The following is a 288,358-nucleotide window of genomic DNA, read 5'->3' as shown; positions in this document are numbered from 1 at the left end:
TGAATATTCAAGCCGCACTGGATTTATCAAAGGAAAAAAGCACCCAAATATAAAATTTTGGCTATGCTGAAGAAGGATTGAACTCATACAGATTGAATAGCTCTGCTGTTTGATTTTTCCAATGTCCATGTAGTGAATCAGCACACTAGGATTGTTTATGGGCACACCCTGACTTGTATTTGTATCAACACATTTATGCTTTTCACTCTCAGACTCCTCAGCTGAAATAGTGTTGACTGAAAGTGTCTGAAGAAAAGCTCACCCAATTTATTTATCTCTTGCACAATCTGTGGGGCCAGTTCCTCCAGTCTACCTTGTCAATGGAGTAAGAGTAAACTCTCTGAAGCTGCCCCTCTTCTGTATGTAACACCTGGCATATTGTCTATTTTCCCTCTCTTTCTGCCAGTGAGAAGCTACCACAAAAAAAGTGAAAAATAAGGAAAAATTATTGTTGCCACCTGGTATATTAAATATACATCCCATGTAATTCACAGAATCACAGAATCACAGAATTTTCAAGACTGGAAGAGACCTATAAGATCATCTAGTCCAGCCGATGTTCTAACTGTTCAACTAGATCATGGCAGCAAGTGCCACATCCAGTCTTTTTTTGAATTCTTCAAGGGATGATGACTCCACCACCTCACTGGGTAAATGATTCCAGTATCTGACCACTCTTTCTGTGAAGTATTTCCTTCTTACTTCTAACTTACATCTACCTTGACGCAACTTGAGACTGTGTCCTCTTGTTCTATCCGTTGTCGCCCGGAGAAAGAGGCCGACCCCCAGCTCACTACAGCCACCCTTCAGGAAGTTGTAGAGAGTGATGAGGTCACCCCTGAGTCTCCTTTTCTCCAGGCTGAACAACCCCAGCTCCCTCAGTCGCTCTTCATATGGCTTGTGCTCCAAGCCCCTTATTAGTTTCGTTGCCCTCCTCTGGACACGCTCAAGTAACTCGACGTCCCTCCTAAAGTGAGGGGCCCAGAACTGGATGCAATACTCCAAGTGAGGCCTCACCAGTGCCGAGTACAGGGGAAGAATGACCTCCCTGCTCCTGCTGGCCACTCCATTTCTGATACTGGCCAGGATGGCATTGGCCCTCTTGGCTACCTGGGCACACTGCTGGCTCATATTCAATCGATTGTCAACCAGCACCCCCAGGTCCCTTTCCACCTGGGCACTGTCCAGCCACTCCATCCCCAGCTTGTATCGGTACAGGGGATTATTATGGCCGAAGTGCAATACTCGGCACTTGGACTTATTGAAGCTCATCCCGTTTGATTCTGTCCATATGTCCAGCCTTTCCAAGTCTTTCTGAAGAACCCTACACCCCTCTAATTGATCTACACTCATTCCCAATTTGGTATCGTCAGCGAAACTACTAATAAAAGACTCTAAGCCCTCATCCATATCATCAATAAAAATATTGAACAAAGCTGGTCCCAACACAGACCCCTGAGGGACACCACTGGTGACTGGTTGCCAGCTAGATGTGACACCATTCACCAGCACTCTCTGGGCCCGGCCATCCAGCCAGTTCCTAACCCAGCAAAGGGTATTCCTATCCAGACCATGGCCAGCTAGCTTGTGTAGGAGTATGCTATGGGATACAGTGTCGAAGGCCTTGCTGAAATCCAGAAAAACAACATCTACAGCCTTCCCTGCATCCACTAGCCGGGTTACCTGGTCATAAAAAGTGATCAGGTTAGTTAGACATGATCTACCCCTCCTAAATCCGTGCTGGCTGGGTCTGATACCCTGGCCATCCTGCAAATTCCCCAATAAATTCCTTGTATTACTCTCAGAGGGCAATTTCCCCCCCAAATTTATTTTTTCACGGGTAGTATCTTCTATGCAAAAATGCATCAAACTTTCCTGTCACACCCCAGGTATCAGCTCCTATCATCCACTCCAGAGGAGAGCAGCAGAGTCAGAGCAGGAAATGGAGTTCTCTGAGGGTGTGGACTTTCCAAGCTGCCAATCTCCCAGCTGTGACTTTGCCCAGCAGCCCAAGGGCAGCCTTGCTAGTAGGAGTAGTCATGTCCATGGGGAGTAGCCCCCAAAAGACATGATCCTGCTCCCTTCTCCACACAAGGCTCTGGCAAACTCGGGAAGAGCAAAAATCTACCCTCTGCACAGCCAATTTTGCATTGCTAATGAGAGCATGCAGCAAAATCTTCTTTCTGAATGGATGCTTCCTTCCCTTTCTAAGAAACATCTTCTAACATATCTGTGTTTGCTGCTTACTAGAAAGAAGGTAGGAATAGGAAAATGTGTGTGAAAGACATGAGGATGAAGAGGCCAAGCAAAAGGAAGCCTTGTATCATGGGTGTCATGTCATGTGTTTATATGAGCTTCACTTCCTGGAGATCCACACTTGGTCATGGATGGCACAAGCTCCCTGTGGTCTCTCCCTGTGGCAACAGGAAATTCTCATTGCAACTCCTCCTCGTGACTGTGGCTACTTCACTTAAGAATCATTTAGGGGGATCTATTTGCAAAGCTTGTAGAGGTTCTAACTGTGTTTGTGGTGGTCTTCCTCTTAAAAAATACCAATTATTTCAAACTACCTTGAAGTGCCTGCAGCAGTACCATGAGACAGTGAAATGCCCCGTTCACATACCAGAAGGAGAAACAATCTTTTGGATATGGCAGTGGATTTCATGCCCGAAGAGCTCAGAAGTTTATTGCATTTACTGGGGAGTGGGGATGGAAATTACAAAAATTATGATAAATAGCTTGCCATAGCCCATCTACAGATTTCACCTGCTGACATGGTTTAGTGGGCAGACACTAATACCACCCTCGGGAGGAAGAAGGAAACCAGCGCTGGGACGGGAAGGGGTTAGGCAAGATTTAAGTGAGTGTACAGGAAGCAATAAAGGTTGTGGAGATTTAGCTGGGTTCTGGTGAGTGTTTGATTGAATCCTTAGTTAGGGAACAAACTTGACAACATTCTCTGTTTTTGCTGTAGGAACAACTGTTCACTTGTCTAAATCCTGCCCTCAGCACTGATATATATCAGCCTTCAATTTACTCTCGCTTCCATTCGAATCACAGTATGAATCAAGCACATCGCCCCTGCTACTATGCAGATGGTGTGCAGAAAAGACTACACAGTTTGTCTTAAGGATTTTTATTATTTTTTTTTAAATTTTAATTAGGCCTGATTTGTTCTTCCATTTCCTGCCTAGGGTGAATTTAACACAGGTGGTGTCTTCCAGGGAAGGGCAGGGGATTTGGGTGAAACCTCAAAGCTGCCTGAACACGCTGTGCTCTTGGCTGCCAAGCTGAGACTGCGTTTTACAAGCCCAAGTTTGGCAGAGAGCGATGCCAACGGGACCAGCCCCGGGAAGGGCTCTGGGAGCTCAGCCCCATTGGCCAGCAGGGGAGCCTGGCCAGCAGCGTCTCAGCAGCCCCAGCCAGCATCAGGTGCCAGAGTAGATCAGATCAGAGGTCCAGCTCGCCTGAAATCCTGCCTCTCCTGCTTGCCTGAAATCTTGCCTGTTCTGTTCCCTGAAATCCTGCCTCTCCTGTTCCCCTGAAATCCTGCCTCTCCTGCTCCCTGAAATCCTGCCTGTTCTGCTCCCCTGAAATCCTGCCTGTTCCCCTGAAATCCTGCCTGTTCTGCTCCCTGAAATCCTGCCTGTTCCCCTGAAATCCTGCCTGTTCTACTCCCTGAAATCCTGCCTGTTCCCCTGAAATCCTGCCTCTTCTGCGCCCCTGAAATCCTGCCTCTCCTGCTCCCTGAAATCCTGCCTCTCCTGCTCCCCTGAAATCCTGCCTGTTCTGCTCACCAAGAACACATGCAGAAGAATCCCCCTGCAAAGGAAAAATGAATGCCCATCCAAAAACATGTTCAGCAGTCCAGTTTCACTGCAAGAGGGAAGTACTCACTGTCACAAGCCCTGAAGCAGAGATCTGAGTTATTAAAATAATATTACATTAAATTATGAGTTCATAGATTAACTTTTACCCTGGATAGTTTAACTGCAGATGTAGGCAGTATTGATTGCAATGTCTTACATCTGTTAATCCTACTGAGCTTTTTACCTCAGTATTTTCTCAAGGCCATGGCAGAGACACTGTCTTAAAAAAGCATTTGCTGGTTTAGATTTAAACTTGTTGCTTTTATTTCTGGATCTCTCTGTGATATTTATTACAAAGGAGGGTACACAGGAGTGACCACATGACCCCTTGGTACCATCTGTTATTTTATATACTGCAGTGACATCCCTCCTTGCCACCTTCCACTACTCAATCGTCCATATCTTCATCTCAAAGTGTTTCCATACCTCTTCATCACAGGTTTTGTTACTCTTCTCTGGACGTAAAAATATGTCAGCCATATAATCTTTTATGAGGTGAAGCTACCCTTACCTAAAAACAGCATTCTAGCTGAGGACATGCCATTGATCTTTCCATTAAAAGGCATTGTAATTCTCACAGCACTATCCTTTATGCCTCCCTTAATAGGAGGATAACCTGATTCTGGGAACCTATTCCCAGGGAGCAGCTAGCTGGAAAGAGGTTCAGGTTCTCTGAGTTTTGACCAGAACTTTTCATGATGCGGCAAAGCCCAAAGCTACGTCTGTCGGCAAGGTCACCTTTGCCATGCACACGTGTAAGGCTCTGTCCCACTGCCTCCACCCTGCTCCGTGGGAATGTTGGTTGCCAGGCACAGCCTTTGTTTGCCTGCCCAAAATGAAGCGCTGAGCCCCACTGTTGGCTGGGCATTGTCCCTGTGCTGTGGAGGTGGCTGCAGTGCAGGAACAAGCAATAGCAGCAGTTCCAGGGGGCCCGGGGCAAAGGTGGAGGTCACGACCTCTTGTGTATCATTAGGCAATTAGCCAGAGCCCTCTCTAACCTCTCAAAACACAGGGCCCTGGGCAAACTGTCCTCCCCTGCCCAGCCATGGCTGACCCTCTCTAGCTGTAGCCCCACTGGGAGTGTTTTGACACCCTCTCAGATATTCTTCTGTTCTACATATGAACAACACTATTATATGGTTTTCTGTCTGCATCTTGCAAATTGCCAGATTTTGAGGCACTGGAACACGACCTTTTTCAAGGAACTTCACAGAACTGGCACTCTCAGAGCTGCCATAGAAACAGGCTGGGTATTTATAGGTTTTGTCCAAGGTGCTGTCCCATCTCAGGATCCTTCTGTCTGTATCTAATATTAAATGTTTTTGCCCAAAGGGGCTTAGAAAACAGTGGCCAGAACCATGTGTGAAATGAGAAGATACAGAAGGGAAAGATTTAAGGATTTAGACATAATTGAACCTAGCCAACTCAGCTAAGCAGACCCCATTGAGGTAATTCCTGACATCCTTGAAAATCTACCCAGATTTGGTCACAATAAAACAGGCAAATCTCAAAATGCCTTTTTCTAATTTTAATTCTCTTCATGTTTGCAGCCTCAGTCCAAGAACTTATGTGCCCAGGTACAGCTGGTATGTTTCTGACTGTACATTCAAAGGCTAGGTGGTCAGAATATGCCATTTCTGAGACAGTGGGAATTTCTTCTCCTGTAATTGACACCAATGTCCTTTGCATGAGACAGTGAAAACAAAGGAAAGGCAAGATAAAAGGAAAGATGAAGGAAGGAAGGAAAGAGGGGTCAGTCTGACAGAAGAGGAGAAATCAGAGCACCAGATGTATGCTACATGTATAGCATTTTATTAGATTACCCTGTTAAGCAATGGTGCAATTTTGTGTATGGCAGCAGAGGCCCTTCCCTCTCAAGGCTATGGCAAGAGAGAGAAAAGATGGTCCTGTTGTTAAGGTAGTGACACAGAATTCAGGAGATCTGGCTCCCATTCCTGGCTCTGACACAAACCTTGTGTAAATCACTTAATCTCTCTGTGCCTCTGTTTCCCATCTGTGAAACAGAGATAACACATCCTTTTTCTCACCCCAGTCTGTCTTGTCTATTTAGATTATCTGCTTTTCTGGGCAGGAAAGCTTCTTACTGCATGGGCTTGGGTTTTCAGTTTGTTTGTCCTCAGCGCTTTTTGCTGGATCTTTTAAGACCAGAGGGAACCAGAATGATCATCTGGTCACAACCCCTTATACAAGACAAGTCCTGGGAGCTCCCAGAATTAATTCCTCTTTCAGGAGCTGAGATTGACAAAAGAACAGACTTTAGGAGAAATATATATGTATGCATGTATGTATGTATGTATGTATGTATGTATGTATGTATGTATGTGTGTGGGTCTGTAATGTAAAAAAAGAAAAAATCCTGAAATCCAATGTAGTCTTTAATAAACAGCTATCAGGAAGCTTCACTGATAAAAAACTGGTGCTTTATTACTTGCTCAGTTTTGTCTAGAATCTTTTCTCACTACTAGAAAGATGCTTTGACCAGCTGTTATCCGTGCTGAATTCAAGAGCTCTCTCTAATCAATGTGTATGTACTCATGGTGGGACTTATTTTCCCTAACTTTTACTATGTCTGTAACCCAGCCTAGCTGTCCCAGTGAATACAGGAATTCAGGCCAAAGATCTTGGATAACTCTCTTGAAATAGGATAAAATGGCCTCTGAAGGGGTCTGTATTGTCTTTCTTGTGCACAGACCTTGGATAAACTTATTATCCCTATTTGCACCCTTAGGATAATATTGGAGCAGTTACATGATGTTCCCCACTCTTCTTAACATATCATTTCTTTGCAGAATTTATACTTGAGATTATTGCACTACATGATGAGAGCCCAATTGTGATTGTACCTCGACTTCAGCTGCAAATGTTGCACCTGTTAATGCGTATTCAACCCCTCCTTTCTCCATCATCACCATACACTGATAATTGGTGACATCCAGTGAGATAAGTAGATTTGAAATATTTTCAAGAGAGAAATAAAGTCTATTTTGAATTTTTTTAACCTGGACAAGCTCTAACCGCTGAGTAATTGAATAAAAGACCTTTTCCTGTGGTCATATGTTAAAGAAAGGCTGCATCTGCTTTTGCATTTTGTGCACAGACTGATCCTTGAAGTGTGCCATAAGCACACTCCTTGGATCAAGCTCTGTACGGGAAGCAGATAGACAAATGTATAGTTATGACATTGGTACTGAACCGCTCAACCTTGTCAGGATTGAGGTGTCTTCTGGGAGTGCACAAAAGCAGAACCTCAGTTGCCTTGGAAACTTCTCCAGCTGAAAACCAAGGAGATTAAGGCAGTTCTGGGCAGCCACCGAGCTGAGCTTTCAGGACTGCCATTTTAGATTCAGATGCCTAAACTCCTCCTAACTTCTCTCTTAAACCACAGTTTGCAGAGACAGCCTCCATTTGAATAATCAAAATGTCAAGCCACACAAACACATTACGGAACACTAAATCTCTTCATATCAAAACCGTGAATTAAATCACCCCATTTGAAATCTGATTTTAAATGATATCAAGATAGTTTGACAAGAACCATCCTGATTGTCTTTAATTATATCACCTTTTTTTAAATTCCTTATTACTCAAGGTCCCTATCAGCCATTCCATTATTTTGCCTGGGATAGAAGGCAAGCTGACAGGCCTATAATTACTCGGGTCACTGCATTTACCTTTTTTAAATATTGGTACAACATTAGCTTTCTTGTAGTCCTCTGGAACAGCCCCAATGCTCCATGGCTTGTTAAAAATCAAAATTAATGGTCTGTAGTGCTCCTAGACTATCGATCTTAAAATCTTGGATGTAAATTATCCAGACCTACTAATTTTAATGTATCTAACTTTAATATCTGCTGCTTAACACATTTCCTTAGTTACTGCTAGAATGAAAAGCATTTCATCATCATTCTGTCCTGAATCATCTGGCTTTTCCCCAAATACTGAACAGAAGTATTGATTGAACACCTCTGTCCTTTCTGCGTTATTATCGAGAATTCTACCAGCTAATAAATGATTAATACCACATCTAGGACAGGCTTTATACTTGAAATCCTGTATAATTTCCTTTTCTTCTGTTTAAGCATTTCTACTTGTCTTGATTTTTTTTCCCTACCAAATTTTCTGGTGCTCGGTATATGCTCCCTTTCTCATTTTCATGTTTACATATTTACTCCCCCGCTTTAGGGAATCATAGCAGTTCTTTGTTTTATGAAACAGATCCTTTGGAAGGCAACATGGACGTGTTTGTGTCCATTAAACTGAAAGGAGGATAAAGGACCTGTCTTTGCCTTTCTTCATCTAAACCCTTTTGAAACTTGGCCTCAGACACAAGTCTATTGTATCCAAGTCTGCATTTCCTTGCATTCTTGGAATGAACCATCATTTTGTTAAGTGAATGATTCAGTATTTAGCCTGTGGTCCAAAACTTCAGCTGATTAATGCTGTTGAAGAGTCTTCTGACTTTACAGGAAGAAATGAAGTGAAACTGGGCTCTTCCTAAAACTTCAAGCATGGACTGCTGACACATGTAGTGATGTTTTGGAACCACCAGCAGCAGATCCTCTTTATGTTTCCACTGAGGAAACACACTTCATACTCTTCTCTAGCAAAATCTCAGGATTCTTTTAAGTGAGCAATAGGCCTCGAACAGCTTCCTACAATGCAGGGCATGTGCCATGCAGATGAGCAGCTTCTATCTTATGTAATAATGAGCAGCAACGCTTACATAGACATGCCTTATTTTTTAAGGACTTCACAGGAAAATAAGATAGATGACATTTTTTTTCTCAAAAATATATTTGAGACAAAATTAGCATTACAGTTAGTTGTGAGTTAGGAGAAAAAGGGAATTTTCTAGAGGGAGGTAGCAAACTTTTTGTTGGACTTTGGGTAGATCCTTTAATGTCCTTACAATGTAAGTACTTTAATAATCTGTACCTATGGGTATATATGGACCAGACAATACACTGTGTTGTTCCTTTCAAGTCACCATTCACATCACTGAGATGCATCACTAATTATTTTCATTAAATAAGACTGACTTTTTTTGCATAATCAACTCCCTGAAGGACTGGGATTGCTCTATGCTTCCATGGAAAGAAACCAGCCCTTGGTCCCACTAGTACCTGCAGTGTTGATGAAGGGTCTCATTTCTTTCTCATCATTAAAGCTACAAAAGCTGAGGTGCAACGTGTGATACCACAGCCCACTAGCAAAAGAAGTAAGAAACTGAAGTGACAAGGTTCCAACAACTGCAAAAGGATGCAAAAGTGAAAAAGAAATAGCACTAATTCAGAAAAGTTCAGAGGAATAGAGAAATCTCCACTTTTGGCCTACCCAGACGCATGAAGAAGTATGGGAATTTCCACAGCGTGGCTGGTCTCACCACCTTCCACATTGCAAAAGCAAGTCCTAGAGCAAGCTTACTGTGGAAACGAAAATGGCTGTTGTGTAAGTAGCTGCAACTAATAAATTCAAAGCAAGTCAATACCATTTGTAATAAAATAAAATATCAAAACTAATTTGCACTTCTAGAGTAGCATTAGGAACAATAACCAAGCTGCAGAAGCTCTTTGGAGGCTCACAACTGTACAAACTAAACCTTATCCCCACTGAATTTAAAGGGAGTGTTCATTCATGAACTGAGACAAAGAGCAAAACCAACTTCTGCTGACAATACTTTGTTGTTTCAAATGGCAAATCCATGGAAGGAAGAACAAGTCTGATGTTCCAGAGAGGCGTTAGGGCATGCCCACTTGTATCAAGATGCAAAGCTGGGGCCTTATCAAAAAACTCTTCAAGGCAGATGTATTTCTTACTTAACCACTTTAAAAGACGCCAGCATGTTGAAGTTGCAGTCATTTCTGAAAATGAATGAAGAATATGTTAAAGCATAAATTAAGGAAATAAAAACTAGGAATCACAGCTTCCTAATGTGTAGGAAACCTCATTTATCGGCAAGTGCTGGAAGGAAAAGGTTGGTAGCTTGCCTAATTTTAGAGCTGAGGGGCCTACAGATGCTGACAGTCGTACATCTGCTCTGCCTGTCTTCTGATGGACAGGAATCAACTCCAGTCCAGGAGCTCTGCAGGCACAAGTCCAAGGTAATAATCTCAAAGTGGCACAGCTGTGGTTCTTGATCAGTTCAAGTGTGTTTTGCACTCATGATCAGCAACAAGACCCTACAGCCAAGGGGACTTCCGAGTAATCTGAGTTCCCAGCTGTGGCAATAACCAGATCATCAAAGGATGATAAAGTCAATATTGCTTGGTTGCCTTGGGAACCAGACAAATGCCCAGACCTGTTCCCTTTAGTAACAGAGTAGGGTAATAAGTCATTTTTTCTTCCCTCCTGTGAGGCGTTCCCAGAGCTCCTGCCTTGTGAGCTTTGTGGGATGTGGCTTGCAGGTTTTGGAGAGATGAGCATTTCAGTGCTTGGCTTGTGCAATCAGAACTTTGGTTACAAGCCTGCAATAAGCATGCTAAGAAGAGGGATAAAGTTCTTTGGGTTTGGCACCACAGGAACGCAGCTGCTTCAGTGCTGGCCCACATGTGGCTACCTTGGTGTGTGGGTGGAGAAGAGATGGGGCTGCCTGCACCCATCAGGATAGATGAAGCTGGATGACTCAAAAGCAGATGTTGGATTAGAGCCCCCCGCATCTGACTCACAGAAATATCCTTTAACCACCAGCCATTTCTCAGAAAATGTGCCTGAATAAAATGCTCAAACTGTATTCTTAGAATGGGGGAAAAAGAAAAAAAAAAGCAGAAGAATTTATTTTAAGAGAAACCTCAGGGCTCACCTGAAGGACCCTACCAAAGTTCAAAAAAACCCCAGGTTTAAACAGCTCTAATCCAGATTGACCAGCAGCATCTGAATAAAGGCAGACCAATAATCCCTTCTCCAGGTCCAAAAAAGACTTACATAAGTTCACTGTCTTGCAGTTATTTCTCGTTCATCTGAAAATTACTTCTATTAAACTATCCAAACCAGAAAAACACAACACATCCATAGAAAGAAAGGATCCAAAAATTCAGTCCTACAGCTGTTGTAACCACTTAAACATTTCAACAGTGTTTATAAATGTATGCCAAACTGGAATTATTCCTTTCATAATATTATGATTAGTATAGTAAAGAACTGCAGTTTCAAAAATAATTGTGCAGCATCACTCATAAAGGAACATTATGCAAAGAATATTTGCCATAATGTTTTGGTCCAAAGATTTCAGTAATGACAATCCAAACATTGACAATAGCATAATTTCTCTGATGTTATCTAACTGAGAGATACCACAACACTCCTCGGTCACAAATCATCATCAAGACACTTCAGAAATTGCAGTAACGTGGCTAGCTCTTTCCCTTTTTGCATTAATTTCTTCACAAACTTGTAGTGTAAGATTTGTAAAACAAGAAATAATTATTTTTAATTTCTATTGACACCTAAAATAAGAACAGCTTAGTAAGACTTCCAGCAATACCTTAACATATGCCATTAAAAAGAAAGGAGGAAAAAAAAAACCTAAATTAAATGGAAAGCAAAGGGAAATATTGTCTTAAGAAAATAGTTATATATCAATAGTTCCAACAGAGAATAACAAATGCAGATTTAGGAAGACTGAGAAGGGGAAGTTTATTTATATTGACTGGAGAATATAAGGATGACAAGCAGAATACATACCTCAAGACATCAGAAACCCAATAATTTGCTGCCCACTGTTGAAAAGGCAATATCCAGCTCATGAAAGACTACCTTAGGTATCCTCTGCAGGATGACATTTCTGACATTTAAGAAAACATCTTCCAAATATAAAGCAGTAGGTGACAGAAAGTATAAATTATTTGAGCCTTCATGAAAATCAACAAAATGCAGATCCAGAAGATCGGTTGAATTTCTAAATATTTTCTCATCTCACTAATTCCTCATCAGTCTCAAAGGCAAAAGATTACCAACACTCAAGCTGAACAAGACTGATCTAAGTGATATCCAACAGGGATTCAGCGCAGTCTCTCCTCGAGTTTGATTTATGGCTGGTCATCTTTGCTTTAATGTCCTAGAAGTCTCTCCTACATAATATATGTTATCAAGATTGAGTAAATTACAGAAGAAGCATCATGCATAATTCTAATTCTCTTCTCACAACAGGATGTTTATTTCCTGTTTCAAGATAGCAAAAAGGATTTCCAGTTATCATATTACAGCAATTTACAAAAAATGCCTGTAGGCAGGAAGTTCATGAGGAGTGAAACTGGCTCATAACTAGGTTAGCACATGTGAATGGACTCTGAAATGTAAATTTATTTTTGTAAAAAAAAAAAAAAAAAGAAATGAAAAAAAAAAAGAAAGGAACATCAGCAGATACACTCAGGTATTAAATGAACCAAAGGTCACAGTGGCAAGATTAGTGCCTAGAACAAGAGGTCCCTGGTTGGGGATGGAGCATCCAGGCACCCATTGTGAAACTAATTACAATAAAGCTAAGTCAATCTTTTAAAGAAATAACTCTTTGTGTCCTAAGGAATAAAGAGAAAAGGCCTCATCTTTCAGTCTCTGACTTTTCATCAGCCCCTTTGGGCAGAACTGGATCCTCACTCTGACCTCCTGCAGATGCCCATGCACATGCCTGAGGCTCTGAGAGCAGGGTTTGGCCTCTGGTGGACTTCAAGCAAAGTTATGTGCATGCAGAGAAAATTCAGACTTGCAGAGAGGCTAGAAACTTACAGAAAACATAAGCCCCAGGAAAAATGAGTGGTCTGAAAACATTGCATACACTCTTCAGAAGACGCAACCTGAAGACTTGTTCTTTGAAGGTGAGATGGCATCCAGGGAAATGTCCTGGAGTTTAAATAACCTGTTCCCTTTGGGAGGTTCAATGTGGAGGAGTGGTGGGTGTTCAAAGCATGCTGTTCCTGCTCTATACTTGGCAGTGACCCCAAACAGAGGCATTACAATCCTAAACTCCTTTAGTGTGTGGAAAGCCAGAGCCAGCATCACCTTTGTTGTCCCTTTCCTTCCCACCTCCATCCCAGCATGTCCCTAGAAGGTAAGGTGTGGGCCCTGCTGAAAGCCATTTTCCAGGGCTGCTGCAGTACCACGTAGGGTGTCCCTCCGGACTTCTGTGATGTGTGTGGGTGCTGTAAGCAGCCACCTGCAGTCCAGCCTCCTCTCTTACTAGGTTCTGCCCTGGACAAGCAGCACTCCCTCACTGATAAAGAAAATTATCATCAGGAAATTAAATTACTCAAGTTTCAAGTGTGTGTTCAAGAGAATCATTAATCAGCTGTGTGAAGGAAGGATGGATGCTCTGGTCCACTGTAGGCATACATGTAATTTGAAGGTGCAGTGCAACATCACAGATACCATTAATTAGAAGAGCAGCCATTCTCTGAACTTTGAGCTCCTATTTCTTTTAACTGTAGGAAACCCACTTGGCACGTGGCTCACAGATCAGGGTGCTTGCCATTGTGATGATTACACCAGACTTCAACATTTCCACAGAGTTCTCTAGGAACACATGCCTGGGAAACTACAGGGGAGTGTTTAGCAGGTATGAACAAAGCCTCAAAGATAATTCACTAGAACCAGGGAGGCATCCATCTTTCAATAGGATGAAATTTAATACGGAGCAAATGTCACTAAACAATCTCATCCTTTTCAGAAGTTGATCCTCAGCTGTTATCAACTGAGAGAATTGCACCATTTTGCAAAGAGCAACCTCAGACCCAGCTGGATCTCAGACTAAAGATTGCAACATATTAAGTACAAGTCAGAGAATCGGAAATAAATTCCTCCCACTGAAAGTGGTGTAAACCTGGAGTAATACCACTGATGTCAGCTGAGTAACACAGACTGCCACCACTGTGCTTTAAAGAATTTGGTATTTGATCTCATTCTTTTTCATGAATTCACCTTAGAAGCCCATCAGGCACAGTCAGTTCTTTTGTCTATGCTATGCTGCTACTGCTGTAATTAATCTTTTTCCAACCACCCTATTGGCAATTTCCCTAATGCACACATCCTCCCTCTCCCTCCCTCCCTCTCCATCTCTTTCTCCTCCAATTCCTCTCTGCTGTGCACTTCCTCCCTTACCAGCCTTTTGGGAAAATACCATCTTTTCTCTTAGCCTGTGAGCCAGATTGTCTTTAAACTCTTCTCTTCAAGGTACAGAAGTCTTTTACTCAGATGTATCTGTGCCCTGAATATTGGCTTGGTTATTGAAATGGTGATATAAATTAAACCTTCACATTCACATTAGTACTAATATAGCTACTTGGCAGTGTGGGTGTAAGTAAAATCTTTTTAATACACCTTAAGTTCTGACCAGAGAGGTACATGCTATTACTTTAAATAATCTCTATTTTTTTTCTATGTAAAAAACTTAAAGAAAAGTAACTCATTTTGAATCACACAAACCATTTGAAACTACAAATAATTTCTTAGTATATTTTTAGCTATCAAATTGAAGCTTCTTTCAAGGCAAAATATTTTCAGGCAGATAAAACCAAGATGGGTTTTTTCTAAAAAAAACCTGAGATGAAAAAATAATTTTCAAAAAAATACTGAGGTGAAAATTCTGACCAGTAAAACAAAATCAGCACCTGAAATGTAATTTTAGTGGAAGTGAGTGTGGCCAGGTGACACCTGCTCACCAGTGCCTTGTGCTCTCAACAGGTGCTGGAGTCTGGGGGACTTGCCTGCCACTTGTCCTTGCCCATTGAACCTTTTGCTTCCATTCACAGTTGCCCTCCCTATATGTCAGTGGCAGGGGTGTCTGTGTTTACACAATCCACTCAGTTTCACAATCTACTGATTGTGATTCTTCACCAAAACAAAAAGGCAGGAAATTTAAATGAAAACTTTTAATAAATTCTCACAATAATAATAATAGTATATAGACAGATTGATATGTATACTACAGCACTTTCCCAAATTGCTTTTTTCCCTTACCAAGCAACTCCTTTGCTGCCTCTGTGATGACAGGTGAAGTCTCTAATAGCCTCTATCAGGCTTGTGAACCATCTAAATCCTCGTCTTCCTGAAGGAAACCCCCCCATCCCTTCTCAATCCATGTGTTACACCGTGCACTGCACACCCTAACAGTACAAATAACATTAGAGACACTGGGGTGGAAGTGCACAGGCAGCACATCTCACCCTCACACAGGTGCACACTCCCTGGATTCTGAGGTGACTGCAAGCACTTTTTTCCAGGTGCTCTTTCATCCAGGTCCATCTTTAGAAGCCCACAGAAAATGTGGTCACTGGTCACTTGAACAGCAGGAAGGCAGAGATTCCATTGCTATTTGTGTTACTGTGGGATAACACTCATCCTCATGACCAAAAAGGTTACATCCAGAAGATGTTACATCACTTTCTGTAATGGGCACTTCCCACATGGATGTTGGTGGTTGTCCAAAAACTGGATAATGGCCAAGTAGTATTTTCATAACATTCAATTCTCACTCACAGACAATGAATGTTATGAAACAGACAATGAAAATATTCCTGCCACTGATGCTCCCAGCACAATTTTTATTTCTTCAGTGGTAAGCATGACTTTGGTGGGAAAAGCAGCAATAATAGACCTTGAGCTCTTCTATTACCCCACCACGGACATCTGGTTTGACAATGATAGTCCAGACAGAAACAGATTTGGAATAGTGTGGTATACATTGCAGACAATGATGAAAATTTACCTCAGGACTTCCTGAGGGTGTCAGGTCTGAACTGTCCTAGTGCTGAACTCCTTGCACAGTTTCTTGGAGCTCCTGGCACTCCTAGATCCATAGGACAGGCCTTTTTGAGACATTTTGTCCTTGTGCTTCTGTTCTACTGTCAGTCACTGGTGCATAAGGACTCTGAAACCCTCACGGCTGAAGTGAGAGGTCCCCAGGTGGTCTGTGTGATCCCCTCACCAGTGTGTGAGATCACCCTCTGACATCACCAGAAAGTTCTATACCTTGTCCCATGTTATCTTACTCTTCCCAGCCTTACATCAGCTTTGGTCTCCCTATCTCGTAATCCTTGGGTCTGCTGAAGGCAACGATGGGATGAGCTTTGCTTCCTGCAGGGTCAGCCTTGCCTACATTTGCTCAGCAGTTCCCCATAGAGGAGCAGGCAGTCATCATTAGAACCACAGAATGAAAGAGTTCACAGATGTGCTTCAGCTTTTCAGAAGTCAAAGTTCTGTGGCAGTGCTTTGTGACATCACTAAATGGGTATAGCACGAGAAAAGTACAGCAGAGTGGGCACATGAAAAAAAGCTTAAATGTCCAGACCCAGGCAAACCCTGTGGTAAAGGGTCAGTGATGTTTTCCTGCCTTCTATTTGCCTCTTCCCTGCTTTCCAAGTTTCACTCATTTACCGACTGTGCACCTCTCTTTAAATTAATTTCTACCCAGTGTTGACTTGTTACACTGAATGGATGTTATTCTGAGTCTGTGAAGGAGGTGCAGAGGCTGCCTGCATTCAGATTGTTCGACAATCTCAACCATAACCTCTTCCTAACAGGTGTTCAACACATCCCAACAGGATACATTTATCCTGAAGCTTCCTTACTGCTTTAAACAAAACCTCATATTCCCTGTGCCTTCCCTTTCTCCTCCCTTTGATCCATCCTTTTTTAAGCCTTGTTTGTGCTATTAATAATCGAGAGTTCAGCGCTGTCAGCACATTCAACACAGCAGAGAACAAAGGGCAGAAAACAGCCCCACCCAAAATGAGTTTACAGCCTAATGAAGGCAAACAAAACCCTCCACTTGGCTGGCTGCACAGGGCGGCAGGCTGAATGGGAACTCCTGGGCTGGGATGGGGCGGGGGGGGGGGGGGAGGAGGAGGGGGATGTCCTTCAAAAACCACAATTTTAAGTGGACAAGAGCCTGCTTATTCACAAAAGAAAGGAGTTTAAGGGGAAAGTTCCTGAAAGTGAAAATGAAAGCCTGATGAAGCAATTTTTGGGCAAAGGGACGCCAGACAGATGGAGATAGGGAGATGGGTGGGTGCAAAATGTAAGTGAGGAGAGATATGCAGCCTAAATAGCTAATCAGTAAGAGGGCAAAGGCACCCAGACACCCTGCGAAGACACACTCATAAAGAACCAGGGACAGATGGAGCCAGAGCTGTGCAGAGCCTTTGAAGGAGCAGATAAGCAGGTTGAATTTAATGGGGGAATGTGAGAGGTTGTAACTGAAGAGCTGAGGACACAGAGGATCATTAAGAATTTGCAAGGAGTATTGAGCACTGCATGAGGAGCTTGGAAAATCTCCCGTGTTTGAAGGTTTTAAGGACAAGTTAGATAAACATCTGTTGGGAATGGTGTAGATGTGGCTGATCCTGCCCTGGAGCAAGAAATGGGTCCGATGACCTTTTGAGCTCCCTTCCCTTTTCTCTGTGGGTGTGGTAGGCCAGGAAGATAATTTGCCAGATGGTAAATACATTTTTGCCCAGATTGCAGCTGAATAAGGAGTACTGATTTGAGGGACGAGGGGGTCCCAGCCTGTACCACTGTGCAAAGGTATCACATGAAAGCTGGAAAGGAGAAGAAAGAATTAGGTTACTGCACAGTCTTTTCTGCTGAGCGTCAGCCAAGTGTATCAATGGGAGGGAATGAAAGAAAAGAGGAGATGAAAAATGGGTCAAAGATTGCAAGTGTAAATTCAGTTGTGTTCGATATGATGAAATCGTTCCTATGAAAACTATTGTATCGTTGAATGCCACTGTGTATTCACTCACAAGGCCATAAGTATGTCTTTCCCAGACTAGCTATAATAGAGATCCTCGTGTCTCTACTCTAAAGAGACAATGCCAAGGGGGTCAGCAGAAGCAAGGAGAAGCACTCTACTCCAGCTAGTCTGCAGGTGAAGTAGAAAGGCAAGAAGAGTCAGCAGCAAAACAAAGGAATCAGGTATTAGAACACACACACACACACAGGAGACACTGAGATGGCAACAAGACGGGGTTTAAAGTAGGGAGCAGAAAGATAAGCTTTTGTAATAGGAAGATCCTCTTTATTGGCCAGACCAATTGTACTAAAGTGAGCTGAATGAAACTTTTGGTTTAAACAACAATTTGGTGTTGCAGAGAAAATATTTTCTATATTCTTACATTTCAGAGCCATTACATTTTCTACATTTCAGAGCCATTCTTAAATGGCTCTGAAAGGAGCTCAAAGACTGTATCCAGAATGAGGAGGGAATTGAGGTAGTGGAAAGGCATGGAAGCACTATGGTTTTAGTTTGTTAACCTTCCCTAGATTCCCATGCCTCTTATATTATTTAGAAAAGATGAGTCAAATTTTAGGCTCTCTAGCAAGCTCTGTGTGTGTGTGCATACACAGAGAAGTTTGTACATTGAGTCCTTGAGGAAACAAAATGTAAACCAGATGAAAACTATATTCCTCTAGTGGGATACAAGGAGATATAACAACTACTGAGAACTGGGCAGAGAAAATATCAGAGCTAGACTATGAGACTAAGGATTCCCTCCTGGTGTCATGCATGAGATTTGCTTCTGAAATGCAGGGTAAATGCTCAAAGCCAGGAACAGGGCTTAGCCCAGGGCTTAGTTGCAGGAAGACAAGTCCTTTGGGCCTCCAGAGTCTGGGCACTATCGTAACCATTTTGTGAGAGTCCTGTTGTGTCACTCTTGCAGTTCATACTGGTAATGGAGAGGGAATGAAAATAAAAGAAATAATTAGAATACAGTTGATGTAAAGCTGAGTTTGAGTTGATAAGTAGATCACAGCAATGTCAGAGCAATGGAGGAAGACTAGAAACAGAATGGGCAGGCAGTGGGCCAAGGATGAGGAGATGGCCATGAGAGCTATCAGCAAGGACAGGGGAATGGGTTGCCAAGGGATTACCAGGCAATGGAAAAAGAACAGGCTACAGACAGAGTGAAAATAACAAAGAATCACTGAATGATTAGTCATAAATGAAAGGCTGAGGAGGAGGAAAGCACAGTCAAAGATATCTGAGGTGAAAATAATAAATGAGAAATTGATTATTTGAGTTATCATTGGTGACTTGGTAGTCACAGACCGAGGAAGGTGAAAATAGCAAGAAGCCATGGCAGCAGCCAGAAAAGGTCACATTGACCTTGACCAACACCTTGTTGGTTGAAGAAAGTGCCTCATTTCAGCCTCATAGCAGACTAATGGATGGAAGATTCAAGGGAAGTCATGTGCACTTTCACAAGGTTTGAAGTCAAAGGTAGGTAGAAGTTGCTGAGGAAGAAAAAGTCTAGATTAGATTTTATAAAAAGAGATGAGGGATGGGTCAGATGACAGAGGGAAAAGAAATTTAAATGTTGGGAAAATAAACTGTCTGTGACCTGGAAGATAAGAATGAAACACAGCTCTTTCAGGTCTTTGTTCATGATTATGTATGCTGTCTCTTAGCATTTATAAAACTGAAAACATCTTCACTCGGAAGTAGTGGCAACATTTAGAGGCTGCTGAACTAATGACAAGAGAACTCTAAGCTATTGAGAGAACTCAGGGAGATTGCTACTGAAAAGAGGCTCCTGGTTCAACCAGGACTATTTAGGTGCTCAGCTTCCACATCCCATCTGCATAGCTTCAATAAAGTGTCCAAAGTCCATCCAGAGTGGCTTTGAAACAGCATCAAATTTATGTCTTTTCTTCTCTCTCTCTCTATTTTATTGCAGAGGAAGCAAGGATCACAGCTTTCTGACAGTGACTCACCACCTGTGCCCGGATGCTATTTCAGCTAGTTTTTCTGCCTCCATTTTGCCCAGCAGTAGGTATAATACAGTGCTAATCTCACTGAAAACCAGTAGGAATTCTCATCCAGAGCTAAAAATCACAGATCTCACTTTTCCATGCAGCAGAAGAAAATCTGCTATCTTTGGTGTGTGAGTGTGTGTGTGTGGTGTGTTGTGTGTGTATATGTGTGTGTATACATATATAGATATATATGCATGAATCATAAGTGATCTATCATCATTAATTCATTAGATATTCATTGTAATTACCCTGCTTGTGATGAATTAATTTGTCATTAATTTAGATGTCACACGTACAGTACTTTTTCAAGGATTGCCATATGATTCAACCTTAATTAATGTACCTCTAAAGCAAAATGCTAACAATCAATTCACATTACTGGGATGCTTAGGCTGTCAGCAGGAGCATGTTTATTATGATTATTATTATTTATGGACACAAGGAAGAAGACATTACAATATTTGCAATCATCTATACGTTCCATACAGTAGGATATCTTAGTCCCAACATAGCTATATGTCTGCATGGCCTTCCTTAGCCAATTTGTCTAATCGATTTGTGAATGTCCTTATCTTTAAAGATGTCACCTTGTATTTACAATCATTGGCAGGTCATTATCCATAAAGATACCTCAACAAATTTTTTTCTTCAGTAATGAATCCTATTACTTTGCCACTGTACGCCAGAATCTCTTTTCACTCTCTTACAGTCCTTTTTGGGGGTGGAAGAATTTATAAGGATGTATCAAAGGTTTAAAAACAATCCATGAGATATTTGTATTCCAGAATGGGCCTTATGTGAATAATGAAGTGACACTCAATTTAGAGAAGGCTTTATTACTAAAGAAGGAAATCTTATTTCAATCATATCTTGATTCAGTTGAACTCCAGTTCAGTTTTCTCAGTGCTGTAGTAAGAACACCAAGTACAAACATTGATTACAGTAAGATATACAGAAGCATCAAATAAGAACGAGCAATATTTCTGTTCAAATGCGCCTCGTCCTTCACCATAAGAAAGCACAAAAGCTATGAAACTGGAAGCATTTTAGAATAGCTACGAACTATGAACTCTATTTAAATTAAATGTAAATAACTAAAACCAAAGGGAAGCTGCAATACATAAAGAATGTACTGCGGGAAACAATGAGATATGGAATTTCTGCTTTGTATAGGCTTCCATATTATTCCTACAATGATTTTGGATGCATCATTATTCCTTGTAGCCCTCTTGGTTCTTCAATTTCCAAATCCTGGGAACAGTATACTTATGCCTGCTGAGTTCTTTTTTCGCAAGTTTTGTTTCCATTTTTCCTCTGATGCAATGTTACATTTTGTGTAAAGGCAGTGAATAGTTTATTGTAAAATAGAGGATTAATATTAATGCACACTCGTAACAGCTTTTATCAGGAATACAGTGTGAGCCTCCTTGAAAGATTTTTTTGTCCTTTTCTTGGGGTATGACAGTATGATGTATATGATCTATCATGCTCATTTCCTTCATGCATTCTTAGCCCTACTGGAGCAGCCTCAGAGTGATGGTAATCTTATGAAAACTCAAAATGATTTGTTTATTACTGAAGGTTTATTTAAGGCTGTCACCATGACCTATATCCATTAGTAACCTCAAGAATTCTTAAAGGGACACAGGTCCCATTACCTGCTATTTTCAGCTGTACTCCATGATAGCAGAAAGCTACGGCTGTTGCTTCTAAGAGCTTTTGATAAATTATATTGCTATCCTTCCCTCCCCATCAACCTTCTATGTTCTATAGATGTCTTGCCTGGAAAAATGTTTAATCCCTCCCATATCACTCAAGCAGCACATATAGGGGCATTGAAAGAAGGGAAATGAGGTAGCAACATCCATGTATTCCAGTGTATTGGTTTTCAGCAATTTGACTCCACAGGCAAATTGTTTTGAATAAAAAAGAGCAGGAGCCCAGATTCACTCAGAGGACATGATGACCTAGCTCAGCACCAAGGTCCACTACCTACATGGCCTTCACATTTACAAGTTTACACCCCAGCTCCCTTACAGATGAGCCACCTAAGGTACCCCCTTTCTTCCAAGAGCAGCCACCAGAAAAGCCCCTGTCCTGCCTCCCTAAGCTGGTCTGCCAGGCCCAGAGTATGGTCACACGAGGGCTTTGTGCAGCAAAGGTGGAAGAGAAAATGGCAGAGATCCTCACCATCTCTAAGCTTCATATTTAGTACCTTAATTGTCATACAGAAAAGTATAAATATTTTCTCACATTGTTTTGAAGAATTCCATCCCATTTCCCCAGATGAAGCCCTAAGTTATGATCCCTTGCCACTGCAGTCAGTCCTGTCAAAGACATTACACTTTGCATTTCACTTACATTCAGATGAGAGCCAGGGCTACATTCTGACTAGCTGCTACGTGATCCTTCTGGCATACCTTTAGGCTGAATGACTCTTCCAGTTCATGACATCTGAGGTGCAAGTGAGGCAACAGCTTCAGGTTTTGGCAGAAAAGGGCAGGCACTAACCCCAGAGAGGACCTGCAGCCACGAGTTCTGGGTAGTGAGGAGTGGCCACCCCGTATGTGAGCATAGTCAGGAGCTATTCAGGATCTTCACTAAGGATGGTCATGGATGGGGCTATCTTATAACATACCACAGCTATGTTATATGTAATTGTACTACAACAAAGTGATGTGACTGCCACCTGCCCTGTACTGAGTATTTCGCTATTCTGAGAGTAAAAGACATGGGTTTAGGCTCTCTTCAGCCTCAGAGTCACTAAGCCCATGTCCCAGGTAATAACCCTGTCCACCAAACTGCGACAAGACAATCTATCCCAAGCCTGCAGCATAAGAACAGTAGGGTTTTCACGTGGCATTGAGAATCAGTGTTAGGGAATTCCAGAAAGAAACCCCAGTTATATATACACAGGATCAAAGGATGACTCAGTAAGGGACCTCAAGAAGTCTCATCTCAGCTATGAGATCTGAATAGATTTGCCATGGCCTTGCTCATTCTGGTTTTGAGACCCTCCAAAGATGGAGATTACAGCCTCTGAGTGACCACTGCTTGGCTCTTATAATGGGGGAAAAGCTTTTTCTTATACCCATCTGATACTTCTTTATGTCATTCCTTGACTTCCTGACTTTTACCTCTGTGGAGAACCTGAATTTGTCTCCTCAATAACATCCTCACAGTTACTGGCAGGCTTCTAGGAAGGATAGAGTTCTGCTCCTTATGTCCTGACTCAGTCCATAGCACTCAGGGTCCTCTGAAGTAACTGTAGATCCTTCAGTCTGTGTCATTAGGTAGGGGCCTCAGACCTCACCCACCTTAGTGTGCACAGTGATCCAACTTTGAAAGAAAGACAAGAAAACTGGAAAGTGCTGTCACACCAAGAATGCCATGGTGTGGTGTTTATTGTGCCCTTCTAATCCTCAGTCCTCATAAAAGTGATGGTAACTTTCTTGCCATGCCCTTGTGGTAGGAAATTATGTAAATGATGGGCACCAGAAAAGATAGTAATAGTCACAGACTTTGGCACACCTACCTTTCCATAATTCACTGTCAATGACTCCTAAGTGGAATGCACAGACCCATCTAATAGAAGGGTGACCACTACACAGAACAAACACTTCTGAGCACACAGGGAAATCAGGTTAAGATTAGGCAAAATCTATTGGCATTTTCCACAGATTCACACCTGTAGCTTCCTGTTCAGCATGCTGATTTCTGTATTTCCTATTCTCAGGCATCTAATTCTTCCGCACTAGATAAGCAAGTCTGTCATCTCACATGAGCTAGGATTTCCCCAAGATGATGGGATGTAAAAGAGTAAAGGTTTACTGTATGAGTTCACCTTGAAAATGTAGTTCAAAATTACAGCGTTTACCTCCACAGTCCAGACTATCTCAATTAGCACATATGCTCTTCCTGCCTGGCTTAAATCAACTGACTCCCCTCTGAGATCTCATCTCTTGTCTTTTCTGTCTGAAATCTGGTTTATTTTACCTTATTCGTGGACCTGGCTACATTGAGCTCTGCATAAATCTGCTGAGGAATTAATGAAATAGTATCAATCTATATTCAATCTTCTAGCATGGGAGAAAACAGAATCCTTCTTCTCCTATCTTCTTTCCTGTAGAGAGAGAGAAAAATCTGCTGCCCTTGTCATCTGACTTCACACAATGCAACTCTTTACCTTTGAGTCCTTGTATAAGGCTTGAGATCACAGGCTTGAATCATCCCTTAGCTTGGTTTGTGAACTTGTATGTCTCATAGAAGACAGGCATGACCAGGCCTGTGACACAAAGTTAATCTCCAGAGTCAAGAGGCTGGATCATTTGAAGTCTGTAGGCTGTAAAGCTGTACATAAGGAAAGTACACCCATTACAGTGGTAGTGCAGGATTACAGACAGACTTTATAATCTTAAAGGTTTCTTCCAACCTTGATTCTGTGCTTCTGTGAATGTCATCCATGCATCCAGCTCAAAACATGGCTCTGCATCCAAGTGGCAGAGCTCACCTGGCCAAAGATACCCATATCCTAGAATTCACTTTAGCTGATCAGCTAGCAAAGAAATGCAAACCCAGTCATCAGAAGGATCAAGGTGCCTGACTCTCATTTGCTTGAGAGTTAGGAATGCCAAAAACATGACTTAAAGCCCAAAGTACCTTTGGGCATGGAGGTCCCTGGATACAGGTGATCAGCAAAGCAAACCACATAGGTTTAGGACTACAGGCCTGTGGCAACACTCTGTAGCCATGCAGAACTCCATCATGTCTGCAACAGCTGGGTCGAAGAATTTCATACACAATTACAAGCTTTGTCCAGACCTTTATAAATATTTTGTGTTGGTCTATAAAATTGAGTTGTTTGCAAAATTCAAGGTGATAATTAAAAAGAAAATATTTTAGAGAATATTTTTTATGTAAGAAAGAAAAAAAGAAATTTTTTAAGTTAAGACAAAACACAGGTTAATGTAATGACTGTGCTAATAAGGTGCATTGATAGAGTATACAATTAAAACTAATCCCTAAAAATGTTCAAATATGACAATGATATCAATAAATAATAAGAGGACTTACTTTCAAATAAATTACTATTTTAGTCATACCAAATTCAGGACCCAAGGGTACAAAGACAAAAATAAGGACTCCTCAAAATCTCCATTCTTTCTCATTATAAGGGTATGATAGCCCATATGGTGAGAAATGATTTTTAAAGTTTGCAGATTTCACCCTTCAACTGTTGGGAAACATGTTTTCTTTAGCACCAAGGCAAATTGAGGCATCATTTGAAATTCTTACTGGGTAAGGAAAGTTAGACTCACTTTTAGTGATAAGAAAGCGGCCCTTCTTTGGGACACTACAATTCCAATCACAGCAAATGGCCCGCAAGGACCATCTGTTGCTCTGTTGAAATGCCTGAATAAGAGGGTGAAAGAAGAGGAGATAGCTGATAAATTAGACCTCTCCTGAAACATCTATGTGCATAAATGTTACATCTAAAATAGCTTCATGCTGTCAAAGGAGGATAAGCAACTCTTCTGGTATGGCTTGGAGAAGCATGGGTGGAAACTTCTAATGGAGTGCTGTGTTTGAAAGGAAATTTAAAGTCCAGATAGGTTGTTAGGAATGCTACATAGAGCTGTGTACCTTTCTATAAGCTGCAACTTAGCTGGGCTGCAAATAAATTGCTTGCATAGATGAAGAAATCACAGTGTGAAATCGTATGCCTGGTGCTATGCAGGAGGTCAGAGCAGATGAACACAACAGCCCTTCTGGCCTAACAATCCATGGAGTCTACCAAATCTTGCAGGAGGTAGTCTCTATGCAGAAAAAAAACCATAAAAAATCACCTACACAGTTACAGTAACAATATATGGAAAATGGGGAATCTTAAACAATGTGAATTAGTCAGAGGTCATTTTTTATTTACTGAACCATGTATAGATGTGTAGGTGGCAGAGGTAAATTAAACTCATCCTTAGATTCAATCACCTACCAGATTTGTCCAAACTATAGAAATTATTTAGTCTAATTCCTGTATATTTATGTATTTTGGAACAAAAACAGCAGCATTGGTGGGGACTATCACAGAAAGGCTTTTCCAAACCACCAGCATCTGCCTCTAAACATTAACTGGCTTGCTCACAACTGAAATGCACACAAGAAAGATTGGCACCTGCTAATGAAAATATTGCTTCCCAGCTATGTTGGGTAAACATCAGTTTGATTAAATCATTTCGGGTTTAATAAAGAAGAATACGTTAGGGTTAGGAGAAACACCGCACAAGTGGCTGGATCCCCATCAGGTGCAAGGGATATGAATATACATATACATATATATGTGTGTGTGTGTGTGTATGGACTCTCTAGTGCATGTTTTTGTCTGGCAGAGCGCTCGGCGGCGGGGGGCAGCTCCGGGCCGGGTCGGCGGTGCCGGTGCAGCGTTTGCCCGGAGCGGGGCCAGGCGGGCTCCCCGCGCTGTGCCCGCAGCCCAGCGCCGCCGGCCCGGGCAGAAAGCGGGGCGGCAGCCGGCAGATGGAGCACCAGGCCAGAAACCGGGCTGGGCAACGCGCTGGGGGGAAGGGGGGAGCTGCAAAACTGCCCGCTCCTTTGATTCATAAAATACATAAATCCGCCGGGATGAATAATAACAGGAAAAAGCGGTGACTGTGCGCTTCCCACGAGGCGAAAATACTCAGAAGTCCCAGCACCCGCAGGGTGCTGCCTGTCTTTAGCCTGGAATTCATGTTTGGACGGCAGCTCCGCAGGGTGATTGCTGAGATTCGCGCACCTTCTCGTGCTCCTCTATCTGTTTCACTCGCCTCCGCGGAAAAGTGTGTTCCCATCACCACCCTGCAAATTAACAGCACGGAATGCCGTGACTGCTGCTTGGTGTTGTAAGACCTACCATGCACACTCAGTGCAGCAGCTTATAAAGTCTGCAAAGTAGAATAGTTCTGTTTTTTAAAAGAGCATTAGAAAAAAAAAAAAAAAAAAAAAAAAGGCATTTTCAGGAGCCCTTAAGAAAAAAAAAAAAAAAAGTTTAGATAAATGGCCCACAGGCAGAGATAAAGCCCTGAATTTCAAGGTCCTATAACTCTCACAGAAGCTTCATCATCATTGTCACAGCTGACGTACAACATTGATTTTTGTGCTATTATCCAGACCAGCCAGGACATAATGTGTGAACATCTACCACCTATTTTTCCACTGGCTTTTATTTCTAATGTGCCCCAGACTCCGAGCAAATGTGAATCTGAGCCCCTTAGTTCAGTCAAATTTATTATCCTTAAGGGAGGGGGCCCGAAATCACAATTGTAAGTGCTCCCTCCACTCACACACGCATGCACGCACACACACACTAGATGTGCTGTCTGTGCACCACTCCCCTATTGTTTTCACTGTAACTGATTTTGGCACCAGCTCTTTAGCACTTTGGAAGGGCCTTCATTAGCACTGGGACACTGTCCAAAAGGAATCCAGAAAAATCAACACATGGCTGCTCTTGTTCTCATGATAAATGACAGCTTTGGCTGAAAAACAACAACAGTAAGGAAGCAAAACAAAACCCAAAAAGCAACAAGGGTAGCCATAATGTGAATAGGAGAAGTCAGACATGACTAACTCAGCCTGGATGAGGGAACGGGCTTGGCTAGGAGGGGGCAGGGGAATTCCTCCCTGGGTACTGTATTAAAAAAGTGGCTTGGTTTGGTTTGGTTTGGCCTTTACGCTGACACGGGGGGCTCGTTCTCGGAGGGGAGCGGAAAAACACGGCCAGACCTGACCACACCACTTCGATGACGTGGAGCAAAGGGCACCAGCACAGTGAGCTGTGGAAAATAAAATGTCTGCCATCCTCATGAGGAGGAAGAGGGACCCATGTCCCTCGTGTAAAGCAGAGCTTACAAATGCAGAGAATGTATTAGGCAGCCGTATTAACCCATTTATTCCCCAATGGCTGTGTTTACACTCAAATCCTGAAGTGCTTACTCAGGCAAAACTCCCAGTTGACCTAGTCCTGAAGGCTTTAATCAGGAAGTATGCCCAATGACTTCAATGGGAGCTTTGTCTCAATAACTATTCAGGATATGGCCCATAGGGATCTTGAAACTAGAACTAATTGAATTTTTTGCACGACATGCCTTTTCACTTGAAAAGAACCCTTTTTATCCAAAAACAGTTCTTCACAAAATGCATCAGTCATTTTTCTTTATTATTGGAATTTTTCTATCATATTTTACCAGAATGCTTGCAAACTTCTTACTTTGTACAGTTAAAAAAAAAAAAAATTAAAAAAGCTGGGGAAAAACCAAATCCTTATGGACATCTTTACTTTTTAGCCAAGAAAAAAAAGACAAGCAAATAGCATTGAAACAATGTTGATGAAAACTGTGGAAAACACTAGAGAATGTCACAAGAAAAAGTTAAGTCCTTTTTTAAAGCAAGGAAAATTGGCTCAGTGAGTTTATTTTGTTACTACTGTTAAAAATTCATTCCTTGCATTTTGATTTCTTACATTAAGAACTACGATATACAACCAGTGAATACAGAAGTTTGCATATGTAGTTATCTTAAATCACCACAGACAATTTTTGAAGTCATTTTGTAGCCTTTACAAACAAAACAAATGTCAGCCCTGACATGGGAAGTCTTCCATACACTTAAGCATAGGAGCTATAGGGAGTCCTTCAAATTGTACAAAATTCAACAAATATTTTAGAACAGACTGACATTCAGAACAGAAGACAGATGTGGAAAGAAGCACCATGAAGAAAATTTTGAGGCAAACATCTACACAGATTTTTTCACATAAAAATCAGTGAAAAGAGGTACAAACCCATCCTAATTGTGACAAAATTCTCCTGGACTGCTGAAAAAGTAGGGTTTGTGCCTTTATTTTAAAGTCTGAGAATAGCCTGCTTTCCCAAAAATGTATTTCAGGGTCTGGAGTCCAATTCAAAAATGTTTTAAAATACATTTTGATCTTATCTTTTCAAATGAGAATATCTATTGAATTTCAGGGGGAAAAGAAAGAAAATAACAATTTAAAAATCTGCTGTATATAAACCAAAGTAACATTTTCCAAAAATTCTCCTTGAGCTCTACACACCACGTATCTCATCCCAACTTGGCACATATCAGATGGCTGGTCAACAGCGACCCATGAGAATACACACAAGACCCTCACACATCAGCTGCATTACAACTTGTTCATTACCACGCACAGCATCCCACATTGATCATGAATATATATCATTAGGAAACAGGCTGTACACTGATGAGAAGGAGTTTGGAAATTGTCCTGCTTGAAATTCACATGAGAAGCACATTTCCGATAGCCTGTTGACTTGATATGGTTAAAAGCTAAACAAGTATTATACTGGAACTTGCACCTGGATCTCTATCCATTCAAAAATATTTAGAGACATGTCCTATAAACTGATTTTTATTTTGCTACAAAACAAAAGGCCTGAGGAGGTTTGCTGAAAGATCCCCTCTGGTCTCTGAATTTAAATCAAGCTTGGGTCAGGCATTTGTTCTGAAACAGCATGAAACAGCACACCTCAGTGTTTTCAGATGAGCTTCATGTAAAGCTAGATCTTTGCAGAGCTACAATTCAAACAAAAATACAGGGACACTAGTAGACTTGAGTTTATGCTTTCCCACATCTCCCTTGTGAAGCTAAATCACTGGGAACAGTCAGTTGAGTGACTTCTAAATTCCCCTTCACACCCACCCAATTAAACTTTTATCATATGGGTTGATCCTGTGATATAAAACACAAGTGTGTCTTAATGCAATCTGAAGTCGCAGGCAGCCTTCTGGGAAAAGGGCAGATGCCTGATGTACCTTAAGCTGATGTATTGGATGCTGTTTTTTCCTGCTTTATGCCATTAGTACACTTGTTCACCATCTCCCCTACCACATTGCCATCAGGGAGATCTAAGCTTGGCAGCAGGCTGGGATCCCTGCCTCTAAGCTGAAAGAGGTTGAGCTATTTGCAGAAATAATGCTTTCCAGACGTACTAAACAGCACTCATCTTTCCAGATGGAGGGGCATTAGTGTTGCTTCCAGCCATCTCTTCACCTTCTGGTGTACTTGCCACTCCTCCTGTATGCACCACGAGCCTTATGCTTCAAATACCTCTCCTGCATGCTGAGAAACTCTGCGAGCTGCCTGCACCTTGCAGCCCTTGGAGCCAGCTGGAGGAGGCATATAGCCCGTCCCATTGTAGCGTGGGACTCCTGTCAGATGGGAAATGGGACAGGAGGGAAATGGGAAATGGGGGACTCTGAAAGGAGCCAGAAGTTCAAGGGCCCTTTTTTTCTCTTGTGATCTGTATTGCTACTTAAAGGATTTTAAAAGGAGAGGATTTGGCAGGTAGAGATCTGCTGAAGAGAAGCTTGATAGCAGCCAAGCTAAAGGGAGGAGGAGAGAGAGAGAGGGAAAGTCAGTGATGAAGAGGTAACGGCCCCACTGCTAAACTAAAGCTTTTAATGGTCCCACAAGACCTGCAGACTGTCTGGTCCAACGACTGACTAACGGCTAAGAGCCAAGCCTTGAACATGCAGATCTTGGATCTGTGGCACACCAGGCTACAGCAACCCCGACGAGGTCATCTGGATCACATGAATGCTTCAAGTCAAACAGCTGAAAAAAAAATTTATTTTTTCTTTTTTTGTTCTTCATGTGAATCCCCAGTGGAAGAAATCCACCGAACAAGCATGTTGATTTTGGCAAAGGCACACACAGTCACTCTGTTCTAAAGATGAGCTGACACGTGCAGATTCACAGATTAGCCATTTCTAAAGGTTAATTAAATATTGCCATTGTTTTCCAAGCTATTAATGTATGTTATTCTATTTTTCTCTGTTGAAGAACATCTGGGTTTTGGAGCTAAAAAATATGCAACCCTTCGTCCCCCTTCAAAAAAGGTCTTAAAAAACACACACTGTGTCTCCTTTCAATATATGGCATGACCGTCTTCAGAGTCACATTACAAAGTTGAGAAAAAAAATCTTTGAAAAAATATTAGGAAAAATGTTCTTCCACAGATCAAAACATTTGATGTGCATTCTCGTCTACCGAGCGTGTCTCAGAAGCAGCTCACACGGTAAATGAGCTGTAGAAGAGGCTCCTGGTATTAGTCAGCCCTTCGTTATTTGCTGAAGTTACTCAAAGTGATTATATTCAGATATGTTCCTGCTCCATCCTTTGATGCCAGGATATATTACAGCCAGTTGTGTTTACAATGCTGGCACTGCTGGGTAAATTAAGTGAATCTGCACAGCTTTCCTTATCCCCGTCCTGTGTCCCTTCTCAGCACTTTGGACTCATTTTGTGAACAGACTTGAGGTGAAAGAAAGAATGAGTAGGACTAAGAGAATGCAAGTAGACAAACGCTGATTTGGTAGTTTTCTTGGCAGGGATGTAAATGACTACAGAAGACTCAAGTCAGTCCTACCCAAGTGATCAAGCTTGGCAGCAGAAGCAAAGGAAAGCTAAGCTTTGCTTGCAGCTTTACTCTGCTGTTCCTGTGATAATGTGAGACAAACCAGCTTCATTCCTTGCACCAAAACTCCTTCATTACATCTCCGTGCCTCCACATCTCCATGTGCTGTCTGAAAAACCAACATGATAACATTTGCCTCCTCTTTGCACAGATAATAATAACTGCTTAAGATGCACTTAAAAAAGGGAATTCAATCCAGTACCTTCTGTGCCTCCATTTACCTCTCTGTCAAGAAGTGACAGTCACATGCAGGTAATTCGCGGTTGTGTCAGAAAGTTCAAGCTATTAATGCAAAAAAGAGCTTGAAAATTCTTAGTTGTAAGAAACACAGAAACATAAAATATTGTTCTCAGGATGAGAATGGGATTTTTCATATTCCGTGGCTACTTCTCATCAACCAGGCTTTGAGCTACAACTTATGCTGTCTGTAATAATCAAAGTCCCTTGCAAATCCTAAAGAGATTAACCCTCCCTGTTCCTGATTCTGGCCCCAACTCTGTTCAGGTCCCAGTCACCACCTAGGGTATAGTCTTGCCAACTTATGAATGAACTAAACCTGCTGATGATACAAATCAAAGACCAGTGATGGTCCAACTCACATTCTTCGGCATGACCTTACCATCTTTGCAGCCAAGCTGTAGTAGTACCTGACCCCTTTTCCACCCCCTCTCTAGGATGTCAAACTGTGGTGGATCACTTCCCCTGTTTACCTGGTGGATCATTTCCCCTGTTTACCTGGCCACACTGGCAGGAGATGAAGGGACCTCTCTACTGTCTTCTGCATCCCTCTATAGGGATCAAGGGCCAGAAAAACAAGGGCATAGAATTCATGGTGGGGGATAACCCTGGCTTGGAGCAAGACCAACCAGCATTTGCAGCGTGCCTGCCATATCCTGTGCTGCCATGTGCTCTACACCACCATGTGCAGTTGGTTTCCCTACTGCCCAGTGCTATTACATTCCTGCTGAGATCACCACAGTCAGATGAAATGAGAATAACTCTGTTATTTATTTCTGTTGTGCTCTTCTTGGAAGGATTGACAATTCCTTCTAACAAGCATTTCACTAGTCAACAAAAAGTTATCCATATTGCAGTCCCTGTTCTGACCGGCAAGTTAGCAAACAATAAATCTTAATTACACTTAAATGCTAGAAATTTGCAATGAATGGGGCCACATTAGTCAGTTGTAAATTGGTCCTGACTCCTGCCTCTGCTTTGGCTGGAGATGCAGCTGCAGGAATACATAAATTAGTTTTTTTATTTGTTTGTGCCAGTAGAATCAGTTGTAGTTGTTTCTTAAGAGCATTTCCAGTATTAGTGGGCTTACTGGCATTCATCCTATTAGCATCTCTGATGCAGGTGCCATCTGGAAAGTTTTATTTTAAAAGACTTTTAGTATTGTACTTGGGTTAATAAGAAAGCATTATTTTTAAATATCGCGGCAGTTTTCCAGAGTGCAGCTCAGTCTCATGGCATCTGCTCAGTGGATACTTGTTACCTTTGGGTTTATTGAAAGAAACACTCTGAATAACCTTTTTGTTAGCAATCTGCTTTATAGGCCCTGCAATGGAACAGCGCTGGAGTGCAAATGGAGTTGCTAGCAGAGGGGATTTTCTATGCTGGAACAAGCTCTTTGGTATTCCAGCACTTATGTGTCATAACGTTCAATAAAATCACACAGACTCCTCCCCACTTCCCTCTTTGTGAGATTCTGCCATGTTTATTCAAGAACTGGAGCTCAGTTGACAGCCTAGCCAAGCTCCACTCCCTGTGCAGTTCCCCCTCTGGAAATGGAGGTCTGGGAAGATTTCACCATGGCAGCACAGGCAAATCTATCGTGTATTGCTTTAAACACTGCAATGAGGCCAATCTTAAGTGACTGCTCCTACTGGTTAGGAGCACTGACAAATTACACTGAATGAGTAATGGCTCATTCACAATAAATTAAAAGAATCGCCCACTTCATTTCCAAATTTCATCCATTCCAATATTTAGCCTTCCACGGGAAAATGATTCAATGGAAATCCTGTTGGTGAACAGAAGAGTTTCATTTATACTGAGCAAAGTGAGTGCCATTGCCAGAAAAAACCCTAATACCCTTCATGAAATTCACCTTTATTAGTAGCTGACAGAGTTATGGTTAGCAACCCAAACTAGCTATTCAGCACCTCCCATTAATGAAACCAGAGCAGAAACATTTTTTACAAAAGCATCAGCTGAAACTTGTGCTCCTGTTTGGAGACACCATTCTTAATATACAAAGCCAAATTTTGCAGAGTCAAGTGCAAGAAAGTTGCAACCATAAACCAAAGTGAAGGAACTGAAATGGTCTTTTCCTATGAAACAGTGGTGTAAGAACTAAGTGTCACACGAAGACTTAGGGCCAAAATTTCTGACTGGGTCGGTTCTGGCGTGGCTCCACAGAAATCAAAGCAACAAAAGTGCAGAGGCTGAGCTGGTTCACAATTCCTAAGTGTTTCTTCTACAATTCAGTATAACTTCTATTCTGGAATAAGGCCTGGATCTTTTGAAATATGGTTAAGTAAAAATTAAAGAAATAAGATTCTCAGAAGCTGTGTCAGGACTTCTGTAAGCACTAGGAAAATTATTCTAACTGAATGAAGTGGAAACTCTAGATTTGTGAGTGTTCCTAGCATTAAAACTGCAGAAACAAACACAACCTTGGGAGGCTCCTAAAGGTCCACCGTCTGTACTAAAATAGCAAATAGTACGGGAGTTGCCATTGGACAGACCACCAAAATAACCATGTTCTGCTTAAGCTTCATTCAAAGAACACAGACTAAAGTAATAAAAATTGTGTTTGGGAGTGGCAGTGGATAGTTTTCTAGCTAAACCTTGGATTTAGGTTCATTTCTAAAGAAGGCAAAGTATAGTTAATCTTGGAAGAAAGAATATCACCAGTCAGCTGACACCAGTGTGATGCTGTCATTCTTTTATATGGTTCTTTTCTTCTGGTGCCATACCTGATTTATGAATAATTTACAAGATAAAAGTTTATTGACAAAGTCTAGAAGAGAGAGTTGAGTTCAGCTTTGTGGTTTAGACAATAGCTGCTAGAAAGATGGACTTCAGAGTGAGCTAACAAGCAAGTGATATAAGAAATATTCTAGGACATACTTTAGAAGCCTTGGGAATGTTATTTCTGGATGCAAAACCAAAATGTTGTCTCTAGCCACTGGGCAAGAGCCCAGCTCAGAAAAGACCAAGAATAACTAAAAAAGCAGGTGGAATTTGCAAATTAGTTCAAACCAAGATGAACAAAGGCAGATCGTTTTATAAATAGAGAGAAATACCTTTGGTAGCAAGGTCATATCTGTCAATTTTTATACTGCCTGTAAGGAAAACTTTCTCCACTTGGATGAATATATTTCCTCACATGTTTTTCCACATTGTGTCAGGATCCCTACAGATGTAGGGATCTGTGTCTCAAAGTGCTACTCAGCCAAGCAACAGCAGTGTCATCAGGTGCAGCAACTCTAGGTCTGCACAGAGTATCTGGCTGCAGGACTGGGAGATCAGGTCCAGGCAGTCCAGGAGCTGGATCAGAGCTGATGACCATCTGTACTAAGTCTGTCAGCCAAAACTCTCTTGGCCAGTACAGAGCTGGAGAATGATCATGTCTTTGTCTCTTTTTGATCTTTCAGATTATCCTGGGAATCAGGGGAGCTACTGGAAAGGCACAATACAGGGCTCAGAAGGAGAAAAACAATCTGATAAAAATCCTGGATCCTGGACCTGAGCCTCGCAGAAGATCTTATTCTTGGAAGCAAGCAAATCTGTTCCAGAGCCTTCCCACTGTTGCCTCAATATATAAAAGTTAGTATTTAGTACTTATGGATTGCCTCTTCAGGAGGATTCTGCATTTTTTCAGGCTCTTGAAGATGAAGGACCATTTGGATTCTTTCAGTAGATGTCATCCAGGTCTGATTGTGAAGTCTTCACAGAAATGATCTCTCATAATATAAATCAGTCACAACTCTGTGAAGTGTCATCCTGCTGAGGTTTGAGATCAGAATTCTCTTCAGGCCATTTCTCTATCTCCCACCTCCAGGAAATTTGTATCTAATTTCATAACACAGTTCCTGGGCCAAAGTTCTCTGACTACAAAGGTCATAAAAAATTAGTGGCAAAATGTTAGTGATGCAGCTGTGATTAAAGTCCTTATCAAGGAAAGGCTTTTCCCATGTACTTTTATGTTCAAGCCACCAAACCAGTTCTGCAACAACATGTGGCAATGAGAGTTTCCTGTACAGCCGATGTCTTATCTGAGAAAAGACTGACTTGACTCAGAGCTAATGAGGCTGCAGACTAACTCCACAAGGCAAATTCACATATATTAGGCTGGCATGAGATCTAGGTAATAGGGTGTTGGGATAATTTTGATACCCACAGGAACTGAAGTACTTGTAATAAAGGAAATATGCCAACAAGGAACCAAGATTTTACTGATCTGGAGGTAGTCATTAGCCCCATAGGCTGAGAAAGAATTAGCAACAGCTAATAGCATGCAGAGAGATGTGCATATTTATGTGATCTGAATGCCATGCCTTCTTAGATGGATTCTTGACACTGCTAGGAATTTTATAACAATATTTTTGTTTATGAGGGGGCCAAATAGCAGGGGTTTTGCATACAATCGTTTGACCTGCCTCCAGTCTACTCTACTCTTTCTTGTTTCCTTGTCTCTCAGTGAAGAACTGACAAATCTGGCACTCGATACAAACAGCAGATGGGACAGCCTCCAGTTTTTGTTTCAATGCCACCAGTAGTCATCAAAGGTGAGGAAACTAAGCAAGAACTACAAGCACATACCCTTTCATTATTCTTTACTAACTACACAGAGACACACACAGCCTAGGGCTGCTGCTGTTTAGTGAGATCCACACTTGAGTATAGACACAGTAAAGGAAGATTCACTCTCCTACAGACCTGAAAAGCAGCAGCATGTTTACAGCTGCTCCTCAAGCTTCTTGGGGGAGGAAAGGTGAGAGGAGAGGTGAGAGGGACAAGTTCTGACCTGCTCCAGGAACAGGGGCTGGAGGCGGTTCACAGGGACACTGACAAGGCAAGGTGGAAAGAGGGAAGGAACAAATGAATGCATTTCCAAATGCAGAGCAGCTTCTGCCAAAAGCAAATCCATTAGCAAGATCCTTTGAAGAAAATGTGTAGGTAAGAACCATTAACCACTCCTGGGAGATAAAGCATTGGCATTGAATATTTACTCTACATAGAAATGTGTTCCTATATTCCTGACATGGTAAAACAAGCCTAGGACTCCAGCTCACTTATTATCCCCCACTGTTATTCTCTCTTTTCTTATGCTCACCCTGCTGTGGAAAATAAAAAAAAAAAAAAGAAAATAAAAAAACCCCAAACAACTCTATTAATGGAAAACATCTTTACTCCAGTGGAATCAAGAGGTGTGCACTGTCCCTGAACTTAGCTCTGACGGATTGAAGAATTCAGGTAATTTCCAGCTGCCCAACACCCATCTAAGTTTCTTTCAGTCTGAGTGTCACAGTGGTGACACCACTCTGACCTTCACCCTGGCACCACTTCTGAGCTATTCACTGTGTATTAACAGTGGTTTTTGATACAGGATCAAATGCTAATGATCCCACCTAGAGTATGCCAGTACCACCTAACCCTACCAGAAATATATCCAAAGTTACAGGCTCTGACTGCAGATCCCAGTGATCCTACTGAGTGATTCTGAGTGCCAGCCTGAGTTCCCACCATATCTTCAGACTACAAGTCAGTAGGCACATGTCTGGGCATGACTGGAGCATGTCCTCCAAAGCATGCTGAGATTCAAATATCAGGTAGGCACTTGGTCTCAGACTGTCTGCAAGACATCTACAAAGAGAGGAAGTGGACAGGGTACAGCATGGGCCATATTTATGGAACCTCATATATCTATTTTTCACAGTCCTCTGAAACTGCCTAGTCCAAAGGAAGACCCATCAGTGCTCATCTCAAAGTGTTTAGTTAGCACTAAGTCTCAGTTTATTTTAGCTCTTCATCTGCAAATCTGCTACAGCAGACCACATAAAACACCTTTTTTCCTTTGCAGCTTTTCTCCCCTAGTCTGACCTCGAGATGTGTAGATAGGGGAAACGGTGGCAGAGGAACAACACGTCGCTTATCCGCTTCCTGCTGCTGACAGGCCTGCATGGCTTTACCTAAGGCTTGACCCCTATCTCTCCTGCACAGCTGCCCCAGCAGATGCTGTGCCCATCGTGGAGATGTGCTACTCATCAAGATAAAAGGAATAAGAATCTATCTCAAAGCACTTAGGTATGATTAAATAAAGGAGGCCATTTCCTGTGCTGCTAATCTGGTGCTTTTCAAAATCACTAACTTCACTTTTTTTTTAAAGTTACCATCTTTTAATTCTCCTGGGTCTCCTCTATAGTTCTCCTCCTCCTTCCTGGGAAGGGGTGATCCACTTCATGATACGAGAGTGGCTCACAGGGCTGATTAAACTGAACTCTGTGCAACACAAACAGCAATTTTTCATGTACAAAATGAAAGAATTGTACTGCTCTCTCTTTTGAGTTTTGCCTGGGTCAGGATACCCAATTAACCTGCAGGCTCTTGTACTGGCAGCTACCTGCTCTTCACTTTGAAATCAAGTCACTCTCCTGTTTTGGGAGCTCTGCTGCTCTGGAAGTCTTCCTGTCCTTTAATATGACAGAACAAAGCTGAAGCATCTACTGTGAAAAAGTGAAAAAACCAGACTCATTCAATATGGCCTCTTATTTTTTGAGTATTGCAGTCTAAAGTTCAATAACATCTTAACTGCTTGGCCACTAAGAGACAAGGTATTTTAGGACTCTAATATCTGATGAGTATGTACAAAGTCAAGTAAACCTCTAGGTTGCATCTTCCCACAAACAAGAAACCTCCATACGTGTCTGGGGTTTTTTTTTTTGTGTGCGTCATTCAGAGAAACTCAATCAGATTACAGACCTTGCTGGGCCTTCTTCATCAAATACCAGATGCTACATACAATTTCCCATGGAAAGCTCTAATGTTTGGTAGTCCTTTTTTCTTTTTTAATAAAACACCTCAGAATTTGCATATTTATCAACATGCGAGCACGTGAGAGTGAAGCAGTGATTGTGACTAAGCTGACTGTCATTTGCAACAGCCACACCAAATGTGAGGAAGGGCTGCATAGGCGGTGAAGTCCAATCTGTTCTAGGCATAATCCAACTCCAAAGCTTCAACCGTGGGGCTTGACACTTGAAGTGCAACAGACGTCTGATTGCAGGGAAGGCATCCCTTGCCTTTGCTTTGGAGTGCTGATCTGTGCATGTGTCTGCTGAGCAAAGGCATAGGCAAAAAAAGGGTTGACTGTATCTGACAAAGTGTCAGATGCAGGGAGCATGTGCTGCACAGGGCACAATCCATATCTCCATCTCAGCCTAGATGGGCATGTGACTGCCATAACTTACTTGTTCAGAGCCCATCTTTACTGCGACCTACTTAGGGTCACCACTAGTATGGGGGTAGTTAAAATCTACAGAAACCATATGCAACTGATATTTCTCTGCTGCAAAGTTTAGCACAGAACACAGTTATTTACACACTGAGTCTGACTTACCCATATCTTATGCCATGAACAGCCTTTTACATTTGTGCAAAGGAGTGATAAACTACCACCAAGACAGCATGGTAATAAAAGGTGCAAGAAATGGAGACAGGTTGCTGGCTCACAGAGATCTGTGTCTTTCAAAATTATCTTCTTTTCTATAAATACAGACTTCTAGCCAAAGCTAATTAATTATTTGAAGCTGGAGATTTGGGAAACAAAGGAACAGCTAAACCAGTGTTCTTTTCTCTTCCTCCATCAGACTCTACTCAGTGTGATTTCAAAATACATGCTTTGGAGTGGACATTTTTGTCCCAACTTTTAAATTCACACAGATTGTAAGGCTATGCCATACCTTGAAATGCACTTGTATGTGTGAGAATATCCTGCACTGGCTGCATGGAGGCTGATTGCTAAATTTCCCAGGAACCTGAGTTTTTCTGCAGCCCAGAGCTTCTCATCATTAGAATTCCCCAGGTTTCCACCTCCTTCCTCGACAGCCATCTGTCCTGTCCACACTCCAGCTGCAGTCAGACATCCCTCACCACTTACACCTGATCTTTTGACTCTATGCACCTGAAACAATTCTCGCTCAATCTATCAAGCAATACACATTTAGACAATCAGGAAAGCTCTTCCAAAAGCTATGAACAAATTGCCCAGTTTAAAATCACCACTCCCTTTCCATGATATCCCAGGCAGGGTTAAAATGGAGGGGAAGATTTATTTGAGGAAGAAAATTCCAGTGCATTTCGATACCATAGTGCATCCTGATGGAAGAGTTTTGTAAAGGCTTCTCTGACAGTTGTTCCTTTGATGCTTGATGTTGTGATATTCTCATGGAATTATAGAATCTGTTGTGATATTCTCATGGAATTACAGAATCATTAAGGTTGGAAAAGACTTTCAAGATCATAGAGTCTAACCTCTGACAGAACAGCAGCACATAAATTAAACTAAAGCACTAAGTGCCATGTTCAGTCACCTCTTAAACACTTTTGGGGATTCCACCACTTCCCTGGGAGGTTTGTTCCAACACTTAGCCACTGTTTTGGTGGGCAAAGTTAGCAGATCAGAGTTTAATATGCAAAAGAAGGTGATGTCTACACAGAAGGGCATTGCAGAAAGGGACACCAGCACAAGGAGCACTCATGTGGCCATCAGAGTGTTGCAGATTGTCACTTAAGAGTTGTGGGATATGAGACTTGGAGAAGAAGCTGCTGTGCTTTGAGCCTACCTCGTCTCAAAGCCTAAGGACCTTATAGCATGTCTTTTTTTCCCCCCACCCTCTCCTGTTTCCACCTTTATTTTCCATATTGAATTGCATGCTAGATTATTTTCAGTATTTTGCCCACAAAACCCCATCCAACTTCTTTTTTGACACAATCCTCTTTAAATCCTTCCAAACAGCAGTCTTTGGTTAGTTTATAGCTCAGCTAGGCTAGAATGAGCTGTTCTGTATCAGCAAGAAATCTGTTGCAGGACAGATGCCAGCATGATTACAAGAGATGAGTAAACCTCAAAAGGCCTAAGATCTGGTTGGGTTTCCATGAAGCCAAACCTCTGGGGATCATTTCTTCCTGCTGGAGAATCTGGTTTTAGAAATAACAAGAACAGGGAGTATTGTTTTTAATGCTATTTTCTGCTCCTGGTTTTAGGCCAAATTTGAGAGTGCAGAGGTGTTCAATTACTTTAATGAACAAATAAAACAGTTTTTCAGCCTGGAGATAGATTTGCTTGTGGTTTGTTTTCAATTCTCAATTTTAATTTTATCATTGAATTAGGTGGCCTACCTCTAGAAGTCTGTTGGATCACAGACATATCAGAGCATCCCAAATTGAGAAAATCTGACTCCTTACACTAGTTTGGTCACTGCCCCAGCAGCCATTGTTTCTATTACACACTTTCTAGTAATAATTTTTTTTTTTTTTGCTCTCTATTAATATTTTTTTGCTTTTTTCACTAAAGGACAGTATCTGTTATTAATTCCTGTTAAACTGCCATCAACTTCCATGGAGCAGCTCCAGATTTACATTGTTTGTCATTAAGTACTGTTACAGCACCAAGTTCTTAGCAATAACTTAATTAAAATTAATTTTGCTGATGTTACTCCTCTTTTTTTTTTTTTTTTTCCAGTCAAATAAAAGAAATCATAAAGGAGAATTCTTTACTGGTCAGCCTGGAGAGCCTGCATCTGCCTCTCAGATCCTTCCTCTCTCCACCTTTCTTGTGCCCAGTCTTCCCTCATCAGTCCCTCTCACACACATTGTTATGTAGTAACGGGGTCAGTAGGAAACATAGAGTTCAGCACTATAGAAGTGGAAACAGAAAGCAGCCATGGGCAATTAACCAGGGCTGTGACTGCTTATGTTTGGTTCCTGCTTCCATTTCTGTTTCCATGGAAATGGACATCAGATCATTGGAAATAAAGTAAATTTTCTACTTCTCCTCACCTTCGTATCAGCCAAGCTATACAATCCAAATAAATCTAAACTTATATAATTAAACGTGAATTTAGAAATCTTTTCATTTCATTGAAATAAATTGACAAAAGCAGCATTGCTTTTGAAATAGTCAGATGCTGTTGGCCGTCCTTTGGGAAAGGAGTAGGTAAGTTTGCCCACCCCTTTTTGCTTTGTAAGGTATGGAAACATGCAAGCATCCATCTTAGCCCTTGCTCTGTGCTCCTGCCTGCCCATTAATATTGTTGTGCTGAACAGTACTCATCACTTGCCCATTAGGGGTCATTTAAGCATAAATGACCCCCCTTACAGAGACTGTGTGGGTTAAAGACCTCTTCTTTGTCTGGCTGCTAAAGCTTTGAGGTTCATTTGTATTGCAGAGCAGCTGCATAAAAAAGGTTCAAGCCCACCTTTAAAGGTCATATGGTCTCAGAGGAGGAGCTTTGACCTAGAAGGGTTTCCCAGGTGAAAAGCTCAGGGTTTGGGAACAAAGAAAAAAAGTGAGTTTTAAGCTTTCACATTCCTCTGAATTACTCAGAAGGATAAGACCTGTGTCTTTTGTAAACAAACATGTTGGAGACTGAGCACTTCGTTTCTCCTCGAGAGGTGAAGATGATCTGAAAATTTGCCACACCTGTAAAGGAGTAACAATAATTTTCCCTTTGGCTTCTGACAGGACAGATCAGTCACACAAAATCAAAATAAAGGTCCCATGTCACAAGTCCATATTCATCCATAAGTAGCAGTTGTCTTTACTGGTCAGACAATGAAGGCATACTTTTGTCTTTATACTTTTCATACTTCATACATGCTTCATACTTTTTTTCTCAAAGAAGCTCTCTAATTCTGTTAAATCCAATGAACTCATGAAAACTTCCTGAGACTCAAGAGTACAAAATAACAACTCTGCTTGAATTGGCACCACACTTTGCAATTTGCAGTGATTGAAAGTAGAAATATCATTACGGTATTAATGCAAACTCAGTGCCAATAAATTACTTGTTTTCTAATGAGGTTGATTTTACAGCAGGAAGAGAGGAAAGCTGCCTGTCCCAGCATCTACCAAAGTGTTAATTTCTGAAGTCCAGTAACAAGAACAGTAAGAAAGCAAGCAATCAAAGTGGATCTATATAGGATGGTAGATTTAAACTGTTTAATTACTGTAGCTGGTTATTGCTAATGCATGGATCACAAAAGCATCACTCCTGCAGAAATCAGTCATGCGAGGGAGATCAGGAATTACAGATACTTCACCAATGTGAGGGATTTGGTCTGGTTCTTTAAAGTGATTTCCTCCAGTGACAAAAGCCTCATGCCAGATACGAATGCAGAGTATGTGACAAATTTATTTTAAAGAAAAGCAGCCTGTAACCTAATCATAGTCCTAAACTATACTTTTTTAAATGGTCTGTATCAAACTGTTCAGTCGTGTAGATTTTTTTTAAATTTAAATCTACCTCTGTCAGATGGATAAAATATTGAAGCAGCATTGTCAGATGCTAGCATGTCTTGGGGAAGTGGAGAAAGCCATATAAAGGGTACTTAAATGTGGTCAACAGTATAAGGTTTGATTTTTCCTCTAATCAGAAGGCAAGCTTCAAACCCTTTTTTGCTATAATCCCAGTCATGGTTGCCATCATGAACATGTACACAATCTCCTAGACTGAGCTATCTGTATGAGTTCCTTGCCTCCAAAGGCATTAAACACACATGTAAAACATGAAACAAACACACAGGCCACTAAAACTGGTATGATCATCCACAAAACAACATGGACAGGGATCTAACTTCACATCACTGGAGTCACCCATAAAGCACTGGAAAATTAGAGCATTACAGAGTGTACGGAGAAGCCTATTATGTATTACTTTGGTTTGCACAGAAAGGCAGAGAGCAAGGTGCAAAATATTTAAGGGACAGATTAAAAGAAAAAAATTAGCTGTAATTGTGGGTTGCAGTCTAGCTTACACTAGAGGGTTTTCACTGACAGGACTTCCTAGAAGTGATGTAATACATACTGATGAAAAAGTAGGTACAGGCCATATTTATTCAACAACTCTCATAAAGTTATGCAAGACAATAGTATTTTTCTGACAAAACTGCACCTATACTTCAGCTTTTTCTTCAGTAGTTTAAAGAAATTATAATACCCTCAATTGCTGTTATAATCAAGCCCCTAGTTTTAGATCTCGTCTAATTGTCATTTTGTGGATTAGATCCCCAGAGACCCTTCTGCTATTGGTTTTGTTCACATCTTAGGAGACTTTTTTCAAGTAATAAGAAAGATTTAAAGTAGATGTCTCTTAAATGATAATAAATACCTGGAGAAGAATGAGGGAATACATTAAAGCTGAATCACTGTTGTGTCACACCAATTTTCCCCTTTTACTCCCGAGATTCCACTGAAATCAATGAAGTTACAGTTACTTAAAGCTGTAGGACTACATGAGTGAGCCAGGTACGCCACACTGCAATGACGAGAACTTGCTGGCAGACTTGCTTGGAATCAAATATGTCCCCTTAAATTTCCTCCTATTTTCACAATCTTGTAGCAGCAAAGCAAAACAAGAAGTTCACTGTGCAGTCAAAACAAAATCTTTTTCCTCTGGTCTAAGTATTTAGCCAATACAGTATCACAGAAACATTGATTTCTGTTCCCAGCCTTAGAATCCTCCTGATAGTTTCCTACAGAACCAAAGACCCAGCACAATCTCTTCTTTTATGGCTAAGAAAATGCTAGGAGAATCGTTATCCCTGGGAAAGATTTCTCTGATGGACGAGGAAGGACTGTTCATTAGTGTCATGAATGATGCTGCCTCTTTTTTATGCAACTTGCATTCACTGATGCTGGCACTGTCAGAGCCTCCAACTGTGTGCACAATTCAGTTCATCGAACAAGGCAGCATCCTTTCCAGATACACTCAACGTGTGCTATTATGGTTGGGAAATTCATTCCATGGAGGAGAAACATGAATTATTTCAATTCTCACCAAAAAAAAAAAAAAAAGGGGGGGGGGCACAGTTTGTGCCTTCTTTTTCCATGCTATTAGAGAGATTATCAGGAAAAAATAAACACAGCAGTTGCTCAAGGTCCCACACAAACAAAAACAAGGACTGCAGGCCACTCCATACACAGTGCTGAGCCATTGCTCTTGTTTACTTGTAAGATGCAAAATAACACATTTTTCAATTATTATATTTTAATAATTATTCTCAGCTGACAGAGCAATTTTTCAAAATTTTGAGCATGAAAATTGGCCCCAAATATTCTCAGTTTTAAGTATGCTCTGTTTTCAGCTCCTCCGGTTCAGCCATTTCCTTTCGGTGTATTTAGTGTGGCAGTGACACACCAATTTGTCTGCAGGGAATGGCTGCCTATCACTGATGCTGAATGTAGGTAGGGGCCAGTCCCACGCTCCTGAGTCACCTGCAGAGCTCAAGGTGCACGAACAAATTACATCTGGTCCCTAAGCACCAAGGACCAGATCCAAAATAGGAGCTACAACACATGTCTCTGTGTGTGCCTCGGTGCCTGCCATACGAGAGAGCCTGGAGCTAACGGCAGGGAAGCAGATACATCTACTCCGAGCAGCAGAGAGCCCTGCAGAGATAATAGCTCACATCCCACAAGCTGGGTAGGTGCTTTACATCAGTAATGCTGACACAGGGCAAACAGCCCAGTTTTCTCCTTAGGGATGAGACAGTACCCTCCCAGCATGGTGCCTGGTTCCCATTTGGCCAGGAATCTGCTGTTCAGGACAGGCAGGGCTTGGGGATGGGCTGGTTTCTGTACCCCCTTCACCCTCGCCTCCTCCAGAAGACAGGGAAAATGTGCAGCTGGGGCATAGAATTTTTGAGATAGCAGCGTTTGGCCCTGATCCAAAGAGCTCCATGACTTCACTTTAAAAGTGTTGGACTGAACAAGAAGCCATCATAGCTTACCTCCAGGAAAACCCTGAGGATGTGGGAGAGGAGTGCAGCTGAAGTCCCTCTCCTCTCCACAGCTTAGTTATTTTACTCTGTGTATTTTCTCATTTTGGATGCCGCTTTCAGAAAGATGTCTCTTTCTTGCAGAACTGAGCAGTGCCACAGAGGGTGTTCAGAAAAAAAACCCCATGACACTGAAATCCTCCATCTTTTGCAACAGTTGAATAGTCCCACCCAAAGTGCTTTGCCCCCTCTTCTGCCTGACGAGATTTCCTTCTCTGTGTGGAGAACTCTCAGCCTCTCTATTGGTAAGGCATTCAAGGACAAAAAACCACCCTTTTCTTTACAAAGCAGTCATGCCTCATAGGAAATATATACATATATATATTTGTTAGCTAAAGTAGACAAAACATGAGAAGAAACAAAAAGCCTTTGGCCTAATGGCCAAAGAAGGATCAGATCTGGCAGAGCACAGCAGGCGGATACGAAGTGTCCTTGTGAGATGAGCCCTGCAACAAGATAAGTGGATGAACGCACTGTTCATCATTTCTAATCCAACTTAAATGTCAGATAAGCACCCTGCTGCACAGCCTGGTCAAGGCAGAAGCACTGGTTAGGCATGCTCCAAAATGGCATTAGATGCCTTAGGAACTTTAATGGCAAAGTCTGAAGGACTTGCATGGCCTAAGTGCCTCTAAAGCCACACAGGATCTGAACATGAATTTCAGGGAGCTTAACACTCCAATCCCTAATTTCATTCCTGTTAGTTTTATCATGCCTAATTTTCCTCCTTTGTCTGGTGCAAGATGGTGCTACACCTGGGATGGAGAATTTATACAGAGGCACATTCCCCAGCCTTTGCTCACAGGGAGTCTTAGTGAAAAGAGGAGGAATCTCTGATAAACCACTTGAGAACCACCTGATAAGGACTTCTTTGGGTCCTTTGAGACAGCTGCCAGCTTTAAAAAACAAACAAACAATCCAATGAAAATGCATGGGACCAACAGTGGACTGGAATGTGGAGCATTAATTTTTCCACTTATCAGCCATCAAGGGAAAGGGAAGAAAGGGAATAAATTATATGCCTGAAACATTTGTACGGAAACTTTTCCAAGCTAGATAAAAATTCAATTATTTATTACTTCAGGAAATACCCTAACATCAACCAGTGACCCCTGGCTAGTGTCAATGCTTCCCCAAAAGGATTGCCATTCAGAAAGCTTTATGATTACCACATAAAGTTTAATCAGTGCATTAAAAATAAATTAAAGATTTGCTAATTGTAATGTAATTAGCTTAATATAATTACATTGCTCAGTGACTGAGAATTTTATTGTTATTGTGAGATCTTCTCTCATTTGGGGGGCCTGAAGTTAAGTGGCACAATACTGACAACCGTTTCTTCCCTTAATATTCAGTTTCAGGAATGGGCTGAATTTTTTACCTGAATCTTGCAATTTATCACAATCAGTATCATCACAAATTACAGAAAGCATCCACTTACATGATAACTTCTAAATGAAGTGTCTGCAACCAGGGCAGTAGCAGCCTTGGCTGTTAATTTGTCATATTTCATAGCCAGCCTGACACCCTGTCCAATTTGCTTGTAAGCTTTATCACAAAGACAGCTTTGAGAGCTGCCTCTGACTCTGAGCAGAATGGGGGAGATGGACAGAAATTCAGCAGCAGCAGCAGCAGCAGCTTTGCTCTTCAACTTCCCTGCTTTTGCGTACAATCCAGATGCAAAATAAACACCCCTATGTTTTGATGATGTTTGTTTTCTCCATTAAAATCTCTCCCTTCTTTTCTCTGCTCCCCCCTTCCTCATTAAGACAACCAATTTTTTTCTTTAAGACTCCCTGCTGACCATAATTCGATGGTTATAGTCATTTATTAGCAGTTAGAGGAGTTACAAAAATAAGAGGGATAACAGTACTCAGGGAGCATCATTACCTATCTCACACAGGCTCTCAATTTCAATCCAAAGCATGTCCTCCTCTCAAAATGACCTGCAAGTTTTTCCTTTTGGGTAGAAGTTGTGCAGCACTATAAAAACGGCCATGAATATCCCTTCAGGATATTGGTCTTTTCCCTCCTGTTATCTTCCAGATGCTCTGAGGCCCTCAATCAATTTGCATTGATTTAAGCAACATCATTCAATACATATTATCAATCTGATCTGAAGGGAATTGTGTGAAGAACAGGTCTTCTTTTCTGTTCCTGACATGCCAAACACAACATAAGATGCTATGAAACACCAAAAAAAAAAAAGGTTTCTAACAGACCAACAGGTGTTAAAATATGCTTGGACTTACAAAATGCAAGAAACCACATTTTCATTTGTCTAGCACTTAAAAGTCAGGTTGGCCAACTTGGAGTGCAGACTGAATGTTAGCTTGGATGGATTTTGTTGATAGCATAGGATCCAGGAACAATTTTTAAGATCCTGGTCTGTGTGCCTGCAACCCCAACCTCTTCATACGATATTAGGGTTCAACTAATACCAGCCTGATGTCCTTAGGTTTTTCTGCATAATGAAAAATAAGCCCCTCCTTGAGGCAGGAGATATTATTCTCCCTTCTACACTTGCCCCATCAATACCTGTCCTTCTCATCCTGCTGCTGGCTGCCCAGCTGAGCTGTTGGGCTGAGGACTCCACCGGAATATCCCACAGACAGGCTCTGCGGAGCTCACCTCTCCCGCCTCTAGGTGGTTTTGCAGATCTGTCCCCTATTACACCATGAAGCAAGAGAGAATGAGTAGGAAATTAGCAGAGAGCATTCCAGTCTTTACAGCTGAGCCTCCAGAGGAGCTATAAAACCTCTCATGCTGTCGGGGAGTCAAGGATAAACAGAGAGCTTGTGGTGCCTGCAATTAAAAGGAGGAAATTGAGAATGGGGACTGCCCAAGGACACAGAGGCTAAAAGGAGGCAGAAGGACAGAGAAGAATCAAATAAGGTAGGAATCGGTCAAGAAAAGCCACAAGTGTAAATATGGCAGAGAGAAGATAAAAATTTGGAGAAATTTTCAAGTTAGAAGGAGCTTATTTGAACCAAGTGACCATATGTCAGTCTCCTGAGGTTTTGCCTTTCATGTTGAACTGCAAGCCCACTGATTCTGTAGGACGCAGTCTTCAGCACACGGCTACCACTGTGAGTGAGTCATTTGGTGCAGTTCCTGTGGCAAGAATCCCAAATGTGTCAGGCCTGGACTAAAAAGCAAGATGGAGAATGAACACACCTGAAGGCACATTTGGCACTTTAATTCTGAGCAGATATCACTTCTAATTATAGCCAGCCTTATGCCAGCTTACTACCGTTCAAGCGCTTGTGGGTTCGCACATCGAGTGCCAGATTTAATCCATTCAAGGTAAAGCGCAAGAGAACCAATTGCATTTTGCATGCCTTCTACCTGAATGATTTGCTTTGTTGTTCCCAGTTTGCAGTTTGACTTGAAGATTTGCACCCCTCTGGTTAGTTCTGGTTGGCTTCTCTGCAGCCACAGGGGCATATTTTTCAGCTGAATGAAGCCCAGCTGGCAGGCTCAATTTGCCCCACCAATGAGTCATATCTTTCTCTAATTTCACCTGCATGAGAGAATTGCAGCTTCCTCTCCTAATTCCTTGAATTCAAAATTCTTCCTGCAAAAAGAAGGTTCAAGCTCACCCTAGCACAGGGAGCCGTAACGCTGCTTGGCTGGAGGACAGTGGCAAAGCTGAAGAGACACCCACTAGTGAACGTTACTTAAATAGTAAGTTTAGTTAGGGAAAGCCTTTCCCAATCTGATCCTGTATCAGATTTTGATATTATATGGTGCCTAGTGCTTCACAAGGACCAATGCTGAGCACCCCACAAGGACATGTTGTTTTCCAGCATGATTTAGGGCTTGGAGCAGAGGGAAGGTTTAATACAATCATGCATCAGTTTCCTTTCCAAACAGCACTGTGAAACACAGAACAGAAGGAGGATTGCCTCTTCACCCCATAAATCCACTTAAGCTTGGATTATGAGCCATATTCACCCAATTTTTGCTGGGAGCTTAAGGCAGCACCATGCTTCTGTTGCTCTGAGGGATGCTGGGAAGCTGGGACGGGATTCAGGAGGCTCCAAATTTCCAGAAGTGCAATGGTCACATTCTTCAATGTGCAGGGGTCAAACAGTGTAAGATCAGCCATACTCTATGTATGGAAATGGATGAAATGCACAAAGAGCAGGCAGAAGGGTTTGTTTTAGTAACTAGTAGCCTTCAGAGCATATGTTTTTTAGCAGCACTGCCACACTGAGTTGACAAAGAAATAAAAGGGAATACTTCCCCACACACAAATCTATATTGATCCAAATATGGATCTTGTTTCAGTTTAGAGAACAACTAGCACTGATGCTGTCAAACAGACCCATATGGAATTATTTCAGAAGCTCCATTTTCCACCCTTATGCACAAAGAGAGAGAGAGAAACAGAGAAAAGAAAGGAAAGAGGGGAGGAGAAAATAGAAAGAGGAAAAGAAAAAGAGGAGGAGAGGAAAAGGGAAAGGGAAACAAAAGGGAAAAGAAATGGAGCATGGCCAGTGGCAGGCTGTGTGAAACCTCTGCACATATCACCTGCTCCGAGCACTGTCCTTCCCTTACTCATCCCTAACAAGCCGGTTCAGTTGTGCAAGGTAGTTCCTAATTACCTCTCTCTCCAGTTTCTCTCTTTCCCCCCTGAGAATGGCCTTTCCAAGAACTTACTTCACATGCACACACCTGGTACTGTGAGATAGGGAGCCTCACCATGGATACCAGCCCCCCATTCCCAGCCCGACCCAGGCTCCTGGGATTCGAGCAACTATCTCCAGGAGCTGTAAACTCCAGATGTGCCTTACCTACTGCCTGGAGACACAGTGTGTGAACCCTGCTCACAACTATTATTCTGCACTCACACACACACACACACACACACACACACACACAAGAACTGGCTATGCAGATCAAGCTCTGAGAAATGAAATAAAGCAAAATGGTAATCTTAATCTTCCCTTTAATATCCTACTCTGTGCCAGATAAGAGCAGCTGTGCTCACACAATGTGTCCAACTGGACATGATAAATAGCCTGGGAGAAAAGAAAAATACACACAGACACACAAATATATATGTGCATACACACATGCTCTAAGGAATTTAAAATATGTTTGTTCACAGAAGTGGTGGCCTCCAGCTCACAGCTTCCTCGATTAAGAAAAGGGTTTTATTAGAAATAAAAATGGCCTGCCAGGGTTGGAATCGTACACAAAATCCTACAGTAAATATCTGCATGGGTAGCCTGAAGGGTTAACCTTACCAATGCACAAATACTGACTGGCTCTCCTCCTGTTACAGTGTAAATGCTGATTGGAAGGAAGAGATCATTCTAGGTCAGTATGTCCTTTACATTGTGAATAGCTTGACGGGGGCTAATAAACTCCTCTGCCTATGGCACCAATAATTTATTCTATATTGCTGGGCATCACATGCAATTTTTTATTTATACATGTATAATTTGTTGGTTTGATTTTAAAGAGGTGAAGCAGGAAAATCCGGGTCAAGAAACACGCTTAAGCCAGAGGATGCCAAAGGCTCCAATCTCCCAGTCTTAACCTGTGGTGGAGAATAGCATCCTGCTTGCTGCTCCCTGCTCCAGGACTTTACATGGCAGCTGGGCATTGGGTGGGTCAGCACAGCCGACTTCTTACAGGGATCCAAAGATCCCTGCATGGCTACCCACTCATGCTGCAAAGCTGCTTTGAGCAACTCTTCGTGAAGGGACGTGATGGTGAAACTAGCAGATTTCAAATTTCTTTCCTGAGTGGTCACTGCTCTGCAGCCTGCTGCCGAGGGAGCCATGCCCCAGAGCAGCCTGCTTTGCTGCTGCCGGCACTGCACTGCATTTCACACCGATGAGGTAATTCCACTGCACATGAGGTAACCCTGCGAGTTGCCCACCAGCTAGAAGAGGTTACCATATGATTCCTCATGTAAACACGCAGCACGGTCCCCCCGGAGGAGAGCTGACAGCTGCGCTCTGCCGACGCCGAGCTGGTGGCCAGCCCGGCCCCGGGGAGCCCCCGGCCCGCCCGCGGGGCCTTCGCGCCTCAGCGAGAGCTGCCAGGCTCCTGCCATGCCGGTGCCACACACTGCTCACACACACGCTCGGCTTCCAGCCCTCTGACAGGGGACGGGCCCTGCCAGGCTCCTGCCATGCCCATGCCACACACTGCTCACAAATCACAAACACGGCAGGCAATGCTCAGTTTCCAGCTCTCTGACAGGGGACCCTGGTCCCCCGGCGCTCCTGCAGCCAGGCTCACCATTCACATGGCTCTTTGTCTTCCCACACAGGGTTTCGGGACGCCTGTGCCCCTCACGCCCTGCTGAGGAGGTGCATCTCTCCGGAACGGCTTCCTCCTGCGGCTGCGGGCGTTAGACCTGGGGGAAATCCCTCCTTCCCTTGCACAGGAGGTGCAGAAGAGAGATGGGGCAGGGCTGCTGCAGGGCAGCAGCGTGGGGAGATGCCCTGGCAATCCCCAAAGGTTTGGTGCGCCATTGCTGCCATTTTGTGTGAGTGCACTATGCACAGGTGATGTTCCTAGAAAGTCCCCTAATTTGCAAACAGCATGAAAAATTACTTTTGTGGTTAGGCAGTGGTCTATGGCTGCAACCCTCTTCCACCCACAAGTGTACATGTCAGAGGATCTGTAGGCCTCTGCTCACCCTGCCAGCAAAAAGCTAAAGCCAAAGCTCCCAAACCCAACATCTTATTCTTCAGAGTCTGGAATCATTGCCATTTACAGTCCTTTACCAGCCAAGGAACCCTACTAGCTCTTCTGTGTTAAGTATTCCCAGTGCTGTTTTCTACCTGGGTGGTAGGCAAAGCAAACCTGTGTGATGAACCTGTGAGGAGAAGGAGAAATTCACAAGGAAAAGAGAGCAGGACACAGGCTGGTCAACTCCCTAAGCTCAGAGTTCATCAGCACCCTGATCAGTGCCAGGAGTTCTCAAAGCCTCCTTGTGACTGACAGGGCAGCTGGGATCAAATCATACCACACTTCCCAGTAACTACCTGTGTCTCCGTGAACTCTACTTAACCACAAAAACTGTGTTTGAGAAGTTTGTTTTAACAAACTTCCTCTCAGCAGTGGCAGTCACTGATCTGGAAATCTGTTCTGGGCAGACCTCGACCCAAACTGGATGTGACAAGTGACCCAGAAGGACCCTGAGGACTAACATGTCATTAGATGCAGGAAAGCAGCTAGGATGAGCATGTCCTGTTCCATTCCCAGGTCACAAACCCCAGGTCCCCTGGTCTGTCCAGTCTGGAGGAGGTCTAACCAAGCACTCCTGGTAAGTAAAGCATGCCTGTACCAAGCACCTAAAGGAAGCTGTTTCCCTCCACCCTGAGGGTGTGAGGCTCAAAGAGCTCCTGGCTAGAGGGAAAGGCTTTCCATCATCCTCTGGTGAGTTTACTTTGCCAAAAATGGGAACTACTATGTGCAAACCCTGGAGGAAGTCATGTCTCTCTTTCCCTTACCTCCCAGAGCAGCTGCTTACACAAGGAACAGGTCAAAACGCATTACTGTTATAATTGGAGTATATGAAGGGACACAAATCCATTACTGCTGGAGCTGAGCTCACCTCACTCTGCAAGGGCTGAGGTCAGGAATCTTCCTTCTCCTCTGAGCTCACAACATGCCAGAGGGACAGACAGATCTCCCAAAGCCCACCCAAAAGGGATTCAAAAAAGCCAGGGGAGAAGTGGGGCCATTATATTCCCATCCCCCCCAGCCTGGAGAGCCATCAGGCTCTGCCCCAGCAAACCTGCATCACAGCCCCAAGGAACTGTGCAGTGGGACATGTGTTGGACTCCAGACACCACAGCTAGGTTTTTAAAAGGTGTGGCTAACTTCATAAGCTCTAGCAGTTGCTGTCATGCATAATGAGGTACAGTTAATCATTTCTTTGCCTCATGCTGTAGCTGGATCATCTGCTACAGATGACTTTCCCCTTTTGTAGGAAAAAGCAAAATGCATCAGGTTTTATACATATCCCTCTCTCAGACTGGGTGCTGGTCACTGTTCAGTGAACACCAAGCCTGGCAGAGTCAGAACTTCCCTCTGCTTCAAAGGCACCTGTGAACAGCAGATGGCAGGGGCCTAGGGTATGCCTGCCATGACAGACCCCAGGCCCTTGTCTGCATGCCACCCACACCTTTCAGATGTGCACTGGTTTAAAAGGCAACACTTCACCTCATCAAGGTAGCCTGAGTGGGCTGAGCTCTCCCAGACCAGCGTGTGAGCAGCTCAGGTGGGATTCACTTCTCTGACCCCTGCTTGCAGCGTAAATGTTACCATCCAAGCTTGTCATTCCTCTCACAGAGACAGGCAGGCATCCTGCAGGCACAGCCATCTCAGAAAAGGGTATAAGCCCAGGATGAGCCACCTTTCAAAGGTGCCATAGAGGGTCTCTAAGGTCATTAGCTTGGACCCTCCCCAGTGGAAGCCTTGTGTTTGGTCAGCCCAGATCCACCCTTTGAACAGGCTTGGCAGCCAGGTTGGGACCCCCAGCACTGCCCATGTGGAACAGATCCTCAGCCCCAGGGCACAGATCCCAAACCTCTGCTGCTCTGCCCAGGACGCAACTTCCCCTCTGAAGGCCTCAATACAGGTGCTGTAAGGCAGGCAGGGCATTAATTATGGTAGAAACTGATGGAGAACCAGCAGGAAAAGAGTTAAGAGAGCCAGGGCTTGTTGCTATCCAGGAACCCAGGCTACCTCACCTCCCAGGATAACCATCAGCCAGACCTTTCTCAAGCCTTTTTTGGCAGGCTTCGTTGTCAGAAAACCACCTGTTACTTGGGAGAGATTCAAATGTATAATGAATTAAAAAAGCATATTGTGTGTTACTATCTAGCCCCCAGACAGATGTGTTATTTAAGTGTGGGTATGATCTGTGCTGTTAATTTTAAACAACATATGATCAAAGATCATGTCTGGCTTTGTGCTTTGCTTCCTTTCAGGTTCTGGCTTGTGTGTCCATGCCAGACAGTTGTGGTTTCTGTCATATGGCAGGAAAAGCTTATTTTACATGCTGCCTAAATTTATATTTTATTGCACATTAAAGCAGCCCATTGGAATTAAGTTATCACATTGTTTATAATGGTAAGTAAATCGTGGCTGTGGAAAAGAGAGTACCACACAAAGGGATTTTTTAGAAACACCTACTCCCTACACTCAGGACTTTCAGCCATTTTAAAGACAACAGCAGAGCAAAGAGCAAGACTGAAATAAATAAACCACATCACTGCTCCTATGGGAAGGCTGGAAACTGTTGGAAATGGCAGTACTGCCAACCAATCAGTCCAGAAGCACCAGTCAGGCCCTTGGCAGACAGGGAGACATGCTTAACAGATCATGAGATTTTTTTAAAAAATAATACAGTTGAGGTTCTTTTATTTGCTTCTCAGCCTGAGCCTTCAGGCTTTGCTGCCCAGCTAGAATAGCTCGACATCTGCCCTGGATGAATAGCTAAGTAAATAAACTGACCAAAATAAGGAAGAGCAGCCCTGTGTGATTGTTAACCTCCACCTCAGAGGCAATGCATGTTTGAAGATGTCAGGTAAAGCAACAGGAGCTCTTGAACACTCAGAGTGGTAAATTTCTTGGTGGATGTCTAACTACACTGCTCTCTAAAAAACCCACACAATTTAGGGCAGATGTAAAGCACAGCAAAAAAAAAGTCATTGTTGCTGATGAAGAATCACTGTGCAGGGTAGGGGTTTTGTCACCAGCATTTGAGGATACAGAGATAATATCAGTTAAGACTTTCTGGATAAATATATGAAGCAAGATTCATCATAAGAGAACTGAAAGTGAGAGCACTGGTTTGACACCAGCAAACAGGGTGGCAGACCCAGCCCTCATCTGCACCAAGGTAAATGCAATGCTGCTGCCATGGCAAGCACAGGGGCAGCGAGCAGTCCCTGCCAGTTGCCCACCTCAGAAATGTGTTGGGGTTCCAGCCCTCCTTTCACTAACAGAAGGCAAGCAAAGCTTCTGCCAGGCTGCAGACAGCTGCCAGGCTTTGACCACCCTGCTGGGGAGGCAATAATCCTGTGACACACAAGTTACTCAGGTTCATTACAGGAATCAGTCATCTCTTCTGCCCAGGTGTGCTGGGAGTACTGCTCTGAGTAAAGGCTAGGGGCGTTCTGCCCCTGCTCTACCTAGGCCAGGGATTTTGGCCCAGATTTCCTTCCCAGCCTTTTCACCTGCTAAGAAACTGCTCTTTCTCTGTTGCAGGGTTTCAGCTCTGCCCGTTTCAGGTGCAGAGGAAGCCTCACGGTTCCCCAACACCAGTGTGCTCCCAGTCCCACAGTGATGCATGAACAGGGCTAGCCCCTGGCTGCCACTATCCCTGTGAGAGGCAGGCCAGCCCTCCATCTCAGCTGTCACAGAGATAAATAAAACAAAAATACACAAACTCTCCCCTTCCAAGGCTGTATTAAGAGTGGCTCCAGCCAGCCAGCCCTCAGTTGCAGCGCCACTGCTTTACAGCCACTTGGAAGAGATAGCACCCATCCTCCCTGCTGGGTAAAAATCACCCTAAAACCTCTCCATGGAGGGGACCCAGAGAGTAGCTATCTGTGATACGTCTGTAAAGGCTGTCCCCACCTCTGGGAGCCAGGCTGAAGTGCTGTGCAAAGGCACAGAGGCGAAACAGTGAGCATGGGTTAAAGGGATTGCACTGCACTGCTTTAACATAAAATAATCCTGCTCCGGGGCTGCTACTGTTTGAAGACCTGCAAACACTCTCATCCACATACACAGTACTGAACAGGAGAGCATAAGGGGTAAGAAGGGATTGTTTGAGAGATGATACCAGAGCTGAGGAGAGGATTTTAAAGAGCACAAACTCATTTCATATGGCTGAGGGCTGGCGACACTAGGAGAAATTCAATGGATTATGTTGCACCAGAGGTCAGAATATAATTGTCCCTTCTGGCCTTGAAAACCTGTGAATGTATAGACGAACCTTGAAATGACCAGATTCCTCAGGAATTTGATTCCTGGGGTTTATTTATTTATTTTCTTACCAGCTGCCAGACCCAGCATGCTCCTAGACAAATAAGGAGTGGTAGCTATGGGGTGAGTATATCAGTAGTGCTAATCTCTTGTGGGGCTTCCTGGTTGAATATCTATCTGCCTCAGATGAGACAAGGTTAAGGGGTATAAGACAGTTTCATCTTAAAATACTAAGAACCACACTGCTATTTGTTAGGGAGAACTAAACAACTTGGAGCACAAGTATTCTCCTAGATTTTTTTTAACAGAACTTTCCCAGCCCCCATATTAAATTTAAGCCCCCAGAATTTTCCCAGCCCCCATATTAAACAAGCTCTCTTGTCCTTGCAAAGGGCCAAAGAGCTGAAGATAGCTCCACTAATTGCTGCTTCCCTTTGCGCCTCAGCTCTAGAGATTCCCAACTTCTACATTATTACTTCATTATTTTAATTGTGCAAGAAGCTTTTCACAGAATTAATTAGAATAAAATAATACTAGTACAAAAACAAACAGTTATTAGTATCTAGGTAGCGCCATTCATAGAGCAGGCACTTTGAGAAGGACTATTAGCCAACACTTCTATTAGCCTGCACATGCTCATCCTGGGGAGCCTCATTCTGCAACCAGGGACACACCCTGAGACCTGCACTCACACCAAGGAGCCATGCCAGGAAAGCATGTTGCCATCTCCTGAGACATGCACTAAAGAAAGGACAGAAAAGTAAGTGAATGGAGGCTGCTCCAGCTCTGAAACAGGAAGAGAAAACCAAGAAAGTTTAAGGTGCCTTACAGCCACTGTTGCTTCTCCATAACCCTGGAGGTACAGGACCAAATCTGCTCTATAACTGATATCCACACAGGGAAGCAACTTGGAAACAGCTGACCCTCTGATACTATGCAAAGGCATTCAGCAGACCAATTTACCGGTGTCATTCATTTGCACCTTTCAACTTAATGATACCTTACAGGGAAGAAAAATTCAAATTAAAAATTGAAGCTGTTAATATATCTTTGAAAATGGTAACGGAACAAGATTAAGACCAATAAGAGGCCACGAATGTTGGCATACTTCTGATTTTGTACCCTTAAATCAACTGTAATACCTTGTTCAAATTCCAACATAAATAGGATTTTTCTATGAGGGTGTTACTGTTTCTGCTGCATCAAAAGCTATATTATATTTTACAAGTCCTAGAGCTGAGAATCTTCACTCCCAAAATAGACCTCCTCACCAGATGACATTAACACAGCTGACAAAATAACATTACATTGAAAAATACATCTGTAGAAAGTGAAATAGAAAAGCAGAACTTTTCTCCTATAACTGTTGGAAGGGTTCAAGGGGCTTGCAAGGTAAGTAGAATGCATTTTACAACTTTTAGCAGAGATACTGTAAGGTAACTATGTCCTCTTCCTTCTGCTACTTCTGCCTTCCTGGTGACTACCACAGGCAGACTCACATATACATAAACAAGCATCAGTCAAGAACAGGCAGCAGGAGGGAACTGCTCCCAACCACCTAACTGCAGCTTTAAATTTCTCTTCTCCCTACCCTCCATTATACCTGTCTGCCTGTCTCTGTGAATGCCTGTTTCCCTGGAAGGGAGGAGGGGACCCAAACAAACCCTGAAGCAATCCCAAATTTCCTTGGGGGGGGGGGGGGGGGGGAAATCTATTCTCCGGAGAGCAAACCTTCAGTGAATCATTTTTCCACTGCTCTGACATGTCAAATACTCCAGTGATTCACCAGCCATGGAACTCTGATTCACCTGTAATAAACAGGGCTGATTGCTTCCCAGAAGCACTGGGGTTTGCATCATTCTCTAAAGGCTCCACTTCCTCCACGCAGCTTTTCACCTCCCTGCCACACACCAAAGCCACAGCAGCAGCCAGGGCAGTGACAGAGAGCAAGAAGTCCAGACTACTGGTTTTAGATCAAGGGGACAAGAGGGAAGACAGTCTTAGATAAATGAACAGCACAAGGAAAAGTTAGGAGGGCCCATGGATATTCCCTCCTGTTTAACCATAAAAATGGGAAGGACAGAAAAGAAAAGGAACAGGAGTTGGGTATTTATTTGTGGCTCTCATTGGGCTCATCTCCCTGCCAGCACAGGACACAGTTTCTCCAAGAGGGAGCACCAGAAATAGAACTGACATTACATCTAACGAGCTTTTTGGCGGCATATTCATTAAGCTTGTAGAAAGGGTAAAGAAATGCAGGAAGCTAAGTCTTGGAAAGACTCCAACTGGACCTCTTTGACTCATTAAAGGAGGGAGTAAAATGAACCGTGCCCCAGGGCAATCGTAAAAGGATAAGTAGGAAAGCAGGAAAGGGTCAATTCATTAAGGACTGTGGGACCCCAGTGGTCCCTGGCTGGGCACTGTGGGGATAGGGCCACGGTATGGCTGGGGCACGATGGAGCCCAGCACCAGAGATGTCCACTTGCCCTTGGCGTGCTGGAGGAGCCACTGGTGCTTTGTCCTGACTGAGTCCCAAATGCAGCCGTGCGGGGATCTCAGAAAGCCCTTGCTCCCCACAATTGCCATGAGTTCCCCATCCACCACCATCAACAGCTTTCCTGCCTCCATCTCTGGCTTGGACTGGCCTTCCTGCCGGCCAAAGGGAGGGGGAAGGGGGGAAAAGTCAGGCAGACCCTCCCAAGCCTCGCAGGGGCAGGGGGAGGGAGGAGGAGGCAAACTCAATTGAGCAGCTTCGCGGGGGGCCCCAGATTTTCTCAAACCAGTCACGCCAGCTGCAGCCCAGCCATGATGAGAAAGGAGAGGAGACAGTGCGGCAACGGCTCCTACGACCCCGAGGGAGGAGGAGGAGGAGGAGGCGGCCCAGGCTGCTAAACTGACACCAGGCAAAAGTTGGCCACGTTTTCCCCCAGCCACGGAGGAATAGCGCAGGCAAGTCAGATGTGACCGTGCTACAGGAGCCAGGAGAAAATAAAAACAAGTGACAGCTGACTCTTGAGGACTTTTGTAGGGGGTGAAGGGGGGGAGAGAGGGCGAGGAGGGAGGGAGAGACCTACAAATACTGGGGGAAGGGCAGAGCGCAGCCCAGGAGCCTTCTGCAGCAGCAGATGGAGAGGGAAGCTACCGCTGATTCCTGCAGAGTCAGGGAAGGAGAGAGACGGCATTGCACCGAGGTGATCACATGAATAGGGAATGAAGGCGCAGAACAAAGAAGGGGGTTTTAGGGAGAGGGAGAGGGAATTCTTCACAGGACCCCCAGAGCTGGGGCATCCCAGTGCGGTGCCCTGGGGGGCTGCGCTGGGGGCAGACCTGCAGGGGAGCTTGGGCACAGGCAGCTGAGGCTGCTGGAGGACAGAGCCAGTGCGAGCGGGGGAGCCGTAGAGGAGGCGTTTGTGCAGTTACCGCGGGCTAATGCCCGACAGAAGAGCTAATTCCTCAGATCAGGACACAAGCACATGGTGGAAAGTCTAAATTCCCTTGCTCTGGGCTCCTCTAACCTGCTGCAGGGTGAAGCCGCGGAGGCTGTGAATAAGTGCTGCCTGTCTTTCTGCTGGTCCTGAGGTCCCCGATGTGCCGGCGATGATTGTTATGACAGTCATTCTCGATGTGATTGGCACCTCCTGGTTAGATCAAGGTCACCGTTAGAACACATCTTTTCATTAAAATGGCCGGGAGCCTGTCAATGACCACAGGCCATGGCTAATTAAGGGAGGACCCAAGGCCCCCACAGGAGTCAGTAATCAGGGCTGATGCTGAGCCACCCACCCGATGGAGCCGGCAGGGCCATTGTGCCCCCAGCGCCCTTGCGTGCAGGGAGGACATCCCCACCCCCGGCAGGCCGGGCCACCCACCATCCTCACTGCTGCCACACCTGAGCAACAGCATCACCTCCTGTCGCAGCTCAAGGAGCATCCTGGGCACCTGCAGATGGCCCTTGTGTCCAGCTAGGTTATGGATCCTTCAGAGGGGAAGGATGGATGACAACAGACTCCTTACAGTGCAAGCAGGTGCACATTTTAGGGACTAAGACCATGAGCAAGCTTTAGATTTGAATAAAATCCTTTTACAAAAATGTCTAATTATCACCACGGTGTAATAATAACTAATTCCTGGGACAGTATGAGATTGTCTCTGTGCAGACCTTAGCAAACATGACAAGGTCTTCTTAGGAAAGGACATGACTGGAATGGGGTCACACTTCTAGGATAGATTTTCAGCTCAAACTCCAATACAAGTGGGATGCAGTACACTGACTAAAGAATTATTTGGTGTCAAACACTATGATGAAGCCATATACTGCCAGAGATTCTACACATAATTTGGATAGTACTTCCCCATGGCCTTAGTTTGGTTAAACAGCTTATAAAAAAAATGTCAGTTTCTTCTCCAGCTTAAAAAAAAAAAAAATCTTGAAAATTGAGGGACAACATTTTATTCCAAAGGCTGCTGTTTCTTTCAGTTCTGTGTCACAGCACTTCCGCCCAGATTCTTTCCTAATGCTCTCTTATTTATTTTCCCACTGCTAAACCACAGTGAAACAGTTCCTCATCATGGGAAAATGGGCCTCTGGGCTGCCTCCAGACTGCCACGCATAACATCTATTTACTTTTGCTATCAAGACAAGCCATACTGCCTTGTGTTCTCTTGCTGCCAAATTCCTCCCAGTTCAACACCAGTTGTACCTTACAGACAGGTTGTGCTAATCTCAAGGGAGCTCTGTGAGCCTCTTGCAATGCAGTTCCACACAAGTTTGTTTGATGATGAGCTTTCCCCTATTTTGGCAAAATATTTCCCCTTTGTGTCCAGCTCAGAATGAAAAGATGTTTTGGAATTATTGCCACATCCAGGTGTGCCTTCCTTGTTTTGTGTCTGTGGAGGCCCTGCCCAACTTCCATCTAGAGATGAAAGAGAACCAGTTATTGGGATTTGACAATAGGATAAGGGGGAATGGCTTAAAACTGACAGAGGGTAGGTTTAGATTAGATATTAGGGAAAAAATTCTTCACTATAAGGGTGGTGAAACACTGGATATGGGTGTCCAGAGAAGTTGTGCATGCCCCATCCCTGGAAGTGTTCAAGGCCAGGTTGGATGGGGCCCTGAGAAATCCGGTCTATTAGAAGGCTCTTGTCAGGGTCATTCAAACTAGGCAATCTTTGAAGTCCCTTCCAAGCCAAACCATTCTATGATTCTATACGAAGTCTATTCTATGTGATTCTGTGGCATCACACATTTCTGGCCCAGTGAATTTTGGAAAGAAGTTTGACTTCCTAAACACTATCTGATATACCTTCAACAGGTTCCTGGCAGAGAAGGGGAGGGAAGCTCAATCCCCTCCCCCTACCCCCAATAAACAAATGCTTTTTCAGCCTTCCCTTCAGTTTCTCCCAGCTGCTGTGGTTTACAGCTTCCATATTAAGCCCTGCACCTCAAGATAATTTTGTAGAATATCAGTCCAGTTGGGGCCTGGCCTCGTTGCTTCACACAAGGTGAATAATGACAATAGTGATGTTTCATTTTGACTGTGATTGTGGGTGAATGCCAAAAGACACAGCAGGGACTTACTCCCTTGCTCAGGAGATGTGCTTTCCAATACAACTTATTAAAAGTGTGTTTTAAAGAGTATGTTTTTAATTGCTTTGAAAAGAAGGTAAGCCATGTGTAATCCAGTCAGAATCTCACTCTGATCTATAACTGCCTAATCCAGGCCAGGACTTCAAGAAAGCCATTACAGTGACACTAGGCACCCACTGTGAGAGCCAGTCTGGGAGCTAGACAGCTAGGAAAAACTACAGCTTTGGTCTGTGTCCAGCAACCTAAATAAAAAGTTTCCTTTCCATGGTTTGCATTCATCACAAAAGAGCACTAGCTATCTCTTTTATACAGTAAATATGCACTGCCACAGAAACATATCACATTAAAGTCACACTGGTAAAAGCTCAAGCACAGGATGTTAAAAATGAGGCATTGTAATTATGTTATCTCAGATGAATTTCTCCTTTTTAATGACACAAATGTCAATCCCAAACATGCATAGTGTTTGTTGCTTTCGCCTCTCCCTCATTAAAGCATCAAAGAGTTGGCTTTAGAAAAATAGAGTTTAGAAAAAATATTTTTGTATAAATATATATGTTCATGTATATAAGTGTGTTTATATGTATAGAATTGTGATTGTTTATTTACTTTTCATTGTCTGTTTGCACTTTGATGATGTTTAATGTTTTTTCTCAAAGATGTCAATGCTAAAACTGAGATTTTTCTGATATTCATGAGACTCCAGAGGCTTGGGCTTAAGTAAAGTACCAAATGTTATGAGTTCATGATGAGGTACAAGACTGGGCAACATTAATAATATTTTACAAGATAAATGATATATACTAAGCCAGCGAAGAAATAAATACCTTGAAAACAACTCACCTGAAATGCCTCTGTGTTACCATTACAAGGAATTGAACAGCTGCACCTTGTGACTTCAGTATTAACAGTGCTTTTCCAATAGTTTGCTGTGCACTCAATCTTTGTGATGCTGTTTTAAAAAGAGAGAAGGAGAGAAAATCAAGCACTGAAGTTCAGCAGTCTCAGAGGGAAATACAGTGGGGAGTAGCAAATTTTGAGCAGTGCTAATTCCCATGCTGCTAATTGGACAGAGGCCATTTCCTGCATGCTAAAGTCAAACAGGACAGGAGCATATGGGCTTTCAGAGAGAGAGCTGGGTCTTTGCAATGGCAAAGAAAACACACACTAAAAAACCACCCTAGAAGCCCCACAGAATATTGGTGATTGCAGAGAAATTACAGACAAATTACAAACTTAAAAGCTATATGCACAGATGCTGCTCCTATTGCTTCTGGGAGAACTGTGCCTTTGAAGAGATGGTACTTGCTCCTTGGGGATATGCCATTTTCAGTGCCCAGTATTCTCCCTTGGCCCTACTGTTAAAGGGAATAGGGTTTGATTTGTTTTCTTTATTAATTTTTAATTATTTTTCACTTTATCTGCATTTCTTATCGGTTTCAGAGGCAGGATGAGATCCTCATTGGTAAGCTTTCCTGAGAGAAGCCAGTGTAGTTCTCATGGGCTGGAGGGTTGCAAGCTCCGTAATGTTGCAGAGGGGACAGACCTGCCCTACAAGGCTGAAAATCTTAGGACTCCATGTCAGTCAGCCACAGTCTTTTATTCAGCTGGGTCATATTCAGCCAAGCAAAACATTTATTATCAATGGAAACTGCATCAGGACAAGTATCAAACATCACCTGCTCTTCTTTAAACATGTTAAATCCAAGCACAAAAGACTTGAAAAATTATTTTAGGGCAGGCATAAGGAGGTAACACTTGTGACAGAGCTGGGATCCTAGGGGTGAGAGGGATGCTCTAGGAGAAGATGCTGACTGGGTCACTTCCCTGTGTCTTCCTGCAAAGAAACTGGTGTAGGGCAGGGTCAAAAATGGGGCACTAACAGAACATCATTCAGATCCATTGTGGCAAGAATGGTGATGGTCCAAAAGAGTTGAATTTCTTCTATTAGCTGCTAATCAAAGATGCCTCTTTTACTTCATTTGACCGTTTATTCTGCCTACAGCAGTCTCTCCTACACAGCACCCTGCCAAATACAGATGCACAGAAGGTGCTGTGCAGGGACTGAGCATGGAAAATTTCAGCTGCCAGAGTGGGTGGGTTAGAAAGTCAATGGCCACAGAACAGAGGGACACAATGGCTCTCATGATGGAGCCAGTCACAACAGGCAGCACGAGCAGCAGCATCCCCGTTAGAGGAGTGAACCTGCTGCATCTCCATCCAGCTTCTGCCTGCAGCCGCAGCTGCTGCCGGCTGACCGCCTGGTTTAGCTGCTGCTGGGACTCCCTCAGTGGCTGTCACACCTGCTCTGCCCTCCCTTGGAAAGCTGCCAGAGGAGAGAGCAGACAAAGGACGAGCAGCACAGCTGGAGCTGCTGGAAGCTGCACGCTACCCGGGCTGGTTCAGCGCTCGCCCAACACCCCTCTTCCGTAGGAAGCCTCTTTCCTGCCGCTGAGTTCTGCTCTTCAAGCTCCCTCGTGCTTATCCCTTGCCGTCGTTTTTAAGGCATTACTGCAGAATTCCTTTGTGTTTTTCAGTGTTATTATCGCTGTTTCTCACTGGTTTAGCCGCTGCAGACGATACATCTTCATTGCTGGCTGTGCCCACAAGCCCATTTAGGCGGCCTGCCTCGGTGCTCGCACTTGTTTCAATGGCCCAGGACAGCAGGGCCCTGCTGGAGCGCATGGGCACCAGAGCAGCAAAGAAGGGGTTAATAAAGGGTTTAATACCAAGAGGCCACACAGCAAAGCCCAAGTTAGGGCCAGCTGCACCCCTCCCCCCGGCCTCCATCCTGCTGCAGGAGCCCTGGCAGGGATGCAGCACTCAAGTGCTTCTTTCCCCACTTCCCTCCTGCCCCACTTGTGTGATGTAAAGCAATCCTTTTGTTTCCTCTTTAAGACATTAGCCTCAGGGGCCATTACAGGGAAAAAAGGTAGCTGAGGCTCTTTTATCTGAAGGAATCCATTAGGAGTGGGGGTCTTTTCCTTCCTACATGCCTAGGGAGCAACTCCTGCCTTTGCACTGCTCCAGGGACATCTCGTTGCTCCATGGTCACCTCCTCCCTGCCCCATGGCCATCTCCTCCCTGTTCCAGGGACATCACAGCACTGCTCCAAGGACATCTCCTCACTGCACCATGGCCTCCTCCTTGGGGCTTATGGCCAGCTGCTCATCCCAATCCAAAAATGGGTAAAACGGTGTCACTATGCAGAAAGGATGAGTCTGCCGTTCAGAGCCCCCTGAAAGAAGAGGCTGAAAGGAGGAGGAGGACGTGTTTTTAAATACACCCCAGTGTAACAGACTGGCTTTCTATTTGCTGACATTTTGGGTGACTGAGGGGTATTTAGTGCTCTGGCACGTCTTTGTGGCTATAGAAAGCAGAAACTCATTCTTTCTCTGTTTATTCTTGCACCAAAAGCAGCATGCCCTGTGCATTTGCAAGATTCCAGGACCTGTGGCTTTAAATAAAACCCCTGATATTTTGATACTCTTAATAATCTTGAAACCACTGAAATAATAATAAAAAGATTGAAAGAAAAGAAAAAAAAAAAGAAAAAAAGACAGGAAAACTAATTAGGTAGTTGAGGGGAGGGGTTCTTTTGAGCATACCCTTTGCACTTCCCAAATCAGGAATCGCAGAACAAACATTTGTGCTGTACAGTGCATGCCACCAGGACCCACAAGGACCTACCTTAGGCTAATATAAATTGCCTGAGTTCCAGGAAGGCATTAGCAACAGATAGGAGCCTGCCCCAACCTCACCGGAGACCAAGCAGCCGTGGTCAGCCCAGAGGCAAAGCCAGCCCGCCGGCCCAAGTGGGTGTATTTACCCAGGCTTGGTGTTAACTGCTAGCACCATTATGTGGCTTTACCGCAGATAGGAGCTGGCTTGCACGGCAGTGATTCAGAAGACAAGCAGGGCGAGGACACCGAAATAATCCTGGCTAAATACAGTGCTCAGCACAAAAGATGCAGATTAGGGTAGAAAAGGTGCCAGCCTGCCTCTCTCCTGTTTAAGTTGTGAGATATTGGATGCATTTAAAAGGCCTTACTCAGCACCTGCCTGTATCCACGCAAGGGGAAGCACCTCTGGAAGTCTTCCCCATAGGCACAGTCATGATGGGCACCACCGAATATTAAAAATAGAGGGAACAAATGAGAGCAGCTGCCAGAGCCATGGTGGGAGCATGCGTGTGAGCAGAAATACATGAGAGCCCTCGGCCAGAGCTGGTGTGAGCGGGAGCATTACCATGTCTCCTTGTCAAAGTCATTGGGGAGAGAAATGCCAGTGGGCTGACAGCAGGAGATCACCTCCCTGGGCCCTGCCCTGTCCTGCCCTGCACTGCCCTGCCTTATGGTGGCTTTAGGAGAGAGGTGGAGGGTGAGGGAAGGAAGGAGATACAGGCTTCCCTCTCCAATTTTGTTGCTTAGAAAATGTGGGGTCGTGGGGAAAGCCATAGGAGGGATTCACACTTTGTTCTTCAAAAATCAATGGTTGTGCATGCCTTGAACCCACATGCTCAGTCTCCAGAATATTTCAAATTCACGCAATAGGCCCAGAGAATAAAAAATAAATGTAGGAGGACTCCTGCCAGGGAGCACACATGGGAAGGCCAGTGTCTCTGCTGCTGCCCATTCTGACAGGTCTCCCTCTGCTGTATCGTAAACGTCCTCCCCACTCGCCATATGTCACACATACCCTCCCTGGGCTCAGCAGCACAATTATGCTGGGCCTCAGCACAGCCAGGGGACAACATCACTTTCCCATCACTTCAGTGCTGTTGTCGGTGGCTGGGGAGATGAGTGACCCCCAGCTAGTTCTGTCACAGCCAGCAGAGAGTGGGAACAGGGTTGAGTCCAGTTGCTCGAGGCAAGACAAGTGGAAACACAAAGGTAGCAGGAATACCACTGGTGTGAAAAATATTTAAACATGTATGATGTTGTAGAAGTGACTTCTTTTGCTATGATGATCCTACTTCAGCACAGGCTAGTGCCAGAGAACAAGTGGAGATGTGTGTTGTCAGCTGGTAGGAGAGCACATGAGCACTGACCTAAGCAGCCCCTCTGGTAGGGCTCACGCGCCAGGATCCACAGCTCACGTCTGGTGTCCCACTGTGCAAACTCAACAGCAAAGTGCCTACACCAATCTAAGCAAGTTTACACAGGGAGAGGGTCCTACAGCAGGTGTCTATTTTGTATTAGGGTTTTGTGCCAAGGAATAAGATGCAGGAAGGGGGAGGTGAGTGCCTCACACACATCCCAGCTGTAGCAGCAGCCTGGTGGGAGCAGGGCACCAGCGAGCATGCAGGCCTCAGGACAGGCCCTGAGCACGCCCAGTGGTGCCTGTGAAGATGTGTTAAAAGCTGCCTGATTTCCAAGCCTAGGCGTACCCCAGGACTCCCTTCAAGGAAGGAAAGTGACCAGCAAGCCCATAGCTGCCTATTAACTAGACATCCTGGCTGCACATTTCTCAGGGCTGTGCTGCCAGCCCCTCAGCACTTCAGGGTGCCATGGCTGAGCATGACTCCACCACAGCCATGAAGTGGGTGTCTTCTGTCTTCTGGCATGGCAGAAACTCACCAAGCAGCCACAGAGCTACATCTGGTGCTGGAGGTAGCGTAGGTGTCTTGCTCATCCTAGGTTGATATTCCCAGCAAGGCTGGTGAGCAAACAGAGGTTTATTGCCTCCAGTCAGGGAGGATGGCTGCTCAGGCCTGCCCACAATTGTGCTCAGCCATGTAAGTGTGTGCTCCTTGAACCATGCAAGTCAGGCTGATAAGAGCCAGTGAGAACTGCAAGGGATTTTGAAGAGAGTTAATACAAATAAAACAGGTAATCTATAGGAGAATTGCAAAAAAGGCTTGTCTTTCTCTACCTAGAGAGTTACTGCTGACACTGAGAAACTAGCAAAGAGCTCCCATAAGACATTGGAGGGATGTGATGGAAACCCCACCATTTGAGATGTGATTGACTGGACAAAACATTGAAAATATGACGGCTCTGAAGCTGCCAGAAAAATACATCAGAGCTGATCTCATCTATGACAAGTGTATTATGTACTTATGGATGGATCTATACAATACCCCACATCTGACCTGGGGTCACAGGCATAAAACAGTGGGAGTCACTATAAACACACTTATAATTATTTGGGAAATTCTTCTCTTCCTTCCATTCATTAAAGAATACTATTTTGTTTCTCTTTCCACTACTTTACTCACAAAGAATTTGAACCTCAGCAGATTAGGGTTTGCAGAACATTGTGGGGTTTGGAAAAGACTTTAAAATTCAAGCCACTTACTGGAGGAATCTGCTCTGCCAAGATGTGGAGAAAATGTACTCCTTATCCTTGGGAATCGCTTCTATATCTCATTGGTGTGCAAACAATAAACAACACTAAGGGTGATGTTTCTGACAGTCCTTGCAGCCTCATGAGCAGGATTTATGCCGGGTGCCTGTTACACATTGCTGTCACAGTCCTGTTGCTTCATGTGCAATTACACTCAATCTTGGGAAGGTGCACCTGGCATTTTTGCCAAACACTGCTCTGTGCAGAGGCCATATGAAGATGATGCTGTGTGAAGGGATAGAGAACTTTTTTCACCAGCTCCCTGCCCAAGTTACAAGCATTTCCTGGGGCAGAGGCCAGACATACTGGGAAAAAGGGCTCAGGGAGTCCAGTTAGCCTAGCTGGTAGGCTTGCACCCCTTGGCAAATAGAAAATATCTAATACCCAGAACTTGTTTACCCCAGCATGTTTTAACCTGTTTGGGTGTCACCTCTGGAGTCTGACCTTGGGTGCTCCCAGCCCTCAGGAGAACATTGTGCTCTTCCTGCAGTGGTGCCCTCAGCTGCAAGTGCCCAGGGCTGAGGTGGCCTGCGAGAGGCAGGTGGGCTTTCCCCAGCCCTTCCTCAGCCACTTCACCCTTGCACTCACAGAGGCAGGAAGGTTGCTGACAGTCACATCTCCAGGCACTGCAGCAGCTGGGGCTGGACTGCCTTGACCTAGACTTTGTGTCATTCATTTCTCATCCACTGGGGAATGGCTCTCTGGGGCCTTCGACATCTGCTGCCTCTTGCCCAGGCTGCAAGGCTGATTATTGGAGCTGGCATGGGTTCAAGAAGGGACTACAATATTTTATTGTGCCAGTGCTGGTTTTCTGAAACCTACCCCAGAGGCTAGAAGGATGGATGGACAGGGAAGAGGTGGACACGATTCTCCATATCTCTGTAGCATGGGGGGGCTCCCATTCCCGAGGGTGTTGCAGCCAAAGCGCCAGTATCCAGGGGGAAGGGCATTTTGCTTGCACTTGGCAAGTGGCTGTGTGAGGAGAACACATCACTGTGAAAGGGAGAGAGGATGCTTTCCTTGGCTTGGCTGGGGAGGGCTGGAAGTAGGATTGGGTAGAAATCCTCCTGACAGGCAGAAAAGTAGGCAGGGGAGGGAGATAGGAAAACCAGGAAAGTTCAAACAGGAAGCCAACATCAACAGGCAAGCAGCATAACCGAGGTCACCTGTTGGAAAAGCTCCAGGAAAGTTCCCACTTATTCAGGGAGTCCAGAATGTGTTGAGTCAAAGTCTATTAGGAAATTAATCTGGTGGGCTGAGTGGGAGGTACCTGCCTCCATCTTACCCTCAAAAATACTTTGGACAGTGTCTCACAGCTACTGCCCTGAAAGGCCAAGAAACCCATTGCAAATTGCTGCATGATTCCCAGGACAGCACTGCCCCCAGCCAGGAGCGGTTTGTCAGCAGGTGGACAGGGAATGGTGGAAACAGGAGCCATGGACTCCTCCCTAATTCAAGAGGGGAGATTTTTCCCAGCAGGACTTTGACAAACCCAGCAAACAACCCAACAGCACACCACTGAGGCCATGTCAGTCCACAGTCTCCCATCCCACACTCACACACCCTGGGGACAGAGACCTCAACTTTTTGAGGGTGGGTGTTTACTCAGCCCTGACCATGTCAAACCTGAGGGACACATGAGATGGACCATTGCTGAGAGGAAAGTGGCTGCATCCATGAGACAGAGAAGAAGGCTGGGGCTGTAACAGCTCACCCCATGAACACCACTGCAAACACCACACCAGAGGTTTAAGGTCTCCATTAAATGATTTCCCAAGGTTTTACAAATCAGCTATAAAAACTGTGTACTGGGACAAAAGTTGGCAGCATGGGAACAAAGTTGTTGAATCATTTTTCCTCTGCAGATTTGCCTCAGCCATTTCTCAACCCTCACCCTGCTCAAGAACTGAGCTGGAGTGATGACATTTGAGCACTGCATGGCCAAAAAAACCTACATGTGCAAGGAGAAGTAGAGAAGAATCCTGTGCAGGATCGACATTACCGAGCTGTCTTGTGCCTCTGGGATAGCTCTGTGCTGAAAGAAGACAATAAATAACAGTGACTGATGGCAGTAGCAGCATACCCTGTGCAGAGGGCTCTGTGGAGGACACCAGCAGGATCTGCAGGCACAGAGTCCTGAAGGCAGGAGGGTGGCTCAAGGTGCCCAGGTGGTGCCCAGCCCCACACTCTGTAGGCAGGCACTGCTGCCTCCCACAGAAGCAAATTAATGCCTCCCCTCCCTCCCTCCCTCTCTGCTTCCCACCCGCTCCTCACACCACCTCCGTGGCCACCGGGAAGGGAGCCCGGGGGGCACCTGGTGGCGCAGGGACACAGGTGCCTGTCACCTGCTCCCGGCGCCAGCTGGGCTAGAGGAGGATGGGGCCAGCAGCCTGGTCTCCTTCCTGCCCTTTTCCTGCCTGACTGGGGCAGAGTCTGAACCCTGCAAGAGGGGAAGTCAGTTTCTAAAAACCACAGCCGTTTGCAAGGTGTATGGGGTTGCAGGGTCCCCATTGGCCCCAAAGCTGTGTCACGTCTGACAGTGGCCCAGCACAGGGGCAAGCAGGGCTTCTTGTCCCTGTAATCCATGGTGGGCTTGGAAACCAATACCTCACTGGCACTTCCCCTGGCCTCCTACTTCTCCCTGTCCAACTTCAGCTCCTTTCCCTTGAAATCGAGTTAAGGGGGCCTCCTGCTTCTCCCTGTCCAACTTCAGCTCCTTTCCCTTGAAATCGAGTTAAGGGAGGCCTGGGCTTTTCCTTTTGCACAGCTGAGGTGGGGGGAGCTGCGGGGGAGGGGTTGCTATAATTGGATCACTCGCTGTGTGACTAATCACAGCGCCGGTAACCACAGTGACTGTGGTTTTAACCTTACTTGGTCATTCCCAAGCCACCGGATGACCCAGCCAGCCATCTGCAGCAGGGCAGGCAGCCGTGGGGCTGGGGCATGCACCCCACACCCTCCTTGCCAGCCTCTGTGTGGGTTGGACATCAGCACCAGTCCTTTTGCCATCTCTGTGCCAGTGGCCTTCTGGGCAGCTGTGGGTAGGTTGGGAGCGTGGCCACAGAGCAGACAGGACCGGGAGCTTGTGGTAGGGATGGGCTTCAGCCAAAAAATCCAGCTCCAGATGTGAAGTTGGAGAGTTCCCCAGAGGAAGGGCTCAGGCTTGGCCCAGGGACAGACCCATAGCTCTGCACCTCCATGTCTGGATGTGACTGGTGACATCCGTGCTTGCTGCAGAGGTGGCATCTGACTGCCCTCGACTTGCCCTGGTGCATCTATTTCTGGCAAGAGAGAAACAGCTAGATTATGGATGGTAGATCAGATTAAGTTTTGATTCTTATTCGTTTGAGTAAGAACAATCCTTAAAAGCCATTATTAACCTCTTTACCTTTAATTACCCAGCCAATTGCTGGGCATCCTGGCAGTCTTGCCTTTACCAGGCGACCTGGTGAACCTGAATACGGATAGGGGCAGCACTGCGTGGGCTGCCACTCTTTGTTGGGAAGCAGAGCTGCAGCGAGGTGTGTCAGGGCACTCACCTTTCTCTGTAACAAATACAGGGCAGCAAGGTGAGGCCAGGGCACCCCCACCTGCCCTGTGCCAACACATCTGCAAGGGAGAGCCGGGTGGCTGCTGCCACCGCCGCTCCTTTTCAGCCCCGTGTTCAGTTTCTCCAAAGGAGGACGGAAGGAAGCAACAAATGGGAAGGAAACGGGCCTGCTTGTGAAATCCAAAACCGGATCGGTAAGAAAAACATCATAAATTATGGATCCCCTGGAGCCGCCGGCAGCCTGTCACTGTGCATGATCTGTCTCCATTGTACTTTTCTGTGTGGGTGAAACTGTTGTAAACTAACACAGGGTGAGCTTTTTCTGCCGAGGATCGCTGCCCGCTGCTGGAAGAGCCCTCTGCCTTCCAGCACAAACAGGCCATTGCAAACCAAATGTTTCGTGTAACCGATAGCAGCCCCAGCGGATAGGCAAGCCCTTGAAGAGGGTGAAGGGGAATGAGGCTTTCAGCTGATCCTGCTCACTGGAGCTTAGCACCGGTGGACGCGCCAGCTGCAAGGACGGGGACGAGTGGCCTGGGCCAGCACAAGGCTGCCCATTGTTCCCCAATGCGCTGCTGGAAAAGACAACCGGATAAGGGGAGACGAGTGGCAGCGCTGCAGTGCAGGACACCCATGCTGGGGAGCCAAGGGGCTTCTGTCCCGACCCCCAGCTCCCAGGGATGGTATAGGGGGCACGTGGGGAGCATCCAGTGTATGGTCCTCCCAGAGCAGCAGGGGTTATGGGTTGTGGGGAGGGGGATTTTCAGCCCCCCAGCTGCACCAGCCTGTCTCGGATACCAGATGCAAGCAGGCAGGGGGAGGAGGGGAACGGGAGCAGAGAACGAACTCAAGGTCAAATAGTGAGGGGAGGGGAAGGAAGAGGAGGTGGCGGGGAGGGGAGGAAGGGTGTCCCCCACGCGGGTGGAGAATCGCTCTTTATCCACCCTCCTTCCCCCCTTTCCACAGGCCAACCACAGAGGCAGCCTCTCATCAGGATATTTATGAACACAAGCACAAATGGGAGGCTGAGGGGAGGCAAAAAAAAAAAAAGAAAAACACCAACAACCACCCAACCCTATTTTGCTCATTCTCTTTCTTCAAAGAGCAGATGTGCTGTGGCCTGCAAACCGAGAAGGACACTCCCTTGCTGTTAGCTAATTTAGGCTGACATGTTAGGGTTTTGTGGTTCGAAACAAGAAGTTTAGTAATCAGCCACTAACATTAACCAACACCTCTCACACAACCGCCCGCACTGGGCTCGAGCATCCTTATACGTAATGGGAAGAAGAAAAAAAATTTTTTTTTTCCTTTTGCATAAGACAGTGCTGCAGTACTGCTGGCAAGTCCCTGGCCACAGGAGCTGATCCAGCAGCCTGCTCTCATGGAAGCCCAAAGAACAGCAGTGGCAAGGAAAAGACTGTCACATCACCCTGGTGCTTGCCAAATGCATGATACCCCCACAGATTCAAAGGAATAAGTCTTTCTAGCAGGTTTATATAATTTTAAGGGGTCTGGTCTCTCCTTCTAAGCCACTTTCCTGCTTATTTTCTCTATTTCTGGCCATGGTTCAGCAGCTTATCAGAAGGTGGGCTAGTTCCTCATTGAAGATTCAAATGTGCTTCTCTGCCAAATTGACCTGCTGTTATCCCCCCTTTCAGCTACAGTAACCAACACCGCACAAACAATGAATTATGAGATTAGAGTTACAGAAAAATGGCCTCATTCTGCAGATGTTGTGTCTGGAACCGGCTGCTGCGGACTCGCGTTTGTTGTGTCATCTTCTTCGCTTCCCTCCCCTCCTCCTCCTCCTCCTCACAGTGCCACCTTCACCAGGTGATGGTGGGCGCCAGGGACCCTGTTATGCAAAGGGTTAATTAGCATCTTCCAACTCTAATACACATCCCCCAAAAAAGAAGGAAAAAGGGGGGAAATGAGTGAGAGAGAAAAACATCATCGATAAGAGGATAGCCATTGTACAGGCAGACAAGCAAATAATTGAACTGGAATTTAAAATGCTGTAGCAGAATTATTTTAAAAGAGATATTGGAGTTTCACACGAAAGCTGCGTGGTGGGGACAGCACAATGCAGGGAGGCTGGAGAGGGCGCATTTGTTGTGTGGGTGTGTTTTGGGAGATGCAGGGGTGTATGTGTGCATGTGTGTGTGTGTGAGTGCACACACGTGTGGGGGTGTCCCACAGGTGTGTGGGGGTGTCACACAGGTGTGTGGTGGAGCTGGCATGCTGACATCAGTGGCTGAGCATCGCAGCACTTGGGGACTGAAAGCATCAGAACGCAGCCATGCAGCCTCCAAAGTACGTTTGCTACCTGAGGAGCTTCAGGGTGCTCTGGTTGGTTTTTTGGTTTTTGTTTTTGGTTTTTTTTTTTCCCCCACAGTTGATCCAAATTTTCAGGTTAAAAAGCGGTGCTTTTAAAGGACATTTGGGGACAAGAAAATATTACAAAATTAAACAAACACCCTAAACTCCCAATGCTGCTGAGAGTTTTGCTGTTGACTACAGCTGGGAAAGGAATTCGCCTAGGAAGCCAGTGACTGATGTGGATTGAGCCTGGCAGATACACTTCATCATTCTTCTTTTTCCCACTATGCAAGATTACACAGCTCAATAATTATATCTTATGTGCAATTTTTAATGCACATTAGGGAGTGATGAATGGAAATAAAAGCTTCCTGCATGCTGAAGGACTAAAGTTATGCACTTGGTTCGTAGTGGGACAGCTTTGTTTCAAAGTCAGTTGGAGCTATTTGCCAATTTCATAATATTTTAGGGGAATAGCTTTGACAAATAAAACAAAAAAAATCACCAGCATTTAATTTGGAGTTTTCAAATGAAAGTATCTACAATTTTCAACATGAAGAAAACTCAATTCTGTGTTTTAAAATTATGTTTCACTTTGGAAATTATTTATGTTTACAGACTTTACAAGGCAAAACAAAATGAAATTATCTTTGTTGGAGTAAAATTAATCTTTACTTATTTCCTGTGTTGCTGAGCATTTTTTTCCTAGTTCAATGAAACCTTTTTTCTTGGTTGTTGTTGTTGTAGTTAAATTCATGTAAGACAGAGTAATGGGTGCCCCAGTCCACCTGGCTCCCTCCCCCAAAGCAGAAGGAGTTGTCACTGCAGGGGAAAGTAATTGTCCACATGATGACAATAACTGTGAGTTCATCAGGATGCAGCCAAGTATCCCTATGAAATCATAGGTCAGGCACCATGGAAGAGGGATGAGTGCAGTGAGGCCAGCAGAGGATGGAGGGCCTCCAAACCTCTCCCTCTTCCACTGCTCACTACCCAGCCTGAGTGTCCCAGCCTGCATGGAACATCCCCCCTGCCTCTCCAGAAAGAGAGAAAGAGCCTGGGTGTCATCTTGCGCCAGGAATCTGGGAGTTTCTCCTCTGAAGAGCTCCTTGCCCCAAAGTGGGGCAGTCCCACGTCCTCCAGAGAAGGCACAAGTGTGTCTCTGAATTGCCTCGGGTCGCATCCATCCTTCCGCTGCCCCCCACGGGCAGCCTCTGGCACGCTGTGCCGCTGCCGTGTGCCTTTTTAGGAACTGGGACTGCCGTGACACTCCAGAGGATGAGAAAGCACAGGACGGGGACAGGAAAGCGGCTGCCAGAGGAAGCCCCATGGAGATACTGCATCTGCTCCATCTCTTTCTTTTCTGCTGGTATTTTAATCTCTCAGCTAAAATGAACAGCAAGTTGCAGGATTTGACTTGATCTTTTGTGTTTTCTGCAGATTTCTCTGCCTATCATCACATCCTGTTGTGCTCCAGGCAATGTGTACTTCTGGGCTTTGTTTGACACCAGGCTGCACAGGCTGGAGCTATAGGTAGGCTCTGGTACATTAAAAATAGGCAGTGTTCCTTGAGGAGAAACACACTTTTCTGAGAAGCTGCAGTCCTGTTGGGCAGCAGGTTCAAGATCCTCTTCTCCCTGTGTCTCTGATCTCAGCTTCTCAACAGCATCAGTTCTCTTTCCACCCAATGCTTTTGCCCATTGTTTTTATTTCCATTTTTTTTAAGGCAAACTCAAATTGACGTTCTCATCCCAGTCCTGTGCTGGTAAGACAGGTTATAAGCATCAGCCTCCCTATTAGCAAATTCAACTAATAATATGACAAAGCAACATTTGATAAACACCAGTTATTAAGACCCAACAGTGACAGAAAAGGACATTAGATTCCAGCAGCCTGAGGTCCTTATCCCCTCTTTATTTCCTTTGTCTGTGTTCACAGCAAGTGTTTTCTCCTGCACTGTTGAGAGGTTTTGTATCCTCCAGTCCATTTGTCTTGGACATTTCAGTAGAGCTTAAGCTTATGTATTTCAGTGAAGTTTGAAACGATGCTCAGAGGCAGCCCAGGAGAAAGAGATGGGGAGGAAAAAATTTAGAAAGGTGCTCAGGTGCTGAATATGATCACAGTTGTATGGTAACTACACCCCAGTCCATTAATCTGGTATTGCCATGTCTGTACAGAAAGAACTACTTCTGTTTTCTTGGAATTGGGATTGTTCCACAGGGCTTTATGAGGTTGTGCTATGGCTGAACAAAATCTATTTGGTTTTATTTGAAATATTCAGGTCAAATGGTTGCATTTGGTTAAACCCCTCTGTAAGAATGAAAAAGGAGGCTGGATTTCTGGTTGCATTCCTGCTTTTTTCCCCTCCCCCACCCCTTCAAACAACAAGTCACTCATGAGGAAAGCTGGTGCAAGAAAACCTAGAATTAATTTTGAGAAAGTTACAGGGAACGATAGAAAGGTCTAGTAATGGAAATTGCATTAACTTGAGTGCTCAAATCCACTATTAATCGCAATCCCCATGCTAAGAAGCCGCCATTTGGTGCTGCGATCCTCTCAGCAATACCCACTGATAGGTCAAAGGGGTCGTTCCCAGCAAGGGGACCGTTGTGGTCACAAGTGTTTTGGCTGGATGGTGCCAGGACTGCCGTGGCATCAACTCGATTCCATCTGCTTTGTGCTGTAGACATTTTCCTTCATTCAGGTAATATATGAGCATTCAGGCACCTGGCAGCATCCATTGCTTGATTTTAATCTATTTTCTTTTTAAATCTGCATTTGAGTTACAGCTCTAACCTTTGAAGCAGCATCTTTTTTAACCCTTTTCAGAATCACCCCATGGCTCACACATGGCATCTCTGCTATTTGGTATTCCGTCTCTTGGTTGCTACCCATATGCATTTTAATCTCTCACTGCTCATATTGTCCTTATATAGATGCCATACCAAACTCCTCCCCATCAACTACAGCAGTGAACACCTGTTCTCACATCATTAACTTTATGTGCTTAAATTCTTCAAGAATATCACTCCTGTCCTGTAGTACTGCTGTGTGTTGAACCCTGATGAATAATCTGTAAAATCTGCAAAATAGCTTCAAGGATGTAATACAGAGGATTTTCCATCCAGATTCACCTGCTGGTTCCGAAACATGCCATTTTGATTTGTAATATATATGCTTGTCTGTTTGGGAATAAGTTTATTAAGCATCTGGGGTTAAAAAAAAATTAAAAAAATAAATCCCAGTTTATCCATCCATTATTCTTCCAGCTCAACTGGTGGTAAATCAACAGTCTTAATAAAGTGTTGATTTTCCAAATGAATAAAAACCACTTCAGGACTCCTGGAGGACAGCACGAGAGTCTTTCCAAATCTCCATACAGCCAGCATCAACTTCATCACCCTCAAGGCTCCCAATTCTTTTTTTACTCGGGTGGCAATTTGCACAGGAACACCTTGATGTGCAGCCTGGTGCTTTCTGTCCCTCATGCCACATATCTGCTTCCCGTCAGCAGCAGTATCACAGATCCTGGGGCCATCCCCTCCCTCCCTCCTCCTTCCCGAGCCTTCCCCAGGAGGTGCCGAGTGGGTCTCTCCACGTGACGGGAGCAGCTGCACTCCTGCTCAGCCCCCCTCGCTCCCCCTGTGCTGCAGCTGCAGCCCATCCTGCCTACAAAGGACGAGGAGCTAACTTTTTGTGGCATATGCTGTTACAGTCGGCTTTGCTGCATCTTTTGTCTGGATTTGTTGTCTTCAAAATAGCTGAAGCCCCTTTGCTTTCTCAGCATTCACTGAGCCTGAGCATTCAGCCAGCACACACATTAGTATTTTGTCTTTGTAAGCACTCGTGGCTGCTGTGAGTGCAGCCAGGAGTTGTTAGAACTGGGACATCCTGGCACCCTCTTCCCTTCTCTCACATCACAAACTGGTGCTTCCTGCTCAGAGAACTGACCTCAGTCAGCCACCTGCTTGACTATCAGGCCAGCCCATCCCATCCCATCCCATCCCATCCCATCCCATCCCATCCCATCCCATCCCATCCCATCCCATCCCATCCCATCCCCAGGTCATCACCAGGGGCTTGCACCTTCACCTTTGCTGTGCTGGGTCCCTGTTCAGCCCTCCAGACCTGTGTGATGATTTATGACCTGAGACCCTTCCCTTCCCAGCATCCCCCTGAGCTTTGCCTTTGCAGTGTTGCAGAGACTCCAAGGTTAGCAAGAGCAAACCTTTTTCCTCTCCTTCTGTCTGTTATGCTCCCAGAAAGGTTTAGGAAGACTTGCTTAAGAATTATTTAGGAAAAACAGATGTGCCTTCTTCACAGCCTGATGTGCAGGGAGGTTTGCCCGTGATGTAAAGGTCACCTTTACAAAGAGGAGTGGTGCTGGCAGCCCTCTGGCATGTGTGTGCCTCCCAGGGTTTTGGGCACGTGGGTGTCAGGGCACTCACCAGGAGCCCTGAAAGCAGCACGCCATCTGAGTTGTGCACACGGGGTTTTGGAAAGCTTCCACAGCCACAAAACTCTCTGTGACTTCTGGGGAGAGTATCCACAAATGTGATCCCAAATTCTCTATGATCTCAAATATTTTTTAGAGTACACAGAAAAATATTGTCATTTTCTAAACTTCCACAGTATTCCAAAATGCAACTCTTGCTTTTCTCAGATCTGTCTTTAAAGCCAGAGGGAGTGGGAAGGCTTCCTTACACCCACAGACAAATGTGGCTCATGCGTAGGAAAAGAGAGACTTTACAAAATAACACCAAAACACCTCATGTGGTGTTGTCACATATGAGAATACAAACACAGCTTTGGTGCAAAACTGTTTTATGCCAGGGAGTCTGGAAGTAGCTGGTGTGGATAAATGAGTTTCAGAGGCGGTTAAGTATGTGCATATTAGGTGAGAAGTCTTATGCTCAGGAGAACCTTACAGCACTGCATTACACACGTTAGCAGCTGCAAAAATCAAAAACGTGAATTTAAAAACAAGAATTTGAAGAAACTATTTTTTTTTTCTTCAGCATGCATGGAGAAAATGAAATGCTTTTCACTCAAAGTTCTCATGATGCCTCGTTTATTCTGCATACTCTGTGCATAATACCAGTCTTATTAACCTCTGCCTCCTGCACTCACCCATCAAGTACAATAAAATGGCTCCTCTGATGTCCTTGGTCTGCAGGGAGTTTCCAGAAATGGCATCTGTGCTGACATTGAAATAATCTGCAGTCTGAGGCAAGTATGCAAGTTATTGACGAGGCTGCCTGGCAGTGGCGGTCAGCTCTGTGAACTGCTCTGTTCTTGTTTACTTGAAATCCTTTTCCTTCCTCTCTTTATGTGAGAGCACAGTATGGCACGCCACAATGCTATCTCATAGCAGTCCCACACACAGAAGGGCTGGCCAGGGACCGTGGCCCAATATTCACAGTGTCACAGAGGATTCATTGCTCTCTGCTCCTCCACCAGAAGCTGTGGGCTTTCAGTGCCTCTGAAAATCCGGTTTCTGCTCTCGTTCTCCTGGCATCAGTCCCACAGCAGGGTCACAGTGAGAGCAGATTATACCCACCACATGACAGGAGTCAATTCCTACTGACTCCAGGTAGCCGGCGCTGCCACCGTTTCAATCAGTGTGCTGGTAATTAAAAATTGGGCAAGATCCAGCCACTTCCACCTGATACATTGGGCAAAAGCGTCTGGATGAGATGGACGAAGGGGTCCCGAGGCACAGATGGCTTTTCACAGGTCCTGCACAGCCTCCACGGGGAACTGGAGCCCTGTGGAGGCTGTGCACAGCTCAGTCCATTTCTTCCAGCAGCCTGCAGGGCAGGAATGAGCCCAAAAAAATGCAACTGGGGACTGCACCACAGTGGGGGATGCATGGGCTAGAGCAGAGCAGGACACAAGCAGGCACGTAGGCAGCAGCAAAAAGTCATGAGGCTGAATTTGGCCATCCTTCAGTTGATACAAACCACAGGAAGAACAGCTCTATCTCGTAGTAATTCCCTGCATTTTCAGTACAACAATAAACATGTATTTATACAAAGACATCAGCGTGAGACTTTTCTCTGATAGCACTTCCAGTCTGCTGCGGCTGAGAAATACAGAGCGTAAAGTTAAACCCCCAGAAATATCATTAGCAAGCCATAGTATCTGGCCCCTCAGCACACCCCTGACTGCTCCCCACTTGTCCCTTACAGAAAGAGGTACAAAACCAGAACAGGGAGCCACTGTTGCTCAGCCACTTCCAGCCTGTCAAAAACTACAGCTCAGTCACAGCATATTGAGATAAACCTGGTGCTCCAGCTCTGAGCCTTTGATCTTCAGCTGGTTTGCAAAGAGAGAAAAAAGAAAAAGGTTAATCACTAACAGCTGATGGAGAAGTTGCTGGTCAGGCAGAAAAATGGCAGATTGCCCTATAACCACACACCTCCCAGAACAGGAGCTTTCACCAGAAAGAAGTTGCCTCCCCATTGCAGGAAATGGCTGCATGACAGGTATTTCCAGAGAGATGAGCAGATCAAACTAGTTTTCCATTTAACTTGAGCATTGGCTCATTAGGGATACCAAGGAAGGATATTCCTTGGTAGGAGCTCACAGCTCTAGTAGGTGTTTATAACACAAGCTGCATGATTTTTCCAGCTAAGCTGCAATTTCAGTTTCTACCCTGAGGGTTACACCCAGAGATGTTAAAAGGGATGCTGAAAGGTCTCTAAGTACCAAATGTCTGTGTGTTTCCCCTGGATCTCTTCCCCTTTTTGCACAGGCTCACACACCTTGGGGTAGACGCAGCAGCCTGGCCCTCACTGCTCCTTCCATGAGCTCTTGGCTCAGCCAGCCTGGCCAAACCTGTGCTGGGTGACAGGCCAGTGCTGTCTTCTTTACCATGAAATCTTTCACCAGTCCCCATGCCAGGGCTTCTTCTCCACTGTGTCCTTTTGGGGAAATGGTGACAATTGGAGCTTAGTGGCCTCACAAGAAAAGCAGAGGTTCCCAACAGGGTGCCCAGCTGCTGGCATCGGCTCATCCACTGCCCCACAAGACCTGGGGCTGGTTGCACAGGACACTCACCAAGGAGGTTTTGGCACTGCTTCATTTCTCACCAGGCCACTCAGCCAGTACTGGAGGCTGAGGCTATCATGGAGGAGAGGGGGGAAAAGCTGGTTTCTGCTCACTCCAGTGCTCTCTAAAAATCCCATAATGAGGAGAAAACCTGGACTTTGCTCCAGGCTCAGGCCTTTCCCGGTTCCATCTCAGTTTGCCGCTGAGATAGGCAGCACTGGGTGAAACAAAGAGGGAGCAAGAGCAGCTGCGGGAAGATTTCCAGAGAATAAATATTTCTATTATTTCCCAGCCTGACTGGAAGCATTCATGGGCTGTGAGGAGATGGTTACTCCCTCCACTGCCTCACTTATCTCAGCCGCTCTAGGTGGTGGTTGCAGCAAATGGCACGCTTGCGAGATAACAGCGGCTTTAAAGGGCTGCTGCCTCCCAGAGAAAGGGAGATAGATGCTGACTCAGCTGCTGGAAAAATCAAGCAAAACATGGAAAAGGCACAAAAGTTTGTTCACAGCCTGAAGAGGAGAAAATAAGGGAGGGATTCTGAGAATAGGAAGACGCTGAATTCAGGGTGCATCCGCTGGCGAGGGGAGGGGGGAGGCCGGGCCAGCCAACAATGGAGCAAAACAAAACAACACAAAGGCAGGAAATGCAGAAGTTCAGGTTCACACCAAAGTTCAGGTTCACACAGTGTAGCTGGGGCAGCTGCCCCACGCACGGCACAAGTACAGCACCTCCTGTGGCCGCTGCACCCCACAACATGGCTGTGCCCACCTGGGGTTTGGGGGGTCTGTCCCCACACAATTTGGCGGTGTTGGTTTTGGTTTTGTTCTAAATAAGCATGTAACACCTAGTAAGAGGGCTGTGGAGCTAAGCTGGTGCTGTGAATGGCACAGCATACAAAGTACCTACACAAAGATGGTTTTATAGTACGCTGGAGAAGCAGAGTATTTTATTCAAAGACAAAAATGATTAAAACATCAAAACAGTGTATTTCCCATGTGACTTCTGCTTTCTGAAGATTTTTAACTCACTAGACAAGGTTTGCAGCCCAGCTACTTTAGCTCTGATGAAATAACCAGACTAGTGTAGAAGCTGAAGTCTACGATACTGTGCATATTCAGTGCTCATATTTCTATAGCATCTAGGGAGGTAACATGAGGTACCAAAGCAGGGCCATATCAGCAGTTACTTTTCACTCACTACTAATTGTGTATGGGGCTTTGCTATAATGTTCATAGTAAATAATATTTACAGAGGTCTCTTAACCAAAGAGTCTTCACAGTTTTATTTCCATTGCGGAAACCAGCACCTCTGGATGCTGAGCCAGGCAGCAGAGAATGGCTGCTGGCACAAGGGACAGAACCACGTGAAGCTCGACTTGGTTAGCAGGTGTAGTTAGAACCAAAGATAAAATTGTTGATGTAGAATTCCAAATCAAACATGTATGGGAACTGAACTCATCTGCATGGCTGGGGGCTGAGCTTTCAACGACTGCTCTTGGCCCTCCAGCACAGTGACAGTGGTTCCCAGGGCACGCTTTGTGAAACCTCTCCAGGCAGCAGAGGGAAAGGACGCTGGATGCCCTCAGTCCGCTGGGAACCACTCCTGCAGAGTGGCATCACCCTTCCTGCTGCAGAGGTGGTTACAGCTCCCAGAGACTGAGCAGGGCAGGGCTGATTTCCATACCGGGGCTCCTCTCTGCCTCTCTGTCCTTTTGGAGATGCTGCTGCCAGATTTTGGGGCCGCATGCAGCTCGCAGCTGAGCCCCCCCGCCCGGCTTTGCTGCTGCCAGAGCAGCTGAGCTCATTAGCATGTAAAGGAAACGAAACTGCAGCTCCTGCTCGGCTCTGGGTGCAGACCAGGGGACCACAGAGCCACGCAGGAGACACGCAGATCCCTGTGCATCTCTGACCCCCGCAGAAAAGCAGGAAGCTGTAACCAGTTCTGATAAGAGGAACCATTTGCTGAAGAGACCCTGGCAAGAGAGGGATGCTTTGCTCCCATATGGCATCTGCTCTGCCACTGGAAAAGGGGGGGTAGAGCCCTGTGGAGGGGACCCTCTCACTGGAGCCAAGCAGCCAAAATCCTCTGGGCAGCCGGGGGTCTTATCCAGTGTCTGTAAATCTCCACAAAAATTTATGGCACTATATAAAAGTTTAAAAAGAAGGAAGAGGCTTCTGTTCCGTAAGAAAAGGAAGTGGTGGGGAAAGGAGTAGAGACAGGCTTAATTTGTGCAGTAGCCTGGAAAGAGTCCATAGGGAGTTTAAAAAGCAATTGTATTTTGGATCCTGAAATTAAGCAGCAAGCCGCTCGCTGTTTGGCTGAGGGTGAAGTGGTCAAATGTCATGACATGTGAGGGAAAACAGCAGCTTTCCATCCCCTGTGGGAGTGCTGGAGTGAGGGGTTTGGATGGGGAGGGAGGGTTACTGCACCAGAGGAATAAAAAAAACCCAAACCAAACAAAAAAAACCAACAACAACAAAAAAGAGGACAGGAAGGCATGGACGGAAATGTCAGCAGAAGGCCCAAGCCTAGCACAGCAGCAGCACACACAGAGGCTGTAGTGTGGCTGGAGAAAGGAAGAGGATGCATGGGGCAGAGGGGGAAGGGTGAGGGGGAAGGAGGGCTGGGGATTATAAACCACTGTCAGCTTAATTTCATTCCTCAGGAAAATAAAAAAAAATGTTTGTGAGCGCACAGATGAGAGCAAGGAGATGAGATTCGGCCAAGACGGGTTTGTTAAGACCATATTGCCTCCAATCAAATTAATTTCCTTGTGTGGTAAAGTAATAGGCTTTGTGGATATACTTGAGGTTAGCAAGGCTTTTGACAGAGTCTTACAAACATCCTCCTAAGCAAATTGGGGAAGCACATTCTAACTCAAAGTCCTGTAACATGACGGAAAATCAAATTGGAAACTGTATGGAAGGATTTAGCTTGCAGTTAAAAGCAGATTCTTCAAGGTCTCTCCCAGGAGCTGGCACAAACAGCAGTCAGCAAGAAACAGAGATCAACACCTTCATGGAGATGCTTGAAATATTTTAAACAGCAATGTTCATGTTTGAAAATGGTCTTCATTCAGAATAATGCAGTGGAGAGGCATCCATGCAATCTGGTGAGAAGCAGAACAAGACTGGAATCAGGCAGAAATAAGACATGGAGGTGTGACCAGCCAGGGGGGCACTGAGAGGACATTCTGGGAAACAGGATCACAAGGTGAACACAAAATGACAGGACATCATGGCAAAAGAGGAGTGCTGGTTAACAGGAGGTGTGAATGGAAGAGCTGAAGGCCCAGATGAAGCACCCTGGTTACATGAACTGTCCTAGCCCAAACACGGGGCCAGTGCCAGGATGTGCCTGAAGACTGACTAAGGGAGAAGTCTGGAAGGGACAACCTGTAGAGAGAGACTGGGCCAATCATGGATCATTCTGAGGACAATAGACTGAGGAAACACAGCTGATTTCCAAACTAGAAAATGCTGTTGCCAAGGAAAAGGGATTGTTTGGTTCTCCGTGTTCACAGAGAACAAGAGCAACACGAAAATAAAAACTACAGCAAGGAGAGTAAGGTAAAAAGCAAGGGAAGCACAGCATGGTTTGTGGGATCTCTGTCTCTCAAGGTCTTTAAGAACAGGTTAAGTGAATATGAACAGAAGAGCATGAAGGGTGGTTGGCCCACTTTTAGGACATTGGGTTGGTTAAACCTCCAAAAGCCCCTGCCCGGCCAATGAGAGGCCAATACACTTTGACATAGTAGTGAAACAAAATAGTTGAGCACAAGCCCTTCAATAATAACTCCAGGTATGCAGTCTAATAGCTTAATATTGGCTATTAAGCTAATATTAAGGATGCTTTAAGCTAATTAAAGGATGCTTTAAGTTATTTTGTTTAGGACCTGGATGTTGTAAGGCCAGAATCCATAGTCAGGATTAGTTTTATTACTACCTTCAATATGGTCAAATTTTCACCCTGGGTTTCCAGCTCCCTCTGCCATCTTCTGCAACTTTCAATACAACATTTATATCACCCATTCTTATTGCCTTTTTCTCTCCTTCTTTGTCAGCTGCTCTGTGAAATGCCCAAGAGAGCCTGGCCCTTTTAAAGTCACACACAAACACATAAGGGCTCAAACAGCTTTTCCTGTACCCATAGGCACCACTGCCTACACTCAGGTCAACATATCCTATTATCTTCATGTTTTGCTTTGCTGACATTTATGAATGCCATTGCTTAGTTAAAGAAAATTTTATTGGGCTAAGAAAGCATGATATGGTGATGTTCATTACTGATATAACTTCTCCTTTCATTCATCATAGCCATAATTAATTTTCTAGCATGGATATAGGCTGAGATTTAAAGCCATCCTTGTGAAATGAATTAGCCCCTTTTCTCATCTTATTTGGAGTTCCCTATTGTGAATATACTCCAAGTGTAATAGAGAAGCAATTTATGAGAATGAAATCTCATCTGTGTCCTATTCCTTGCCCTCTCTCTGGTGATTTTATTATGCTGGGGTGCCTCTTGCCATTTGTTTAGAGGCAGGCTGCATTTGTTATTATAAGTTCAACAGGTTGTTTTGCATACATTAATGCACAGCAGGGAGCAGAGACAGACCGTGGATGCGTGACTTCAAACAGCCAAAGCATGCAGTTGGGGTCTGTGGGTGAGGGGTGCTGCTGCATGTAACATTCAGCACCAAGGAAATCCTTACTGAAAGCCCACAGTGGTCCAAGACTCAAATCCCACTAAGCCACAGAGCAGTCCTGGAGGAAGAGGTGGGCACGGCAACCTGTGGGCATGAAGCTTGACCTGACCCTGGCACCAGCACGCCTCCTGTCATGCCCAGTCGGGTGTGTTCACACAGCTGAAAATGCAAACATGGGATGGATCAACTGTTTTCATCCAAAGTCTGCTATTAGTGCATTTGGGGAGATTTAAAGACATCTCTCTGAAGTGAATTAGCCCCATTCCTCATCTTATTTGGAGCTCCCTGTTGTGAATATAAACCCCAGCAGTGTGTGGAGAAAGCTGCTGAGTTCCCAGGCATGAGCAGTCAGCTTCAAGGGAGCTCAGGAAAGCTGAATGGAGGAAGAAAAGGTTTTTGCAAAGCAGTGCACTGCAGTGGCAATTCTCCAAGGCCCTGCTCAGGGACTCTGGTGTCTGCAAGCAGCCACAGCTCCCCAGGCCTCAGCAGAGGAGCTCGTCCCTTTGGCTTGTGTCAGGAAGTTCCAGTTCCCTTGGTAAAGCAAGGAGTAACTATTCAGCAACTTTAAAAAGGCCCGTGGCATCAAATGGTGACTTCAAGCCTTTAAACAACAAAAACCATCTTGCATAGAAAAGCAGATCCTGGCAATCACAGTTACAAGGGTCCTCTTGCAGGAGGACATGTGGATGTAGCTGGATCCAGGGGGAAACAACCATGGCCACCAGCAATGCCCCTGCCAGTGGCTGGAACTGCTGCACAGGGTCATGTCTCGTGGTTGTCATGCTCAATTGAAAATAAAAATTAGCCTCGGTGACTTTTCACATGTTTTTTACCTTTGGAAAGTGTCTGCATTTGATTTTCCAGAAAACTGGCATATAGCTAATTAAAACTGCACATATCATCCTAACATTATATCCTCACTACTGAACTTCTAACCTGACATAAATACATTGCATACTATAACCTGTTTCTCCTGATTATTAACCTTGAACATGGCAACCTATAAATCATCAGTGAAACAGCTGGTGCTCAGCATTGCCCCAAAGGTGTATGATTACGATCATTTTATATATATCTTGCTATGCAGACATGAAAAATTCATTGAAGAGCTTGGTATTGTAAGACTTATTGTAATGAATTTTCTTTAAAACATAGATCATACTTAAAATAGGTGTCTGCTCATTATAATGTAGCCATTTATATCTTCTTGAATTACTTGTGTAGAGCTTGGCTGATTTCTAAAATTTAAATGTAATTCCTAAACAAATTCAGAGTGGTCAGTTTGCCTGTACTTCAGGATGACATTTTCATTTTTAGTTTTATGCCTTTATTTCTATGAGGGTAAGGACTTACACCTGCAAAAATATTGAGAGGATTACAGATATTTTTTCCCTGCAATACTTGGTGTTACATCCATCACTACTGGGATTTCAGCAGCTGCCATTGGCATTTTAGCTGAGGGGATGGTAGCAGTAGTTTCACCTGAGGTTTGGTGCCAGCAAGCACATTAATTGTACAATTGTAAGTCAGTAATAGAACCAAAAACAGGATATAAAGTAATAAAGTAGGATATAAAGCCAGAACCTGAAAATAAACTATTAAAAGCCACGAAATCTGATGGCCAGGAACTCAAGGAACACAGGGAGGTAGTCCAGAGGTAGCAGGTCACCCAGTGACATTTTGGTTTTTGGGATGGCATCTTCACCTTTTCCATCCTCCCAACAGCCATGTGCATAAACACAGCCTGTGTCAGCTAAAAATGTGCTCAGTGATTTAAAGCTACCCAGCACCCATCTAGTGAGCACTGAGAAGCCTGTGCCACATGTTCCCATCCCACACACATTTTACAGAGAGGCTCTAACTGTTTGTGTCTAAACTTGAGTGGTTGTTGGCAGGTGATGGGAATCATGAGAGGCCCTGCATTTTGCTACTGATTCATACCATCAATTTATCATCTTGCAGGAGAAACCATTCTTTTCCATGAGGTTATGAGAGGATTTTATCACCTGTGGCTGCCCTCCCTCCTGCAGCTGTTCAGCCAGAAACCCTGCCTGGCATGGGATGGTGCAAGAGCCGCTTGTGCCAGCCCTTCCCATCCATTTTGCTCAAGATAACAGCATCGACTGAGGGAGACTCTCCCTGCCCTTGTTGTAGCCTCCATTAACAAAGTTCACCAACACCTGCAGAGCTCCACCAAGGACTCTTGTACTACATCAGCCACAGACCCCTTCAGTCTTCACCTTGCACCCCAGGGACATGACTGCCACCCTAAACCTGGCAGAGAAACCACAGTATTCCCACAGAAATCTCTACGTTCCCCCTTGAACTCCTGGTTCTGATTTTGCCTGTGACAATTTTTGTTTACTGCAAGCAGCAGACACAAAGACATTTGCGTGCAACCTTATTGCACATTGGTCATCAAAGAGATTTGTGCAGATTTAATTTGCTTTTGCCTGCTCACAACTTATTCTCCCTTACCTCTCAGAAAGAGTGAAGACAAGCATAAAAACCAGCTCCACAATTGCTTGAAGATTATTTCTGTAGTGCAAACAGTAAAGGCTCAACAAGAAAACCTGATACCACTGCACGCAAATGTTGCTTGGGTCACCAGAGGCATGAGGCCTAAGAAGAGATCTAAAAAGCCACCTCTCCATGAGGAATAAGCAAAGCACATGGCAGGGAAGCATAATTTGTTCCAATTTTGTTAAGATTCTCCTGGCATGTGAACTCACAACTGCTTAAGGAAGACTTCATTAAATGGTGTGCAAGGAAGCCCCACTCATCCTTTAACTTGTATATAATGAAATTCACCAATAGAAACAGTTTTGCAAATCCCAGTCCAGGTTAAAAGCAGCCACCTCTGAAATGGTTGTGGTGAAATGCTGCACACATTGGAGTGCTGTTACTGAATGGCATGATCCCTACTGGCCATCAGCAGCAGAGAAGCTGATCCAAAACCATTAGAGACTGTTACATAGGAAAGGTGCCAAGAAGAGCTGACAAACATGAGGTATTTAGCAGCATGTACTGAAAACAGGCTGAAAGATATTTTGGAGCTTGCCCCTCATGGTTTCTAGAAAATTGCTGTTTTCCTTTGGATTAAATATAAGTATACAGTAGGCAAGAAATTATGGCAGTTTTTCACATGGCAAGGGAAACTAATAGAGCAATAAAAAGCATGCTCAATTCAAACACTGAGTGTTAAAGAGAGCAGAGATCTTTTTCTTTTCCTGAATGATCCTTTTCAGTGCAGTTGTATAGAGCAAATAACAGGTGCTCCTTGCTAGAAATTGGTACTTGGAAAGCTACACTTTAGGCCTTTTTAAAATTACCAATTTCTGCTAGAAGACCAGTAGACACTGGAAGCCTCATCTAACCACTTCTTGCTATCTGATACAAAGTGGACAAGGATGGAAAATCCAGGAATATTATCTTCTCTCTGCCTGTCCCCGATGTATCCACAAGCTCCCTTACTGAGTCAGCTGTAAGCAAAGCCAAGGAAGCACTAAGGGAGCACACCTGCATGACCAGGGAGAAAGAGAAGCTGTCAGCTTAAGTGTATACTAAAGCTTTAGCAATCTACTGTCTTAATTTCAATTTTGCCCAACCAGCAGAGCAATGTGTGCAGCAGAAGCCTTTTGAGGAGAACATTGAGTTGCAATAATGCAAATCTTGCCTGTTAGAACCAGTGCCCAAACTTGCAACTTCATTAACTGTATTAGTCAGATGAAGTAGATGCACCATCACATCCAGGGATAACCAAAGGAATATTAAAGAAACATGAACTACCACCATCCTGAAGAAGTCAGCGTACTGATTTATGGTCCCATTTCTGTGATGTACTACGCAGTCAGAACAAAAAGCAGCCCCAAGGTCAAGTGGTAGCAAGTTGTGCAGTGAAAGCAATAGCAACAGTCCTGCCTTGACAGTGGGCACTCAATGGGACAATGAGAAGCGAGACCCACAGCTCGGCACACATTTTTCCATGGAAGGGGGAGACAGAGGAGAGAAGGCAGCAGATTCGGTACCTCACAGCCGGCTAACAGGTTTGCCATCGTACCGTGGCAGCCACTGATTGAGGGGGGCCGTGCTAGGACAGCCCAAGATGTAATGAAGACTGTCATGTTCAAGGATGAGCTGGAGTTCTACCCAGGCAGTCCTAATCAGGGTGGTTTGAGTGCTGCATGATTGTTGCTAACATTAGCCTCACAACATCTCTGTGAAGAAGGCACGTGTCATTCTCCATTCGGAAGATTGGAAACCGCAATTAAAGCAACCGCCTCAGGGAAGCAGACAGAATTAGAAATTGAATCTGGAGTCCTGGTCTGCTGATTCGCCCACGGGTTCACCTTTCAAACTTGGGAGCGGGCAGGGTAAAAGAGTCAGAGGGCACCTTTTACCTGCAGCCCGAGAGACGCTCCCTCAGACTCCAGCGATAGCTCCAGCCTAATCAAACAGGCACAAAAGAGCAAACGCTGCTTGCAAAACAAAGCGCATTCCCCACTGGTCACTAGAGTGCTACAAGCTGGAATCAATGCGATGATTGTGACAGCTGAGAACAAATTCAGCTATGTTTGACAACTTCCAGAAAATATTGGCAGAGGACAGGGAGTCTGCACTGCCCAGCAGCACCTTTGTGAATTGATTAGCCATATAGCAGATGGCAAGCCTGCTGCAGACTGAGACAGCAGAAGATGGCCAGTCTGGTTGAGAAGAACTTGAAGACGACTGGGAAGAAAAAGCATGTCCTTACAGTGACAGCCCAAAATGATATTTCAGAAATGTCACATGCGTGGCAGATGAGGAACAGGACTGATTTTTAACATTTTCTTCAGCTATTTATTAGCAGCACCTGTCTGGCTCATAAAGCAAAATTATATAGCTTAGTTTGAACCCTTCCGTTTCAGCTCTTTCCTTCACAAAAAAACCTTTAATATTAAAAAAAAAAAAATTTCTTATAAAATATTCTTCTAAACAGGACTCAAGTAAGTCCTCCCAGAATCAACTGATATTTTTAAGAGAACGTTTATGCTTTCTCTGCTTTCAGGCATGCCTTGAAAGTTTCATTTTAGGAAAATATATTCTGGACAAAGAGCAAAGACTTTGCTGTCCTCCTCCTGCCACATATTTTTGGGAGGGGTTTGGCACATGTTTGGGGAAAATTCATATTTTTTAATGGTTTTAGGAAATGCCTTAGGCTATTCAGAGTCTGCACAGCTGCTCATCAGTAGCCAGCCATGGCTGAAAGAGCAGAAACTATGGTTCAGAAAAATATGCTATCTTTGTCTGGTGCAGAACAATGCTGCTGCAGTGAAATACAATGGCCGTCTCTTATTTTCTACTAGCCCTTAGAAGGGTGGAAAGGGGGGGGGGGGGAAGATGGGAAAAAAAAAAGGGAAGGATCACGGAGTTTCCTTGCAGGGCCTCTGAGCGGAGGGAGGGAACATCAGCTCTGCACTCACAGATATGCAAATCCTTCCCCAGGCCTAACAATAGCAGAAACCCTGTGGGAGGAGGAGACCATGGCACTGCTGCTCCCAAGTCCTTTGCCTGCAAAGCCCACAGGTTCCTGGCAGTTCCAGAGAACTGGAAGGCCAATGCATCATCCAGGAAGAGGAGAACTGTAAAGCTGTGGTATCAGATTTGACTGCTCTTTGCCCATGGAGCCGTGCACCATCACCGGACACTTTAAAGCTTACAGTTTGCTTGCCCTTCAGCTCATGGGTGCAACAGCCCAGAAGATTGATGAATCCATGGTTAATGTCTCCATATTGCCCCTTAGGTTAATAAAGAACATGTATAAAAAGCTGGAACTAAAAGAAGAAAAGGCTTTCTGTGGCGAGACCCCAGTTAACAGTATTTGCATTAGCACACCCCAAGCAAATTTTCTAAATGGAGGGATGGGGGTTTTGTTTCTAATGTAACTACAACTACCAGGATTTAATGAAGTCTCTGACTTCCAGCTATCACTAATATCTAAATTTCTTAAGCAAAGACTGAGGGACGACAAGTAACAGATTAGAAACTACCTGCACTAAGCTATTGCAACATAGCTCAAATGATTAAGTTTTGATGGTTTTACCAGTGCTAACAGCAATCCATAGGACCTGGAAAAACAAAAACATCCAGTGACATGGATTTATCCCCTTCTAAAAAATACATACTTTGCACTATAGCTCCTTACACTAGTAAGTGTTTGTTTGCTCTTTTGCATCAAATCTATTATCTAAAACTGCATGCAGACTGAGCTGGGACATTTGCCCTGCATTCCCAGAGAGGGCTTCGTAAGTCCCATCGAAACTTGATCATAACAACTGTCAATCATATAATTGAATTTCCTTCACACATTCTCAGAGCAGCTGACTCAAGCTGCTGCTTAGACTTGATGCCTAAAACATCACCTGTCTATGTAAGAAGCCATCTCCAGGTCTCTCCAAGGCACCACTTGAAGCCAAAGGGGTACAACAGGTTATTTGCACAGCATGGAAGCAAAAACTGTAGCCAGCACTCTTTCCCACTGAGGAGTCAGAAACATTCATGGGCTGGCACCTTTCAGGTGCCCAGAAAACCATGGAGGCAGCAGGTCTGAGGGCTCTCACATATCCTGACACTTCCTGACCCCAGCCCCGATGTTAAGGATTCAGAGGTAGCAGAAACAACAGAAGTCTTAAATGTCCCAAGCAGTTTTGTTCACAAAAGTCAGTGGGACGCTTAATACAGAAAATACAATTGAATACCCCTCCCTCCCCTCAATCTTAAGCCCTTCTCAAATGAGGAAGTGCTCAGTGGCAAAGGTCCTCAATAGAAGTGTGCAATTCCAATAAGCAATACACTTTGATATTTGACATCAATACAAAACAAGAGACTGAAGCTGACTGAAAAGACCTGGGACTAGCTAAGGAATTTGTCCACTATTTCAAGAGCAACAGTTTTCAAGACTCACACTTGAACTGGTTCTCCTTCATAGTTCCCTTATTAAAAATCATGTCTGTAGTAGCCTGAGCAGATTTGTTGCTGTTCAGTCCTTTCCCTTGGCAGGGTTGCACACCACGCACACAGAACAGGCTGTGTTAGCATGCAGACCACTGCTGTACTTTGACACAGGTACTTTCTTTTTGAAAGCAACACAAAGTAATTTATATTCCTTGATAACCCCTTTAACATTTCCACGGCCATTAGGAGGTCCACCAAAAACTGGTTGGTGGGAAATAAAAGGCTCCTCATTATGAGACAGAAAGGGTGTTCCAAATGTGAATCAAGTGCAGAATAGTTTCTGATCTATGCATCTTACTCACGTAAGCTTTTATTCATTTAGACACACTTTTAAAACTCCGTAAGAATCTTTGCAATAATTAACATGTAAAAACTCTGTCAAATCAAAGAAAAACCTTCATATTTTCATGTAATACATTTCTCGGACATTAGATGGCAATCCCCCCACTTCATTTTTCATACCAGGGGCCCATATCCCTTCCAAAAATCAAATGTCACCACCTTTCCAACAAGTGAAGGGTCTGTTTGGCTTCCAGGAAGCAAGGCTGTTTGGGAAGCACAGAGCATGGAGGCTCTCCCATTCCCATGGCATTTGCTTTGTTCCAACAGTTCTTCAGTTTTGCCTTTTTTTTTTTTTTTTTGAGTAGGTAAGGCAGATGAGTATTGCCATCATGGAAGATGCTTGTACTAGGCATAAGATTCACTCGTCACTTGGACACCCTATATCATGAGTTGGATGTTTCCATGTCAAAAACCTATAGGCAAAAATAGAAGCTATCAGAACTTCCCCATTTTGACAGAGGAGAAAGGGACTAAGTACAGCATTTAACAATATAATTTCTAGTCTTGCCAATTAAAAAGGATTCTCCCAAGAGATATCATTAATCTCTGTAAATCTCTTCTGGAAATTATAAAAATTGAACTGAAAAAAATCCCTGCTATTTGGTACCATGTCTGGAATACACACAATGAGAAGAACCTACAAACTCTTACAGTGGGAATTTTATAGGTAGAAAAAAAAATTAAGGCAAGGCATTTAATAACAACGTAAAAAACAGCTCAAATGAATTCAAGAGAGCATGTAACACACCTGCCCAAGTCAATGTGCCTTTGCTTTCAGCCTCTCACTTTTTGCCATGGTCTACATGTGATGTTTTAGAAAGAGGCAGGAATAACACACCTCATCAACCATTCAGTGATGTCCATGCAGGGGGAATCCTTCCTGACCTTCATTAACTCCCTATGATCTAAGTGGCAGTACAAGACATCCTGACATCTATTCATTTCAACAGTGTGTGCCTGTGATTCATTCACACAAAAATCACTTCCTAAGCCTTCATTTCTCATCTACTTTCATCGTCCATGAAATATCCTTTTCAAGCCAAGTTCACCCCTTTTTATATATCCCCCTCAGGACCAAATTTCGGCTTTGCAATACTTGCCCGTTTGAGCTCTCGCGCAAATTCACAGCGTACATGAGAGTGAGGTTTGCAGCTCTCCAGCATGCCAAAAGCACAGATAATATTAGTCCTAAAGACAGGGGTCCACCCACAGCTGGCTACTGAAATAGCTAATTTTTCATGTACTCCACTGAAAATCTAACCTTTTATCCGCACTCTGGAGCTTGTTGTGTATGTGTGTGTCAAGGTGACAACACCATGCAAACAGAAGTTCTCAAATGGTACATTATCTCCAATATCAAAAGGTCACAAAAGGGTACAAATCGGTAGCTCTCCAGAAGAGACACTGGTTTTTATAAAAAGTGGGTCAGTTTTAGTTTCATGTAGGTTGTTTGACACAGTGGTTTCTGGCATCACAAGCTCTGGTCTACAGGATACCACAGAGCCTTTGTATCCCTTGCTGTCACTACAGCATTGTGTTTTTCTACCCATTAACCAAGGATAAATGACCTAGATATTGTGCCTATTAAAGCCTCATTTTTCTTTTGCCCTTTTGTTCTTTAGTGTACCACATTATCACATGCTGAACACATTTAAAGTATTCTCAGTCTCTCATGCCCCTTTGAAGGAGTAAAGTAGGGATTTTAGCGTGCATTTCTGTAGAGTTACTTAGAGTGGAAAATATGAAGGCAATTCAAGGTTTCTCTTCCTGCCTAGTCCCCTGAAGACGATCAGTTCAGCATTTACAGCCACTAATCTATAAAGAATATAGCAGGAAAATGCTATAAAAAAGCCACAAATACAAATACAGAAAGTGAACACCAGTTTGGTTGTCCCTAAACACTACATTCTATAATTACATCTCTGCATATCATGGGTCACTTTTATTAAAAGCATCATTACTACAGTTGGCAGCAATTTACATCTTATCTTACATGATAGCAGTTTCCAAAGAAAAAAAAAAATAAAAAGACATCACAACAAAGAAAAACAATACATTTACAAAGTCATGTCTGTAAACTTCAAGGCTAGTTTAGAGTTGAGGTAATGCTGTTTAGCTTTGTGGCTAAAGTAACAAAGTCCTTTAATTTAAAAAAGGTACCTGATTTTTTTCTTTTTTGTTTATACCAGTGCATTACAAGATCACGAGACGATTAAACTGTAGCTTTATCCTGTAAGAACCTTCTCCACGGGTTAATTTCCAAAAGGTACTCTTCACATTCAACAGCTGCCTTATTATTGCTGCGTCTCAAGACAGAGACATTCACACTATCATGAAGATTGTCAGAGAGAGAGTGTGTGTGTGGGTGTGTGCGCGCACGCGAGCGGGTGAACTCCCATACAGTCAAAATGAAGCGCGAGTACGATATGTATGGTAAATTTCATCTTGACCTTCACAGCAAAATTTAAAAAAAAAAAAAAAGGAAAAAAAAAAAGAAAAAAAAATTAAATATATAACTTCATCCTTCCTTTAAGCAGCACTTCCTTCTATTAGTGCCACTTGATTACAAATTGCTGCTTAATTCATAATACCAATGGTACCAAAAGAAAAAAAAAGCAGAGCATTATGTCAATTTCCTTAAAAAGACATGATCACCTCTCAAATTTCATCTCTCCTAGGGATAATAAATAATGCACTGCACAATACTTAATGACCAAGATACCTTTTGACACATCTGTATAACATGACTTGAACTTTTTTTTTTTTGCTACACTATGTTACAGAACAGCTTATAAAAACTAAGTATGGACATTAACTGTGAGTGTAAACAGTAGGACTACCACTTGTCAAAAGTTTAAAACACTTTAACTGTAACTGGTACTGGTTATTCATCGTTTTCATTGTTTTCTATTTCTTCCCCCCCATCAAGTGAGTCTAATTCTTCACCCTGTGCTATTTCATCTTCTAAAACGGAGGAATCTGCAGTTTTATCAAGGCTCTCCTCTGCATCACTGCCTTCGAGATTTTCTTCATCTTTAAAGGCAGCTCCTTCAGTTTTGTCAGTAGCCTTCTCTTCATTGGAGCCCACTGCGTTCTGAAGTCCTGCTAGTGCTGGGAAACCGGGCAGAGTCAATCCTCCCAGTCCTGGAGGTAGAAACATAGATGGATAGAAGAGGCCAGGAGCCATGGTAGACAGCAGGAAAGGATTGAAGGCCAGAGGGTTTGTGGGCAATCCAGTGTTGGTGGTGGTGGTAGTGGTGGCAGTGGCGGTAGTCGCCGCAGTAGCAGCACTGACAGATCCATTTGCAGAGTCAGTAGCAGAAACAGTGTCTGTGCTTTTCTCAGAGTCTTTGTTCTCCTCTTCATTCTCATTTTTCTTCTCTTCAGCTTTTGAAGCGCCATCCTCAGTCTCTCCTTGACCGGAAGCAGTAGTGGCATTTCCAGTAGTAGCCGTGATCGGGTTATTCAACAATCCGCTTAGTCCAAACATATTGGGCAGTCCTGCCATCCCTGGCAACATCAGAGGCAACATGGCAGCCGGATTTTTAGCGTCCCCCCCAGCAGCAGCAGCTGTTGCTAGCCCTGGTGGAAAGCCCATGAGGCCTGCGAGCTGGAGAGACTGCAGGTTCTGTAGGTTCTGGAGGCTTGTGAGGTCCATTCCAGCAAACAGACTGTTCATTAGTAGTGGGTTGATTCCCGAAGTTGATGCTACAGCAGCAGCTGCTGCAGCTGCTTTGGCAATTTCACTTTTTGGCCTTCTTCCTCTTCTGCTTGCTCCTTCCTCCCTCACAACAGGTCCAGTGAGAAGACGGTCAAACATGGACTCTGGAACAAAACCCTAAAAAGAGAAGGTGAAAAAACAAGCTTTATCCTCAATTGGCTTTTTTAGCTTTCAGCAGTTAACTGATGATGATAGAAGAAACAGAAGGGATTTCAGCATACTCCAAAAGTGGTTTGTTTTTTCACCCTGGCAAATGGTGACTAGCTTAGTACTATAGTGAATGGCAGTAGAACAAGTAAAGAAAGCTGAAGGAATCAAGATCACAGATTTTTTTATATTTAAACACAACAGTAAAATAATACATGCTGAAAACTGTGTAACTTCATTAAAAAACCCCACCCTGATATGTTGCAGTTACAAGTTTGTGTCTTCATAATTCATACTGAATTTCAGAACAGTAATATTCTATTAAATTGAATACTTGCATAATTTTACCCTTTATTTTCAAACAAATGTTGTAAAATAAAAGACAGAAAACCTATTCCTTTGATGCTGCCTGTTACTGAGACAATGAAGTGTATTTCTGTTATGAATATGACAAATATTTTCTTAGTAGTTCTTAATGTACAAATACCTGTGCTTTTTAAGGATTGTTACTTATTAAGAAAAAAAAAAAAAAAGATAAAACAAATGCTGAAGGCTGCCTGAACTGTAGCTGATTTTTTGGTGTATTTCAATCTGCAGCAGCCTTCTATCACCACTCCCTCTGCGCTGGGTAACTCCTACACAGATACCATGATTTTCTAAAAACCTAAATCTATGAGATAAAGACTTAATAATCAATTTAGACAGCATTCAACGTTTCTGTGCTGTAACCTGCAGTGATGCATGGAAGAGAGCTTCACTTACAGACTGTTTAACAATGTCAGTCCAATCTGGAGCAACAGCAAACTCAGGATTTTCTTCCAGCCATCTTGGCAAGTCCTTCATTGGAGGGGCCATAGCTCCACCCATCTAATGCAAAAGACAAGGTTATGAATTTAACAAAAACCTACCAACAAAACCAAACAACTACTTATATGGACATTTTCTATCTTTCTTTCTATTTTATCTCTGAAGGATGGCTGCAAAGACTTTCAGTTTACTGTGAAAAAATACTTGGAAACCAGCTAGTGATACCTCAATTGACAAAATCATGTTTAAAAAAAAAACAGTAAAGTGCTGTAGCTTAGGCAGACCTGCTAATAAATTTTGTATCCAAGAACAAAACGTGCTATATAAGTTCAAAAAATGAGAGTTATTCACTCAGGTGATTAATATGAGCACAAGAGAAGAGCAAAGAAGGAATTAAAGGAACCAGGTGGCACAGTCCAGTAAGAAAAACTGCTGGTACCAAATTATTAAACTTTTAAAGAGAAAGCTTGGAGTAGAAAACCTGCTTTCCACATGCAAAGACATTATTAAAGACCTGGACTGAAGTAACTTAATTTTTACCTTCTTTCCATTTCGTTTATTTACAACAGGTACCCTTTCTTCTCCTGTCAAGGTGTTTATATCCAGTTTATTAGGGTTTCGACATCTGTGTCGTTTTTGTTTCGGCTTCTGAAATGGGGAAAACAGCACATCTGCACTCTTCTAGAAAGAAGAGAAATTTATTGCTTTTTATTTCATTTCTTGACAAAAATAACCAATCATAGTACCCCTTCTCACAACAATTTTAAGAAGGGATCCATTACTTTACTCTCAGATTACATGAAAAAAATTTTTTTGCATCAGATGAAGAAATTCTGCAGTACTTGACAAACGTGGTTCTAACATGCTGTTATATACAAATGTTAAGAAAGCAAAAGCAAATCCAACACCCCAGTGTCACTTGGGTGTGGATAAAATAGGAACGCTAGATAAAGAGAAAACTTTTGTTGAAATGCAAGCTACAAAATCAAATTACTATGCCCAATGTGAGGGAATTCAGTCTGACCTCTGTAAAACTAACCTTTGTATAAATATAATAGAACAACACTTTTAGAATTACATACTTACTGGTACATAACTTGGCATATCTACAGTGTAAGTAGGATGCAACTTAAGCCATTCAACTAGATCCTTGTTTTTTGGGGCATCCTCTCCCACCAGCCTGGTCCCATCCTCTAGATTGATTACAGGGATGCGAGTGTCAGGGTCCAATTGACCAGGAGATGGAATGTTCCTTGCTGGTAGGGCTTCCATATCTTCTTCAAAAGCTTTGGTCACTTCTGCATCCTCCTGAAAACAATCACATCTGGATTAGTCTTCCCTTAACAGGAACACCTGGAGAAATAATTTCAGAAACTGACTGAACTGAAATGTTTAAGATTTTGCATACACAAGAGTTAACGGGGTTAAATACTCATACTACATAAAGTAGTATCATTGCATCAGGGAATTTTGAAAATTTTACATCCTTGAAGAGTAAAGAACATAGTGCTAAAGGCAAAGCTGGTTTTTTGCATTTCCAGTACATGTCCTCCAAGATTCTTCAACACCCTCCCTTTTCAACACATCAAGAAAGACATACTTAAGCCTCAAAATGTATATGGTTAGAAATATATTTTGTAAAAAAAAAAAAAAAAAGTAAGAAATTTTGAAAGTACAAGCTACCTAAAACACAGAGTAAAATCTTGACGTGCACGTTTTGTTTGGTTCAAAGAGAATTAACAGCTCTAAACAAAGAAAAACCTGGTTGGGCAAAAACTGTATGTTTCTATTAGGGAGAGAATAAGACTTGAAGCACATTCAGGAAGTACCACAGACAGAAGAACAAATATGAGACAAAAGGAAAAAGGTTGTGGTCTTACTACAGTCAATGATGTCCGTTTGTTGCTCATAAATAACAGATCAAGCCCTTCTACATTTTTCCTCCTTCCTCTCCTCCTCTTCATAGGTGGTTCTCCATCTATTAAAGAGCCATTTAGTAGATGCCTTGTGGGTGTGCGTGAAAGACCTGCTTGCAGCAGCTCCATTTGAGTTTTAAAGGCATCAGACACAGGTGTGGAGACATTAGGCAAGATAAACTTTGAAGTAACAGATGAAAAATTTGAGGTAGAACTTGTTGCCTCTCGTGAGGCCTTTGATAAATCTACAACCTTTTCTTGTCCATTTTCTGAGACCACCTGAGACTCACGTAACTGGGCAACCATTTCCATAAGATTTCTCCTCTTGGCAGCTCTCTCAGCCTCAATTTCAATCTTTCTTCGTCTCCTCCTCCTCTGACGTGGAACTGATAAATTGAGTGCATCTTCCTAATAAAAAAACCAAGCATTTCCAAACATTAGCAAAGCTCTGTTTGCTATGCTGAATTAAAAACAAAGCTCCAACATATAACTCTAAAAAAAAAAAGCTTTCATTTTTTTCAAAGAAACACTTTGATGCTTTTCCTATTTTATTCATGCTGGTTTATTTTCTATTATGCAAGAGAAGCTCATGCAAGATAAAATGTTTTATATAAAAAAGAGAATGCTGTAGCCTTGCCTTTGATAACTGAGGAGAAGCAGTGAGATCTTCGCTGCCACTGACGCTGGCTTGACCAACCATGGAGAGCTCTGCAAAGCTCCTTTTCTGTAGAGGGCTGTCCACAGCTGTCGGAGTGTACCCAGGTATGAGCCCCTGGAAATCAAACATCTGGCGCCTATTTACTGGCCACTTCCCTTTCAGCACTGCCTCACAGATGTTGTCTAATCGGTTGATCATTACTCGGTCCTGCAGAAAGGAAAAGTATGTAATGAACCCTTGGTGTAAACGTCACCTTTTAAACTCAAATGAGTCTTATGACACAGTCCAGTTTCCACAGCTTAAGGAAGACATTCAGAAACAACTGTTCTTGTATGCTAGCAATTAACTGATCACCTTGCAAGATGCTAACACAATTTTGTAGAATAATAGCTTTTAAAAGCTGCATTTATATTGTGAGGGGAAGGAGAAAAGACAGAAAGTTTTCTGTATGACAATGCACTAATTGAAAAATTTAATAGAAACTCACTGTTGTTTTACAAAACTTCAGTAGTTAGAAACATCAACAGTTAGGAAGGGAAAATAAACACATCTGCAATCAGTATCTTAAAGCTGCAGTTCTCAAGATCCAAGAGGCTGGATCTGCAATTCTGTCCTAGGAAGTGGATCCTCATTAGCGTCACTATTAATAAAGTTCAACATTATGAAACGGGCACCAACCTAGGGACATCTAATGAATGTCAATTTTCATTCCACGCCCATTATCACTTCAAATTTCACTGAAGCGTGTACACTAAAAATCTCTAATTATGTTTATTAGTCTACTTATGCTGAACCTATACTGATGAAGGATTTTCTGTTCTACTTTCACACTATGACTGGAATAAGATTTTAGCCCATGTTTCCAAAATACATGCTGAAAGTAGAGAAGATGAACATTATTTGATTTTTTTTCCATTTCAGTATTCAAGCACATTCCAGACTAGCCTGTCTGAAGTAGTAGAAACTTTGGGACTCTAAGAAATACTGCTGGTTAGGGAATATGAGCATTCATATATGAATGCATTTCAGCTTCCTGAAAAGCAAAACAGTGCAGAAGCCACTACCAAATCTCAGCAGCTGCAACAGACTGCTTGCTTTTCCCAGAAATAAGCCTATTAAGAGCAAGGTCCTCTTGCCCTGCTACCCCCTTCCCCCTCCCTGCCCCAACCAGATGGCTCTGCTATGGTGATTAGTAAGCTTAAGACTATTACTACTTTATTTTTCTCTCTCCCCTTACTGCAAAGGAGAGTGCTAAATTAAGTATGGATTTATTACAAGGTTACAGTTTTGTATTTTTAAAAGTATTTTATATTAGTTTTCTGCACTGTTACCAAAATAAGATACAGCTTTATTCTATCTAAAACTGCTGCTTATGTTTGCAGGATACCTTAATACAATTACATCTGTCAATATTACATAATGGCTTAGATCATGTAGGTCACCAAAACTCTTCCCTACAATCTCCTCACCCCAAAATAAAAAGGTGATCTTTTAAAGTCTCTGCAGATTGCTCTGCATAGAAAACTTCTAATTCAAAACTGTGGTGCAAGAGGTGGGACTCTGCTGACAAAAAGTTATGGACCCTATGAAGAGTTCATGTCTGCCAGCAGTCCATTGTTTTACTAAATGACACTATTTTACAAGAAAAAAGGAGCAATTTCTTTCATTTCCACTGCTAGTTTGTATGAGCTTAAAGAAAAAAGTGCCATCCCACAAATCATTCACAGAAAAAGGTCTCTTGCCTGCCAGAAGTGCAGTACCACACAAAGCTCACTGTTACTTTTTAAGCACATTTCCCATATTTTACTGAAATTAAAGGAGACACATATCTTTGACCCCTAACCAACCTTAGGCCAGAATGAGAAGGCAAATGTTCTCTCATGAAGCAGCTGAACCACAGAGGGATCCCCGTCTTCCATGTAGAATCCATCGCGTGTTTCATCCCTTGCGGTACTCATAGAGGCATTGCTTTCTTCATCAAAATTCTTACCCTGAGAAACTGCTCCTGCTGAATAACAATCATGACCAGGCATTAACATCCAGTGTCTACCCAGCTAGATAAGCTAAGGCAACCAGGCCTGACACAACATTTCTAACTCGGGCTTTTGTTCAGCAATTACTACAGCACAGCCCCAGCCTTCCACATTTGGCACAGAGACCATGCTTATTGACTCAGTGAGCTTTCCTGGAAATCATCCCTTGTGGGGGAATACCCTGCTGATGCTGGATGGTTCTTATGAAAGCTTATTTAGCCACCTGATATGTGGAAGGGCAGAGGAACTGCTGCATGCAGCCCATCCCATACTCAAGAATGGCACCCCATGTGTCACTTATCAGCTGGCATGAGCTACAACAGCTGTGGGGTTGTGCTAAGCACACAGAACTGATCTGACCAGTGTATTACCTTCAGGTTGGGAGGATTCTTCTGATTTATCATCATCTTCCAGTTTCTCCTCTTCATCTTCTTCTGAACCTTTCTCAGAAATAGATTTCGGATCTACATCTGTACTCATTTCTATGTCTTTCAATTCACATTTAACAGAGCCAGGCTCAGCCTCAGCATCACAATCTGGTTTAGTGTCCTTATCTGTAGTATCTGTCTCCTCTTTGATTTCAGATTTTTCTTTGGCTGCTGGATTTTCAGACCCTTCAACTTTAGACTCTGTTGGTTCTGTAGTCTTTTCCTCTTGTACTGGTGTGGATGAGACGACTGGGGGTGTTTGACTGCATCCAGCGCCCAGAGGGTTTATAGAAGACACAGTATTTGCATTACCCGTCCCTCTGTTTTGAGCAAAGTTTTTGTGAGCCTCAAGAAAAGAGAGTTCGGGATCATTCAGAATGTGATAATCTGTCCTACTGACTCCATGTTTAGCAGCACCAATCAGTAAGTCTTTATCATGTTTACCACACTCCCACCACTCTGGCAGGTCCAGACTCGGCTGGCAAAGCTTTAGCCTCTCCCCCAGCTGCGGGTGATGGAGGACCTGTTCGCGGATCTTGCGCAGCAGCTCGATGCGATATAAAGTTCTAGAAGCACGCTCCTCTGTGATCGGCTCAATCAGCGTGGAAAGATCAGGAGGTTCTGCAAGGACACCAAGTTGTGCTGTTTAACATGGATTGAATGCACACCCATTTCAAAATCCTTACACCTGGGCATGAAGTTTCAACAGTGCCATTGTCTCACAACATTCATGCTGATTTCCAGAGTCAGTTTAAACTTACCATCATCTGGTTTGACTGGCATTCGGCACACTCGTCTACACATATTCACAAAGCCATTAAAATACTTTTCCAAGCTTTCATCGGACTTTTTGTCAAGCCTGGCAAATGCTCTGAATTGATTCCACTCAAACTGATGTTTTACAGGATCAAAAATAACTCCAAAAGTAGACACCACACGATAAAAATCTGCTTCTTCTCTTCTTGTCCATCTAGTCAAGGAAGAAGCAAGAAAAGTGAGGCCACTGGATAGATAAGATTCCAAACACTTTTAGAAACCCCAAAACCCCCTTAGTTAAATCTTTAAAAACAAAAGAGCTGTATGGGTGACACAAAAGCTCAAATAAGATTTAAAGAAAGATTATCACCGGGAAACTCACTTTTGTCGTTTCTCAGTTATTATGGCTTCCCTTTCTGCCTCTAGTGCCCTCACTTCTTCTCGAGGCCGACGTCTCCTGCGGTCAGTCTTCATTAGTGCCTCTTGCCTCATTTGTTGCCTTTTATAGCTGCGCTGATAGGCAGTAATGAGGCGACGCAGACGGGTAGTCAGGGTTGAAGTGTTGGGCCAGTAGAGTTGCCCTAACTCAGCATTGCTTTCACTGTGCTTGCCTAGAGAACAGAGAAGTATTTGCACTGCAAAACCAACACTAAACATTTCAGTTTCTATGGCTATAACTGGATTTCTGTTTTATCAGATAAGAACATGTGCCTCTAATACTGGTGCATAATGAATTAGAAACAGGCTAACTATTGGTAAGAGGTAGAAAATAGAATCAAACCATCCAACTCTAAGAATTCAGAAATGCTTGTGAAGCATTTAGAGATAACCATCAAGCACTATGATTCGATGTTATGAATGCAAACATATTATGAACAGTGTAAGTATTTAAATTAATGCAATGCATCTTTAAATACATGACTAAGAAGATCATTCTGCCTCTGAGGAAACACCTATGCTTATCATTTCCCACTTTATTATTCTCACTTAAACTTGGCAATTTTCCTCCATACTGAGGAAACAACGTATTTGTAACTTCCAAGATTATATCGGCAAAACCATCAACGGCTGCATTATGAAACATCCGGTCTTTATCATCATGGTTTCTACTATGTAATTAGAAATCCAGAGAACCATAATGTGGATTATTCAAAGACAGTATGTAATTGTTTTGAAAAATGTGAAGCATGAAGAGATTTGGCAGCAAAAAGCTTTCTGTGGTATTGTCCCAAAACATCTTCTATCCCCTCATGTGGTAATATAAACAGTCCACCTTTCACTAAACGATCTGTCCCCTTTGTGCTTTTTAAATTTTTTTGCTATAGACTTACTTGGGTGTAATTCTATGGACTCCTCTTTGTCTTCTGGAGGTGAGTTTGCGAATTCCTTGGGGAGAAGACAGAAGTTATTTTAGTTTTCAGTTTTGACCATATGTCATAATTTGAGAAGAAAAATATGTCATCTCTCAAACACAGCAGCAAACAATCTTTGTAAGGAGTGCTTATCCGGTAGCTCTCAAACTTAAAAAACACACATTAAAATAAATATGGAGAATCAGTTGTAATTGTACATATTTGTAATTACAGAAAATTAGGAGTTCTTACATCAATTTCATCCTTGAAGGGAGTTCTGGTTGGCTTATATTCTGGATCTTCATCCTCTCTGTCAAATTCACCCCTATAAAATATTTTTTAAATATTTTCAGGAAAAATACTGGTTTTGAGAGGGGGCTGGCTGATTTTCTGGACAAAAGCAAAAAAGCTACAAAAGTCATCAGTATGGTGTACCAAGTTACACATTTGTATTTCATGCTCAACTGTGTAAACAAATCTATGTACTTTGTACATCATACGATCACTTCATATCCTCAGGCAACATGTAAGTATAATACGACATATGAACTCATGCCAACATATACAATGCTGATGAAGTTTATTAATTTTTTCATGTCCTCCTTACCCATCACCGCCATCTGCTAACATGTCTGTCCCTCTCTGTTCAGCAGCTATGGCCTTTGCATCAGGCATGCCAACCCGTTCCAGAAAGCACAGTGCTGGATCAGCTCTCATGGAATTGTACTTCTCATAACCTGTGTGCAGAGTGGGACACAAATGCCTTTTTAAAAGCTATGACCAGCTGTGAATAGAACAGGTCTAGGCAGTAGAAGTACAATTTTCTGGATTCATTAATTTATTATTAATAAAACAAAGGCACCATCGCCATGCTGGAAACATTCAATTAATATTAAAAAATTGTTCATGTTGGTGAATTCCAACAGCACAGAAACATTTTCCCATCAATAATATAAACACATATAAGATAGTGAAGAAAGCATCAAATTTCATGTTGTTATAAAGTAAAGTAAAAATCTTTCATAAGTGAAAAACTTCTTTAAGTTTCCTTTATGACTTTCACAGTGGTTCTTGACATTCAATACTCGCCCGTGGAAACACGCAGCCGCTAACAGGAGCGCGCACACACACACAGACACACACACACGTATTTTCAATAGCTCCAGCCCTGCTGGAACCCTCAATATAGGCTGCAAAAATGCTGCATACATGGGTTATACGTAAGGCCAACGAACCTGTCTTATTAGGTTTAGGATGATGCATGTCAGTAAGATGACACTGTTCCCTCTATGGTTTTCAAACTGCTGTTTGCTTTTTTACTGCCCAAGTTGACTAGATGGAAAATGGCAGATCCCAACAGTGCACTGCAGGAAAATGATTTTTAGACTAGACTTGCCTCAGCTGAGCCCACAACACAGAGCTGCTGTACATAGGCAGAACAGCACAATTCAATTAGGATTTGTACTACAACACACTGCTCCTAACTGCTGTAGAGCCTCAAGCCAAACTGTAATCATGAAAGGTTTTATAAGCCATCATTCTCCCCTTTAGTCAGGCTGGGCTGCTGAGAATACCTCTGCGACCTCCAGAGAATTGGGATTATAATCAGGAATCGCTCACTGTATATATCATGCCAGCTCTGCATCCCCAGCCTTTCAAAGTTAACAAGGCTGCATCCCACTCAAGGGAGCCGGGAGTTCTCAACACTGACATTTGTGAAATATTGCTTGGAACAAAGCCCAGGAGGCACTTGTACAGATTAATAGCAGAGGTTAAGCCCACCGTCCACTTTGACACTGGTTGGCAGAGTTAGCAAGTGAAGCAGTGCTGGAAGCAAAGTTTATGGAGATCTATCTTACTATTTGGCTATTATTTAAACAAATATGGCTTTGTTTTATTTACAGCCAAGAAAGTAATGTTTTCTTCTCAAATGTTCTGCAAACATTTAAAAACAGCATCTGATATTTACAGCTCATATTAGGTTTTTAATGCAGGCAAGAAAAAAGGGAGATACAAGCCAACAGTTCTTTGGAACAATACTTGTTAATATTATGACTGAACAGTCCTACACGCTGAAAGCTTTACAACTCAGTTTTGTTGAGAGTGAGACGCCACTTACCGTGTTTAAATACTCCAATTAAAAGGGATTTATCTGCCTCCTTATCCCACCAGTCTGCAGGAACTTCGGCATGGAATGGCTCAGGTATCCATATATCTACTTCACTGTGAAGACAGCATTATACATATTCTCAAAGGTATTACTCGACAAAGATTTAAAAAAAAAACCAAAAAAACAAAAAAACAAACAAAAAAAAAATCACCAAAAAAACAAATCATCCTAAAAAACCCAAGTGTTTTATGCTGTTCTGTAAATATAATTTTTGAGCTGGAAAACCACCCCAAAACCCAATACACAAATTGAAATACTCTTAAAAATAATTAGGATGGTTAAACAAACAACAAAAAATAATTAGGCAACCAAAAACAACACAAATATCGCCACACCCCCCCCCCCAACATTAGGCTATTTTGGGAGTCAAATGGTTATCTAAATATGATTCATTTAAGGTCTTAGTATTTTTTAAATTTTTTCAATTGAGATAGAATAATCCCTCAATATTAGCAGAGCTGCAAATTCACTTCTGTCATTTCCCGCATCGTTTCCTCCCCCAGGAAAATGACCCACTGCGCTTCATAAAACAATACGGTTACTTGAGAAAAGAGATATAAGAGATAAAGTGTGACCACCTTTAAACGCTGCATTATTATAGTATGTGTACTTTACAAAAGCCAGAGTCATAAAGCAAAAAATAAACCTGCACTTGCACTAACCTTGAGTCAGCACCCTCTAAGATCTTGTCTGCTTGGTCCCCTATAACTTCTTGTCGTAGATAGTAGAGCATGCGGACACGCAGCAGGACCCTGGAGAGGAAGGCAGAGGGGGGAAAAAGTTCTTAACTTCAGGACTGTTTGCCAACAGTGGCTTTTGGCAGCTGCTGCTGTTCATCCATCATCCTGCCAAGGCTGATTAGCCATGCTGTATGGTAGGCTTGAAGCGTGACAGATGGTGGCACATAATCACCTCTGTGTGGTGCTTTCTGCTGGCTTCCAACAGGCCTGCCTGGCAACTGCTTACACTGCACAGAGAGGGACCCAGCTCAGCCCGGCCCCGGCGCATTTCATTTAGTTCTACCTAGTGCAGCTTGTGAAGTTTAGACACGTACTCTACCACTGCCTCTGAAGTATTGAAGCAAGTTTGTAAACAACTGAGCAGATGGCTTTCAGTAACTGTTCTGCTTCATTATCTCATAAAATTTCCTCAGCTGCTGCCTTAATACCATTTTTGGAAGCACATCAGAAGTTGTAGGAATAAACGAGATATAAAATCTGGTTTTACTACCTTACAATAAACCCTCAATATGGAATGTCAGGTTTTTCAGATTATACAACTTTTTGCTTCTGAGAATGGGGGGGAAAAATAATCCCCCATTTCCCTTGGGAGATATTAACTATTTTTACTCTTTATAGTTCAAACTGCTATTAAATTTTACCTACGCACAACCTAACTGTTACAAGGAAGTGAAAAATCTTCGTTGCCAAGTTTATTTTTCCCCATTTCTGCAATACTGCAGACATTTTTGGAAGCGCTGTCAGGTGTTGTGGTCACACTCAAAGCTGGCAGGAGAGAGAATGGCAGACTGGCTTTTCAAGGAGACTAGAAAAGAGGTCATTTCTGTAGAAAAAGTATCTACCTGAAAATTATCTTGCTCTCCCATGTTTACCCAATTCAGGGCACCCCCTGCTGCCTAGTTCATGAAGTAAAACCAGTACCAGCTAAAATGGAGATTACTCAACCTGCCCTCTCACTGTACCCAAATCCATCACAGCAACTGTTGAATTACTGCTGCTCCTGAACAGCAAGGGTGACCAGGGAAGCAGTAATCTGATCACCCACTTGCATGAAAAATTTAGACCACCACCAGTTTTGAGAGGTCCTCGTTAGAGATCAGATGCAACTAGAGCAATACCCGGTTTCACACGTGTTATTCAACCAAACCTCGGAAGAGCAGGGATGTGAATGAAGGTCATGTCTGCAATTCCAAACATGTCAGACATGCTTCTTTCTGTATGCACAGTAACTGGGACCAGTAAGGTGTCCCTGCTCCCTGTGTGGCTATGTAAATAAGCTGTTGAGGGTCTCTATCGTCTTAGTATTAAGCAATAACAGCTGTTACATCAAGCCAAAGAGGAGAAGCACGAAATAAAACCCAAGATAAACCAAAAAACCAGAGGCTCTTTGCACCTTCCAGGAGTCCTATGCATTAAACCAGCATACACGGTTCTTAAGGAAAGGACACCAATTCTTAAAAAGCCAACTTCAACTGGTACCTTTTCAAAGAAATGACTCAGATTATTAACTGGCTCCACCTCTGTTTGATTTTACCTGTGCTAAAAACATGTAGCTTCTACAATTCATTTAGTCCTGGTGAATCTGGGAAGTGAAGGAAAAAGATAGCAACTGAAAACATTCTTGCATATTTACCAGTCTTCCCAGTCCTTGCAATTGTTCTATTGTATTATTAAAGAAGCAGTATTAAAAAAATTAAGTCAAATCTGCAAACTGATATAGCAAGTAATGAAGACATGTTACCTGAGAGATTAAAATAATGCTACAGGAAAGAATTGTATTACTTTAAGAGTAAGTGAAGTGTAATAACAGACCTGAGTAACAGTTCAGAAAAAAACAGAAAGCCGTTTATTTGGAAGTGCACTCACTAACGTAATTCTATGAGTATCTGTTGTCATCAGCGAAGAATTAAGCTTGGTTAGCATCTGGAAATGAGCTAATAAACCCCTTAAATGCCTTTCCTCCTTCACATCACACCCCCTATTGACAGCCCACAGGTACTTTTCAAATCAATAGTATCTTTCCACTAAACAGCATTAATGAGCCCCAATACATATTCAAACCACAAAAGTAATGATGACCTTTCAGTAACACAGCATTACAGCTGCATGATTATATATCTACAATGAAGAACAGAAATTTAAAAACAAAACCAAACATCCCAAAATCAATCAACCACATCTCCAGCTCTAAACCAAGGTATGTTTTGGGACAAGGTTCAGTGTCTATATGGAGAATATAGTAAGCAAAACTGAGATGGCATCAAAGAAAGCTGACACAAAAATAAGATATTATAAAACAAAAGCCAGAAAATATGCAAGGAAGGCTCTTAAGAGACATTCATGAAACAATTAAACATTATATACAGTGACCTTTATCTCCAAAAGCTTTTCGTTTAGTAACATGTTTAGAATTTCAAAAATCAAATCAGGACAAATAAATTCAGGTAAAAGAGTCTGGTGAGAAATTTCATCTCAAAGGAGAAAGAAAAAATATTCTGTATATTTATTACATATTATATTATTGCCTATTTATATAGATAATTTATATATATTATATATACATAAATATTCTCTGAGGAGAGCAAGAGAGGAAGGGAGAGAAAGAATAAAGAGAAAATTTATGCCACGTATAAGTGAATTACTACATGAAACTCCTGAAATTAAGAACTGGATATATGAGTTTAACATTTATGGAACAGAACTTTAAATACCAGCCTGAGTGACTCCATAAGAAGGTAAGAAACAAACAGCTTTTATTTAAAGATAGCCAATTGTCAAGTGAAATAGACAGCGTAGGATGATAGTCTTTACTTTCTATGGTAAAAAAATAACCTTATCTGATTCCATTCTTATTTAATAAGAAGAGAATAATTTTCTTCAGAACTGTGCTGATCTGTCACAAAGAGCTTACAGAAGTGTCCAGATATCTGTTAAGATGATTATCCCCAAATTAAAAAGTAATAATAGCCTTTACATCCTATTAAATGTCCCTGTGTTCTATCAATATATCCAAAGTTGTGGACTTTTCAAAAGCATGTAGTTTTAAAAAAATCCCAAACCTCTAAATGAAACATTTATTAGTACTTACTTATTACAGTGATGTTTAAGATGTTTCCTATAGCTGTCTTCTTGAAATAATACATCTGGATTACAGGTTGTGAGCCAATCAGCATCTTGCAGCATTGGCTGTGAACTCTGGGCTTTTACTTTCTTCCCTTTCCTCCCTCTGGGCACTGGTGCAGACAGACCTAGAAAACCCCCAATATTTCTTACTCAACTGGAATAGAAAAACTCTCACCCCAAACAACATTACAAACATACGTTTAAAGCTAAGCATTCATTACTTTGAGGGCAACACAACCACCAAAAACTGAACAGCAACATGACTCAGTACAGAAAATTGTAAGTAACAAAATCAACCAAAACTTTCGTGCAAATTTAGGTGTGAAGATTTCAAAAATTCAGAGTGCTAGCCAGAAAATGGTGTTATATAAATATTTCTTGTAAAAACTCTCATGAATCTAAATGGCCGTAAGGAAATGAGCTTTCTGATTAATGGCAATTTAAAAGAGATGAAATCCAGCAGTAGGTGCCAGCAAAAAATAATGCTGGAATATTTGTTTAAAAGAAATTTAAAGGAAAGAGAACTGCATTCTAAAAAGTGTCTGAGGGAGACTTCCCCTTTAAGTACAGACCAAGTCAAAGCCCACCTTACTCATAAAATCTGACAAGATCCTACGACATGTCAGAATGGCTATAGTTTAAACCAAACACATAGCACGACTGAAGCAATTCTTTCGTATTTACTAGCATCATTATTTGATTGTGGTAGACATACCGGAATGATTAACCAAAGCTCGAGTTTGCCCATCTGCAGTTGGAGTGATCAGATCCCAGATGAAACTTTTGATATTTTCATCCCCTTTGTAATGATTAAGACAATACACCAGGATAGTCCGGCAGATGGTTTCCACATCTTGCTCTGTTAGCTGACGTTTATAGCGCCCATGTGAGAGGATGTCAGTCCACCGACCCCAGCTACAAGAAAAATATGTTCAATACAACAGCCAGGGTACTGGTATTTTAATTTGTGACTTTCAATTTAACTCCTGGTATCAAGCAACTTGGGACCTCCTGTGTTAGCGCTAATGCATTTTGCATTTGCAGGTTATGTCAGGGAATCCAACTTCCAGCACCAAAGAGTCAAGAATGTTTATTTTACAGAACAGGCAATAAGTTCACTGCTCGTAAAGCTGCAATTGAACTACACTCAAATTAATAAAGTACATATGTTTAACTCTAAAGATCCCAGTAAGCTACAAATAGGAAACTCAACCAATCCCTACAATCATGGGATTTGAGGAACAATTCCTATTTTGAACCAGAAACCTATTACTAGCAACTGTTGAACACTAAATTTAATTAAATTTCTAAAATAAAGACAGTCATTCTGAAGGCCACCATGTTAGAACTCAAATACAGCTACCTGCTTGCAAAGAGATAAAATTCAAATTAGCACACTCAATGGGGAAAATATCAAGTATCTGAATGTAAGTGGTGACAAAGTCTAGATTGACCGTTGATTTCAAAACTACTTTGTTCTTTACAAATACACTATTACTCTCTTCAACACTTAGAAAAGAGAGGTTGAAACTCATTAACTCAAGAATTCTTTACACTGAGAAACCAGAAACAAGTATTCTGTCATCACAAAGCCACTTATCATACCAGTGAGCTCATAGCCATCTGTGACATACTCAGATACTTTAAACTAAGTAACACATATAAGTGCAATTTATATATATAGCAACCAAAACCAAATCTGGCACGTATAAGCATTATACAGTATGATGGTATGTGAATGTGTCCAAGAGAAGGATGAGTTATTTACTATATATAATTTATTTTCAGGTCTTTAGCCACAATTAGTATGTTCTATTTGCATATCTTACCCATAAACCAACAAGTTCTTCTCCACCCTGAAACATTCACTTCTTGCATAACCTTGTGATTTGTCCTGAGGCCTACGGGGCTTTGTGCTAGGCTTTTCCTCAGAATCACTTTCCAGGTCTGAAAACTCCATCAGCTCATCCTCTTTGACTGCACTGTAGAGTCTGGTTTGCTTCCTTACTCTTGGTGTATCAATAACTAGGTTGTTCTAAAATGATAGGGAAAATGTATAAATTTAGGAGAGGGTGAAGGGGGAGGAGAAAATCTTCAATTTAATTGTACTAGAAAGAGTTATAAAGCTTACCCTTCCATTTAGAGCATCGATATCCAGCTCAGCTTTCTTTGCCCACTTCTGCCAGAAATTAGGGTCATCCAAAGAAATATCTGTCCTGTTCCCAGATGCAACAAAACTAGCCTAGTAAAAGTAAAAGCAAGTGGATTGATTTCTTAACTGCATGCTACAAAGAATACCTGTTTTACACTAGCAAATACAATGCTTAGGAAGAGGTAGTATCAAGAAAGAAAGACAAGTGCACAAAAATAATAAATTGACACAGAAGGCAATTTAATATATTTCCATCTATTCTGGTCACGTTTTATTCATTTTCCTATGAATGTCAATGCATACCTTTGCAAATGTTGAGCCTTTTCCTTCAGATTCAATAGTAATTGTGTGTGTTCTCCTTAAGAGAATCTGATCAATATCCTCTTCACAAAACTTAGACCCCTCATCTTCCTCATCCATCAGAGCACCATATGCCCCCTTTCGAAGAAGATCTTCTATTTCTTTTTTAGACAGCTGTTGCACCTGTAACACGTAAGAGGAGTTTCAGATGGATCATCCTTGTATTTGGCATTTTAAGAACTGAAACTCTACAATAATGTGGTCGTGGTCAATTAAACATTCACACTCAAATCACCTTTTAAAGAAGAATACAAACAACAAAATTCTCAGGGTGAAGTTATGTGAGTCATTTAAACGACTTAATAATTCATTGTCACTGAATCCCTTTAGCATTGATGACTGCTAAACTCCTCCTGGGAGCAGATTTAACTTACTAACCTGACAAAAAAGCTAAAGCAAAGTAAGTCCCAAAGCAAAAAGGCTATACCAGCAAAAGCTAACTAGAACTCCATGAAGTGTCAGGATCAACATAATAAAAAGGGTGGAATGATGAGAATGGATCAGGATTGAAGGAACATGACTCCACTTGCCCCCTTTTGGCAATAAGAGAGCCATTAGATAGGCTGAGCCAGTTCATGTAGCCAATGCCCTTATTTAACCTGACTAAACTATCAGCCACACTGCATCTGAAAACCACTGTTCTCCAGCTAAAACACACATAGGCAAGCAAAGTGTAACTCATTCATAGCATTTGTTGATAATGCATCTTAAAAAACTATTCCTTACCCCATTTGTGGCATTTTCTCTTCCGCTCATAGATTGTAGCACAGCCTTATCAAGGCCCAGCTTCAGGCTAGCTTTGTCAAACATTTCCCTTTCATAAGAATTCCTTGTTATCAACCTGTAAATTTTCACTGATTTGCTCTGCCCTATTCTGTGACATCGTGCTTGAGCCTGAAGAAACAAAGGCAGATACTCAGTTACAGGTTACAACTGGAAGAAAAAAGAATTTGAAATAACCAGAGAGAACATACTTTAAAAGTTTATTTTTTTCAATATAAATAATATTGTTTATGCTTTCAAGAGAGCAACAACATATAATTTATCTTGTAGGTGAAGAAAATTTCACAGTAAAAAGGCAAAGAAAAATTTAATTTTCAATAAAATCATCTCTTGTTGTATTACCTGGAGGTCATTTTGGGGATTCCAGTCTGAATCAAAAATGATGCAGGTATCAGCAGCAGTAAGATTAATGCCCAAACCTCCTGCCCTTGTACACAGCAGGAAAACAAACCTATCAGAATCAGGTCTTGAAAACCTGTCAATAGCTGCCTGACGCAAGTTGCCTCTCACTCGACCATCAATTCGTTCGTACGGGTACCTGAAAAAGAGATGCATTATAGGGATTGCTTTAGTGCAATGGCACTGCTTCTTTAAAAGAATACACAATTAAAAACAAAAAAGACAAATATGCTTCTATGGGGTTAGAAGAACTACAACTAAGAGACTATAACTTCATCAGAGAAGACATATTGCTTTGTCTCCTTCTGTGGTAAAGAACAGACTTTGACTCCAAGGAATTCAATAAAAAATTAGGCCTGAACTAAAAAACTCTAGAGCCATCAAAATATTTAACTGAGAGGTTTAAAGCCCTCCATATGAGGTCATTTTGTATCCACTGAAAAGAAAGGGCTCAGTACTTGCAACCTCTAGGTTTGCTCTTTCCCTTAAGTCAGATCACTATAGAAAACACTGTTTTCATTTCTTCCCTTTCTATATGGATTACTCACAGGTTAAATGCAGTGGTCACAGAGGAAGGCACAGTTTATTTATAATTGTATTATATTGTTGCTCTCACCGTCTTTGAATGAGGTAGTCTTCCAGTATGTCCAAGCAGCGCACCATCTGGGAAAAGATAAGCACCCTGTGGCCACCAGCCTTCAGTTTTGGCAGCAGCTTGTCAATCAGTACGAGCTTGCCAGCAGCCTGGATCATTGCCTGGAGCTGAAAATCTGGAGAGTCGGCATTGTGTGTTTCTTTAAACTCTTCCAAAATTTTCTCTTCAGCACCTGCAAAGATTGGACAGCAATACATGAACACTGCAAAGGGTTTTATTAATAAACAATGAGCTCGCCTTCAATACCCTATAGAAACTGCAGGAATGTTTTAAGCACTATGTGAACAAATATTTATAAAAAAAATAAACATTTATAAAAAATATTAAGCTTAAATTTTAAGCAAACATATACACAAATACAGTACAAATAAAACATAGCTCTGAGAATTCATTCTTTTTTTTCCTCTTTTGAGCAATACTAAACTCTTTCCTAAATAAATTCATAGAAATATTGACACATAGAATTCAATGAAAAAAAAAATGAAAAAAGGTGAAAAAAATTAAACATATTTCAACTGATAAAATGGATTTTTTTCCTTTTAAAAATGTAACATGAAAGAAAACAATGTCTTGTTTCTACAGGAAAATACAAGGGACACAAATCACATTTAATATCTGCCTCTAAAATCAGCCTTAAACATCCACATGACCTGATCCTCCTCCTTTCATTATTAATTTTAAAATAAAAATCCAAACAAAAACACGGGGGCAGAAGCAGCTATGAAATTATTATTTTACCTTCTATTTAGGTTTTTCTCACTGAATGTATTTTTTTTGTTCAGTTTGATGAAGCTATCCAATGTATTTATTCCTTCCAGCATTAGTCAAAAGTTCTCTCTTGCCACTCACTTTGCCTATGAATGATATGCACAGCAGCAACTATTTTCTTGTTCTGTTTACTATTGGAAGACTACAGACCAAGTTCAAGCTTTCTCTTCAATCTCTCCTATGCTTTTATTCCATTTTTAAGTCATTTCTACAAGGTGGGCAATTCCAAGAACTATCATATTGCCAATCTTGGCATGTAAAATGTTAGGAATCTTTGTTCTAAGCTTATTTTACTTCCAAAGAAGCCCTTTTTTTGAGCCATCTTTTTTTCCCCTCCGCTTTTCTTTTTGGTAACAAAACATAGTTTATAAAATATTTCTAGTTTGTCTTATATTCAGCTTCAATACTGCTTTTGAATAGCACAAGGCAAGATGGAAGGGTTGGGGGGAGGGGGAAGAACAGCTTACTGCCAGGCTTCTGCTGAGCATCCCTCTCTCAAATCCCAGCTCTGAGGAGATGCCTGTAAACAAACACGGAACGCGCCCTGGCTGTGCGAAGGCTGGTTCAGTGCCTGCTGTAACGCGGTGCCCGCAGCAGATCCCACCCGGGGCAGGCTGCCTGACAGCTCCGTGCTGCTCCGGAGCTCGCACCGCTCCCTTCTACACAACCCCACGCACTCAAGATGTGATCGCATTTCTTGGTAATTTTACATCCCTGGATTTTCCTGAGCTGGACTTGGACTCCCTGGATCATCCTAAAGGTTTGCACATCAGGAAAGTAAGCTCAAATGAAATGAGTGCAAGCAGACACTCAAAGTTCCCTTCAATCGTATCACTGCCTGTCTTGGTAAAACAGGCAGAATTTTGATCAGTAAATCTCTGATTCTGTACTGAACTTTGGCAATTCAGCTCTGTGCTGCTCCCTGAGCTTGCACCACTCCCTTTTACAGAACTCCACAGACTCAAGGTGTGACCGCATTTCAAGATAGTTTTACATCCCTGGATTTTCCTGAGCTGGACTCTCTGGATCATCCTAAAGGTCTGCACATCAGGAAAGTAAGCTCAAATGAAATGAGTGCAAGCAGACACTCAAAGTTCCCTTCAATCATATCACTGCCTGTCTTGGTAAAACAGGCAGAATTTTGGGCAGTAAATCTCTGACTCTGTACTGAACTTTGGCAATTCCAGGATACAGCAGGCTGTCAAGCAGCTCCCATAGAGTAATTTCAGTCATCTTTCCAGGTTACAGCAATTATTTCTGACTCAACTGCAATATCCAGATTTAAGTTTCACTACTGTGAAGCAATATGCAAGAACAGTATCTGCAAAAGCAAACCACACCACAACAAACCCACAATCTGGTTTATTGAATGGTGAATTTACAGTATCAGAGCTTGGTCTCACCAAGACCCAAACCCAGTACAGATAACTCCAAAAATCTGTTCTTTCAATAACACTGTCCTAGGTAACTCCTGTAGAAGACCATCTTTTTTTTTTTTTTTTTTAATTCCTACATCAATTGCAATTACATCATGTCCACTGAGCAGCCTGTTACCCAAAAGTTACTTGATGCAGTACTTGCCAGTCTAAAATTGCTTCCTATTCTAGCTGATATTTAGTACAGCATGAAAGGAATGTATTTGAATGTGGGGTTGGTCAATCAGGGAAACCTCCACTTCTATTCTTCATTAGGAGAGGTTTCCTGGGCTCAAGAGGGCACAACAAACAGAGTAAGGAGCCTTTCTGGAGGTCAGCACTAAGATGGGTAACTATAGAGGCATTCCCCACTGCTGGTTCTTGGAGATAGAGAGAGGAACAATGTATAAATACTTGAGAATGGTTGCTATGGAGAAAACAAGGAGTCCAGCCCTAAGAAAAATGACAGACAAGGCTTTACCCAAGCTGACTGGAGAATACCCAACATGCTGTAACTACCTCTAGAAGCCTACTCCTAGTCTCAGCAGAACACATCCATCAATCAAGAAAGAAACAAACCCCCACTTTACATTCAACTCCTACCATACTACTTCCATCATATAGTCTTAACTGAAGTAATATAGAAGACTTGTTTGCAACTCATACACAAAACAAAACAGATTCAAATGTTCAAATAAAATGCTTGCTCACAAACCCCACAAACTGGGAAGAAAATGCGGATTCAGAGACACTTTTATAAAAGCAGTTAAGCTTAGAAAACAGAACTTGTTACTGTAAGAAATCATTCACCAGGAGAATACTAGACTACCTTAAGTACTTGTACTGCAAAAACTCTGAGCAGAAATAAAATAAATAACTTGTGCCATTACACTAACTGTAAAGTTGTTAAATTTCAATCAGCAAAATAAAACCTTGGGCTCAGATGACTACAGCATGTAGGAGTATTTTCTGCCCTAGAATTACGAAGGATGTGTTTGTTTAGTTCCATCTCCACACCAACAGATCAGGATTTCTTTTTCCCATCAAATCTGAAGGCTCAACCCACCTGCCATGTTGCTGAATGATACCATGCAAGTCCAAAGGTTCCAAACATCACAAAAATGTTTGATAATGGCAAATGCATTAAGACACAAACCCACCTCCCTTTATTAAGATACACCAATCAAAAAATATTTGAGGTTTTCTAAATTAACACCTGAACTTTATCAGTCTCTTAATTATAGTAAATGATACAAGATTTCTAAGGAAAAAAAAAATCACTGCTGTAGGCAATACTGCAATCACTGCTCATAAACTCTATTTGACAAAACAAAATAGGAGCAAAGTATTCTTTTTTTTTCTTTCAATAAACATGAAATAAGAAAAAATATTAGCAAGGTTAAAAACTAGCTGAAAGCCAAGAAGCATCAATTCAAACACCCATAACCTGAACAGCCTAAACTATTGTGATAAACTCATTTTTACAATGGATTAACTTAAGTCAAAAAATCAAGTAAAAAACCCCAACAAACCCTGCACCAGAACCACAAAGCTACTTTAGTATATGCCATATGAGTTTAGAAACTGAACAGTCACCAGCATGGACAAGTTGACGTCCTTTGGACTAAGCTTTATTATGTCTCTGAAATAATTACTTGTGCATGAAATGTAATTAGATGTAATTTCATGAATCAGTTTAAGCATCTCCTCCCATTTAAACAAAAAATGTCAAGGAAAAAAGACTTAAGTACTGCAATATGGAAGTCATACAATAAAAAACCTGAAAACACATATGGCTCTGGAACAAAACAGTCTTTCATCATGAAGCCTATAACCAGCATAAACCAACCATAAATCATAACTAGTTAGAAACAGGAGTTGGGAAACAAGAAACTAGTAGAATGCAACCCTATATGGAGACTTGTGTTACACCCTCAAAGGGAAGAACTGACCAGCACATACAAGTTTAGCACACTTCAGACAGAAATGGCTGGTTCATCACAGGGCTGGTCACTTAACAGCCTCCCCAGGGAAGTGGTCATGGCACCACAAGTAGAGTTCAAGACCCATCTGGTCCTTAAGTGATATGATTTAGTTTTAGGTAGTTCTGTGAGGAGCAGGGAGTTGGACTCAATAAGCCCTATGGCTCCCTTTCGACTTAAGATATTTTATGATTCCATACTACTTGCCAAAGATAATCCTGATCTAACCCCAATACCACCACACAGAAAAAGCCACTGAAGTCTAGCATGACATTCACCCTCATCTTTCTCTTACTAGTCAAATTAAGAAAAGTAACTGACAACAGGTGGTCATAAAAGCAGGCTCAATCACGATTTCTTACTCTGCAACTTTTGTTCAGAAAATTTTAAGTTACTACCTTATGATGTTTGACAGCAAGAAAGTAAGTAGCAGCTAACTATAAGTGAAGAAAAAACTACCATATTCATGCTACCATCCAACAACCTGCATGATAACTGAAGTCTTGTTTTTCACAAATAACAGAAAGGAAAACTTTATAATACCAAAATTAACTCAGCCCAGGCTAATTCTGTCAGGAAGCCTTAAAAAAAGCAGCACAAAAAAAAAAGCAGCTGCAACAGCAGCGCTGTCCTGGCTAGGAGATATCCATACCTGTGAGAATCTAAAAGGTTATCTCTTTTCTACCTAAAACGAATGAATAAATAAAAAGACACACTAAAATAGAATTTAAACCTAGTGAACATTTTCATAACCATTTTTCAAATGAGGAGAAAAGTAGGCAGCCTACCATTAATAAGGTATGGATGATTGCAGCATTTTCTTAGTTCCATCATAGTGTTTAAAAGATTAGGTACATTTGCCTGACCTCCGCCCTTGGAAAGAAATGTGAAATTCTTTTCAAGAATAGCACGATAGTATTTCTTCTGAATATTTGTCAGCTCAACTTCAATGATGGTTTCCTCTTTGGGGGCCAGGTTCTTTTCCACATCCTCTTTGAGACGTCTCAGCATCATGGGCTTCAAAATAGCTTGCAGTTTTTGCACCTGGAAAACATATGTTTAATAAAATAACTGAATTAAAACTGCTAGAAATCAAATATTCTTTTTCAATTTCCTTCATTCTAAAAACCTTGTTTTCTACCTCAAATGCCAAGTAGAGAGCATTGTAAAAATCTTTTTTCAGTGACTCAGCAGCAAGTTCTCCTTGTTAACTCAGTGACACACACACATTTCTAAAGTCTATTTTTGGTGTGTAGCCCTTCTGTTTAGTGATGTCTGTAATTAAATAGATCTCACTCAGAACTATCCTTCTAGACAGGGACTGCACACAAATCATGCCAAGTAACCCTTCATTAAATTAGCAAATCTGACACTTTTAAGATAACTTTTGCAGTTCACTTTTAATTACTAATCAGTATTTAATGCTATTTTCCCACTTTAGGTATCTGCTTCTAATTATTTTCTTATTTCCCTAGTTTTGACATCCACTGACGTAGAAAACTATTTAGGACTGGTCTAAAAATGAAAACATTGTATTTCACTTATGACACTGTGTATTTCACTTATGACACTGATAATTTTTAGTGTCCCCAGGTTTTCTGGAATATTCATTAAGACACATCCTAAAGGGTGGGAGGGGAAAAGAAGAAAATGTCAGTTTTCCTAAAAAAAAGGCTAAGTTTAAGTTTTTGTAAAGTCTCTTGCATAAAAAGCTCAAATGTATTCCATATTAAAAAAAACCCAAAACACCTGGCATTTAGGTTGTTTTAGGCAGTGCTTCAAAGTACAAACCATCTCAGTGCTGAAGAGCTACTAATTCACCCTGAAATGGTCATCTCCTGATGCAGAGCTGCACAGCAGAAATATGAACAGAAAACACTTTCTCCTGTATTTACATAATTCCCTTAGTAATAAACCAACTTCAGAACACAAAAGGTAATTAGCAGAGAGGGATGAACAATTGAGAAAATATATGGAATACAACTGCAAGGAATGGAGAGGAAACCCCAAGCCTTTAACACATAACCTGTCCCACCACTTAAACCCAATTCCAAAACATCTGTGTCAACAGATAAAGAAGTTCTCCTGAACTTGTTGAACCAATCTAATTCTGATCTGCCATTGCCATTATTTTAGTAACAGTTCCATGTAGGGATTCAAAAGCTTCCAGTCATTTTGAGCTGGCCATACAAAAGCTATGTTGAGAGCTGGGATATATTAGCTCCAGTTCAAACACTTCATTAACAGGTCTACATGGCTTCTGCATCAGAGCTGGCTCTGTCAGGTCAGTGTCCATTCTGACTGACAACCTATGGAAACATATCCTATTTTGCCAGGAGGCCAGGGGCCAGAAGAAGAGCTATTTTGTAACTTAAGACTATGATGTGTGAAAGAATTGTTCTCAAAGAAAGTCAACAAATTCAAGCAAGCAAAAGTTGAAAGATATCAAAAATTGAATTTTCAGACAAAGCCAGCAAAGTTACATACAAAAATACATGCAGTTATTACCACAGGAAGCAAAGGGCCAAATTAAGATGCCATGCTTCAGTTACCTCCTAATATTAAGGTGATTTGGCCTTTTAAAACATTTTGATACATACAAAGAAACAGTTTACATTTGAGATATAACACATGTTGCAACTAGGGTCTTTTATTTTGTATTAATTTATGCATTTCTTCTCTTGGACAGCTCAAGAAAACTATTTCTGAGTAAAAAAAAAACCTCCCTCTATTTGGTTACCTCTTGTTAAATTAGGTTTCTAGTATGTTCCTGTTTGCACTTAAGTCACTGAGAAAACTCTCAGTTATTAATTCCACAGAAGTTACAGGGAGAGTCCCTTCACTCTGATGCTTAAGGAAGAATGTCAACTGACAAGTTAATTCTCATAGAAGTATTTTCATCCAGAAACCATTATAAGACACCCCACCTCTATTTTTTAAACACTACATTTTAATAAAAGGAATGTCTTTCTGTTTCTGCAAGACCAATGGACAAAGGACTAAAAAAAAACCCAAAAAAAGCCCAGAACAGTGAAAAGGCAGAATTACTTTTGACCAAAAGCAGAAAACCCTCAACTAATGAAAATAAACAAAGAAAGAAAAAAAGGGATAAACCCACCATGGTATTCCAGGAAAAAAATAGGTATTATTTTAAAAAGCAAGTAACGAAGTTCATATGCAATAAAAGTGATAAATTCACAATATCTAAATAGAAAAGTAAGTGTGCAAGATAAGTTTACCTGCTCTTCAGTTTTAAGATCCCCAAATTCTTGCATGAATGTGGTTTCTGATGGAAAGCGACCTGGTTCCAAGAAGTGAAGCAAGCTAAACAGCTCTTCTACTGTGTTTTGCAAAGGGGTTCCAGTAAGCAGCACTTTATGCTCCTGCAAGGTTAAGAAACAGTTGGCTAGGAATCCATCACCTTAATTTCCAATGGAAAAATACACAAAATTCTTTCCCCTTGTCACCATATGTCTGTCTCACCTTTGCTTCCTCTCCCCTCCCCCAGCTACTTACATAAAACTGTTCTCAGGACATTTCTAACTGGTACTCGGGTGTTCCTTCAGTGATAGCCCAGAAAAACACTTCACTACTTAAGCAGCTTCAAAAGTCCTCCAAGATACAAGAACAGATTTTACTGGTCCACAATGTCCCATCCCTTTCACAAGTACAATGAACTTCAGATGGCAAACTAACATTGAACCTAATCCATCATTTCCAGTAAAAATTCATTTATTTACCACACCTCCAACTGACCTCAGTGCACTGATCTCCTCAGGCCAGGAGATCAACACAGGATCTAACAGGAAACCTGAAGCAGAGTTCTACCTTCCTAGTACATGCTATAGAGCACAAGAGTGGCAGAGACTAAAGTAGCTTTAGAGAAGGAGCCCAGAGAGGTGCAGCAACTAGCCCAGAGCCAAACATAAATTTAGCAGAGTAACAAGAACTAATGTGAAAAGTCCCATATCTCTATCTGTAGTCTGTAAGACTGTAAGCTCTGGTTTCCTCTAACAGCAACCACAGTAAGAAAAACAAAAGGTATACAGCATTTTAAAAGACTGAATTACAGGTATTAGTTTAGCATGACTGCATTGTTCTCACATTTTAAAAGAATATTCTGCCCAAAACAAAGTAATTATTGTGTCTTTTAAAAGGTAAATATCTTCACATTATCTTATTTTTCTCTATGAGTTTAATGCACCTATTTTGCACACATAACATAATACATATTTATGTAAGCATCAGAAACCAACTCACTTGTCCTTCCTTATTCAATAAGACAGAATATCCTTATGGCCACGCAACAAATTAACATTAAAGCTGATATTAACACAGAGCAGTTTAACTCTCATGGCCAAACTGGGCCACCTGACCACATTACACTTTTAAATAAATGTCTATGTGAAGAAGTGACTATGGATTAACTCACATGAAGGGAGAGAAAGGAAAGAATAAATTTATTTTTATTGTCTTAGGAGAGTCCACATTATTCTACACCTACATCAATGAAAAATTTTATTAAATATCAGCACTCCAAAACTGAAGGTATGCATATGCTTCCAGGTATTTTATACTTTCTCATCTGCATTCTCTTATTCGCCTTAACACCTGATGATTTACTTGAGAAAAAACCTTTTTATTTTACTTTTTGATTAAATCATAAATCGTAAGTAATAAAACTACAGAAGACTCAAAGATAAGAGAGATTCACACTGACCAGATCCATCATCTTGAGTCCTTCCAAAAGCTTACAGTTCCTGTTTTTCAGCCTGTGGGCCTCATCAATGACCACGCAACGCCATGGAATGTTACGCAGCTCTGGGCAGTCAGTCAAGATCATTTCAAATGTTGTGATAATGGCATGGAACTTGTAGGACCCCTTTATCACACGACCCTAAAAGAACAGCAAATGTTAAAAATAAACTCCCTGGCAAAGAAAGGAAGCAATTTGTTTCACCATCAAATTTTATTTTTAAAAAATACAAAATAGTAGAATGGACAAGACATTTATAGCAAATTAAGTCATTGCTCCTGACTAAATGGGGAAATACAATTCTGTAAGCTTGCTACAGGCTTCATGATAGCTGTTTTTAATCCTGTAAATAGGCCTACAGTATCACTGCACATTGATTACCAAGAAGTTATACAAGTATTTCAGTTGTAATTCATATGGATTATACGAATGCCTTGAGGCATTAATGTATTGCTGCAATATTGAAATAAGGTTTTCAGACTTCATCAAGAGAATTCTCTTTTTACTTGAATTGAAGGTACATGAAGGTCCTCCCAAACAATCTAAATACAACAAAAGTGCATTAAGGTTTGCTTTTTATGACTATTTGAATATTGTGCTCACTGTTTATCTTTTTTTTTTTTTTCCCAGTAGACACTCGGGATTCAAAACACCTACAGTTCATAGAATGGCTTGGATTGGAAGGGACCTTGAAGGCCATGTAGTTCCAACACCCCTGCCATGAGCAGGGATGCCTTCCACTAGACCAGGTTGCTTAAAGCTCTGTTCCATCTGGCCTTGAACACTTCCAGGGATGGGGAATCTACAACAACTCTAGTGAACAGCTTTAGCAGAAGCAAATATCTGAGCTTTTAATTGTGGAATGTGTATCTGCATACAATTCCATAATACTTTTCTAAGTCTGTGTTAAGCAAAGTTCAACCGGACAATTAACTTGATGTCTGACACCATATTCACTGGTTCATTAGTTCAGTCTTATTTTCAGCACTGATATAAAGACTGTTTAAAAAAAAAAAAACTGAATAAACTTTATTCAGGAACGTGAAATGAGCATCTTTCTGACATTATGCTAAGCTTCTTCCCAATGCTGTTCAAAGAAAAATGTAATTTGGTACCTCCAGTGTCACTGGGTCTGTGCAGAAAAACTGTCTCTGTAAGGATGAGCATTACACAAGCTCAAAGCTATTCCACATTTTCAAAGGACTCTGTCATGGGTTGTATATTGAATACATTTCAAAAGAAACACATATTTTACAGTAAGGTGACCATTTCTTCCCTTAGACCTGTGCAAGACTGAATCCTTTTATAAATGACCTGCATATAATCCTCTCCAAACCATGGGGATCAGAACTGGCTACTGACTCAATGAAATAATTGAAAACCTGATATCCTGAACTCAGCATTAAATCTGCCTACTCAAATCAAGAGCATTTCAGAGACAGTAACGACCTGCCCAACAATGCTTTCTCATGGCATAGTCCAGAAATATTTATCTTGTTAGGGACAAAAAAAGCTGTTACTTAACAAACAGCAGATGAAGATACACTAAGTGGGCAGCTTTGAAAGCCAGCAAGCTGAAATGCTGTAACCTTTTCACGAGCCAAGTAAATTTCCACCACAAACCAAGTCAGCTCTTTTCCAAGTCTCCGTCATTAGCCATATTTGGCACATATAGGTTTTGTAATCTTAAAGCAGAACTCCTTCTCAGAGGTGGGATAATACAGAAAAAGCACATGGTTTGTTTGATATTCCAACCAGGGAAGGGCCCCTAGGAAGAGTTTTCAGTTATATTGCTCAAGAACACCAGAACAAGCTTCTCTATGCGAACCTCACAGCAGAATGTCTCTGATAACACCAGGTCCTTACAGATGAAGTCACACCACTGCAGAAACTTATTTTATTATTGACTACTCTTTAGCTTTTCACAACAACTTGACTCTAGTAACTGGGGCTGACCCTGAAAAATCCCACTACTACACATGGAGTAGGTGCTTCTTTTGCACGTTCTCTGTTGTTTACTACCCTTCAAAAGCCACTCACACACTCTCAATGTCCAATTGTCTTTTCGAGAAACAGCTCAGATTGAGAAGCCTCTTTTCATATTAAGACCTAAAAAGCCAAAGATGCCTGATGTCTGGGTTGATGTGTCTGGCAAGGGAACTAGAAATTATGCTGCTAAATCATGCCTTCTTTTGCTCCCTTTTTGTCTCCCATCCTATTCCCAGTGATGGTACTTTGGAGAATGACAGAGTGAACACTACATGGGGACTCTTCAGAACATGAAGAGATTTTTTCCCTGTTTTTGGTTTCCACCATGTGTTTCACAGCTGACACTCTTACAAAGAATGAAACACAGAAGGTGATTTTGTGACACATCTAAGCTAGCTGCCACCAGAAGGATGAGTTCTTTCCATTTCTCCTTTATCTCTAAATGCAGTAATTGTCTGATTCAACTCTTAAGACAGTTCAGGGAGCAAAGCCAGCATAAATTCATTCATTTTTCTGTGCCATGAGTGCTTTGTCATTACTTACTATGGGGTAAAATGACTGCCATGCTCACGGCAAGAACTGAGTTAAGAATATGGCAATGAGGGAACAAAACTTTCTGCTGCATCTTGCTGTAGATCCCTTTAGTTACCTTTAAATCAATGAAACAACATTGCCAAAATAACTAAAAATTTGCACAATAAGTGGGATTTTTCAGATTACATTCCTTCAGGCTTCATGCTAAGTCACTGCTAAGGGGAAGAACATGCTGAGAACAAGCACCACTCAAATAGCAAACAAACATGATTTTTAACACAGAAAACTATTCAGCAGAGACAGTATTTGTACAAACCCAAATTTTGAAATTATATAAAATACCGATCTCTGCTAAGAAATTATTTTAAAATCAGAAAAACTGATTTCAATCCCACTTCATTTGTGTATTATACATCTAGGTAAGAAGCTAAATGTAAGAATTATCATAAAGAATATTAGAAATTAATAGAATGGCCTGGATTGGGACCTTAAAGATCACCTAGCTCCAGCACTCCTGCTGTGGACTGGGACATACACAACTTCTCTGGCACACCAGACCTCAATAAAGCAACTGTTACTCAAATAAATCATCGACAAACACAGATATGATTTTCATTTAAAAGTTTGTCTGATAAATTGCTGAGAAAACAGTCATTTTCTAGACCACACAGCTGTAACTTTTAACTAATATAAATTACTTTGCATTTCTCTAATATGTTTAAACACATACTTCTTTCTGTTTGCCCTAATGGCATGTCAAGTTGTGCCACAGTCATCACCTTCAAAACAGTTTTTAATCAGTTTTTTACCTGTAAAAGCATATTTTCTATCTTTCAATCTCTCTTATAGCTTTGCTCTAAGACTCTGGTTTTTCAACACATTTTGAGGGCATGAAGTGAGCACTAGGCAGAACTGGACCACAGATCACATCACTGACAAAGAGGAGAAGGCTTTTCTCTTCTTTATATTAAAGATTTGTTTTCTCCCATGCACTTGTACTACACCAGCCCTTTTAACCACGGTGTCACAGTGGTTTAATTGCTCACATGTCATGACAAAAAAAGATCTGCTTTTGTCTTACAGCCTTCCCAGAGCTGAGCTCTCCCTATGGTAAGAATCATCTTCATGCCTTGTCCACAGACAGCCCTGCATTTAGCTATTCTGACTATTGCTAGATTGGATCCAATTTATTAAGTAATACAGCTTACTCTGTATCCATGAACTGTCTTAATCATTTACCACTCTCCACATCTTTGTGTCAGTTGAAAACTTCCTCAGTAATGATTTTATGTTTTCTTTCAGGTCATTGGTAAGTTATATAGCTCATGGACATGAACCAATCCCTGAAGAACTATGCTGGAAATGCAAATCACTTCTCATTAACAATTACATCAAGAAATATCAGCTAGCCAGTTTTAAATCCACTTAATGTGTGCCATATTGATTTTATATCCTTCTAGTTTATTAATCAAAATGTCCAGTGGTGTAAAATAAAACGCTTTAAAGAAAATCTAAATGTATGAATTCACCACTCTCACTTTTTAAAGCTCAGTTGAAAATTGTACTCCACAGGTTGAACTTCTACCCTTTTTCTCTCTTATAGGAGGCATATTTTATTGTTCTGCAATAACATTCAGTGTATGCACATTTTATTTCCCTTAATTCTGTTTACTCTGGGAAAAGGCCATGCACTTAGGAGTAGGGATCTGCTGCTCCTCTTAGCTTCTGTTTTCTGTTTCTACTCCTAGTTAATTTCTGCTTTCCTTCACTCACAACTATTCAATCTAAGTGCAGTAACACACATTCAACATATATCTGACTTACAAAATTTGATAAAGAGGCATTGACAAGTTTAATTTCTGCAAGCAGGTCTTTCCTGGAATGGTAGGCAAAGATTGATTTTTAAGCTTAGTTCCACTTAAAGGAGTTTCTCCATTAAGAAGCTCTTCTGCCAGCTCCCCTCAGAAACACAAAATAAGAAAAACCTTGCATGAAAGAATGAAACTCTAAACAAAAGTTGCACCATTTCATGGTGCCCCTTTATTCCCAGAGAGATACTGCTCACTATTAAAAAGCATTCTTATAACATGTATCTGTATTTCTAACTGAAACCTAACATACCAGTACTGAAAAACTAATTGATGCTTAAACTAATAAACAACTGTAAAGCATATACAAAAAAAAAAAAAGAGAAAAAGAAAGGTGAAGAGCTTTTACCTGTGGATCTTTGAAATACATTTCATACAACTGAATGGTCCGCCGGCTCGCCTGACTCCCATGATACACAACCACATTCAACTCTGTCCAGGTGCGGAACTCCCTTTCCCAGTTGGGAATTGTGGACAATGGTGCAATAACCAAGAAAGGACCATGGATTCCTTTCAAATATATCTCATAGAGAAACGTAATGGACTGGATAGTCTTTCCCAACCCCATTTCATCTGCTAAAATGCAGTTTCGTCTGAAAACAAGAATAAAAACAGGTTGAATGATTTATTCCCAACTTAAAACATAGAAAATCAGTAAGGCAATAACGTGAATAAACCAGATATTTCTAGAATGAAAAGGCATCATAACATTTTGCATTTTAAATAAATGTTATGATTTGTGAGGCAGTCAGCATGCATATATCCCTTCTATCTACCTCTCAAGTTCACAAGGGGGAGGAAGGAGCAGCAGGGACATGCATGAAACCAAAGCACTTGCCGCAAGAATCTATCTGAAATATTCATGTTCCACCCCAAATTAGTTTGTATATGACTACTGCAGCAAAAAAATGAGACATGTAAATGATTCTAAAATCTCACTTTAGCAGGTTACTTTAAAAGACTGCTATTTTAAATATGCTATAAAAGCTTTTCCAAAGCAGGATTCAGCAGTAAGCTATGTTTTACGTACGTGTTGTACCAATTGAAAAGAAGCCAGTTTACTCCCTCCAACTGGTATTCCCTGAGTTTGTTATTGTTTTTATACTCCCTGGAACTCTCCGATTTCTTCCAGTCATCGGCAGGAGGTCGCTCCTGTTTCAAATACAGCAAATCCCATTAGCAGTTTCTAAAAGACCACATTACTTTACTATTTTCAAATAAAATCCTCTATATAGAGCCAATTCTTACCACACGCTCCATTTCTGGCTCCCTAGACATCAGTTTCTCGAATTCTTCGATCTTGGCTTGGTCGATGTCTTGCTTGAGCTCCCAAGTGCTGTCCTCGTAAGGAAGCGAACACCACTTCACCAGATAATGCGTGACAGGCTGGGTTAAGACAAAAATTACATTATCTCACAATACAGAAAGAATAAAAGTGTGTACCCTTTCTTACAGGAGATGTGCAGGCTAGATGAAATTCAAAAAGTTTGATCAGACCTGAATGCCTGATTCAGCCAGAAGGATAAGCAAACAGCAGGCTGACACCTTGACAATCTAACCAAGTAAAATGAAAACCTGGAGAATGCAGGCTTACCAGCAAAATGAGCAGAACACATTTGAAATCAGTAAGGTTAGACTAAAATTTGGAAGCAAAACAATATTCCCATTTCAGCCTTTACAATTCTATGCTTTACTACATATTTAAAAATCGACTGATTTATCAGAAACTTCAAAACACACAAGTCAACCATCACCATTCACTGATAGAACAACATGGAAACACAGACACTGCCAGTGAAGCTTTCTATTCTCCCAGGACCAAAAAGGAATCTGCTGGAAGACAAAATCATCTTCTTTGCAGAACAAATCATTAAAAATTAAGTAACAGTGAGGTCAGGACTTCTTCTATAACAGGTAGTCTAAATCATTATGACATTTAGCTAAGATTGTTTCTTGCAATTTTCATTTAAATTCTGCATTACATGCATGAACATCATATTTCCACAATATTAAGTATCTTCAATATATCTACAATATTAAATAACTTCTTCATTGTTCTTGCCTTTTGGTTGGTTGTTTTGTGTGCTTTTTTTTTTTTAAAAAAAAAGGTAACATTAAAAAGTTTGGAATTCTCGCTTAACCTTTTATTTAAGAGAAACTGCTACATTAGCCAATGTTTTCTCAAACATGTTCCTACTTTTCATACATATATATTGTGGTAGTTTCTGTAAATGTTAAATAAAGTCTAATTAATATATTAGATATTAATAATAAAAATATATAGAATTTAAACAAGAAATTCTAAACACAATGTCAATATGACTAGAGATGGACTAAACAAAGTTTTGTTTACCTCTCCATTATCATCTGTGCTGCGTGAAAAATCCATGATTCGATCAACTTCCACATAATCTGGATTAAAAAGCTCATCATCAATCTGTTCAAGGAGAGAGGCAAAAATATAAAAGATATCTCTATTAGCCTTTCCTGAGAGGAAAAATGATTATATATTTCACCAGGCAATAATATTTTGGGTCACGGTGACACAGAATTTATATTTGGCAAACTTCAACATGTTAATTGAAATGCTACAATTCAGCAAGATCATTCCCCGTGAGGGAATCAGACTTCTCAGACTTTGTTAACTGGGCCTCTTAATTACTGTGTGAAACCTTTTACTGTGAGAGAATGTTTAAGAATATTTTAAATGAAGTGTGAAATTACAATTCACTAATGAGCAATCGAAAAGGCTTATGGCATGCAATGCATTTAGCATTCTTGAAAACTACAGCTTGCAATAAAGAAATTAGAGCCTTGTACTCTAAGTGCCTTTGGATTATTTTAACTACAGGAATTGTCTAACGCTTTACAAGCAAGATTTAAAGATTATTATTTCAAAAGCAGAGAAAACACAATGCATGCATACACAGTTTCTCTAAAAATCACAATTTGTCAGGTTCGTTCCTATGCCTTAAACAACTTATAGGATTCTCTGCCATACTAAAGCATTGCATTTCAAGTTTTAAGATCCACTTCAATCAAAGAGACAGCCAAAAGGACTAAAAACTGTATATTTAAGAGCTTTTTCTGAAACAACGACAAATTCTAAATATTTACAGTAACTTGTGTTCCACTTGGAAATATATTAAAAAGAGAAAATGGAAACAATTTCAGCTATCTTCACTTAGAACAGGTGGAAGTTTTCAATTTGCAACAGGTTTTTTGTTTCAGCTTGAATGATACAGTAAAAATAAATATAAATAAATAAACACAGTAGCTCATGAAGACTATTTTTTTTTCTTAAAAGACAGCATTTTTTTAAAAGGTAATCTTTCAGAGACACAAATCAGCAGATCTGGTCTTTTATTGACAGGACCCCTGCCACATTTCTGCTTATGGCTCTAAGTGAAATTAAATTGATGATAAAAAGCTTTGAATCCCTAGTGAGCAGCAGTCCATAACATAGAAAAAAAGCATGCATTTCTTCTGGCATAATCAGCTCCTGAGAAAAAAGACATGGTACTGATTCAGTCAGGCTTACAAGGCTAATAACTAGCCACTCACTTCAAGGAAAAAAAACCAACCAAAACTATAGGAAAAAGCATACAGTCAGGATAGATGACTTTCATAAACTTGCAAGACTTGCATCCAGAATGCTTTATACCAGAATAGGTGCTACTGATATATCAGTTATCCAAATTGTAATGCTTGCATATGGAACAAGAATTCCTACGAATATTCCTTAAACACCAAAAAGAAACAAACCAAAAAAAAAAATCGTACTTCAGAAAGGAATTTATTCTGGCCCTGTTTTGCCTTAAACCGCTTAATCTTCTGCTGAATTCTCTTGTCTTTGTCCAGTTCTTCCACAGATGCCCACTGACAGTGAAGGTAAGAACTAGAAGATGAAACAGAAAAATCTTACTCAAAACTCTTCTTCCATTGCACTCCTGATTTATTCCACTAGTACAACCAGATCTTTCCAGCATGTCGTGGTGCTATGCTTGGAAAACTTGACACTGTCTTCTTTAACATAGAGGTTATTAACCAATCATCTTTACTCAAAGTAATTATACTTACCAATAGAGAAACTTGTCAGGAAATAGAAACAACTCCCACTCAAAATTTGAATACATACCCTCTATACTTAGTTTGGCACAAAACTAGGATGATTTTTATTGGACATATTTAAAACATAATTACTATACAAGACACTTATGCTAAAGTCACTATTTAACATCATATTCTTGCAAAGAGTAGGATTTTCATAAGTTTAATCAAAAGATGCAAATATTTTAAGTACTACTATCCTATATAATTTTTTTGTGAGAACAGCATTGTAACTCAAAATTACTTGTGAGTCTTTCAAGACTGACAGAGGGAAAAGAAAACCCCCTTGTAAATGCAGTTCCACAGTAACAACATAGAAGAAGGAACAGTATCTCTGCCAAAGTGACTTGTCCCACTCCATAAATTTAGTCTGTCAAAAGCTCTAGTGCTGACAGCACAGTTAACACAAAAATTATGTCTATGTAATAAAACTAAACAAAGCATAATTAAGAAATTAAACATTATACAATCAACAATATAGTGCAAAGGGTACAAAAATGATGCATATTTAAAGTGAAGTCAACTACATGCAATTAGCTGCCACAAGCAACCTTAAAGCAGATTTCTGTCTCTCAGACACAGAAAATTTGGTAAAAATACACAAGGTGTGCTATTTTCCTACAAGAAAAGTGAGCTTATCCAGCTATGAAGTGTTTTATTTTAAATACTGATTGCATTGCAGTTTTAGAGTCCAGAAGTGAAACAACATGCTGCTCTCACCACAATTAGATTCCTTTCAAGGAGGAGTAACGATCTGCTGGAATACTGAAAGCCATCTCATTTGTTTGTTATCTTAGACATTTTGTTCAACATAAATCTTGTTTTTGATACAACATCAAGGGTTATGTTTGAGTAGTTTGCACACACTCTACACTTGCACTTAGACCTACAACAGCACAGGTGTGTGCTCATGAGCCTGCATGCATAATGAGTTTTTAAGTATTTAATAGCAGAGCAATTTAACCTGTGGATTTAATTTTGGAGAGAACACAAATTAAAACAACACTGTCAAACCCTGTACTACCAATGCAAGGTATTCCCCTGTTTATTTGTCACTGTTTTGGATTAAACAATAGAAAGGCTTAAAGTTTGATAATAATTTGTATCAGTTACAAAACCAGTTTTGAATGCTATTTGGAAGTTATATGAACTTAAGGACAGCAATCAAACCAATAACTTTACTTACAAGTTTTTGTACTTTACATAGAACTCCTCTACTTCTACTTCCTCTCCGTTCTCCGTCTAAAGGAAAAGAAATGTTGAAACACGAATTAAATCTCTAAACAGCCCAACTTATTAAACTAAAAACTATCTGAGATATGGACTATGGTCCCCACACAGAGACACAAGTGGAGGTGTAGGAAAAGGTTTGTGGGGGCGGACATGGGTGAGGAGTTTCCTCCAGCTGCTTACCCAAGTACATACTGCACTGCTTACTACAACTTCCAAGACATGAATCATTTGAACTCCTCCCTAACCACATGCAGCTTCATTCACAACCTCACCCCAAATCTGGCTTTCTGCCAAACCCACAGTGTTAAGTAGAAGCCAAGTGTACCATTTTCTCAGGCAGCAGCCAATTAGCAACTGCACTCCTGAATGCCATATGTATTATTTTTGGCTGGCTCATGGCAACTTTACATTGTGGGTTTTGTAATGTTTTAAAAAAGAGTTTTAAAGGGGGTTTATTCCTCCATATAGTTAATAACTCCAAACAAGAAGCCATATAAAACTAAACCTTATACCTCTGCTAGAATTGTAGTGCATCAGTGTTCATGGCTTTAGTTTTACTCAATGGTGCAATTAAATTCACTCAGGCAAGATGTCTCACATACAGAGCAGCCAAATTAAATTAACACCCAAAAACTACATTTAAAGCAAGGTTAAAGTTGTGACACAAACCAGCAAAACCAAGGGCATTCAGTGCTAAGAGTTGAGCTACCCTTAACTTATCCCTGGTGCCAAAGTATTGCATAACATATGGCATGTAATACTTTGTTGAATTGCTCCTTAACCCAGCCACAGGACAAACTAAGGACAGTGCACCAGGCACACATTTAGAATTCAGATTATGTCACAACATTAACTGTTTGTTTTTACTAATGAACTTTAGGAAAATTTTAAACAGAGCAGCATTCTCTGGTTCAAACATTTCATCAGGGACAACATCATCTGTAATAAATATTGTGTATGCAGCATTAAACAGGGAAAACTGTTGACTGCTGCATAAATCAACAACCTTTGTATTTTTCTACATATATTTAAAATACATACAAACACACACACACAAGAGGGACTACTCAAACTTGAACTGTCATTTTTAGTTGGTGGCTAGGTTTCACCTCCACAGCAGTGCAATTAAAGAACAACAGTAGCAGCTGCATTAAACTGTATTCTAGCACAGTGAAGTTCATGCATTCCCAGTCCCTGATCCACACAGTATTCCTTTACTTCCTGAGTAGCAAGGGAGTTTCAGTTTAGCATTTACATCACTCCAGTACAGTCTGTTTGTATTCCTTCCTAGAGAGAGAAACAATACCAGATTCTGACTATTTCTCCCTAAAGAAATAGAAGAAGATTCCTGGTGCTACCTCTTGATCTTGAACCTTCCATTAAAGTAGATAAGCGCTCCAAACCATCCTCTAAACCCAAACACAAGGGAGAAATTCTCTGACACTCACAAAGACATTGGCAAAGGAAAGAAATCTGAGAACCATCAAGATTCTTTTTAAAACAAAAAATTCAGAAGACCCTTTCTCAAGATGACATTAATATTTAGAGATCAAAACTGCATTGAAAAAAGAAGCTGGAGACCACATTATTGGAACCTATTCATTGCCCTGAGGCAAAATTAGTCTTTAAGAAGTCAACCCTAATTTTAAGACATTAACTTCTTTTATTATCTACAATGTATTATAGCCAAGTCTCTTTGATTACTCTTAAACCAGAATCCTTTGAGATCCATCAGTATTACAATGACAACATCATTAAACACCTTTATATAGAGGTTTCATATTAACCAACTTCACTCCCCTCAGCAGCATTTCAGTCAAACATATTTTCTGTCAGCTGCCAACTTAATAATAACAATTTACAATGCACATCTTGATAAATTCTGTAATTCTCACAAGCAAAGCACAATTTTGTATTGTCTAATAGGTAATGTTAACTGGTCTATGTTATTAGATGTTCCATGAGAGTGCATCAAAGATTCTCCTAAGCAAAAAGAAAAAATATTTTTAAAATGTTAGTCTGCCATTCAGCCCTTATGCCCTCCTCCAAAAATTTAATCAAATTACAACTGTCAGCACCCAAGCAGAGGTTGACAGTACATCACTTTAGGGTGTATGAGACAGCAGCTTATACCTCTGATGTCACTGTGCACTCCTCACTACCTGTACACATATATTAACCAGGCAAAAAGGTGAGATAGAGCATTTATGCAAAATTCTCCCCAAACTGATTACACAGACATCCTAAAATAACACATGGCAGACTTGGGGAATGCAGGACACTTCAAATTATCATTTCCAGGTGTGGCCAGGATCTGATTCACAGTTTCTGCAGATAATTGAAGAAACAAATGACCCCTTCATTCAAGCAAATACTTCAAAGCACATAATCTTGCATGTCATTGCCACAGAGGTGATAGAGGAACAATGCTAAGGCAAAAATTAGTTGCATAAGCCACTCAGGTGTAGAGACAAAAAAAAGGGAAAAAAAGCAAAAAAACCCAACCAACCAACAAAACCTAAGAAAAAAACAAACCATGAAATACCCCAAACCACCACTACTATCAACTACCAGAAAAACAGCAGATAGAGCTCATTAATAACAGATGCAAAGCAACACACAAAACCCAACCACCTCAATTGATACACAGCCCAAAATTGTAAACTGATTTGAGGAAGAGATATAGGTATCATACACATTGCAAATAGTTCTAATTCTCACATGTACTAGTAGGCAAAAAGAGACATTCACATGTTTAACATGCAAGTACAGGGTTCTACAAACTCCCTGTATTTCCAAAATATGTGCTATTTCTCCTGGATAGCATAATCAGTTCTAGTTATTCATTTTCAAAGTTAAGAAGCAGGAATTCAAAGGGGACTGAATGAAAAATCTCAACATCCAAACTCATCAGGTTTGGAAAGAGAGTGATACACACACTTCATGCTTTCTGCAAGAAGAAAGAGTATTCAAGGGAATTCAACATTCCACATTAGGAACAACTGTGAAAAACACCATCTTTTTGACTTCAAACAGGAACTCAGCTCTACCTTTTGCTCTGTACGTTCCAAAAATGGCTGCAAGTAGAGTGCTACATCCTATCTGGTAACTCCAGAGCTAGACTAAGGCGATTTCTCAGAAAACCAGCATGATTTTATGATAAGAATATTGCTCCAAAAGGGTACTCATTATCTAATGTCCTTTACTTGAATGCAACATCTTTGTTACAACCTAATCCACTGAAAGGTTTCCTAGTGAAGCCTCTCCTCGTGTTTGTTTTATGCACTGGTCCTGATCGCAGCAATTTTACTTTGATTAGTAATCTAACAACCAGGGTTTTGATGACGTTAGTAAGAGTGTAAAAGACCTTTAATAAAAGCACAGTTGGATACTTCAGATGTTAAATATTAACATCCTGAAATCCATTTTTTTTTTTGAAATTTGGAGAAGAGCAAGGAAAGAAGAGACACCCCTCAAACCTGCAAATACAATCCATAAAAAACATTAAAGAAAAAGCTCAAAATAGAGCTTGCCTCCAGCAGAGCTTGCAATCAAAGACATGTAGGCAGCAGACCAACTACTTCCCACAAACTGCAGCAAAATACACACTCCCCATGAGTAATCACACCTTTGTTTGCAGGGGAGAGGAAGAAGGGAAGAATAATTGGTGAAAAACAGCTTCCCCTGTAAAGACATTTATGAAAGGACCACATCCTCCTCTCCTGCCTAGCAGACCATCAGGACAAGTAAATACTCACTTTATATTGCCTGAAGTTTATCTGAAAAATAAGCCTATGATTTGAAACACAAAATACAGCTCTAGACTTAAAAAAAAAAGAAGAGAAAAAACACTCCAAAAAGCCTTAGAAGCTTATGCTGGAAGATGCATAAATAGGACAGATTGGATCACGGGAACTTGTGACATTAAATGAATGTAGGTTTACAAAATTGTTAATTATGTTAGGACAGTAGTAATAAAATTGAACACACACACCCCACCTTGCCCAAGAAAACCAAACAAACACCCAAACCCCAAACTACCAGAACATTGAAAAAAGAAATCCATTAATAAAGGCAAATTTCCTTTCTCCAATTTGAAAATTAACACTGAGGTAAAGATGAATTGCTGGTTAGCAAAGATCAACATGATGCTGTATCAGCCTAAGTCAGACAGTTTTCTGTCCAACTGTAGTACAAAAGTCAGAGAATTAGCTCCACAAAATAGTCTATAAATATAATCATGCCCATTTTGGAATAAGTTCTTTTCTACTTCCTTCTCAGAGGTCTAATACTTTGGAAGTGCGAAGGACAATCAAGTTGAGAAGCAGATTAGAAAAATCTGTAAGCAAAATAAGAACTTAACTAGGAGGCAGGGCAGAATTATAAGGGAGCCACACTGAACTTGAGTGTTTCTTTCACCATCTTAGCATAGTGACAAGGAAAATATTCATCACCTGTGTATGCATCATACTTGCTCACATGTAAATTTTTTCAGCAGCTAAGCACAACTGCCATCAAAAGATGCAAAAATTATGGGCAAGGGTTTTTTAGTTCTCTCATTCCTCAAACTCCTATGGAATATCACTCTGAAGTGAAGAGCACCACAGATTTCATTCAAGCATGTATATTTGCAAAACTCAAATTTTTAACCAAAATAAGCAAGACACAAGTAAAAGAATAAACAATCTGTTTTGTGTATGTCTTCTGAAAAACATGCTGCATACCATCTGAATACACTTTCAGGGAACCTCCTCTGTTCAACAGAACAGTTTTTTAATTGGGAATATCCAAGGCATTTTAAGAACTGAGTAAGGGCTTCAGAAGAAATATGCTTAGCCTATTTAAAGTATGAGGGGAAGGAAAATGTTTTACCTTTTTCTTGACTAAACGGCTACTCATGATTTTCTCCACAATAGGACCTTCAGCATCAGCAGATTCCTGCATCATAAACAGCATACAAGAGTTACAGGAGTGCATCTTTGTTAAAGGCTTCATTTGTTAGAAAAACTTTAAAATAATTTTTGTAACAAAAGCTTAATACCAAGAGGACATTTTCCCCCTAGCATGAGAACTTTGAGGATTCAAAGGGATTTTATACCATAATAAATGACTGAAGGATACTTGTTTAAGCCCATTTTTAAGACCTAGTGCAACTCCAGCTCCCTCAGTTAAGAAGGCTGATGTGCACAGATAAACAGATATAACAACATGAGCAGTTCCCCTGTCCTAAAATGCTTTCAGCACCATACAGTCTAAACAGCAGATGATGCTCAGAAGCTCTAGCTGGCAGTGCAGGTGTTGACACGATCGCTCTCAAGACTGCCTGCAATTCTCTATTACATTAATTCACTATTGCAACGGGAGGCAAACCATCCCAACTGTCCTTCTGATAAGACACAATTAACAATGGAGATCACATACAATATTTCACAAGGCTTAACAAATTGCCAAATGAAATACCAAAGAACATGGATATATTCTCCAATAGGTCATCAGTTAAATGAAGTAGTTCTTTGAAAAAGCACTACAAAACAATGAGACTGTTACAACAGTCATTCCTACAGTATTACCCCTCATCTTATTCAAACTATTTTATCCATCATTTACATTGCACAGAGAATAAAGTGTACCCTGCTGGGTACTACAAGGCAGTAATTTCATAAAGGAGTTCTTATGGTGCCTAGCAGCAGGGGACAAGCTTGAGTGGTTTATTAAAGTCACAGAAGCCAGACCACTGAATTCACAGAAGTACATTCTAGATTTCTAGCAGTACAGTTTTGGTTTCCTTTAGCTAGGGACCACTAATTTCAAAGAACTTAGCTTGAATTTTCAAGCTGTATATCATCAGCTTGCAAACAAAGCCATGAGTTGATATATTCTTTAAGAATGTAAAAACCAATGCCTTCTGGCACATTCTATCAATCACATATGAATACCATTCAGGAAAAGGGCCCATATTTGATCGCTGAATGCTGCAGTTATGGCCACCTTTCCAGCCTATTCATATCTGACCTGTTGCTCTGACTGAGAAGTATTTGAAGGAGAGTCTCTTCCAGCAGCATCAGCATCATCAGCCTCCTCATCTGAAATCTTGAACTCCAGGTCTTCAGTATAACGCTTCCTCTTCACCTGCCTGCTGGAGCGCCGTTTCTGAACAGAAAGCATTCATATTTTTCATGAGAAACAAAGTTGATGAGAAGCAGAATAACCAAGAAAACTTCTCTGTGTGTCTCAAATACATTAGTGTGCAGGAAATGCTATAATTTCTACAACACCCTGGCAGAAAGAGTGGACTCAGGACACTACCATTCTGATCTCCTGCCTGTTAGCTGTTTTTAAATTCTGTAAGCAAAAAACAACAGAAACCTAAAATGAAACAAAAAATCAACCACAAATAAAATTGACTTTATGCTTGTTACAAGTTGGAAAGTGGGAGGGCATTTTTTCACTTTTTTTAACATTACTAAAACAACCTTAAAAAATTAGGAAGCCTATCTCAGAAAGCAATTAAAACCCAAGAAGCTACACCTCTCCATTCACATCTGTAACAAATTTTGACAGATGGCCAATGCAGGAGCCAAACACCACCTTTCCACAGCACGGCCCACTGTGTTGCTAAGCAGTGACAACACACTTTCTTCCTCTCCCCATCCACCCAGTGTACAGGGATTATCTTGTAGGGGAAACACAATGAAATACGATTTCCTCACTTCACTGACCCAGCACTGTTCAGAAAAGCATCCTGTAGCACAGCATGGGAAAAGACCCCAAACTAACAGAGGAGAATGGAAAACCTGAACCACCCCAAATTGAAAACATGATTTCTGTGCTCCCATACCCTCACCACAAGGATGAGATAAAGCTTTAGCAATATTGCACAAAACAACCTGTAAAACACAGAAACATGCATTTGACAGAATCTGCAACTTGATGTTCAGTGTTGGGCATTGTTTTTACAACAATAAAATTCAACCTCCCAGATAGTCTGCATCAAGTTATATACTTGAAAAGCTGTAAGGATATGTTGCTGAAGAAAACTGTCAACTGAGCTTCAAATATCTTAATGGAGTAATGTATACATTAAAATTATGTTGACTATCAAATGTTAAAAAAAAATCTTAATGACTTGATACACTACATATTTATATACTTAACACTACTTATTTATACATCTTTCTCAGCCACTGCACATCTTCACTGATACATGCAAATACTTATGTAGCTTGCTTAACAGACTTACACACCTGAGTCTCTCAATATTCATAGACAAAGTCAAATACATACTTTTAGATAACTAATCATTCTTTTTAAAGCATAAATTCTTGGTGCACTTCTCAAAAATAGAAATTATTTATTTAACTGAAAATGAAAATTTTGAGCAAAGGTTAAGCTTACATCACCCTTTTAAACAATGGTGACGTGACTTCTACCTTTAATGTAGTAACTCATGGGGGTTTCCAGAAAACAATATTTTTATACTTCAAAATAGTAACACTTGAAAAAATTTGCATCTTGATTTACATGATCACTGATGGGAAAATACCAATTTTCTTCTGACTCTGTAGTTAAGTCTTACCATTATTTTTGGTGCCAAAAATCTCTTCTTCCATTTCCCTAACAAAAAGACTACCTAAAGCATAATGGTAGCCTTTATTTGATATTTTTTCGACTTGATGAACTTCCTGTTTCCTCTTACATTCAATGTGGTTTTGCAATTGTTATGCGCTGTTGACAGAAACTGTGCATGTATTTACCTGCACCAGATTAACTCATTAACTGATCTACAGGTAGGAAGGAGAGTAATAGGTTTGATCATGGAATATAAAAAACCTGCATAACACACAAGTATTTCTGCTCTTTAAACAAAACAATGCATCACTGTGCATTACTACATAATATCTCCACAGAAAGCTCAGGATTTAACACTAAGAATGCAACTGTGTCTTGGACAACTGAGTAACATCAATCTCAGTTGAGAAATACATAACAAGTTTATTAACTGTAGCTGTCCCAGCAAATATGGTTGGAACCTTTTCCTAAGTTCATGCAAAGAAATGCATTATAGCATGCACAGTGCAAGATAGTACTAAGAAAACAGAAAATTTCCTGAAATACTTTGCTACATTTAATTAAAAAGTGATGCAAGTGCCCTAGCACTTCTATTTACAAAAAAAAATTAAAAATTAAAAAAAAATCAAACATAATGTTTATCACCCAATTGTGTTTGACAAAACAAAAGTTTTTGTTCCATTAAACTGAAAACAAGCAAACCATGCAGAAATATTGAACTGTAAATGGAATATAATCACCTACAAACTAACCCAAAAAACCCGTCTGAAGCCCTCAAGTTTCTTCATCTTTTGCCAGTGTCTTCAATCAGGCTGGCAGAGATTTGCAGCACAGAACAGAAAACTCAATTCTTCAAACACTTTAATATCTTCATGGTTTAACTCAACTTCTCTAATTCACAATACACAGTCTGAAGGAGTCAGGAAGAACACCCTCTCATACTGCTTCTTTTTTTTTTAACTAGAATATACTAGATTGTTCACATTTCATTATTTACTATATTCTTCTTGAAAATAGTGGGAGGAAGGGCATAAACCATGCTTTTGTAGGACAACTGTTTGCCAAAGCCTTCACCAGGCTACTTTGACCATTTCCAATTGATCATTGGTCTGAATATCTCTCATAACCAAAAGCAATCCACCCACAACCTGATGTGCAAAGGACAAATGCAGTGGATTTCATGTACACTGGTATGACTACACAGGAGTCTCATACTTGCCCCACCACAATTTGCCCCTACCTCTTCATGAGCGGATTCTTACTTTTAGTGCCCACTCTAAACACTGCCAGCAGAAGCAAGCCAGGAGCTGAGCACTTCTTAACATGCCAAATGACAGAGCACACAAAACTTATGCTACTCTATTTACAGATCTGCTTACGTGAAACAAAGGTTGGACAGAAGGCGATAGGTGTGCAGTGGTCAAGAGAAATCAATCAATGTAAACTCTGCAAAAAAAGCCTCTTATCCACTAAAGCAGTGTAGCTACAAGTGCTTGACATGCATGTTTCCAACACTCTGCCCTGTCATGTCTCATTCGTGGTTTCAGAAGGTTTGCAAAGCCAATGAAAGAATAATCACCAAGCTTATAAGCAAGGCCTTGTAATAGTACATTAAGTCTAGAGAACAGAACATTCAGCACCATAACTGCAACAGCAATCAAAGAGAATGTGTGAAAACTCAGCAGCACTGTACACATATCTGCAAGCAACAAGACTGTAAAGCAAAATTATGATGAAAAATACTTGTTTTTGTAAAATATTCACCACGGTGATTTTAATTTCTCACCTTCTTTGTAAACTATACAGAAATTATCCAAATACCTGTATCTCTGTAACAAAGACCACAAGAACTATTGTTTTATGCTTCTAAGTTGTCAAAGCCTACAATGAACTTCAACTGTAGCATTACCTGAACCCCTGGATCATCTTCATCTTCGGGATGAGGTGATGGTGGTGGTGTTTTTTCCAAATCTGAATTTTCAGAACCTTCCTTTCCCTTGTTAACCTTTTTCTTCGCAGCATTGGCTTCTGAATCTTGCTTCTTGCTACTGAAACAGAGGTATTTTTAATCAGTATTTGTAGAAAAACATAAGCAAGAGCTGCTTAAAAAACAATTGATCCATGAGATGTTTGTTTTGAGTGACTTCATTATTTTCAACTGCCTTTCTTAAGTATTTCAAAGTAACTGCAAAATCAGTGATGCATGGGCCATCACTACACAAGCCTTAAGAACAGACACCTCCCTTCTTTCCTTCAAGACCTTAGACAGCGACACTCGATATGTACCCAACAAGAAACTAAAAATGAGATGGGAAAGGAAGAGTTGCTCTCTTCAGAACCTGCACTTTCTGAAAGCAGTGTTTGGACAACCTGACACATGAGAAGAGAAAAAGGATTACGCATGTGCTTGTCTTGTATTACCTGTGCAGCCCAGGTAAGCAGAACCAGAGCAAGCATTACCAAAACTAAGGACTGAATTCATCATCTTCTACAATCCCTGCTATTTCCAAGCAGGAAATGCACTTTAGTGTCAGTGCTGAGGGCACCCATACAGCTTTAATACATATAACTACAGCTTGTACAGGGGGAAAAAACCACCATACTAGCATCTCAGCATGTACACAATACCAGAAAGCTATATCCACTGACAATGATTTTTTAAGTGTAGTCCCTTCCCTTCCTCCCCCATGAAAACATTCATCATCTGAAGAGCTGGGACTGTCTCCAATTGCCCTCATTGGCTTGGAAATGGGTGAAGACATATGTATCAAAATACAGCTTTAAATACACTGTCACCAAATCACAAACTGAAATGATCTGCAGCATGGCAAGGGGGAAATTTTTAAATGGCAACAAAAATCAATGGTAGAAGGTAGTATAGCCTTTGAGTCTGAGGCAGGTTTTTACTAGTTTTTTGTGGTCAGCTCCCAGCAGCCCATTCCCAGCATGAGCGGCTTGATATGGGAAGTTGCTGAGATGGCTGACAGCAGAGCAGAGCTGTGTACTGGTACCTGACACATGGCAAGCACAGGTCACCAAGCACTATATAAGACATTTTTATATGGTTTCTACATTCTCATCACTTTACTTTCATACCAGGGAAACTGCCCAGGTTTGTTTTTTCTTCATGATCCTCATATTTGTAATTTCTCATTTAAACAACAGCTTAAAGTTTGTTCATTTTGATCAGTACATTAGCCCACCAACAGTGTATTTTGGATCTGTAATTTAAACTTTTCCAATACAGTCACATGTCTCTTCAGGACTTCGACAACTTGGCTACAGCGTTATTTTCTCCTTGCAGCCTATGCGTAAACTAGCACTGATTTCCAAGTTTAAAAAAATAATTTAAAAAAATTACACATGAAAAGACTGTGAGTTTTGAACATGGATTTGTATTATTGCAAAATTATCTCCACTTAGCCCTACAGAGGCCATATCTGGAGTACTGTGTCCAGTTCTGGACTCCTCAGTGAAACAAAGACAAGGAGCTAGTGAATAGGATACTGAAGAGGAGCACAGTGATGATTAGGGGTCTGGAGCATCTCTCTTAAGAGGAGAGACTGTGGGAGCTGGGCCTATTTAAAGAGAAGACTGAGACTAGATGATCTACAGAGGACATTTCCATTCCTAAGAATTCTGTGATTCATTAATGCATATAAGCATCTCAACAGCAGGTATCAAGAGGATGGCACCAGACTCTCTTCAGTGGTGCACAGTGACAAGACAAGGAGCAAGGGCCAGAAACAAAAACAGAAGTTCCACCTCAACATGAGGAAGAACTTCCTTACATTGAGGGTGGCAGAGTCCTGAACAGGCTGCCCAGAGAGGTTGTGGAGTCTCTCTCTCTGGAGACATTCAAAACCCACCTGGACACCTTCCTGTGTCACCTGCTCCAGGTGACCCTGACTTGGCAGGGGGCTTGGATGAGATGATCTCCAGAGGTGCCTTCCAACCCTAACAATCCTGTGAAATTAATAGGACTCGACAAAACTAAAAAAAAAGCCTACCTTAAACCGTGACAATTAAAAAAAGAATTAAAAATGAAAGGGGCTGTGAGGGGAAGAGTTGGACCCGGCGGGAGGAGCGCGGGCACAGCGGGGGCAGAGTTTGGCACGGCGGGAGCAGCGCGGGCAGAGGGCGAGCCCCGAGAGGCGGCCGGGCCGGGCAGCGCGCGTCCCTCCCTCCCTGCCTGCCTCCCTCCCTCAGTCGCTCGGTGCCCGGCGGGCTCCCCTCCCTCCCCGCCGGCGCTTGTTTCCGCTCTGGCTGCCACCAATGGCACAAAAAGCCGCAGCTGAAGCGGGGCCCCCTTCGCCTTTTCATCCGCACGCCGAGAGCGCTGGCGTCGCCCCGGCAACCCGCGGCCACGTGACCAGCACCTGCTCCGCTGGCCGGCGGCCACCGAGCGCTGCCATCTGCTTCCCTCAATCAGCGCCCGCCCGCTCCCGGCACCTGCGCGGCCGCGGCACGGGAACCCCCGCCGCACACACACCGGCCGCCAGCAAATCACCGCCGAACCGCTTCCAAAAACGCCGCTCGAAACCGAACGCCAAACAGCCACAAAGCAAAACAAACACAAAACGCCGCTTTGCGCGTTTCTCCAACTTGTTTAAATGGAAGGTGACGGTGGCCGCCAGGTGAAGCGCTCTGGCAGCCCGGCGCTTTTCCCCCCCGACCCCCGTAAATCGGAGCGGGGCGCGCAATTAAAGCTCAGCCGTCGTGCCGTGCCCCCGGTGCACGGCTGCCTGTGAATAACAGGCTTAAAGCCGGGAAGAATAGCGTGGGCTAGGCGGGATAAAACACCAGCCTGCTGAAAGGCCGGGCAGCGCTAACGAGGGCCCGCCGAGCCACCGACCGCGCTGCGCTGCCGGCCGGGCGCAGACAAAGGGCCCGGCGCTGCGGGCAGGGCCGGCCCGACACGGGTTCCGGCCTGGCCTCCGGGAGAGCTTTCTCTGCCCGAGCCATGACCTGTATCCACCCCCGAGCCCTGCGCCTCGGCGTACACAGGCACCCTCTGCAACGGAGACGCGGTCGAAGCGATTGGGACAAAGTTTCAAATCACTTCCCTTTCCAGACCAGTTATAAACACACACGTGAAAGAGCGACCGGCTTGCGGAGAACAAAGCCCGTGTGCGGCTCCACCGGGAATTTTAAATTCTAAATTCAGCACCAGAACCGTTCTTTTTAAATGCACAGCTACAACTTCTTTGAAGGAAAGGGAAAGGAAGAAAAAAAAAATGAAGTAGAAATAGAACAGCACCACCCCTCTAAACGCAGGGACACGCTGCTTCCCAGTGCATCACACATGCAGGAGCTTCATCTGGCCAGTGAAAGCATCAGCTTCCTTGCATTGCCAGCAACCGTTCCTCACCTTCCCATGGAGCCAGTGTGATTTGCTCCTGACAGTTAGATGTACCCACTTTGGACTCAGCCTTCGCACTTTCCAGCAGATCACACTCAGCATTAGCCTGGAACAGAATTACCCTTCCACATGAAGAGCAGGCAAGTACTCAGAGATTGTTCTGAGACTCTACCATTAGGACTCCCTGTCAGTGTTCAACACTGGGTGCACATGATTTGTACTTTCCAAGTCTGGCAACAAGGAAGGTAAACTGTAACATACACGTTAAAACAACTATCTCATATTTGCTTTTACACGTGCATGAATGCAAAATTTAGCCAAGGCCCACTAGTGACAAAGTAAGTGTCCAGTCTCAAAACAAGAACCATAAATCTAGGACAAACTGGAGCCGTATTTGCCACATACAAAACTTTGACGTATTTAAAAACCATCAGTTAAACTCATCCCTCAATTTAAGTGATATAAATACAGACATTTCAGATTAGGTCTTTTACAATCTCACTGTCCAACATCCCTTTCTGGTTTCATCTTCTTACCCCTGAGGACTGCACACCATACTGACCAGAGAGGATCAGTACAAAGACAACCTGCAGAAGGTCAAACAAGCAAACAACGCAAAGAAAAAGAGGCTGAAAAGGAAAACAGTAAGTAGGAGAACTAAAATGAGAGCTAGATTTACAATTTGAGAAAGATATCCAAACTCCAACAAAATGTTTTGTATCAGCTCAGCAGCCCTCAAGAGAGCTAGGTGAAACTCCAGAAACTTACAAGGGCAAACCATCTGACTCAAAAATTACCCCAAAATCATGACATGCTTTGCAGGATTAAGGGGGGGAATTAGCCTGTATGTTTACCCTGTGTAACTACTTCACCTGATCTGAGTAACTGACAGATCTGTTTATTAGTAAAATTTCTGACATGACAACTATCATGACTTGGATGATGCTATTCCTATAATTCTATGATCTGAAGGAAGTCATATGCATCACTGATTTTTGTTTTACCATTTAGGAACACTGTCCTGTAACAGAATCATTATTTTATCCTAGCTTTACACATTCACCGTGGAGCATAAAAACACTGAAAAACAATCCCACCTTTCAAAATGTCAGAGATGCGAGACTTAGACTCCACTGCCTTACCCAAGGAAAACAATTTTTTTTAAAGCTCCTAATGTAATCAAAGCTTCTTTTGAAATCAGTTTTTACATATCACAAAAGTAGGAAAAACAATACACAACAAGGTATTTTCCAGCCTGAAAAGTCAGCCAAATTACTAAGAGGCTTTGATAATAGTGAAGCCTACAAGGCCTGCCCTGCAGCACAAGCAAAGGTAAATATCAGGCAGCTGGGCTGGTTCAAAAGGGAGATGAGGACAGGTGTGAACAGGAACAGCCTCAGCGGACTCATGCATGGAAATCTCGCACGATTTCCTGTTCTCTCCCAAAGGCAGCCCCTTCCTGCCTCGCTCAGGATGATCTGACCTTGGGAGTGGAAACTACCACCACTGCCTCGGGACCTCTCTTCCTGTCCTACGGCTCCCCAGGGTGCTGTGTCCTGCTGCCCGCACCGCTCCCCCACACAGCCGCCTCTTCCCACTTCCGTGGCCAGGAGCCATCCCCTTTCCGATACAACAAACAGCCAAACCATGTGCCAAAAAAGCTCTTCTCCACCTTCCTCTAAAAACCTTCATTATGCTCATGTTTAGCACTCCCCTTGTAAGCAACAACCCACTCGCCCTACACTGTGTCTCAGGCTGCTGCTCAGTGTGTGGGGAAGATGAAGCTTTGCCTGCCACAGGGAGCGGAGGAAGCAGCTACGAGCAGCCCTGCAAAGCACAGCCCACTGCTTTGAGGAGATGGGACAAGGCAAGAGCTCCTGCAAATAGCTGCCACTTGGCCCTTGCAAATAGTTCCTGCTCCTGCCACCATACTCGGTGGCCAGTCTCTAGGGTTTCATAGGAAGCAGCAGGAGAGAGATCAGCTGTGCTGCAGCGTGATCTTCTCAAACAGGTGGTCCTCATCTCCTCCAGGGACAGGCACAGGAGGAACAGACATCTGAGCCATGACTTTGCAATTCAGTAGGATTACTTGCCTTTCCCTTTCCTCTACTTTTGGAAAAATCTGCCTGCTTTGCATGTGCCTGAAGCTGGCTTCATAAAGTTTAGAGTCCACATAATACTCAGTACCCACTCAATTTAATGAAAACCCTTCACTTGTGATCCTAGTTTGCTTTCAAACTTGACTAGTTTGGTCCAAAAGAGATTTGTTTTGCCAGTGTTATTTTTTTTAGCCACCGCTGTATTTGTACTTCAGTATTGGAAGGATTGGGCAAATATCCATTAAAAGTTAATAGTGAAATATAAATGTGTGATCTTTCTTTCACTATGCAGTTTAACATAATAGCAGAAAATTTGGGCATTTCCTTTCTTTTTGAGATCCCATGACACAATTCAAACCCCCATTAGAAGAACCTGATTAGTTTGTTTTCCAATCTGACTTGTCCCTCACATGAAGGTGCATTTCAGTGAGGCAGGCTGCTCATTTTGTTGCAACTTGCACCAAAGATAACAGATGTGAAGGATAGAGCTTCTGGAGTTTTGTTTTTGTTTGTTACATAAAAAGATTATCATTTTAGTTGGAATTTGAACTAAAATAACAGGGTTATGAGCTATATTAAATTACAAAATGGTTAAGATAATTAAACATCAGATTTTTTCATCCACGTGTCAAACTTAACTATTAAGGACTACTTATGCTCTATCCAAAAAATACTGCTCTTCAATAAATACCTAACTTTATTTACCTTAATTTTACACGATTGCAAAACTCTTCTATTGAAGCTGATCATCTTACTCAGGAATGAGGACCATTAGTTACACACAGCATTTTTAGATTTCTAAACCACACTATTCCTTTCAATGCTTAGAAGCAAAATAATGAGCACTATAAGCAGTAGCAGTAAAGACATGCCAGACACTAACTTTATAAAAATATTTTACTTCTACCTAATCATTCATAATCTGTATTAACAAACATTAATCTCACTCACCTAGGCTACTGTAATATTTCCTTTCTGGGGTTAGTGCTGCTGAAATACTGTGACTTATATGATTTGGACTGATGATTTATTTTAAAAACTTGATTCAGTGATCTGTCACTGGACAGGTTCCCCAGTCTTCGATGTTGCCAAAGTAAGCAAGTTTCTTTCACTGATTTAAAATTCTTTGGCAGCATGGGATCCCCACACAGTCTCTGGGTTCTTCAAAGAAGCTTAATATTGAAGCTGACAAGACCACAAAATGAGAACAACCTTGTTTTCAGCAGAGCATTTGGTAACAAGAGACACAAGCCCATTATGGCAAAAGTAGGACTTTCTCCACACCCCTGAGTAAGCACAAGGAACACCCAATGCTCTTGCTGCTGCTCCAAATGTGTTTCTCTCACAGGTAAAACAACAGGGCTTAGTACTTACTAGAATACAGTAAGTCACCTAGCCAGCAAAGGACAAGAGTCATTGCATGGGAAAGCAGATAAAGACTCGCCTACAAACACAATTAAACAAGCAGTGTTTAGTTCCTTCAGAGGAAACACTGCTCCTTTAAGCTGCAGTGCATGTCCCAAGATTTAGAGAAGATGTGCATAGAAGTATTAGGATGGAATGGTCAGGACAGACCAGCTCTGAGCTCTGATGTCCAGACCATCAGGGTGTTTTTGAGTTTTGAGGCAGACTCCTTCTAACCATGGTTTATCAAACAAGGCTTCAATGTAGTCAATTGAGAAGTCCTGCAGTAAACAGGCTTTACTTTTTGGCAGCAAAATTCTGGGAAATGCTCAGTAACATTTATGATGCAGCCTGGTCAGCCTTTGAACCTGTGAGGCTAGGGAACTGGAGTACCTGTCTTTAGAGGAAAGTCTGAGGAAGTTTCACCTGTTCAGCCTGGAGATGACTGGGAAGAAATACTAGCAATGCATACAAGTATCTTAAGGATGGGTGTGGAAACAGCGGGGCCAAACACTGCTCAGAGGTGCTCACTGACAGGACGTGAGACAGTGGGTACAAACTGAAACACAGGAAGTTCCATCTGTCTAAAAAAAAAAACCTTTACACTGAGGGTGACAGAGCACTGGAACAGGCTACCCACAGGGTCTGTGGAGTTTCCTTCCCTGGAGATACTAAAAACCTGGTCCTGGATGGACCCCATGCAACCTGCTATAGGTGAACCTGCTTTAGCAAGGGCGTTGAACTACATGATCTCCAGGGGCCCCTTTCAACCCCAACCATTTTGTGATTCTATGAAACGGCTATTTTAGCTGATATAGTACTTTCATTTCAAAAAGACATATTGGATGATATATAACTTCTGAGATTTTCTAAACTGTGAATTGGTGCTGTGTATGTAAACCCAATCCTTAGGAAAGTCTGGTACACAGCCAAAGTAAATGCTGCAATAGGGATAGGCTGACCAACTGTACTTTACTGATCAGTTAATATAACCTGTACACAACAACACTTGATTTTACAAGCCAGCGTTCATCAATTCTTCAGGAAATATCATCTCTGCTAGTACAGAAACTTTTCTGTCTTGCTAAAGCAATAACATCTTACTGTCCATCCTCATTTAGCTATAGAGCTGTATCAAACCTAACCAATAAATAGTCTTGTAGAATATATGCAAAGCTGATTCATTAAGTGCAATTTTTAAACCCTAATACAAATGGATTTTGAAAACTGATTTGGATTAACCAAGTCTGGCTGTGCTTCCATCTGGAAGTTATATTTTATAACTCCAGCCACATCTTGAAAAACAGATTCAGATGTTTGGAACAAATTCAGAACAGTTGTAAGAAATTCTAGGTACAAATGAAAAAAAAAATATTGAGCTTTAATGTCTTTGTGGTCTCAGTTTTCTTCCAAGTAGGCATTTATAACCACAGTGTTTAGGGACTTGAGGGACAAGGAAAGAATCTGTGTTATTACCTATGACATATTTATTCATGTGTAATGACAGTTTATGCTTTCTTGTACTACTCTGGAACGTTTTAAGCCTATCCTGATAAAGGTACACGATGCTGAATGGCAAGTTAAAAAACCCAGTTAAGAAACATGGTTGAACCATCTGGTCTAACCACAAAGATTTTCTGCTAGGAAAATTGTTTTTATGTGAAACAGGAAAATTAATATCATCCCTAAGGTAAGGACACATCAATATCCATATAAAAATGCCTTTTTAACAGCAGAGATTAGAGCCCATGAGTTGTGTTAGTATAAAACAGTGTCTGTAAGGGTTGTACAGCATACAACAATGTGAAGTACCTAATTTCTTTATGTAGGGAAAAACAACATCAAACCATTTTACTCTCAGCCTTCATCTCTGAAACCCTACATTAATACTGAAGCTGTTTAATGTCTCAACACAAAAACCACACACAAAGACAGATGAGCATTAGAGGAGAAAGAGTTACTTTTGAAATCTAACACATCCAGAAACTTTTCTGCCTTGAAAGGAAAAACTAACCTTCTGCCTTTCCAGCTTGCTTAAAATAACTGTGAAGCCATAAACAGGAAAGTCAAACAAGAGAAATGTGCCCAAGCTTCTCGAAAACATGATGTTGTAGATGGTATAAGGCAAACGACAAAACAAGATTTCCTCTCCACCCACGCCATTTAGCACAGATGCTCTAGAAATCCCACAAACACACTGTTTATCTCTTATTGCATATACAAGTTTCCTGACTTACCTAGCCTTTTTGCTGGTCTTGGGTTTTGGCGTGGTATTTTTCGCTTTCTTTTCCTTTGGCTCTTTAGGGGTCTTAGGGACTTTGGGGGTCTTGGGTTCCTTCTTTTCCTTGGGTTCTTTAGGATCCTTCGGTTCTTTTTTTGCCTTGGGCTTTTTCTTTTTCTTCTTGTCTTCTTGGGAGCAATCCACTGAGTTTCTGCTTAGATTCTGGCTGTCAAGTCCCCCAGGAAAGTCTTCCTTACCAAAACCTTTACTGGGACCTTCTGCAGCAATGTGATTGTTTTTCTTTTTCTTTTTCTTTTGCTGTGGCTGCGGCTCAATTGATGGCAGATAATCATCGCTTTTCACTAGCTGGGTATTCGGTCCACTAACCTGAGTCATATCCGGCACTGGTTTCTCTAAAAAGGGTTCCGACGGAGAATGCTGAGAGAGATAAAGAGAAATAAAAATTGGAGATCTGCAACTTTGATTTTGAAAACTTTGCTCTTTCAGAGCATGAGGTAACAGAGGGAGAAAATATTAAGCACAAGATTAACCTATTAACAAGAGTGAGCATATCTGACACACTGTGCAGTAGTACAGTAAAGAAAAATGCTTTTTGCAGTCAGGACAGTAGCAAAATGATCAGAGATTCTTGATATATCAAGGGTTAAAGTATTCTAAAGCTTGTATAAAGTGGAAATATAGAAAACATTTAGTCTACGACACATCAATACAAAATAAAAGCAATTGTTATTTCAGACATTTCAAAATAGTTGTTAGTAAAATGATTAACTTATTAAAAATTATTAAGCTGCACTAGAATTTTGTCCTTTGGGGAGAAAATTGTTAAACTTTGTTTCTAGACATTTGAAGGAGAATAAAAGTGTATTCACAAGGTATATTGACAAAAAATTAGTTAAGGCAATTTACATTGGTACATCTGTGACAGGAGGTATTTTGATCAGCGAGTGAAGGATCAAGCCACTTGAAAAAGGTTACATTTTATATCAAAGATCCACTGCTTCCAGCTTGCACTCAAAACAGATTTGTTCCTGCTCCAGACTGGACAGAGAACTACAGTAAGTGCTTATAAGCCTGCATAAACAGCCTATTTCAAAGTCTCTATAGCATATCAGGTTTACACCAAACTTACAAACTACAAGAAAACCTACGTATAATTACACAAATGTTAAAACCTGAACTAAAAAATTTTGGATATATTGACAACTATTTTCACTTCAATGGTTCTGTTCTACACAAAGATCCATGAGTCTGCAGTCAAAAGATATCTAAGCTCCACCATGACTTTGCAGCCTGCCAAAGCTCTGACCTGCTTCTCCCTGCCTGCCCATGGTTATAAATGCAGGATGACAGTGCTTTTCTAGAAGAAAAGTAAGAGCATGACACCGTACTGATGCCTTTCTTGCACCTACATATATGGTCAGATCATTTTACCCACCCTCTCTCTCTGTGTTTCTGTTTCTCCTTTTCTGTTCCCTAAAAATTAAGTCAGGATGACCTTAGGTGGATTAATCATGGTATAAAAGGACAGCCATTTGAGATATTTGATCTGCTGAACTGTGGAGAAGAAAAGTTAATAACAAATAAGAATTTTACTTCTATGAAAAGCAGTGCCAGTGTACCTGCAATGCTCTTTGCTATTCCTTTTCTCCATTTTTTTTTTCCAATGGCACTTACCAAGAAGTGGCAAGCACGCAAATGAATGACTACAAAACCATTCCCTAAGCATGAGAAGAACTGATGGGCATATACTGATAATCAACTTCAGCCATCTAGATCTAAATAAAAATGCACTTAAGATTAATGAAACAAAATTCTTGACAATATTACATGAGAAAGTGAATGCATGTGTATATTCCTAAATATTTTAAAACAACTTCCTGAATGTAAACAAACAGAACCAGTGCAGTCCCAACTACTTCTGCCATTTCTTCACAGTAACATAAACCCACTGTGCACTGAGCACACTCAAATACTCAGAAGCAAAAGGAGCAAGGTTGCCAGGAAGGTAAGACAGGAATTTTTTCTGCTGTCTGAGAGGTCTGAATGGTATATGCTACACACTACAGTTCTTCATGGAAGAGACAGAACAAGAGGGAAGGCCTGAGTGACAGACTGATAGTCTGCATCTCCTGGCTTAACCGAGGACTTCCAAGGGTGACTTGTGCATGTTTCTGTCCGCCACAGGTTTATTAAGATCCTTTTTAGAGCAACAGGGTCTAAGTTGCAATGGAAATCCAGCTGTAATGAAAGCCCCATGCACTCACTGCATTAGCACTGCATCCATCAGCCCCACTTCAAGACCACCTCATGCTACAGGCATTGTGAAGTATCAACCAACACCTGTTCTAGAGATCTGTAGTCACCACTGGCATGTACAGCTCTGTGCTGGAAAGTTCACAAAAACTGAGTATCTGTGTTGAAAACACTACCCCACAAAGTCAGTGGTAACAATGAGTTCTGCAGTCCAATTATGCATTACATAAAATGGAGATCCTTTAAAATGTTCTGATTGGTTGTGAATTTGGTTGACTGAATTGTCTCAGATTTGTTATATGATACAGAATAAAACTGTCTTCTTTGTACCTCAGACTGTTATGTGCTTGCACTAACCATAGTTTTTAGGTAGGAAAATACAGGAATATTACTGAGATCATCTGTAAATACTTCTTATCCCTGAGTTTTCAGAGCAGTACTTTTCACCTCTGTTTTTGAAAGACAATCAATATATTTCTGCATTACCTGCTTTTGTATCTCATGCATCCTACATTTTGCAGAAATTCCAAGTGCAAGTTTCACCAATTTTTTCGCTGATCTGTCCCCTACCATACTCAATCCTGTTTTAAAATACTGCTCACCTGCTATATATAACATACAAGAACTCCAGGGTTTTCTTTCCATTATTTGTAGATTTTCTATTGAGCAAGTACCTTGAATTTGGCACTACTTTATTAGTTTGCCTTATTAAGAGAGACTTTTACAATTACCTAGAAGCTTTATGTATAAGGCACAACTTTCTAAAACAGGTCAGAATCAGTAGTTTTATTTTTCTTCCTCTTATGCATACAAAACAGCCAAGCCAACGAATATTAAAAACCACGAGAAATCCAGTAATGCCATGTACATTTAATTTTACAAAATTTTCAACACTATAACTTCATTAGTGGTATGACGATCATTGAATAAATATTATATTTTATAAATGTTTCGATATAAAAAAAAAAAATCCTTGCTGCCTTTGTAAGACTTGTGGGTTGTTTTTGTTTGTTTAAGTCTGAACAACAACTTTCAGCAGGGTCACAAGCAAATCTTTCCAATCTCCACAACAGCAGTGTCAGCTCTTCATGACTTGACAGTTCCAGTTTTAATGTAAGGTCTGGCCAGAATGCAAGGCCCTGAGAATGGCAGCAATTGCTGCCAGACTGTAGTACCCTGTGAAATTTCAGATTCTTACTTTTCAGAAACCTTATCCACAAGAGTCATCCTCAGGCTCTAGAACAACTATACATTAGACTAAAACATTATGCCTGAAACAAATACTAAAAATACTCCAAACTTACTGCCTTTAATTTAAAGGATCAAGTTATGTGCATTACCAAGCATAATACTACTATGGTTTTGGTTCATATAATTCAGAATCTCTGGAACTACAGCTACATTGCTGGAATTGCAGCTACAAAAAGACAATTCTGCCCTAATTAGGCTTTGTAGGTTGTATTTGCTATTACTTGAAAATATATTACTTTTGCCACGTGCCATTCCCCTTGCAGTTTGGCACATTTTGTAATCCACTTATACATGATTTTCTTAATTATAGCACTCTTTCAAAGAAAGAGCTGTGAATACTTTTATTTTTCTAGGAAGTCTGTGGCTGTACGTCTGCAATATGCTAAAACCGTTTATCCCTAACTGACAACCCCACATTGCTCCCTAGTGTGAAGCTGTGTAGAAGCAGCACAAATCTACTGAGAAGAGACTGGAAGCAGCTTGAAAGATGCATTTTCTTACCCCAAACCACTTGTCTGCTCTTTCTTAAGAAGGAAGAAAAGGACGAACAACAGGCTTTCACTATAAATATTAGATTAAGCTACCACAGGGAATTATTTCAAATAGTTCTACTTCTTTAAATCTAGAAAGGATTAGCTCTAGTTACAGGGTCATGATTTCTAATGAAAGAACCCCATTTTCCATTTATAGAATTTTTAAAAATATGTATATTACAAATTTTTTATCAAAAGATTGAAAAAAATTATCTGCATACTTCACAGAAATTGCTTCTCCTGCTGCTTTTAGTAGTAACAAAGCCATAATTTAGTATGTTAGTACAGAATTTAATCTTCCATGGGAAAGAAACCAGTGGAGATTAAACACAAATAGCTATTCATCCTATTTGATATTGCAGCAGAATTATTTTTGGTATTATTTGAAATAAGGTGAAAAAGGTGCTCAAAAATATTGGTGTGTTTACTAGACCCACATCTCTTTAAATCTTTTAGAGAAAAGCTGTTTTTGTAAACATTTAACAAAGAACAGATGGCCTGTTTTAATCATGTGAAAAAACCTGGAGCTCACATTAATACTCCTACCAGCGACTACTGGGGCTAGTCACCTCCCTAACCAGCAGCATGGCACAGCCTTCAGTAATTCCATTTAATTTTACAATGGACATTTTCTCATCAGTTCCCACTGCTCGACAGTTAATCAATGCTATTAACATGCAATATCACAATGCAGGACAGTCCTAAAGATTGCAGCTTATTAGAGAAAAACAGAGATTCTTCAAACTCCAAAGTGTTAAAACAATTTGTGGCACAACAGGCTATACAGCATTGCCAGTAACAGCCAAAAATACCCAAGGAAATTAAAAATGAAAACAGCATTAGAGAAATAGAATTGCCTAATTCTAGACTGCAAAATTTCTGGAATTCAAACCTATTTTTGAGCTTCCAAATAGGTATCACCAAGACTTGAAAAATTAAAACTAATGTGCCTGTGTTTCGCAGCTGCTTACATTTTTAGAGTGTAAGCTCATTTTCCCCAGCCCAAAGCACTGAGAGCTGTCTCAAACCAGGCCTGTTATGTGAAGTAGCAAGATGGACAAGATGTAGGACTAATCCAATGAGGGCGAGTGGCAGGGAGGGAAGTTAAGGAGGAGAGCCTTTCTGTTGCCTGAACAAGGACTGAACCACAATCAACTGTACTGAAAGCAGCTGAGTGTCACTTCCCTAACAGAGCAGCAACTTGAGCCAACACTGAGCTTTACAAAGTATGAAGCAAGAGCAGCAAAGTATGTGATGTGACTCAGCTAACTTTGTGAATTTAAACATGAGCACCAAACAAGAAACAATTTTTTAAAACCCCAACTTTTTACCAGGACTACACTTTCATTTCCCTTGTAGGTATTATTTCCAGATTCCATGGTCTTTTCCATATTTAAATAAAGATCTACAACAATTCATTTAAGTTTTCTTGAATGTTGGTTTGCTAAATTGTCTAACAATAAAGCAAGTGCTCAGTCAGTCCCCACTGACTTCATAATACGAACCACTGTAGTATGATCTCCATACAATGGATAATTTTAGTTTGGGTAAATCATTGCAGAATATTCTCAACTGCAAGCCTGTTGTTCAATCACCCCCTTCACTTTGGAGAAGTTTAAATAACAACCTGTGCAAATTCTTTGAAAACAGAACACACACTACAGCATGCTTCCAGCAGCAGCTCTACCTAGTGCCACAGAGATCATTCATTTTGAATTTGTATCCTTCCTCATGGGACAGCCCAAAAGGTGTTAAAAGCCATCACATAACCAAATTGCTCTGGGATTCTTCCTTTCAAAGGTTAATGACAGGATTCATAGGATTCATCCTCCCTCTGGATTATTTAGAATGAACTACTCATCTTGAGTAATTTGGAAAGTTTCTGAGTCATGTCTCTACACATTGCTTTGTCCCTGCAATTCTCAACTCGTCTCATGAGTACTTTCAGAATTAGGCCTCTCTTAGTGCCACCTCAGTGTGAAACATGTGTCACCCTTTCTAGACCTTCATAAATACTTTCCTGACATTGTCCATATGCAGAGCTCACATATCAGTAAAAACCTTAGAATAAACAGGAATCAACACCACCACCAACACTCCAGCCAAATGCTAATACCTACATTCAGCAAAAGCTGTACAGTATTTTTTCTATACTAGGTGAAGTTCAGCAACATCCTCAAGACTACATTCACACCTTGTTTTGAAAATACGTTTTACTGATCAGTTTCTTCTCCTTTATTGTGAATGATGATCCCTCCCCTTTTCTGTGAAACTACTACCGTGAAGATGTGTAAGTTTCTTTTACTGTACTATATGAAAATACTTAATATTAAAATATTTTGGGGGAAATGATTCTGCTTAGAAACAACTGGTATCTCAGTAATTCAGAAACCGTAAGAAAATTGTAGTTCCAAAGTGACAATTGGGATTTATAAACCAACAAGCACTTTCAGTGATCTCTGCAATAAAGGGAAAGACATCACACCACAGGAGAGTGAAAGTCTATTTTGCAAATATGCTTGAAAGGAATCTAAATTTCTTGACACATTTCTTCAGAACACAGATGAAAGTGTACAGCAAACAGAAGTTCTAGTAATACCTTTCTAGAAACACAAAACTACTGTGCATAAAAAAAGTCAATGTTTTAGTAAAGTGCTGCTGCAATACCATTTCTTAATCAAGTCTTAGGAGAAAACAGAATAATCTAAGACTATTCTAAGTCATCCCACTCTGATACTGCTCCTGGGAACCTGTTAAAAACAGTGCAAATACAAACAAGTTATAACTTGCTGATCCGGAATTTTTTTAAAAACTCTGGATCAAAAAAATATATAAATCTGATGCCAGCAGCATCCTAACAGTTGAGTGGAAGTGATTAAAACCAATGTTAGTGCCCTCTGCTACCACTGTAAAACTGCCATAATTTCTGATTTGGTGGAGCTGAAAATATCACCCAATTACACTATTTGGAGAAATAAAAACATGCTATGCAAAATACAGAGTTTCTTAATTGAGTCTCAGCACAGTTAGAGTAATAGAATTATTTATTTATTGGTCATGTACTCTGTGAAGAAACACAGGTTAAAAAAGATGAATGATATTAATGTGGCCATTCAAAAAGCAAACATCCCATTATAATTCTAAATTCATTATAAAATCAATTATATGTAGAGTGCTTTGTGCTCACAGAAAAAGTGAGACCTATTACTAAGCTGTGGAATATCAGCCAGTGCAATGAGTGCTGCCAGTTTGTTCACAGCTCAAGAAACAACTAACTTGTCCCATAAGAGATATCCTAAGTTGCTGTCCATTGATCAGAATTGATCAGAATCAGCATTGACCAGGCAATCTCAGACAATTGCCACCCCTACAGTAATGAAGCACGCATGCTCCAATGTAAGACATTGCAACAGCTACCACAAGGATTGTATGTAACTGGTGATGTGATGGTCACCAAGACAAATGTTCTATTAATACTTTTTTTGCCAGAGATTACTTTGCAATATAGACTGACTTAGCAGTATAAGGTTACCCCTAATGCAAGCAGGGCAGGTCCTGAGTATTACACAACAGCAGCCTGACTCTCTGCTCTCCATCATCACTTTGTAGACTGGTTGAGGACTCATGATTTTGGCAAGTTTTTACTAGCTCTAGCTGCAGAGACACATAGAAAGGGTGGGACAATTAGGTACTGAATTCTACGGAAAGCTTATTGCTCATGTTGACAGCCTGTCCACCTCAAGCCTGCCCTCTGCGCATGGCCACAGTAAAAGGAAACTTCACTTTGCATGTGCTCCATTATCAAGCAGAAGACATGTCAGGACATGCCAACATGTTTTACCACAGAAGTTGCTGACTGTCAGACTTAAGGATCTTAAAGGTCTTTTCCAACCTTAATGGTTCTTTGGTTCTGCCATGTGACATTTGTATTTCAAAATGTGTGTATTCTCTTTGTGAAGTAATTCCCAGGCACAGCATATCTAGTGCTTACTAGAGAATTCCTTGGATTAGAGAATATCCAGGAGATTTACCATCAGTCTTTTCCAACCCCTCTAAGACAAGGCTGCTCATCATCAGGCAAGATAGGGAAGTCACACAGTAAAGTAAGAATGTGTCAGGATGAAAGAGTCTCCAGAGAATACAGTAAAATACTTCAGCTTCTCCAGTAAAGGGGGAATATAGGGGAAGAAACATCTGCACACACTCAACCAAAACAGTAATAATGAAACTGCTATTATTAAATAAATTAGCATTACAAAAGACTACCCAAACATTTTAGTCTATATACAGGCTGAATTGTTGCTCTTGGGCTTGCGCCCATGTTCCCCACAGCCCCTTTGCTTCACTGTAGAGGCAAAGTAGTTCCTCCAAAACAGTCAAATGCAAACACCATTCTTCTCTTGGGCACAGCCATGCTTTGGAATTCAAGGTCCTGAGGGGAGAGACAAAATTGTACTGCCCTGTACATGCAGCCTCCTCCCTCCACAGCAGAATTCTCTCCATTCAGCTACCGAATGTCAAATGCATGGAGATCCAACCTCTCTGAAGGGTAACTTGTTTCTACATCACATTGTATTGCTATCACCATAGTTCATGATGCTCTGGTACCAACTATGATTTCCACTAAACACCCCATTTCCTACCCAGAAAAAGAAAATGCAACACAACAGTCCTGGCTGACTTGATATACTAAGCACTTAGGGCCTGCCTACAGTAATAAAAGCAATAAATGCCCTCTAAAACTTTGCTTTTTCTACAGAAGACTAAAGCTGCTCAGAGAACCATTTTCAGAGGGACCTTGAATAGATCGTATCTACTAATATCAATAATCCTCCTGTTATCAAATTTAAATCACAGTGTCATGCAGCACACGGCACCAGGTTTAGGAGAAAATCAAAGACAAGCATACGCGGCACAAGTGCTGGTTCTTCTGACCACAGACAACTGAAAAAGTTCCATCTGTGCTTTCACTGCTGCAAGTAATAGTAGCAGTAATAGCATTACACACCACAACAGCAAGAGCATTTCTATTCTGGTATTTTTTCCCTCACCCCTTCTAACATCCAAGAGTTACAGAAAAACTAACTTAACAGGCTATAAATGTAAAAAATATAAGGTGATGGGTAATAAGCTACTATACTGTATATTTACTTGATAAATACATACTATTAAAAAACTTACAATACAAGGTGTATGTGTTAAGTTAGAATCAATACTTCTTTTTTGATTTGCCAAAGATCTAATAAAGTATTCTCCATCTGAATTCAGAATAAGTACACTTCATCTTCTTGTAATTCATAATAAAAAGTTTACTTTAGTCTAAAGAAAGGAGAACAACTATAGAGAGAAGGGCAGTATATTTGGGGTGGGTTTTTTCATTAGATTAAGCTGAAGACTTGCAGGCAGGAAACATTTTTCTCCTGCCTGCTCTGCAGCACTTAAGGATCAAGTAAATAGAAATGAAAGAAATGTCCACCTGTCTGATGAACATCCTGTGAGCTTCACTTCATTACTTGTAAGGACAATACTAATGCTTTTTAACAATGAATCACTGAATCATGGCATATCCTGGCTCGGAAGAGGTCCACAAGGATCATCAAAGTCCAGCTCCCGACCCTGCACAGGACATCCCATCATGTCCCTGAAAACACCCAAATGCTTCTCCGTCAGGCTTGTGGCTGTGACCACTTCTCCAGGGAGCCTGTTCCAGTGCCCAGCATTCTCTGGGGAGAAACCTTTTTCCTAATATCCAAACCAAACCTCCCCTGACATAACTTCATACTGTTCCCTCAGGTTCTCCTATTGGCCACCAGGGAGAAGGGGATTAGTGAGTGCTCCTCCCTACACTTTCCTTCATGAGGAAGTTACAGACTGCAAAAGTACCAAACTGCAATAGAATGTAAGGAAATCCACTAGGAGCAGATGGGCACCATGTGGCTACAACTACATAGTGCCCCAATCTGATTACTTGGCACCACTACATGCCTCTGTACTTTATTACAACATGCCTGCACCAGGAAGTCCTCAAACTCGACCTTCAGGTGTCCTGCTTGTACCCTGCTTGTGCATGCACACCTGAGTGGCCTTTCTTCTGGGCTTGTCTTCCAGTCTTGGGAAGCTTTAGACACCAGCCACAGCCAGTCCTTTCAGCCTTCCTGATGCAATTCACACTCTGTTTTGCCATTCTTACCTGCCCCAGGACAAACCCTCACCCCTCTTCTGAGGGCACACTAATGCAAGGGTCTTCAACAGGACTAGCCCACCTCTGAGAAAGCCATCCCAGAGACAGCCCAGGGATCACAGCTGCCCAATAAGCCCTCACTCACAGACATGACTGAGCTGCCCTTCAGCAACTGAAGAGCACAACACCAAACATTCACAAACAGTAAGACAGAGCAACCACCAGTAAAATTCTTTCAAATGCATTTTAATCCATTACATTTATCATCGTATGACCTTTGTTCCAATATAGTAGGAATAGATACAACTTCTCTATCACTTTCCTATCCCCTTCCTTATATACCTAGGAAAACAAAAGCCCAGCATTTTTCTTTTTAGAGTTCCCTACCATCAGCCTCTTGTTAAACATCCATGTTTAAGAAGACTGCATGTAAAAAAAATATACCAGTCACAATTTAATGACAAACTTGCATCAGATGACAAGGCTGGTGAAAAGAGGATGCAATTCATAGAGAGTCTTTACTAAGAACTTTATCACTTCCCCTATCTGCACACCCCAAGAAATAACAAGTTTTCCCCAAAGGTATAAATATGTATGTCATGTTCAAAGAAAGGCCAATGGCCTTAGATGTTAAAGATTTCAACATATGTGAAAAGGACTGGAACTCCTGAGTTTTTACTGCTGTCCATAAAAAGGAGTAGTCCAATGAAGTCCCAAGATACTTCCACAATACCACCCCTAAATATTTTTATTAAATCACAGAGTACTCTGAATTTTCCGTGGTTTGCAATAGGGTATTTTTATAATTTCACCAAGATATCTTGCAGTTAAGAGTGTACTAGATCAAGAAAAATTAGCTGAAAGCATTAGAAGAAACACTACCAGCACAGATGGTTTGGTTTGGTTGGAGGTTTTGATGGTCCACACTTTGGTTTCAGTTTGGAGCTGACAAACGTTCCAGTCATGCAGATAAAATATTGTTGAAGTGAAGAGACCCACTAGGCAAATAATGCAATACTCTTTTTCTTCCCTTGCCATCTTCCCTCTCTGCAAGGTGAAGTTGTACAGTATCCACAAGCAAAAGATTAAATCCTTTTCATTCATTACTTGTGCTGGTGTCCTTTTTTTTTTTTCAAACTACAATTTGTACTCAAGTCTTTTCTGCTACATATTTTAAAAAGCACACAGAATTCTCTGATCACATGGACTTCTAATACTGTAAAATACTAAGGTACCACCAAAGAAAGAAAGTTAAACCACTCTAAACCAATTATTATTATTATTTAATGATTGTAATCTTTGCATTGGCTAACTTGGTCTGATTAAAAGAGCCTCATCTCAGAATTTTCTCCCAAAAGACCATATTTGATAAATGTTTTCTGATACCATTAGATTACATCCATAGTATTTCAATCAAGCTGTCTCTACTCTTTATGTCTACTCCAAATCTCAAAGTGTTTAATTGCTGCTGTTTCAATCTCATAGTAAAGGTGAGCACATTTAGTACTAGGAGATTCATAATTTAAAACTGTAACATTATGTTTTGACATTCTAAATGTCATTTCCTTAATCACAAAGAAATACCACATCATGACAGAAAAAGAAACTCCAAAATCCCACTGCCATCATCACTTTGACTTCTATTAGATGCCAAATAATTTGGAATTACTTTGCTAACCCATTTTTATCCAATATTAAACTGTTCTTGTCCAGCAAAAATTCAAACCCTTTTTTTCAGGCACTGAAGAATGCATCAACCTGCAAATGAAACAGCAAACATGCAATGCTGTCTTAAAAAGATTCCTTAAAGTTCATTGGATCCCAAAGAAAACACACTGTAAATTATAAACATTTTAATTTTTTTTAAATTAGTCTAAATTATTTAAATATTTCAGATATTAGAAAACAAAGAATAATTGCTGTTACTAAATGGATTTTATGCCCTATTGCTTAACTTTCCACAAGAACATCTCTTCCCTAGTAGCTCTACAATTGCTGCCTCATGCAGTTCACAGGATAGATGAGACTTCTAGATTAAATCAGATCTAAAAGACTATGACATTAACCTGAAGACAAGGCTCATGTTACCTTGGGAAAGACTACAAGGAGTGATGAAAGCAGTGAGCATCAGGAAAGAGAAGTTACTTTCTTCCTACCAGCCTCAACTCACTGCGATACTTTTGTTTTCCTAGATGGGCTTTTGTTTTGTCGGGTTTTGTTTTTTCCTTTTCTTTTAAATTAGATACTCATTTCTTACTAAGAGGGCTTCCCAGCAAAGAACTTGCCATGGACCTTCTTGAAAACTGCTCAAGGATCGCTGCAAGAAAGCACCTACTTGGATAACTACTGGCTTCAGCTTCAGGGCAACAGAGCCCAGCACAACACACACAAAGAAGCCCCAAATCCCATTACTATCACTCTTGCCTCAGGCAATTCCCTATCCCTCTGTACTGGTTTACTCATATGTAAAATGGAGAATACACTCTATAGAAGACTTAACTTGATGAATGAATTAGTGGCTGTTGAAGTTCCGAGGCCTTGTGAAGGCTGACCTAGAACACAGGCTGGGCAGAGTTAAAGAATAAAGCAGGTATTTATTAGAGGGCTTTAATGGATACACCTTGGGCAGTACAAGAGCCCAGCCAGGGCCACACCCAAGATGAACCCAAAATGGTCACAAAATGGATGACCAGTCACAGGGTTTCACACTTTTGTAAAGTTCCGGCCCATTTGCATATTGGAGTTAATTACCCAGTTATAGCTTTAGATTATGAAGTCCCATCCTTCTTGTTTTTCTCTCTTCAGTCCACCATCGTTTATGTTTTTGGGCCTGAAATTTGGATCATTTGTCCTTGGACCCCAGCTAGAGAGGGAATTGTTTTGTCTACCTACTCAGGGAAGAGAGCCTACTGTCCCATGATATGAAGCTCAGAACTACACACTAAAGCAGTACAGAATGTGAAAAATATAAAAGCTAAAACCCGAGGCATCAGTTTAGCTATTTTTACAAAATATGAAGAGAGGCACTGTTTGTAGGAAGAGTCCTCCTGATCCAAGGGATTCAGTGATATTCATTATCAGGTTTACTGGATAATATACAGTCAACAAATTATCAGGCCATACCTCAAACAAAAAACCAAAGTCATTAAAAAGCTACTTCTATCACAGAAGGTTACATACACAGATTACATCCTATTTTATAGGCATGGGGAACATGTAGCTTCAGTCCTACTTCAGATCTTTTTTAACCGCAGCTGTGCAGCTTGCCATCTTTCCGTAAACACAATCACGTAAATTTTGTGTTAAGTAACATAGTTTAACATTTTGTCATTTACTTGATTCTTTCTTGATACTTACTTTCAAAAAGTATATATAAATGTTACAACCAAGCCTTCTTGCCAACTGGAGATACAACAAGGCAGACTCCTCAGATGTAAGAAACAATTACAGTTTTCCAATGCCCTCATCACACGCCTCTTTCAGAGCCACTCATGCTTACACCAACATAAATACTGACACATTTTAAGGGTCCCATATTTAGTATTTGGGAAAATAACAAAAGAAGAGTTAAAAGCTGCTATTGTTCCTCATACACATGCATTTACTAAAATATACATATGTATTCAAACATTTAACTTTCAGTGTTTAAATTGTTTCTCGTGATGTCTCACTCCCTTCCCAAACTACAGCTGTTTCCACGTTCGCTTTCCAATACAGTACAAAAAAATCAACACAATCAAAAAGCTGCCAAACCAACACCAAACCAGCCTGCAACACGGGGAAAAAAAGGGGGTTTTTCCCTACATCAAGCCAGTTCTCCCCTGGTTATATGCTCAAGAATTAACTTCTCCCATCCTGTCATGTAGAAGATACCCAGTCTTCAAGTTAAATAACTTCTATGAAGATAAAACACAATGCAAGGACAGGTTTTTCCTTTTTCCTCTCCTGCATCTATATAGAAAAGGAAAATAACCTAGAAAGTAATGATTTAATCAATGGCCCTCTTACATTTTGTTTACAATACACTCCCAAATAGTTAGGCAGTAATTCTAAAAAAGTCGGATTAACCAGCCTTTGAACACCTATGGTTGATCAAGTCACAGAAATCAAAGAGCAAAAGGTACAATATATCTTCAGTAGTGATGTATTTTATATCAATGACACCTATACATTATGAGAGAAAAACTACTAAAGATTTAATGATGCCAATTAAAGAAGCCAAGAGTTTGCATGGCTCAATTGCTGAGTCATAGACCTTTTCCCCATAATAGGTTCCATTATAGTCCTGAGCTCAAGCTGTGGGAAGAGGATTACAGATGAGTAAGAGAATTAGTATTTTTAAATGTTATTGGTAAGGAAGGTGTCCTTTAAGCATAACACAGCTGAATGTCTCTCCTAGCAGTACAGCAGCTTGTGCTTACTCACCATCCTAGCTTTAAGTGAAAGCCTCAGAACTCACTTCAAAACACTAACACAGAAATTAAGCCCATCAGTGTAGAGCCCTCTCAAATTTAATCAGTTTTTCATATGCATTTCCAAACTTGAATATTTCAGTACTTGTAAATTTTGCGCCATTCTATTACCCCTGACTTTAAAAAGTTCATATATACTTACATAAAACAATGTAAGACTGTGTAGCTAAAGACCAAAACAATTTGTACTTAAACCACAGGACTGTCTGTAAACAACTGGTGGGATGTACAATGAAGAAAAAAAAATTTAAAAATTAAAACATTCAACTGCCTCTCAAGATTGCTTCCAGTAAACCTAGAGAAGTATTTGTGCCAGAATACAGCATTGCACAAAATTCTGATCACCCACATCATCAACAATCACACCTCAGGTACAATGACAGATTATCCTGAAGAAGTCCAAAGGGAATTTAACTTACTTTAGATAGATTGCTATTTATCAAAACACTGACGGATCCTAATACAGTAAATGACAATAATTAAGATGGGTAAAAATGACACCAGAGCAAATTCAGTATGAAACTGGCATTCTAATAAATTTAGGACAGTCAGATGTTCAACATTCAAACTGATCTGGGTAAGAATTTCAAAAACCAGGAATACTGGAAGCAAAAGCCAAGTGCTCTTTGACCTTGATGAGGTTTAGAAAAGCAGTTCATAAGATGGCAGATGTGACAGCTAGAAGCTCAACTCAATAGCCCAGACAACCTTTTACAAGTACTTTGCTTCTAATGACTGGGAACAGTAAAAATCAACATCAAAATCTTGTTTACATTTAAAAATAAATGCATTTTAGCAAATCCAATTTGGAATATGACAAACATCAAACATGCTAGTAAACTAGAATATTTAACTAGAAGAAAGTTAAATATGCTTAGAAAAACCACTTATGTTTAATTTTCTTGGGGAAGAAAGCATCTATTAAGCAGACTAATAGAGCTGGTAAAACAAGCTCCTGCTCACAGGAATTTTATCTTCAAACCTGAGAAAAGGGGCTGGCTACCCAAAAAGGTTTTATAACTACACTGGCCAAAACAGTCAGAAAAAGCCCTGTAGTATTACCTGGTTTACAAGCCTTACATCACACACAACCTTAAGTGATCGCAGCTATGAATGTGACTGCTCAGATACCCCCAAAAAAATCTCTGCAATTCCAAATGCCTGTTTTAATAAAATTTTTTCTTTGGCAAGTAATTGTCTTTGTATCATGACTATCATATGCAACAATGCTGTTTAAAATAGAAAGGGCTGCTTTTTAAATAAAGATGTCACAGTTATCAGTGTTCTTTTGCAGTAACTTTTCTATTCCTGGGTTTGGACAATTTTTCCCAAAGATTGCCAAAGTCATTTTTATTTTCAAGTACTCCAGACAACAGAAACTTGAGAAAAACAGAAGTATGCAATTTATTAAATTACTGATCATCCATCATTTGTTTATTTACACAGTTACATCATTTCAGTACTAGGGACATACTTGTAAGGAGTGGGTTAGTGCAGGAGGGAGCCAGTATCCAGTTGCTGGGCCTGTGTCTTACCCTGTCAACCAGAATTTTGCAACTAAAAAGACTCCGAAGAGAATTTCAGCTCTTTCTAATGCTGTGTTGGAAAACTTGTTCTTCCTCAAGAGCTTCCTACACACATCCCTAATACAAGAGATCAGAATCAATGAGGATAAATGAAGGTAGAATAAATTCTTCCCTCAGAAAAAGAGGAACTTTTTCCATAGAAATTACCCCATAGCTCCCAGCCCAGAAGTCCACAGCCTGCTTTGAGGCCTCTCCAGACTAGTTAATCAATAATCTAAATACCCTTCTTCTATCCCCACCCATTGGGGAATTGAGTGGTTTATAGAACTGCTTTGTTTTACCCTAGGTTTGATACAAACTGATGTAGAGACACTTAAAAGAGACAGAAAGGAGCAAAAACTTTCATCTTTTAAACCTACTAGTGATCTTACAGTTGATGACTGAAAAAGCAAGACAACCTGCAGATCTTACTTCAACTACTTACAACTCAAGTTTTCTTAGATATTTATTTTCTGCCCCACAATGTTTTCTTTGTTTCACTTATGAATACAAGCACCTACCTCTTCAGCAGTTACAACTCACAGACCAGATTTCTGAGTTAAAATGAAAAGACGCTGATCAAGATTTAAGTAATTCTGTGTTTTTAACTTGCAAGAAATAAACTGGTGGTTTTCTAGCATTGAAGCAAAGTAAGCATTTTCACTTGCACTGCTAGTGAGCTTTTAATGTACCAGTCCCCACAGTTTCTGCATGAAACTTGGATAATTAAAAATTATCCAATTAGATATAGTCAGTAAAAACCCTTTAAATGCAGGAAGTCACATGGTGAAGTTGCAGAGGTTATATTCTAGATCTATTAGAAGACAAAGTAACACAGAAGACACTCAAAGGCTTTTTTGAGAACTTGTAAATCCACAGAAGTCAAGATGACATTCGAGAAAGTGTGCAGGAGCTGGCAAATAAGCAATGCTAACTCGAGGCAGGGCTTCTGAGGCAGGCACCCCTCAGAGCAGAGCTCCAGGCAGACGTGGAGGATCTCACCCAGGATGGTGGGGGTGGAAGACAGAGGAGGTTTGTGGTCACCTCCATAACCCCAGGCATGTTACCATCTGCATAGTTCCACCCTTTGAAATGGAAACAGTGATCGTGTTTGTGTGACCCACCAACAAATTCCCACTGATTCAAGTTACACAAAGGTTATCTGATGGAAGAAGTTAACTGATATGGAGGGTACATATCATAGGCTAAAGCCATTTTTTCTAGGTGGCTTACTAATACTGACCTGTCAAACTCAGGTAACTTTGGTTACATGCTGACACTTCCCACAACAAATCTTATAATCCCCCAGAAAAGGCTCAGCTATGTCCAGATCCCTTCAAAGCAAAAGGCAAATATAACACATAACAAATGTAACACTGGTCCTTTCATGGCCTTTCCAAAAAAGCTGGCACTATACAATCCATAACTTTCAGATGAGGTATGGATACACCATCAGGAGCCAACAGAGAACACCCTCCTGGAGAGATAATAGAATGGCTTGGGTCAGAAAAGACTTTAAAGGCAATCTAGTCCAATCCCCCTGCAATAAGCAGGAACAACTTCAACTCAATCAGATTGCCTATCCAACCTGACATTGAACATTTCCAGGGATAGGGCATCTACCACCTCTCTGGGGAACCTGTTACATTGCTTCATCACCTTTACTATAAAAAAAAAAAGTCTTTCTTATATCTAATCTAGACCAGTCCTCTTTCATTACCCCTTGTCCTATCACAACAAGACCTCCTAAAAGTCTGTACCCATCTTTCTTATAAGCCCCTCCTTTAGGTACTGAAGGACTGCAATAACATCTCTACAGAGCCTTCTCTACTCTGGGCTGAACAACCCCAACTCTCTCAGCTTCTCCTCATGGGAGAGAAATTACAGGCCTCTGATAATCTTTGTGCTCTTCTCTGAACTCGCTCCAAGAGATCTATGCCTCCCCTGTGGTGCAGACCCCAGAGCTGGATGCTGCACTCCAGGTGGGATCTCACAAGAGCAGAGAAGAACAGAATCACCTCCCTTGACCTGCTGGCCTCACTGCTTTTGGTGCAGCCCAGGATATGACTGGCTTTCTGTGGTGCCAGCACATGTGCAGTACTTCATCCACCAGCACTTTCAAGTCCTTCTCAGCAGGGCTGCTCTCCACCCATTGAGCCCCCAGTCTGTAACTGATACCCTGATGGAAGTGTAACAGCTTGCACTTGGACTTGCTCAGCCTCATGAGGTTCACACTGACCCACTCCTCTGGCTTGTCCAGTTCTCTCTGGACGTATCCTGGACCTCAGGTATGTCAACTTCCACACCCAGCCTGGTGTCATCTGCAAACTTGGTGAGGGTGCACTTGATCTCCCTGTCAAAGTCATTGATGAAGACATTGAGCAGTACTGGTCACAATACACTTTCTGGGACAGGCAGTCTCTGCATTTTGCTTTACACTGAGATGCAACCACTGTCATTTCAGACATCAGCCTGAGCAGATCCCATCAGAAGTGAGATTGATGTTATACCATAGAATTCTGTTCTGCCAAATTTCCCTCTTCCCCTTTTTTTTTCCTGTTGCCAAGATCTGCATGCTTCTAATAGTGGACATGTAATTGTTCTAATAAACTTCCCACATGCATACTGCTGCTTATCATATAAATCTGCTCTCCTTAATCAACTTTCCCAGGCCACATAAGAGTAGTCTGCAAGAGACTTTAGAGGTATAAGAGGAGTCCATGGTTTGGAAATATCAACTTAAAGAAATCTTAACAGATACACATGTGATACAAAATCAGAAGTAAGTAGCAGTAATCAATTCTATTTTTCTTATGGGGTGGGAAGACAGCAGTTCTCCCTATGGCCTTTTCATTGCACTATTTTACTAACTTCAATATGACAAAATGGGCTTGAAACCACAGATTTGATAAAAATCCACTGATGTTCTATTTGCTACTAAGAGCCATTTATGTCAAAGAGCCCAAGATCTCAGACTCTATAGTCACAGCAGCAAATGAAGATAGCCTTTGAATATGTTAGCTGTGGCATGTCAAAGGTAGGCCTTTCCCCAGCTCCTCTAGTAACTGAACTAAACTAATAATTAAATCAGAATGTGTCATTAGAACTGGAGGGAAGATGGGGAGGATGGAAAACAAAGTGCAAAATAAAAAACAAACAAAAAACTCCAAACAAACCCCCAAAACACACACACAAAATCAAAAACACAAGAAAAAAAACGTCACCAAAAATCTCACACTTCATTTTCTGTGGACAAACATCTACTTCATTTACCAACTGAGGTAACTCTTAGATTCTCCAACCAGTTTGATTAACATTGTTCTATGAAACACCTTATCTTTAGTGCAAATATCTTTAGTATCTTTGCTCCAGACATTCTTAACACAACCTATAGTAAAATGTAAAAAGCCCTATAGGCAGATCTTAAATCAGACACGCCTACAGCAATACCAGCTCTAAATGTGGGGTTATATCATAATGTTATATTACAGTTGCAGAGCTGTGTCTAAAGCAACACTTTTAACTTATTCCTGGCTGCCATAACAGTTTCTGAGTTACATTTTTGGGTGTTGCTGTACAGAGCAGCAGGGGCCTGCAGAAACTCACCACTGCTGCAGGGCACCTCAAGCACACCCACCAGGAACACTGAAATACTGACACCAAACAACCAATCTGTCAGGCAGCAAAAATTCTCCCAGTCCCAATCAAATACCCTAGGTACAGCATTATTTGGTTTTCAACAAGTTTTTCTGAAGTATTTCAAGGGAGGCCTGCAGAGAGAAACACAACCAAGCAGTATTCCAGTACTGCAGCCATATGTCCCTATGTCCATCTGTGACAATGCTTGCCCCAGCAGACATCTGCAAGATCCCATTAACAGACAGACACAAATGCCAAAATGCCCAAAGTTTTAGACCAGTTTTAATGACTGTATTTCATACACAGTTGTACAAGTAAACTGTGATGTCAACTTTTTAAGGTAAGGTGTTGCTTTAAATTCAAACACTCACTGCGTATTATAAGCCTCTCACTATATTTAGCAACAATTGGCTGGTACAGAAAGATTTCTTCCAAAAATAAAATTAAGGACTTCATATCATCCAGTGCTCACATGTAAGGAAAATTGCAGTATTATCACACTTATCAGCATCTTGCAGGGCCAAAAAGATACCAAGTACCAGAATGCAAGTGGATGGAGGGCCATCTGGAGAGAAAGGAGATGTAAAAGCAGAGTGGAAAAAACAAGAGTTCATATTGACTACTAGACATTAGAAAGTTTGTTATTAATCCTCTCTCCTCTTCCAGGAAAATTGCATCCAAAAATCTGTGGAACTATTAACTTCTCAGTCACTGTAGTCATGTTTGTAGGAGTTACAGAGACATAACAGGACACAATTTAGTTAGCACAATTAACATGGACTATTTTTTTCTGATTCAACCAATTAAATTATTCAGTCTGTTATAAAAAAAGTCTACTGTAAGTGGGTATACATTGGGAACTCAAGTATAATATGAAAATTTCCTCTACAACTACAATAATAAGAGACTACATTTAAGAAAATATAAACAAATTCATATTTTAATATCAATATTAAAAAGAAAGTGGAAGTTAAAGCCTAAATAAACGTTTGCTAAAAAAATGTTTGGCACTTCCTACAATGTTATAGCAATGTATCAGTGGCACATTTGGGTTAGCATACTGAAGTGTAAGTGTTGCATTCATGACGACAAATACTTGCAATTTTCCAAAATGAAAAGATTAATACTATGCCATAGAAATCTGCCAAGATTCAGAAATCATGACTTTAGAAAGTTAAGATTATGGACTTTCAGTACTTAAAGGGGGCTTATAAAAAAAGCAGAAGAGCAACTTTTTAGACAGGCAAAGAGGAATTGTTTTAACTGAAAAAGAGGATTTAGATTAGATGCTAAGAAGAAATTCCTTCCTCAAGACAGTACAGAGGCACTGAACAGGTTGCACAGAGAACTTGTGCATGCCCCACCCCTAGAAGCATTCAAGGCCAGGTTGGATGGGGACCTGAGGAACCAGATCCAGTGGGCAGCATCCACCCAGGGTTAACCCACTCCAGCATCCCTGCTTGTGGTGGGGTGGTTGGAACTAGATCCTCTTTAAGGTCACTTCCAATGCAAGTCAGTCTATCAGCCTGCGATTTCTTAACATTTAATTTCTACAGCAGCAACCCATGCAATATGAACCCATTCCCCAGAAGTTCTTAATATTTTGCTTAATATTTTGCTTGCTTAGCCTCATACAAGAGCTGCTCTCTCCCCTAAGCTTGGCTAACACAGTAAAATCACTGAGGATGACTACAGGAAAGAGCTGCATCCCAATCTTTGGTGCTGAGGAACAACAAAAGCAAAGGAACAAAGACAGCCCAACAGTGAAAAATCAGAGAGATCCACTTTTTTCTTCCCCATCTTGTGTAACTGCACTACTCTCACACTGACCTCTACAACTACAAAATTCCTACACAAGAAGTTGGATTTTCTGCTTTTAACTGTTAAGACTGGTCATCTCAGTCTTCTTGAGTTGCACTATAAAGCAAGAGTAATACTGGAAGGAGTGGCAGAGAGCAAAGAGGGGGCACATGCTAGAGTAACAGACACCTGAGTAAGAATTAAATTGGGGGTTTTATGAACTTTAGTTTTGAATAAATAACAAAATCTAAGGCCATATCTCTATGTTCCTCTTCATAAACAGAGGCAGCACTATTGGCTACACCAGTCTTGCCAGGAAGAGAGAAAATTCTAACTAAATAGGTAATGTATAAAGTACAGTAAAATCAAAAAGAATCATTTATAAACTCTGGAAAGAGCAAACACACAGATCACTTAGTCATCCTATCTCTCAGTTCTGCTTCCTCACAAAGATGACTAAAAAATTAATCTGAGTTTTATTTCTAACTTGTCATGCTGTTAAACAATTCTCTATGCTAGAAAAAAAATCCCATTCAGTACTCAAAGAAGACAATTCACTAACTGGCACTGGAAGCATCCTCAATGACACACACTGAATGAAATTGTGCCAAGTTCTTTGGTAGAAAGGGGATATTCTTTCACCTCTTCAATAACAGAACAGTTGCAAATACTTTAGTTGGAAAACAGCCCCCTTTTTCTAAAAAAGAAAACACTCCTGAAATCAAATTAGTCATTAATATTTGTGTGGAGTAAGAGGGAAGTTGGGAGAAGCTGGAATGTGGCCTGTTTGTCACTAATTCAATAAAGACAAAGCTTTCTAGGACTTCTAACAGAAATTTTGATTTGAGAGAGGACTCAAGGGCTGGTTACTGAGGGCAGGTACTATAAAAAAACAAGCTGTGCAAGGGTATTAAAGGGCCTGAAAGCTCACTGCCAGAGGAAGAGGCAGTCCCCATTCTGCCCCAGCAAGCATTCCCACTCCTACAGCACCAACATGGGTGATCCTGTGGTCACACAATGGAGAGCTGCCAGGAACATGACCTGGCCAGATAAGCCCGTTCACCAAATGATCAGGCAGGTGCAAAGAAGCAGCAAAGGTTCTGTATCCCAGACCACAGCCACCTTCACTGCACATTTTTTGGGGATTTTTCTAAAGCAGATTAGATACTGGGAGTTACTGAGCTCACACAGCTATCCATGCTGGGAAGCTGTGAGTGGGCTACGTGCCCACAGCAGGGTGACACAGAGGTACACCCTGAAGCAGTGACAAGAGCAGTAACAGGCACCACTGTGCCCAATGGTTGCCTCTGGCAAGGGCTCAAGAGGCAGGTGACTCAAGCAGAGAGAGGTGGAGTGACTCCCTAAACTTCTCTGTCCCCATTTTAACACAGACATTGGCCATTTCCTCTCCGTTCCTGCTGTTCAGCACTGCTCTGTCAGATGGGCTCAGCCTTTCCCTGATCACTGCTTCCTGCCCACACTTCCTACTCTGCTCCTATCAGCTTCCAGGAAGCAGCTTCACCATCTTTAAATCACACTGGCAAATTCGAGAATATTTTAAAAGAATAGATGTACAAATCAATGCTTTAACCACTCACAGGTGTCAAACCTTGCTCTTTAGCAACCACACTTTACAACTCTTTGGAGAAGTCTATAAATATTTACAGATAGCATCTCAAAAAAAAAATCAAACAAGTGTTTTGAATTTTTTCGCCAAATCCAGACTACATTGTCACCAGTAAAACACATGTATCATCACACAGTTAAAAAGAACTGAAATCTGAAAACTCAAAAGTGAAAAGCACTGGCTTACTGAACTGAGAGAGAAAACAACTTCTACAGACAGAAGTTACAAATTACACTTCAAAGTGATGGTGTCCCATCATGGTGGGAATTGACACTCCACAGTGTCAATTTACTCCACAGAGGAAATAAGAACACTTATAAAAGTTTGTGACACTTTCATTCAAGATACAAGCAAGGACAAGACAGCTTAAAATAAATGGATGCCTCAAATTCCATGAGAAAGAGCAGGACAGAATCCCAGGACAAGGATCCACAACAAAAAGAAAGGAACTTATTTCTTCACCTGCAACTTGTTCTTTATTAAGACTGCCACTGTATTTAATGAAATTAAAAAAAAAATCAAGAAAAAAAAAAATCAAGCATTTTCCTTTCATTTGCCCTGATTTTCAATCCTTGCGTCTGTAGGTCGATGATGACACAGACATGAGGGTTTTTATTAGACTACCAGCTTTCAATGATGAAAAAAAGTTTCTCTGAAACAACAGATTAAAATTTGTTCAAATAAATATAAAGTAGGATGACATCTTCAACCAAGGGAAAGCAAGACAGCTGTCAAGTCCCACTGGAAGTGACCATCAGCAGCACATGATAACACAATACTGAAGTACTAAACAAGCAGCATAAATTCAAAAACTTTGCTAGTTCAGTGATTCCTCAGAAAATGCTAATAATTTCAGGAAACAATACATTCAGGTGTCATCTACATCTCACAGAAACCTTCAAAATACCCACGCTGAAGAACAAGTTGGGTAACTCTTAAACCTACAAATCACTATGCTGATGCAGACTTATGTTTTCATGTTAATGCTACAAACTGGCTTTACCCAAAACTTCAGAGCAGACAATTTAATGGCACAAATTATTTTCATCACAGTTAAATCATGGCACCTGAGGGAAAAAGTACTCTTGAAGTAGCTTGTGCCTCCTCAACAGTAAAAAAGACCAAAAAGTTCATAGCAAAACCACCTCAAAACTACAAATCTTTGGCCCAAAGGCCTACTCACTGAAAAATCACTGCAAGCACTTTATTTACAAAAGCACACATAGCCTTTCCAAGGGTGAGGAAGAAATAAGCCTTTGGATATGTTAATAATAACTGTTAGACTGGAATACAACTGCAAGTTTTAGAATGTGAACTTTTTGTTGGACACAGTACTTCACAATATTATATCCTTTGAGAGACCTGCATGGAAACTCACTCACAGATGGATCAAGTTATCAGTGTAACAGAAAATTCTACTCCACAGGGGTGAAATGACTTCAACACTTCTGACCAAAGCTAGATTTTACGGTCTGTTTTCCTTTTAGTTGGAAAATTTTAGTTAATTACATTGCTTACATTGCTCAAATACAAGAATTCTTCGGAGCCCAAACAAAATACAGCAGAAGCCTGTAAACTTTTAAGACAAAAATACTGCTATCAACCTTTACTTTAATATGAATACTATGGATTTTCTTCCCTTTTTCTCTCCCATTGCTATCCACTACCTCTTATTTTGCCTAGATTGTCTCCATATGTACTATAGAAATACACACACACTTATGCTTATCTATACATAAAATTAATATACAATTGTAGCTAATAAAGGTTCAGTATCAGTGGGTTCTTAATTCCATTTAGTCTGGCAGTTTCAGAAATCTTGCCAACATACACTGTTTTGCTGGCCTGTGAACACTTGAAAAAGGAAACTAGAATTTCCAGGGGCAGGCAGCCACGAGACTTTGCTGAACATGCAGCATACACAGTACCCCACAAGACCAGTTAGCAGTCATGTGAAATAACCTCTGCATCAAAACAAAAAGTAACCAATAGTGTTTCTAGGGTTTTTTTTAATAAATTTGATTTGTTCTACTTATCAACAGGAAAATAGTCCAAAAGTTAAATACTCAAGGGATTAAAAAGCCAGCAGCTCTCTCTGGAGATGTGGGAAATTGCTTATGAATATTATTTATGGGAATAATCCTAACTATTCAAGCGGCATCATTTGTTACTACATAAAGTTACAGGAAATACTGAAAGATAATTCATGTGAAGACAGCAAAGAGTCGATCACTTCTTATTAGGCATTAAAACAAAAACCCAGGAGAGAATAAACTTCATTTTAGTGTGCCAGCAGAAACTGATTTAACCTCTACTTTCTGCCAGGTTAGAATATTGCATCAAACCAATACAGATGATTATAGTTTTCATTAACATCCCTTTCCATTCACGTACATCCAAGTATAAATTAAACTGAGGCAGCAACACAGAGTTTGAAATTGCAGGAAGGGCCTGTGAAAGGGGTGACCCAGCTGGTGACTCAGCAGGACTTTCCCTGCCTCCTCCCCTGCAAGGGAGGGCAGGAAATTTCAAAAGAATGTGTTCATACCAAACACAGCTATGAGTTATGATTTAAAGCAAAGTCACATGCCCACAGATAATAAGGCCAGAAGAACAAACCTGGCAGTGAACCGGTAACACACACACAAAATTAGTTCCTTCTCCACCAGAACCTGGACACTGCAACCCAGAATCCTTCAACACTGTTTGTGCCCATTGTGGAGCTCTCCCATTTAGCCAAGCATGGAGGCTATACCATACTTGTTTGTCATTTAAATACTCCTGTGTTTGACTATAAATAATGTGGATTGCATTTGTGGAACATGATTAATGAATACAGCTCGAAACTTCAGCCCACACAGTAGCTGTGGGTAAATAAGTTGTGTGTAACAACACACCCAGGACAGCCTATTCTTGGCAAAGAAAACTCCTACACTTCCTCTATCACCAATAAAATGCTCTGAAAATAACGATATGTAAGAACAACTGCATAGCATTAGGCCTCCAAAGGTCTGTCTAACCTGATATCACCTCTGATAAAGTGTGTGGAAGAGGACAAGAACCAGACATGCATACGGGAGATGCAAGCCAGTAACAAATTCTCAGTCACTTATGTATGGCACAGATCTGCTGAGCCAAATGTGGTGCCTTTATGTTTATCAAATGATGATGCATTTTTCTGTGAAATATCTTAATGTCAGCATCTTAATGTTCAGTTCTGAACTCATCACTGGACAACTTGCTGATTACCTAAAAAGAATTCAAGGAGACAAAAGCAGGTGACAAACAACCCTTACTTCGCATTCATCCTCTTCATGCACCTGTAGCACTGACAATTTAAAGGCTTTCACCACCTCTCTCCTTCCTTCCCCCACTAAAGCATCCCCCAGCCTGCCCCCACCAGCTTTTTCAAGTGTTGCTGTATTTTCTGAGGTCTGAGGAAGGAACACAGAACTTCACAGCATTTGCCTCACCAGCATACCATACATACAGGTAATAATCTTTGTTTTGTTCTCTCCTACTTTCATTACAGTTCCCACTGATTTATTTCTTTAACTGTTATAGCTCATTTTCCGACAGCCATCCAACACTGAGACCTGTTCCTAAAGAGATGGTTTTGCCTGCCATTTCACTACTCAAGCACCACAGAACCATAAAATCATTTAGGTTGGAAATTACCTTTAAGATCACCAAGTCCAGCTGTAAACCCAGCACTGTCAGGTCCACCACTAAAGCATGTCCACATGTCCCTAGGCACCACATGTATACATCTTCTAAATACCTTCACAAATGGCAACTTTTTACCTTCCCTGGGCAGCCTGTTTCAATGCTTGATAACCCCTTCTGTGATGAAAATTTTCCAAATATCCAATCTAAACCTCCGCAGCCATGTCTTGACTCACACAACTTAGTGGGCAAGTAATTGACTCTTCTATTATATTTCTAATTATTTCATTCTTATTAGGTTTTTCACCACATCTGCATTTGGTACTCTGCTTTGGGTACATCAACAGCAGTAGCAAATTTTCCCATCTGACTTTTCACTCTTCTCCAGATCATTTATGAGTATTTTGGAGAACACAAGCTCACAAGCCCAACACAGATGCCTCCACTGTGAAAACAGGCAATGATTTGCTCCCTGATTTGCTCCTTGGTGGATGGCTCTGCCACAGTAGAACCAGCCTTCCTACTCCATGGCCACCAAGCTCTTCCAAAAACTTTTAGTGAAAAGTGTTTCAAAGGAGTGCCTGACAAACCAAGCACACTGACTGAACACCCCAACACTGCAGTGGTTCTTATGGGTCTATCAAACTCCACTGAAGCCAGCAGCTCACTGCTAACACAGTCCTAAACAACCATGTCTAGTTTTCAGCTATTAATCAAAACCAGATGAGTTGTCAATCACCAGCTTCATCTCACAGCCAAAATAATTTGCAGTTTTCCACACAAAAAAAGAAATAACAAGCTTTGGAATCAACACAGCAATTTCTTTCAACTTAAAAGCAAAAGAACTTCACTTTCCTTCCAACATATCTAACAACAAAACAGTAATTTGGTTAACCACAAGTATTACAGTCTTCCCATGATAAGGCTAGCTTCAAATCACTGAAAAATAATTACTAAGATGATTTCTGTTGATTTTAAAGTACATAGTGATTTCCATTTTCACTGACTATATTAATTTTGTTGATTCATTTTATACAAATAAAAAACAAACCAGTCATTTAAATAACTGCTCTTTGGTGAAGAGTTTTCTGCCTACTGACATGAAAGGAAAACCATGACACAGGAGAGCTACCAACTCTGTATTCAGGCTGAAGAGCAGGGGTTTCACACATCTGCATTTTTTCCCCAGGGGGTGGGGAGGGGTTAAGTTTTCGTTGATTTGAACAATACTCATTTCATCCAAACAGTTTTCTAGGGGGAAACGCCTGCCTGTTAAGAGTTTCATTACTACAGTCAGGGCTCAAACTAATTACTTAATGGGAAGGTACATGAACAGTAACTTTTACCAGATAAAACCTTAACAGAAATAAGCTAAGAGAGAAGTTACTTGGCTTGCTACAACTGTCTGAATTACTGATTTTAATCAAGTAACTGGAGTTATCATGTGGTTTTCCTCTAATTATTTCGTTTCAGCACTTACCTTTCTTCAAGCTATTCATTTGCAGTTCAGCACTCTGTAATAGGTTGCTTAGCTTATTTAAGGGTTGAGCTGTCTGTGTTTAACCTCTTCACTGATTAAAGGGGAAAAAATGTCCCAAGAACATTTAACAAGCTTGTACATTTTTCAAGTAAACTTTCTTCTCCCAAACCACCTTTTAATGCCAAAAATAGGCCTACTGGATGGGCAGATGAAAACAAGGAATTCATGCTGGTGAAGAATACCACTGCTTTAGGGTACAGTCCCACCTCAAGTATTTCCTCCCACATCTCCACCATCATGGGTTATGAAAGATCCTAGTGACACTGATTTTTGTTCCTTTACTGTCTTAAAAGTCTTACGTTACTACTTCTATAATTTTCTTTCATGTTTTTTCTACTAGATGCTTCAGCTCTCATCTTTAGAGTAAAAAATATGTCTTATACTTCTTTTTCTCATTCCTACCCTTTTTGTACTGATTTCCCTGTGCTGTCATTACCACCTTCCCAAATATTCACTCATTCTTTACATTTTTTCCCTGTAGTCTTGATCTCTCTCCTTTTCATCCTGCTTACCCACACAGTTGGTAACAGGAGGCACTGGCAAGAGCTGCTGTCTCAGACAGGAACACACAACTCCACGTGCATGCAAGACCTGTAATTTAAGTTCTCCAAACAAAGTCTATGTGTGGAAATGCAGAGAGAGGAAGAGACATCTAAAATTTCAAGCCAACTTTGAGGCAGGCAGGGAAAAGAAAGATGGTCTTGAAGATATATTTTGACTCTTTAAGAGAGCCTCCCTCAAGAGAAAGTGCACTTTTCCCCTTGCCCGGCTTAGTCCCCCTCCTCCTCCTCTGTTCCACGGGGAATGTGGAAGCCTGTCCCAGCTGCTGAGCTGCTCCACGCAGCACTCCTTGTCAGCTGCCCGTCCGCAGAGCGCGCGTCTGAGCGCCAGCAGCGCCGGCTCACGCTGTGCGGGGCAGCGAGCGGGAGCAGCCGGCAGGCAGCGGCGCAGGGCACGGCCGAGCAGCTGCTCTGCGCGCAGGCCCGCCACGCTGCCCACGACAGCTGCCTTTATCATGTGTTTTGTAGCACCGCGTCGTTACCGCTGCATTCCAACAATTGTCTCCAAATATTTATGGGCAGAGCTACTTGGCGTTAACTACTGACTGATCGGGGAAAAAAAAGTAAAATTAGTAAATCTTTAATATCTTGACCACTAATTAATCCGGTACCAAAACCTCCTGAATTCTGACTGACTGAGTCAAAGGCAAGCAATGGCAAATGTGAAGATTCCAAAAAGCACTTTTTCGGCTGAAGGTTAACATACTAGCACGTGGCCAAACCTGTTAAGCCACAGAGGATCAAGATGTTTTACCATTTTTAGCTTTTAATTGAAAAATGACATGGAAGCAATACATAGCCATCGAAACCTGGCAGATCAAAGCCACAGTAAAATAAAACTTGCATTGTATTTAACATTTCATTTGAGCCTCAGAAGATTTAATTTCAGACTGATTCACAATGTTGTCTTCTCCTTGTATAAACTGTTTCCCCGTCACTTCTTGGTTTCATTACTTAGTGCTAAAGAAGTTCACGCCAGAAATTTTTTTCACATGTAACAATTTAAGCCTTAATTTAAAACCACAGAACATTCCCTTAGGATTTAAAAAAAAGATCTTGGTTTGGCCAAAACAAACACATTATAACACACACTTCTTCCTCCAAGTTGCAAATACAAAAATTGAATAATTAAATGACACTTCTCACATGTGCTTTCCATCTTCTTCCCAAAGGAACCAACAAGAAAAAAATAATACGCATTCTGCTTGTCCTGTTGTCATATCACGTTATGGTCTATCCATAATTTTACCCTATAACAATTACTATAAGGATGTTAGAAAGATACCCGAACATCATTTTACCTTCAGCCTCTGTACACCAAGAAAGCCACACAACCAATAACAAACAGGGGAGATGAACAGGGGCAACAGTTTTGAAACCATAGTTCTTGTGTATCCTGAAAGGCATTTACAGTCATTTAAAACATTTTCTGCTAATTGGAAGTAGCTTACCTGAAGGACAGGCACTTTTTGTGGTGTGTTTTGTGGCGACTGGTGAAGCTGTGCCCAAGGCTGATGATGAGGATGTGGGGGTGGTGAAGACTGGTGATGTATCCCTGGATGAGGCTGCATGGGAGGACAGGTTGGCATTTGCTGTTGAAAAGACTGCTGTTGACTAGGAAGCTGCTGGCCAGATATTAGTCGCTCTTGTATTGCTTGTGGATCTGCAAGGCCAACACCTGGACAACCATTTGGTCTCATGTGCCCACCCATCTCCCGTGGTGTCGAAGACATACCCATAAATGGACGATTCTGTTGCATGTTTCTGGGGCCCATATTCCTTTGTCCAATTCCCATGGCACCAGGGGGCTGGTGTGACGGCTGAGGATGGGGTATATTTGGGTAACTGCCAACTTCCATTGGTATTCCAGCACTACCGGGTCTAACCTGTGGAGGAGGTGTACCTGCTGGGTTACTCATTGCTTTCATAGGTGACATGGGAGGTGGAGAGGCATAAGTTCCCTGAGGCTGTGAAGGGTGCATAGTTTGCGTGTTCATTTGGTTAAGTGAGCCACTAGGGTGGATGGGCTGCTGGTGCATTAGTCCTTGACCACTGTTTGATGGAAATCCGACAGCATTTGGGTATCTTGGTACAGATTGATTCATTGGAGTGTTATTTGTAAGGCCTAAATTCTGATTCATCCCTGTATTATTAACTAATCCCTGATTAAGGTTACTGTAAGGATATCGAGAATACTGCCCTGAGTTGTTTATAGTAGGTGAGGGTACCGTCTGGCTCCGAGAACTAAAATTAAGTGTTTGCGGCCTAACAGCACCCTGCTGGGGAGGATTAGGGGAGAATCTGGGACTGTGGGCTACTGATTCCCCATGGAGAGCAGTAGGGGGATGGTGGTGAAATTGCTGGACTGAGTGTCGCAAAGAAGGTGCCATATTGGGATTCTGCTGGGGCACATGAGACAAGTGGCCAGGTCCTGAGGTGGCAATGAAAGGGTTTCCCTGATTGAGGCCTTCCTGGCCTTGAGAAAACTGGTTCATCCTCTGCTGCTGCGGCTGACCGTGCTGCTGCATTGAAAAATCACCACGAGCCATGTAGTTTCCCATCTGCTGCATGTGCTGAGGATGGCCCTGCCCAGGGGGTCCGGAGGGTGCCTGTGGCGGCTGTGTGGGTTGCGGCTGCTGCTGCTGCTGTTGCTGCTGGTACGGTGCTCTTATCTGGTCTGGCACTTGAACTGCCCGTGGTCCCCACATGGAGCCACTGTCTACGAAGGGCTGGCCGTGTCTTTCGTTCTGCATGCCGGGATAGACTCCCATCTGACCACCGGCACCGCTGCTGTGAGGAACCTGAGGAACTGGAGGGTTGTGATACTGCGAATGAGGAGACGCGATACCATTCCCAGGGGCATTGCTTATCATCCTGTTCGGCTGATCCATCAGGTGCATTTTCTGCTGTTCGTATTGATTATAGTGATCAAAATGGGTCAACTTGGCTTGGTTTTGATTTGCAGGAGGATGATGAAGAGATGACTGTAAAGTGGGAAATCCTTGATCCATGGGTATTTGCTGACCCATAGGATTCACTGTATTTTCAGGATATCCACATTCTCCAAGACCTTCCAACCCTTCACTGAAAATATTCCCATCTTCTCCAAACAGACTCATCATTCCTGGATCTGCCATCTTTTTTCAGCACGCAGCTCCTTGGAGCTACAACCAGAATGTTAGTCTGTGCTTCACCTCGGTGAGGTGTTTTGTCCTCAAAGCCTTTAATCCTCAACTAATCTCCTTCATGTCATTCCATATTTCCTTAATTCTTTTGGACCACGCAGTGTCAGGCAAAGTCTGGTTACTGCTCCTAGAAAACGCAGGGGAAGGGGGAGAAAGAGAAGAAGATATTAAAATAAATAGCATCAGGCAACATAAAGAAAACATACTTGACTGTTTTTTAAATGCTAGCTACTTTCAGCCCCCTGAAATACATCTTAAAAATCTATTTCACATTACAAAGGATTCATTAGCTTTATTTAAACCTTTATTATGATAGAGAGTTAGGAAGCAAGCAAAACACTAGTCTTAACCTTAAATTAATCCATTCACTACACTTCCTAGTGCTCCTTTCTTGGGTGGAACAGAACAAAAGAACACAACACGCAGCAGCAGCAGCTGCCACAGCAGGTAGGCAGATGTATGAATATAGCTGAGCAGCCCATCTGCTGAACTAAAGCCCTGAAAACGCTCTAGTTACCAACAGCATGTCCTTAACCTTATTCCCCTGAGCTGCGTAATCAGATGAGCAAGCAGAAGCGCCAGGTCCTACGATGAACTAAAGTTAGCTATATGCACAACAGATTTTTCAAATGCATATAGAGATGACCCACTAAATACAGACTAAACTCCAAGACTCAGCCTTTAGGAAGGGATTTTTTAAATTTTTTTTTTTAAACACGCATTTTAGCCTAATTTAGTGAATTTGTACACTAAAAGACACAATATTTCTCCCCCTTTCCACAAAGCTACATGCTCAATTTGTGTAAGAAAATCAAATTTACAAGCTTCACCATATGATAGGGTGGATTTCTCAATCCTTCTCCTAATTTCCTTTATGATGGTAACACAGAATAGTATCAATGAAGTTCATTACTCATCTTTAGGTTATCATGCTACTACTGCAACTACAGCAGTTTGCAAGACTGAAGTTCTGTTGTCTCCAAAACTTGAATACTCACTCAAGAAAATTAGTAATGGCAAAATGACTTGACAAACAGCTAACCTAACAAGGTACACATTTGGACTTGGGGAATAAAAAGCAAAAAGCAACAACATAGTAACAACAGACTCAGAAAAGTTCTCATTCAGGGAATGCTGATCTCACAGAGAAGAATGATCTATTCCAAAATGTGTCCCCTATCCTCTTCCTGCAAGAACTCCCAAGATTTGTTTGGATCCATTTTTTATGGGCAAAAAGGTAGTCTAATGCTGTCTTTTTCTTTGTAAAAATCAAAATTTTGAACACTGTGTCTTACATGCAAAATAAACTTTAAGACAATAGTCAAGGGAGCCCATACATTTAGCAAGTATTTTTGTATCTTGGTTGTAATTCAGTGGCGACTCTGCTTGCAGATACCAACTGCCCTTAACCAGCAACCAAAGTAAAGAAGATTTACAAGTTTATGCTTTCACATCTTGCATTCTTTTGTGGTGGAGAGATGCTTTCAGTCACTTTGGACACAAAATGCCAGGCCAGACTGTTTGACTGAAGGTGATTTGTCCCAAACAAGTTTTAGGGAGAAAAATATCAGCACATTTATTACCCTTCTTGTAGCCACTGTCAAGAGGACCTTCTACAGCATGAAGCAGAGGGCAAGAGGAAAGGCACAAGCATTTATCACTCCTCTTAAAATAGCATTTGAATGTCACCTTTAAAACCACACTCTTAAATCTCTTTAGTGCTCGGCTGGGATATTAACACTTCCTAAATCACTTGGAGGTAAACTCCTATGAGCCATCTTCATATTCCTAATATCTATTTGGTTTTATTTCATTTCAATTATTAGGCAGAAGCCATCTGTAATATTTACCACCTCATTCAGTTTATTAGAGCACACCATAAGGAAATTTCAACAAGGTGAGAAAGAATCCCCTTCACCAAAAGAAGCTTTTGCTATTAGACTGCTCCAGAGCAGACTGCAGTCATGGTGAAGATCCCTGATGGCTCAAGGACGTCTGGCACTGCGACTACTGATGCCCACTGCCATCAGGAGCTGTTAAAGCTGGACTTCAGTGTGTACTGACAGTCTCCAACAGAACAGCCTCTTTGCCTGGAAACGCTAAAAAGCAGAGCACACACACACACTGTTACCTCCCAAGCACTGATGTAATCTGGGCAATATCAAACTGGAGCCGAGTAAGTCTCACCCATCCACTAGAAACAGCCACACAGTTAAGAACATGTAAGAATTTCCACTCATTTCATTATATAAATCATGCCTGCTAAAAGAACCATTTTTTAAGACAAGAAGGCTCTACTCTCCTGAAGCACTAATGAAACTTTATAACAATTCAACAGAGCATCTCCAGAAACAAGGTTACAAGCATCAAGCAGGCATTTGACCCTGCTCTGTTTACTGTTTTTCAGCTGACAAGCGCCCAATAAAATTCAGGCACGTCAGCCACTGATAACTGTCAACATCAGCTCACAGTAGCTTGGATCTGCTAATATACCCAGAGAACCAAATTAAAATAGGGTAAGGCTTTTGCTTTACTAAACACACTTTGCTCAACTCACACCATCCCAATTTGCAGGTTTGGACTAAGTGCTGTCCATCACAACGCAGGAGATGTGCGAGGGAACTTAGCACTCACCCTGCTTCCTGAGCACACACTCTTTCTAAAGAAAAGTAACCTTTAAGTTTATGATGCAGCTTGTAAACAAACAAATCCATCATCTAAATTAAGAGCAAAAACACTGCTTGCCATTACGTGATTTTAGATCTGCATTTTTATCTGAGGCAGGAACCGACTTCATGTTTGAGCTCTGGGTGCTAAAGTTACTATGTCTGAAACACAGCATAAGTCCACGGTAAAGAACTCTCAGATTTTGGGAGTATTTTTTCAGATGTGAGTCCAGCCTCAAATTTAATGACCACAGCCCTTAACAGTCAGTTGTGCTCTCGCCAAACCTTATTCTACTTTCCCCAATAAAAGTCACACCTCTGATGTGATATATGGCTAACAGCAGCTGTTGAAGCATGAAAGACAGTAGCAGCTACAGCCTGATCAAAATAAATTAACCAATGTTTTGATAAGGAAATAGTCAATACTGGAATTACCTACTAACCTCTCAACCTTCCATTATAACAGGGCAGACATTTAGGTAGTTAAGCAAGTCACAAGAGTCACAGCCTTATTTGAGGTTGCAACTATGTCCGCTTCTTTCAAAACAAAAGAAAGCCAATACATAAACAAAAGCAGAACTTGCATAAAGCAATAATTCTAGGTAAAATACTCATTCAGCACCACTGTTCACTTCCCCATAAAGGCAGATATACTAACAGCAAGACTAACAGTGATAAACTCACCTTATAGTCTTTTTTTTTATTAAATAGTTCAAAATAAGGGATGGCACATCCTCTCTACATTCCTGCAATTTAAAATCAACATACACAAAAGCAGTGTTTGTTGGGTACAAAGTGAAGAGTATCTGAACCCTTAGAAAGGTGGATAGCTGAAACAAAGTAAGAATGTATGACAAGACAGTGATTATTTTTTATTACTATCTTAAACTATACAGGTTCTGCTATAAAATTCTATCACTTTTCTGTTCCTTAACATGAAAGATGGCTCCAAGAAGACTGACCTAAAGAGTCAATGAATATATTTCGTTAAGGCTGCCTAGGCAGCCTGCTTCTGTTCAAAGCAGTGGTGTGATCCCAACCACCAGGACATAGTCAATTGTTTAACAACCCTGTTCTCTCAACAGACAAAGCTTACATTTACTCCAGTTTGCAACATTCCAGTCTTAAACAGCTAAATCTCAAATTTAAGTAGCAGTTAACCATTGTCCAGCTCAATATTCCAAAGCTGCATGCACTCAGTTGTCTTCAGCAGCTTCCCACTTTCATAAGTAGAGCTAAACTGGCTGCTGCATACACATAACTTATCTAGGGCTGCAGACACTAAAAACCTGAGCTTCATTAGTTTTGCTCCCAAAGCAGTAGATCCAGGCAGTCAAGACCAGGAAGCAGCAAGGGCAGCACACAGATGCCCATGCCTTTCACACCATCCTCACATTCTGGCATTCAAAAGAACATTTTGTAAATCAACAGGTTCCTTGATTCAGCTATCAACCCTTCTACAGAAGAAATTCAGCAGCATTTGGCTGTGCAGCAAATAAACTGAATAAACAGAAGGTGAGAAGGCAACTAATACTGACTGCTCCAAGCTTGAAATGACATGTGTCATGCAGAGTTGTATTTTTACAGCTATTAGTTGATAGCTCTGACAAAACTCTGAAGTACTTGACAGACACAAACAAACCAGCCACTCACATAATGGAAGTATGCCCTTACATACAATGCAATAAACACCACAAATACCATGCTATTTTGAAGAACTAGGCTAAAAAGACCTCTCATGCTAAAAACAACACCATGCCAAAGGTCATTTTGAGACCAGAGCCTCAAAATGTAGGATTAAACATTAGTCTACTAAATCTGCATTTAAACATTGCACATTTAAACTGCTTTTCAAAACTGCTAAGCTCTTGCTGGCTTAGGGGTAGTAATTTAAGCGTTTGCCGCATGGAAGGACATGACATAAATGACAGCAATGAAAGTCACATTCTTATTTTACTCACAAAGTTGAAGGAAAACATTCACCAAAAACTTCATAAACACATGTAATGCCATGACAACATAGCAAAAGTCACGACAAGACATTCAAATTGAGCAAGACGGCTGGTGAGGCTTTTACATTTCACCTCATTCACCTACTGAGCACACAGCACTGCTGATGCCAGGACAGTTATGCAAGTGCCTGACCATGTCTGTGGGAAGCATGCCTCATCTCCTACGTGCTTAATGCTTACTTTTCACTGCTGTCACAGACACCACGCATGGTACGCTACTCCTGCATATAGATTAGCCAAAATATAAGACCAGACCTGTAAAGTGATTGCAACATCATTTCTGACTGCAGGTTCCAAAGAAACTTGGTTTCCTGAATGCCTGAAGACCTTTTTTTTTTTTTTTTTAATTCACTTAGAATGCTTTCCTACTATGCACTTCACACAGCACAGCTGTGTTAAAAATTAAGTTCGTATAGTTCAGACATCAAAGGATGGCAGGAATCTCGTTCCCCCTCGTCCCAGGAAAGGAAGACAGGACTTGCAAAGATGAAAAGAATGACCTGATGCACTTCAGGAATATTCTGACTTAGTGGGAAGCATCAGCAAATATTACTTAAGCATTTCTTAAAAGTTTGGTTTCACCTGTATCTTAGTAGAATTCCGTTAGTTCTTCACAGAAATACATCCTTACAAGAATTTGAGTAGCAAATTAAAGACTGTCAATGTCTCTTGTTAAATAAAGAAAAGGGAGGAAGGGAGGAAAGAGAGAAAACCTTAGGTGCCTTTCCTCAAAGGTCACAGGTTTTGCCAATGTGCAATCAGCTAAAATGCCATGAATGATATTCAGTAAGATTTTTTTTGCCAAGAAATCCATGAAATCCTACATTTCTCATAAAATCATTCCGCAAAAGCTAGATTGGATTTTATTTCCCTGATGTATGATGTACGTTGGCAAAAACAGGCTTTCACCGAGGCAACTGAGGGCACTACAGCCTTCGAATATTTGGCAGCTTGCTGCTGTCAAGCAGCTGATGCAGGAATGACCAGCCCAGAGTTCAGCCTGTGCCACACATTTGGAAACAATATCCTACGTCATTCAAGTTCCCAGGAGCTCTGATAGGAGACCACAAAAGCGTCACTTAGGAGGACTCTGATGCAAACCCACTGAGCCTTGCTGTTACATCACACCAAGGCATTCACCACACCAGTTGGGCTGCAAACTCTTCGCCCTAACAGGGGAGCACTGCTAATTTCAAGCCAGCACCTACAATATCACAGAAGAAGCTTCAGCATGTCTTTTCTTTCCTGATAAGAAGAAAAAGAAGAAAGTTTAGAGCTATTTATTACAGCACATACTTGGAGGCCTCAGAGGAATATAATAACACTTGGAGGTAACCAGAGGAATATAAAAAAATTAATAATTTTTTAAAAATTTTAAAAACCAACAAAAGAAAAAGGAAAGACATTTTTTTATATTTAAGTACATTACAAACACGAGGTGAGAGAAGAGGGAACAAGCCTAATCTAGAAATACTTCACTTCTAGTGTTACGTAACCTGGAATTTTAAGAGGCCTTTTTCATTGCATGACCACCCTCTCTCCCAACGTAAGTTTAAAACACAGATGTGAGATGGTTCATCTAAAAATAGTCCCAGATAAGTAAGAGAAGCAATTGCGGTCACAAAAATATTTCAGGAATACTCTTCAAAACATTTGACAGAGGTGCTAACCTCACAAATAACTCCATAAAGGGGAGCAGTAACATGCTTAATGTGACCCCTTAATGAGGTTTGACCATGACAAGGCAGCAGGGTAGCCAACATTAATAAAAAAATACGGAAAATTGTATGTGCTGCACGGCTGCCTTGTTCCGGTGGGCTGGGGACAGCGAGCTGAGCGCTCCGCGGCTGTGCGATGGCCAGGCGAACACAAAGCACTAGCAGGGCCAGCGGGGCGGTGGTGTCACGGAGGAGACCTATATTGTCGCCATCAGTCACCCAGAAATCTCCCCGCAATTACATTCCCTTCTCAAGCTGACACTAAACTGGCCCGGGTGTTCAAGAGGTGGGGCCAGCGGCGACCCCGCTGGGGCGCTGAAAAAACACCCCGCGCAAGCGATGGCTCCGGGCTTTTTGTGCACCTACTGCAGTTGTCACTGATTAACCAACTGATCTGGCAATTTCCTACATTCTTTTGCATTTAAAAAGGATCTGAGAGGCCCGAGAGTCATCCCCTTGCATATTCCCGGGGGAGTGGGAGGCTGCGCCCCGTCCTGCTGGGCCGGGGCGCGGAGGGGCCCCGCCACCCTCCTGCCCTCCTCCCCCAGCCCGGGCCTGCAGCTGAAAATAATTTATCTGCTCGCTCCGCCGGGCTCCCGGCATATGCGATTGGGAGGGAAACGTATCCATCATGGATAAACTTGAGCACAAAGACAGGCTGAGTGTCACAGGATACAAAAGGGCAGAGGTCGCCGCGGCGAACGGGAGGGTTTGCGCAGGGCAGGGCAGGGCGGCATGGCCGCCGCACGGCAGCGCCGGGCCGGGCCTGGCAGGGCACGGCCCCCGAAGTAAACAAAGCCCGAGCCACCAAAACCGGGAAAAACCCGCTGAAAACAACGGAATAACCGAAGGGGTGACGAAGCTCTAACCAACACGGGGCCCTTCCCCGCTCCTTTCGCCGAAAGCAGCTCGTGGTGTTTACACCCAGAAAGTTGGGAACTGTAAAAATTCATGAGGTGGAGACTCAAATGTTTCCCAGAGTTTCTGAACATGTGATTTTCACCGAAATGGTTTTTTTTAATCAGTCAGGTTTTAAGACTTAATCGTATCCCAAAAGGCTATTTCCAGCCATAGAATTATGAGCGCTTTAAAGTAGCCAGACCCTATATTTTACTTTACCTGTTACAAGGCCAATACAATCATGTTTCATTCATAGTTTATGAAGTCTGAAAAACCACTTGATGAAATTACAGTCTACCGATACCACACATGGTATATTTGTCCACGTAGATTCTATAATCATTTCAATTTATGACTTGTACTTAAGAGTCATTTTCCTGTACATGTGTTCTTCATAAATAGTGGTAGATCGCAGTCTGCGCTCGTACGGGAACCACACATCCACACTCATTTCTGTGAAGATAAATACACCCTGTGCACCCAAAGTGAAAAGCCAGTTTTTACTTTTATGACTAAGGAGAACCCATGCAGGACTCAGGAACAAAATGGTAGTTCCTCCCTTACACTCTTTACATGTGGCAAGATGAAATTATCCTACATCTGAGCTTAAGCTCTCACTCAGCTTCCAGTATTGATGATCCTTTCTGCCTCATACACCTAAGCATACGGTCTTGAGCCTTTCAGCAAATAAAAAAAATTATTACATACTACACCAGGAAAATATTACAAATTGTCTCTTTTAGAAAAAGATAGCATCAGCATTTCCTAATGTATTTTAAATGAAAACACACAGTGAATGCCTTGGGTTGGAAGGGACTTAGAGACCATCCCAAGACCCAAATACTGAATTTTACAAATTTAAAATTTTCTTTTTTTTATTTAAATTTAGTTACAAGGAAGACCTGTAGCATCAAACTAATAGTGTATTTTATCATATGCTACAGACTATTTAAAAGAAATGTTAAATTATTTCACTAACTTAAAATCAGCCACAAAGAAAAAGAGTTGGGGAGGGAGGGTGTGAAGACAGACAGTACCCTACAGGACAGAATACAGTACATGGAGCAAATAGATTTCAGAAACCTTCATAGGTGGGCCCAGTAATGTCCCACAGAATACAGGGGACAGCTGAAATACAGGACAGATAACCAAATGAACTTTTACAACTACTTTTCATTGGACTGCTGCTTAAATTTGAGAAGTTTGTTTTAACAAAATCAACATATGCACCTTGAACATTCTATTGTGTTTTTTTTGAGAAGGATATGTCAAAAAAAGAGGTTTATTCTTGATCAGTGCAATGGAAGTAGGCTCTTGCACATACAAATGAAGTCTGAATTTTTTTTGGTGTTTTCTTTGTTGGTTTTTCTAATATAACACCTGGCTCACAGTGATCATCAGTACTTAAACCACAACATAAACAGCTATACCAAGCTGTTCTCCCCTGTGGACAATGCCAAGGGAGGAGCTCTCAATAGCTTCTAGTGCATAAGACTAAGATACTTAAGAGTAAGCTCAAGTTCACTTGGACAGGGAAAAGGGGCGCCCAGACAGCATAAACAATAGTGCTAGAAACTTCAAAACTGCACTGGGGACTGCCAGATGAGTACAACCCTTGTCAGTCCTCATGTGCAGTGTGGCCTTTCTGTCCAAGCAGGAGTGAGCTCAGTGCTTTTCCTGTATAAAAACAGGTTCAAAGGGAAGACAACCAAATTTTCTTCTGCAAAACTTTAATGGTCATCAGTTTTTTCTTCACACAGAAGAAAACCAACTGGGGTGTTTTCAAGCATTGTGATTAATCAATTTGCAGTTCTAAAATTACTCCAGGATATTTCTGACGAACAAAAGTTCAAATGAACAAAAACAGCCTTCCAGGGGAAAATTTGTCATGTAAAATTCTAGAAGTATGCAAATTCACTCCCTTCTCATCAAGATTTTGAAGAACTTGGAAGGAACTGTCTTTTGATGTGCAAACTGCTGACCCAGAGCCAGAGTCATTCAAACTACTGCAACCAACAGGAGCAGCTGACATTCATCTACCACATTTTTTACACCCAACAGGGAAGTTCTTGAGCAATTTTCAATTCCCCACAAGCTCTGCAGAGATAAATTATGAACATTCGAGAGCAGTGCCGCATTCGCAGATTACATGTGAAAGGGAATTTTTACTCATCTAGAACTGAACTTGGAAACCTTCTCTCAAGAAGCAGGGCTAAACCTAATTTTCTAATAGAAAGCACTATCTTTACTGTTCCTAATGATTCACAGCCTATTTAAATTACCTGTTAAGCTTATCAATTTTACTGCTGCATCTGCAGAGGATTAGAATTTTCAACACCCTTTTCAGTTAAAATAAATTTTAAAAAAAACTTTAAAAGTTTAAAAAAACCTAAAGCTCCCAAAACCCAAACAAACAAAACCAAAACAAAACTTTCCACATTGCTGTCCCTTCAACAAACCAAAAAATTTATTTCTACTCATGAAAAACTGAGGCTAAAATTTAGGGCAGAGGGTTGGAGGGTTTTGTGTGTTTTGTGTTATTTTGTGGGGGGTTTTTTTTGTTGTCATTGCTTTTGTTGTGGTTTTTGAAGTAGGAGAAGCAAGAAAATTAAAGAAAATTAGGCAGGCTGCCTAAAAGATTAGAATATTATTTTACAAGCATGGGAAATAGGAAGGCTTATTTTGAAAATTTTGGAAGAGTTTGATTGCAAACTTTGCTTGGCTAGCAATTTCTTTCATGTTTGTAAATACCTGGAAAAGTGAAAGTATGACCAAGAAAATGGCTCATTAAAAAACCCAAGCAAACCCATTTAAGTAGCAAGGATCCCAGAAAAAGAGAATTGAGGACTCTTCACCAAGTACTATATGAAGACTGCTACCATACAGATTTTTGTATACAGCCATGTTTAGAGTTATTTCACCTACTATTCAGAGTCCAGTTCTCAAAACAAGTCCTACGACAACTAGTCAATTATCTATGCAACAGTGCAATGTAGAAACACTAACAGGAACATCTTTTTCCTATCAAGAGTCAAAAACTTGCTAGTTAAAGGTGAATAAACTCCAACACCTAAAAGTGTATTCCTTTGCTTATCAACTATGTAGTGAGGACAGTTAGAACATGTAAAGAACTCTGAATTTCCAGTGCTAAACATTTCCAAAGTTACTTTATTTCTACAAAAAAAAAAAAAAAAGAAGCCTCATCCAGAATAAGATAGCCATCAAAAAACTGAAAGATTGTACTACATTTTACTGAAGCATTACAAATGGCATTACTGTAGCATAGACTTAGATCACCTGAACACAATAATGTAGTGCACAGCTGAGGAAAAAGCATGGATGAGGCTCTGCTAGAGATCAATTGATTTAGAAGTCACAGGAATTAGTGGCAGATTAAATGCTTATGCTGTATTAGCAAATATTATTTGGATCTACAGCTGAGACTCAGGTAACTGTTTAATTAATTATGCTTGCAAAGCAATAAAATCTAGCTCCTTGTCCCTCCAATTACATTTACTATATAAAACTAGTTATGAAAGTTGAAGTACATAAAGCTACTTGAAAGGAAGGATGAACTACCTGCTGTCACTACACAATGAGCTTTCCTCACCAACATTTTACAGTACTTTTTAAATTACTGTATCTGATCACAAAGCATCATCCAAAAATCTGAAACACATAAAAGCATAATTCTTCCTTTCCTATCCTGCTCAGCATCTGAAATCCATGTACCTGTGTTTTCAGGCAACAGTTATTCTGAAGTTTAGACTTGAAATAGAAGCAAGAGAGATCACCCCAGAGAAGCCCATGTTATGCCCTCAAGTGAGACTGCAGCTTCAAAGCAAAGCAAGCAACGAACCAGCACACCTCAGTAACAGCCAGACATCAGAATCAGGCTCCTCTGGACACTGCATACCAGTGTCCCAAGCTTGGACAGGAGTGAATTGCTCAGGAAGAAAATGCTATTTGAGAAACTTCAGTGCTTAACACTCACAAATAAATGAAGACTTAATAGACTGATCTTCTGCCACTTGATCTTTATATGAACTGTAAAAGAGGCTCTTTTGCCTGCATTTCCCTCAAAGCCAGGTCTTACTTCCCAGAGCAATGGACACCAACTGCACCTATCACGTCTCCACAGCACTCAACACATTCTGCACAGCTCAAAAACCAAAAGTGAGGACTCAAGCAAAAGGTACTGGAACCAGCTTCACTGAGATGTCTGCAAGGCAGCAGCAATAGCAACAGCTGTCAAGCAGATTTGCTCATTGGGATTGTCAGGAGTTCCAGCCTCCTTCTGAGCATCCAGGTAAGCCAGCTGCCACCTTCCCTTTCATATGCATTCCTCACTAGTCAGCCAACCAAGCCTCTCACAGCATCACAGTTACAAAACAGGCTGCACTGTTATCATATTCTAAAGTTGTTGCTACCAAAAACTACAAGTATTTATTTAAAATTAAGACTTCTTTGTGTGTGCGTCTTTTTTTTTTCCTCTGGGGAAGGCTGCATTTGTGTTCGATTTGTGGCTGCTTATAAATTAACTTTCTAGGAGCAGGCTAAGTGAAGGTTTTATTGAAGAAATTGTAAGCTTTAGACTTGACAATATTGGCAGTCTCTTATCAAAAAAGAGAGTATCTATTCTTATATGCAAAACCATAAATGGCATCAGACATTTTTCTGATTATTTAATACCTGCATTTTTAGGCACCTGCATTTATAAGCACTGGTTAGGTGTTAGTAACACTAAATGCTAAATGATGTATGTATTCTAGTAACTCCTCCTGATGCCTCCATATAAAATTGATCCTTTAGAATGAATGGAAGATGCCACAAAACAAGAATTACTGTGTATTTATAATCTTTTCAGTAATCAGTAATTGAAGCATTAGGTAAAAAGAAAAATCATCAAGAAAATCATCCAAACAAAACCACTTCAACATCTGCGTGCTTAAAAGGAAAAATTCCCCTATTCTTTAGGGATCTCAAGATTGTAAACAGCATCACATACAGGAAGGATTATTACATTTTTCACAACATCAGGATGCTCTACAAAGAAACAGGAGAAATCACTTTTTCTGTCCGCAATAAACATGTAATTCAATTTAGTTCATTTAAACCAGAGGAGTCAGCTCCACAGTATCAGCCTGGTCCACAAATAGCCCTTGTTGATAATCTGAGAATTTGAGATTGTTGCTATGGCCATGACATGCTACTTTACCTGAGGATCAACAGTTAATTTTTCATGTCTCACACCTATGCCCTATGTCTTGTTCACAACAAGGACAAAATTGAGGTCTCTCTCACACCTTCTAAAACACTGAGTGAGGTACCAGCATTAAAGCTGGAGCAGATCTACAGTAAGATCCAGAGGAGTACCAAAAAAGCCTTTTTCTGCAGAGCTGGAGCCAACTAAAACAAGTTTAAACCAGAGTTTCATTTGAAAGGCAAGGAGAAAGTATACATCAACAAAGCAGCGATGCAAGGAACATCTACAAGATAGAAATCTATGGAGCACCTCTATTTCAAACCTGTGATGGCAATATTGTCCAATCATTTATACTTTGTTAGAAAAGCAGTGTCCATCTTATTTCACCAGAGACATGCTGCCTTTTGAGGTAACTGATACAAATTAAACAGTGCTATAGTACACACTGAAATCTTTCTAAAGTTTTGAGAACTAGATTGAAGATTTCAGCATTTATCACAAGCTTCACATTTCACAGGAGCCAGAGACCATCCAGCCAGTTTCCTCTGCTTTTCTGACCTAGGCATCTGCAGTTTTGAATGAATTAAAACCCAGATAACTACTAAAGCATCCATTTAAATTAATTTCCTCTTTCTGCTGCACCATACTGTAGCTACTTAATCTGAGAGCCTTATAGCCAGACAGACTAGCATACCAAATAACCAAACTCCTTAAACCATCTGTAGACATTCACTCCACTGTTTGTTGTTCCCAAACTTCAGAAATCACAAGCTGGATTCCCCTTGACCCTGATCTTGTGTCTTTCCTAGTAATGCTCCAAGTGCAGAACACAGGGTGGGGAAGATTCTTTCCAAAACCTTGCAGAGCCTTTTCCCTGACTTCTCCATACACACTGTTACTGTTCAGCTGAACTGCCAAACTATTAACAGGGTAACTGCTCATGACTGAGCACAGCTGAGAGGCTGAGTTGTGCAAATGTCATGCAAATCAATGAAAACACTTCTCACCAAGTCTTCCCCTTCTTGGTCAGTGTTTCATCTACTCCATGTTTTTCAAGACAGCAACACATCTCATGAGCATCGAGCTTCTCTTCTCACGGAGCTTCCCTTCTCACTCTGCCAATGTGTGGCAGCTGCACTTGCACAGAAAACCATCCAGAAGCATATTACACTTCTGTTAATGCAATACATCTATCATCCCAAAATGCGAACAGTTGGTCCTATCAGCAACTCAGTAATATTTTACTTCTTCAATATTAGTTTCTGCCAACATGAAGCTAATAAATGCATGATCCCTAGTTAGAAATCAGTGGTTAAGTTACATATACTGTATTAGCCAGGATGTGGGGGCAGAGGGGGGGCTAATTTGAGAATACATAGAAACCTGGCTTTCAGGAGAATGAAAATTAGCACTTTTAATGTGCTCTGGGATTTCAAGTTGAATGTCTGAACCACTTTAAAAAAATCACTTTACAGTAATTTCCAACTGGTTGCCTAACACCCATCTCCTAAGTGACTATCATCAAAACATAACCATAACACTAGCAATGAATTAATATTAAAACCCTTCAGTGAGATCACAGAAGTCCTCAAAAAACAACCCAAGTTGTCAGAGCACACTTTTCCCACACACTGAGTAGTAGTCAGGTTCTGGAAATAAAAGCTTTGCTCAATTACTAAAGTAGGTGCTATGTACACTTCTCATTTACACATATAATTTTGAAATCCAAATCAATTCAATGATGTCTAAACAGATTTTAAAAGCCAAGAACAGCTACTTCCAAAAAGATGATGATGCAGTAGTCAGAAAAATGGAAGCTACACTCACCCACCAGGACAACTTGACTAGCAAGGGACTGCTCTCTGGCAGTTTCATATACTTTGGCAGGGATAATTAATGAAGTTTTGCAGGGTTTCTGCATACCATCAAGTCAGAAGTGGCTACAGCTCTTCACTTATGAAATGGACATTTTGTTATCCATCTGTTTTGCTTTACAGAAATACTCTGTTGCAGGCTTGCATTGCCACTCTCTCTCTGCTGATGTTGGTAACTCACCAGTGTCACTCACGAGAGAGCAACAGCCCAGCGATCTCTGAAAGGCATAATCTAAGCAACTGCAAAATGGAAGTGCTAAAGACAAGAGCAGCCTAAAATAGCTGCTGAGGATGGGCAGCAGGCATCTGCCTGCCAAAAGCAAAACACCTCGCAGGGTAAAGTTCCCCAGCTCCTGGGCCAAGAGGGTGATGGCCACTCCAAGGTTTCTTAACACCTCCCTTGGCTCCCTGGTACTTCTCACTAGTTGCATATTTTTGTATTCACAAATGAAGCTTCTGCTATTTCTCGTCTGTGTGCTACAAGTTAACATTTACCATTGCTGAACATTTTGTGAGCCCAGCAGACAGAAGCAGAGTGACCCTCCCAGGGCAGGGGGTAGCTGCCATGTCAGGCAGGCCTACAGCATCACATACATAACTAAGATGAGCAAACACATTTGCTACAAAGAAATGAAAATGCACCTAACAAAAGTTTTTTCAAAATATTAGATGTACATGTGTTGCATGCCAGGTTTCTGAGAAAAAAGGAAAATAAGAATGCAAGCAATTTTCTCCAAAACCACAACCCCTTAATTCCCCAGGTCAGCGCAGTGTCTGGTCCTTCAACATTGCACTCGGCTCGGCAGATGAGGAAACAGTCGCACCAGAAGGGCCTGTAACAGATGGAAACCAGAGCAGCTGGAGAGCAGGGAAATGTCTGTGCGGGTGAGGGGGTGGGGGCAGAAAGCCCATCCCCACTGCCGAGCTCTAAAGCTGCGTGCAGCCATCGCCCTACTGCAAACTCAGCCCACGGATCTGCTGGGGAGAAAGTTGAAGGAAGCAGTATGTGGCCAGATGATTTAGCGCTTCCCAGACTTCCCATCAGGAGAGCAATACAACACAGGGCTGCAAGCACTGGGTGTGAGATCCTCAGGGGTGCAGGAGATAGTGGAAAACAGCAAGCTGAGCATTTGCCTTCTTCATAGAAAGCACAGCAGATGAAGAACTGCCAGCTGGAGAAAGCCTAGAACTGGAGCAGTAAGGAAGGAAACAAAACTACAAATGCACACTGGAGAAATGAGTAGGGAAACAGATACCCAAACCTGTCAAGGTTTGAGGGATCTTTTTTAAAATAAGAGGTATTACCAAAATGGCACAGAGATACATTTTTATAGAGGAAAAAACATGGAAAATGTGGAAGAATAAGAATTGAAAATAAAGCTCCTGCCATATGGTACAATTATTCCACTACAGTTTAGGTTCACAGCTTTACAACACCTGCGCAGTTAATAACCATATTAAGTCATACATGATGTCACCAGTATTTCCTTTCTTTCTCAACTTGGTTAACTATTAGGGAAATACATCTAACTGGGGTTTCTATACTTTTGGAAAGACAAATGACTGTCCATGATTAAGACACCCATCCCCTGACACAGTTTGGAAAGCAGCCTACCCCCAGTTCCCAGATGAGGGAGGGAAAGGGACCAAGCCTTGTGAGGGAAGCCCAGCCATTTAGCAGGGATAGTTTCTTATAAACAGGATGAGTGAGGCAGGATTTTTTCTTTTCTTTGTTTCTTTTAATTTTGGTTGGAACTACCTTCTGCAATCCTTTTGGTTCCTCAAGTCAGGAGACAAGAAAACTAAACTGATCAACTTGTAAGACGGAAGTCCTCATATTAGAGCAGGAGATTAGAGCGTTAACCCAGATAACGCAAACAAGGTCAGTCAACGCTTGTAAAAGGCACACAGAATACTCCATTATATATATACACATATAAAACTGTTCGTTACCTGGCCTGCCACGTAGAATTAGACTTTGAACATTGATTTCCAGCAGCTGTAAGCAACTGCAAAATTGACAGGGCAGTGGAAAGTTTTCATGACGATTTTTCCTCCTTAGTTATTCCTCTTCCTAACCACAAGCATGATGCTTTTGTTCTACTATTACCCAGACAAGAAACTGTTCAGGTGCAGGCTGGCACCAGAGGTAAGTTGATCTAACCATTAGCTGCTATCAGAAGATCATTACCACTGGGGTAGCTGAACAGCAATGACAGCACAAGGGAAGAAGCAAGAGTGGTACGGCTGATTTCAAGCATCACAACCCATTGGATCAGCTTATTACTATACCATGCATTCAAACTGCCTTCAGGCCACAGCCAGGTGGTTCAACAACTTAAACTGAAAAGCATAGCAGTAAAACAAGCCAGACATTTGCTGTACAGAAAGATAGGAGAAAACAGTGTCTGCTGATATGACTTGCAGGGAAAAAAAAAAAAAAAAAAAAAAAGGAATTCTAATTTGGTCAAATATGTGAAAAAAAAAATTTCATCCAACTGAAGAAACACACAAATCAACACCAAAGACTACACAATGTATGGAAAACCTTGCAGTTATCTCTAGCTGCTCCTGCTGACTGGAAGACTGCTGACTTAAGAGCTATTTCATACCAATGTACAACTCCAGTGAAGGATGTGCAAATATTCTGGGATCTGGCATTAGAATTTCTTTTAGACAAAAAATGTTACATCTCATTGTGATTTACAAAAATAAAGGCCATTTGTGAATACTAAGGATATTAGTCAAGAGACTTAAATTACAGGTTTTAGTTAAGACATTCCAAAAGCAATTAATCCATGGGTGCTCAGAGGACAGTCTCCAGCAGTTCAAGCCAAGCACACACACAGTCCCTCAATGAATGGCTGTGATGGATAAACACACTATGGATAAACACACTACTTAAAGGAAGAATCTTTCATTGACATCCATTCAACACCTAAGAAGCCTTCTGGACAGAGAGGTAAAACTTTCTTAGATTTTTCATTACACGTCTCTTGCTCACATTGTACTTGTCTGCAGTCTTTCCTAAATCCCATACTAGAAAGTCCATTAGCATAAGATTGGATTTTACATATTCGGGGGGGTTTTAAAACATATTCACCACAAGAATTTTTAAATATATCCCACTATTCGAAACACTTTTGTTCCAAGAGCTGACCATTACAGACTATTTTCTAGATATGGCAGGACAAATTCCTTCCTGTCTGAGAGTTTCCATGGTAATAAAAGTCCCCTTTAAACACATTCACGGTGGTTTGGGCAGGCCAAACAGGCAGCCTTTGTACTGAAAAGCTCCCTCTTTGTACTCCTCTGTGCTGATCCTGCACAAACTACCGTAAAAGTGTATTTTAGTGGAGGCAGAGTAAAACTAAGGCTCACATCAGTTTCACACGGCAACTGTTTATTCCACAGCACACATACAATCCTCTGGAAGATTCCCTTCCCCAAAAATTTTGAGTGGTTGGAGAAAGCAATCTGCCAGACAGTCTAGGGCATATTTCAAGTAGACCTAACACCACAAACTTTGCCACTTCCACTATTAAAAAAGATGAACTGAAATAACCACCCTCCTTTTCCCATCCCCCCTCCCCACCATGGAGTCTCACTGGTATTTGGAGATGGCGTATTTACACCAGAGCTTGCATCTCTAGTTAAACCACGTACTGGTTTCAATTGACACCTCCACACCAGCACAGAGATCTGTCATGGGAAGGAACTGGGAGAATGACCTAATGTGGCTCAGAATGTTTGCAGGAATATATGGAAACAAAAGAAAAAAACGTTTTTGTAATGTTCAACAAAACACCTGTCTCAATTTCTATCTATTCATATTCACACTTGTGTTTCAGCACCTTTGAGTACTAGCAAAAATTGCAGCACATTTAGGTCTTGTTACAAGTGAAGCTTTTTTTTATTAGGAGTTTACATTTCTGTAAATCTGTAAGCAGTATTTCAAATTTAGAAAGACTTTTTTTTTTTTTTTTTCTGCTACCATTACAGCAGACCTTCTACAGATGCCGGATCAACTCCACAGAAAACAATTTTCTTAAAGAAATCTTAAGCAAAAACATGCAACTTGAATTCACTAAGAAGGGTTTCATAGCCACCCCTTAGATTTTTCTTTTATTAATTTTTAAAAATTTTGCATGGAGATCATTTTAGATAAAAGATCTCTATAACCTGGTCAAGTTTGTTCACTAGAGTTTTCAATGTTGCAGATGTCTCAAACTCTTAAGTGCAGCTCAGTTTCCAAGCCACTTTCGTTGCTTACAACCAGGGAGAGGAAATTCAAGCATCTAGTTTACACAGTGAGCTTTTCTCCAATGCTATCATTAAAATTTGTGGGGTTTTTTTCCTACCTCATCTAGTGGAAATTTCAGCACAGCACAGTCAGTGTAGCACAGAACTCTCTTATCCTGGCTTTTGAGAAAATGTATGAAGAAAGAAGAAAGAACAGCAGGAACAGCTCTGAGAAACCAACGTAATGCTTCATTATCTCATCTCCACAATTCAAAACACCCCTCAAAAACACACATGCACATCCCCTTTCTCAGCTCCCACCCCTGCCATGTAGCTCATGTCCTACTGGGTGCCACTGCTCCAGAGAAGTCTGATCTTGACTGTGGACTCTCTCGGCTTCACAAAAACTGAAGCAGTTTGTATGGAAAGCATTATCCAGATGAGTGAAAAAAATCAGTCTTGAGATCACTTTCACATGCATAAGGATGAAAATATCTGATCTTTGTCAGATCCAATTTAGAGGCATTTAGAGTTCCTTTTTGGCAATAGAGGAAACAGCCTTAAAATTACAGCAAATTTTAAATTGTGGGAGGCAATGCAGTAACATTTAAGGCAAGCAGACAGAATAGAAGGTGTGAGAAAGGCACGTTATGCAGAACTATGTGACCCATAAACCCAAGCTACAGCTGTAACTTTCTGGAGAAGCTTTTTGGTAGGCAAATTTTAAGAAGAAGATCAGACCAGATACAGGAAAACCAGGTGACAGCAAAGTATTCATTAAATGCTTCTCAAAATAACAGGTCTAGTACTCACTGACTACTGGCAACTGAAAAATTATGGGTTCAGCTTCAGCAAAGCTAACAGCATTTATTTTTTTCCAATAGAAAGTTTCAACTTGGGAAAAGAAACTGAACAGAATTTGTTTTGGTTGCCAGCAAAACCTGGTCTATCGCTTTCCTTGAAACTAGTCCAATTTAAACAAACATCAATGTAACATCCCACATTTCTCATGCTAGCAAATCTTACCAGGAAGACTTTCCACAAACACATGGTATTGATCAATTATCAACAACAAAATACTCACATGCAGTCCTTAAGGATCATTTGTAGTAAATCCATCTACTTCAGCAATCTAGCCATAAATCTATCTCCATAAACAGACACAACACATGAGATGATTTTCGCTGTAGGTTGTAATATTTCTGAGTATGTTTAAATTGCTCTCAAATTATGCTTTATCAAGCCATCATGCTGATTGTAAGATAAGTGAATATAATCAGAAAAGGTAAACTCTAGCTTCTATTTCTTATGCACCCTCTTCTTAAAATCAGAGTCATTGTACAACAGAGATTTCATTACCACCCTGTTCTGACAGAAACCAATATTAATTATTATTTGAATTAACCTTTGAGCCATAGTTTTCATCAGTACCCGGTAAAGACACGGACAATTTCTAATTACATTCTACTCTCATTATAAGTCACTAGGCTGTAAAGCTGCATCTGACAAGACTGCTATAGTTGGCCTTGAAATGCTTTGGACTTTGCTATAAATCTTTCGGAAACATCCAAGAACTCATTGAATACAAGAGCTATCACACAGGATGCTTCTCCAACAATTTAGAGGCTGTTTTAAAGGGATAGCAAGTGTGATATGACTGGATTGCAATACTATTCCTGAAGCAAAACAAATTAGCAGTGTCTTTATCATTCAGCATCACTACACAGATGATCTTTTACCAAAAGTTAGATACAGTGGATTCACTCAGTCTACCAAATGTAATTATTCAGTGATCATCAACTAACTCATAACTATATTCAACAAATAGTATAAAAAAATGTAAAATGTGTAGACTGAGAGAAATCTGATTCCCAAGCTTACAGCAAGTATCTACAACATAAGCCATACTTATTACAGACCAGAGAGAAAGGTTTGATCTGCTGAAGAGTTATTAGTTCTCTAGCAGGAAATATAGATTTTAAGGGTCATAGATGAAGAATAACCTGTAATTAATATATAAAAATTAGTGCAAGTGGGCAATTTTTCTTTTGTAAGTTTTCAGCTTTCCCTCACATAATCACTTTGCTGCAGTCAGTTATCTAGCCAGGAAAAAATGAAATATACACATGAATTTAGGGAAAGTGAACACTGTTCTGAAGAACAGGTTTCTACCCTCGACTATGCCAAATCTCTTGAACGAACAAATTAAACTTCTAACAGAGTGATTTCTGGCTCTGTAACCCGAGCTCCACTTTTGCAACTTCACAAAGCTCACATCTATGACCAACTCCAAATGTCCAATCTCTAAGCAAAAGACAGTTTTATTTGAAGGAATACCAGAGGCTGGGATCTATCAGGTTTCAAAACCAGAACTTGACTTAGCTGCTGACTCAAGACATATTTCAAGATAACAGAAGCATATTTCAAGATACCATTTTTAACCTTCCACTGTTGAAAATACCTGTATCTTAAAACAGAAGCTTGAGTACGTAATCAGTCTAATTCCAGTGAAAGACATTTCATGTTAAAGAAACCTTGACTTGGACTAAGTTTCACTACATGTATTACTTTACATTTTGTTCATCTCAAAAAAAAACCAACAAAACCCCAATCAATGATCTTTCCTTCACAGATCACTTTTGTGGATGCTGTTAATTACACAGAAGATCCAAGGTACTAATTCCATAAACATGTTAAAGAGATATTGCAAGACACAAGAGAACCTAATATGAAGTTTGCAGGTTTTAACAAGGAAAATGCCAGTTGTGCATGTATTTAAGCATATTATGGATTCCATTAGGTAATGCACAGCAACTTTGAAATCTCACAGGGTAATGATGTTCCAAGACTAGAAGAATAGCTAGATTTAATCAAATTTATCACAAGACAGAATATGGTAAGAGAATTCAGATCTGTTGGTTTTTGGAAATGGCTAGATATGATGGATGGGACTCCAGTCTATAAAAATGCAGTGTTTGTAGCACTGGTGTCAACAGTGTTACCAATTCTAAACATGCCTCCATTAATCCTGTCCACATTTTCTGAAACTATCCAGGCTCTTCACCTTAAGACCCCAACTTGCTTACCCACTCAAATTGGCCATACTGTTTTGTTGCCTTTTTCTTTTCCTTGCAATTAGATGCTTTTCAGAAGTTACTCCAACATACAACTTCTCTGTATTACATTAGAATCTACTTGAATATTCAGATAATCATTTTTCTTTTATGCCCAAAACATTAAATGCCCAGATTATTCTTCTATTTCTCTGTGAAAAACATTTAACTGGTAGTTTGACTATTTCTTTTCTAGACATACATGGGTAAAAGGAGACTAGAAGAAGAAAAATCATCATTCTTGACCATACAGAAACTGTGCTTACACAGAAACAGACAATTTAATTCCTACTTCTTATCCTTACCTATGTCATTACTAAGAACATGTGGCCAAGTGGTGGGCAAATGTCTGATTCAGAACAATAATCCCATGGAGAAGGTGGAAAGAAGGCATCAGACCCATGGTGGGATTGTCCATCTTTATGAACATTTTCCACATAAAATTTCCAAGAGTTTGCTACTGTAGTTAAACTTAAGGGTAGACCAGAAGGACAAATATATATCCAGGTCTTTGAAAAAGCAAAAGGAAAGAAAAGGAAAACTGACAACTTTCTGTCAGAGTCAGTTTTGATCTTATCCTACAACAAACTCTACATTGTGACTCTGTTCTGCTAGGGCATAAGTGTTTCACAGATCACAGAATAGTCTGGGTTGAATGGGACCTTAAAGATTATTTAGTTCCAGTCCTCTAAAACAAAGCACATGACTTCATCTCATGCCACTCATCAACATATCCACCCTTTTGCTTAAAATTAAGATAATACGAAAAGATTAACATCACCAACAAAATGTTGGTGATGTTGAAAAATCATCAACATCAAGCTTCTTTGAAAGATGTATTTGGAGAACAGAAAGGTGGCATTTTAAAAGCCCCCAAAAGATACTGCCTTATTACTGGGGGTAGAGGGAACACAAGGGATACATGCTTTTGAGAAGGATCAAAGAAATAGGGGAAAAAATCCAAGATCCATAGCTTTATTCATGCCACTAGATTAAGACCTTCTTCCCCTTCCCAGTGCCACTTTCAAAATCCTGTGTTTTGGGGGGGATAAGGGACAAGGAGGTTAAGAGAGAAAACAACAGAATTACAGAACCTCATTTTGCTTATCAGCTATTCAAAGCCCATGACAAAATCCCCAACGGTGCTCATGCCATTTTTTCACATCAAATTTACTAGTGGCATTTTTCAACAAGGCTATAAGCAATGCATTCTAATAAATCAGCCTATAAAAGCACCTATTCCATTTAAAACTCAGTGCTAAATGACTGATAGCTTGTAATCTTCCAGTAGCAGAGATACATCCTACTATTGCACAACTACTCAGCTTTTACACAAATTCTAGATTTCCCCTCTGTTCTTCATGAAAGTTACTTAGGAGGCAAAATTCAAAATGCATTAGTTAGGGAAGAGATACAAAAATGAATGGCAAGAGCAGCCATTCACTAAACACCACCTAAGAGAATTTACCATGCCAGAACATGCTGCTTTTAATTGTGTCTAGGCTGGATTAGTTTCAACTCTTTTTACTTCAAATTCTGTTACCAATCTTTTCTTTGCAAACAGAAAACCACCTCTCCACTTTCTTTGAGGTGCTTTGCTTGTATTAGTTGAACTAAGAAAAGCCCACATCCTAAAATTCCTCTAAGTTCTTTCTTAAAACAAACCCTGTATTTCTGCATAGTTCCTTTTCCTGTTACTCTCCAAAAATTTACCTGTACAGACATAGATTGCAATTTAACTTTTAAGTAGAAAACAAAACAAATGATGAGTTTATTTTGTACATATGGCATCCTATCTAGAAGCTGCAGTAGGTTTCATGAGAAAGCTTAAATATTAACTTAGCAAAGCAGGATCATGACTCCTCAACAACTGAAACAGACACAAGCCTTTCATGACACCTGCATTCCTGTTAAAGAAAAAATTAATTTTGTAAGATCTCTTTTAAAATTCTGTTTATTTCTTCATCTTGTGAACTCATACTTGGCACCCTTCAGAGCATCTATTTAGAAAATGTAACTGCTGCTTGTCTACAAAACCAGTTTGCCTACTTTCATGACCATGAGTTCTTAAATATTTTGTGTTCTTAATACAGCCAACATTTTCCTCCATTACTTTAGTATAAAATTACTCAAATTTCAGTTGCTTGTGCTAAAATACTGTGTGAGTGCATGTTACAAACTACTTTGAAAGAGCAAGAAACTTTCAGGAGAACCTCTTCCCTAACACAAGTCATCAAATGAAACACAGAAGTAACAGTGATGCCCGTGGCTTCAGATTTACAGACTTGTGTATTTCCAAGTCACTCTCAGCTAAGCAAAGCAACATAATTCTCAAAAATCTTGCAGTACCAAGTGGTTGTTATTTGTGCAAAAGTTCTTCTAAATATGGTGCTCACACATCTATACATGAAGACATGAATAAACTCTTACTGTTCCACCACTGCTTCAAGCACCAAGGGCTTTTATACAGGGTGGTACTGTAGCATGTCACATACTATGATAAAACAGAGAGACCTTAGTACTAAACAATTAAATAATATACTACAGTACAGTTTTTTACACAGAGAGCCAAGAAAAAGAAAAGTAGAAGTTATGGCTCCCATGATAACTGCAGCTTGATTGTAATACTGTTTTATACTGTATATTTGAACAAATGCATCAATTTACAATTGATGGGGAATTATAACTGAAGGACACAGTCACATACTTTGTCTCACTCCTAAATAAATCAGTGGCATTCAGAATAAATTTCCATCCCATTTGTACAACTTGGTAAGGTGACTGGTTTGCTGGCAAGAAGAATTTACAGTATAAAAGCATTTAAACAGTATGTATCAAACTATTTATATGAAATTACACTGAAGCACACAGGGCAACACTGCCACATTTTAACTAGAACATGGACTATTTAAAACATCCACAAAATTATATTATGGTTCAGATTTGTTCCTGTCATATTTGACTTAACTTTATCATGATTCATGGCTACTGCTAATGAAATCCATTAAATATATTTAAGCTCAGCATTCCTAAAACAGGAATAAACACCAAAAATGCATCATTGGAGTGCTTACTTTCTAAGAGAAAAAAGCATTAACATGAGGAAGAGCTTGGTAAGACAAACAAAATCAGACAGTTTGACAAAAGATTTATAGACAACAGACAAAAAATACTATATTGAAAATGCAGAGACACGAGGAAAAAAATGCATCACAGCTAAACCTCAAGCTGGGAAGGCTATCAGTAAGAACATTTCTCAAGAAGAGGAGAATAAATTAGACCAAAGGAACTAGCAAAAAATGCAAAGATATGTTCCTAGAGGAGCAAAGTCACAAAAGGTCCTTTCACAAATGCAAGGTATAGGGAGCCTGCTAGGGAAGCCACTGGACTAACATATAACCAAGACAGGAAAGAATTATTCCAAGAAAATAAAAATTACAAGTTTTCTGCATCTGCTGTCATTGAAGAAGCTAAAGCAAGCTTTCATCTTTTTTGTCACGTTAATCCTCAGAGGCAGTTTTGGTCAAAGCAAAGCAGCCACCAATGCACTCCCCAACAGCTGGATGGCATTCACCAAGCTGAAGGATCAAACAGCCTATCTGTCCACTATGCCACTTCATATCTCTGGTTCCAACACTGCCTTCTTGCCAATTGTGCATCAGTTTTGAAAGGTGGTCACACCTTTAGCCTGGCCAGAACTGCAGGCCAGCAAGTCTCCAGTCCCAGCAGGGCAAGGAAGTTGAGAATAGAAGAAACACGGGCACACACCAAAGTACAGACTGCAGAGGTGACACTGATGCCTTCCACAGCAAAGTCCTGTCTCACCAGTACAGGAGATTTCACTGAAGCAATTGAGAAGTGGCCAAAGTCTGAGCTAACCTGGATGACCAAAACACATCAGCCAGCTGCTGAACAAAGGTCCTCCAGCAATGGTTCCTAAGGAAACTAAGCTACAACAGCAAAGGAGGGAAGATCTTCACATAGGTGAAAATAACCAGTTCAAATCAGGAAATGAACATTAGGAAACATCACCCAGCCCCTTTCCAGACCTGCACTGACAGCATGCACATAAAAGATCTAGAAACCGGTGAACTTTGAAGTGAGTTTGCTAATAGTAATAACAAGTTTATTTTGCTAAAAATTAAAATCAACTATGCAGGAAGCAGCAGTCCATCACACCCACTGAAGGTGTAATAAACTGCAGATGAGAGGCAGTGAAAGGAAATAGATAGCAATGCACATGAGAAAATACAATACTGTTTTACATACATTTTGCTGAGCCCTAACATGATTTGGGAGCTAGAATAAATAGTTTAGGAAAACAAGAATTGTAAGAAGAGTAAACAGAACACTAAGAATGTTTAAGAAAAAAGAGATTTTAAAAAAAGCATAGAATTGCACAAGAAAGGGATACACAAGTCTATGAGGTTCTTATACCTTGCTGCAGTGACCATGTTTGCTCTTCTCACCTCCACTTCAAAATTAAAATTACTGATGGACTGGAGAGGGGTGACAGGCATTTGAATACCCTCCAGAATCTCCAGCCTCAAGAAGGGCCAACCAGGGAGAGAATAAAAAAGTATACTAAATCAAGCAGCATGGAACAGGTACACAGTGAACCACTGTTCTCCTCCTCTTTTAACAAGGAAACTAGAGAACAAACAAAACTAGCAGCTGGTAGGTTCAAAATAAAACAAATAGAAGGAAGCAGTTCTTCATACAATGTGTACTTAAGCTGCAGAACTCTGCCACAGTCCCAATGGCAGCCAAGAGTTTACACAGACCAAGAGAAAACTAGATGAATTCATGCAAGAGAAATCCATTAAGCATTACCTATCACTTTTTCCAAGACAATTCTGAGCAGCAGAGCTGTGGAGGCAAAGGGGTTTGCTCTGTTTCTGGTCACTATGAAATAGGATTCAGACCTCTGGTACTATAAAAGAAAGATGATATTCACAACATGGTTTTAATAGGTGTTGACAACTATGCTACTTCAATAATACACCATTTCCAGTGTAACATTTCACCCTCCTTTCATGAAGATACTGTATTTCAGTCCATGTTACCAGTACTTTGAGAATGTAACTGAGATTACAACACTTTAGAGGACCACAACATGAGAAAGACAAGGACACCCAAAACTGTACTTGAGTCTGCTGAAATTCTACTGATCCTATATAAAAGATTATCCCTATTCCAACCACAGAAAATTTAGAGAGAGTATATGATCTGGTTGTAACCCCTTAAAGGAGTAAAAAAAAGAAACAGAAACACTGATAATACTAAACACTGTAGCATATACAGTACATCTATGGATGTACTCAGTACCTACAGTGGGTTTTAGGTTCATTTTTTAAACAACTGAAAAAAGTGTGGTTTTAATAAATCAAAGTTGTGTTATACACTGAAATATTAGGAATACTGAACTTTTATTACAACAATCTTCTCATGTTTGAAGGAAAAAGACTTAAAAACAGCACTAAGTTGTGAAAAAATTAAAATATTCGTACTTTTCCTGATTTAAACAGCAGTTGTAAAAGATAATATCAGCTCAAAGCACTGGCCTGAAGCTTTACAACTGTTATAAAAAGGTACTTAAAATAACTACAACATATTTAGGTTAAGCACTTAAAGGAATTACTGGAAGACTGAATTCAATCCTTGGTTCCAATCCACAAATCATTGTGCAACATCTTAGCTGCTGAAATCAAGCCCTCTCCATTACCTACAAAGTGGGGACCATGCCCATCTCCTGAACTGGGGGTACAGAATTTTCCCTCTGCAGATACAGAAGGCACAGCAATTGCTTCTGTAAACAATGGAAGAACCCAATCCCTCTGCACCTTCCAGCCTAGCCCTGCTCTCTCCAGTCCATGCAAGGTGCTGCTGCCATTCTGGGCTGAGGAGAGCCCAAGCTTGAAGGCAGCAGCATATTCCCAGTGTAGAACAGACCTTCTACTAGATCTCTGTCTGAGACAGAGCAGAACATGCCAGTGGTTTATTTTCAAGGACTCTAAGTGATCAAAGTTTTCACAGGTACAGTAAAACTCCCCATAACTCCCAGATCACAGCCAACAGATAACCTGCTTGGCTTCAGTTTAGTTTAGTCAGGTTAAATACCTGACTTGATAAGGAAGAAAAACCTGACAGAAAATGTGAGCCAAAATGGCTACTAGCACAGAGTAGACACTGCACTCTCTGAACTCTTCCTACTGCCAAGCCAAAGCTCAAGATATTATGGCAGACTATTTGGCAGAGTTTGTTTAAGAAACTGTATAGGACAAGGAGGAAGCTTATAGTCCCTAAACTCAATACAAAAAATACAATTTAGAATTTACTCCTAAGAAAAATATTTAAAGGAAGAAGATAAATTCTGAAAAATAGCAGGCTGTTCAGACACAGACTCTAAACACTTAAGACAGATTTTTTTTTTAAGTGCTGAATGTCAGACCAACTCTCCTTTAAAGGATGGCATTTATCTACTTCACAAGAGCAGTAGCAAGACAATTAAAACCTGGTAAAGAACCAAGATCCTCTGCTGAGTGCTGCCTGGTAATCAGCAACTATTACACATGCCAATATGGCAGACACAAAGCACATCCCTGTGAACCTGCACACCAGTTTGCAGTAGCACTTGGGGTCCTGCCTTCCAACCACCTGCTCAGGTCACGGGTCTTAAAAGGAAGAAAAACCATCCAAGCACTCAGAGATACATGAACTAAACAGATATTTTGCCTTCTAACACTTCCACGTGTAATTAAGACAGGGAGCATCACATTCACTGGAAGTCAATGTACTTTTTCTTATGGTACAGCAGAACTATATGCCCAAAATTTCTCCCACTCTTTCAGAGCAAGCCTTGTCCATATACCAGCTACAGCAAGCATCCCAAAGTGGAAAAATACCCTCACTGCTCCTATTCCAACACCTCGGGTTGTTGTCTTTTTTTCTGAGGCAACACTTAAGTTCCTTTTAAGCCCTTCCTGTAGCAATGCCTACCACACCAGACACCTCCAAACGTAATCCACTGGAATAAGCAGCCTTTAAATTAAGGTGTTGTAAGGTCATATAGCAACAAGATCATCGGATTAAAGAGGAAGTGGAGTTAAGTTAATACTGAGTCACTATTTTAAGTTCTGTGTTCAAGACAACAGCATGATAGCCTTTCAAGCACAAACCAGTCTTCAAGCAGGATGGCTGAAGAACTTTCCTATTAAAAATAAAAGTTTTATTTCTTGTCTAAATCTGAACATGAAATTAAGGACAACAACTCATCAGACAGACAAGATGTGGTCCCAGAGACAGATGTTTTACAGCTGTGCTTTGGGCTTCCTAAAGCCCATTAGAGCTAGCACATACAATTCCTAATGTAAACAAGCTGCTTTTAGTAACTACAATATTCACTCTGAACACACACAATGCTAGTCAGGGCCACCATTCCTCACAGTTTGCACCAAATGCAGCTTACAATGCCCATAAGATAGAATCTGTAAATCCCCTCTCCTGCACCTCCTGCAGATCCTGAAAAATGATTTTTTAGATGTAAAACCCAAGGAAAGGAATCTAGAAGGTGCACTACATGAATGTTTGGGTTTTTTATAATCATGGCGAGAATTTACCTTCTATTAACAGGCATACAATTGCCCAAATCTTGAGAAAAAAAGGGAAGACAGTATGAGATTCCACTCTTCCACCTGCCAAGACGTCCCTTTCTGTCACACTGCAGGCAATATACACAAAAAAGTCAGGGCTCTCCAGAAAGCAAGCAGCTTCTAATGGCACATTGCTGCTATGCTGAAAGAGTCACCTCAAGCTGACAGGTGGATTGAGCAGAAGATGCAGTCGGAATCCCTGACTTTTTCGTAAGGTGCTCATTCCTCTGCTAAGCTACACAATATAAACTGCCCATTTCCCTCTCTGGAGAGCAGCAAGAGCACAGTATTACAGAAGGGACTAAGCAGCACATCATTTGACTTGCAATGTACTTTTTTCGCCAATTTTTACAAGGAGGAGTGCATTCATTTCACTATCAGAAAGCTTAAGATTATGATAGGAAGTAACAGCCTCAGCCACCTACTAGGACCAAGCACTCATTCCATCTCAAACCAGCAGGAAAATGTAAATAGTTGGGGAATACTCTGAATAATGGAATCCACTGAATTACTGACTGATGAAACTTGATGACACTGAAACAACACTGAATTGATAAAATTTGAGACAGACAAATTGACTCAAAGCTGATGAACCTAATGGAAGATTTCAAGCTTGAAAAATAAAAACCAAACCAAAACAAACAAACAAACAAAAAACACCCAAAAACAAAACAAAAACCAAAAAACCAAACTAAACAAAAAAAAAAAAAACACAGAAACAGAAAAAAAAACCCAAAAAACCCTCACCAACCCAAAACCAACAGCTCCCTCCCCCCTTTATTGTGAACAAATTGTTTCAAAGATTAAATACTTCACCTTTGAAAGAGCAAAGAAGTTATTTATATATTAGTAAATCTTTTAGGCTTTTGTTTTCCTACCTGAAGAGGGAAGCTGATTTCTGGTCAGTGGATTAATAATTTTGACCAATTTATAGCATGCAATCCACAGCATCAACAGAATAAACAAATTTTAATATCCATTTTAACTCAGGCCAGCACATTTTTCTTTTTGTGTCCTTTGCTTCACAGATGATTACTCTATTTCTCTTTCTCCCATGAAGGTTCCCAGGCAACTGATCCAATCCACTTGCTCACTGCCACCAAAATGAAAAGATGAAAAGGGCTTGCTGCTCTCCAAGCCAGCGGCCCCCCTCGTCCTCAGTACCAGCTCTGGTGTTCATCAGATCCTTTTATGAGCTAGTTTGATTCATTACAACAGCAAAATGCTCTCCATTTTACAGAGTTATTTTTCTGCCATTTTGGTGAACTAAAGTGGCTCACAGAAGGACCTGACAAGCACTGCTGCCAGAAAAAAGTAGCAGAGCCATGTGGTTGTGAGTTGGGGCGCAGGGTGACAAAGGCAGAGAGGAAACTTCTCCTTTCAGAACAATGTCCAGTTAAATTAGCTCACTGCATTTCTCAAACCATACCCTGACTTATACATGATTAGAGGGACCACAAGACAGCATTCAACAGCTTCCAGTTATCTTCAGAGCTACAAAAAACTTATCATACCAAAAAAAAGTACTCTTACACAGATTTAAGTATAATACTCCATCAGAAGAAAAAGAGTTCTTACAAACATAATATCAAGATAAGGATACCCTAGACAAGGAGGGTAAAGAAAGCTTGGCAGATTTCACTCTAGTTTTTCAATTTAAAAAATGAACAAACAAAAACAAAAAAAAAAACCAAAAAAAAAAAAACCAAAAAAAAAAACCCAAAAAAACCCAAAAAAAAAACAAACAAACCTGGGAAGAGCCACCAATCTCAATAAACACTGTGATGGAGAAACAAGTATTTTGGATAAGCAGAAAAGAGCAAGAACTTTTCTCACCAGTATCCAAAATAAAGGTACCAGAAGACAGCTTATGTGCCTAAGAGAAAGCACCTTGAGGGAAGGAGGCAGTCAAGCCAACATGGTGGGAGCAGGTGCTACAGCTGCCTAGTCCCCAGGTTTTCTGCCCAGAGATTTCTGTCCATGGACCAATCTGCCCCATTACCATGGGCTGCCTGCTGCAGATGTGCTGTTTCACTCCAGAAGAGAGAAGTCAAGGTGTACCAAAGGTGCCATTCCCACAGCCACATTGAATTGATCTCGCCATTCAAAGTTCACTGACAGCCTGGAAGCTCCTCAGCACAGAAACAGCTGCCTTCAGCATATGCTGAAGAGAAAAAGCACCCTGCCCCAAAACACCATCATGCTCACACCTTGTCAAACTAGAGAAGGGATTTTTAGCTTTCCTGACCCTACCAGCCTCCCACCAAAAATCTTAATGTTGGACAGCCACAGAACACACCACTCCACTCCAGGTGACACACCGGCACACAAAGGAAGACAGCAGCAGATCCCAGCAGCCCCACCAGGGTACAAGTTCAGGCACACAGTCCCAGCTGACACTCATATCCACCTCTAAGAACCCCTCCTAGTCCAGTTCCTCAGCCAAAATCTGCATTGCCCAACCAGCCCCTACTGCACAGTCCAGTTGTGCCACTGGTCATGCGACAATGTCAGGGAAGTCACATGTGAACCAGTGACAAGCCACACATTGTCCACCCAGAGAGGCAGGCAGAAAGGTAAGCATCCTGGTTTCTTCTGAGAGAGGAGACAGAGAAAGGTGAAGAACAGAAAGAGATGAAGGGGATTAATCTTTTAAAGCACACCATTAGGGAAATTTCTTATGAGAAGAGCTATGGAAGCAATTGCTTTCACCTGCCATCTTTCCTGCAGCCAAGGTTTTATTTTTTAACTTCACAAAATTAAGTAGTCATGGTTTGGGCAGGGGGTAGCAAGGGGGTGTGAGGCCTTAACTTACTTCCCTGAGAACTCACCGTTCAAGACTTCAGTCACCTTAACCACAGCAAAGCCACACAAACACCCTCCTTCCATTTTTCTTTCCTTTTTTTTTAATAGTTTCAATGCAACATCTAACATGCCCAACTTCTAAGAGTACTATGTACTACAAAGATTCCCAGACCCAAACTGTAAGACATGTTTCTGTCCTAGTTCTGACTGTAACAACCTGATTTGTCCAACAGCCATGTAATTTCTACAAAACAACCCCTTCCTTCAGCAGGGCTGCCACAAGGCTCAGATCCTGTCTGAACTGTGAAAGTAAGTTCACTAAGAATCACTTCTGTGAGAGGAAACAGCACAGGCTGGGGAATACTGCAGAACTGTAGTAAGGAGAAAAGCAGGTGAAACAGGCAAATTTTTTTCAGTAATCCCTGTAAAGAACACAACAGAAATAAAGAAGCACATTTCAGTTACTTGTGTACAAAAAAAGAACAAAAAATGAAAATGACAGTGTACCTTTGTAGAGATCAATACTGAAATAAGAGGGAAGTGAAGCTGAAGCCTGCTTATTCACTTCCCCCCAATGACAGAATGATGATTAAAGTAAAGATGAGTGAGGTTGTACTCCACTTACAGAGCTGAGTGAATGCAAAGCACAGCAGACACCTCACAATGGTACTGATAAATAAACTAAATTACTTAGCAGTTCTCTCCCAGACTAACATCCTGAGGCAGTCCAGAAATCCCTATTTAACTCACTTTCTGAATGATTCCTTCCTAAATCAAGAGAGATAGTAAACTGCTCACTATAAACTCTCAGTTTAATTCTTCATGGTTAAAACAACTCAAGGCAAGAATTATACTCTCAGTGACAGTCACCTCATCAGAGCTTAAAGGAATCTCTGAACTCACACAGGCACTGGCTACTATATCAGAGGGCCTTCCTTTAAGCCATCCTGACACAACTACACCACCCTGTGCAGCTGCCTGGTCTTTCCAGGAACTAGCAACATAGTCCCAGAACCTTTCAAACTAAGAACTGGAGATGATGAGCTGTCTGCTTTTAGCCTTGCAACAAACCACCAAATCCAACAAGCAGCTACTTCAGTCCAGAAGCTGCAAAAACCAGAGCACATTCTCAAAAATCCACAGGGCTTGCCGAGATATATACCAGACAGTTGAGCCAAAAATATGAAATCATCATCTTAGATCTCATGTCAAGACAGTAACTGCAGTTATGGTTGTTTCAGTATTTCTTATCCCACATGAGAAAACGATACACATTCAAATACAGAACTTCAAGCAGCAGGATACTTGGGATGCCTGATTCCTGGACTTCAGATAGGCTCTCCTGTACAGGAACAGGTAAGGTTTTGAAAACAATTGTTATACCCTGAACAACTAACTAAGATGCATCCTTGAAATTTACCAATCTTTCACCGTCGTGCACTTTTATCTCGGCCTTATCAGAATTATTTTTGAACATCTGTTAGCCTCATCATTACTCTCCTTCTCTCAATCCTCCTTTTATTGAGCATTACAAACCAGGTCAGTTGTATTGCCTTTCTGGCTGTTAATCTTCAACTTGAAGAAATACTAAACTGCCCTTCTCTACAGTACAGACTGACACGTGCTTTCCTGCAAGACCTTTTACCAAGTAGCATTTCAGCTTTGGATTTCAATCTCAACAGCTACATTGATGGATCCTCTTTGAAGCAAAGAGTATTTTCTCATAACTTGTCATCAACTCAGACTTCCCACTTACTAGCTCATCCAAGTTAATACCAAAGACTTGAACCAAGTTTTTCAGTTTCTATCATGTAAGAGCTTGTTTCACATTTCTCCCAGAACAGCACTACCTACCTCAATGCTTTCTGTGATGAAGACTTCCTGCATGTTTTGTCCTATTACTGATGTCTAAACTTCTAAAATTCCAGCTTTCGGCTCAGCTTTAGTCTTCAACTGAATTCTCTCACAAAGAATGACCAGTATTCCTTCTCACATAGTGACTACCCACTTAACAAATCCTGTTTACCCTGTAAATAAATCCATAGGCTTCCTATTTAAAGATCAAGGACAAAAGTGCCTTTATTAAAGTCTTCCTTGGCCTTGCTCCACATTCTGATCTGCTTTACCACTGGTCACATAGTTCCTGATCTCCAGAGCTCTCCTATTTCTTTCAGAAATATCACAATCCCATCAGGAGCTCCTCCCTACACCCAGACTTCTCTGCTTGGCAAAGGATAGCCCACAATGGCTACATCCATTTCAAAATTGTCATGGGACTAGACCCTCCCCATTCACAGCTACACAGTGCACAGAGCAAGAGAAACCACTACAGCTCTATCTATCCACTATTAAAAGATGGGGGGATGCCACTTTCACGAAAACAAAACTTGAAACAAGAGGATTTTCCTCTTCAGAGGGTCATGAAGAACCTTTGGGAAGCTGCCAGCACCCTGCAGCAGCCCCCTGCTCTGGCTGTCTGCCCCTTGCCATGACAGCATCCAGGGGCCAACATGAGACTTCATCAAGCTTTGGTGCAGCCAGCCAGCCCTCCCCACACCAGCCTAGGCATCCTCCACGGTTTTGGTAGAAAGCAGCATTATTAGGAGCTGAAATGCATGTTTATTCTGCCACATATCCTCATTATCTAGGGCTGGCAAGAAAACACAACTCCATTAAGCAAACAGAAAGCAGTATGAATTGGAAAAAAGATTAAAAACCCAACAGGAAAGGAACTTGAAGAGGAACAAAATCTATGGGAAAGCTGGGGGGAGGGGAGTAGAAAGGGCAGGAAGGAGAAAAGAAAGTTTTGTTTTCAGAACAGGACTGCCTCTGCTGCACAGAAGGAATCCTACTTTGCACATCTGATGTACACCTCCACAAAATGTTTTAAGTGACACTTGCTTTGTAGATAGAGATCAAAATAAACTGTGGGGAGGTCAATTTCTTTCAAAATCACCAAGAAATGTTAAAGCCAGCTACCTGTTGAAGTTCTAGCAGTAAGCTCAGCTGAACAGCTTAAAAAGTGGCTCAAGGACATTAAAATAAAGTGCTTGCAAAACTATCCAGCACTGGATCTGCCATATGCCAGCTACTCCCAGGCAGGTAAGCTGCTGCACTGCTCTCCCCAAACACAAGCTCATATTTAAATGAAACCTGAACAGAATAACCTCTAGGATCAGGACCATATAAATGAAATTTTATTTTCCCCTCAGAACCATTAGGAAGAGGGCAGACATTTTGGCTGCAATGACTTTTTCCAGACAATTGATTCCCAAAGTTATTTATTCCCCACCATTCCCCTCAAGGCCCTCTCGTCACAGCAATTGTCTATGTCAGAGGAAGGTTGGACTCAGCTCCCATGAAAGGCAAGCAAAACCACACCCAAAATAGCTATATAGGTCACTACAGAGCAAAGGGAGCCCTACATCATGCCAGCAAGGGCTTCTGGTTAGTTCCCACATGCCAATAAGCTTTCAAAGTCATGTGTTGCAATGTTCTACTAAAAGAGTAGCTTATATGGTAACTAGCACTCTTTTATTGAATCTTAACTTTTAAAAGAAAATGCTTAAATTAAGTTGTACCCCTCCCCTTTTTTTCCTTTTTTTTTAAGGAGAATGCATTCAGCACAAAAGCAGCAAAACAACCACAGTGCTTAGAAACAGATACAGAACAGCATCCAGAGAAGAACCCAAGTGGCAGCACAAAGATCCTTGGTTTTGGCTTGGCTTCTTCTAGGTGCATGTTTACATCTCAGAAAAGTCACAATGTTGGAAGCTAAGAGCTAATCAGCTTTTATATACTTAAGAACACCCTTAAGAGCTTTGTTGTCATATTTGGGCTCTTGGAATGTGTCCTTTAGGTCATAACCTCCTTTTTATTTTTTGCATCATCCCCTCCAACCTCTTTTTCCAAGACAGATTTTAGTGCACAACTACAACGTGGCATTTCCATGACTGCTGATCTTGGGTAAGATGTGAATCACTGAAAGTTAGTCAGATTGTGCAGGCAGAAAGAAATCAGGAGGAAATCTTCCATCAGGCTTCAGTATCTTGTCAGAACCCTAATAAAAACATGGGATGTTTCTGCATATTGTACCTCACTCCTTCCTCTGGAAGAGTTTTAAAAATTAAATCATAGTTGGAGTTTCCCTTTGCCTTTTTATCACTGCTACAATATAGACAGCATTTAAAACTTTCTTGCATTAAAATCCAGTGGTATTTGTGCTGACAAGCTATTCATGGAAATATAAATTATGAGAAATGATGGAGTAAATGTCTGTCTTAACGATGAAGCTAAATGGTGAAGCTAAAATGAATACAGTAACTTTTCTGTTGGAAAAGTGAAGGCTAAAGCCTCACCTACACACAAAAGAGTCATTTGTCAGAAAGACAGTTTAATTATTTACTAAAATTTGCAGTTTTCTCTTGTATACAGGGAACATTAAAGTAACATAAAAGTATCACCCGTGTTACTTATGGGCATCAGTTAACCAGCTCATAAATCTGAGCAGGTAGTGATTTGCTCACAGCAGACAAACACATAAGGGTTTGGAAATGAGGATTTAAGGGAACTGGGGGAAAGAAGACCTTCAGACACATACACCACTCATCTCACAGTTGCCTGTACCCTTGGTAGCCACACACTTTTGTTTGAATTACGTCAGATTCACAAGAGCAAATACCAACCAGGACATCCTAAAGGCTTTCCATCAGAAACTTAATGTAAAAATGAATGGGAAATAAGGGATAGAGGTAAGGCACAGGATTCAAGAAGACACCTGCATTTATTTCCACCCTCCTTCCTTCTGGTTACTTTCTTCCACCTCTTCCTTCCCACCTTAGCAACCTCTACCTATCACACCATCGGCTACAAACAAAACCAAACCCCATGGCAAAACGCAGCCTCACTGCCACACTTCAGCAGCTCTGAGAAAACCTGAGAAGCCTCTATTACTCAGGCCTTTCCAGCTTGACAGAAAATCGTGTCTGGGTTGCCTTTGTTCAGGTTTTGCTGTACCCTCACACTGCAGGTTCTCCTGCCCGCGGAGCCGCCGTCCGTGGGGCGCAGACCTGGCACGGAGCCTCCCCGTGTGCTGGGGCAGGACAGGCCCACGGAGCACAACACCCACACACCCATGCCAAGCCCAGACTGAGCAGCACTTCCTTCCTCAGTGCCTGCCTGCAGCTTTGCCATCAGCCTGACCCACCTGGACTCGCCAACAACTCCTTTTACATCTTATAAAAGTCCTAATGTTATTTGAGTGTTAATGGCAAATACTGCAAACATTCATCGAAGCTGTTCAGTTCAAAACAGCAAATAGCTCACGTGGGAAAGAAACTACACTCAGGTTAACTGACCCCTCTACACGGACAGGGAAACCTTTACAGAGCTCCTCTGACACAACTCTTCAGGCTTCTGCATTAACCAAACCCAAAAGGAACTGGTCGCAACTGAAATCTCCCATCACTGCACAGAGTTTTAGTGCTTCACTAAACCTCATTTTTACTGACATTGTTACAGTGCAAAACCCCTAGAAATTTTTATTTTCCTAAAAGGACTGTGTGATCCTTGCCTGTGATTGAAACTTTCCTTCGTTACTGAAGAGGCAATAAAATAATTTTGGGTTTCAAATATGAGGCTTTTTCGCCTGTTTAAATAACCTAACCATGATTTACAAGCAATAACAGAAATGTCATCACATTGTTAAATATTTAGTAAGATATTTGGTCAAATATGATTATCCAATTAGTATCAGTGAATTAGTAATTCAGTTACACTTGCAATCACAAGCATTTAATACTCTTCTAAGAGCCTGTGCGATGGCTTTAATAGTGATCTTTATAAAGTTTATAAAACAGCTCAAAAGAGACTGAAAATAAGCAGTTCAGGTTAACAGAAAGACAGGACAAGATGAGTGAATCTGTGGCATTCACCAATACTTTAGTAGGGGAAATTTTGTTTTGTGAAACTGTTTCAAACTTCACATTATATCTAAGACCAAAAATAATTAATTTTTCCAAGCAGCTGTGGTTTTAATCTAGAAGAAAATAGTACACTATCATAAGGATTTCTGCAAAACCCTGAGCACATTTACAACACCAAACAAGAAGAAACAAGCCATACTCCCCACTTTTGGTGGCTGGAGATAGGAAAATACAATTTTTTTACAGAATGTAATTGTTCTGATCACCTGTTACAAACCTCAGAAAGAAATGGTTAATTTTCCCCAAACTGCATCTTATTTTAGAAGTGATTACTACAATTTTTCTGCTGGTGCTATAAAAGCAGACCTCTTCAAGGGAGCTCTCTCTGACTGTCACCTCACTGTTAAGTTTGTAAGCAACCTGGACATCTAAAATATGGTCTATGCTAAGCAACGTGGGTTTTTTATTATTATTTTTATTTTGTTAATAAGAAAAAAAAGTATTGGAAACTTTCACGGTGGAAACTAGGGAGCTTGGAAGTTCCTCTCTTAGCAGCACCCAGCAATGGAGAGGAAAGTGTTCTGCATACGTGCCACAAGCATCCAGCTACATTTAGCTTTCAGCCTTTTTATTATCATTGTCAATGAATGGGCCCCAGTCAAATTAAAGCTGCCATTTTAGGTTAAAGACTGGAGAGCCTCTGTTGTGCAACAGCGAGACAAAAACACTCCAAGCGACAGATGCAGCACTTTCATTGGAAAATGACAGATTTCAACTTTTATAAAAAAAAAAAAAAAAACAAAACAAAAAAAAAAAAAAAAAGAAGAAGAAGAATTACGGATCATGCTTTTTAATATGAATTATATATTGATACTCACACATTACCGCAAACTAACGGGATTTATAATTGGGAAAAATCAGCTACCCATGCTGCTAAGGTCATAGTCATTAAGATTTTTTTGCCGTCGTTAGAATGGATGATCTGTGAGGAAATGAACAGAAACATTTTTTGTTCAACTTGCTTGTTTGTACCTCCGCTAGTCCCGTATAACACGAGAAAAGAAAAAAAGGAAAAGGGAAGAAAAAAAAAATAAAAAGGGGCTAACACATTCTCCCGAAAGCCATCTTCCAGGATAAACACTGCCCGCGATCTGCTTTGATGAGAGTAAAAATCGAGACGAACATCGACACAGAAACAAACTTATCGCACCGAGGTTATTCTGATATTCCCCAAGCCAAACATCCGCGGAAGCCCAAGTGGCACGGGAAATTAAAAAAAAAAAATTTAAAAAAAAAAAAAAAAAAAACAAAAACAAAAAACAAGAGGCTTCTCGCAAATGAAAAAAAATCGCCCTTTTCTGTCGTGGGGAGGCACGCTCGGCCCCTTCCCAAACGAAAACAAAGGCAGAAAGTGGGGAAGTGCGGGAGAGTTGCGCGGCGCCGCGCGGCCCCGCAGCGGACAGGGAGCTCCCGGGCATCCATCGCTACTTTCCTTTTGTCCATTGTCTGTTTAAAAAACAACTACTTTAAACCCGGGCGTGAGCGGGCTGTCGGGGGGAGCCGGGGAAACCGGCTCCATTTCCAGCCCGTGCCCACGGCCACCCCTTCCGCAGCACCCCGACCCGCCCCCCCGGACACCCACCCGCGGAGACCGGCCCGGCAGCGCGGGGCGCGCCCGGAGGGGCTCCCCCGGCGTGGGAGCGCGTCCCCTGATGTAGCGCTACCGGGATAAATGAAGGCAACGTAATGATGGCTGCTCATTGCCTGCAGCGCCTTCTCCCTGAGACTCACTAACAACCCTGCCCCCCTCCCCCCGCCACCGCTCTCTCTCTCTCTCTCTCTCTCTCTCTCTCACACCCGCGCACACGCACAGGCGCTGCCCGCTCCCCGCCGCCCCGCACGCAGCGCCCGCCGCCGGCCCCGCTCCGCTCCGCGCCCCGAGCGCGGCCGGGCCCCCCCTCGCTGCGCGCCCCGACCGCTTTGGCCTCAAACCACCTTTTTCCGCTCACCCTCAAAATGGCCCGGAACGGGGTGGGGGGAAGCGCGACGAGGGGAGCGCCCCGGCCCCGACCCCATGTGCGCGGCGGCGGCGGCAGCGCCTCCCGCCCGCTCCGGCTCCGCGCCGGCGGAGCGAAGGTACTCGGCGGGGTGAAACCCCTATTATGCGGCGTCCGCCGGCACCGCTCCGGCCGCCTCGGGTAGCGTTCTCCCTTCCCTTCCCGTCCCCTCCCTCTTTCCCCCGCTCCCCTTTCTTCTCCGGCCGCCGGGGAGCGCCGGCCGCCCCCTGCCCCCTCCCGGTGCCGCCGGGGCAGGACGATCCCCCCGCCGCGCGCACCGGCGGCCGGAGCGGCACCTCGTGCTCCCGCCTCCCTCCTCCTTCTCCTCCCTCCCCGCCCGCCTTCCTGCCGCCCGCCGCCACCCACCGCCCGGCCTCCGCTGGGGGTGCCCCCGCTGCGGCCCGGGCCCCGGCCCCGGCGACCCATGTGCCTGCGCGGAGCGGGGCGGTGCCGGGCCGAGCCGGGCCGGGCCGTGCGCGGCAGGGAAGCGCCCTCACTTTGTTAGCGCTTGTTGTGCCGACGCGGCCGCCGGGAGCCGTCAGCGTGGTCAGCGGGGGAAGCGCTCCCGCGGCCATCCCGGCCGGCGCTGGGCCCCGCCGCTGGGCTCCGCGCAGTTTCGCTCAACTTTTCCCGGATTTTTAGTCACCCTCCAAACTTGCGGAGAGGAGCGCAGGGGGGAGAAGAAGGGAAGGGGAAGGGGCGCCGGCGCTCTGGCTCCCCGGTGCCCTCCCCTCCCCCGAGGCGAGGCAGGCGGCCGGCCGGCCGGCCGCAGCACAACAAAAAGCCATTTACACCCGGGGAAGTGCCCCGCTGAGACACCCCCCTCAACACACACACCCCCCCGCCCCGCCTCGCCCGGAGCCGCGGCAGCGCTCAGCATCCCCCACCCCCCCGGACCGCCGCCGGCAGCGAGCACCCCCGCGCCGCTGCGCTCCGCTCCGCCGGGGACAGAGACCTGCCGCGGGTGCCCTGCTCCATGGCCGGCGCCCGCCTCCCTCCCTCCGCCCGTCCGTCCGTCCGCGCCCAGTGAGGTGCGGGGTCACTCACCGGGCCGGTGCGTGGCAGTCGGGGACGGGTGTCCCCCGCTCGCTCCCTCGCTGCCCTCCGCCGAAGGGCCGGGGAGGAGGAGGGGACACGCTCCGGAGTTGGTGCCGTCGGCCGGGGGGGCGAGGCGGGGTGCGGGTCTCGCACACAACACACACGCACACAACACACACGCACGGAGTTGCTCGCTCGCACCGGGGCTGGGCTAAGAGGGGAGGAGGGGGATCCCTGACCGGGGCGGGCAGGCGAAGGAGGGGTGGAAGGGAGGGGAGGGAGAGGAAGGGTCAGCGCGGGTCTCGGGTAGTTTCGGGGTCTCCGCCGGCTCCGCTTCGCTCCTTTGTGTAATTTCACTCGATTCAAGTTTAATCCGATAGTTCCCGAGCGAGCGAGCGCGCCCGCCGGAGCCGAGCCGAGCGCGACACCAGCCAGCCAGGCGGCTGCCGCCCCCTGCGCCCGCCCGCCCCCGCCGCCTCCCTCCCCTCCTTCCTCCCTCCCTCCGCCGCCACAAGGCGCGCCCCCGACACCGCCCCCTCCCCGGGGGCGAGCGCCGCCGCGCGCCCCGCCCCCGCGACGTCACCGCCCCGCCCGGCATAATTTATGCAACGAGGAGAGAAGGGGGGAAAAAGGGAAAAAAAAAAAAAGAGAAGGGTTAAAAAAAAAATAGGAAACCCCCCCGCGCCCCGGGCGGGGGAAGGGCGGGGGTCACTAACCTGCCTGCCCACGGCCCGCCAGCGCCCCGCCGGGGTCCGGCCGCCCGGCCGAGGGTGCGCTGCTGCCGCGGGGCACGGCGGGGCACGGCGTCTTCCGTGCGCTCCCCCGCCGCTCCGCTCCGCCCCGCCGCACTGACCGGGCCCGGGGGGGCCGCTCCGCACCGCTCCGCACCTCGGGGGCAGCGCCGCGCCCGCCCGCCCGCCCTGGCGCGTCCCGTCCCGGGAAACTCCCGGTGAAGCCCGGGGGGTGTGTTGTGTGTGAGGTGTCACTGTGTCACTGCCGCTCTTCAAACTTCCCAACCGCGGCGGCGAAACGAAACCGAGAGGCGTCCCGGGAGGCTGCCCGGCCCCCGCCGCCCGCCCCGGTCCCGGCCTCTGCCCCCGGACGGGCAGCGGGCACCGCACCCCCGCCCGCCTCCCTCATCCCGGCCACCGGGGCGGGGCGGGGCGGGGCGCGGGTCGGATCGCCCGAGACCGCGGTTTAGGGTGGACTTTGTCCCGAGCGGGTCGGGCTTTCAAAGGGAAGCGGCCATTAAGCGCTGCCCGTCCGTCCGTCCGCCCGCCCGCGGCAGCGCCCCCGTCCCGGCGGGGCCGCGCTCCCCCGGCACCGGCACCGGGTCCGGCTCTGCCGCTGCCGAGTTTGTCAGCGGCGCGTTCGAATTCGTGATACAAAGCGAAACAAACTCATTCCGTAAGTAAATTAGACAAATCCCACCCAAAAGTGATTACCAGTAGCGCGCTTAGCGGTCCTCCCCGCACTGCTCTGGAAACTAAATAAGCGTCTTAAAAGTATAAAGAGATTAAAGCGTAAACCCAGTGCAAAGATACTCGGCATTACAGGAATTTTCAGCGAGTCATTTGACGAGATAACTTTTTACCATCATTGTTAGTGGCAGGTTGGAGAAGGAAAAACAGTCATGTGCTCCTGGGCAGGGACACCCTCCCCCTCCAGCTCCTGCCGCTCCTTTTAGGGGGCTGCTCACTGCGCCCACCCTCGTATCTTTGCCGTGGGAAAGAGAGAAGGCGTCCTGTCCTCGCAGGATCTCACACAGCTTTTCCTCTGCGCTCTTTTAACACGCAGTTAGTAGGCTGGGAGCTGGATCCAGGCAACGTGCATGTCAAAAGCTTCTCGGGCTGTTGGCTCCCTCAGTCCAGGTGTCCATGATGATTCCACGGCCATGAGAGCCACTACAGCTGCAAAAATATTTCAGGCTTCTCTAGAGGAAGTATGACACTCTTCCACATTGTGTCATTCATGTCTGGCCTACTCAGTCTCTCTTGGGTTTAGGGGAAGGCACCTTTTGGGAGAAGGGGAGGTTAGCAGTTTGGGAGGCATCACCATCTTCCATGCAGCCGGGCCCGTGCAGTCACCCAGAAAGGGGCCAGCAGCTGGGGTGGTGTTGCTCTCCCAGGTTTTCAGCTGAAAAATGCAGTGAAAAGCTGATAGCACGTGATGGTGCAGTAGAATACACTCCCTGTTCTTCGCCAAGGTCTTCCGTGAAGTTAAAAATAGCAAGTGGAAATAGTATTTAAAAACAAAACACTTTGAAGCAGCACATGACCCAAGTATACCTTCACTAAATTTGCCCAGTTTACCATCGTTATATTTTATTTGTATTTCTGTACCCTTTGAAAAGACAAACAACAAAACAACAAACCTACACAGAGGTATTTTCGCAAGTTACTAAATGTAATCAGTTTCAGCTTTCTCTTGCAGTATGTTGACAGACCGGAGAGAAAACAGCCGAGAAACATTTACCCCAAGTCTGTTTCTCTGCGTGCATCATTTAAGCGTGCCCCTACTCTGACAGCCAAGCACACTGGTGCAGCATTAGCCTGCCTGGAACTCCCCTTGCTTTCAAAGATTTAAGTTCTCCAAGATTTAGGGGCGCGAGAAACTCATTCTGAGACCAACTGCCAGCAGCCTCAGTGCTCCCTCTAGAACTTGTTTCAGTTTCTTGTTGAGCAGAAATCAGAGCGAGAAGCTGCCGAGCATGAAAAGTGCTCAAAGCATATCGCGATGCCAGGGTGAGCCAACCAAAGAAATGCTGCACTTCTTTAAAAAAAAAATATATTGGCATGGCAGAGGCAGTGAGGGGGGGCATGGATAGGTTCTTGGTTAAATGTTTGTTCCACTGGAAAAAAAAAAGTGCCCCAGTCTCGACTGTGTCTTGTAGAAGGCTCAGAACCAGCTCCTCAGGTGCCATAAATCATCCTCAGGCCGTGGCCTATGGAATCAGCTGGCTTACGGCTCAGGTCATAAAAATGTGCAGGGAGGCTCCCAATGCTTTCCAACATCAGAAGAAACAGAATCTGAAAATAGCACTTTCGCAGAAGGGGGAGAATTACAGCCATCCTCTAACTCCTCAATAACAGGAAATAGAGAGTAAGGAAAAGTGGAGCAGTTTCACTGCTCCAGGGTGGGACACCGTCACGGTGTGGCACAAGTTCACACACATGCACACTCACTGGCAGTGCCAGACGTGGACAGAATATATCACAGTGCAGCTGCTACACAGGAAAGGTTTTTGAAACCTTAACTTGTGCTTCAGCCAGTCCCCAAAGACAAAGCTGTAACTCCAGGAGTTACCAACAAGGCAGCTTCACAGGAGAGTGAGGAAACAGCAACATGGCATCCTCATGATTAACCTTATTGGTAACAGCTTATTAAAATACCCAAGAGATGACAGGGATGAAAATTCACTTGTAGCCAGCCACCCAACCCTTTGTGTGCTGTTGGGAAGAAGTAATCCATCTGATGTAGGCAGCCATTTGGCTCACAGATTAGAAAGAATTTGCATTAATGGCTGAGAATTTCAACAGCAGTTGCAGAGCAAGGGTATGTGTACCAACAAAACCCCAGCGAATTGCTACACTTTACCTAACCAGGTAAACCCTCAAGTTTGTGGGGATAGTTTGTACCAACGGAGCAAGGCACTGTGTATGACAGGCATAGCTGTGCAGAGGTAAGTTAATGTACTCCGTAAGAAGTACAGCACTGAGATTGCTGGGTGGCATTTAAACCTGTTTTAAAACATCAGAATTACAAAATGCAAATGATTTACCATCACATGAAAATACAAAGGCAGGTTGCTTATTCAGTAGACTTTGAAGAACCAGCATCTGTTTTAACAGCCACGTACAGCAAAATGTGATCTTGAGATCTAGACATTGTCACTTCCGCGGGTAGCAGATGACACCTCACAAAGTCCTGAGTCCCCAGACAGGCTGTGCACAGGGCCAAGGGCTACAAGGGCCAAGCAGTCTGTGCCTCGTTCCAGACAACCCAGCCCAGGTATTGAGCTTGTTTGAGAGCTGCTGAGGGCTGTGCAGAGAGCTCGGAACAGCCCACCCTGCTGGAGAGCAGCTCTGTTAAGAACATCTGGTTCCTCACCTGCTCAGCACTGTGAAGGTCCAAGCCATGCATCAGATCCGACAGAAAGTACTTGTGCTGCTGCCATGCCCTCCAGGTGGCTTCCTCTAAAAAGCTTTTTTGCTTTGGTGAAGGAAGTTTCAACTCCCGAGGAAATTCTGTACAGATGTACCCAAAACTCAAAAACTTCTTCTCTCACAGGCTTGCTTTTACTTCTATTCATACAAGGAGAGATGTGAAACCATACAGTGAGCCCAAGCTTGTGCTTGGAGTAACGGAGCACTTCAGGCTCAGCATTCAGGATGCCATTTCAGAGCCTCAGACCTCATGTTTTGTCCCATGGTTGCTGGGAAGTGGCTCCAAAGTCGCACAGCCGTGACACACACTCATGTTTTATTAATCTTTGAACACTGCTTCAGTCAAATGACGTGAAAAAAGTCGAATGGTTTCTCTTTCTTTCACAAGTGAAAGTTTTACTCAAAGTTTCTCAAAATTTATAGAGCAATGGAAGCACACAAGACAGTGTGTGTAGTGGCCAACAGAGCACAGGTGATAGTGATATGTCATAAGCTGAAGGAAAAGAAATATTTTTTCAGGAGAAATCGTTCACTAACTCATAGCATGTTGAAATACCAAGAGCACGTGGATTTTGGCAAGTACCAGGAAGCAACAGACTCGTATCAGAAAGAACAACTTTAACGACTTCAGCTGAAGAGCTAAAAGTGCTGGAAATATAAGTGCTACAAGGAGCCACCCTGTGGCACCAGCAAGCTAAGGGAACAGAGGGCAAACCAGGGTAGACACTTGTGTGGGTTGGTGAGGTTTTTTTTTTTTTTGAAACTCAAGCCAGGCATAGTGACAAAAGCTGGAACTGGCCCAAACAGCCACTTCTGTGGCAGGGAACTCTTTAACTGAGCAACTGAACCAGAAAAGCAGAGGGGCAGCGAGCTCCAGCAGCTCTTGCCCACATGCCACTCACCTGTCAGGCCTCTCAGGGGCAGAGCTCTCTGAGGGGCACCAGCATTCCCTGATGCCTCATCCTTGGGAATCCAGCAACAAGAGGGAAATACTCCCCAAAATTAATTCTTTTTTATGGAAGTGTTTTGATGCAGCAGTATCTCTCACATAACAACATACAGCCCTCTCAAGGCTAACTTAAGGACTAACCAAAGACTTTAGGGGGGAATAGGTGAAAAGTCTGTCTGACACGTCACTGTGGGTGCTGTGGGTGCACACACAGCTGTGGGCAGCTGTCCCCAGCCTGTCCGCACTGTCCCACTCAACCTCTCCAAAATGCTGCCTGGCTACTGCTGCTTCCCTACGATGATCTGGATGGCTGGAAGGAGGCACCCAGCCAAGTGCCAGCGGCACAGAGGTGACAAACAACTTGCTGTCCCTCCCAAACAGACTCATCCCTTAGTTTGCTGGCATATGAGGCAGGATCATCTTGCTTCTGTCTAAATTGTGATTTAACAGACCAGTGCATGCCTGCTCACCTCAGGCTCCTGGTTCCCACTACTACTGGAGACAAGACCAGGCCACCTCTTTAATCAGGAACAGTAGTGAGTTCTTATAAAAACGGAGCAAAGCCACAGAACTGACCTACTCCTCATCATCCCTGCTGGTGAGGACGTTTGCTCTTGGCCCGTGACATGAGCTGACAGCTTCACGGTCGGTTTTGTTCTCACCGTGCAGGAGCAGCGTTAAGAGCTCCCATTTCCATCTCTGACGGCTCAGCAGAATGTGCCTCTTCTGACATGGAGAGCCACAGCTATCGCAGCACTGGCAATTCCTGACCTTTGTCCTTAATAAATGGAAGGCATCATATCTAAGAATGAAGTCACACCCCCGCCAGAAGTATCAGCTGAAATAAAAACACTGCAACTCATCTGCTTAGCAACACGGGCTGCCACCAACATCACTTCCTCCTCCTAAAGACAAAGTTCAGTGCTCGGGCTCCACCCTGACTCAGAGCCGCCCATAAAATTGGATCTGACTCGCTGAGAGGTCACGTCTCCTCCTGTGAACAGGACTTTCCACAGCAGCAGAATTTCACTGGAACTTCCCAGCACGCAGGCAGGGAGAGAGGGAGGCAGGGAGGGAGGGAGGAAATGCTGCCGCAGTCACAGAGTTCACCTGCCAAGGAGGCAAGGCACTGACTTCCACATTTCCATTCATCTTTTCCAGATTTTTCAGAGCAGGTACTGAATAACTTGTTCCTTCTGTGGACTGGGGAGCAAGAGTGATTTCTCACCATTATTTCCTGGGTTTGCATATGCAAGGAGCACCTAGGTGTGACATCCTCGGATGCAACTACGGATGTTGTCATTGCTTGTTTTGAAATGGGAAGCAATGTAAAACCTGTGGCCAAACACACCCAATATCCTTGAAAAATATTTACAAACCATCCTTGAAAAATGCTTATAAACTATTTTTCCTGCTTATGTTCATTGAGAAAAAGATACATTTTAAAATGTTCTATTTTATAACTTTTTAATAACTGTTTAAAAATTTTTCTATGTGTTTGTTTTTCTAAATGCTTCATAAAACTGCAAGTCTACAACAATTAAAAATCTATTTAATTATATAGTTAAGTTAAATGTGGTTTCTTTCTGATTCTTCTTCTATTCTGAAAGAGGATCAGCTAATAGGATGATACTGTTTTCTCATTAAACTCAGGTCCACTCCCGTTCCCACTTGGTAAACTTATAGGAAGGGGGCTGAGAGGGATCTGAAGAGGCCATCTGGTCCCCCCAGGCTGCACACAGATAGGATAAAGTAGTCCCAGACAATCCCCAACAGATGTTTGTCTAACCTGTTCTTAGAAACCCTCCACAGAGCAGAGACCCGAACTTCCTAGGTAGCCTCTTCTGGTATTTCCCCATCAATTATTTTCAAAAATAATTGATCAAACCTCTTCTAACCTTTTACACGTTGGAAAATTTATTTGATTCCCTCTAAAATTTACTTTTAAGGCTAAATATCCTTCCTTCTTTCACCACTTCCTTTTGTATTCTAAATCTCTTATTTGCTTTCTCTCCCCATTCTGTACTTTATTTTTCAGCACCATGAAACCAAGGACATTGTGGCAGTTGGGAACTCACTGGCACTCAGTGGAGTCATCTTTACATTGTTCTTGATGACTTACATATGCCACCTATTGATAAATCCTAAGAGAGCATTTTGCAGGAGCACTGCATCGTCCACTGCAATTTTGTTAGTGATGCTCTACAAACTCCCTATAAGCATCTACCCTGACTTCTCCACAAAACCGATGATTTATTTTTCCTATATGAAGTTCATTTTGATTTCTGCACTGATCATCTACAGTGGTTACTGTCCTCCTATCTTGGTGCAATTGAGACATTTCACAAACACGCTCTGCATTACACCAGTTCAGTTTATTCTTTGTCTTTTTGTACACTGACTTTATCATGGGACTATCCTGGTGCCTTGCAGCAGAGTAATTTGTGACATCTCTCCTGTCTCTTTCCTTCTCTGTCTTGTCCTTTCTCTCTCTGGAATGGCATGCATGGAAAATTTGGTTTCAGAAGGATATAGGGACATAAATAAAGTCACTGTATGTTTATATAGGGAAAAAAGTACAATAAATTGCTCCTTCCGCTATTTCAGACCCAGCTCTGAGAAATCAGTCTCATACACGGTGAAGCTGATAAAACAGTCTCATACATAGTTAAGTATAAAGTTTATGAAAATGCTTTTCTGTTGCAGAGTAGCAAAGGTGCCAGCTGTGGTCTTCCTTCCACAGACACAAAACAGTTTAAGGGACGAAAATTTAAATATGAATCAACACTTAGTTATGGAAACAGCACAATTTGGAGGAAAAGGAGAATGCACTCACACTTATTATTAATTATTGTGGGCATAGGGACATTTAAAAAGTGTGAGATGTATTCAGCAAGTGTGTAAGGACTTAAACTTGCTTGTACGATCTTCACAGTTCCTCCCAGTCCAGGCAAACTTGTATCCTTTGTGGAGCACTTCACTGCAAGAAAAGAAACAACTGATTGGCTACACAGAGTTTGATCACAGAACCAAAGAATAGTTTGTGTCAGAAGGGACCTCTAAGAGCCACCCTGCAGTGTCCAGGGACATCTTCAACTCAATCAGGTTGCTCCGTGCCCAATCCAACCTGACCTTGAATGTTTCCAGGGATGGGCATCGACCACCTCTAGGCAACCTGTGCCAGTACTTTACCACCTTCATTGAGGAAAAGAACCTTCCAATCAGTGAAGTATTTAATAGATTACACCATTAATTGAACCTTTAAAGAAAAGGTACTCTGGCAATACCAACTCACAAGTAAAAGAATACCTCACTTCATAGGAGACTTGTAAGGTCTGATTCCACGAGGTGCTGCATACTCATCACTCATGCTGACATGATTTGAAAGCAGAGGTGTTCTCTGATGTGCCAAAGTTGAAGAAATAAAGCTGGAGCTACAAGTCAGTGTTTAAAGCACCATTCTGCATATTTTCTGTTTCTGTTTAGCATAAATATCTAAAATTAATTTTATCCTTCAAGAGGAACACCTTGGCTCTGCAGCACTGAGGGAACTCCCCTGAAAGCTAGCCAGAAACTCGCCTCTCCTGTGCACAGGTTTGTTTATACTTTGGGCATGACAGGCAACTTACACAATCATTGTATTTGCTGGTACACTCTGATGCACAGAACAGAACCTTGTTTCACTTAAGGCAGGAAGATCTCGTGTCTTCATCCCGTGGTGGCCGAGAAGGGAGCGGGTTTGAGGCACATCTGTGATGCCACAGGTCCCACTCCAGAGGCTGCCCACTCTGGCAGTGCTGCACAGAACAGCACAGCTCAGCAGCAATGGGCCAATTGTTTTCTCTCTTAAAAAACACAAGTCAGAACACGCCGAATATTCCTCACTGAGCGCACAGATTGTATCACGGCTTCCAAGGCAGCAGGTTTTCACCTGGAGCTTGTCTATAACTTAACAGAAAAGCTGTAAAGTAGTTGCTAAAAGATAAAGATAACAGATGCAGTGCTGGCACGAACATTCATCTTTGGTGCAGCAGGTTACTAACATGACTTTTGAGTCAGAACACTGCACATGCTCTCAGGCTTTTTTATTCAATAAGTAACATACCACACACCATGTCCACCTTGCAATCTGTTGGGAAATAAGAAACGTTGACATGGTAGCTAAAAAATCCCAAATGTGATGGCAGTCATGTTGATGCCAACTTCTTGGAAACCAAGTTTCATGATGCATAAAAGCTGCTTGCTTTCCTCAGAGGTAGGCTTAGCTTTTTGAGTTGTATTTGCTGTTGTAGAACCACCAGAAGTTGGCACAGTGCATTGTATACAACAAAACCCCCCAGAACATTAACAAATCAACGTAAGTGAAGGCAGACACTCTTAATATTTCAGTCAAGGGAGTACACCTCTCTTAGTTTTGTACTTTAGTCTGAATGGCAGGCAGTTCTCAAGGCTTGGATGAAAGGGAATGCAGCAGGATGAAGGGAGGAGCAGGAAAAGGCCCACTTCCACCTGGAGTCGCTTTTTATAAGCCTCCCTGCTACTAAACAGGCAACCCCAGTGCTTACAATGATTCTCCCATGGGAATCTTGCTGCAAAGGCCCAAATACACAGTTTATTCTTGATCCAGAAAAAAACCAAAAGGAGAGCCTTCAGAGGAATAAGGAGAAGGATCAGCAGTTCAATATACTAGAAAGACCTTTCTTTGTCACTACCCTCCACAGAGATTTAAGGATAGCAAGACACAGATTCCCAAATAGAAGGAACAACAGCAGTTATTGTAATAAAAGGATCAGTGTACCCAGGCCTAGGATTTTTTCAAGCAGAAAATATTATTACAAGTTCTCCAGAGCCAAAGACAGCAGCACATTGAACACTCTGCAGTCTTAGGTCTTCTGTGCATGTTTATACAAAAGCACAACGGTATTGGAAGGGTTATCATCAAAGCCAGTAAGTCCTTCAACCCTCCTACCAATCCCTAGAAACAATCTTCTGAAAAACAGAGATACCACCACACATGCACACAAAACTGAAAAAAATTATAGGCAATGCATGTTTTTAAACCCTCCCTGTTCTTTCCCCTGGCCTAAATGCCATAAAATCCCAGTAGCTTAAACCGCTCTGAGAATTTTAAACCTATCATTCACCACAAATCGTAAGTTTCATTACGCATTTTTCACCCCCTTTAAAAATGAAAACCCAGATCCAGCTTTCAGCAGAAGTGAGACTATTGCTTCACCACGATTAGATATAAGCAAGGGGAAACAAACCAGGCACTGCTGGGGCCTGACGCTGTCAGCATTCGTTCCGTACATGGCACTGTGATGGGCACCTCTCTGCTCCGGCACACATGGGAGTTTTTGCAAGATCATGGCCTTGTTTTAGTATAACACAATCAAGATAATTTTTACAAGGTCAGAAAGTTGGAATAAGAGGAAACAAAATCCAGGCCAGTTGTGTCTGGAATCAATTAGGCTTATGTGCTTCTCAGATGCTGCCTGTCTCTCTATTAAATAGTATTTCAATGTATACTTTCTATTAGTATGTACGTAAAAACATGCATTGCATAAAATATGTTTCTCCATTTAGGTAAACCCACCTAAACTAGGGATGTCGAAAAGGAAGAGGTGTTCATCTGTGAGTGCTGAAATTGTTCTTTTGGCATGTACAGTTTAGTTATCTGCCTCCCAATGACAAACTGCTCAGAAGGGCCAAATGTCCAGGCGTGTCTGTGGTGTACTCTTACCTGTCCAAAAAGCAAATTAAAACTGAAGCATTCAATCAGGTGAATATCAGCTATGCCCACCGTCAACTTTTAAGCCTTTTGTTGAGTTGTAAGATTTAGAGGAAAAAACCCCAAATTGTTTTGCCTTTGCACAATAAAATTTGCTGTCTAATAATCACATTCAGTACTGAATCATCCACTGGACACTACAATTAAGGAAAAGTTGACTTTGTAAGGAATTTCCATTTTCTCTACATGAAGCCAGTCTAACTTATACTAAAATGAAAGCCAATGCCTGTACAGAAGGAATGCACAGGGGCACACAATCCAGAGAGATTTGTGCTGCATTTGCAAGTAAAACAGGTGACGGGAAAAATATTGATTTGTTGCTCATGTTGTGAAAAAAATTCACAGACATAAAAATTCTATTGTCAAATCACTTAAAGATCAAAATATTTACTTTCATTGCTTCTTTTCTCACCTTCATTTTGCTAAATACGAAAATAAAGTGAAAGAATTTGCTCTTTCTCCACTCCAGTAACTTCTAAACATAAAAGTTGGAATTATTTTGGATAGCACTATAAATAATAATATGCAGTGAAAGAAGCCAAACCCATCAGTTTTCCTATTATTTTTCCAAGCAGAACAGTTTTGCGCTGTGCTTACAGTTGTTAACGGGGCTCGGAGCCGGCTCGGTACCGCCACACGCGGCTCATCGCCGCTCCGGCTGGAGCTGGGTCAGAGCAGGAGCCCGGGGCCGGGCTCCAGGCAGATCCTGCCGGGCCAGGGAGGCGCGGCAGGCCGGGCTGCCCTTGGAGTGACACAGAAACCCATTGCCTGGTCGCAGGGAATGATTTTCCTCCTGCAGTCACCCCTCCCACGCTTCCGTGCGGCCGCACAATGGTGCGGCTCCACACGCGGGCGGCGAGGGGAGGACGCGGCCGCCTGCAAGGGCGGAGGTCGAGCGGGCAAGCGCATCCCGGAGGGAAGCCCCGGCCGGGCTGGAGGAGCGGCCTGGCTTCCGCACGGCCATTGTTCTTTCCGGGAACGGGACGCCGCGGATCCCGCGTCCCTGTCCGCCGGGCGGGGCGCGCTCCCGGCGCCTCTGCGCGCTCCCGCTCCGGGAGGGCTTCGCTCCTTTGAAAGGTCCCGCTGCTTTGCGGCTCTGAGCCCGGGCCACGGCGGGGCAGGAGCACCGTGCCCCCTCCCTCCCGGGGGGCTCCGCTCACCCCGCCCCTCTCGCCGCCGTTCCGTGTCCCCGGGGACGGGCAGGGAGCCCCGGGACACAGCCTCAGGACCGCAGCCGGGATGGGGAGGGGTCCGGCGGCGCGCCCCCCTCTCCGGGCTGCCTCGCAGGGAAGATCGAGCCGGGCGCCTCCCGGGGCGATGCGGGAGCCCGGCAGGGATGGCGGGACCGACCCCGCTGCCACCGCCGCCCTCTCTCTGCGCCCCCTCCCCCAGCGGGTCGGAGTTGCCGTGGCGACGGATGAACACCATCCCCCGGGACGGGGCGCCGCGGGCACGGCGCGCTCCTCTCCCGCCTCTCACGGGGAACCCCGGCCCGCCCCCGCGCTGCGACGTCAGCTCGGAGCGGCCCTGCTGCCCCGGCGGCGCCGCCCGCCGCCATCGGTCACCGCCAGCGGTCACCGCCCGGCACCCGCACCGGGCCCTGTGCCCACACCCTCGGGGCCGCGCTCCGTGGGACCGCCGTGTGCGGCGCCCGCCGCCGCCTCCGCGCCCCCCGCGCAGGCAAAGCTGCACCCATTTAAGCTAAGCCCCCTGTAGACGTATTTATTTCGGTTTAATAGGTGTTTATGGTATGTGAGGCCGGACCTGTTCCTAATCAATCCGAGCTTAATCAAAATAACGCAGATTTATACCGGCCCCGGTGCCAACCGAGCAGGTGCTGCCTCGCACCTGTGGCTAAGCCGGCGGTGCGGCGGCGGGGAGCGACAGCTCCCTGTGCCCGGGGCAGCTGGGCCGGCGGGAGGGCGATGGCTCTGCCCGGCCAGCGCTGCTTTGCCCTCCCTCACTCCCTCTGTCCCTTCCCGGCCGGACCGACCGACAGCTGCCGCCATGGTCAGGGCCAAAGCCCGCGAAGCTCAACGGCCGTCCCCGGCAGGACGGAGAAAGAGGAAGTTACGGCACAGGGATGTCGGGGCAGGCTTTTCTCATTCTCTGTCCTGGCTCACGCTAGGAGCACATGGTCGTGGTAACAAGCCTCAGCGCTGGGAGGAGGAATTACCTCATGGAACTGCAAGCACTTTCCAAGTAAAGGTGGAGTCTGGAGCAAACAGGAGATCCAGCTGATAGTGGTTGATAAGCCTAGGGAGTATCGCGTTGCTGCTTTGCTTACCTCAGAGACGCCTCAGTCCTTGTGGAGCAGGAAGAGGAGACTCCAACACACTGGCTCCCGGCACCCAGATAACGAGCCGTCTCCTCCTTCCTGCAGCAAGCCAAGCCGATGTCTTGGCTCACAGAGCAGCAGTTTCAGTCGAGGCTTCTCCTCTCATGGATCCTCTTTTCGACTGGTTGAGCAACAACCCCACAACTTCAGAATTTCAGAGCTCATTGAAGGAAAGCTGCTTTTCAACTTGCATAGCAATTGAATTAAACTGGAAAGCCAGGATGAAATGAAGTTACACACACCTTCAAAACAAAGCCCAAACCAAACAAAACCCCACCATTCAGATGGTGCTTGGCCAAAAAAATGACTAACAGGGAACTGCATTTTTCTTCTGTGATCCTACTGAAGCCTTCTACTACTGGTGGATGATCCAGGAGCTGGGATTTAGCAGTTAAATAGGTGGGTCCATGACCAACTATGTCTCTAAATTTACACAGTGACATTGTTAAAAGCAATCATCACTTCATCCAAAGTAGATGAAAGTGTATTGTTTTAACAGTGATAGTTAAAACAGGTCTTCCAGAAGAATAGGGAACTGTAAGTATGCTACTCTTTCTTGAATCATTTCCTTTAAACAGACACCCAAACTCCAAGAAGGGAAAAAAAAGGTAGAAGTAGTAACAAAAAGGAAGAGAAGTAAACTGGAAAGAAAATAGAATTGGACTTGGATAGGAACCCAGGGAAAAGCCAAAGCACTTAATTTACGATGCACAGTGGTCAGTCCTGCACACGAGGATGCCTCTTTCTCTGAAGTTATGGTGGCTTTTTAGAAAAACTTCCCAGGCAGAATTACAAAATTGCACATGAGTTCACAAACTTAATTTCTGCTTCACAGCAGTAACTATGGGAGATGCCACAAGTGCTCTTGTTTCTGTGCGGGAATGTTTTACTTCTGAGATGAAAGCTGAACAACACTGGGCAAGGAGGAGCAGCAGAGCCCATCCACTGATTTTTGTGCACCACTGATGGCTGACAGACCTTCATCAGTGACCAGTTGGCTTAGGTCAGTCAGTCACCTTTTGCTTAGAAGTGGCTGAATTGACTCTCAAGGGCACCAGACACAGGAATTCTTTTGTGTTCTGATATTCTCTGTCTTAAGTACTTTAGACATGACACTAACCAGCAACCCAAGGTCTAGTCATCCTCATAAATTAAAATGGACTAAAAAAGCCCATAAGGACAATCTGTTTCTAACTACATTCAAGGCAAAGCTTTGCTGCATTTGTATACAACAATCAAAGAGAGGTGTTGTACATTGATTCAGGGTTTTTTTTTGAGCCAACTGCCAACAAGTAAATTTGCCCATCTCCTCTGCTGCTGTCTCTGTACCCACCCCTCCTCCTAAAAACCACTCATTCACACATGCCCTACAAATTCTGGGCACTGCCTCAGCTCCAGTCTCAGTGCTGTTAAATGTGCACCTCTCAACAATGTCCATATTTACAAGTTCCTCCCTCACAGCTGGTCCAGTCCTTGTGCAGCAGCACTGGCCCAGGTGTGGGTGTCAGTGCTCAGGTGCTGGGCAATGCCTCAATCTGACAGCCTTCCCTGCCTCATCTGGACAGACAGCAAGAAACCCCATGGACTCCTGTCTTCTCAAGTATCCTTGCTATTTAACTGGTTTTTAAGTCACATTCTTTCAGATATTTCCTGTGTCTGAAAATGTTTTCCCATGCCATAATCAGAACATGCAGTGTTTACTTGACTGCTTTAACCCAGACAATGTTAAGTTGACAACTGTTAGCACAGTACACTGATCTCTTTTGAGCTCTCCTCACACCGTAAGATTTTCCTCCCTCCTAGAATTTTATGCCTAAATCTAGGAAAAGTAATGGAACTGGGCTTCACTTAAGAAAGGCTAATTAGATCCTGCTGTAATTTACAGCAAATGTACCATAGACCCAACCATCAACAAGAGTCTGCCCAATATAAACATTTATATCTCTGACTCTTTAATGAAGGAATTCTAAAAATCATAACTATGCTGGGGGGGAGGGGGTGGGGAGGAACTCCAACAAACATACTGATGCATCAATTCATCTACATTCATGCTGCATGGACAATTTTATAAGAACTGTGATTTGGGAGAGGAGTACAAATGGATGTGCAGACTTCTAAATAAACTTTGAAGTAGGTTTTTCCTATACCTTATTTCACCTCTATGTCACAGAGCCATGGGATATTGCAGTTAAATCCCATGTCTAAATATCAGATGTGTTCCAGTTTATATGTCAAGTCAAATGCCTATCACCACAACAGAGATTTGCAACCAAACACAAGTTTTTAAAATTTATTTTTAACTGAACAGTACACCTGATGGCACAGAATTAATTTCTTTACTCAGCAGTCTCATAACAGTGTGCTTTTTCAGGCTGGGGTATAACTGACTGTGGAGCACACTGGGTTTGCCTTCTCCACCTTGGACTGCCTGTGGTAAGATTGCTACAGCAACAATCTCTTTCCTCAAGCCAATGCTAAAGCAGCAACACTTCCCCCCCCTCCTCCAGCTGCTAAGCAAAGAATAAACTTTTAGCTTTGCCCCTCCTTTATTGGAAGGGGAATAGGGTAATATGCTGTAATTGGTTTTCCATGTTTGCCAAGAGTCTGTTTCCTCTTATCATCCACAATATTTAACATAAGTCTTGTAATAGTTCCAAAAATAATAAAATCTGTCCCAAGAATAAAAATCATAGATCCACAACATGCTGCTTTTTTTGTCATGGTCTTGGTTTCGTAACATTCTGTTAGTAGTTTTTATTGCCTAATGTTGTGGTTTCTTTCATACGCGGCAGACCCAGTAAAGACATTTCATCAGCTACTTACACAGCAGCAGCCTGGATTATTTACAAATGGAGATTTCAGTAGTGTATTACAATAAATCACCACTGCATACTGTTAAAGTTACATTGCAGCAATGTGGCAGAGGAGAACCCAGAGATTCTAGGGGGAGGAACATTAACGATACACAAATCATACATATGATCTCAGCAAACAAATTTATTAAGATATCCAAATAAAACCTGTTAGTCTTCCTCTGTCTCCTCTACCTCCTCCCATGCAATAGTGGAAGAGGACTAGGCAAATTACATCCCCCCACACATGCAAACCAGTACACACAGTAGGTGTAACAAGTAACAGAGCCTGTGTAATACTTCCTTCATGCTTTTATATCATGCAGCCAGATAGCACACATATCCCTCTCTCCCTCTGCCCCACCCTTCCACCCCTAAAACAAATGCCCCATACTGGGCAAATTCCTGTAAGTGTGGGAGTTACGGATGTGGAGCAAGTAAAGACAGAGCAGCATTTCCCTCACAGGATTTAGTGTGAACAAAACAATATGAAAACAGAAGAGACAAAAAGGAGATAATATACAGGAGAAACTGATTTAGAACAAAAAAAACCCCAAACCAAACAAAATCAGCCAAAAAACCCAAGATGAAAGTTGTAGGACACTGAGTAGTATCAAAAGAGCAATCTGTTAAATCCCTACCTCAGGCCTCAGCATTTACAAAAGCAACACCCTGCCGGTAACATCTAAGAGAAAAACACAGGCACATTGGGGTACCCTCTTTAAGAAAGACCACTTAAAAAAATTCCTCCAATGCTCAAAATTGTCTTCTGATATTTCTAAGTTACTTTAGTACACTTTTTAAAAATTCTTATTCAGTTTATCGGTATTTTTGAGCCTGAAAAGAAGTTTCAATTTTTTCCCAAGAACAGATTTAGTGCTCTAGCACAGTCACAGGTAAATTCTTCAGGCAGAAAAAACTTGCCCCGTTTAAATGTGCATCATTTAGTGTGTGCCCCTCTAACCCACACACCATATAAATATTGCAGCTAAAGGCTCTTCAAAGTCCACCGCAAGAAACTAAGTGTCACAAAAGGCGTAACACAGCAGAAAGGATACAACTCTGGAGCAGGGGATGGAGCTCATTGCTTGCTGGGGCTCCAGACACTTGCTGCTTTAGCTTATCAGCAAGTGTTTTGGCAGTTGTTTTACCTTAACTCACTGCTGAGGCTGAGCTGCACAAGAGTAAATCAGAATGACTGAAGCCAAGAGAGACACACAGGGCTAAGATTGAGGGGGAGTTGTTAATCTTTCCTCAATGACTGCCAAAATTCCTGGAGAATTTCATTTTTAGTAGAAATGGGAGAGACGAGTTTATAGTCACGCTTGGAGGGCTTATCACCCCAATCTTTTTTTTTTTTTAATTTTAAATTGACTATTCTTTCTACCACATTCTAAACCGTGATTAAGGGAAAAATTGCACCTTGGTATGATTTCTTTGGTATCAACAGTTTCACATTACATGTAACAGGTGTACAAGTTGCTGGGAAACAATTACATGTTTGGGTTCTTTGGTTGTGAAAATGTAACCAACAAAAGCAACTGGAATTCGACATGGAATCTCAGCAAGTTTTCAGTCGCTCATGTACAAGTAAAGCTGAAACCTGTGAAAGAATCATGTTTAAGCAAATGTTTTAGAAGTAAACCCTCCTGCTAAGTTCTGTGCTATAAAATTTTCAAATTCTAATTGGATACAATAGCATCAGGACTTCTCAAAAAGAATCTCTACAAAAATACAGAGATTTCTGTAGCAACAAAAGGTTTACATGTGCATAAAGTTTGTGACAAAAAGCCAGCCAGAATGCATGGAAATTTCAGTTTTGTTCTAGCTACTCTTTGAAAGTACCACGGTCTTAACATAATGTACAGTCTAAGACTGGCATGTGAGCCAGGACCAAACCAGCAGGATCAGCAACTGATTGCAGACATGACTTTAGTAAGCCACAGCATATTCCCTCTGCCCCTCTCACCCCCAAAAAGCAGCACTGGTGTTTTTTCTCTATAGTAGCCCTGGATTCCTGGGCAATTCTACACCTCTTCCATGTTTTCAGAAAATGAGACTGTCAGAAGCTTCCAGTTTTTCAAATCATCACCGCTACAACAGCATGAACTTCTGTTCTTCTCAGGGCAGGGCTCAAATCTCCCCCCCCCCCCCGCTCCCTTAATGGACAGTTTTTACAGCTAACATTATTCCCCTTTGGAATGAAGCTCAGGCTGCTATGTAAGAGCACATTTTTCTCTCATCTCAAACAACTGAATTCTACAACATTGCCAAGTGAAAAAAACTTCAAGTAGTTAATCCAAACTAATAGTCATGTTCATTCACTCCTTCTTGTAAACAGCTAGTTAGGACATGCCAGTTTTCCTGTGTCATCCATGCAGTTCAGTCCTATGGTTTTACTGTCATGCAACGCATTTTCAAACTTCAACCGAAACAGTAAGTGTGCTCCATAAATGCAAACTCTGTGAAATAAACAGTTAAAAGTTGAAAGTACGTAAATGGAGTAACCTCTTAATAACTTAAAAGCTGAAAATAATTGTATTACATTGCTGAAAATGTTACTAAGTGCGTAAAAAAGAAGGGAGTCAGCAACTAATATAAATCCATACTGGTTCCCCCTTCCCCGAGATACCAACAAAAGGTTCCACACCATTTTTTCAAATTTTATTTAATCTCAGAACCACTGCTATGTTACACCCATCAGACTGAAATTTATTCACTCTGAATGTTCAAGTTCTGACAATCAGAATGGGTGACATGAGGATCCCTTTCCTCCAGTGTTGTGTTGCAGTCAATATTGGTCCAGTAAGACAGAAGTTTTGCAGTCATTGCCTGCCCCCACCCCTTTATTTCCCCCAATACATGAAGCATGGCCTACCATTAGCATCACCCTTTTGTCTGCAATTATTTAAATAGGATGAGATGGAAACTCAGTTGTTTGCACATTTGTATGAAAGGTGACATGAACATTCTGTATTTTAACAAATAAACACTTAAACACAGGATTTTGTTTTGTCCTGTTGCAACCCTTTCATTTAAGGAAAAATATGCCCCTCCCCCCAGCCATCACCATAATAAGTAACAAAACATTTGTAGTTTTGATTTTCAGTAAGATTTCCAAACTGGCAGATTTTATTTTCACACCCTCTTCACAATAGACAAGATGCTTACCATATATTTAGGATTACAAGTTGTCACTAAAAGAAAACTTTACACGACCACTATACATTTAGGTTGAAAAACTGTCCTTGCATGAAAAATATACCTAGAAATCAAGTGGTAAACAAGAAAAAACCATTGAGAAGATTAATGTTTTTAAAATGTGCCATTTTAAATTTATCAACTCCTCCTCTACTTTTCATCCATACTCTGTTTTCACCTACAGTATTTGTTAAGGCAAACAGCTAATCCATTTCTGAAGAGGTGTTGTGGAAATTGTGGATAAACAGCAAACATTTGGCATTAAAATAGATAGCACGTATGTAGCCTCTAGTAATATACATTAAGCATCTCTCTTGGACTTCAGGATAATGACAGGGGAGCATGAACATGCTAACAATGTCAAAAAGGCTTAAAATTTAGCATCCAAGCAGTTCCTATTAATGCTTTTGTAGTTTTCAAGCTCTAAGTAGTATAGATTTTATGCAAATGCATTAAAGAATTCTAGCTTGGCAAGTACACCCAAGCAGGTTATTAAACTATATATACAGAAAGTGATAAATACAGAATTAAAAGAGTCCTTCTGCTTCTCTTCATAGCCTTGAAAATTGACAAAAAACTTGAGGACAGCTCTACAATATTAAACATTAGGTAACCTCAGGAGCTGGGAAACCTAACTACACAAACTGATTAAAATACTCAGATGACTTTGTAGTGTTTAATACAATTCAGTTCGTAGTCAAGGGCACAAGACAACATTTAACAAAAATAATCACATCAATTGACCTAGAAATCAAATGTAAATAGATATGAATACAATCTCCAAAATCTGTCTTTAAGTGAACATTAACCATTTATTCAAAGTTATACAAGAATTTGAAGGATAAAGTCTTCTGCAACAGGAAACCAACTTACAAGTTTCATGTCTCAGTTGAATTGAAGTGGAGGCGAGCGGGGCAGGGGGAGGGAAGGGTGAACAAACAAGTAAGTAGGCCTCATCCAGGCAGCTAGAAAGTAAAAACAGGCTCAACAGCAGCCTCCTCCAGCTTGTTGTCCTCCCTGATTGCCTGCAAGTGTTGCATTGGTGGCAGCATGTTGAGGGCCAATTTTTATGCCATTTGCCTGAAATGAAGTTTAATACACAGTGTAAATATTTTAGAATATACTTAAAAAGCTACTTTTTCTATTTAGAAGATCATATAACAAGTTCTCCTAATGTATGCAATAAATACATCAAAGTTTGTAATTTTTCCTAGCATGTTCTTAGCAATTAAATATTATTTAAAGTAAGATGCCTTCCTTCTCATTTGAATTTTATCTCCATGTTACACTCTGTAGCTTAAACTCCTATTAAAAAAAAAACACAGAGCAAGAATTGTATTTGAATACTACTTGGCATATAGCTTAAAAATACACAACATTTGCTAAGAATGTATAACCTCTCCCCTCTTGCCAAAATCTCCACCGGTTTAATAGTTTAATATAAAACTTTTCCTCTCTAGACAGCATTTCTTTCTGTGTTGAATCAGCTGTAGAGGCTAAGGGCATACGAGTGTTCTGTGTCATCAATAATTTCTGTGATCCCAAAAGACATGGCTACTTGCCAAGAACCCACACACAGCGTAGCTCTTTCATTCATCAAAATCACACTTATATCTTAACCCTCACTCCCTCAAGTGGATTTTACCTAAAAATACACCACTTTGAGAAAAGTAATACAGTAGCTTCAGAAATTAAGCTCTTAAGGAAACTTTGCGTCACAGCAAATCTCAGATTTATAGTGCTTGGCAGTTGTTCTGCAGCAGTGGTAGCCTTCGGGTTTCTGGCACTCGCTTAGTATTGACAGCAGCTGATGTGGTTTCTTTTCGCTCTTTGACTCCCCTTTAATAAAAAGCATGCCCTATGGCTCATTGGTTTTGCCCCCTCTGGGCTGATAGCAACTTCTTGAGGAATCAAGAAGCCAGACTTGGCATAAAGCCAAGTAAGTAGCACGGACTGTTGGCTCTTGACAGCATATTGCAATCAAAGCTCGGTAAGGCACAGTAAAGCAGTCAGCTACTATATGAAACTCGACAGATACAACAAGCATGCTTTTTCAGACACTCTGCTCTCCAATTTATATTGCACTACCAACTGCATTTTCTTCAGGAAAGATGTGAAAGATGATCTTAAATTTTTCATCAGTGAACTGAATTTAAGAAGTGCTTCACCAACATGCACACACACTTCCCAGTCAGAATTAGTTTAGAGGATTACTATTCACATCTTATTTAGCTACAAGTTTCCTGATGCATTACTTTGCATCCTCTGAAGTTTCTGATTTTTTTCCTCTTTCAACAGTCTGAATTCTCTCATGTTGAAATATATTGAGCGAAAAAAGATGAAACTACCTAATTTGAGTCCTGCCAATTCCCTCCCTACTCTGAACAATCCTGCAAGGATGGTAATGTCTAAGAGAAGCATCTCACTGACAGTCTGGAGATAGCTTTCCACAGAGCACAAACAGAGCAGAGTGGTGGCGCAGATTTTCACATGTGGTTTCACTAAGCACCTCAGCAACAATATAGAGGGACATGCAGGATAAAAAACCCAACCTGATCTCCCAAAAAGACTGATCACCTCATATTGTCAAATTTTTATGAGACTGTTAACAGAGAGCTTATATAATACTAGTGTTAGGAAGCAAGATTTTCAACAGCACAGTAATTTCAAAATTCAAGACACATTATACATCGTTCTAGCTCTTGTTCCCCTTTCTCCATCTCTCCACCCTTATCCCAAACAAGCAAAGGCACAGGCCCTAATCTCTAATTTCACTAATGTGCATAAGCAAAATGGCTAATCTTTTACTCCCTACAGTATCCAGCCACCTAAACCAGGAACATTTCAAAAGTCTTTTATGTAACTCTCAAAGCAATCCCTCCCCTACACTGGACAGCTCATGGAGTGCATCTGGCATATCAACATGGTCCTCCATTTACATAGTGGAAAATTATCTTTGAAAACAGATGACACCATATGGAGAAGTGGATGAAAGTGGATTTTCTTCTCTTTTGGGGATTTATATTATTTTGTGATGCTTCATGGATGGATAGGGTCACTTATTTTAATCCATTTTTATCACAATGGCAGACAACTCTACAGCCAAATGGAACAGACAAATCTTTTACTGTCCAGCTTTCTAGGGGAGGTGAATTCTGTGCTTTAAAAAAGCAGAAAGTGTACAGAGTACTAAAAGTTACCTCATTATTTATGTCAAAAACTCCTTCCTGGATTTTCTCGTAGATCTCCTTTGCAGTGTTAATAAATGCCTAGAACAGAGAAAGAAGACCACAGACACAATGAATGCGATATCCTTCAGTGTAGGATGCACTAACTGGAATTCAATCTCATGTGCAGTTGCTTCAGTGAGACTTTCCTTCCTGACCTCTGCAGGAACAGGTATGACAACAGCATCCCATAACCCACCCTGAATCAGCAATGGATCACACGCTGTTTACAAAAACAGTGGCATTTTCATAACATCTGTATTCCACAATCTGTTGTCCAGTAATTACAGGGAAAAAGTGGTTTTTAAGATATATAAATTACTTTTAAATTATTTATTTCTGACCCTTATGGATAGATTGTGTGGCAGATGGTTTCCTCTACCCTTAATATCTCTGTAATAGGCCACTCTAGATTAGAGTGCTTAGCAACATAAAACCACAGGGTACTTACAATGATGATGTAAGGATGCTGTCTGCTGGCTGAAACCTTACGCTATCATTTAATATTCACCTAATTTTAAGAACGTATTCTCTTTAATTAATCTTGCACACAATGGGTAACAGACATCTTAATAGTAGAAAGGAGGGGCCCCAGGTTTTGTAATGACTTCAAAAAATCTATTGTTTTAATTCAGAGAAAACACTTTGACACTCAGATCTGAACAAGTGACTGATATAGATGTTTTTGGTTAAAGTTTACAATCAATGATTCCATTTTCATCTCTCATTTAGCTTTATAGGTCAAGTAACACCTAAAATAATGCATAATTTAGGAGGTGATTAACAGCAGCTAGTAATTACAATAAACATACAGTTCTTTTTGTTTTAAAATACCAACACCATGCAAGCACACAAGACATGCTACCTTCTGCACAAGCCTATTACAGCAAATACAGATCTAATTCAAATATAAAAAAGTAAACAGGGTTCATGGAGAGGAACAAATCATACCTTTCCTCATTTCTACACTGGAAGCATTTGACTGCTGAACTTGCCACCAGAGCTTTGTTTCCTAATTAACAGGACTGATATGTTTTCACCTTTAAAGGCCTTACAGCTCCCCAGAGTAATCAATCTACTGCAGCTCAATTACTGCACCAAGCACACACCACAGCCAGTGAAGGAGACTTGAACGACTGCAGCAGGAGCAGAGAGATATGAATATGCATAAACTCTAAGTGGGTGATCGAATCATCACAGAGGGTCATGAGAATTTGCAGCAAAATAATGAGAAGAATTAATCATTGCAGATTCACAAGGCACTTAGGAAGCGAGTTCGTTTTTCAAACACGTGTTACAGTTGAGAAGAAAAATTGGCTTTTGGCCAACTACGAATTGATTCAAATTCCTCCGAAACTGAAGTTTTCTATGTAAGGAAAAAAATTCAAACTTATCTTTGTTCCTGATAACATACTAATTATTGTAATGGCTTCATACGTGTGCCCATTGAAAGGTGTAAGTCAACTTTGAAAATTCACACAGCTGGATTCTGTGAGGATCCTTACTTCTACTTCAGCGGGACATTAAACAGAACTTGAAGTCTTAAAAAAAGTGTTATGATAACTTCATGTAAACAAGCACTTAACAATTGGCACTTCTAACTCTTCTAGAAGATGTTGGCTAAGTACACCAAGACTCTTAGAATTAATTTCATGAGAATTACATTAAATCTATAAAAATTGCTTTAGAGCAACAAACCAGAATTTTAACAGACTCCAAACTGATACAACTGAGAATAAATTAACTTTTGGGTACTACACTCAAGAGCAGTCATTGTAGCAATGCATCTATCCTCACAAAAACCAGTAAAACACACTGGAAAAAAGCACTGCACCAACATAAAATTCCTTTTATGGTACACATGTACCATACAAAGCAAAAGAGTATACTGAGTTCAGTGCAGTATATTTTAATATTAAACATATTGGCCAAGAAACTGTTGATCTGAAAAATCCAAATATTCCATTAATCTTAGGTGTACCATTTCTGTTCTCTTGAAGTCATAATCTGACTACCCCATTGCCATCAGTGATTCTGGTGCATGACATATTTAAACAGCACATAATGTTACTTTGCATAGCAAAATGCCAGGTTGCACTGGGCCACAGAAATAATTCTTCTTTGAAAACAAATTATAAGGACATAGCACATAGAAAGTCTATCTCACATTCCCTTCTTTGTATATATTTTAAAAAATTGCTACTAATCAGCCTTGAAAAGAGACTTGAATCCCTTGATACTTCCATTTGTCTCTCAGATCCATGTATCTTAACTTACGATTCAAAGAGTTAGCAGACTCAATCACCTGAGATCATCACTAAAACAGCAGTCTACCTGCTTTAAGACTATCCCATCAGATTTTGGCTAATGCTAGTGCTCCAATTATCAAGGACAAGAAGGTGAACTTGGTAGAATTGACTTCTTCCAAAAATCTCTTTTAATACTGCATGTTCTCGCTCTTATCTGGAACATGCAGTATACTATAAACTCTTAATTATTTATGGGCAGTTTATCCTATTTTCAGATTAACTGAGCCATAAATGCAGAAAGACAGAATGATTTCCCCTCAAATCCAGTTTAGATTTATTAGATCACATGCAGGGCACTGCAAGAACACAGCTGCAGCACCTCACACACCAGCTTGGATCCAGGTGCAGTTCAGCCACTTCCACACAAGACCTCACCAGCAAGCCCACAAGGACTCAGCTGGCTGCCTACCAAGCCTACTGCACTTGCATTGTACATTCCTATAATGCTGCTGCTACTAAAACACCAGACAAAGATACTCATGCTTCTCCACCCCAAATCAGGTCCAGGGTCATTTTCACCACTCCAGGGGACACAGCAGCAGACTCACCCTGCATTTATACATAATCACCTGAAAGATGGCAATGCCCTAGTACACAGTGCCTCTGTTACTCATAAAAGGAAGTGAGAGACTTTTGCAAAATCAGTACGTTAGACTTCCAAATATAAAAATCCTTGACTACATTTTGGGGAAATTCAAGAAAACAATGTACCTTCAGGAAAATGTCTACATTTAATGTTTAACTCTGATCATTTTCTAAACTCCAACTTGCTGATGCTTTTAGCATGAGACTGCATATAACTGTACCACAGCAATAAAAAAAGGTTGTACACAAGTTATTCAGTGACTTGTTTTAATGTAACATGTTTTTCAATTGTGTGCTCATTATCACTAGGTTCCCAAGTCATAGCAATATCCCTTTGAGGAAAAGTGCATTACTGTACAAGTGGGAAAGTGAGCCTTGCAAGATGTGATCTGCCTGTTGTGTCATGCCTGCACCTACTGCAAAGCCAACAAAAGAGGCTTTTAAATCACAATATATCAGTACATTATCATTTTAGATTATTTGTGTAAGGAGTTTCCCAGATTATATAGCAACATGAGGCTCAAGAAGTCACGACTCACAGTGCTTGCCCCAAAAAACTCCCCAAACAACCCAAAACTGCAACTACAAAAAACACTACAGATACTGCATTTAAGGTAAATTAATCCTACAAACACTGAATGTAGAATTAAATCAACTTCAACATTCACATCAGAAGAAGAAGTAATACAGTTTTAACTACCCTTGAGACAAATCCAGGAAAAATTAATTCTGTAACTGGTAAAAACAATACAAGAAACAGGTAAGGGAGTAAGTAAGTTCTGATACCACTGTCCCATGGGAGCTGTATGCAGGAGTAATAATAAGTTAGGGGCACCAGAATGTGAGTAGTAGAGCAGCTACATTCAGGTTTTACTTGCAGATGTCAATAATGTCACTTGTTTTTCCCAGAAAGCTATTGGAAGGACAACAATCTTAGGACTTTGCTATAAGCTGAGCACAGCAGGAAAAAACTTGTAAATGAATTACTGATATGTTTCAAAACTCAAGACTACTAGTTCATCTTTGCCTATAATCAGGTACGAGAGCATGTTCAGCACTGCTAGCTCGTGGAACATGCTGCCCTCTGGTGGCAATGTTAAAATTAAGTTTAATGCATGGAAATAAAAATTTGGCAATCATTATTTCCTGGATTCTTTCTTACAATTACATGAGGAATGCTGAAAGGTTAAATGTACCACAAATTTTAACGTATGACCCAGCCAACACCTCGAATTTTCCTCCTCTCCAATTTCCTATCTTATCTTTTAGCAGTAAGATATGATATAGTTAGATTACTCTACTATTTAAGAATGCATTTGGAAACAGTAACAACATAGACAAGAAATGGATTTATGCCTAAAGTATTCACCATCCCAGTGTGTAAGTGGTGCTAGATGCCCACTTAATAAAGTGAGATTCCAAAGCTCTGAGCAGCTCTTTTATGCACCCACAGTAAGGCAATGCTTTTTACAGGTAAATTATCTTTCAGGAAGAAGCCTAGCACACTAAAAGGGATGCAGAGGGGTTAGTAAGCATAATAAGGTGTTATATAATGAACCCACACCCAAAAAGCACCCCAACACATTTGTAACCTTATATTTGAAGTATAGGTGCAAAGACACAAACCAGAAGTTGACAGCGATTTCTTTATGTCCCCGTTGAGGGACAAACTTTCTGACAGACTTATTGAGCTGATACATATTACTCGAGCTCAAACTGACTTAATAAGTTCTGGAACTGTTGTTGAACAGTTACCTGAGGGAAACCAAAAAAGATAGAACCCCCAGAACTAAGAATCCTTTTCTCCAGGAATCTACAGGTCAGGCAAGCAGTATCATAGATTTCATGCTCTTCTATGAAGAGTGAAACACTTAGTTATCTGAGACTTTGTATTTTTATCATACCACAAGACGCCCAGAAGCCCCAAGAACCACAGCAGAGCCAGTGTTCCTTATTGTCAAGTTGGGGCACAATCCAAGGATTTGCCACAAGCAGCTAAAAGCTGTGTATCCTCATTAGAGCCAGGCGTCCTGCCCCTTCTTCCTTCCTCAGCTGAACTGACACAAGCTTCAACCCCATTTTCTCCTGGGAGAAACTGACTAAAATGTCAGCTTCACACAGCTGAAAGGTCACAGAACTTTGATTTCCAGAACTTGAAGGAATATTGGTTTTGATGCAAATTAAGATAAACCTAACTTTTGGGTGGGTGTTTTTGGTTTTATTTTAAGACTTATGACCTAGAAATCCTGCTCTTTTCCAAGTGCTAGTCAGATTACCTCTTGTGTGTTACTTTACATTGCTATGAAAATTATTAACATCCTATGATTTTAAAGTTTTATTAACTAAATTCCTGCTTACTATATTACCATGTCAAACAACTGCTTGTTTCCCAGCTGTTAGTTGTGTTCAAGGAAGGTTAGAAGGGAAATTAAACACACTCTAAAAATCAGTTCGACTTTAGATGCCTCTAAGAATCTAATCTTTCCATGATATTTTCACTTTCACTCTTCAGAGAATATTACAAAAGAGCATCTCCTTTCTCTTACTGTGCCACTGTTGAAGCTACAGGAGCTTTGAATATTTGTTATTCATTTAAGCAAAGGCATGAAAGAAGCTGCCTGAAGAGAAAATTAAGTCATAACTGAAACAGAACCACTGAATGACCATCAAGCTCCATGTAGCAGAAGTGCTCCATTGCTCAGTTAAAACCATGAGTCCATTCAGATTTAATCCTAAATAATGAATTCACTGTTGCATTCTATTTATGTGCAGACAACTGGGAACAACACAACCAATGCTCTTAAGTTTGGCATAGACACCCCTCCATATGGGAAACAACTTACTAAAACCAACTCCCACACCAGGAGTCAGTGATACACTGGCACAACTCAAGTGAGAATAGCTTCTGAACACTAATGCTGTTTAGCACTGCTTTGACCAGCATCCAGAAAACTTTCTGGATTAAGACTGGTCCCATCAGTAATCATCATTAAAAGCAGCAGTCTGAAATTAAATAATAATGCACTAAGTTACTGTAGCTTCCCAAATACAGCTAGGTATCCTTACTTCATGAGAATCTGTGCACATAAACAGATTCAAGCCATTGATATGCCAGGGACAAAGAGTTAAACACTATGTGCTGTAAGGGACTACGTGGTCACCCTGAGGTCATGCTGGTGATTCTACTCTGCCCTTGCCCAAGCAGTAAGCTCTCAGCAAACTCTGAACTGCATGTTGCAGGTAAGAGCACAATTAATAGTCACCAACTACTGCTGAACTACCAATGAAAATAACTAATGTGATAAAATTGCTAATGTCTCTTGCAAATGAGACAAAAAAAATTCCTATGTATTATGTGCTGGTTTAATGAGAGGTCAGAAAGTAATGGATGCTATGATTAAAACAAGTGCAAACCTGCGTGGGGTTCAGAGCCCATAGTTATGTGTGTACAAGTGAAAAGCCTCCCAATGGACATCACGGTGTTTTCTTAGAAAAACTGAATAAGCAACACTGAACTCTGCAAAGAGCATTTCAGAGTGCACATCACCCGTCCATAGTAGAGTAAATATGTTAACCAAGATTCCAAAAGTTAACAAGACTCCACCATGAGAAAGCCCACAGCCATTCATGATAAAGTGTACACTGCTCTAACTACAATCACCTTAGAAATCACTGAGGAGAAAAAAAGAGAAGCACAAAGTCAGTAATATTTTGATAGTTGGTTACCTGTACAGCTTTTGACAGAAACTAAAAGTAAATCAACAACAACCTCCTGTTCAAATAAATATGAAGACACTAGCATTACCTGTCCTTGCACTGCAGTCAGATTATAAGCCTGTGCCTAACCTCCCTCCAGTAACCATTCTACCTTCTCAGTGACGCAGAAGCTCTTTTTACACAATCCCATTCCACATGAAATACGATGATTTAACCCTGTGGTCACAGCGAATTCTTAGAAGTCTCCAAAGTAACTATGAAGGATCTACTTCCCACTCCCTACTATCTATTACCTATTATGCAAACAGGATGGAAACTTCTCCAACAGCCTTGCACAAAACAAACAGCCAGCAGCATGTTTTCCACTCCTTATCATCCATTTCTATTCAAGATGTAGGTAATGAGACAAAATCCTGAAGAATATAATGAACAATTTTAAACTGTTTTAAGATCCAAGCACTGAAAAGGTCAGTGTACTGCTCCAGCTACGGATTTACTAAGGTATTCCACAGTGGTGGAAATCAGGATTGAACAAGGGAAACAGCTTAAAAAAACATTACCAACAGAAGCTGATTTGTTCATATAAAGGAAGTGCTAGAAGTTAGGATTTTGCTTCTATAGCTGTTAACTATTCCTACATCATGCCACTTTTTTTGTGTTTACTGAGAACACCATTTAAGGAATGCACTTGACTGTCACTGGAAAGGATTATATACTAAAGCTTTTCCACCAGAATTAGTCAGCACATACACACACTACTCCCACAAGGAGAGGATTCTATGTGAACTTTCTGATAAAGAACTTCATGCTCATTTGCCTCCTGACAATCAGAGATGCATTAGATACTGGACAATTCATTCACTAGGACATATTTTTTGATGCAAAAAGAGGTGATAACTTTAGAATCAGGTGGTAATGAATTCTGTCAAAGTCATCTATAGCTTACTGTAACTTTTCAAAAAACTTTAATATTTTATAATGAAAAGGCTTTACCACTAAAAGAATACCTCATTGGTTACACATCATTTTGAATTTAGGATAGTTTAGGAAATGAATAGGGATGGATTACGTAGTATAAGAAGTTATGTCATTTTAAGAAAGTTCAGTGTGGATGAACCCAGTATGGGCTTTAAAGACATGTGAAGCAATCTTTCTGATGTACATAGCACTAACATCTCAGCTGGAGCTCTTGGTCCACCACTGTACTTGCCTGGCTGCAACACAGTTGGTTTTCTTTATAGCAGCCTGCATGGTGCTGTGTTTTGGATTTATGACTAAAACAGTATTGATAGCAGACTGATGTTTTAGCTACTGCTGAGTGTCAAGGTTTTCTATTTCTTACACTGCCCTCTCCTGACAGTGATTAGGCTTAGGGTAGGCAAAATCACGGGGGCACATAAACCAGCCAGGACAGCTGACCAGACCTGGCTTGAGGGGTATTTCATATTATATGATATAATGCTCAAGAAAAAAAAACCAAAAGGTAGTCAAAGTCACTGGTTCTCAGAGAAATTAAATTCAATTTGTTTGCAGGAAGCTGTGACTGCTTTTCTGTCACTCTTTGTCCATCTCTTTCCTTAATATTTAAAACTATCTCAGGCCCTGAGTTTTATCTTGCCTTGGCTCTTCTGGTTCTTTCCCCTATCCTGCTGGACAGAAACACTGAGTGAGCAACTTGGTAGGTATTCACTTGCAGCTGAGTTCAGCCCACCATGACTACCCTTCAAGAAAGGAATGCAGTAAACCAAGGTGAGAAATGCAAGAATTCACATGTGTCCAGAAATGTGAACTATAAGCCAAACTTGAAAAGACCTAATATTCAAATACACAGCAGACTACAGTAACCAAGGCAATGATCCTTTCGGCAGCTCTGTAGAGGACAGAAAATAGAAGCTGTGTGCAAATTGAAGAAGATTCCTACAAGGTAGTATACAGGAAAGATGATGACAGTACAAATAGCAAAGCACTGCAAGAGATTGCTGTGAAGAGCTCATGATATACCAGGAGCCTTCAGAACAGGTTACAGTGACATCTGCCAAGAATACCAATAGCTTGGCTTGCTTTGGACTAGCAATCTACTCTAGCCTCACTTCTTAGATTTCACAGCAGACAGAAGTTAGCCATTTCTCTGATCAAATACTTCAAAAAACCCACAAGTACATTATTTAGGAAGTCTCAACAATATAATTAGTGCTGTGTAATCAATTACAACACAGAATAATATATAATATACATTATTCTCCTAATATAAAGAGTAGCTAATTCAAATTAAGGAACCCAAAATCTAGAGGAATACTATCTATACAAACAAGTGTAATTTAAATCAACTGTTTTAGTAAAAAGCCGGTGTTGAGCAAAGTTACCTCCTCTACATTGGAAGCAGTTTTGGCAGATGTCTCCATAAAGATAAGTCCATGTTCTCGTGCAAATGCTTCACCCTCCTCTTTCTTAACTTCTCGTCTAGATTCTAAATCACTAAGACAGAAGAAAAAAGAAAAGTTAAATTACATGGTCTAACATGTCCATATAAAGATAGTTCTTCACAAACATGCTTAAAAGCATGAGAAGCCAAGGGCCCCCATCAGAACTTGGGTATATAACTTGTCAAGCCCTTAAAATAGAATTAATTTAAGTCCTGCACTTATAGTACATGGAATAGTCACAGGCATGACACTTACTTGAGCTATACACTCTAGCTGACATAAATCTTATCAAAGACTTCATGAAATAGCTTTCTACAGGAAGAGTGTGTATTTATCTAGGTATTCCTTGAATATTAACTTTAGACATTGTTCTTTCAGTATATATCACTCTCTTCTATTATTATCTACCAATTCAATACTATAAAGCTGAGCTGATAAAAGAGCTTTATAAATGAGTTATTTATACTAAACACAATTAAAAATATAAAGTTTTTTTTTCTATTCTGTAGCAAAACTTCACACAGTCAATTTCTTCTCTGATTAAAAAAACCTTAAAAGCAGAATTAAGTTCTTTTGAACTGCATTAGCTGTTCTCTCCCAGTAAGTTAGCACTTTGGTTGTGAAACTCCTGGCCCTCCAGCAGCAAAAGAAATTGAAATGACTGTTAGACAAGTTCTTGCTTCCTGCTTTCCAAGCAATTTAATTCAAAATTGTTACCCAAAAAAGCAGAAAAAAACCCTCTTGGACTTGACAACTAGAGACAAATCTATTTGTCTAAGTCATACAGACACAGGCATTTCACCCTTACTTTTTAAAGCTTCTTTACTAACAAGCAATTCACAGTTTGTCCTTCTTTGTAAGTATATTACATCTTGAGCAATAAAAATTATATACTTATTACTCATGTATAAGTGTAAGATATATATTTCAATGAATTTTCATCTAAGTTGTACATGCATAAGTATCTTCCTAGGTACAAATCTTTAACTAAACAGCATACAAATAGATATATTTAATGTGCAGTCAGTATACAAATAAAATGTATCATGCTAGATTTCAGCATTTGCCAACTTTGTAATTATACATATATTCAAATTATGTAATACTCACTGTGGCATCTATTTTGCAGCAAAGCAGGTTTTTGAAATATTTAACTAAATGCTAGCTTAGATGAGTTACAGAGTCAATACAAATCAGCACATTTAAATATTAAAAATTTTGAAGATAAGGATACAAGAAATACCTTCTCAAAACAATTTTGAAGTTGATGTTCATTATATTTAAGTACTCCTGGTATTAGCTGACATTATCTTTTTCAACCTGAGCAATGTCTTTATTTATTACTACCACGCTACTCTCAAAAATACCTTATTTAAAACCTTGATTCACTACAGTGTTATCTCCATGACAGAACAAACAAGTAACCTCTTACTTGAAATAATGCAGTTGTATCAAAAACTGCAATGACAGCCCAATCAAAACTCAATACTGATACCTAAACATATTCTTAAAGATCTTTAACTGCTTCTACTAACCACAGTTGTCTTCCTCTCTCCATTCCAATAATTCGAAGCATTTGGTCTTACTAGATCAATATAGCTATGCTTTGTTCTGGAAAGAAGATTAAGTACAGTATTTGTAATGTTTTAACACTAGTATTTGTAATGTTTTCAACAAACAGCCATAATATTTCAAATTAAATTCTCAACACTTTTCAAATCCAGCAATAAGTCAGCATAAGTATGAACTTATGTCAAGTGCACTTTTGGGAGTCATAAGAGCAGTATTTATTCCTTCAAAACTACTATGCTGGCATACACATTCTTCCTTCCACCCACCTCTAGCAGTATGCCCTACCATAAGAACTCTTTCAGGATAAAGCAATAAAATTGAAGGAGTTTTCTTCCTGCTCTCCTTGAAAATAATATCCTTTAAAAAGTTTAAAATTTTAACTCTTAAAACTTTTAGTTCATGCGGCACCTTAATCTACAACAATTTACAGTGCACGTTTTAAGTGTATTTATTGTTTGAATAAAACCTAGTTGTAACTGGGAGTTACCAGGCTAGCTGAAAGTAGCAAATCAGTCTGCATCCACAGAACATAAAACATGAAAATTTAGTTTAACAGCTAAGAATAATCAGAAAGAGTTACAGATGTCAATTAAGTATGCAAACTTATCTCAAGTAAACAGTACACTTTACTGTTTTTCTCAGTGCCATATTTTTACTCACACAAGTATAAAAACAGTTGGTCAGGGCCATCACGGGTTTACCAAAGCTTCATTTAACAAAACAGGATTACATTTTTTATATTAATTTGTCAAGATTATGCTTGACACATTCCTCAATTAAAAAGGAAGTTGTTAGTCATTTACCAGATAATGTAAAAAAAAGTTGACAAACTTCACAATTACTTAATATGTACCATGGTTTTCAGGAGGAGGTAGAGGGTAGTGGGGCAATGAGGGAAAGCAGAAGGGAGAAGAGGGGGAGGAAGAAGAAAATAAAAGTTCAACAGGCCTGAACAGCAAACTCAGTCTCACTATCACAAAGCTGCTTTCTCAGTAGTGTCTAAGAAATTGTGTGGCTGCTCATGAAATTTTCAGGGGCATGCATACACCCCATTATTTCAACTGGCACCTTTACCTTCAAGAATTATTGAGGCATGGACACAAGTTCCAGTCAATTACACAAAGGCTCATAATTACAGGGTTATTAAATTCTGAGCTGATGCTTTTGGTGTTTTGAAAAAATTCTGCATCCAGGAAAAAAACCCAAAAAACTAGATATGATTTTTTCATAATTCACTGGATCAAGAACGAGAAGAATTACAGATAATATATTCACTGATGTGTTTTTATTAAGACTTTCACTACCCAGTCTCAGCATCAACAAGGAATAATTTTATAATTTTAGAGAGTGTAGCTGATAAGACCAAGTGAATGAATTTACCAGGAAACAATGAAAAAGCATTCTCTGACCCCCAATCCCAGCTAAAAGGTACAGAATATGGAAGAGGATTGTAAATCAGAAATGTCTCAATCATTGAGGCATGCACTTCTTACATTTGAGAGAAGTTTTTGATGTGAATCCTGTACTATGGTCATCTTTTTTGAAATGACATTTTCTCTGATGTGATACTTAACCAAAACTAAAGCACTTTAGAACACCTCAAATTAGGAATCACATTCTCTTTATAAGGGAGAGATCCAGGTGTTCCTAACTGGTGATTCCAGAGACAAAAAAGCATAATGGAAAATAACTCTTATAATCCATTGCTTCAAGCATTTGCAATCAATCCCTTGGAATAAAATTATTTCTAAAATAGATATTCAGAACATACTGTAGCTGATCCATGGGCTGCACATTGTGTTAATTTAAGTAGAATAAGAAAAGTTTTAGGCTCACCACAGAACTATGCACAGTGACAGAAGGGAACTTGAAGTTAACATACACCCTACAAATAAGAAAACTCAAAAGCTGAAATACAGAGAAGTTCTCTCTTAAAAAATAACAGCTAATAAAATTTTACCTTTTGTTTCCAATAAGCATTATAACCATGTTGGAATTGGAATGCTGACGAGCATCTTCTAACCAAGTTGTCAAGTGGTTGAAAGTGTCCCTCCTAAGTACAGAAGAGAATGAACATTAAAAGCAGTATTTTAAGAAATCTTTCTCCTGTTAGTCCACTATTCTACTTGAATAATCAACTCATTTATTGGTGCACATGCTCTATGGATAAAAGCTAGTAATCCCTTTGTGAGAGGGAGAATGGGCAAACAAAAATTTAGCAAACAAGCAGTGTTAATGAACTCTGCCTAAAAAGTAATTGAAAACATGTTTGCTACAAAGAGTAAAGAGGATTCTTAGAGTTGTAAGAATCTGTAATTTTATATACATATAAAAACTGAACAGAATTTTACAAGCACTCATCAGCTTCACCCAAGCCAAAGAACAGTACAAATAAACACATACTCATACAGTAATATTTGTTTTACTGAAAGCAGAAAATGATTGATAATTTTTAAGTGAGTTTAAAAGCTGAATAATAAATTTAGCAGTAAAATCTTTTAAAGTGAGGTACGTGAATGTGACACATTACAGTTTTTACAGAAGGTGTAAACTAAGTAATAAATCCCATGCTTGTAGAGTGGTTTTAAGATATTGTATTTTATTTATAAATCAAAGATTCATTTGCTGGAAATCCAAAGGAAAGAATAGGCAGCTTCTTGATATTTAAACATAAAAAGGGAACAAAGGATAATATATCTAGGAAATCTCCAGTACAAGTGGTTGCTCAATGCAACAAGTGCTAAGACCCACAGGAAACACACAACTTAAGAAGACTTTGGAGCCTGAACATTTTCATAAACCAGCCAGAGTACCCACAGCTTTATAGACAGACTGTATATAGATACTTTATTTAATACAGCAGGGAAACTTCAGTAACTTTGACCTACTAAAAAAGTATCAGATTAAGACCTGTATTTTCTAAACCTCATAAACACATCAATGGTACAAGTCTACAAGTTTCCTGGTATTCTTTACGTAACCTTACGTAACAAACTTCTATGTTTTACTATTTCACTCCTTTGCAGAATAGCACTTCAGCAAATGTAATCTGCTATAATTAACGAAAAAATATCCCTCGTGATAATAAAATACTAGAAAGGAAATAATTAAATATTTTCAGGTATTTCTCCATAAAGGCAACCCAGAGGTTGATGGTCAATATTTTATAAAAATATTTTATTTCATTCTTCCCGAATTTTATGCATGCTTTCTCAACTACTATACAGAGAAAACTGGAAGTATATAGGTTAGTATGCTATATCTTATTAGAGCAGTTATAAAAAAGTTGACGTAACGTTAGATTACCAGTATCTACACACAAAGCCAAATTAGATGAGACACTTAGCACTACTGTACACCATAGCACAATTCTACATAGACACATCATTGAAATGCAGTTGGAATTCTCACCTTGTAATGTCATACACTAGCAAAGCCCCTGCGGCCCCTCTGTAGTACGATCTTGTGATGGAACGGAAGGACTCCTGCCCTGCCTGTAGAACAAAGTTCCATTACTTCATATCTAATACTTGGTTTTTGTTCCTAAAAACCATGACTTAGAGTCACAGGATCATGGAATTCTACTTTTGAGAGATGGAGAAGAGTATGGATGGGAAATCAGAAAGGGGACAACTGGGACAAAGTCACCAACAGCAGCAAGAGAAGGCACATAGGGAGAAGACACCAACTACAGCACAGTGCTGTTAAAAAAGAAAAAAAAAATCGGAACAAGACCTCTAAACCTTTTTTGGCAATCCCTGACAACCCAATTTACTGAATGGCTTCACAATACATGAATCATTATTAGAGCACAGAATGGACTCCTAGCAACTAAGCTCTGAAGACAAATTTGAAAGGAAGCAAATAACCCAGAGCTTCACATTTGAATTCAATAACCCGCTCCCTGGGGCAGCTGTTGACACTAGAATAAATAAAGTCCATTGTAAATAAATGATGAATGACATCTTTACGCCCACCATCTGCTGGTGTAAAGGTTGTTGGAAGGCCAAGGATGCAGATTTTATCCGTTATATCATAAACTGCAGCCAGCTTTCAACAGTCTTCAGATGGAATTCTTTCAGTAATCATTTTATTAAGAAAAAACAGAAAATGGTTGTGAATTCAATTTTACACAATTCTGCTCCACAGTTAATCAATTTCCTCTGTACTTGATAAATAATGCTTGTCAAAGCAGCTACAGGATGCAAGAGTCATCTTCATATACATTCTAATTTATGTAGACTCTATGAAAAACTTCAGAGTCCACATAAATTAGATAGCTCTCACAGAAAAGTATTCTGTAAAAATTTGAGCACCTAAAAGAACATGTTCAAAAGAATACAGTCCCGAAAAATAAATATTCATGGTTTCAGATCTTGAGCTCTTCATGCTCATGCTTTTCAGAAGAGCTATCTAGCACTTGACACTTGCTAGAAAAAAATATTTACTTCTAATATTTAGCAATAACAGATGTTTTAGCATAATTCAAAGATAACACAAAACATGCTTAAGAAATACTAATGCTGAAGAAAAGTCTATGTGCAGTAAATCTGTAGAACTATAGGAAATTGTCCTGATTTAAAAACATTAAACACAAGAAAGAAATATTTATCAAATACAAGGAACCATTCAGGCATGCCTACAAAATTAGTATATGGACAACTTTTCCTTCTCACAGTTACTGTACTTTTCTTAATAGTACATCTTCTTAAATTCAAAGAGAACTTCATCTAGATACTGTCACTCAACAAGAACAGTGGCACAACAAATTTAGATGTTTTCAGTCTTCAGAAAGCATCCTTCTCCTCCAGAACAAACAGTAACTTCTATTTAAGAAAACATTTTATCTTAGCCATTCCAGTGGAAACAGTTATAAAATACACTATAACACAACAGTTTCAACACCATTAGAATACACTCACACAGGCTCTTGGCTAAGAGTCCAAGTACACCTTCATGTAAACTTTGGTAATAGAACACAGACAATGAGCAGAACCCACCAAGAAATAGTAAAAAACAAATAAGCAACAGTTTTTTAGTGTAATACCTGGTTTCCTACACAGAAATTCAAGTAAGATTTACCACCTTTTCTTAGTGTGGTGAGTAGCTCAAGTGGATGGTAGACAAATGAAACATTTCCCTGCCAAACAGACAACTTACTGTTACCAAGGTATTCCATACATTGCCTAAAATGACACATGACCTGGACTTCACCTGACACATTAAGATGGCCTGTTACACCTTCATAAATTCCATCCTGACATGTGAAATTGTTCATCTCCCTGAGTAAATTAATCATGGTCAAGCAACATTGTCAGAGGTTCTAGCAGATCTCACAAAAATGTATGAATAGTGAATTGTTAAAAGAATCACTTCTAAAAGTTCACTATATAAATACTGAAACTAGTGTAATCATTTTAATTGTGTCTTACTTGACAGTGGTGAAATTTAAATATCACTGCTTCCTTAAGGAAAGGGTGGAAAATGGTACCTCCTTTGGTGAAGAGATCGCATTTTCCATATAGCAATAATGAATTTAGGCTTACATATACCAATGGACAACACAAACTCAATTCCCTTTCATTCTAAGCAAAAGAAAACTGTTTCTGGAAAGAAGCTCCACAATATTAATGTTTGTTTTATCTATAACATAAAAATGTATTATATAATAGAAATCTCTTATATATAAAAATTTACTGTCTATTTTAAAGTATCATTCTGAATGAGATCTAGGTCAATATAGAGTCAATATAGAAGGTCAACATAGGGTTAGGCATGCAGCATACATTCCACAGCTTTTTTAAGCATCATTCTTACTTTACTTCTTCATCTGTTTTCTCTGTCCACTTCCCTTTTTTCCACAGGGGACAAGCTATTTCAAAAGTCTAAAGAAGTCAAAACTGAAAGAAAGTCTAGGCTATTAGCCAAAACTGACTTAAAAAACCTCAAGTGTACTATAACTATACTTTATCAGTCTTACAAAGAAGGACCTACCCCAGTTAAGCTGCTTGTTACAAGGAGCAACAGACAGAAGCAGCAGTATAGAAGCTCAGTATAAATTAAAATCAGCTTCAATATCAGAGAAGGGCCTTTATCTTAAGTATGATTTTGTTATTACCATCCCCTTCATGTTCCTGCAAAATCCCGCACTTTTTTTTTATCTCTCTTCCATATGAAAAAGTTTTTTCTCACAGAAAGGGACCCGTGGAGGTCCCCATTCCAATCCCCCTGGCTCAGGTAGGGCCATTCAAAGCAGATTGCTGAGTTCCACATCCAGATGGTGGGGGAGGCAGGGGGCAGGGGTGTTAAGAAGAGCAGGGGCAATAGTCAGGAAACAAATGTTAAACACGGTGTTTGCCAAGGCCATATTACATCCAGTACAGGTGACACAAGCTTTTCTCCATGATAATTCCAGGATATACTCACTGTAGTGGAAATGGGAAGATGGAGGATGCTTCTGGTAACAGCTAGACCTGACAGCTACTTCACACACAAAAACTCCAGCTCAGACATGGCTGCCTGCAGGAACCTAGAACATGCATCCTCTCTCTTCAGAGAAACAGGTGCTAGGTCTGACATGAGTAGTTCACTAATCGCGAAAAAATGAGAGCCTCTGATAAACAAGAAATGTTTTAAGTGCTAAGTAACATTCTTTTCTGGCTGTTTTCTACTCTGTAAGCTTTTACAATTCATAGCATAATGGTTCACAGAAACAAGCAAGCTTTCTGATAGCAGAGACTTGTCTATATAGACAGTTGTAGAACTCATAGGTCTTCAAGCAAGTACAAAAATCTTCATCCCTGCTTCAACTGCACAGACATATATCCCATGTGCTTTTCAAAGTATACTTCAGTATAGAGACCAAAGCACAACTTGAAAGTAACAATGCAAGCAGAACATGAAGCAGGATCAATCACCTCAGGTCACTAAGATACAAGATTTAGGACCTATACTAGAGTTTTTAGTAACATTTAAGCTATGCAACTGTTATCATGGACACAGTATCTCTAGTATATTTAAAAAAATACTCCAAGTGTTACTACTCCTGTGGAAATGTAACACTGCAGAAGGTCATCTCACCCCTGAGGAATTGCAGCTGTGCTAATTACCAAAGATTAGGAACAGGCCACAGCTGTGTCCAATGAAGATGAGTTCTATAAAAGAGTGGATGAGCTGGTTGAAAAGGGAGCTGGAGTTTGTTGGCTGTGCTGTGAAGGAGTCAGTGCTGTGAGGAGCTGCCTATGAGAAATCACCAAGGCATGGAACTTTTGCAATAAGATGACAACAATTCCCACAGGAAATCTTGGTGTCATTTCCAAGTATGCAGTGTAGTTGCATCAGCATGCAGCACGCTCAAAACTGGGGACAGAACATTTCATTGATGTTGGGAATTATTATTTACAGGTTAACACTTTTCTACATTACAAAGAATACTAAAAAGACATCTAAGAAATAACCAACTCGCAAGTGTCACACCACCTGTGACAGCTGCCAGCTGGGAACTACTCCACAAAGTTGATCCCTGGAATAAAATGTTCCAGAAAGAAAGAGGAGCAATACATACCTTTAAATATAGTTTTGGTAGTTATAAATACATTAACAGCCTCTAAGTCACATGTCAACTTGTTTATACAAATGCATTAATCTGTCTTGCAGTCACGTCTCCAATCCAGAAAATCAAAGAATTTTAAGGTGATTTACTAGCATGTAGGACAAATAGACAAAGAGGCAGTGTAAAAATAAAAAACCAACCCCTGCTGTTCCAGCAAAGAGATTCCCAAACAAGAACTAAAAACACTTATGAAGAAGAATCTATCATAATATATAAAAGTCTCAGAATTTATGTGACAGCTTTAGTCAAGTTACATGTTACTTGAGAATAACCCTGTCAGCATGCAGTAAGAACTGAAATTTCAAGAGGACTAAGGATCTCTAAGGATCAAACTGCTCATATGTCTAAATACAGGTAACTCGTACATCTGCTTCTGCTGGTGTTGAATAAATGTCACTTAGATAGCCAAAGCAATTCCCAACACACCACAGAAACAAAGCTTTAGCCTTCCATTATCAGAAATACACTTACAACTTGGAGGAAACTGTATTTGAAACCTTTAGGTTTTAAGTAACAACCCTCACTAAAATAGGAGTTTTCCTGTGCAAAAAAGTGCTTCATGCACTTCCCGTTTAAGGCCTTATCCTAAGCAAGAGCTTGCTCTTGTAGAAATCTTGTAATTATTGCAGAAAGCATGGATAAACTGCCAAGAAATCAAAAAACAATTCAGAAAATAACATGCCAATACTATAGTATTTCAATAACCAAATATATTTAAGCATGACAAAGGTTTATGAACACTAAGCTAGAAAGCATATCAAGTTGCCTCAGCTTCCTAAAGTGACATCATGGGTGTGAAGAGTTGTTTAAGCTACTGGCCCTGAAGCTTAGATGATGGTTGTATTAAACAAACAGCAACAGGAATAACTATTAGACAGATCTCCCAGCCTCATCCTTCAATCCATGGACCCAGAAATAAGTTAATCCTCCCACCTGGCAGCAAACACAGTCTGTGACTGATGATCAGACTAGGTTCAGAAGCTAAAGTAGATTCTCTCTAAGTTCTTCCTGCAACTTCACAGCAGTAGTGTAACAGAGGGCCATGAGATGCAGCAATATGCATGCAGGTACCATGGTTAGAGTGTCAAACTAGTAAAAATGTAGTAAAAGAATACATCAACTGCCACAAACATATGAGTATGCTCTGACTACTAAAGCAAGTAGAAAACATCATGAAGTTAACAGTTAGTAAAGGGCTCATGGGGGTGAACCCTATATCCTAGCAATTGTCAGAGACATGAGGGTGAATAGTAATTTAATGAATGAAGAGAACTTTATTTCGTTCCCATAGATCCAAACCAATTGCAAACACAAGAAAAATATCTTAATTTCCAAGAAGAATTAGTATATTCAGAATATCTGAAAGGGAAATATGCCTTTAAAAATTATGCCTCCAGTCTTCCACAAACATGCTTTTTTATGAAAGCTTTCAACTACTAGAAAATGCTATAAATTAAATTAGAAAGTACACTTGCGTGGAAATCAAGAAATTACATGAAATTGGTTTATAAAAACCAATTATTTCAGATATTTAGTCTGTCTAAGCAGGACTAAGGTGCTATATGAATTAATGTTTTTAAATAATGAATTTCCATGAAATAAAGCTGAAATAGATATTAAAAATATAGTATTCAAGTACACAGGAAAAGTCAGTATTCATACCGATTTAGACAACATCAGCATTACTTAGTGTCATCACGGATCTCTTACTGCAGTGTCTGACAGAATATCCTCTTTCAATTACTGCTTATTTTTTCTCATCAACAATGACTTGTTAGTAACAGTCAATGCAATACAGAACATCCCCCTCAACAACAAAACCAAGGCCACTGACTCAGCCTGGTAACAAGCACAGTTATCTCTCTACAACTATGAATGTTTTCTGAGGAGAAGCAATTTTAATATTTCTTAGTCTTATGCTGCTGCCACAAGGCAACCAAACTTACCTACACAGCTTACTTAAACTCAAAAAGCTTAACAGCTTCCAGAACAGTCATTTTAATCCTGACTAGCTGCTGTGAAACCACTTCTAGTTCTCTAAAAGTTACGTGTGCAGCTGACACTAGCTCAAACACCACACTTCCACAAAAGAGTTGCTCAACTTATCATAAGGCAATTACCAACTAAGCAGTTTGGACAAAAGTATTTCTCAGTCTGTCCAGCTACTGAAGCCATTACTAAGACTAAAGATGCAAGGGAAGAAATAATCTAAAGACACACAAACAAACAATTTGGTCCAACACCTCATCTTTACAGACCTAAAAACACTGAAAAGGAATAGTGAAACCCAAAGACTCACAGAGCTAAACACCTGGGCGTGCCACAGCACACACAGCAGCAAGCTTGCAGAGCCCAGCACTGGGGAGATCCAGAACAGCCTGCAGCTGGGAGAGAACAACAGGACACTATTTGCTTGTGCAGACATGAACAGCACTAGAGCTGAGACTGCTACACAGAACATTAAGAATGCAAAGGCCACACTGAGTATCTTTCATGGAATGTAGATTTTTGATTGGGGGTTTTTGGGGGGAGGAGGGGGCTGGGGCTAGGTGTGTTTTTGCATCAGACTAGTTTTACTAGACTACCAGCTCACAGGACCAAATACTGGACTACAATTTCTAACAGGCATATGTGCATTCCTTAACCATATCTTCTAGTCTGGCCTCATTCAAAAGGAATTCAGTTTGTGTACTCCCACATGGAAAACAGACTGCAGTAAATAGAATTAACTTCTGGAACACGCTCCTAATCCAAACTAGGATGATAATGAAAATGTAAAATATTATTGAGCTATCATACAAGAAGGACACACAAATGGATCTCACAGACATGCAACAGTGTTAGCTTCAGCTGTCCCTGTAAGGTGCAACATATCCTGCAGTGAGGTATGCTGCAGCTTCCATGTGTTCCCATTACTACAACTGGGCTTTCCTTGGGGCTGCAGTGATCTGCTAAAGACAACACAAAATGAGCACTGTTGCACAGAAATATCTGGCCAGAAAAACCTGAATTCTAGAGTTTGATTCTCTTAAGCAAGTGAGTTCACTGTTAAGCAATCCAAACAAATTTTATCAAGTTCTCCACTTATGCCTCTGCTCAGGATTCATCCTGTTCAGTGATGGATTGAAAGCAGATGTATAAGGCTAGCACCAAATAAGAGAAGGGCTAGTGCTGTGACTCAGTAAGCACCAACCAAAACCATAAATAGTTCATGTGTTTCCTTAGCAACAGGTGTAAAATGAACCTTCTCTCATCAAACAGAAGTTGTTACAGCTTAATAAATATAGAGATAGCATGAGTAACACCTACCAGTTTTGGCTAACAGAAAACCAAAAAATGCTCAATGAATATAGAACACAGTAATCTTAGTCATTATGGACATTTGTGTACCTTAACACTCATAAGTAAAATATCTCTTAAGAATTACCTCATCATATTTCTTATTTTTGCTATTCCTTCAGCATCTTTGTACCCAAGATCAGAAATGATACAGTGGAATTCAGATATGCTGATAAACCAAGACTGGATTAGAACAGAAATATCCTGTGTTTTAAAAATCATATTAGATACAGTTAAACTTTTAACTAAGTCCAGTACACTATCATTCACTTCACAGAATTTATAAATCATTAAGTACATCAGCATACAGTCTACTCAGTGTATGAAAGCTTTCAATTAATATTTTTAATTTATGTATGATATACTTAAGAAGCTAGCCAGAAGGCTCCCTGCTCGAATAAAATTTATAAATTATAGTCAAAAGCACTTAGGTTGCCATTTTGGCTGGACAATTTGCATGCATTCAAAACAACAACCAGACTGCAAAGAGCCACCGAGTCAGAGGCACCAGGAAAGGCATGATCTGCTGAAACACAGCTGAACTTCATTCATTATCTAAGGAGATTAACAGAATCAGTTCCAAAGCCAGTAGCAAAATTAGTACTTTTGCCTACAGACAATCTGCTCCAATTTTAGAAAACAAGGACCAATATAGGTATGTAGTCACATGGTCACACTATATACTAAGGGTTTGATTATAAAGCTGTTTTATGCAGACATTTACTTGTTTTTTGAACTTAAAAATATTCAGCCACCTTGGTAGTCTGCAATCCACAACTGTAATAGTAAAAATGCCCAGAGCAGAAAAAGCCCAAAGTAAGCTGGCCATATCTTTCTATGCCTTTTTCCTTAGAACTTCCAATGAGGCACAGGTGCCAGGTGCCTTTTCAAGTAAAGAAGCTGTAAAATAAGTAAGATCTTACCTATGAAGTTCACTGAAATATTACATTTTTTTACATTTTTATATACACATGCACATATGTAGGCATGCGTTTATGAATGTATGTCCATCCACTGATTTGCTGTACCACAAAAAGCACATACATGAGTCTAGGGATCATGTACCTGTCCTGTCAGTTTCTAAAGGTATCCTAAAATGCTTTTAGAAAAGGAAACAGGCAACTCTGTCTTAGGGAACAGTCAAATACATTTAAAAGATATAGCTACCAGTATGAGCATCTTAAACTTGCTTCATCACAAGTGCAGACAGTGACGCTGACTGCTTTATAGTAAAGCGACTGACAACACAAGAATAGCCAATATATGTTCTTAACCTCAAAAGTCAGTCTGAATTTTGGAAGGTGTTTTGAAACTTAAAGCATTTACCAGTCCCTTCTTGACTCAAATATTTACTGTCTTGAACTTGTGTTTTTAAATATCCTATGAAAAGCGAGCCAAGTGTTTTCTTCTACCTTGGAAATGCAAACATGTCCTCTAGAGAACTCTTGATTAAAGGTAGCAAACACATCACAATTTCACAACAGGATTTTGTCTTTACCAAGTCTTGCATGTATGCACAAAGAAAGATTGTTTAGAGAAATGGAAATTCTTGGCAATATAGAAGACTTAAGCCAAATAGTGAGGCAGTATGAATTCCAGTCTTATAAATCTGACAAAGCTTAAGGAAGTTACAGTGCAAATGCCAAACAATACATCACAACAAGAAAAGGATATATTAGCAAATTTTTAACTTCACAGACACCAAAGAAAGCTGCAAGACAAAGTACATAGTCTATGAATGCTGATGATAGAGAGCTTAGCCAGAATAAAGGGAAAGTGAAAAGTTAGTGGAGCAAAATGTTAAACAATTTTTATGATTACTTACCGTATCCCATATCTGAAGCTTTATCTGTTTTCCATCAATAGTGATCATTCGAGCCCCAAATTCTACACCTGAATAGATTTTACAAAACATTACATTATTAGCACATATCAGAAAGAAGAATGTCAACTACTACAAAAGCAAGAATATAAGTTTAAATTCAGTCAATGTTGTAGGAAAATACTCTCTTTCACAACCTGCTTTTAGCCAATTTTCCAGCAGCTTGAAAAAGCTTTCTAGAAGAAAGGTAACTGTTACTGTCCAAGCGTCTGGGATGTATTTCCAACAAAGGTTTCCAAACCACTTGGTAGCTCTAGATTACAGGGAGAAACACACCCCTTTGAATGTAAACAGGAAATTGAATAGTCACAGTTATTTTAACACTCTACCAATGACAGATTGCTGGGGCCAGTTTAGAAGAAATTCAACCTACCATTCCTTATCAATAAAATGATCTATTAAGGGAGCATACAAAGTCACCTTTGACAAGATAAATTTTATTACTGTATTAGTTAAAATTCACCTGTCTTTATGAAAAAAAAAATCCAAAGTTCTAGCTAGTTAAAGATCAAGTTTTATAACTGAGGGGAAAAAAAGTGTGTTCCAAATAGACAAAAGTAACTTCTTCAGTAAAAAATGCAGCCTTCTATACCATTTTAAAAGCACTTGAGACCATAAACAAAGTCATGTATGAACTGAGGCCATTCATGCAGCAGTTAAAATGTAACAAATGGCTAGAGATAGTGGACATATTTAAATACTATCACGCTTCCATTAATCTATAACAATTATTTAAAAAAAAAAAAAAAGATCTGCTAGCTGAAGTTTCACTTAAACTGGTCACTGTCTAGATGTGGACCCAAGACATTCAATTACGCAGCCCTGAGTTGAAATATTCCAAATGTCTTTTCAAGAGCTTGCTTAGAATATTTGAGGGTGCAGTGTTGCTTCCTGTGGAATGACTTTTGGGGAAAGGGGCAGAGTTCCCCAACAGATATTGCAGCCAAATAAAAGCCATTGGTCAAAAACCATTGTGCTTTTTAGCAACCAAATAATTTGCAGCAACTGTATGCAAAGAAATTGAAATAATGGAGGTGGAGAGGCAGCAAGGAGGAAGCAGGTGAATGACACTGCTCTTCCTGAAGTTGACTGTAAAGCCAGGGGAAGGTTCTTGCCCTACTACACATTTAAACACTGAAGGTTTTATCTGATCTCAAAATGTGACTATAGAGCTGTTGATTTAAACTCAATGACCATCTTAAATGTTTAGTTTCTGCAAACAACCCCATAAAAATGAAAACTATATTTATCTTATTTTATCAAAATACATGCCAGGAAAAAATACTGAATTTGAAAAAACACAAACAGTTTGATGGCAAGCTTGTTCTCAAGGAAGGAATAGAAGCTGACCATGTTTATAATAAGGATGTGTCCTACAGGCAGTGGGCAAAACAGCTAGAATGTTTACAATGGTTTATTTAATCAACACATTTTCAGGACTTTTAATACAACCATTAGGGCATTTATTAGTTTAACTCAACCCACTCCATCTCCCCCACAGGGGCATTCATATGACTTTGAACCCATGTTCTTTATTTATCTGTCTTTCCAAATCTGTTTGGGTAATTGGGAGAACCTGGCCAAAAATACACACATGCCTTCACAGTTAAGGAGGCATTTCCAGCCTCTTCCAATGCCCTTAGGGATGGCTTAAAAACAGAGGCCAGACAAAACCAAGGGGAATAAAAAGCAGTTATATTTATTGAAGGGCCTTCAGGTACACTTTGGGCAGATAAAGGCCTCCCTCCCCCAAGGGGCTACACCCAAAAATGGATGACCAGTCATGGGTTTTTGTACTTTTGTAGGTTTGGGCCATATGCATATTGGGGGCTAATTTCCCAATTACAGAGTCAGGTAATGAACTGGTTTACCCCAAGTTTGCTCCCCCTCCTCAAATCACTTCTGTTTACGTTTTCAGGGCCTGAGACAGTAATGTGTCTTTGATTTCCAGACCTAGAGAGGAACTGTTTTGTCTGACCAATATTTGAAAACAGTAGCTAACACTCTATATGCAGTTTAGAGTTATACTAAAGAATTGCAGGATTACAAATACATGAAAAATATAAAAGCTAAAATCCTTCTTCCCTCCTTTTCAAGCAGCTTCCCAGGCTCTATTACTACATTCCTTACTATGTTGTTCCAGGTTCACCGCCTCATCTTACTGGCTTCACTTTCTGCCCTGCTCCCAGATTTCAGCTAACAGTATGCCAAGCAAGGAACTGGCACTACAACCACCCTGCTGAGGTGAAGCTGTTCCCCAGTGCCTATCAGTCTGAGGTGACAGGGCTGCCAAATGCATGAGTGATATATAAGGTGTCATATATTTGGCAGGCCTAAAGAAGAAAGTATGATAATAAGTCATGCCTCCCTAAAGTACTCAGGCTCTTTATTCAGCCAGCCTATCTGCTGCCAAGACCTCACAAATATTCAAAAACTCATGTTAGCCAAAGAAACTGAACTATACAACAGGCACACACAAGGTGTGGAAGGACTGTCAAGAGAAAGAGAATTCATAATCAAGCCACTTGATACATTCTGTTACATGAAGAAAATCTGTTTATATTTCAAGCAGCTATTTCAGTACTTCCAAACATAGGAAGCCTACCTACTCCAGGGCACAAACTAAAAATAGAGACTAGGATACATTTTGTGCAAGGCTCATGATTAAAGCTGATAGGTTCCTTGAAAGAACATGAACAAGTTGAAAGGTTCTGTAACCTCCTCTGAGACTAGCATCTGTTATGCTTAACATCAAAACTGATCTGCAGACTAAATCTGCCCTAGAATTTACTACTACACAATTCCTCTTATTTTGTGTGGAAAGATAAATAAAAGTTGGTATTATTTACTGTAGTTAGATCAGAGGCAATGTGTCAATGTGTATTCATTCCCCTGGTATCAAATCACACCAAACACAAATGGTCCACACCCAGTTGAAGAGTTGGGAAAGAAAATCCCTATCCTTTCCAAAAGCAAATACATTCACACTTCAGTCCTCTATTCAAAAGTCAGTTTCCCCAAATAAATCTTTTTATTCATTTTTAAGGGTAACTTTGCTACAGTTTATCTCTAACTTGTCTTCAAGGTTTTGTGGCTAGGGTACTTTACGTTCCCTACCGCAAAAATGCCACTTCCATCACCATCAGCGCATTTCAAGCTTGTACAATTCTTCTGTGCCTGCTTTTCTGAAGAGAGTTTAGATACTGCAGCTATGAACTTTTCAAATTGTTTCAGATTTCACCCTCCCAATAGAAAACCCCAAACTGACTTTATGAGCTAAAAAATACTCATTAGCTAGAGATGCACTGCCACCTTAATACAGCACAAATCCTGCACTTCTGCAGCACAACAAACTCATAAATGCATGCTGAGGTACCCCAACCACTTAACTACTAATAATGGGCAGCACAAAAAGGACCTACCAATAGTGAGATCGTGGACTGGTTGAAACCGCTTGTCTGTGAACTGTAACAATAAACATGATTTCCCAACACCTAAAAGAAAGAAAAGAAATAAGTGTTAAACAAATTTTTAAAGACGTCTGTAAAGAACCAATAGAAATTAATTCAAGGAAGTATTACACATTGCTTAAAATTAATTACTGGAACTGAAGGTATTAGAACTCATACTTTGAAGTGTACGAAACTTTTTAATTACAACTTTAAAAGTTTTAGAAACATTATAGTCAAAGCAGATCTTTTCAAAAATTGAACAAAAATTAATTATTCTTTTGAGAAAGTAGTTCTGCTTTAAAATTAAGTGGAAAACAAGTTTTCGCACAGACCTTCAAAGTACCATTTTATATCCTCTCTCCTCAACAACTACAGGGTTTGCTACTCCTCACAACCCTTTATCGGCTTCTCCTGCAGTACTTTCAGCTTTTTTCCAAGCTAACTATTTCCTCAATAGCATCAGTCTCCCATCTATCTCTGTATCTATCCACTGAGGTAACCACAGCATGTCTGTGGCTGCTCACAGCCACTATATGCTGCTGCCCACTGGTCCCCCCCAGGCAAAAAGCATTCCAGGAAGAGTCAGACAGGTAACACAAACACCGACCCCTCAGACAACTCGTGTCAGAAATCATCATAACTATTTCCCATTACACGGACACTGGTCAGCAAATGGGCAAGTTCTTCTGTATGTGAAAGCACAGAAAAGTAGAAGTTAATGCAGTCAGCAAGAGTACTCAAACTACCTAGGTTTGTAAATATACTACTTTTTACAGTTATTTTTTCCTTCTTTTACTTGGAGGGGTTATTCTTCCTGGTCTGTGCAGTCAAACTTCATCTTTTCAGCCCTTAAAATTTGACAGCAATATATTTGGTTTAAACTCTGAGCTATTATCACATAACATACTATACTGTAGCATCCAAGTTCCTGCTGTACTTTGTTTTATCTGTCCAGCAAGATAAAGCTATTCTAGCCACACAGTAGAGGTCAGCAACAACTCATCATAAGAGACATATCTAGTAATAAAAGATAGCAAAACAAAGATATAAGGAAAAGAGCCACACTACTGACAAAAGATACACATACCAGAAGTTTGCATATAGTGACACTGGCCTTTCTAGTACCAAATTCAGCAAAGTTTTTTAGTATGGTTTAATAAGGAAACAAAGCCTACAGAAATATAATCACCACATATTTTAGTTTGGACTTTAATTCTAAGACCAGTAGCCAGTTTCAACCAAATCTAACAGAAACAGGAAAGCTGCATTTAGTTTTGTCACAAAATGAGTTGTGGCCAACTGATGGCACTCAGATTAATATCCCAAACAAGGCAGCAATTCCAACAGCCTAAGCCAGTTGCTAGTGCTGCTGTCTCTACTCTGTCCTACAGTATGCACCAGTCCATTTCTCCACAAAGCTTAGATGAGTTCTGAGGCAATTTCAGCCATCTGCTGGGTTAGCATGCTAATCTGACAAGAGGAGTGACAAAGCAAACAGAAATGGCTTAATGCAGGGTCAGACAAGCCTAAGAGTTAGTTCAAATGAGGGAAAAGAAATGCAGCAGCCAGCAGATCAATAACAGAGTGGCATGGAGCTGTAGTCCAAGGCAAAATTTGCAGCATCTGCCTTACTAGATTTATTTTCTTTAGCTTTCTGGCTTATGATGGCAAGCTATCAGAACAAAAGCAGCTTTGAAGCAGGTATAGATTCTGTCTGTAAAAAAGTAGTTAACATAAGAGAAGTTGAGGAGGAGTGGGGGAAAGAACTGCAGGGAAAAAAAGAAACAGAAAGGCAGAATATGGGAGCTGTAGGGACAGAACACAAAACTGCACAAAATTTTAAAATATTAATAATTCTACTCAGAGAACAGCTCTTGTCACAGCTGGTGAGCGAGCCTAGCAGGGGAGGGACTACACCAGATTTGCTGTTTGCAAACAGAGATGGGCTGGTGGGAGATGTGGTGGCTGGAGGCCATCTGGAGCACAGTGATTGTGAAATTACAGAATTTTCAATATTGGGTGAAACAAGGAGGAGCATCAATAAAACTTCCACACTGGACTTTCAGATTCTGGCCTATTCAATAGACTTATTCAGAGAGTTCCTTGGGAAGCAGCCTTTAAAAAGAAAGGAGTCCAGGAAAGACGGGCATGCTACAAAACGGAAGTCTTGAAGGCACAGGAACAGACTGTCCCTATGTGCTGAAAGATGAGCCAACAAGGAAAATGACCAACCTGGATGAGTAAAGAGCTCTTGAAGGAACTAAGGAAAAAAACCAGGATGTATCACTTTTGGAAGGAGGGTCAGGTATCTCTGGAAATGCTTAAGGGAATTGCTAGGTCATGTAGGAAAAAAATTAGAGAGGCAAAAGTCCAGATAGACCTCAATGTGGCCACTTCTCTAAAGGACAATAAAAAAATATTTTTATGAATACACTAATGGCAAAAGGAAGGGCAAGGACAACCTCTATTCTCTACCAGATGTGAGAGGGAATTTAGTAACTAAAGATGAGGAAAAGGGAGAGTGCTTAACACTTTGTTTGCCTCAGCTTTCAACAGAAAGACAGGCTGTCCTCAGGACAACTGTCCTCCTGGGCTGGTAGGTGGTGTCAGGGAGCAGAAGAGCCCCTCTGTTATCCAGGATGAAGCAGTCAAAGACGTGCTGAGCCACTAAGATGCTCACAGATCTATGGGAGCAGATGGGATCCATCTGGTGATGAGGGAGCTGGCACATGGGCTTGTTAAGGTGCTGTCATTTACCATCAGTCCTAGCTCAGCTGGGAAGTCCTAGATGACTGCAAGCTGGCCAATGTGATGCCCATCCACAGGAAGGGCTGGAAAGGAGGATCTAGGAAACTACAGGCCAGTCAGTCTGATCTCAGTGCCCAGAGAGATTATGGAACAGATCATCTTGAGTGCCACACAGCACCTACAGGATGGCCAGGGGATCAGACCCAACCAGCATGGATTTAGGAGGGGCAAGTTTAGCTTGATCAACTTGATCTCCTTCTATGACCAGGTGACCCACCTGGTGGATCTGGGAAAGGCTGTAGATGTTGTCCACCTGGACTTCAGCAAGGCCTCTGACACTGTATCCCACAGCACCCTCCTGGAAAATCTGGTAGGATACAGCTTTGACAGATGCTCTCTTCACTGGGTCAACCACTGGGCTGGATGGGCCCAGAGAGTGGTGGTCAACAGTGCTGTGGCCAGTCATTAGTGGTGTCCCCAGAGATCAGTGTGGAGCCAGTCCTGTTAATATCTTCACTGATGACCTGGATGAGGGGATGAGTCCACCATCAGTAAATCTGCAGATGACACTAAGCTGGGAGCATATGCCAATCTGTTGGAGGGTAGGAGGGCCTTGCAAAGGGACATGGGATGGTTGGATGGATGGGCAGAGTCCAATAAGATGAAGATTAACAAGTCCAAGTGCATTTTGGCTACAACAACCCCCTGCAGTGCTACAGGCTGGGGACAGTGTGGCTGGACAGTGCCCAGGCAGAAAGGGACCTGGGGGTGCTGGTCAAGAGCTGACTGAACATGAGCAGCAGTGTGCCCTGGGGGCCAAGAAGGCCAAGGGCATCCTGGCCTGCATCAGGAACAGTGTGGCCAGCAGGAGCAGGGAGGTCATTCTGCCCCTGTACTCGGCACTGGTGAGGCCACACCTTGAGTGCTGTGTCCAGTTCTGGCCCCTCAGTTTGGGAAGGACCTTGAGAGGCTTGAGCGCATCCAGAGGAGACAACGAGGGCGGTGAGGGGCTGGGAACACAAACCCTGTGAGGAACGACTGAGGGAGCTGGGGGTGTTCAGCCTGGAAATAGGAGAGACCTTATCACTCTCTACAATTCCCTGAAAGGTGATTGTAGTCAGGTGGAGGTTGGTATCTTTCTCCAGGCAACCACTGACAGAATAAGAGGACACAGTCTTAAGCTGCATCAGGGGAAGTTTAGGTCAGACATCTGAAAAAAATTCTTCACTGAGTGATTGGGCAATGGAACTGTCTGCCCAGGGAGGTGGTGGAGTCACAATCCCAGGATGCGCTGAAAAAAAGACTGGACGCAGGACTCAGCGCCATGGTTTAGTTGATGAGGAGGTGTTAGGTTAGGTCATAGGCTGGACTTAATGATCTCAAAGGTCTTTTCCACCCTAGGTGATTCTGTGAACACTGTTCATATACACAGATAACTTTTATATCACCAATTAAATAAAACTGCCCCACTGGAGAACATAGTCACTGCCCCACTTAAAAAAAAAACCTGCAAGTCACACCAGAGATAGCTTTTGCCATTGACCTTGCAAAGCGATTTCAGTTTCAATGGATAAAACCTTAAACCAATCCAATATTCCTGCACAAATCTTACAAATGTTGGAACATTTCAACATTTCAAAATCTAATCAACAAAATGACATTGGATTAGGTATTCCAGCACTAGTTCTCAAGTGGCAATCTGATATTTCTTCTCCTTCTAAGGCTGGTGACCAAGTCAGTTGAATTGAGCCTACAGACACCAGCCTCAGCAGAGTGAAGATGACAGACAAGCACAGCCCCTTTGATGCAGGCTCGGTCTCAGACTGGCACAAGATGAATGCACTTCCAGTCACTCCTCCATAGCAGTCCCTTTAGGAGCAGACTGCAGGCTGATGGGCTCACACAGAGAAAGCAAAGAAATAACTAGTTTCTCTTTAACGCCATTCTTGCTGGTTCAGAACCTTCCAACAAAAAACCCCGTCTCAAAGTTGACTGCTGTTGACTGAATTAGAGGTTTCATTTTAATTTTATGGTTTTCAGATACTGCATGTTCGTATCACAAAAGTTCTTATGAAAACAGTTTGCAGTCCAAATCACTTCCAGGGCTTGAGTTAACTCCCCTATCATAGACAGGAGCATGTATCACAAACAGGAGCTGTATATGAATGCCTGAGTAGTTTTCCACCTTGTGACATAAACAGATGCAGCAAAGATCAGTTAACAGCTGCAGGCAGCTAATTCTATGGCATGCAGGTGGTTTAAAGTAACTACACCAGTTAACTCTAAGAACAGAGTGGCTGCTTACCAGGTAACTTGTTCACTTAGCACTGTAAATATTACACCTGAAATGAGGCAGACACTGTGAGAAGTAGCTGAGAACATCTTGACGACAGTCAATTGCAGAATGCAAAAGGGATAGATTCAGTTATTTATTAACCCATTCTCCATTTTACTGCCACAATTATTTTAATATAGCTTCAGATAAATCACCCCAGGAAAAAAAATCCAGTGTCTTCATACGAGATTGCTTGGATACCCTTCAACAACCACAGCAAACAAAAGCTCTTGCTTAGGAACAAATGAAAACAATGGGTTATGTGCTCAGAGGGAAGGCAGCTTGCTTCTTTGCAAGTGCCTGTTTTAGGATCCCTTCATTGCTTCCTAGCACTCAAACAATGATGGGAGTAGAACTTGTGCTACAGCAATTTTACCCTCCAGCTTTAAATTCTGATCCAGCAGACTGAGTTGATTCTCTAAATTCCTCTACCTCCCTTAACAGCTTCCTCTTAATCTGGGTGCAACTCTGCAGTCAGTTTCCTTAGATAAGGCATTGCCAGAAGTTTGTTGCTGTCCACTCTGGCCCAGCTTCAACACAGCCCTTCTTTATATACTTGTGTTTATTTCAGGGCTCAGCAGTAAAGCTACCCTTGTCACTCATATGCAACAAGCTACACCAAGAAATGAATCCAGGACAGTACTACACTCATCCAAAACAACAGTACATGCATGAGACATGGGCTACAGGAAAGGGAATGGTTCTTCTTTTCAGTAAGAGGCTGCACCCATAGCACTTAAAAAAAAAAGCAGCTCTGGAACCACAGCACAGGTGATGGTACAGCTGAGCAAGTTTTTGGCTAAGAGAGCTGATTTGCATCCTTCTCCCTTTCTTGATTCCCTGTGAATAGGGCAAAGAAAGTTCAGTTACTGGCTGCAGAGTCAGGTGTGTACTACTGAATACGAGGAGAACTTACAGGCTTTCCTTACCTCTAGACAAAACTCTTCAGTGTTCCTTCCACTGATGTTTGACTTGAAAAGCTGACCTGGTTCAAAACTAATAACGTGTCAAAAAAGAGGTTAGGAGAAGGTTGAGTTTCCTTACTTGCTCACCTAAGCACCAGTATAGCCCCAGAAAGGTGACAGAGGAAAAGAACTGCAGTAGTAGTCCTCTCAACCACGGAACAAAAACTGAATGCTAAAGAAAATCTCCTGTGTCAATCTGCCTCCTGTCTCTGGTGAGTAGACACACTCCTTCCCACACACCTCCACCTCCTTACCCAAAAGGGCTCTTGCACTCTTTTAAGTGTACCTACTATTTGTTTAGTTTTGTTTTTCAAATCATCTTCATGAGCTGAGCTGGCCTTTGAAGGATCACACAAGCAGTGATGCTGAGAGCTAAGAGGCAGCAGAGCTCATAGTTGAGACAAGAAGTGGTAACAAGGTCTGCTCGTTTTGGCAGCAGATAAACCCTGGATTAATTCAACAGTCTCACAGAACTGTTTTTCTTGTACTTGATGGTGATCAATCAGTCCACCACACACAGAGATGAAGACCTTCCTCCCTTTGATATCTTGCTCTCACTAATCTTCCTAGATCCAGTTTCCTTCCTTGAAAGTACTCCAGACTGTGGAAAGCACAACCACAAGACCAAATCACATGGTTCAGGCACTAAGTGAAAAGCTAACCTAAAAAGAAGGTAGTTTTCTACTGCATTAGTGAGTGGATCCAGATCATGGCACACTATCACAGTCACCGCAAGGTAAGGGGAGCAAGAACTCCTTCTTTCACATGTAACCAACTGTGTCAGTTTGGCCGTCCATGAAACCAGTGCCACAAAAACAACCGAGCTGAAACAAGCTTCTTGCTTTCTTACCTTCCTTCAGAAAAACAGACAAAAATAAATCTTAAAAATAGGGTGACACAGCTTCAAATAATGGGCAAGATTATATATACGATTATTACATATATACATATTATATATAAAAATAGATTATTATCTAGATGATACATATAGGAACCCAGATTTAAAACTAACTTTGATTTTAACCAGGTAATCACACATTACAAATGTCACAAGATATATACCTTTAACCTGGTTTATGAGATACTTTTAGTTCTTTCCAGTAGCCTGCAGAGCTTCCAGATGTTTCATAAGCCCTTTTCTTATCACAGGCTACCATTCATTCCCTCTCTCCTCCCTTTTTAACCACAGCAGCTTTATCAAACTCTGGAAAGTGCAGTATTATCTTTTCATGGGCCTAGGCATAATAAGACATGAACCTGAAGCAAGGATTTTTCTTAATCTCATCTCAGTCAGTTATGTTTTAGTCAGAACTCTACCATCAAGCGGGAAAGCTTTACTTACATTTATTGGAAGGACAAATGAAAACATTCCGAACTGTCACATACGGAGCAAAGGGAGCTCACATACAAATGTAAGCATGGACAAGAACAGAAGAAAAACAACCTCTAAAATCCTTCATGCTGCCTATGTAATTTCAGGAAAAGTAATAAAAATGGCTCTTTTACAGCTGATTTAGCGTCAACACTTCAACATTTTCAATAGCATATTCAAAACCAATGATGTAAATTTTTCCTTTCTACTAACAATTAGCACAGGCATACAAAGTTAAAGGAGCTGTTCAGCTTTACCATATTGCAGTTTGTATGGCACTGCTCCACTGCTAACTGTATGTTTTAAAGGTAAGTAAAAATTATTTCCAAATAAAATTAAGCTACATTTGAGTCTATAAAAAAACTTCATTTTCTGCATGAAAATGGAGTTAGAAACTGTCAGCCATTCATAATAACATGGTTTTAGATGAAATTGGAGGTGGGGTTGGGTTAGATGTTTTTGAGTGGCAAGGTGTCCGGGGTTTCTTTTAAAGAAATAAGTATTGAGAATTAGTACAAGTGTGCACACAGCCACTTGTTTCAGCAGCCTCATGAAACCTTTTGTATAGACATATAGTTTGTTAATTCTAGTTAACTTCTAAGAGGCTAAGAGGATGTTCTTATACAATACCTAATATCTGCTCTTTTGGGATTAAAGCATAATTGAAAGGGTCTCAAAGCAAGATGTAAGTAGTACAGACCAGTCCTCTGGTTTTCAGCACAAACAAGTTCATGAGCTATTGCAGGATATTAACATCAGATCTGGGGAGATGAAAACCAGTTTAGCCAAGAAGTACTACTACATACTTAGATAAAATAAGGGCAAAAGACTCTAATCATACACATAACTAGCTACTAACAGCTGCTGTTCCAGAGCAAAGAGCAAAGACATTAGAAGTATTTCACAAAGAGGATTGAAAAAGAAAGTAAATTCGATTGCTTAATTTCAACATTTGAAAGTCTCCTAGACAAGTGAAATGGCTGACTAGACAGCTTACTTTACTCTAGAAAGTGAGAATTAGATCACCAAGCAACTCTATTTTCTTTCATCATCACCTCCTAATAGGAGTAACTTAGAGACACTCTTGGTCTAGGAGCAGCAACTGCCCGCTGAAATTGAAAGGTGAGTGAAAGTCCATTATGCAAAAAGCTCAGAGTTGCTGCAGTAACAGATTTAAGAAAAGCAGATGGACTTGCCCATGGAAAATGCAGCAACACTGATTGTAAAAAGACACTGAGATAGGCTGCAACTGACGAGTTATGCTGGTGGCAAGAAATGTGACCATTGCAAAACTAGTACTTGAGGTATCCTAAAGTTCAGGAGCATTCTCTGCTGGAATCTAGCAAACACACTCTAATATAAGAAAATTCTGATTAATGTGTATTACTCTGAAAAAAATATTCCAGCTGTCATCTTCACAGAAATCTTGTTATCATTCCCAGTTTATTACCAGCATGTACATGGTACACTGCTGCTAACAAACATATAAGTAAAGATTTTACCATTACATAGAAAAAAACTAGAAGAAAAAAATGACACTCAGTCACCAACTGCACAAACAGACAATTCTCATAGGCCAAACAGGATTTATCCTAGCTCAGATCAAAGATCATCTCAACTTCAATTGGTGGCCAAAGGTAGATGTATAGGGAAGAGTGGATGAAGACATCAATCAAAATCAAAGACCATCAACCATAAAGGCAAAGATCTCAGAGGTACAGCCCTATATAGCAAGCACCACTCATGCTTCTAAATTCATTTGCAAACTCCTACAATGCTTTGGAAATAGCCAGATCAGAGGATTTTTCCTGGTAAACTCTCACAGTACTCAGTATTACACAGTACTTGTATTTTTCTCTTCAAACTCCATAGCTCCAGCCCCACTGCTACAATGTAAAAACTACACAGATTTATGTCCATGTTTTTCAGCACCTGGAATACAACTATGCCATTTCAGGTCTCTCCCATAACAGAAAACTAACTAGATCCTAAGCCAGTTCCAATTATACAGAATGCCATTTTTATATATTAAAAAACTCAGTTAAGATCCAGACTAGGAGCAATTCCAAGTTCATAACGCTACCATGCCTGAAGTACCAGAGAAAGAAAAGAAGTCAGTGAATGACAATGACCAATGAAACAGGGAATGCAAAGGGACAAGAACTGCTGAGCGCAAGGCAGTCTTGCACAGTCAGTCTCTGTGGCTGTCATTTTAAGAGACTGAGATCATCCTGAATTCCTGTGTTTAAGCAAATGAAAGCATGTGGAATCACAATTCAGAGAAGGCACACAGAGGTGTCTTGTGTAACTCCAGGGGGGTTTCGTTGGTTTGCTTATGGATGGCACAACCTACTTTGTTTTTCAGTGCTGAAAGAGGAGCTAAATGTTAACATCAGTCCTCAGCTGAGTCTCTTAGTTTTCTCCTACAGTTTGTTTACAACTAACTGCTGAGTCACCAGGCAGCTGAGGCATTTCCAAAGACTCTAAATCAAATACCAGAAACAAATTTCTTGATTGCTATTAAATCTACATGGTCTGCAAGGCCGTATCTTCTCTGGCTGGCACACTGTGGGAATCCACCATGGGAACTGAAGAGGACAGTCACCATCCACTCTTAATTTTCACTGTCAGAAGTTTGAGTTCAATGGCCTTCATCTGAGGAAGAGCAGACTGCCACCACCATCTTGGCAACTGTGCACAACATAAATTGGCTCTTCAGTACTTGCTCTATTGGAATACTTAAAAGGCTCACAGGAGATCTAAATAAAAGCAAAACCAACTTACCACTACTGACATATTCAATTCACTTCAAAAATAATCATTGCAGTAGCTTTAATTAGCTTCCTGTAGCAACTCAAGAATTCAAGCCACAAGAATTAAAAAAAGAAAAAAAACAAAAAAACTAACCAAAAAGCCAACAACAAAACTGTGAGCTGTTTTCCTCTCTGTGTTTCCTGTCTCTTACTCTTCTGATATTTGGCTCTTAAGCAGCTGCAACAACTTCAGAAATGACACATCCATTCTGTATTTCACATTTCAAGCAACTCAAATTCAAGAGTGCAGTACAGACCAACACACTAAGGATATTTCTTTGTAAAAATTTAATCAGTATACAATCAATACACCAAAGCAACTGTAAGCTGCTGTCTACCACTTTAGTGACTACAGTTTTTAGAGATGCACCAGAATTGGCTACCTGTTCTGAACTGTCATTCTGAACTGTGCACTACCATCTTGCATCACCCCAGCCTGACAAACCTCTTCTTCCTTCTCCTGAGTTTGCACAGGTAATATCCTGTTGTCCTGTCCTGGCTTGATGAACTGGCACTCAAGCGAACACTCCGCAAAATTTTCAGTTATCATCGACAGCCTAAGGCTTCCAACATGGCCATTATAGGTGTGATATATTTCTAACAATTCATCTGTATTACATCTGCTACTGCAGAATCCTAAAAAAGCTTTCAGAGTTTAAATGTACATTTAAAAAGCAGATAAAAGTCACATAGTAGTTGCACCCAGTGTACTTAACAACCTCATGTGTAATGCAACTACAATGTATAATTATACTCCACCAACAGATAATTTGGTTCGTAGGTATGAAGTATGAAGGCACCTTCAGAATAACACCTAAAAAACAGGTGTGTCATCAAACTTATTAGAGAAGGCATTTAGGCAGGTATGAGGAAAACAACAAGGAAAACACACAATACACAGGCACAATGGTTAACTAAGTTAGCTACCTTGTCCTGACAATAGTTTGATCAAAGTATGCTACTCCCATCCATACTAGGCCAAAGAAGCATAAAACATATTGGCAAAGGAGACTCAAGCAGCAATTCCTATCAGCATATGGCTCTGCATTTGTAAGCACTATTATTTGTCGCACAGCAGCCAATAACAAATAGAATGGAGTAAGTTTTTGAGAAATGTTCAAGGCTAGGTTGGATGGGGCCTTGAGCAATGTGATCTAGTGGGAGCTGTTCCTGCCCATACGGGGGGAGGATGTGACTAGATCATCTTTAAGCCCCAGTCCAATCTCCTGATATTCTATGAGTCAATATGCTTTTAAAAAATGACAAGAAACATGTGGAAAAGCAGTGGCGTGTGTACATACATACACATAAAAAAGAGGTCCCTATAAATTAGACTGGAAGAGCCAGTGCTTTTAATTCTGCTTTGACAGCGTGTCTTCACAGAGTTTGTTACAGCAGCTCCAGCCGAGACTGGAAAGAGCATCCTTGCAGCCCGAGCTGAAGGTACCTCGCAGCAATGAGACAGAAACTCATCACAAAACTGCGGGGAGGAGTGCGGCCTCGCTACCACAAGGCTGCAAACCACGGGCACTACCCAGGTCTAGGTTTCGCTGTGACAGCGCCTTCTCCCTCTCGCGGGCCCGCTCTGCCGCCGCAGCCGAGGCCGTGACACAGCCCGAGCTGCCCGCGGCCCGTCCGCCAGGCCCGGGGGCGGCTGCCAGCGGCCCAAGGCCGTCGGGAGACAAGGCCGAGGCCGCGGGCGGGGCCCGGCGCAGAGGCGGGGGGGAGACACCGCCTCTTCCTCGCGCGGAGCCACCACGTCGGCGGCACTGCCAACACTGCGGAAATGGGCGCGGGGAGCCGGGCCTTCCTCTCCGAGTCCGGCCCCGCTCCGGCGCGGCCCGGGCCGGGCTCACCCACCTGTGTCTCCGATGATGATGTACTTGAAGAGGTACGCGTAGGCCATGGCCGCTCCCGGGCTGCCGCTCCCGGGCTGTCCCGCTCTCGCTCCGGCGTGACGCGCGCGCTCGCCGCCCGGGCTCGCGCTGCGGAGAGGCGGAAACGGGTTAACGGCCCCCGGGCGGCGCCTCCGCCCTCTCGCTCCCTCCTACCTCCGCCCCCGCGCCGCCGCTGGCGGAGGGGCTCTGCTCGCCCGGTCCTGCTGTCCGCCCTCCCTCGCTCCCTCCCACCGCGGCCCCGCAGGCGCCGGGAAAGCCGGAACGCGGCGACGGCGGCGAGAACAATAAACAGGCGCCGAGCAGCCCCCGGACCCTCCGGCGACGTCAGCGCCCGCCCCCTCACGCCGCCCCGCCTCCGACCCGGAAATGCTGAGGCGCTCCGCCGCCTCCCGCCGCACGCAGGGCGGAGCCTGGGCCCCCGCCCCGCGGGACTGAGGGCGGTGGCGGCGGCGGCTCCGGGCCGGGGGGCTTTGGGGAGATGCCATCCCTGCGTGCCGAACCCATCGGGCTGGGAAAGAACCCTGGGGTCATAGAGCCCTAGCCGTGACCAAACACCACCGTGTCAACTAGACCGGCGCACTGAGTGCCACATCCAGTCTTTCTTTACCAGGGACCGTGACTCCCCCACCTCCCTTGGCAGCCCATCCCAGTGTCTAAGCACCCTTTCTGTGAAAACGTTCTTCCTAGTCTTCAACCTCAATTTCCCCTGGTACA

General features: G+C 41.5%; 2 protein-coding genes across 2 annotated transcripts; both read right to left on the bottom strand.

The window, feature by feature from the left end:
* Positions 1–95,011: 95,011 nt before the first annotated feature.
* On the bottom strand, positions 95,012–223,962 carry CHD7 (chromodomain helicase DNA binding protein 7). Its single transcript, XM_058029733.1, has 38 exons — positions 223,882–223,962; positions 183,158–185,018; positions 152,615–153,036; positions 143,422–143,560; positions 139,956–140,093; positions 138,816–138,881; positions 133,897–133,952; positions 132,384–132,498; positions 130,954–131,037; positions 129,849–129,986; positions 129,631–129,752; positions 128,950–129,193; positions 124,174–124,350; positions 122,693–122,836; positions 120,242–120,497; positions 115,250–115,460; positions 114,577–114,772; positions 114,178–114,345; positions 113,395–113,574; positions 113,071–113,181; positions 112,769–112,974; positions 111,655–111,854; positions 110,905–111,064; positions 107,739–107,828; positions 107,026–107,129; positions 105,514–105,643; positions 105,159–105,231; positions 104,886–104,940; positions 103,937–104,165; positions 103,560–103,768; positions 102,742–103,419; positions 102,185–102,345; positions 100,317–100,544; positions 99,644–100,087; positions 98,850–99,071; positions 98,304–98,411; positions 97,719–97,823; positions 95,012–96,926 (listed from the first exon to the last, which is right to left on the bottom strand). Exons 2-38 carry the CDS (start codon positions 184,841–184,843, stop codon positions 95,973–95,975), a joined length of 9,009 nt encoding a protein of 3,002 aa, XP_057885716.1. The 5' UTR covers positions 184,844–185,018; positions 223,882–223,962; the 3' UTR covers positions 95,012–95,972.
* Positions 223,963–244,836: 20,874 nt separating this feature from the next.
* On the bottom strand, positions 244,837–287,969 carry RAB2A (RAB2A, member RAS oncogene family). The gene is made up of 8 exons (XM_058022669.1): positions 287,607–287,969; positions 275,484–275,555; positions 272,005–272,072; positions 262,640–262,722; positions 261,189–261,281; positions 257,597–257,708; positions 248,596–248,664; positions 244,837–246,475 (listed from the first exon to the last, which is right to left on the bottom strand). Exons 1-8 carry the CDS (start codon positions 287,650–287,652, stop codon positions 246,380–246,382), a joined length of 639 nt encoding a protein of 212 aa, XP_057878652.1. The 5' UTR covers positions 287,653–287,969; the 3' UTR covers positions 244,837–246,379.
* Positions 287,970–288,358: the final 389 nt, after the last annotated feature.

This window comes from Melospiza georgiana, chromosome 1 (genome assembly GCF_028018845.1).
Source record: "Melospiza georgiana isolate bMelGeo1 chromosome 1, bMelGeo1.pri, whole genome shotgun sequence".
In the NCBI taxonomy this organism is placed as follows: Eukaryota; Metazoa; Chordata; class Aves; order Passeriformes; family Passerellidae; genus Melospiza; species Melospiza georgiana.
This window is presented reverse-complemented; position numbering and strand designations above follow the sequence as displayed.

Excerpts from the sequence above, each read along its gene's own strand:
- CHD7 (XM_058029733.1), bottom strand. The coding sequence starts at position 184,843 with ATGGCAGATCCAGGAATGATGAGTCTGTTTGGAGAAGATGGGAATATT. Across the intron at positions 129,194-129,630 it reads CTTTTCAATTGGTACAACAC|ACGAAACTGCATTTTAGCAG; the intron begins GTACGTAAAACA and ends TCTTGTTTTCAG. Across the intron at positions 111,855-112,768 it reads AAGAACTTGTTGGTTTATGG|CTGGGGTCGGTGGACTGACA; the intron begins GTAAGATATGCA and ends TTTTTCTTGTAG.
- RAB2A (XM_058022669.1), bottom strand. The coding sequence starts at position 287,652 with ATGGCCTACGCGTACCTCTTCAAGTACATCATCATCGGAGACACAG. Across the intron at positions 272,073-275,483 it reads AGTCCACGATCTCACTATTG|GTGTAGAATTTGGGGCTCGA; the intron begins GTAGGTCCTTTT and ends AAATCTATTCAG. Across the intron at positions 257,709-261,188 it reads ATGCTTATTGGAAACAAAAG|TGATTTAGAATCTAGACGAG; the intron begins GTAAAATTTTAT and ends CTTCTGTCTTAG.